Source organism: Carya illinoinensis, chromosome 3 (genome assembly GCF_018687715.1).
Source record: "Carya illinoinensis cultivar Pawnee chromosome 3, C.illinoinensisPawnee_v1, whole genome shotgun sequence".
NCBI classification, from domain to species: domain Eukaryota; kingdom Viridiplantae; phylum Streptophyta; class Magnoliopsida; order Fagales; family Juglandaceae; genus Carya; species Carya illinoinensis.
This window is the reverse complement of record NC_056754.1, coordinates 1,729,410-1,985,015: the sequence shown is the minus strand read 5'-3', so window position 1 is coordinate 1,985,015 and position 255,606 is coordinate 1,729,410. Positions and strand designations below refer to the sequence as shown.

Below are 255,606 nucleotides of genomic sequence, written 5' to 3'. Positions count from 1 at the left end.
CTTTTTTTTTTCAAAAAAATTACACGACGCTTACGCACTCTACGATTACAAATATTATTTCTCTAATTAAAGAATCATTCTACTATCATTTTTATACCATACACACTTATTTTTATTTCTTATAATTTAATTTAATTTTTTCTCGCTAAAGTAAATGAATTATTTTACTCACAATCCATACACTACACATTTAGTAATAGAAAATAAATAAATAAATAAAATCATGTGTGGTGTGTGATGTTAGAATAATGAGTAAAATTTTTCTTAATTAAATTAGCCAATATTTAATATCAATTTAATTTATGATTATAAGTTATTAATTGTTAAATGATATAATTCCAATAAACTTTATTTTAATCGAGTAAATTATAAATTTATTGTTTTTATAATGGATCAGCTACGTTCATAGAGGATTTCCGAAATCCTCTGCCCATAAGTGCAACTCTGTTTTTTTATTTTTTCACTTTTTCTTTCACTAAATTTTTTAAACTATTTAAATATGTTTTTTAAAAAAATCACATATTCATTTAAAAATACTTACTTAATCATTAAGTAAATATAAAAATAAATAAATAAAATTCAGTAAACAATTTCGGTAGAAATTGATTGTGGAAATAGTGTTTTCCTTTTCTAATATTATTTTTAACTTAACAATTATAATATTTAAGAATCGATCAACCAACAAATCTAAACCTAGGTGGCGATATTATCATTATGATTATTGTCAAAAAATAATAAGGACAGAAAAGAATTTCATAAATTAACACGACACAGCATGTACCACGTGAAACATGAGTTCATTATTTTATTTTATTATTTATTTCACTTTTTCTGTTTATTTCTCCCCATTTCCCTTTCCCAAAAAAAAGAGAGTACTTGTCGGTGAGGGGCAGCGATGCTGTTAAGACATCTCAAGAGTCCAATTCATCTTATGGTACTTCTAATTCATTCGTGACAAAGCCTTCGTGGTCGGATTGACATGTTCATCTCAAATGTTTATCTTTTGTAACCTTTGTCTTATCTTGTAGTGTTTACTTATCTTATCATGTTTACTTATTTTCTCATGTATATAGAGATGTAGTTAAATCATAGAGTTCATCTTGATTCTTTTGTAACGAAACATTATCTGTAAATACTTTGATATAAATATCAATACAATCATAGTCAATATTTTGACTTTTTCTACGATCCTGCTTAATCATTTTTACAAATGTGTGAGTGAGGGAATGGCGACAACGTTAGTGAGGGACAAGGAAGATGGTTGGACTGGAAAGATGGGGTCTCGAGGGTTTGGGAAAGGCAATGGGGAAGGAGGAGGGGCACAGGGGAGGGGGAAAATAAAAAAAGAATAGATTGACGTGGCATACGACATTATTGTTAGACCCTCTAAAAAAGTTACCTCGGGACAAGCCTCGACATACTCACTGACATGTCTAGTCAGCCCCTATGGTAAGCCAGCAAAATGCCATAGCAAGCCCACGGACTAGACCAGCCAGCCAGCGCCATGGCCCATGCCATGAGCCATTTTCAGCACCGGCTAGCACCGGTCAGGCCGTGGGTCCCACATGGGCCCCATGGCTAGAATTTTATTAGCATTTTATTATTTTAATAAAATCATATAGTATTTATATATTTCATTATTTCCTTGTTTTAGTACAACTAGGAATTAATTCCTTAGGTTAGTGTTACTAGGAATTAATTCCTTTCTAGGATTTATTTCCTTATTCAAGCACCATTAGGACTCTCCCCTTGTAAGCCTATATAAAGGCCATCCTAGTCCCATCTTTCATTATCTTTTGACAAATTCTCTTTGTGGTTGGCTTATTTGTTCTTGAGATCTCTTTCAGTGCTTGACACTTGGGCTATTTGGATGCAACCCGTGTGAATCCCAAATAGAGATTCAACACCTTGACGTTTGTGGACGAGTGTTACTTCATCTATCAATCTATGAGCAAGTTTGTTTCTCTTTTCTATTATTGAGTTTCAATCTTGTTATTTACTAGTTATTTGCATTACTCTTTTTGCACTTAATATCATATCACACGCCCCATATCATCCCAACACACTAGATCTACTTTGCCAAGTAGATCTAGCCTTGTTGGATTATTCCCTTCATATTTCCTTCACTTCCATATCATTTCATTACCATATTATCATCCATATACCTTCCATAATCCTAAATCTAAACCCCTTTCATCATAAAACCCTAGATCTACACTAGATCTAGTGCCTCCATATTCCCTACCATAAACCCTAGCCTCCATAAGGATTTCCTATATTTTATGAAACCTTAAACCCTAACTTCACTTTCATAATTACCATAATACCACCCAAGAGGCGCCTACCATAACCTAATCACACCATTCGGCCATCATCATACCATACCATACCATCATCATCCATACACCATACCATCCCACCAAGATCCAATTCACAAACCACAAATACTCATCATTCGTATTCACAAAATCTCATCACTCAAGTCTAGACTCAAGTAAGAAGGCAAGCAAGAAAGATAGGCTCATCGGTCATAATTTGGTGAAGCGAATCTAGAGAACCATAGTGTTTAGGGACTAGACCGAGATCCCTAACAATTACGCCATATATAAAGTTTGTTAGAATGTGAGTTTGTTAGATCCATATCTGTTTGCCAAATCCCTATGTCTCTAGCAAATTCCTATCATTTATGTATGAAGTTGCCATATCTCAATCTTTTTAGCTCTAGAATGAGAGTGTGACTAAGGGCAGGTTTGGGACTAAAGAATTTTTATCTCCAATTTAAAATTATCATCTCATCATTATATATTTATCAAATCCTCATACAAAATATAATAAATAATTCAACTTTTTCAAATTCTAATACAATTTTTTCAAATCCCAAAACAATAATATTACTAAAAATAATATTTTAAACTCTTATCTCAAATTCAAAATTCTCATCTCTATCCCCAAATCTCCCCTGAGTCATATAAATTTGGAAAAATAAAAATTTTATATTTTTAGTCACTTTTAGGTACTCTCTTATACACGTTACTAATATGATTGATTGTATTAAAAAAAATGAATGGAGTCAATCATATTAATAAAGCGTGCAGAAATTATGTAAAAATGACGGAAAAGTATAGTTGCAAGCATAATTGTGTACTAATCTGTGCACCAATGTGATGTGATTGGTCAAAAAGTAGATTTTATTGAAAACAGTGTTAATTTAAATGTTAAGTATGAATAAATCAGTATTGGTATACAGATTAATGCACAACTGTGCTTGTATGTAGCAAAACTAAAAAATAACTGTGTAAAGCATTAGTCTAAAAAAAAATATAGTCTGCCTATCATTTTTTAATTCTTTTATTTATTTTTTTAAAGTTGTTTATTCATAAAAAATTTCAAAAAAAGAGAGAGAAAGAAGTAATTGAACGGTGGTAAAATGGTGGGCTGAGCGACGATAAATTTATGTCATATGCCATCTACTCTAATCTGTATGGTCTATTCCAACGAAGCCGTATCACATGGCAGAATGTCGCGGGGTTTGTTCGAAAGTGCGTAAAATATTACCATTACGCAAAGCCCGCTCTGGCCTTTGCCCGTTTCTTTCTCTCTCCATTTTCTGTTTTCTCTTATATCACACACTGCTTTCACGGCCAAACAAACCAGCAGGCTTTGGCTCAGCAGTAATTTTACAGTTTTGGAGGTCACATCGGGGCTTACCGGCCGACACGAACACCACCGGCGAAGCCCCTGCCTCGGATACTGGTATCTCTCTCTCTCTCTCTCTCTCTCTCTCCCAAACATACTCCAAGATGGATAATGGATCCATTGGGCCTGAATTATCGTCTTATGTATTGTCAGATTTCAGGCTCTCCTGTTTGTTCTTCTTTTTTGCAATTATCACGTTTCAAACATGAATCCTCTGCTTGTTGGACGAGAAAATGAAGGAAATATAAAAGAGAAAGTCCATATGAAAGCTTATAATTATCTTCCATGGTTTCAATTTTACGAGGTTATCATGGTCGAGTCAATTCCTGCATAGTGACATAGCTGATGTAAATAAAACACCAGAAAAAGGTTTCTATTTGTCCCGGCCTTTTAGCTTCCTTCCTTCTTTTTTTTTTAAAAAAAAAAAAGAAAAAAACAAATTTCCGGGTTTCCGGAGGGGCCAAACGGATTGGTAAAGCTTTCAGGAACTGCTTCGGATTGCAGTCTTTATAAGCCTTCTCCGTGAGGAGATGTTGCTTCGGTCCTTTGTCTAAAATGAAATCGTCCAAACCTTTTCTGGACCGCTTTCATGCCCTTCATAGTAATGCGGAAGACGCACCTTCAAAGTTAAACCAAAATGACCGGTTTCGCTTGTGGACCGGGAAGTCAGGCTAGAATCCACCATATTCACCGAAGTTTTCTAGACTTCATTGTTGGCTTCCGATTTGACAGAAGAGTAATTCTACTCTTAGGCCTATTGACTTCTAGAACGCCACAGTGCAGCAGAAGAAAAATTCTATTTATAAAAAGTAAGTACGTATAAAAAGTTTAGTAAAATATATATATATATATATATATATGAAATAATTTGATTTAAAAGATAAATTTTATATTTTAAATATTTATAATTTAAATGATATGTTTTATATGCTAACTGGACAATGGAATAATTCTTACTAAAATAGCATTTGTGTAAGGCGACATCAAAGCATTTTTATTCCCTCAAATAGTCCCTTGTCCTCCATTGATTATCTATAGGCTTTAGATCCTTACAATTTTTATTTCAACTTTAAAACTTTAAATATATATGACAATATTTATATATATGAAATTTTCCAACAATATGAAATTTTTAATAAATTTTGTAGGGCTTATAATTAATGTCTGTGTATCCTTTTCTTAACACGAAATGAACTCTAAAGCATCTAACCTTCTTTTTTTTTTTGGTATGATATTAGTTGCCCTTAATTCTTTATGGTGGAAGTAATAATATTTTTGTTTCCAATCTTGCTATTATGCACTGGTGCAATGTTTATTAGATAGAGAAGTGTTATATCATATAAAAAAAAATCATGTTATTCCTTTTTTTTTTTGTTTTTTTGTTTTTTTTATCCATCCTATCAAATTACGTTATTTTACAGAACAGTTTTCTAATTCTCACCCCGTATTTCTCTGCCGGATAAACTCGGTCTTTTACTATTTTGATTCTTGATCAGCTTCTTTCTTGTGATACAAATATCTCCGTGGACGCTTTTCAAAGGTAATTCCTTGATCAGTCAAGCAAGGATTCATCTAACTAGCGAACTGAATAGAAAAATCTAGCACCGAGGTAAGGTCTATAAGCTTTTGTTTTTGGTGAAATAGCTCTTCTTTACATCAGGACGGCAGTAAGCCTTGGTGGGACTGGGAAAAGATCCAATCTTCTTTAGTTTTTCACTCCTTCCCTTTTGACCTAGTTTTTTTTGCAAATAAGATGAGATGAATTGAGATAAAAGTTGAAAGTTATATAAAATATTATTAGAATATATTTTTTAATATTATTTTTATTTTGAGATTTTAAAAAGTTAAATTATTTATTTTATGTTGTTTGAAAATTTAAGAAGGTTATAGTAATTAAATAAGATGAGATGAGAAGTTTTGTAAAAATGACTTTCAGGATTGGTACCCAAGATTGAATAAATTTTTAGTCCTCGGTTACTGTATGAATTCTACATACTGCATTGGTTGACATCACCGAGATTTTAATAGTTTACAAAATATAAGTAAGATACAAAGGTTCAAATTCTTAATTGCTTTGTAGTAAACCGCTACAACCGTAGCTGGGGCGGTTTTTTCATCTTCAGAAGAGGTTTTTGGCTGCGCTACTGCCGAAGCTGAAATTTCTTATAGTATATAGTCTGGATGTTCTTTTCCTTAAATATAGTTATCTGACAGGCTCATTTACTTTTAAGGTATGGAAAGTTCAAATGGCTCGTCCAACTTCAGAAATCTTGCATACAAAGAGAGACAGTTACAACTTCCACCTAAAAGCACCATGCAATGCACTTTTCGATCTGATGCCAGTTCCATTGGCGGATCAGAAGTTTTTCCAACGGCTAATGGGGGACAAGTACGCCACCAACGCAATTCATCTGATAGCTTGCTATTAGAGGAACCACCCTATTGGCTTGAGGAGCTCCTTGATGAGCCAGAGACGCCTATGTGCAGAGGCCATCGACGTTCATCAAGCGACTCTGTTGCATTCATGGACAGAGCATCTAAGCCATTTAGAGAAGATGGACGCAAGTTCAAAAATAGTCCTGCCGAACCTTCTATGGGGTCGTCCAACTTCGATTATCAAAGAGACCTGTCACCCTTTTCCTACCATGCAAACCCAAACAATGCTGATGCATATCAGAAAAGGGTGTGGGGATCACCCTTCACCTCTGTTTTCAGCCCAAACGGTCATTTATCTACAAGTAATGCCAGTAGTTGGAAAAAATCAGTATCATCAGCGTGCATTTCACAGGACTGTGATGGGGGGCAGTTTAAAGTCATTATACAGAGAGGAGTAGACCTGGAAGGCTCTTCAATAAGAAGTGATTGCTCTTATCCTAGTCCTTCAGCATCCCAGGCAGATTTAAAACGTGCTAAACAGTATGCTCTCAACTCATTTACTTGAGTAGTATCTTTACATGCTCGCATTAGCACACTACAAATAACAAAAACTGTTGATCTAATATTTTGCTTCCCGAGTTAAAATGCTTCAACTTGTTTAAAAGGTCTCCTTGTTCTGGAGACATTGTACTTCTTTTTCCAGGAATAATTCCTACATGTATACAGCTAAAAATAATATGCTTAAGGAAGCTAAATGCTCGTATCGGTAAGCATATATTTGAGGGCCCGAAGGAGTTCTTGTTGCGGGTTACTTCCCATGAGTGCATTCTGATCTCATTTGTTCTCTCATGCCCCTCCCCCCCAACACCCACAGGAAAAAAAAGAAAAAAGAAAAAAGCCCTTGCCCCTTTTACATTTCCCCTCCTTGATATCAGTAATCAGCAGTTGAATGCTGTATAACTTGATGAGTCCATCTCGAGTCGGCCAAGTTGAAGGGTTGTAGTTATTAGCTATAGTTTCGGAAAACTTAGCAATTTGAGTGCTTCCACTTCTAACATAATTTCTCCGCAACGCAGGCAATTTGCCCAAAAGTCTCGGATGAGGAAACTCCAATATATAGCTGAACTGGAAAGAAATGTCCAAGCTTTGCAGGCAACACTTCACAAACTAAAATTCTCAAACCTTAGAATTGTCCTTACAGAAGTACAGTTTGACAATATCAGCCAATCTGACTTTTTCAGGCCGAAGGATATGGAGTGTCAGCTGAGCTTGAATTTCTTGACCAGCAGAATCTAATACTAGGAATGGAAAACATGGCCCTCAAGCAACGGTTGGAAAGTTTATCTCACGAGCAATTCATAAAATGCAGTAAGTTTCTTGTTTTAAGCTAGGAGTGTTTTGAAGTTTTCATGCTTTTATGTTTTTTACGCTGGTTCTTATTACATTTTTGAACGAATAGCATAATTAACTGACCGGTCTGACCCAAATCCATAAAAAATAGAGAGAATAGCATCAGCTTATATTTTTTGCTTTCACTCCTATCTATCACACTGGGCATCCTTGATACAATCTCTCTCTCTCTCTCTCTCTCTCTCTCTCTCTCTCGGCTGTCTTTTTTTTCCTTCCATTTCTCATTTCCAATGTCAAAATCAGAAAATAGCCCTGTTTTGGCATGAATTTGTTTGAAGATCATCCGTTAACAGACTAAAAAATGGGTGGTGCTTTACTTCAAATGGTATTTGTCCTACCATCCCAAGGTGTCATTCATTGTCCATGGACACTTGAAATACTCCATTTTTCTTATAAGTAGCAGAACCTAACTAGATCCGGGTTTCATGGTATTATTTGTATGCCCTGGACTTGGTCGTTGGTACAGTGGAACAGGATATGCTAAGGAGAGAAATCTCTAGGCTTCGATATTTGTATCGCCAACAGCAGCAGCAGATGCAGAAGCAGAAGCATTCAACCGGTGGCCGAACCAAAACTAGAGATCTTGATTCCCAATTTGTTACCAACTCTATAAAACCAAAGGAAGCTGGTTCCTGCTAAGCCAGGACTCTACACAAAAGTTCTAGTAAGCAGAAGTCCGTACCCGTAGATGGACACTTTCCTGTGTCTCAAAGTGCTCCTTTTTTTTGTCTCTAAGAATAGGTAGTTTTGCCTTGTTGCTCAATCCCTGGCGAACCAGATCTATAAGATTGGCAATTCACAGCATGTTTTCATTTGTTTATGACTTCCATAGCTTGTCTCAACGTGAAAAAAGTTTGTAATTAACTACATACATTGGTTTTTTTAACGTGCATATCAGAAGCTAACAAAATTCGAGACGGTGATAGCAACAATGCATTCGATGAAATGCCTAAGACGACCTACAACGGCAAATTGGTGTTCTTTAATGCATGCAGCAGCGAAACAAATCAATACGACAAGACGTCCAAATGTAACTTTTAATTACAAATGTAATAACAGAAAATGAAAGTAGAAAAAAGTATGGAGCCCCAAATATAACTATTTTCCTAAAATTTATATTTTGAACCTGTTTTGACAACAAAATAAAATAAAAAATTCTGATTAGCCTACAACATTAATTCAAAATTATACACAGTTATACAATACAGTTTATAATTCACGTCCTTTCATAGATTTCCAAGTTTTTTTCTTTTTCTTCCACCTTAAAACCGCCATTTTCTGACATTTCCATTTACGATATTTTTGTCGATCCTTCAACCAGCCACAGTAATCTTTCCCCTGCTTGCACTCTATAAAATCTGCTACATCATTATACTCGGATGATTTTCCGGAGCCTTCTAATATGCAATTCAGGAAGATCTCCCCATTACAGGTTTCTACCGTTTCCTCCTCTATGCCATCAGTAGATTCCTTCACGTGATTGAGGGTGGATACATTCTGTGAAGACTCTACTTGGTCATTCTGCGTTATTTGATGGAAGCTTCTGAGGGAATCCACGCTAAAATAAAAATAAAAATAAACCTTTAGAAAGAGCGGTGACACTAAAGATTTATGCAACTGAGTGCTCCTTTCTTGACTCTTGATGAGACATACATGATGAGCAAGCAAATGACGCTGTTTTCTCCAAAAACAAAAGCTTGCTCACTAGCTTCACTACATAAAACTATTATTATGGCGTGCATCAATGCATTTGAACGTGTTGTTTCTTTTGATGATAGATAGTGTCTAATAGTATTTTATGTTCCGCTTCGCCAGCATAAATTCCAGGAAACAACTTCCTACAAAATTCGATGCAGTTACTTACTTTTCTGTTTGGGAACAGCATATGTCTAACATAGCATATAGTCAAGCCAAATTAACATAGCCTAATTCAAAAGCAGAAAGCAACTTTTAAGACGATAGATGCCTGAAGGCTGAGATCATCGAGATACATGCACAACATGAAGAACCATGCTCATATGATAAGATGTACCTCAAGTAAAGCGTTTGAACCTTCTGAAATCTTGATGCAACTTTTTTACTTGTTTTTTTGTCCACCAGGGGCTGCAACATTTGCCAAAATCTTCAAGGCAGGAATTACAATACAATTAAACTTTTCAAATTCACATAAAGAAGAAATGAAATTCACCTCATGAACTTCATCAAAAGATGATTTTGGTGGAAAGGCTTCCGATCCGATACCAAGCAATGACCTTAGGGATCCCAAATCACCTTCTTCAAAAGCAAATAGATTCATCAGTGACATCATGATAGATATGCAGCCCTTCACTAAGAAGTTGATCCCACTATTAAAACTCAAAGACAGCAAGCCTGAAAAGTGCAAAAGCATCCACTTAGACTCCTTATGCCTTCTTGGGAGATTTTCCATCAACTCGCTCAAGAATCTTTGAACCGGTAGGTGGACATTGAATTGTTGAAAAGAGCGAATTAGACCCACCATAAAATCATATTCCTTACATGAGGAGGCATTTTGCAAGGTTTTCAGACATCCTAGATTCCCACCATGCCTTAAACACCAAATAGCTTGTGCCAATGAACAGCTCATTAACTTCAAGATGGAAGCAAGAAGATAAATATCTTGAGGACTTGTCTCACCCTTTTTGTACAGTACATTATCATGAACATCATCCGGAAAAGCTCTAAGAATTATACAATCTAAGATTGATAAAATTTCATCCCTGCATGATTCATCAAAAACATGGTGACACTCTTTCATATACAGAATAGATCCAGCCACCAGATCAGATTTTGTTCCAAAAATTCTGTTGCATAAGTAAGAGTCCCAAAAATCATCTGATTTCAAAACTGCACGGTCAATCTTATTTTTTGTATCTTGCTGAATGTAAGAGTCAAAATTCAGCTGACTTCTCCCAAGCATACACGGATTGGCAGTACCTTTAGATCCGACAGGATGATCATCAATTTGCAAACTAGACATGTGTCTGCTGTACAAGATCAGGGACCTTTCAAATACAGTAAGGTAGCAATCCATAAGTCTAGGATCTGGCCTCAAATTCCTAGGAGACATGCCAAAACCAATGGTTTCAGAAACCAGTGAAATAAAATGGGCAAGGAACATCTTCGGTGCAGAAAGCATGATGGGGTTAAGAAGCAATGATACGACAGGAGTGAGGCTCAATTCAGGAAATCTAAAATCCTTGTCATGCTGCCAAATTAGCCTGTTTATGAAAATATCAAATGCCTGCTCATCAAAAACTGATAGGAGAAAATGAGCAGAAACCACCTCCAGCACACTTCCGATATTACCATGACTGAAATGGCTCGTAAATAGAGCTTCATTTTTGCAAGACGCTGAATCAACTAGCATAAGGTACTCTCTCAATGATCTATTTATTAGAAGCTCGTCTGCCATAACCTGAAGATAATAATTCACAATATTCTAGTCACGGCAATATGCCTTCGACAAAAACTCAGATAAGTGACCCTCAGGGCCGCCGCGGGGGGGGAAGGATGGTGTTGTGTTTTGGAGATGAACCAGATATTCCATGATAAAATACTGCTAGGCTAAATGAAACTTCAACATGAAAAGCATGCACGGTATTAGGAATGCAAAACATAATAGAACCCAATTCCAGGGAGAAGAACAAATCACATACTATTTTTCAACAAGTAAATGCGAACAAACTCTTGCCCGTAAATAAACGAAATAAAACAAAATGCTGGTAATTCTCGACAAGTACTACCTCTAGTAGCGCACATAGAAAGGGACGGCATGGATCAGAAGGTTCCAGAAAACACAAGGAAGCCGCAAAGTCCTCGGCAACGGAAGTGGTACAGCCGGTGTCACCATCATCAAATGCGCATTGGCGAGAAACAATTTTCTCAACCCTAACACTAGTACTACGCCCGTTACTCTCATTCTCCCCAGATTTTAAAGAAATTAGAACCTTGAGTACCAAAAGCAAAACCCTGCCTTTCTCCAATAACAAATCCTGGTCGAAGTCGAGCAAATTCAGGATTACCATACAACACCGCAACAGCAGCGCTAATTCTTCAAGAGCGTCGGCAGACATAACTGTATCCGATTTAACATCATGCAAATCCGAGAAAAACCGCTTGAATCTCCCATCAAGTTCTTTGAACAAAATCTCAGAAAGCTTCTGTACGTCTCTGAAATCCACTTCCATATCCAAGAGAGAATGATAATAGTCTTTAGGAGACAGAGAATTAGACTGAAGACGCAACGGTTCTTTCAAGGACAGGTGGAGCAGTATATAGTAGATGGCTTTCATGAGCGGCGGCTTCAAATCCTGAAATGTAGAGAGGATTAATAATTATCGACGAAAGGGAAAAAACAAAAACGAAAGGAAGTGAAAATTTTGGTACCTCTGGGGATTGAATTGCAGAGATTAGAGTTCGGAAGGAATGCGGCGGAGGAGATGGAATTCCTTCGGAGGAGATAGAATGCTGCTTGATTTTTCTGGCACCCATGGCTGACAAACGCACAGTGCACATAGAATCTAACCCTCTATCCTTGTCGGAGCAAGACTATATCCAACATCATGTATGTTTGGCTAGCCCCTATCAATCGGTTCAAACCTTCGAAGTTGTATTTTTATTTGAAAACTTATATTTATATTTACGATTTTACTTATATAAGCTCATAATTTTAATTAATTAATTTTCCTGATATTACTTTCCACAAATATAACTTTTCGTTCCGGACTCGAGTCAAAGAATTGTAGTCCACGTTAGGGATGGCAGCGGGCCTTGCACTCCGCTGCACCGCTCTATTCGCCCCACCCCTGCCCGTGCAGCCCTGCACAAGAGGTCTCTAGGGGAGGCAAGAGACGGAAGGGGCAAAGCCCCGCTTCATATTTTCCTCATCCCGTTCCGCATATCATATATATAAATATATATTTTTATATATAAATTCCTTTATAAATGAAACAGCATCATCATGATAAAATGACACCGTTTTATTAAGCATTTTAAGTTCCCCCCTCCCCTGCCTTCTTGAACTCTCTCTCTCTGTCTCTCAACTTTCACTCGTTCCATCTCTACTCTCGTGTGCCTCTCTTGACTCTCAGTCTCTCTCGCTCTCATTCACTCACTCACACTCTCTCTCTCTCTTGCATGACGCACCATAATCTGGACTTCCAGTATCATTTATCACCGTCGCGTGATACTACCAAATGTAAGACTCTGTCACTCCATTGTTAAGTTTCTGTTTCTCCATTTATTTATTTTTTTTAGTTTGGATTGGAAATCGGAGGAATGATGGGTTGAATCGGAAATAGAGGATGAGAATTTGTGGATTGTGATTGTGCATGTGTATTGTTGTGTTTGAATCGGGCTTTTTATTTTTATTTTTTTGTAGTTTGTAGGGTGATTGAAACGCCTAAATCAATTTAGGGTTCCGAAACCTAAATTAATTTACGAGTTTTAATGAATTAGCCAATTAGGGGTTTCAATTAATTTGTAAGTTTCAATTTAAAGCCCTAATTTAGGGTTTCAGATTTGAAACCTTAAATTAAAGGTTTCAATTAGGGGTTTTAAGATTTTGGATTTGGAACCTTAAATTAATTCAGATAGGGGTGTTCAACCGGATCCGGCTTTTAAAACCCGGGCGGTTATCCACCCGAATTGACCTAGATTCTAACCCGGGCGGATAACCGGGTCTAATTCGGATATCCGGATTATAATCGGATATCCGGTTTTTTTGTAGTTTTTGCCTTATAATCCGGATATCTAGGTTATAACCGGGTCTAATCCGGATTTTTTTTTTTTTAGACTTTAAAACCCCAAAAAATATATATAGCACTTTTAAAAAAATATATCTGATATATATAAATAAAAATGCAAAAATAGATAATATTTTTGTTTATATCTCAATGCAAAACATAAATAAATAATAATACAATACAACTAATTAAAAACTAATACAATCCATTACAAATAACAAAATAAATAATAATACATTACAATGCTGCTACTATTTCAAAAAAAAATACAATGCTCTTCACATCTTGAAAGTTGAATATGGAATTGAGGAAGCTACACAAGGGAGGATAACAGTCAAGCATCAACTGCACAAGCATAATCTATATCAGGTCTCTAAATCAAGGAGGTAGTATGAGAAAGTATCAGATAAAAATAACATAATCTAGAGAGGAAGCCTCAACAAGTAATTAATAAAATGGTCAAAAATCTAATCAGATGAGGCATAGACTGCACAGGGCGCAGTGTAAAATAAAAAAGGCTTGCCCAATTTGTTTGAAGATCAATGGGCTCTGTTCTGATTAATGGATATAAAAGACACCAGATGGAAGAAAAACTATAGGCCAACCTAAGCATATATTAATATATAGCCATACAGCTGTAGTTTGACAAATGATGATTTTCTCCTTAAGTTTTACCTGTCCTGGACAATATTTGTTTTTAGTCATATATGTTGTAGGAACCTGTCGGCTATGCAAGGATAAACTTGAAGGAATAGAATCATAAACTAATCATATGCTGCTTCTACTTTAAAAAATAAAATCTGAAACCAACAAATGTATCTTTGTAATGCACCTTGAATCGATGATATTGATCTACAGCCACGTTTGCATTGCTGAAATCTAAAATTCTTCCTGTCGTAACATAAAAGAAGTGTTGAGAAATTAAATGTAGGGGTAAGGGTAATTATGTATTCTTCTTTGTATAAATAAGCGTTTGATTTCTTATCGGGTTGCCTAGCAAAAGTATCCCACATGCTAGCTCCCTTGTTTCCTTCATTCACAGCCCCCTCAAATTAGCAAACAGAGAATCACCCTGATTGTTAAGCTGCTTCTATGTATGGTGTACATAGTATATTTGTGGCTGAATTTTAGTACTAGCAAAGGTGAGCAAGTAGTACCTGGTAAGCAGAAGAAGCTGTTCCAAAAACGAACCCATCCGAGAAATCAACTCTGCTAATTGATTCGGAGTTCACAAAGAGACAGTTTGGAAAAATCCCTCATTGCATCACACTAGTGGTTGTTAGGTAAGCCACTTTATGGTTCCACCTTACAAATTCATTATGGCCAGACGTTTGGTAATAATAATATCAGTCTCGGATTAGCAAAAGGTCTAACATAAAAATTTAAGTCAAAATAGAACTGACAGACACTAGCAAAAACAGAACAAACATAACCACCAAACCCAAATGCCAGTCACTAGCAAAAACAGAACAAACATACCCACCAAACCCAGAACATCAAACACAAACCCAAACAAATCCAAGCAAAAATCAAACACAAATCCAAATAGACCCAAGTGAAAATCAAACACAAATCCAGAAAAAATGAATCCAACTAAACTGAGAGAGAGAGAAAGAGAGAGAGATTAACGTACTGTAAGTTTCGGTTAGGGTTTTGGATTCAACAAACTTCAGAGTCGTGAAAGACGAGAGACGAGAGACGATTTGAGTCGAGATTTGAGAGATGAGCAACGAGAGATAGACAGTGAAGACTGAAGAGTCTGAAGCAGTGAAGAGGATTCAAGAGTTGTTTGAAAGTGGAGAGGAAATCAACCTAAGGAAGAACAGTGTCGTTTTCAGAAGGTTTTTTAAAAAAAAAGTTTTAACCCGGTTACAGATTACCGGGTTATAAAACTGGATCCGTAACCGGATCCGGTTTTATAACAACCGCCTGGGTGTAATCCGGGCAGATGATTCACCCGGATCCAAAAAAAAAAAAAAAAAAAAAAAAAAAAAAAAACCGGTCTGGATGCACACCCCTAAATTCAGAGTTCCAATCCGAAACCCTAAATTGATTTAGTGGTTTCAATCAGAAATCCTAAATTAGCCAATTAGGGGTTTTAATTGAAAGTTGAAACCCTAAATCAATTGAATTTTGTAATAATTAACTAAGCAACATTTATCTAATTAACTAGGCAACATTGAACTAATTAAATTTTCAAATCATATATGGAGCTTAAATTTTCAAAACATATATGCAATTGACCTTAATTTTCTTCCTATCACACTTTGACCATTTCATGGAAATTGTTCAAAAAAGGCCAACTTGATTTAGGGGTTTGAATTGAAACCCCTAAATTGATTTAGGGGTTTGAAACTCTTAGAACTATAAAACAACTTTTTTTTTTAATTGTTTGGTGTATTAGTACTTCTTCTTTTTTTTGTTTTTTGTTTTTTTTTGGTATTGTGTTGGCTTTGCACTTTGCTTTGCTTTTTCATGTGTGATGTATTATACTATTATTATGATTTTTTTATGTCTTGTGTTGGGGAATCAAAAATGTATTTTCAAAGGAATCTGGATTTCAATGATAGCTCTCCTACCCCAGCTAGTACCTCTGCCCTAGAATCTAACCCTATTCCAACCTTTACGAGGAATACACCTTGCCCTGCCCCCAAGCCCACGTAGGGTAAGAAACCTATTTCGGTTGTTTGGTCTCACTTTACCAAACTAGAGGATTGTGACCCCAATAACCCCCAAGTTAAATGTAATCACTGTGAGAAAGTATATGGATGTCACTATAGGAAACATGATATATCCCAGATGAAGGTCTATTTAGAGGAATAATGCAAAAAGAGTCAAATATTAAGATCCTTTTCATAGAAGAGTCAATCTAATTTAGACTAGATATTGGACTAAATAAAATGACGGATGAGAGTAGTGGGGGTCCAACGTTGAAGGGATATACGAAGTATAATCTCGATGAGTGTAGAAAGAATGTAGCTCATATGATTATTATAGACGAACTACCTTTTCAGTTTGTGGAGGGGAGAGAGTTCCAATAATTGGAATCTAAATTTACGTTTCCTTCTCGCCACATTGTGGCAAGAGATTTTAAAAAGATGTATAGAAAATATAAATATGTCTTGAGGGGTCAATTGGTGGGTTTGGTAGTTTGCCTCACTACCGATTTTTTGACTTCTATCCAAAATATGAATTACATGTATTTGACTGTCCATTTTGTTTATTCTGATTGGATTTTTCATAAAAAGATTATCAAATTTTATCAAATAACTGATTGCAAGAATGAGATGATTGGGAACCTTGGAGGCTGTAATAAATGAGTTGGGGTTAGCACGAGTTTTGACAATTTCTGAAGACTTATCTTAGAGAAGTAAATAAGATATTTTTAGGTAGTGAATATTTGTATGTTAGATGTGATGCACATATATTGAATATAATTGTGATTAAAGAGTTGAAAGATGCTGATGATTCGGTTATACGAGTTAGAATGACTGTGAAATTTGTGAGATATTCTCCTTTTAGATTAGAGAAATTCAAAGTTACTGCAAAAGCTGCGGACATAAGATTGAAGAAGGGTATTTGTACTGATCGGCCCAAAATGGCCCAAAAACTGTTTTTTAGCCAAAAAGAAAAGCTTCGAGCCATTTTAGGCCAATTTCAATTGTTTTTAGGCCATCTTTGGCCCAAAAACCGCTTTTGGACCTAAGGCCCAATAGGGGGCAAGGGGCTAAACAGATTGCCTTCCCATCCGCACTCCGTTATACTGGATGGGGTACCCGACCCCGCACTCCAAGGGCATGGGACGGGGAGAGAATAAATTCTCCCCCTCTGTTCATGCGGGGGCGGGTAGCACCCATAGTCCATGGCATCTTGACTCTTGGGGGGGAGGGGGAGGATATACTAAAAAATATAATTTGAGGATAAAACTATTTATATATATAATATTTATAAAATTTATGTTGTAAAAATGATTAATTAATAAAGTTTAGATAAAAAATCTGTAAATTATATTGAAATAATTTGAATTAAAATATTTTATTAGGTTTTGATAAATGATAGATAAAAAGTTAAATAAAAATATTATAATATTAAAATATTATTAGAATATAATTTTTTAATATAGTTTTTGTTTTAAAATTTAAAAATTTTAAATTATTTTTTGTGTTTTGTTTAGAAATTTGAGAAAGTTATAATGATTAGATAAAAAATTTGAAGATTTGAAATTGAAAAATATTTATATTTAAATAATATTTAAAAAATAGATGAGATGAAATAAGATAGATCAAAATAACTATACAAAAGTCTCATATAATTATTATAATTTTTCTAAACTCTCACATAACATATAATAAATAATTCAATTTTTTAAAAATTTTAAAATAAAAAATAATATGAAAAATAATATTTTTACAATATTTTATTTTATTTTTAATTTTATGACATCTCATTTATGTAACGAGGCCTTAAATTTTGTTAAAAAAGTTCAAGTACATACACAATTTGAATGATCAGCTACATATTGTATTTCAATTTTCAGTAGTAATATATTAGTAGTAGTCTGGTGCTTTGAAGACAAGCACATAAACGAAACAACAAATGGTAAAAATGATGACAAAAACATCAAAGCTGATGGCTGTCATTGTTTGATCACTTAGCTCCATGTTTGTTCCTCCAAAACGATCGACAGGGTCCGGCACTGGTTTGTAGTTCCTTATTTCTTGCTCGTATGGATCCTCCAGCTTCATCCTCATTTTCTCTGCCTGCCGGCTTGCTGCCTCCTGTGCAAGCGTCCAGTCGTAAAACCTGCGGCTTTCTTCCTTGCTCAACACGTCGTAAACTTCTCTCAGCTTCATGAATTTGTCTGAAGCAGCTTTTAGAGGGAGAGAAGTTGTGTCTGGATGGTATTCCTTTGATAATCGCCTGTAAGCGGCTTTGATTTCCTCCATGTCTGCATCTACTGATACTCCTAAAAACCTGATCACGATCCATGGGTGTCATGTGTATTAGGCATAGAAGCAACTTCAAAAAATAATACTAGAGATGATCGATTAACCAAGAATCTACTCGAATCAAACAAGTCGTGGAAAGCAATTGCGAAAAGAAAGATTTAACTCAGTACTGGTAATGAGAATCGGAGGATTCGTTTAGCAAATCAGCAAACTTATCACCCAAGAGATCCTTGTCTTGTTCGTCAAGTCTTTCTTTTCTTTGCTGGCCGGAACTGGTGCTTCCTCCAATCCAACCTTCATCTCCTGTACCCGAATGGAGTCTTGGATTAATCTCTCCCGGCGGCGGTCTTTGCCGTTTGCGTGGGCCTTGTGATGCGAACACGCGCAATTCATTTTGGTTTCTCGTACTCGTTGTTCTCGCTCTTTCTATTTTTGGAGCGTATTTTAGTAGATGGAAGCTGTTTTGGGTTCTGCGTATAACGAGAAAGCATGAAGCCTGAGGAGGTGTTGTGGAGGCCATGGGAGGGAAATTAGCAAAATGGTTTGGTTTCGGTTTTTAGAGGTGGAGAAGAGGAGCTCTCATGACCGCTAATTTCTATGGTTGGGATTTGATAGCAAGACCACAAGAGGCGTGACATCCATTTAATAATCTATTCACCCCAATTTGTAATTTATTTCTATAACATCTAAGTTTTAATAATATCTAAATGGGTTTAAAATTTTAGGTATTCTCTCACTTAAAATTTCAAGTCACCATTCAATAAAGTATGATTGGAAAGGAAATGAAATGAAAATTTTATAAATAATAATAAGATAATTTGTGAATAATAATAAAATATTTTGAATTAAGTATATGTCAGTTTTGGAAAATGAGTAAAAATAAATTAAATAAAAAATATTATAAAATTAAAATATTATTAAAATATTATTTTTATTTTAAAATTTTAAAAAATAATTTGACCTTATCGACAAAAACATATCACACGTGCATAAGGATCAAAGGATGTCCTGAACAATCTAGTGGACAAGAAAGGCTCATTTGCATAGAGCCTTTTTCGCCCTTCTTTAAAATAAATGAAATGTGTATGGAAAATGCTTAGGCTACTGGCTTCAACAATTTTATTATTATTATTATTTTTTCTTAAGGATTAAGAAAAAATTATTTAATATTATTATAAATTTTTTACATATATGTTAAATGTTTAAAAGTATTAAAAAAATTTTAAAAAAATTTTCTTAAGCCTAGACGCGGGAGCACTAGCATGACCAAATGTGGATTTGTTTTTGTCTTGGGAATTGATACTCTTGCCAGAAAAGAGGTCCCGTACGGCGCACTCACGCAACTTTTAGCAGCACTAGTATGAGTTCAAAAGCCGTTAAGAAGACTATAACGTATAACAGACGACAGGGAACGGCATTTCAAGTTGAGGCCCATCTAAATACTTCTGTTTTCGGCAATCGATGTTAGGTAGCGTCACTGAGCTTGTTCCTAACTTTCTTCGAAGCCCAAATTGTTTTAACCGGAAAAATAATAATAATAATAATAATAATAATAATAATGATGAAGACATGAAAATGTCATACAAAGTAGAAAAATAGAGAAACAAAACCTACAAAATAATTCTATAAAATTTAAGATTTAACGTTATTTGATGCCGCTGTCTTTAGTTCATAATAGTAAGAATTTAAGAGAAGAGTTTAATAACATGATGATATATAATCTGGTTATTCAAATGAAAAATCTGAATTTGAAACTTTCACCCCTATATAAAATAATAATAACAAGAATTATATAATCTTGCTAGTCAGTGCATTACTTTACGCTAAACACAGCAGTTCCCAAAGACAAATAGAAGACATGAAACAAAATTACGTAAACTTCAGTTTGTTTGGTACGTACGTACGTATGGACTACGGAGGTATGAGTCTAGCTAGGGATCCTCTTGAACGCGAATGGCCTTTGATCACCATGAACAAATTATTATGGCCTTGAATAATTAGGGTAAACGTATAAAACTGTCGCTTAATTACATTCTTGAATAATGTATAGTCCCTAGCTAGCTAGCTAGCTTAAAGCTCGAGAAGGGTATGCCAAGTTAACCAAGCTAGGAAAACCATGGTCAACAAAGTCAATTATATGCCAAGTTAACCAAGCTAGGAAAACCATGGTCAACAAAGTCAATTATATGCCAAGTGCGCACTCGGCAGTACTCCATGTTTCGTTTAGATTGATGACCAAATATACGTAATATTCATTACGTCTCTGACAAAAATGCTTTTTAGTGAGGAAAATCCCGCAATTTTCAAACTTTGTTGTGTTCCGTCCTTCCGGGCATTCTTCTCCTGGCATGCTTTGATGGTTTCCTTCCAACCAACATGCTGGTTAAAAACGAGGGTTAGCTTTCTTACTACCGAAGGTGCAAAGGAAAGAAAATCTCTGAACATGGAAAGTCTATGAAGTTTAACGACTCTAGGATTGGCATCATCATCATCATGTATCGTTGTCCATCTCTCTTAATTCAGAGCTCTCATCATAATTCTTACGTGCACTTTCACAGCCATTGTATCTAATGCGTGATAATTTGCCTTCGTCGTCGGTGCCTATGTAATGCTCCCGTTTGATTATTATTTCTTCCTGTCTGCTGCAGACCATGCAAAGCTAAAATTATTAGTTTCACAAAGTGAAAAAGATCACTATGCCCCATTCATCAGATTTTCACAATATCTGGCAGTACTGTATCTAAATTCTAAATTGTTGGAATCATTTAAACCATAGTTGACTTGCTGAAAAAGTGAAAACAAAGCATAATCAACATATTTTCCTGTTATCTCGGAATGTTTCTCTTCGAGAGAACTCATTCCCATTAGTCTTATAATCACACTGCTAAAAAAGTAGAACCCAACGTGATATTTTTAACTAGCTAGTGGCTACTCTCATTAGCTCATTTTTGCTTCTTCTTTCAGCCTAAATCAGGTTCAAAAATTAAAATTTGGTAAATACAAAAGAAAGATTAATTAAACCAGTAAAGAAACAGACGGTGCAATTAGATTCCAACAGGTTGTGGCGGAGGAGGAGGTGACGGGGGTGATTGGTGAGAGGATTCTCTACGGCGATGAGCATTCTTGTTGTTGTGCATCCACACTTTGAGCACGTTGCGCTTGACGCCGACCTCCGAGCAGAACTGGTTGAGCGCAACGTCGTCGTGCCTCTGAATCCTCCATCCGATCCTCTCCGCAAACTCCAGCATCCTATCCTTCTGCTCCTGCGTGAACTTGGTCCTGAACCTCTTGGCACTGCCACTCCTGATCAAAACACCAGTGGGCCCCACTCCCTCCGGCGTCTCCGAACGTCGATCACCGCCTTCATGATGACGATGATGAGGACGCGACATGGTGGGGCTCGCATTGTACAACAACATGGGATGGAGAGCAGAGTGCAATCTGTGATAGTTTCCGAGCACCTCCCTCCGGTGGAAGTTTCGATGGCAACCGCAGGCAGCACAGGTAAGCGACTGGCGTGGGTCTCCGTCGCCGCGTGGCATGAACTCGCCGCATCCATCTTTTGCGTGGCCGCCCATGGAGGCCGCGTGGTTCCTCATGCACTCCTTGTATTGAGTAATCGTACTCTTAACGGCTGCCTCAGGGTTCATCACCACCGGTTCAAAGTCCACCGGCGGTTTGACGACGGAATTATCGAATCTGCGGGTACTCTTGTCGTCGACAACATCGATGTTCTCATTATCGTTCTCGTTCTGGGATTTCGTAATGTCTTTGTAGGGCACAACGCTTAAGTCCATGCTGATTGCTGAGAACCCAAGAAAAAGGCCAGGGTTAATGAAAGGGATTAGGAGAGGAGAGGTGGGTGTGATGCTAATTCGGAGAGTTGGGACAAAAATTTAGGGAAAGCTTCTTTTGGTTTGGTTTTAAGAATGGAGAAATTCCAGTCTTGCGTTCGTCATACTCATTATAACTGAGGTGTGAAACGTATTTAAGACCAGGCATCACGACAGGAGTGGCGTGAAGCGCATCGATCGCGAGAGAGAAACCTAAGTTCATTAAGTTACACGTGTCGGTTAAGCCTGTTTTTATCTAATGGTAATTTTCTTGACTGATCATTTAATATTTGATTTAGGATCGTGCTAGAGGAGGACCAGCACTTACCGTTGGGAGTAGGTTAGCACAAATGTAAGAATTGTTTTTTTTTTTTTAATTTAAAATATTTTTTGAACGTTTTTAATTATTAAAAAATTATAATAATTATTTCCTTAATTATTAAATAAAAATAAATTAATTAAAAAAATTAAAATACATGAGCATAAGTTTAAAGAATATTTTTCTTCGATTTATTTGTATAGTAAACCTATAATTATTAGTAAAGCAGAGAGTACTTGCTTATCGAGTTCAATTAAATTCCTTCAAATACAAAAATACCATCAACAACTTCAATCAGTTTCGAATGTTGAGAGAAATCTCAAACCTCAAAACTTAAACCAATCCATCTCAAATCCTCAATCGTTCAATTAAGCCAATCGAGTGCTGTTTCGACGCAAAAGGGACATCGTGCCAACAACACGGTATCAAATCATGCTGACTCGTCCCTTAAATGACCCGAAATTCATCAAGTATTACGGTTACCAGTCTCTAAGCCGTTATGCAAAAATGCATGCATTCAACCCACTTTCCAAGTTCAATAATAATTTGATGTTTGCGAGAGGTGGTTAAGGATTTCAACCGGCTCGTGTCGGTCTCCGTCGAGCTCTGACGCAAAACGAAAACGCGATTACGTAAAATCAGCAGGGGGGGTTAAGAAATTATTCCGCACGCACAAATATTTGTACTGTGTAACTGTACTGGGAGTAAAGACAGGTGTCGGAATTTGGTTGGGGGATTAAAGGTGTACTCCACAGGGCGCTCGTGAGAGGTCGACGTCTCATTATCAGGGAAGGGGACCCACCACGTGGGTTCTGATAAAACGATCAGAGGATCCAACGGCCAAGATTCCGAGAGAAGCGCTGACGAGATCTTTCACTGTTATGGGCATAATATAATAAAATCTGATGAGGCGTTTTTTCCCGCACGTCACGCCTTTTCCCGCCATGCTTAGTGGGGTCCATACCCAAAAAAAAAAAAAAAATTGTCAGAGAGAGAGAGGAGAGGTAATAAGAGCGTGGCTTCCAAGGTAACAGAAAGCCCACCACCACCGTCCATTAGGATGTTGTAGCTTCTACTTACTGACACCTCTCTGCCACACGTAATAATCCTCCCCCAAATTGCTTTCCGAATATTTGCTTATGCAAAAAGTCTCTCTCTCTCTTCTATCGAATGTAACCATACCATACGTGTTCTATTCCCACCCATACCTCTATCCTTTCCTAATACCAAACTAATTCTTCACTAGATTTATTTTATAATAAATTAAATTATTTATAAATTTATATATTTTATTTCATAATAATTATAAAAAATTTATATCGGTGAATATTTTAATTCAGTCTAAAAAATTATTACCTTTGAAATCTGACCTGTATTGTGCAAAAACGCCTATCAAAATTGACTAATCAAACATGCCTTAGATTCGGCCAGAAACAACGAGTTTAGATGGTCCAACAGTTTATCAAAACTTGTCTTAGATTCACTTTTATCTCGTAAATATGAATGCTTATGTTTTCAATTTCCATTCCCACCAAACAAGCGCAGAGGATGACGAGGAATACGTACCAACGTATACAGAATCCAAAAGCACACCTCCATGTCACTCTACCCTTCGAGGCTCCTTAAGACACTGCACATGCACCTGCCTCCAAATTTGAAATATTATTGGGAAGGAAAATGTTAGTTGAATCCATAAAAGTGTGATCGATTGAATCCATAAAAGAAAAATATTAAGACTGTGAAAAAATGAAAAAGAAAATACATTTTATTATTCTTGATCTACTTCTTCGATTATCAATTATTTATGGGTTCACGTAACACTGTCCTCTTGAAAACCTATTACCAACATGAAAATTGTATAAAATCGCAGAGATAAAAATGAACGCCACGTGTTGCACGAGTGGGATGCAGACAAGCTCAGGTCTGTAGAGCCTCGACCCGACTCCCATTTGCTTAACCGAGTTGGGAAACGACTTTGGCTCTTGCCTATTGGGAAGTAGAGGTATGCCACCCTATCCAAGTCAAACGAGAATGGCGTAGTTCTTGCTTCCATCGTATTCTTTTTCAAACAAGCATCATTCATTATATAGATAATTGAAAACTACGGAGTCATTGGAGTACCTTTAGAAATCACAGGCTAATATAAAAGGTAGGTATTTGCCACTATGAAAATCTAAGAAGTAAGAGAAAATGGAGAGGAGGAAAATGCTTTCATAAATACTATCACATAATAGAATGCGAGTATCAATTGAGATTTCGATGCATCCTTTTAACATGCCAACTTTTAAAAGACTACAACGTGTTCCTAATATCATTAATTATTGGTTGAATAATTATAATGAGAATTTTATTATATTAAAGAAAATAGTTTGAATCAAAATTTCTTTATGGTATTGGAAATTTGGAGTATCTAATTATATTATTGAAATGTGAGTTTAAGTGACAGGAAGTAACTATTCAACTCTTGTGTGACTAGAACATTATAAATCCAGTCTGAAGTTTTTTCTAGATTATCCATTGTTTGCAATGTCACTAATAAATCTCTTGTAATTATGAGCTTTTTGATCTAATTTTCCTTTGCTTCTATGATTCCTATGAACATTGCATACTTGCAGTGACTTCTCCTTGATTTGGTTTCAGGCTTTGTAAAAATCTGGTTATGACAAATAATGGGGAGCTATCTCTTGATCTGCATATGGCTGCTCTTGTGCTACCTGAGTTTCTAATAGCCACATCAAATATTGAGGGGTAATGGTCTCTAGGCATAGCTCTCTAGCGATGACTCTTATTCAATTGTTTATTGTCTCGTCCATGACAATGCTTTTTATAAGGTTTTAGAATACAGAAACAAAATTTTCAATGTTGGGAGTAAAAGACTCATGTGCAATCTTGTTTCCCAAGAACCAAATGTTATCCATGGCATTGATAGCAAAGATTCAAAAATGATGTTCATCACTACTTAGAATGTTTAGACTCTTTGAGGGGGAAAATGATGCATTCCAACCAATGGCTGATATCATTTTCAGCAAGACAATAAATGTTAAGAGGCTAGGGAGAGTGCCTTCAAAGGATTATAGTAGAAGGACATTTCAAAAACAGATGGGTTTGTGTTTTCTGCAAATAGGACAATAAGATTCATCATCATTTAGAAGAAGAATTATTTTCAACATGACTTTATTGAGAATGATATCGTTAGAATTTTCCAGTAGAGAAATTTTAGTCTATATTGAATATTAATTTTCTAGAGTTTTTTCCAAGTACTAGATTGCCCAAGTGTAATGTTGTTATTGGGATTTATAGTAATAGTTGCATATGCAGATTTTACGATGCATGATGCACCCACATTATTTAGTAACCCAGTTGTGGAAGTTTGTTTGGGTTAAAGGGATTTTCATAATCTCATTCACAGAATCTTGATCGAAAAGAAAGAGCTTCTAACAAAATATTATTCCATCCTTTGGGCTCTTCCATGGTTAGTTCAAAAACAGTTACCTCTCAATAGATGCTGACTTGGGTATGGGTTGGAATGAAATGATGATTGGGTATCTAGGGACCATACCAAACTCTTGCACCTGTGCTATTGTTAACATGAAGAGCATTGTTAATGAATTATCAATATCTAAAATAAAGTACACTTTTTAACTAGTAAACAGAAAATTCACTTGCAACGGATTAACCAATGCCAAATTTTGTAACTTTTAGCTACAATATTTATAAAGAGAATATCAAATTTGAAATTTATTATACAAATAATAAATTCTTATTTTATTATTTATCTGTAACTCTCCCTCTCTCTTTTTAATATTTTCTCAATGCAACTGATATCTGTTTTTTTCTCTCAAACTTTTTAATCGATAATTTAATTAGAATATGATTATTAATTAACATATAAATAGGTAGAATAGTAGAATATGATAAAATAAAATAATTTAAAATTTTTAAAAATTAAATATTTTTTAGTTATTAATTACTCATTACTATATAATGAATAAATAAATAATCTAATGTAGAAATTTGATGTGAATAATCAAAATCAAATTTATTTCATATTATTTTATTTTTATATAATAAAAAAAAAGCTATTCAAATTTAAAGACTTGCGTGAATATAATAGTCAAAATATAAATTTATCTTATATTTATCAAAAATATAATTTATATATGCATAATCATCAACAATGCTCTAAGCACGCATTGTTTTTGAAAATATCACTTTGTTTCAAAGAGCAGTTTTCCGTATTGCATTGGTTCCATTAACCATTTGCCACCCATTTTAGTATTTTGCACGAGTGCTTTATTTAAGTCAAACGTTAATCTAAGGCCAAGTTACCCCCCGTAGATTTCGTTGCAGCAGCGTTTACACTAGATTTTTCATAAAAGATTTTATAATTTAATTAAAAGTTTTTCTTAAATTTTATTTATTTTTTAAAAATCTTATACATCTCATTTCTTATATTTTATCTACTCTATTAAGATAATATTTATCTATTATTTCTTTGTTACTTTTTTCTCACTTTTATTTATAAACTTAACTGCTCTATTCTTTTTTTATGTTTTAAACTATTACTCTAGTAAATATTTTGAATAAAAATTTAAATGATTTATTTGTGGGTATGATTATATTTTTAGAATTATTTTTTTTATATTTTCATAATTATTTAATTTATTCTTAAAATTATTATTTAAAAATATAACAAATATGAGTATGATAGAAATTATAGATGATTGAAAGAATAATTTATTTTATATGTTGCCCAGATGACTAACACAAGAGGGAGGGTGAATTGAGTTGTATTAAAAAAATAACAATTATAAATCAAATATATAATATAAAATATAAACAAAATATGAAATAACAATAAATATAACGAGTAAGGGTAAGAGAGAAGTAAACTCAGTATGTTAACGGGGTTTGGCCCCACTGCCTACGTCCTCGCCTCAAGCTACCCCTTGAGAATTCCCAAATTCACTATTCAATCTCCTTCAGGTGGAGATAGAAACCTATTACACCTTTGAACAACACCGCTACAAAGGATCCGTGTAGAACACCCTCTACACTTTCAATCACCTTACACGTGGTGATTCAACTATTCCCCGTGTAGAATACTTTCTACACACACAAGGGTTATACACACTCTTTTTCTGATACAAGAGCTGATAGTGGGTAGGTTATCAGAAAACACTCCTCAATGAGTGAAATAAGAACAATACAGCGCAAACTATATCTATCAAAATGAACAAGGTTAAGGCTCAATGTTTAGAGAAGAGAGAATGAAAGCTTTGAATGAATGTTGTATGCTCTTGGTGTTGTGAATGTGAAACTCTCAAATGATCTATTTATAGGCATATGAGACTTCATATTCAAATTTAAAAAGATTCACATGTCAAAGACAACATCATTCACTTTTTCAAAAAATTCAAATAAAAGGTTTTTCTTTTTCAATTGTCAAAGACAACATCATTCACTTTTTCAAAAAAATCAAACTTAATCTTTTACTTTTGGCATATGACAAAATGAGCACACTTTCCTTTTCAAAAAAATTCAAACCTAATCTTTTACTTTTTGTATATGACAAAATGAGCACACTTTACTTTTTAAATTTTTTCAAACAAAATCATCTACCTTTTGTATAAGTCTAAAAAAGCATCAATCACTTTTGAAAATATTCAAATAGAACATGCACATGTGAAAGATGACAATCAATTATCTTTAATATTTTCAAAGTCCAACCCTTTAATCAAGGCATGCACATGCAAAAGATAACAATCAATCATCTTTCAAAATTTTCAAATTTAATTTTCAAAAATATCCATGCACATGTGGAAAATGTATTTTAATGCTTTATGATAAAATATTAATTTTGAGCATTAATCCTAATTTCGAATTTTGAAGAGATTTACAACATTACTCTATAATTTTAATGTAAACTTGTTCCCTTCTTGCTCATGCTTGTTTCCTTGATGTGCTTGACTCCATTGTGTAGACAACTTGAGTTTGAGACTTCTTTATTCTTTGAATTCATTTGTTATCATCAAAATCCATGTATAGATTTATAATCACATGAAACTTGAAACCTTGGGTTCAACAATCTCCCCCTTTTTTATGATGACCAATACTTGATAGAACTTGAAACCTGTATTAATACTTAAGCTCCCCCTGAAAATATGCGTTAGTTTTTCAAGCAAAAATATAAATATAATTCCAAGCATATATAACAAGTTTAGTAATTTAAACAATGTTAATGTTCTAGTCTAAAACTTCTCCCCCTTTTGACATCATTAAAAAGGATCGGCAGCAAGTAAATGGACTGAAGAAAACGATGCGTTTAATAGTCACTGTAGATAGTTGAAAAAGGAGCCGTCCGTGACCCGACAAATGCTGCAAAGTCTTGAGGCCTAACTCTATGAATTTAGTGCGGCTGGAGATTTAAACAATCGCCTGATGTTGTTGACAAACGTGATTGAAGGCTCTGAGTTGCTATAAAAAAAATGATCATTTTCATCTATCGGATGCCAAAAAAATAATCGCTTCTTGACCTGAGCTCTGTTTTTCCACAACGATAGAATGGTTGAGCAATTCTCTTCCACTAATCTTCTAGACTTGAATCAGGAACCCTTGACGCATCAATCGTCAATCTTCTCTCCTGAGGCCGTCAATACCATGATAGGAGCAGTGAACCGTTTTTCTAGTAAGGCTGATTCTGAGATTATTGCAGAATCAAGAATGCTAGTAGTCAATATGCTGCCTCTGTTACGATCATGTCTCGGAGGTTAATGGCGAGGGTGAGTGAGATTGATCATCTTAACATGCAAATATTTGAGTTACGACATAAGCTTGCTAATAAGGATAGTGAGAATAAAAGGCTAAAGCAAGAAAACCAAGAGTTGAAAAAATTTGCAGATTGGTATGCTCATGATCTGCAACCACGAATAGAGGAGCTGGAACGAGAAAGGGTTCAGATACAAGGTCAATATCGGCAGATAACAGCAGAGGTTCATCGTTTACTAGAAAAATAGGGACAATCTATTGTTAATCTCGCTGGCTTAGTAAGAAAACTTTTGACAATGTGTGTCCAGCATATCTTATATTTCTTTTGACTAAATAAGATTTGAAGAGACAATAGTTTGTCTTATTCTTTATGCTATCTCTATAAAATCAGTCCTGAAGTTCATCCAATCCGCATCAAGTTTTCATCTCATCTCTATAACTCATCTGCATTCCTTCAGCATTCTCGTTTTAAGCCTTCTATTCTTTTCTCAATGGCTTATTCTTCTAACATTTCTCTAGATCCATCCATGAGACATTCTACACTTCAACCTCCTGTCCTTTCTGCAGCTGCCATTGGTGCCATGTTGCAGCAAGAAAATAATAATCTGACTAATAAGTCAGATTCTGATGCTATTTATGACTTGATGAGTCTTGGGACTCGCTAGTCTTCCTCTATTGTTACTTTTTCTCAGCGGCTACAAGCCAAAAATCACGAAGTTGAAAAGCTCAAACAACAAATTGTTGTACTTCAACAAATTGTTCAAGAGTCTCACACAAGGGAATGAATCATTCGGCAGAAGAATAAACAGTTGAAATCTTTATTAGATTCTTCATTCCGCTTGCCGGTTCCCATGGATAAGAATGACATGATATTGTATGAAGAGAATGAGCGTCTCAAACATGAGGCTAAGAATCTCAAGTTTATGTAAAGTATTTAAAAAGTATATCTCTATTTTTATTGACTCTGGTCTATCTTTTAAGAGATATTCATAGCATGCATCATACCTATTTCTCTTCTGATCATACATAATCTATTTTCTAGTAAAATTTTTGTGAAAATATCTGCTAACTGATCGTGTGTGTTTGTGAACTCTAATATTATATCGCATTTCTGCACATGATCTCGAAGAAAATGATACCTTATTTCAATATGCTTAGTTCTAGAATGTTGTATTGGGTTCTTTGAAAGATTTATAGCACTTGTATTATCACATTTGATTGGAATGTGATTATACTTGAGTTTAAAATCTTCAAGTTGTTGGTTCATGTAGAGAACTTGAGCACAACAACTACCCGCAGCAACATATTCTGCCTCAGCAGTAGATAGTGCAACAGAATTTTGTTTTTTACTAAACCAGGAAACTAATGCATAACCTAAGAAATGGCATGCTCCACTAGTGCTTTTTCGATCTATTTTACAGCCAGCATAATCTGCATCTGTGAAGCTGATTAGATCGAAAGATGTGTGCTTAGGGTACCATAACCCTAGATTAATTGTACCACTAAGATATCTAAGAATGCGCTTAACTGCAATTAAATGTGATTATTTTGGAGATAATTGAAAGCGTGCACATAAGCACACACTAAACATAATATCTGGTCTACTGACTGTTAAATATAATAAGCTATCAATCATACCTCGATATATCTTCAAGTCAACTGGCTTACCGGATTCATCTTTATCAAGTTTAGTTGATGGGCTCATTGGTGTTCCAATTTCCTTAGTATTTTCCATCTCAAACTTTTTCAGTAATTCCTTAATATATTTTGATTGATTGATGAATGTCCCACTTTCTGTTTGCTTAATTTGCAATCCGAGAAAGAATGTAAGTTCTCCCATCATGCTCATCTCAAATTCTTCCTGCATAGTCTTAGCAAAAACTTGACACATTTTTTCATTAGTAGCACCGAATATTATATCATCAACATAAATCTGAATCAAAAGAATATCATCATTTTCATTTTTAATTAAAAGAGTTGTGTCGATTTTTCCTCTTGAAAAACTTTTTTCAATCAAGAAATCACTAAGTCTTTCGTACCAAGCTCTAAGAGCTTGTTTAAGTCCATATAGTGCTTTTGTGAGTTTGAAAATATGATTGGGAAAAATTTGATTTTCAAAACCTGGATGTTGCTCAACATATACCTCTTCATTTATAAAACCATTTAAGAAAGCACTTTTAACATCCATTTGAAAAAGTTTGAAATCTTTATAACAAGCATATGCAAGTAGCATTCGAATAGTTTCTAATCTTGCGACAGGTGCATATGTCTCATCATAATCGATTCCTTCTTATTGATTAAAACCTTGGGCTACAAGTCGAGCCTTATTTCTAGTAATGACTCTGAACTCATCTTTCTTGTTTCTAAAAACTCATTTTGTTCCAATAATAGTATGATTTTTGGGTCTAGGAACAAGTGTCCAAATATCATTTCTTTCAAATTGATTTAACTCTTCTTGCATAGCTAGAATCCAAGATTCATCAAGAAGTGCGTCATCAATATTTTTGGGTTCAATTTGAGATAGCAAAGCAGTATGATTGCAAATATTTCTAAGAGATGATCGAGTACTTACACCTTGTGAAGGTTCTCCCAAAATTTGTTCCACTGGATGATCTTTCACAAATTTCCATTGTTTGGTTGCATCTTGTATTAAATTTTGATGATCTTTCCTGATGGCTCCATGTTGAACTTCCTCTATTGTTTTCTTTTTGTTGAGATTGAGACTTTCCGTATTATTTATACTTCCTGTTTCTTCATCAATAGATTTATTGGAGAGTGAAGAATTAGATTCATCAAATACTACATGCATAGATTCTTATACAATCAAAGTCTTTTTATTGAATATTCTATAAGCTTTACTATTAGTAGAATACCCGAGAAAGATATTTTCATCAGATTTTGCATCAAATTTGCCTAAATTATCCCTGTCATTCAAAATAAAACATTTGCATCCAAATACATGAAAGTAACCAATGTTGGGCTTTTTCTCATTCCAAAGCTCATAGGGGGTTTTATCTAACTTAGACCTTAGCATAACTCTATTTATAACATAACATGCAGTACTTACCGCTTCGGCCCAAAAATAACTAGGCAAGTTATTCTCATTGAGCATTGTTCTTGCTATCTCTTGAAGAGATCTATTTTTCCTCTCTACTACCCCATTTTGTTGAGGAGTTCGAGGAGCAGAAAAATTATGCACAAAACCGTTTTCATCACAAAATGTTTCAATATTTTTATTAACAAACTCTTTTCCCCTATCACTTCGGATACTTGAAATAGTATAACCCTTTTCATTTTGAATTCTCTTGCATAACTTGGTAAAGGCATTATGTGCCTCATCTTTATGAGCAAGAAAGATGACCCAAGTATATCTAGAGAAATCATCAACAATAACAAATGCATAATATTTTCCTCCTAGACTTACAACTCTATTTGGTCCAAAAAAAATCCATATATATCAGTTGCAATGGTCTAGTAGTGAAAATATGTTTCTTAGTTTTAAAAGAAGTTTTTGTTTGTTTACCAAATTGACATGTATCACAAATTTTGTCTTTAAGAAAATATGTTTTTGGTAAACGTCTCACAAGATCATTTTTTGAAAGTTTGGAAATAAGTTCCATGTTGGCATGACCTAATCTTCTATGCCATAACCAACTAGTTTCATTTTGAACTGAAAAACAAATAGCATCTTGTGAGGTAATTTCTTCAAAATCAATTGTATAAATATTATTGTTTCTAAAAGCAATAAAACAAATATTACAATCATGATCATTCAAAATAATGCACTTATCCATTTTAAAAGTAACTATAAATCCTTTATCACATAATTGACTTATGCTCAAAAGATTATGTTTTAGACTTTCAACAAGTAGAACATCTTCAATTATGAGAGAAGATTCATTACCAATTTTACCTATTCCCACGATCTTCCCTTTCGAATTGTCTCCAAATGTCACGTGTCCTTCTTCTTTAGATTTAAGATCAAAGAATTTAGTCTTGTCTCCCGCCATGTGTCTTGAACATCCACTATCTAAAAACTATTTATTTTTGCTTGTGGAAGACTTCATGCATACCTATAAAAACAATTAAAATGATTTTTCTTGGTACCCAAGTTCTTTGGGTCCTTTATTTATTAGTATTAGAAGAAACAATATTTTTAGGTACCCATATGGCCATAATAGTCATTGTATGATTTCTTCTAATAGGACAAGAATGATAATTATGACCATTTCTATTACAAAAATTGCAAATAGCATGTAACATATATGAAAAACTTGAATGATTATAATAATATCCTTTTTTGACAAAATTATTTTTATAAAAAGAATTTTGAATATTAGTCTTTGATGTAGAATGATTATCAAAGAAATTTTTATAAGGTTTGTATTTTTGTTTTGGCATATATCCCAAACCTGCCTTGTCAAAAACACATCTTTGACTACCAAGAAGTTTTTCAAAATTTCTTTTTTCATTCGTAAAGTTTTCAACAATATTTTCTAAATCGGTTTTCTTCTTATTCAATTCAAGATTTTCATCTTTCAAAATGATACTTTCTTTTCTTAAAATTTCAATTTCGTTTGTTAAAGAAGAATTTTTCTTTTTCAAAACAGTATACTTGATACCCAATTTTTCAAATTCCTCATATACCTCTTCTAAAACATTTTGCAATTCTTCATATGAATGATCTTCAATATTATCAAGATTTGTTACCTCAATGTCATTTTTAGCCATAAAACAAAGATTTGCTGATTCTCCATTGCTTGCTTCACTATCTGAACTACTTGAATTATCATCCCATGTAGCTTTCATTGCTTTCTTGCCCTTGTTCCGATATTTCTTTAGCAGAGGACAATCTGGTTTGATATGACCAGGTTTATTGCATTTATAACAAATTAAAGTGTCATTTTTACCTGAATCTTTATTGGAAAACTTTTTGAAAGATTTCTTTGGCGGAGTTCTATTTTTCTTCAAGAACCTCTGAATTCTTCTTGTTATCATCGCAACTTCTTCATCTTTATTTTCATTTTCCTCATCTTCATCACTTTCACTTTCATGAGGAACAGCTTTAAGTGCTAAGCTCTTCTTTGGCTTTCCTTCTTTTTCTCCTCTTTTCAATGTGTACTCATGGGTGATAAGTGACCCGATGAGTTCATTGACTTCGAGCTTCTTGAGGTCTCTAACTTCAAGAATCGCTGTCACTTTTGATTCCCAGCTTTTTGGTAGATAGTTGAGAATTTTTCTTATTATTTCCACCTTGGAATAAACTTTGCCAAGATCTGTCAAGCTGTTTATGATGTTAGTAAAACGAGTGTGCATACTAGAAATAGATTCATCATCATTCATCTTAAACATTTCATATTCATGAGTAAGCATATAAATTTTTGATTCCTTGACTTGCGAAGTTCATTCATAAGTAACTTCCAAGTTATCCTAAATTTCTTTTGCCGTAGCACAAGTTATTATTCTATTAAACTCATTTCCATTGAGAGCATTAAATAATAAATTCATAGCAGTTAAATTCAAAGTATAAAGTCTATCGTCTTCACGATCAAACTCTTATTCTTCCTTTTTGACCTTTACTCCATCAACCACTTTTGTTGGAATATAAGGTCCATTTACAATACATTTCCAGATTTCTCGACCTTGAGCCTGAAGGAATATTCTCATTTTAACTTTCCAGAATGAGTAATTATTTCCACAAAAGAGTGGAGGCCGGCTGCTAGATTGACCTTCACCAAACGACACTGAAATGTTAGCCATAAGATCTTAACTCAAAAGATAGTTAGTCTTATAATAGAGCTCTTAGCTCTGATACCAATTGTTGCCCAGATGACTAACACAAGAGGGGGGGTGAATTGAGTTGTATTAAAAAAATAACAATTATAAATCAAATATATAATATAAAATATAAACAAAATATGAAATAACAATAAATATAACGAGTAAGGGTAAGAGAGAAGCAAACTCAGTATGTTAACGAGGTTCGGCCCCACTGCCTACGTCCTCGCCTCAAGCTACCCCTTGAGGATTTTCAAATTCACTATTCAATCTCGTTCAGGTGGAGATAGAAACCTATTACACCTTTGAACAACACCGCTACAAAGGATCCGTGTAGAACATCCTCTACACTTGCAATCACCTTACACGTGGTGATTCAACTATTCCCCGTGTAGAATACTTTTTACACACACAAGGGTTATACACACCCTTTTTCTGATACAAGAGCTGATAGTGGGTAGGTTATCAGAAAACACTCCTCAATGAGTGAAATAAGAACAATACAGCGCAAACTATATCTATTAAAATGAACAAGGATTAAAGCTCAATACTTAGAGAAGAGAGAATGAAAACTTTGAATGAATGTTGTATGTTCTTGGTGTTGTAAATGTGAAGCTCTCAAATGATCTATTTATAGGCATATGAGACTTCATATTCAAATTTAAAAAGATTCACATGTCAAAGACAACATCATTCACTTTTTCAAAAAATTCAAATAAAAGGTTTTTCTTTTTCAATTGTCAAAGACAACATCATTCACTTTTTCAAAAAAATCAAACCTAATCTTTTACTTTTGGCATATAATAAAATGAGCACACTTTCATTTTCAAAAAAATTCAAACCTAATCTTTTACTTTTTGTATATGATAAAATAAACACACTTTACTTTTTAAATTTTTTCAAACAAAATCATCTACCTTTTGTATAAGTCTAAAAAAGTATCAATCACTTTTGAAAATATTCAAATAGAACATGCACATGTGAAAGATGACAATCAATTATCTTTAATATTTTCAAAGTTCAACCCTTTAATCAAGGCACGCACATGCAAAAGATGACAATCAATCATCTTTCAAAATTTTCAAATTTAATTTTCAAAAATATTCATGCACATGTGGAAAATGTATTTTAATACTTTATGATAAAATATTAATTTTGAGCATTAATCCTAATTTCGAATTTTGAAGAGATTTACAACATTACTCTATAATTTTAATGTGAACTTGTTCCCTTCTTGCTCATGCTTGTTTCCTTGATGTGCTTGACTCCATTGTGTAGACAACTTGAGTTTGAGACTTCTTTATTTTTTGAATTCATTTGTTATCATCAAATTCCATGTATAGATTTATAATCACATGAAACTTGAAACCTTGGGTTCAACATTATATATTAGAATAAAATATTGATAAAAATAATTTAAGAAATAAATAGTGATTTTCCAAATATGAAAAATCACCGTTCATTCCCTAAACTTTTTCTTTAAAATGGGAATTCAAACATAGGAGATATTTTGATTAAAACCATATAATAAACCTCAAATTATAAGAAATCTAGTACTTTAGAGCACCATATGTGAATGCTCTTATATCATTAACAAATAATTCGATTCCATATCCATACCAGTTAGAAATTTTTCATGAAACCCGACTCAAGATGAGAATTTTAAGTTTTAAGATGAAATATTTTAATATTATTATTATTTTAAAAATTAAAAAAGTTAAATTTTTTATTATATTTTATATGAAGATTTGAGAAAGTTGTAATGATGAGATGATAATTTTAAATTTGAGATGAAAAATTTCAACTGTCAAACCGAACCTAAAAAATCCTCCATGCACAGGTTCCCGTAAAAAATCTATGGCCAACGACTTGCCTGCCACAAGCCTCGACCCAACTCGAGAAACAAATGTAGGTTCAAAACAAGAAAGAATATATATGTATAGAGAAATGATATTTACAGTCGTGATTGTGCAAGCGGCGTTTAATTGCTTTGAAAAAAATGAATTAATATGAGACCCACATAAAAAAAAAAACTAACTTTTTAATCGTAAATCTCACTCTTTTTCAAAACGATTGCGCGGCGTTTGCAATTCCACGACTGTATGTAGTATTGCTGATATATATATTGGGTAGCAATGGCGTGAAGGAATCTAAGAAGGAAATTCATGACTCGATGAAAAGAACCGCATTATAAAAGTATGCTAATATACCATACAAAAATAATCCCCAAGTGAACTTTAATATGTGCCCAACTTCTATACATTCAGTGGAAGAGTTCATCCACATCGCGAAAAAACTGGAGGGAATGATTTGTCACTCATTGCTCGGCCTCGGTCTGCTGTGAGAGCAACCAGGCAAGATAGTCGGATCCCACATCCAATTGACTTGGTGCAGTAACCCTCTTCCGGATCAGCATTTCTATGGCTGGACACTTCCTCTTCCGTCCACCCCTAGGCCTGGATTGAAATTGCTCATCCGATTCTTCAAAATCCCCCTGAACCCAAAGCAGTAACCATCCCAACCATAAATTTCATTTTCAAACCATGCCAGAATAATGTATATTTAGATTGAATACAGGAAATAGGGTTGACTGATCCGAGCCGACCAAAAAAAAAAAAAAATCTTACAGGTGTATAAACATGGTTCCCTGTCTTTTCATGATTGTCTCTAACATGCTTGTGTGCGAACCTCATGCCACAACCAGAAAAGCTACAGCAAAAGGTTTAAGTTCAAAGTGCACAGCCTTCATGTGCTGACGGAGATTTGATTCCTGCCAATATGTAATAATGTGAGAAAGAAATTAATAAGCCATAATAATTTTGAGTTTTGTGTCTACCGACTCAAAAGTAAAAAAATAAACTGACAAAGCATCTTACATTTGAAAATGTGTGAAGACAACCTTTGTAATTGCATTTGACCCTCTCCAATGAAACTCTGGCTTCATGCTTTCGCAGGTGCCGCTTAAAGTTCTTTTTCAGTTGCTTGGTCCCACATATTTTACAGGTGATATGTTGGTGGCAGGACTGAATGTGGGCCTTAAGACATCGATCATTTGCAAAATATTTCATACAAACAGGTTCACAGCAGAATGCCTCCACTGAGTCTAGTTTAACTGCAACAGTAAAGACATATGTCAGATATTGCAATTAATAGAACTTTAAAATTGAGCAAGACCACTTTTTTCTAGTGTAAATAACAATATTACCAAACAAGACAATACACACTGCCAAGTTAAAAAGCAGTAAAGAGATACCCAGAGATTATTAAAGGAGTTGGAATTTGGAAAGCAGAGCAACTTGCCATGGGAGTCCTCATGCTTTTGCAGCTTTGATGCAAATTTGAAAACCTTTCCACACCCTATTTCTCGGCAGACATACTGCTTCCGACATTCAACATTAGTGGGAGGGCAATCCTCACAATGGAATTCTTTTACATGCCTTTTCATGTTGCCTTGGAAAGAAAATTCATGGCTGCAAGTCTCAATTGGACACTTGAAGAGTTTCCCTTGGTGCTGAAGAATATGTCGAGTCAAGTGGTCCTTTCTTCTGTAGCTGGAATGACAATCATCAACAGGACAAGTATATGGCCTCTGCAACAAAATAAAAAGCATCATACAATTGCCAAGAGTTATAACTGCAAAGATAACTAACCACTATATCTAGATAGACATGGACAATAAGCCTTCAAACCTCAACTTGGAAACGATGCGTGAATGAGGCTAGCTTGAAGGAGCTTCTCAGGAGATCTTCTACCTGATACTAGTCCACTCAAGTCAGGAGATGGAGCCTCACGCATTTTGGAGTTCTTTGTATGGGATCCAATGCTTCACACTTCAACGTCTCATAAAAGTGACAATTCCTGCAAAATAATTCATCTTCAATTGACTTGGAAACTAAATTAATGTCATTGCAATTGGCAGGGGAGAAATAAAGCAGTAGCATCTTCAGACATTCACCCCACCACTCATAAACTCCATCTTTTGCCACTAGGAGGTTATTAGCAGCTCAACGATAAGTAAACTATTCAAATGAACTTATTTTCTACAAAAGAAATATATATTTGTCTCCAACAGTTGAAATCAGATTCAGGAACAAAATTCTTGGCATGTTATAATTTTGCGAAGGAACACCGTCAACAAAGCATCAAAGAAAGCTCATCCATCCCGTAGTTGGAGCAAAAACGTGTAACAGGTAATTTCATAGTCTTTTTAAGATCTTCTAACTCAGTCGACGAACATAATTACATAAACACAAATCTTGCTGGCGACAGATATGAAAATTCAATCATACAATTTAGATGTAACGCGCCTACAAACAATACTAGACCAAATGTTACTAAAATAGTCATTCTCTAGCGATAGATTGCCTAAAACACATCAGCTCATCATCATCGACAACCAAACCAAACCCAACATCGCAACACGGAATTGGTTATGATAAGCAAATCTAAAGCTACATTGGGTTCACTGAAGCTCAATGCTGAAAACACAAAAAAGAAAAAGAAAAAGAAAAAGGAAACCGAAAAATTACCTCAAGTGAGTGACTTTGCATGTGTTGCTTCAGATACGCGGGTTTCCTGAATGTGGCACCACATTCTGAGCAAGTATTGGATTTCTTCCCCTCTATTTTCTCTTCCCCGTCAACTCCAATCTCTTCCTGAACAAAAGGAAAACGAATATAAAACGAAGGATAAAATTTAATATGTATAAATGAAGCAACATATCAGGGGTGGGGTGAGAGAGGGGCAGACCTTGTGATGAGTTAGGATGTGAGATGTAATTAGGCCTTCTTGGACTTGCAGATACCGCAGTAATCACAGAAATAACGCCTTACGTCTCTGAAAATCGGCCTTCCTATCTCTCCCATGTCATCCATCTCTCTTTCCACCTGCCACTCCAGCGTCAGAAGAGAGAGCCCCGGCAGCGGGGCAGATTAGAGAGGTTCCTTAGGTTTTTGTAGTCTCAGGCTAAAAGCCCAACAAGCATTTCATGTCCATCCAAACTATGCGTAACACGTACGTTTGGTGGATCAAAATGTTTGACACGATGGAAATACTTTTTTTTAATAGATAAAATGGTGACACGATGGAAATACTGAGGATTATGCTACGATGCTACGGGACAATGCTGGTCTGCAACTCAAATATGCACACAATATAGCCACCGACAATGTGTTCGAGAAGTGTATTTTACTCTACTTTTTTTTTTTTTTTAATTTATTATTTTAATACTTCTAAATCTTTTAAAAAAGTCATAATATCATTAAAAATTATTTCTTTAATTATTAAATAAAAAATAAGAAAAACATTAAAGACACATTGTCGGGAAATGGTTATGTTGAATTGATGTCATTTTCTTAACTATTAAATTAAAAAAAATTAAAATATATAAGTGGACATGGTAACATTTATGAATCAAACTATATTTTCCTTATAGTATATTGGATTCTTGGAGTACAGCTGTATCACAATATTTGGAACTGCATAATGTACATACACGATACAACAGGTGGGAGGGCGTATGTATGGTCCCCCGGTTTGGAGGATATATACCCACAGACATCCTTCTCCGAATATCATTGGAATAATGTTATTAATTGATGAAAAGGTCACCCTACCTAATTGTATCACTGCCTGTATTTTGCTTAAAACAAACGTTGGGCGGATTTTAACTCGTTACAAACAATTGATATATATGTGTGTGTGTGTATTGTACATTAAACGTGTGCGTTCTGGTTCTCCATTTTTCCTTCCGTGCAGTAAGATTGTATAAGAAAAAATGTGATACGTGTATGATTTTAATTTAGATTATTTTTGTAAGATGGCTTAAATATTTTTTTACATAAAATAACTGGACAGAAGACCGTTCATGGTATGCTATCTAGGTTTTTGCATTCACACGATTTAGCTGTGAGTTTAATTTTTCACATACAGACCAATTGACTTAAAAGAGTCACGCGAAATCCCACGCTCATGTAGGAATATGGCGACCGACACACTTGTTAATCACGTTCGTATATTTAATCAAAGGTATTTATTTGATGTTTTCCACGTGGTCCACTGATATTTGTTGGGAATCCGATTGACTCGTGATGAGAAATGTGTCACTTTGATTCTTACAGTTACCGGAACCTCCAATTAGGACGTAAAGACAAGAGAAGCATCACATGCTCTTGCAATTATTTTTCAAAAAAAAAGAAGCCCACTTTATCAAAAGGCACCAATTAAACAGAAAGGGGTATACACAAAGTCACAAATATACGATTCTGGATATGACTACGATTTCTTGAATCTTCGCAGCCCCACGCAATGCAGAGCCGTCGAGCCCACAGCTGCCCAACGCTGCGCGATTGCCTGTGCCTGTGGTCCGAGACTCAAAGGAGCCGACACGGCGTAAACCCAAACCTTAAAAAAACGACAAAGCACTGACACGTCATCTTCTTTATTGCTCTTTCCTCCTCACCTACACTCCACTCTCAGAAATTAGCACTCCCTGATCTTTCTCTCTCGATTCTCTCTTTACGATCTCGTTTTCTCATTCCACTCTCTCTCTCTCTCTCTCTCTCTCTCTCTATACGTGCTTCTCTTACCCCCACAAATTCTTCCTGTCAGGTTCTCGATTACCACTGCATTACCTCCTTGTTTGTTTCTCGAGAAACTTTTTTTTTTTTTTTTAATTCTCGAGTGAAAAAAGAAAGCTAATTTATTTTTTTCAACTGTATAGCTGTCGATTATTTTATTCATTCTTTTTATTTTTTCATTCTTCGCCACTGAATCTGCTCAGAGAAAACAATTGTAGCTTTGCCGCTACACTCGGTGTACAAATGGAGCCGTAAAAACGGCAACAATAGAGAGAAGTAAACGCTTATATTTTTTCCTTATGAGCTGGTAAATCTGCGATCTTGGCTCTCTCGAAGGATTTTTCCATTTTCTGAACCCCGCAGCAATGCACGGCTACAGTCGCCTCGGAACCGGGCGGTCCAATGCGACTCCGTCGTCGTCTCCGCCGTCCTCGCCGCGGTTCCGCCACGGACGGGGTAAGAACGGCGGTGGCCGGGCCACGAAGCAGAGAATGGTGGAGAGACTGGTGTTCATGCTCGTGTCGGCGGTGTTTCGACGGAAAGGCGTGCTTTTGTTTGCTCCACTCCTGTACATTTCGGGGATGCTCTTGTACATGGGCTCGTTGGGCTTCGACGTGGTTAGTTTGAAGAATACTGTTGGCGTTGTCGTGCATAAGCGCACGCCGCCGGGCTCGGTTTATAGGAGTCCCCAGGTTTTTGAGAACCTCTGGCCTTTCATGGAGGCCGAGAACAATGGAAGAGCCAACACGGTATTGTTTCTAACCCCATTGTTTTGTTCTATTTATTCAAGAATTGCTGCCAAGTGTATGAAATTACTCGTTTTGTTTACTATATGCTTCTTTTAAAGGTCTTGAGTATTTTAAAAAGTAGAAAGTGAATATCTACTATTGTACATTTCTATAAGAATTAGCTTGTTTCTTTAAAGCACTTTTATGGGTTATTTTATCAATGAAGTGCATGTCAGATATTGTTACATGTCTAGTTGAGTTTGTTTTACATTTGTGTCTTCTGGAAGAAATGCTCTCTTCATACAACTGTTTTAAGTTCTGTCCCAGATTTTGTACTTTTCAGACAATACACGGTGAAATTCACATCCGGTATCTCTCTGTTGAACCCAATCCTTGGTGGACCTTACCAGCAATATACTTTGCCCACTTATAAATGACATTGGGTCTTTACTAACGCATATAGTTGCACTGATTTATTGGGTATCTAGCAACGCATTTAGCATGCTTTGGTTCCATTTTTTTTTTTTTTTTTTTTTTTTGCCTACCTAGTTAGGGCATCTTGCCTATTTGTAATACTGGCTTTTGCCATTTGATTAATAAAATTTGTTTATTCATCAAAAATTTTTTTTCTGATTTTTAGTACCATAGATCACGCTGTTTGATGTTTTCCTTTTTCTTTCTTTCTTCTTTAGTTCTATTTTCTGATTGTTATTTCCAAATGTCACGCCCTTTGTTTTTTTTTTTTTTTTATTGATATGTCACAGTAGACAGTTTCTTCGATGCAGCTAGTATCGAATTTGAAACCATAGTTACTCGATGCAATTAAATTAGTTGAGTACTTGATATGAAGTATTTTACAAATATTGTGCTACTCTTCAGGAATTAGTCCTCAATTATCATACTTTATTTTCTCGTTTCTTCATATGTTTACATCCAATGCGTGTTTACATGACTGAAAATACTGTACTTTGGAATCATGCAGTTGATGATGGCATGGAATTCAAGTGTGCATCAAGGTTGGAAGCCTTGTGTTGACAAGATTATTTCAAAAACAGGTTTGAGTTTCTATAGAAGAGGTTTGGTTGGCAGCTATATTCTACAACCGTTTCTCTTTTCAATTTTTGATTGGGAGGTTACACTTGCACCTGGTTTCTCTTGAGCTGATGCAGGACAAGTTAGACCCTAAATTTAAGTGATGACTAGGATTTTCCTCTTATGTTTCTTATCTTGGTTGTATTTCCTTTTCTTGGTCTTCTGATAACTTTAATTTATTTGTTTTTTGAAGTATTCTACTATAGGATTTTATCCCTATTCTTTCCCTTGTCATGTTCATGGATTCTAGAGAGAGGTTTATTCTTCCCTCTTCAATCACTTCTACTATGTTGTAATCAACAACCTCACCCAACATCTTGGTTTTTTGGGTGGAGGAAGTGCTACTTGAGTTGGAGCTCATTGGCTGATTGTCTGTCTGTTCAATTCATGTAAGCCATGATTCCTATTGAATTTGGTTTGTTAAGTAAATCTTTTTTCCAAAACTATTTTGGGGTTGTTTAGGAAAAAGAAAACTATTGGTGGTTGGAAAGATTGATCGTTGTTTCCTCAGAGTTCAATCTGAGCAATATTTTGGTGCATCTCTAATGCTAAAGTCTTTTCTTACTACTATCCACACCATTTTCAGAAATTGACGCATACATAGTTTTTTCTTGTACGTGAATTAATCATCTCAAGCAACTTTCCCTCATTTAATTGATTCCCGACAGAATTGTTTATGCAAAATTTCCAATCCAATGTCATGCATATGTTGCAATAATTTGTATGACCACAAGCTTATATGTCCTGGCGACATGTTATACCATAAATATTATGATTATTTTTTTAGATTAGGAATGCTATATGTGGTTATTTTGGCTCTAGCTTAACTCATGAGTAAAAATGTCGATAAAAATTTCTGATATGAAAGTATACCATTCCTACGCATAACCTTTTTTTTTTAATAAGTAAGAAGATATTTTATTGATATAAAGATAAGCATAGCCCAAGTACGCCTGAAGTATACATGTGAATACACCAATTTAGGAACTAGAACCTATAAAAAAATGAAAATACACTATTCCTAATTTTTTTTCTCTTTGTATATTCTCTTATTTATGGTTTGTTGTATTTCTCTTTCATTGAGCTTTTTAAGGCGTCATATATGGTTGACTACCTTTTTATTTTATTTTATTTTCTCAGAATTGCCAAAGTCAAGTGGTTTTCTAATAATTGAAGCTAATGGTGGGTTGAATCAACAACGTTTATCGGTATGTTTTATCGAGTTGTGGTTTCTCATTTGTTATAAGCTATGATGAATTAATTATGATATATAATTTGTTACCCAGGTATGTGTAAATTGACAGCCGAATTTCTGGTTCCTAGAATGTAGTAGGTCTTTTCTTTTGTATACTCCCTGTACACATGGGCAACGCTTATTTCATTCCCATTGATAAGTTATTCTTATCTATAAAAAAAAAAATTGGCAGCCCAATGGACAAGAAAAGACCTCAGAGACACAACTAATTTGTCAGACCTCAGAAAAAATTGGCAGACATCAGAGACACAACTAATTTGTCTCCGATGTCTGCATATTTATTGAAAATTTCCCTTTGGTAAAACGTATTCTGTGGCCATGAACATTAATTAGATATAGAGATTGCTTAATGATGAAGGATTGATGCCGCCAATTTGAAGTAGTTTGGTTTAAGGCTTGGTGAGTTGAGTAATCTGGAACAGGACAACAAAAAACTGAAGTCCACTGTTTCCATGTGCTTCAACTTTCTGTATTGTTCCCTAAATTGTTATATGGAATATCATCTTTATTGTTGCTCTTGGCAGATAAAAAATTTTAGATGGAAATTAATTTTGTGGGTTAGTCCAGATGATTTAATAACTTTGGAGTCTTTAGTTGTTTAATTGATTATAAGAATTTTCTGGTTTTTGGGTTAAATGTGCTGACGTATGTCTGATCAGTGAGATATATAATTCGAGTTCAATGAATGCAATAGATGTGTCAACTAGGTCTTTATATTCCATACCAAAACTGATCTGATAATTTTTTTTATCCTTTCAATGCAGATATGTGATGCAGTTGCGGTTGCTGGATTGCTAAATGCAACACTCTTCATTCCAATTTTCCATTTAAACAGTGTTTGGAGAGATTCCAGGTATTTCTTATTGTTAGTATTTTCTATCATCATACATTTTGTTGGCTGGAGTGGCTTTTATGGGTAGAATTGTCCCCCAGCTTGTTATCCTGTTGTGGCCGGGTTTTTCAACCAACCATGGGCAATCCTTTGACTACTGCCAAATCCATTTTTAATGATCTTCTTGTTGACTGCCACATCCTTCTTCTAAGCTTCTTCAGCTATGGTGGAAAAAGTCCTCTCGCCTGCCACCTTTACTACTAGTTGTAAATCAACGCAATGATCCCTTATGCCAATTGCTTACCTTGATAGGCAGTTCAATTCACCATTCTACTTTATTTAGGCCCACAAATTCGGTGGTTATTTTTAAATTTTATTTTCGTGTGGAGTTCTCACTTTTCAAAACACCATCCCTATGGTTTGATGTCCAAACTATTTTTGGGCCAACTTTATCTAGTTGTGGATATCTATATTATAAGGTTCTTTGGGATGTGTTTGTATGCTTTTATGTCTGTCTAATTATGTTGAGTAACATGAGCATATCGGGTTGGTGCTAGTGTGTAATGGGGATGATGGGAAGGATTTGCAGGACATACTTTTTTGGGAGTTTAACAGTAACTCTCCCTTATTAAAACTTCCTCCTTGAGTTTTCAATTCCAAGGCAAGTCTGGTTGAGGGACTATCTATGTGTGGAAAATGATTTTTTGATCAAAGATCTAACCTTTATGAACATCTGACTGGTATCAGAGATGGAAACTGTTACCCTTTTTAACATTAAAATCAATTGGCATGCTTCTGTAATGGGCACCTAACTTTGGAACTTGGCAGATTAAAATGCAAGTGCTGATTAACGAAGGTTGCAAAGTAATACTTTTAATATATGTGTTTGCCTAATAACTGCTCTCAATATCTTTTAGATTTGAATTAGCCACTCTTGAATTAACAATAATATGATTTTCTAATGTTTTATATCTTTTTTGCTGAGATCACAGCAAGTTTGGTGACATATTTGATGAAGATTTCTTCATAAATGCACTCAAAAGTCGTGTTGACGTGGTGAAAGAGCTCCCAGAAGAAATACGTCAGCGGTTTGACAATAATATAAGTAACATTGTGAATTTGAGAGTAAAAGCTTGGTCAAGTCCAAGTCACTATCTCCAGAAGGTCCTTCCTAAGCTGGTGCAGATGGGGTGTGTGATTTTTGTCCTTTCCAAATTCTCTCAATTCTTTAAGTACATGGACAAATTCACAATTGTTTTCGTTCTAAATTGTTCTTAATATGCATTTTTCCCCAATGAATTATGATGTTGACTCCTCATCCAACTGATGCAAAAGAAGGTTTGCCACTCTATGGCAAAGCAGTTTCTTTTACAGAAATGGGGAGGAGAGATGACATAACTGTGTTTGAAATATGTACGTGGAAGAGATTTCTGTATTAACCGGAAAGATGATGCATCATAGCATTCGTAAAAATGTGCTGCTTGTTCTATTTAGGAATGCTATATGCATGTATTTAGTTTATTGACAATTGTGGGGTCTAGCACTATCATTCAGCTATAATTATCTAAGATATTCTAGTCTGTAGAAGCTCGTTTTATGCAGTATTATCCTGTCTTGGTGATATTTACCACTTGTGAACCTTTTTTTCTTTTGCTTTTGTTCTTATATCCTACTAGATTTGGCCCATGGTAGTTAATAGGACTTGCTTAATGAGAATTATGCAAAACCTTGGCCTGATTAGATTCAGTGATGATGCATACTTTGGTGTTACTTGGATGATGTAGGCACATACATGCCACATACATGTATGGAAGCATGCCTATAGGTTTGTATGTTGCTGTGTCATTCATGTATGCATAAATATATGCATGCATCATGTATTGCTAGAAAAAGCAATCTCAATCATTACCATTGCTTTCGGTTGCTCTGTAGAACTGTGTTATCTGCAATTACATATCCGACCTTTTGAACTATTGTCTATCTGTCATGAGCTTTTTTGATAAATTATATATGATCTTCTTCATTCTGTGGTCCAGTGCTGCACGCATTGCACCCTTCTCCAACAGATTGGCTCAGGCAGTTCCCGCAAACGTGCAAAAGCTTAGATGCTTAGCTAATTATGAAGCACTAAGGTTTTCCGAACCTATAAGAATGCTTGCAGAGAACATGGTTGATCGGATGGTTAAAAATAGCTCCCAGAGTGGGGGCAAATACGTTTCAGTGCATCTTCGTTTTGAAGAGGTGTTATTCTTCTCTCTGCAGCTTTTAGGATGTATGATTCCTGAACCCTCTTACTGTAGCCATTTTGTATATCATTTCTAAGTGCAAATATTCCTCTATCAAAGGATATGGTTGCGTTTTCATGCTGTGAATATGATGGTGGGGAGGAGGAGAAACGAGAAATGGACATTGCACGAGAAAGAAGTTGGAGAGGAAAATTCAGAAGAAGGGGTCGAGTAATAAGGCCTGGTGTAAATCGGGTGGATGGAAAATGCCCTTTAACTCCATTGGAGGTATATAAATTCATTTACTCATTCACCCTTTGGTGAATTCAATTTTTTTTATTGTCTGCTATAATCTTTTATAGTTTTTAATAAATATTACTGCAATATTTTTAAAATATCAGCTGCCTGGGTGCTTTGAGTCTTTACAGTATCTCAGAGTTCCCATTTCTATTATTAAAGGCTCTAATTCCTGAAAATAAACAAGTCTTAAAAATATAACTCATCCCGTCTCAATTATTACTTGTGGAAACCTAAAAGCATTACTGTTGCTACTTTTACTCTTTCATATCCTTGGATTCTACTTCATGTCTGCCAATCTAATCACTCTTTTTGGTCCTTCAGGTCGGAATGATGCTCAGGGGCATGGGTTTTGATAATACCACCTCAGTCTTTGTTGCAGCAGGAAAAATTTATAAAGCAGAAAAATATATGGCTCCACTTAAGCAGATGTTTCCACGTTTAGAAACGAAAGACACTTTAGCAACGCCTGAAGAACTTGCTCCATTTAAGGTATCGTACAATTTTTGGTGCATGCACTCTTCAACAAGGAACCAGACACTCATCTAGCACAAAAGAATAAGATAAAGCTGAGAAAAAAATTCAATCTTTGTAATACGGAAGTTTCTGATGTAGGGCCATTCATCTAGGTTGGCTGCTCTGGATTACACAGTGTGTCTTCACAGTGAAGTATTTGTCACAACTCAGGGTGGAAATTTTCCCCACTTCTTGATGGGTCACAGGCGATATTTATATGGAGGACATGCAAAAACGATCAAACCCGATAAGAGAAAATTAGCACTATTATTTGATAATCCCAACATCAGGTAAGATGATGTTAAACTCTCTTTTATTTTTCATTTGTTTTTCTGAATTACTCCTGTATAAGTGATACTTCTCATCTCTCAAAACCTGCCATCAAAGGTTTATGGTACCGAAGAAAAATATTGTATACATTGATTGCATCCCATTATCATTTCACCGAATTATGTGGCAACTTTTTTATTTACCATTTGGCTAATAGAATTGCTTGTCAGCAATTACTGGTAGTCCTTAAATACTTTTTTTTTCCAGCTTATTTCATCAATTCCGAGCTCCTTCCAAGTGAAAAACAAAAGCTAAAAGCACTGAAAAGTCAATTTGAAAATAGATTATAGCCATCATCAGCAAAGAATATTTTTTTCCCTATCGTCTTACTATTTTCTTTTTTGTAAATTCTTTTAGATGGGAAGACTTCAGGATGCAGATGCGAGACATGCTTCGCCACAGTGATCATAAGGGAGTTGAAATGAAGAAACCCGGCGGGTCACTCTACACCTTTCCCATGCCAGATTGCATGTGTAAACAAGCAGAACTAAGAAATGAAAACAGTAACACGACTGGACTTGTTTGAAACTCTGATTATACAAATACCTAGGCTTTACAAATGTATTTTTTTTATACCTGTAATTTATATTGTATAATTCAATTTAATTCTTCAATTATTCTTTCATTTAAGCTGACAGGGGAGTCTACGAGGTTTTGATTCTTTGAGGTCCTATCCACCTCTGCAGAACTGGTAATTTGCCACTCAAAATTAATTGTACATAGTACTGCAGTAGTGTATACTCAGCTAATCTCTCCAATTAAAATACACTTGTAGTTCTTTTCTTTGGTTTTTATCATATATTTTCACACACACACCATTTGTATTTATGTTTTTCATTAATTTCGTCATCCTGTTTTGGATGGATTCCTTGTTCCTGCGACTTGCTTTCTAAATCAAGTCATGGGCGTCTTCAAGGGAAGAAGTCGCCCCCCCACCCCAAATCCCCGGTATGAATTTGTGGTTATAATGAAGATCCTCGTCCCACCCCGAATTCTGTAGAGCTAGTGCGATTTGACAGTCCAACCAGAGGGGTCCAGATCCAATGATCTCAGTTTGTTGTAGACAATGGAAATGTGAAAAATGAGTACGAGAGAGAACTTAACAAACAAGAATAAACTTCAAAGTAACCACATATTATAAATATATATATTTATATATATGCATTTGGATTCACTTTCTTTGCTTGAAACAAAAGTCTACCACTGGTTACTTCGACGCACAAAAGTCGTCTCAAGTTGCTCAAGTTGTTTTCCCTCATATTAAACTAAACTATTGCTTGTTCAATCTGAAGATCGCAACATCATAGTTAAAAGTAAGACGATGTTCCCATGTCACTGTTGCTGTATTTAATTACCTCTTGTGGGATTTGCATTTTGCCTACCTTATTCGATTAGAAAACATATATGTTCTTTATACGTTCGTCATGAATGCCAATTTTTACGTTCATCGAGTGTACAAGAAACTGTGAGATGCATTGTAATGTGCCAGGGATGATGAGAAATATACATACATATATATATATATATATAATCACCAAGGTATGGAGGTAATATATGCAATAATACTCTTGCGTAAGCGACAATTAGACCCTCGAAAACGATACGAATTATTGCAGAGTTGAATCAACAAGAATGGGCAACCGAGGGAACCCAAGGCCCACAACGAAGAAACGAGTCACTCCCATTTGCCAGATTCCGGGTTTGTTTTTCTTTGTTACTTCCTATTTAAGGAAACTAGAAACTCTACAGAATCGTTCTTATCGTCTGTGTTCCGAGCTATATTATTTCGATCTTCAAAATCTGTTACTGTTGTCAGGTCTGATTTTGAAATCTTGGCACTGTTAACTCTCGGATTTGTTTCTGAATTTATGACACTATTATATAAAAGAAAAAGAAATTCATCTTCATTTTTTTTTTTGCCCAAATAAGTAACAAAAACCATAATAATCATCAGAGAGAGAGAGAGAGAGAGAGAGGGAGAGAAAGAGAGCCCCAAAATGACGTAAAAGTAGAGCTACCTACCAAATCCAGCCCTATCTGTAACCACTAACCACTTGTCCCTCTCACCAACTTGGTCAAATCCCCTCTCTCCTCTCCCACATGCACTTCCCTATCCCCCTCAGCCCCCACCTCTTTAAAGAACCCCCCGACTCTATTGCCCAACTCTCATTTCTCTCCCCTCCCTTTTCCTTTCCCACCCCACTTCCCTACCTACATATATATCCTTTCTACTCTCTCCCCCACTCCTTCAAAACCAATCTCTCTCTCTCTCTCTCTCGCTCTCGCTCTCTCGGTTTTCTATTGTCATCCCTTTATTTTTCCAACTGGTACGTACAGAAAAAGGGGAGGTAACTGTAAGAAACTTGAAACACATCTAACATACGGTACTTATCCATTTATTATTGAGTTTTTGCCACTTTCCATATCTATATCCAAACCCAACGCCTCTCCTCAAACAAACATTGGGAAAACATGGGGCGGTCACCTTGCTGTGAAAAAGCGCACACCAACAAAGGCGCCTGGACCAAAGAGGAAGACCAGCGCCTCATCGACTACATCCGTGTTCACGGCGAAGGCTGCTGGCGCTCCCTCCCCAAAGCCGCCGGTACATGCCAATTAATTCCTTCACCTAATTCACAATCAATTTAAACTGGAAATCAATCTCTCCTCCTAAAGCTTGTTTCTTAATTTGATAATTATTTTTGCTATATATGTAGGGCTGCTTAGGTGCGGCAAGAGTTGCAGATTGAGGTGGATAAACTATCTCCGCCCGGACCTCAAGCGTGGTAATTTCACTGAAGAAGAAGATGAACTCATCATCAAGCTTCATAGTTTGCTCGGAAACAAGTAAATCCCCAATTCTTTTCCTTATCCAGTGTAAAACATGTAGTATGAATGATTAAAACTTTTTTCCTTTTAATTTCTTGGGTTTAGTGACCATGGTTCGTGGTAGGAGCTACTGTTTTCGACTCCTGTCTCATCTTTAGTTTTCCAATGCCCAAAAAGGGGTGGTTTTGTTTCCGGCCTATAAATAGGCTTTTGTTTGATTGATGGGTAAACGAAGAAAACGCACGAAAAGCAAGCTGTATATCAAATTCCAATTTTGTTTGTATTAAAAGTTATTAACTATTCATAGAAATTGTTGCAGATGGTCTTTGATTGCGGGAAGATTACCGGGAAGAACTGACAACGAGATCAAGAACTACTGGAACACTCACATCAAGCGCAAGCTCATCGGCCGGGGCATCGACCCTCAAACTCACCGCCCCATCAACGAAATCGCCGCCGCTACCGCCACAGCTTCCCACTTAGATTTCAGGAAATCTTCTCCGCCATCAATACCGGTAGCCGAAATCAGCCTCATAAATCAGAGAAACAAGGAGTACGCCTGCAATGATTTCAGCACCGCCACGTTGAACCCAAAGACCGAGTCGGTTGAAGATGTGAACTGCACCAGCAGCGGCACAACAACCGAGGAAGGATCACCACGGCTACAACAACGACAAAAACCAATACAACAGCAAGAGCTGTTCGAGAGCGAGCTCAATTTGGAGCTTTCTGTAGGTCTTGGGCCGTTTCAGGCCGAGTCAACTAGGGTCTCATCTGCAAACACGGCCGAGTCGAAGCTACAGAAAGTTCCTTACCAGTTGTTTGGGACGGTGCAGTCTGCCATGGTTGCACAGGCGGTGTGTCTGTGTTGCCATTTAGGGTATGAGAGGAAAGAGCTGTGTAGGAATTGCCAGAAGTCTAACGGGTTCTTCAGATATTACAAAACTTCTGATTCATAAATTTTTTTTTTTTTGGGTTTCAATTGCTTAATGCTTTTACATGCCAATGTAATCATATCCACTTTTTAGATATATGTTGATCATATGACATGTAGAGGAACATGACACATCTCATGTATATTGGTCCTTCCCTTTGCTACAAAACATGATATGTTTCTAGGTATTTACAATTCATGGATCGGTTACTTTTTGATTCTATGTCTTATACCTTATCTTTAAAATTTGATGTACACTTATTTTTACGTATTAATTTATAGAATTTTATATTAATATTACAAATATTAATAATCAATAAAAATTATATCCAATATTATTCTATACAATATTAAATTTTCTTCCTTGAAATCCATTTAAAAAAGAAAACTACTTTATTCCGAAAGTTCGAAAACTTCTAAAGTCGTGGCTTAATTATTTACCACATGGTCCCATGATTAATGATTCTCTTGTCATACCATGTGCACAAGACAAGTACTGCACCATGTGCATGCATCGAAGAAACTCGTGGGACATGACACAGACCATTTTTATTATTATTATTATTAAAAAAAAAAAAAAAAAAAGGAATTTCGTTTCTTGACCATGCGGCAATATCTACAAAATAAACAATGTATATATTACAATCAAATAATGTTAAACGCTTATATAGCATATTATTTCCTTCGTTTCCTTCATCAACAAGTTATTTCCCACGAATCCATCAATCATTAACCCACATTTGCACTTATCCATTAATTTCTTCGATTAATTATCTGTCTAAGTAAGAGTCCCATATATATATATATATATATATATATATATATATATATATATATATATACATATATTAATAATGGGAGTTTTTATTAACATAAAAAAACCCCAGGGATTGATCCATTAATATTATTCTTCGGCCCATCTTGCGGCCGGCCGCCAGCACAAAGGTCCTAGGACAAATCATGATACCCTTAGACCAATACACCTAACTTAAATTCGGGTATCAATTTTAATCGAGGGAGATAATAATTTGAGTGAAAAGCGAAATGGTGCATATTTTGATAAAGACTTATTCCACTCAGCAGTCTTATACTATAAATTTATTAATTGAGAGAAAAAATAAAAAGATAAAAAAGAAAAAGTAATACTACATACTTACAATTTTGTTTATTATTTTACTTACAATACTTATTACGTAAGTCTTATCAATAATTAATTTGATATGAGTTGAGTTTGATTCATCAACAACCAAATAGAAACTTAATAGTTTGGTTAACCTGATCCCAGCTGTACGTGTTTTTATCTTCAACGAGCTGTGATTGCACGTAAATTAAAACAGGAAAATTAATGGGGTTTGGCACATACAGTAGTTAGGCCAGAGATCGATCATGAGTCAGTCGACCAGCTTGTGCTTAGTGACTAATAATGCACTGGCCGGCCAGGAATTTTACATCAATTCGTAAAATTAGGTGCCTGTTTTCTTCAGCTATTTACCAATATTTGCATATATATTTGCACTAGTCATGGAAAGACAAATTGGGGGGTAGTGGTAATTCCCAGCCCGACACAACTTCTCCTGACTTCCAATGGATATGGACTCGCATGCTTTAAGATACATGCTTAGGCATATGTGCCGCCATTCAATTAATCCCATCCCGCCGAACCTGTAGATTTAGATTTCAACCAAACCCATTCAAGATCATGTACCCATCGGCCATTATTTCTTTGTGGATTTGATTGAATTAATTAACCAGCTAATTGGTCAAAACCTAGCCATTAATATAGACAACATTTCTAGAAGTACTAGTATTTGAACCTACTTCAATTCCCCTTCAGATTATGAACGAGGATCGATCGAGAATGTCACATGATGCGCATATTGTTAAAGTAGTTGATGCTATACATATATATATATATATTACCTTTTCCTGTTGATTATCACGCGGTTAGGTACGTATAAGCAAATGCTAATAGACAGAAAATTGCTGGAATTTTCCTGATCGAATGCAAATATACCACTGAACATTAAACAGTAATTGCATGATCATCTGGCAGCTTGCACATGCATACAGATAAGATTGAACTTTGAAGTGCATCATGTAGTGATCATCTTTTGTGCCCTAAATTTTCCAAAGGAAATTAGATGGTGGGATTATGAATGGATCAAAAGGATTTGAATATTCTTGATATTGTTGGTGCCTCAAAACTATGGTTTGGTTCATTTAATCTAATAAAATATACCATATTATATATATAAATATATATGTCATGCATTATTATCTTCATCTTGAACAACGTAAGTACATATAATTTAATGTTTTCCTTTATATACCTTAACCAAAGGAGATCAATTATATATGTTTTTCTAGCTCATTCATGGGAATGGGTTGACCTAACCGAACATTATCAGGCGATATTGATTAATAGTAATATTCTAATATGACAAACCACGTGCATGCAGCAGTATGCATGGGCGGAAGCTTATATATAGTACTGCGAATATGAATAATTAATGGCCAAACTTGCTATACCTAGAATACCAACTTTCAATTAAAAAAATATTTTACATGGTTCGATTGTGTAAAACTGAAGCTGCGCGCACGTAGTTTCAAGTACTACTGCGTGCTGATCATTTGGGCTGGCTTATCCAAGAGGAATTCCCACTCAACCCTAAAAAAAGAACTTTGTGACATGAGTATTATATATCCGTGAACCATGCATTAATGAAATTATAGGCCGGCCGGCCAGCTGATCAGATCGATAAAAAATCCGTGATAATTTCTCCAAGTAGCAGCTAGCTAGCTAGCGTAGCTCTATTAATTTAATTTATAATGTGTATATATATATAGTTTAATTAATGATCAGATCAGTGGAAAAGGAGTGTATATATATATATATATAAATAGCATCGATCTAGATGATCTCTAATAGATGAAGATGGAGCTAGCAGAGAGAGAGAGAGAGAAATGAAGGGAGTAGTGAACAGGAAGAGACGATGAGAGAGATCGAGCATGTGACATGTTTGGGAGGTAGGTAACCGAATTTTCAATTAGAATAATAGAAAGCTGGAAACAGTACTATGGTCAGTTAAAAGGTGCATGCAGGGAGATAGGTGGAGGTGGTGGGCCGTAGGAAGGAGGAAGGGAGGCTATGGTCGATCGTCAAAACTCAAAAGGGAAGAGGCGGATCATCATGTCATGTGCATATATAGTGAAGTATGGGATTCCTTCCATCATTAATGGGAATGAGATCTCTATCTATATAGCTTAAAGCCAACCAAACAGCCCAGCTCCCACCCGCATCATGTTCATCAAGAAATTTCCAACTGCCTATATATATATATATAATTACTACTCATCACCCACATCTATTAATTACCTGTTGCTAGCTAAGCTAATTAATTAATCACCTTTTTCTGAGAAAATAACTTGTTTATAAAAATAAATTTATAAATTGACATAATTTAGTATATATATATAATATTAGATTATAAAGTATTTTTATTATATATTATTCATTTTGTAATTTTATTTTTATAAAGTTTTTGCGTTAATCTAAAATCTCTTTTATTTAATATATAAATAAATAACATATAGATATATAGATGTAATTCAACGTTTCTTAAAATTGAAACACGTGTCAAGCTGTACAGAATAAGAATACATCGTGCATGTGCATTATGTACGTCCCTTTATAATTTTACACGAAGTATAGATGTTCTAGGCCTAACTATTCAGGGAAGACACCCACATTCGCTTGCTACAACCTCTACCTAATCATATGCCACGTACGTACCTTGCATGGCCGTCTGATTAATATTTTTTTTTTAATTGGATTTCGAATATAATTTTCCATTTAGTAGTGATTTCAAATGAATCTGAATTATTTAATTTCGTGGATCTAGTCTTTATTAGACACACCTGCGTGCAATTCACATGAGTCTAGCTGCATGGGTTTGTGAGTACTTCGTGACATCGAACTAATTTCCATGAGATATAATTCAGAAACTATATATATATATATAGCAATTAGTGTGGATTAATATATGTTAATACCAAGAAAAATTAATAAACATTAAGGATATATAGACACCATAAAAGAAATGACTATTTAAGATCAAAACATATTGATTTTAATAAAAATAGTGGTAGAAACAGTTTGCTTGCTCGCTCGCTAATTAATATATATATATATATTAGCTAATTATTAAGAATTTGGTCCAGTAGTAGTACTGGAGCTAGCTAATTCTTCTCGTTCAAACTTTGGTGATATTATAATTAACCTCTATTAATTCAATTACTTTATAAATTGGTTAATTTGTTAAGTGCACGAATCTATTACGTACCCACCCTACCTACCGACCTAGCTTGATCAGCATTAATGCCTTTAATTTAACCGATCCTAGCCTTTTCTGGCCTAATTAGCTAGCTATACATAGAGATAATGAAAAAAATATAAATAATATTTATAACTAACCAGGCATATATATATATATGTAATTTTTTAAATAGAAAAATTAACACTAATTATGCTTTTATCTATACGCTAATATCGTTACAAGAAAAATAAATATTTATAATAAATAATTTATGATAAAAAGGATGATTTGTAACGTGAATAAATTCATTTTGACAATAAATAATTAACTAACAGCAAATATGTAATTCTTTTGTAGTGTATATATATTGGCATTTAAAAACGTAAGTAACTAGATAATATACATTAATTAAAATGTATGATAATTTAAATATTTGATTTCATTCACAAAACGTCTACGTACGGTGCACCAATGAACAGAACAGAACATGCGATGCAGGAGAAAATATTTTCGAACACATCATGTAATTGATCAGTACTATGAATTTTAAAAGTAGTCATATATGTCATCTCGAATTTTTAAATTATTATCACATGGGTGAACTCAATCCAATAATCACACATATATATAGGATAATTTTGTAATCCTACCCCGTGAGATCATCAATCATGCCAGACATATATATTATATACAGCGGTAAATTAACAAGGCAAATTAACCACTCCTCATCATGTAGTACTGATCAACGTACGATAGTATGAATTTTTCATCAAACGGGCTTCAATGTGAAACATGTGTACCGGGAGCCAATCACGAAGCTTGTTTCTTTTCCTTCTTGTCCACTAATCGAATACCTTCATGACCTACGTACGCACGCACGCACATAAATTAAGATTGATCTGTAAGTTTCGTGGTCACCGAAGCAATTCTCATCTCAGTCCCATCGGCAGACCAATAATAATCTATATATGTACTGTGTGGATGTGTGGGGGCAAGATGAAGGGCAATGAAACCGGAACCTAAAGAACAAAAGTGGATAAGAACTACCAGTACCAACTTGGAAGTATGGAAGAGACACGGCATATGAGAAAACTGATATATGGTTGGTAAAGGTTGGTAGCCAGGGTGACGTTTAAAACTGCAACTACCTCTGTCCTTTCTAATCAAATTCTGCTGGGCTCTACTTGTGGATCTTTTTCGCTTTTTCGTTATTGCCTCTATCTACCTACCTACTTACCTATATTTTTTATTCATCTAACTTTTAATAATTTAATTTAGATATAAATATTAATATATATATATATGATCATTCAAGGGCCAAGTAGTTATAGATGTAGGTGGGAAAGATATCGACTAATTCGTTCCTGAAGGTTGAAACCCAATGTCAAGATTCACGTTACCTGACCTACCTACCTAATTAATTCGGCTCCATCGATCATATTTCACTTTGTTTTTGCAGATCAATTAAGAATGTGACAGTAACACCCTTTTAATTTTGATTGTCAACCCTTGCAGACGGCCGGACACTAATATTAATATTCCTTTTTTATATATATATATATTAGGGAAGTTCGATCGATATGTGACATTCGATCAAAACGTGTCCTTGTTTTTAGGCCAAAACTAGAACATGGGCGCGCTACCTGCAACTATTTGGTAATTATTAAACACGTTTCGTCTTAGTCAGGCTATGAAATACGTACTGACCCAATTAGCAAGTTGTAAGAGCATGGAAATTATATGTTGTTTAAGAGTTATAAATAGTAGAAAACTATACATGGTCGAAACATAAAAGCTGGTTTCTTGAACGTCAGACCTTTAATTGCATCGATCTTTTTCATAAGCTAGTACTTCTTTTGGATCGAACGTACCCTAGCTAGCTTTTTTATATCAATTTTCTTTTTCTTTTTTTTCTTTTTTCTTTTACCCAAAATTTGAGTACTTTTAATTAGTTGATGTAAGATGTTGGCATCATATATATATATATATATATATATTGTTTTCATGTTCTCATGCATATATGGTTTCTGAAGCTGTACTATAACCTCGGTGCATGACGTAGTTAATCTCCAAAAGTCTCTCCTAAAAGTAGTTAATTGTCAGAAAATTATAATATCTTGAGCTTATGGCCGCAAAAAATGCGCACAACGATAATTGTAAGGTTCGACCTACAATACTAGTACTGAATCGCACACGGACGGCGCCGGCACATAGTTAATTAAAAACGTACATCAATTGTCAATGCAGTCTAGTGAATTAGTAATTATTTTCAACAGTGATATTAGCAAACCCTCCTATACTTTATATCGAAAATTATAAACAACGGGGGACTTTCAGTCTTTCAATATTAATGCAGTTCAGTACTGAACGTGGCTGACTCCGCAATCTGCATGCTCAATGTACGTGTCTCTGTGTCACCCTGACGATCGATCTCTCCTCCTGTTTAATCTTCTCCACATATTAGCAAAGTAATTACACACTCCGGTGACCGGTCCCAAGATATATATAAATAAGCTCTAAAGTCCAAACCCTATTGATCCTAGGAACAGACCGCCAGCCAGCGGCCCAATACCCATTAACACGTATAGTCGAAACCGTTGACACGGCAGTCGGTTTAAATGTTAAGCTGCGTTGAAATAAGTTAATTTTTTTTTTTTTATAAATAATAGTGAGTTAAAAGATTATGTAATGAGTTTTGTAGTGTCACTTAAGATGAATTTGGATGTATTTTGATGTTAAGAACTTAACGAGTTTTGATATATTTATGAAAAATTAAAAAAAGTTATGAGTCTCACGTATAAATAGGTGTTGAGTTAAAAAATATTGTTGGTCTCACGTGTAAATAGATTTTGAGTTGAGATAAATTTAGTAATTTGAGAATTAGGTATTTAGATGTCAGACTAATTTTAAAATTAAATTGAATTGAGTTAATCTCAATTCAATCCAAGTTTCAAACTGAGCCAAGTCTCCGATACTCTTACCTCAAAGGGGAAATAATTAAAGATAGAATAAAACAACTGCAAAAAGAAAATACCATAAAATATATGATGTTACGTATATGACATGCCCAAACTATATATTTTCTCCCCATTGTATTTTTATGGCTAGGGTATATAAAATGATCAAAGATCAGGAGGGCTTCAAAAAAAAATAAAAGTTGGGAAATAACGATCTCTAAAAACTAAGTCCTTTCCTCAACATCGTCATATATCATATATAAGACACAGAAGGATACCTTTGTTTTGTTAATTTCCATCCAACTCGACGAACGAACCTCTTGGGCTTGCCATATATATTATGCTATCTATGCATGGGACCATGGGTGGTTGGGTCGCATGTAGCCCATGCAATATTCCGCAGGCCCAGCTTAATTATGCTATCACAACTTAAGCACAGCCCAATTCAGTTCTGTTTCACTGTGCCATTCCTTTAATTATCCATCTATCATTTTTATTTTATTTTATTATATAGGAAACGACTCACCTCACCATGCCACAAGTTTTATGAAAGAAAAATTTTACTCATCATCTTCACACTTAACATCACATATAATTTTTTAATTTTTAATATGTTTCTCTTATCAAATATGTAATATATAGATAATGAGTAGAAAAACTTAATTAGTTTAAAAATAATAAAACTAAAAAAAATTAAAAAAGTAAAAATAATTGTGGTGTATAGGGATGAGAAATAGAAAAACTATGAAAGAAAATTAGGTCATTACAATGCAAAACAACCATAAATATATCTTATTAGATGGATATTTTATCTTTAAGAATTATTCTATTTAACAGCCTTATGCCATATACATGTTGAGGGAATATATAAAAAAATAAAAAAAAATAAAAAAATATATGATGTAAGACTATTGAGTATAATTTTTCTTTGTCTTGTAGATAAGTATATCGATACTTCTTGGGGGCCATGCCATTAATAGTGCTGATCAGAATATGGTACAAGATAATCGGCGATTAATTTTCTGAGGAAAAAAAAAAAAACCCAAGAAAGTCCATATATACATATTACAGAAGAATGCGGAACAAAAGGCCGGAGAATAAAGCCCAAGTTGGCTATACTAATGGGCTTGAGTTGGTAACAAAGGGTGAACTAAAAAATCCATTCTGTGAGCTAAACCTTGAAAACTTTTTGGGCTTTAACACTGAAGTAGTTCACCACGAATCCAATTAGACTCTGAAATCAGTAAAGGCAAATGGGCTGTTAGATATTCTTACTTTAATTGCTTTGAGAAAACCTTCCCACCGGTCAATCTGCTAATACCCAAATAACAGCTCACCAATAAATTATTGCCACGTAACTCTTCCATTTCACCTCTTTATACGCCTGACTATAGCTGATAAGAAATTGAATACACAAACCAGACCCCATCCCATCCCAAACCAGACCCATCGATCCCACGGAACTCTCCCTTTTCCGCCAAAGCCCCCATCCCAAACCAGACCAGAACCAATGCTACGGACCCCGTTTCTCATGGTGCGAAGGAGCTCGACCCAAAGCTGCGACAGAGCTTGACCTCGAGCCGTGACGGAGCTTGACCTCACGGTGCGGCACGAACTCGGACCCGAGCGTGGTGGCTCAAGCTTGGTTTCGACCAGAACCAATGCGACGGACCCCGTTTCGCATGGTGCGAAGGAGCTCGACCCAAAGCCGCGACAGAGCTCGACCTCGAGCCGCGACGGAGGTTTACCTCACGGTGCGGCACGAACTCGAACCCGAGCGTGGTGGCACAAGCTTGGTTTCTTTTTGGCCTCCATAGAGGGATTTTGATGACTGTTTTCCTCTGTTTGTTTCAATTTTTTTTTTCTTTTTGGGTTTTGGATTTTGGATTTTGGTTCCTTTAGTATTCGGTCATGTAAAAGAATCATTGAGATCAAATAGAAGACGACAGAGTTTTCTCTTCCCAATTAACTATACGCAAATTGCAGAAAGAAACAATCGATTCACTTTCTTTATCTGGGCTTTTTTGTCTGTGATACAGAGCACAACACAAATCAATGGGGGGCGACGACTTGGTGGGGCGACGGAGGAAAAGCTTTTCAGTGGTGGGCGACTGAGCAATGAGGAATTTATTTTGGGGGGGTGGGGGGCGATGGAGGAAATGACCTCATTGGGAGGCGACGGAGGAAAATACCCCAATGGGGGGCGACGAAACTTGCTGGCGGCAACAGTGCTGGTATGGTGCGGCGAAGTCGAGCTGGTTGTTTGGAAGAGAGAGCTCCTGGTATTTCCTTTCGTAATACGTAGTGGGTTGTTTCTGAAATCAATCGGCTGGAATCTCCTTCAGACAGTTTATTGTGAGCTTGCCTACGTGTCATTCCATGTGTGGGGCTGTTATTATGAGAAAAACAGCCCGACCGGTCCGAAGGGGCTTTCAATTGCTTTTAGTGATATTTGTCTCGACTCGACTCTCAATGCTGTCTGTCCGAAAGAAAAGTTGTACCGCATTGTCTCGCCCCAAGCACACCTACCCAAATCCGGGACACACGCCGGGACGCACGCCTACACCCCACCCATTAGTAGAGAAATGATAAGACACATAATATATTTTATAATAATTTATACAATGGCAACATATATTATAAAATAAAGATATTTTTATATAGTGACGTTAATTTTATAAGTTAGTTTATGAAAATATTTATTTATTTAAATATTTTTGTATAAAATATTATAAAATGTAATGTGTGTTTATCATTTTCTTTCAAAATATATAAAATAAAATTAATCAATAAACAACTAATAAAAGGAAAACATTAGAATAAGAACGCTTCCATTGTAGCTATTTCATGGCGTCCTCCACTCCCTCATTTTTTTTCACCAACCCTTTTTATTATATTCTAATTCTATTGAAATGTAATTATCTGAAATTTTCATAACGTATTTTTTATAAAAAAAAAAGGTTAATTCATAAAAGCCTAAACAAAAGAAACAATGCCAACAATTGTCTAATGTTCAAATAGGTAAAGACATTGGGTTTGGGTTATGCTTCCTTCCAATATAGGTTCAAATCTCTCTAAATGTAAAAAATCTTTAGGAACTTATATAGTTTGAATAGTAAGTTGAGATAAGATAAAAGTTAAAAATTAAATAAAATATTTTTAGAATATTATTATTTAATATTATTATTTTAAAATTTAAAAAAATTAAATTATTTATTATATTTTATGTAAGAATTTAAAAAAATTATAATGATTAAATAAAATTAGACACTTGCGAGAAATTATTTTAGGTGCACTTACAAAATATTTCTTATCTGAAATCTATGTACTCTTATAATTATTTGAAAATACTATTTCTAGACACGTGTCGATTAAAATAAAAAAAGAACGTGTCAATTTTGAATTGCTTAAAATAGGCACTATTTTATTTGGCCTTTAAAAATTTTCATATCAAATTTAAAATTTTCATATCATTATTATAATTTTTTTAAATTTCTATATAAATATAATAAATAATTTAATATTTTTAAATTTCAATTTAATTTTTTTAATTATAAAATAATAATAATATTAAAATATAATATTTTAAACTTTTATTTTAAAACTCAAAAATTTGGCCAAAAATCAGCTGGCAAATAATATGAGTGCAACTCAACTATTATGATACCGCTCTCACATTATCCTGCCCGGAACAACAACGTAATTTCAAACAGTAGAGTCAAGACTCTAGGATAATCAAAGATTCAAAACCCTAAAATCCACCCCCCTCTCTCTCTTCCTCAGTGTCAAAAAGTGGAGTCAAAGCTCAGTACAGCCCTCTCTTCCCTCCCAAAAACACTAGCGTCCTCGCAGCCATTGTCAAACCATTTCTTCTCTCTTTATCTGTGTCTGTATTTCTGCGTTCTGAAGAACTACTGCAGAGTTCAACAACGAAAAAGCTTGTTTGGGAAATGCATGGTAGAAGGTATGCAGAAGTTCTCATTCCCCTTCAAAAACCCTAGCAACAACTTGTTCTCTCTTCCTATCAAAAACCCCACCATCAAAACCCTGCGCTTCAGAACTACTACCCCAGCAAGAACCCCTCTTCTCCCAATGCCAACCCCATCAACCACGCACACTTTACCCAACCCCAACCCCACTTCTTTCACGGCCGTCGCTGCTTCTCTCTCTACCAAGTCTTTCAGCACCAGTAACCTCTCCTCTCGGTTCTTCGCCGCCGCCAAGCCCAGTAATTTCTGTCTTATATGTCGCTGTGCAATGGATAACAGGCCGCCCTTCCGGGCCTGGGTCGTGTTCAAGGACGGAGGAAGCGGATCTCGGGGGGCGTGGACGCACGCGGGTTCTGATGGGTCGGGTTTGGTGGGTTCCGAGAAGGCTTCGGAGTGTACTGATGAAGGGCAGCCCGAGAAAGCGTTGGAGGAGAAGCCAATTAGGTTGGGTGGTGGTGGTCGGAGGCAGAGGGGTTCGGCGGCGTTGCTTGTAGGGAATCCCGACTTGTTGACGATTCCCGGCGTGGGGCCAAGGAATTTGAGGAAGCTGGTGGATAAGGGGATTGGCGGAGTTGCCGAGCTTAAGCAACTGTACAGGGATAAGGTATTTTTGCTTGAAAGGATCAGTTATTTATAGAAAAAATGTGTTTTTGGGCTGGAATGCTTTGGGCTTTTGGTGCTAGATAGTAGAGGTGATATACCAGTGGTAGTTAGTACTTTGAGTTTCCAGAGTTTAGAATGGAATGGGCGTATCCCAAATGCGTTTTGTTGGTTATATCTAAATTATGTATGATAGAGTTGAGTGCCTCGGTTGAAGTCCAATTCTACTTATTTTACCTTCTTCCAGTTGAACTTTGTCATACTTAAAATTTCTCGATGTCTTGAGATTATAATTCGAAGATTTATGGATCAAAGATTTTGCCGAGTGATTTTGTCATGACAGCCAACTATCTTCCCGGACATTCACGTTATTCAGCATTTTGATACTTATGGCAGCAATTGCCCAAGGCTATCATTTCCTAACAAATTGTAGAATTTATGTTTATACCTGACTCTGTGCTATTTAGCTGTGCTAGTTTTTTTTTAAACTCTTTTCATGATAAGGATTTTTGTGCTCCCGTCGCAGTTCTTTGGCGAATCTAGTCAGAAGATGGTTGAGTTCTTGCAGAGTTCCGTAGGAATCATACACAGAAACCATGCGGAGAGTATAACTACTTACATCAAAGAGAGTGTTGATGAAGAGTTGAAGGAGGACAGTTCAAACTCAGATGTGAAGGCGGTGCAGAAGAAAAGACTTACTTTCTGCGTTGAGGGAAATATCAGTGTTGGAAAGACAACTTTCCTTCAGAGAATAGCTAACGAAACGCTAGAGCTACGCGATCTTGTTGAGATTGTTCCAGAACCCATTGACAAGTGGCAGGATGTTGGACCTGACCACTTCAATGTATTGGATGCTTTCTATGCTGAGCCACAAAGATATGCCTATACCTTCCAGAATTATGTTTTTGTTACGAGGGTTATGCAAGAGAGAGAGTCATCGGGTGGCATCAAGCCCCTCAGATTGATGGAAAGGAGTGTTTTCAGTGACAGAATGGTAAGCATCTCTCTCTCTCTCTCTCTCTCTCTCTCTCTCTCTCTCTCTCTCTCTCTCTCTCTCTCACAATTTTTGTTTTCTTTTTCTTTTAAGTTTCTTTGATGTACCCACATCAAAGTTGTGTGCATGAGCCCCATGACACAGGTTGATTCCCCCGATCAAACTGCGATTTAAGTGGGAGGCCATGGCGGTGGCTTGTCAGGCCAAGTCTCATCGGGGATTAAGGTTCCATGGGTGAGTCCCAAGGGCTCTGCATTCCCTGTCATTTAAAAAAAAAAAAAATCTTTGTTGTAATCTAATAGAGAGAGCTTATTCTGCTGAACATATCGTGCAAAATGTAATTCCCACTACTCATCGATCTCAAGTTAATCTAAGGGGGATTTAAAAAAAAAATTCTGCTCTTCTTCTCCTATTTGTAGATCCCATTCACGAGGAAGAAAAAGCCTTTTTTAAGTGTATCAATGCTGATTCATTTTATCATGTTCATATTAAATAAAGGTCTTTGTACGAGCTGTTCATGAAGCAAATTGGATGAATGAGATGGAGATCAGTATTTATGACTCATGGTTTGATCCAGTGGTATCATGCTTGCCTGGGCTTATTCCCGATGGTTTCATATATCTTAGAGCAAGTCCTGATACATGCCACAAGCGCATGCAGCTTAGAAAAAGAGCAGAGGAGGGTGGGGTCTCCCTGGAGTATCTCAGTGACTTACATGAAAAACATGAGAGCTGGCTTTTCCCGTTCCAAAGTGGAAATCATGGTGTGTTATCTGTGAGCAAGCTACCCTTAGATATGGACAGCACTTTACATCCTGATATAAGGGACCGTGTGTTTTATTTGGAAGGTGATCACATGCATTCAAGTATCCAGAAGGTATATTTGCTGCTTTTACACGAACTTCTCATAACTTATATATTCAGAAATTCTAACTAAAATTTATTTTGGTCACAAGCAGGTTCCTGCTTTGGTTCTTGACTGTGAACCCAACATCGATTTCAGCAAAGACATTGAGGCAAAGAGGCAGTAAGATAACAACCTCTTATTTTGATATTCAACGAGTATGCATAAAAACATTGTTGGGTCTGCGTCTGCCCCCGAGTGTTCATTGGGGTTGCTGAGTCTAACATTTTTGCAAGTTATACTTTGTTTGATTCTAGTCTCTTTTCTCTCGTTTGGTGTTTTGGGCATGTTAAATCACACTATTTTTTGTTGTTAGTTGTGTTGTTGGATTGTTTAAAAACACTTCCTGTATTTGCTCTATCAAGGATATGTTGGGAGCTTGCTTTTGTTATTCCATGATGCTTTTGTATATTTAATTTTTGTGATAACCTCTACTTCATATACCTTTAAGGCTGTTTTTGGATTTTGAGATGAGTTGAGTTATGAATAGTAATATTTTATGAGTCTCATTGAGATGGGTTTAATTTTTTAGGTTGAAATATATGAAGTAGGTTGAGATAAGTTTAAGTTTTTTATGAAAAATTTAAAAAGTAGTGGGTCCGATCAATGATTGGTTTTAGGTTATTTGAGATAAATGGAGTTGGGTTCATCTTCCAAGACACAATTGATTGTGAGCGTCTGCAAGATTTATGCTGGACTAATCTTGGGTATTATCTGCAGCCAAAATGCATTTTTCATTTATCTTCCTGCAATTTGTCTCTTTTGCTTGAAGGTATGCACGCCAGGTTGCGGAGTTTTTTGAATTCGTGAAGAAGAAGAAAGAAGTTCCATCTATGGAAGCTGGTGAAGGTGCTAGCCAACCACAGGTGCTGCTGCCGCATAAGGGTGGGCTATGGGTACCTGATGGGAAGCATTTCCCTGAGTCGGCACTAAAGTCTTTGGATTTCAGACGAGCCATGTCATTCATGTCGGGCTAGCAATACTCTGCACTGGTCCTTTTTCTTTTATTCTTTTCTTTTTCCGGTTAAACCCAGAAGAATGTCAGAGGTATATGTTTTTATCTGATGATCTCTGGGTGATGTGTTTAGGTCCTTTGTCAATGTAAAAAATGGATTTAGCCCTTGACCCCCTTAAGAGATGTAGAGAAAGTATTATGGTTGTGGAATGCTTTAGAAGTCTGCTGTTGGTTTGTTGAAGCTTTACGTATTGGAAAGAAGAAAGCGTTGCTTTGTTATTTATTTATGTATTCGTCTTCCTGAGCAGATTTTGATTTGTTTGAATTTAGTTTCAACCTTTCTGTAGCTTTCACTGCTATACGATAGAAGGAATATTTAACAGATGTTTTGTGTATCAGTCAAAGTCGGATAATTCACTTGTATGCTTCCCTGATGTAAGAATTTAAGGTTTGCCTGATGATTGCTAGCTGAGACATGAATTGTATTAATAGATTTAATATAAGGCGGTGCTAAGAATTGGGCCGCATCGCACCACTCGTACGCACTCGATTGTCAATTAATTGGACAAAAGGTTTTGCGCTACTATTGTACAGCAATCGAGACAAATCAATTGAAGAAGTCCTTCACTTTGACCATGGCGGAACCATGTTTAAAATTTTTGCCTCAAAACAAATTCTCAGCATTTCAGTCTCTTTTGTCATCCATTTTGATTTTGCAAACTGAATTACCCGGTTAAAAGTAGTAGCAACAGTACATTTAGGCTCGTTTGGGGAGATTAATTGAGAAATCTGTTGATTGTAATAAAATTTTTTGTGAATAGTGATGAAATATTTTGAATTAAATTGTTTTATTATGTTTTGAAAATGAGAAAAAAGTTGAATAAAAATATTATAAAGTTAAAATATTGTTAAAATATAATTTTTATTTTAAAATTTAAATTATTTTTTATGTTTTGTTTAAAAGTTTTAAAAAGTTATAATAATTAGATAATTATTAGATGTAAAAGCTAAATATTTAAAATTAAAAAAGTATTTATTTTTTTAGTGATGTTTAAAAAATGAGAAAAAATTGATTAAAATGAATTTCCAAATCAGGCGGGCATTACTTATTTTCCCCAACTATCTTATTTAATTATTATAATTTTTTTAAACTCTTAAATATAAATGACTCAAATTTTTTAAATTTTTAAATAAAAATAATATTTTAATAATATTTAAGAGTTGTCACTCACCATACCACCCATGCAGGTCCACTAGTTTCGATTGTAACAAAAAAGCTGCCCGAGGGTAAAATATCTGTAGAAATTTATATTGACACCTTTCATGCGACTTTTTCAAAAATATCAGAGAGAAGTGTTAGACAGAAAATGAATTTTATAAAAATAAATTTATAAAATTGTGTGAATTAATTTAGTATCTCAAATTTATTTTATACTAAGAAAAATATTTAAAATCTAAAATATTAAAATAAATCATATCAATTTATAAATTTATCTGACTTTTGAGATCATTTTGTAAATAAAATATTTCTTTATTTTGAAACATTCTGAAAACCAGATGTATATCTTTTAGGTATACGTGATTATCCCCCTCCTTACATGGGCTTTACACAACTTCATACAATAAATTACATTTGTATTAACTAGAACCTCTCCTTGCTCCCGGCTCCTCCCAACCTCTGTACCTTCCCTTTTTCTAACATTGAGAAACAAGAAAAAGAAATCTATGATCTCAAAAGTTAAGAGTTCCTAACTAGTAATGGCTAACACACTCGATTCTATAGAGTGAATTTGAACTGGCTTTTTATACGATTAGTTGTTTTTTTCTTAAACTCTTGATAATCATATCCCAAGATCAAATGATGGAGAACCGGGTGTCGGGTTTTTTGGGTGAGGAAGCTCAGATTTCTGTTTGAGAAGCAAGGTAGCCTGTGCCTCCACCGCATCAAGGTCAAGATCTTCATAAAATTGATCATCATAAAAAGCATCCTTATTTGCATCTCCATTAGTGTCACAATGTAATGATTCCCTGCCTGCAGCCTCTGATTGAAGCAAGAATTCTGTCTCTAAGTTAATTGTAGGAGTCGATTCTGATTGATATAAACTTAATTTTCTCTTTCTAGTTTCCATCTCCTGATCTTCCTTTATGGTAACAATGGTTGTACATGGCACTTGTGAAGAGATCCTGCTCGTTTGAAAGGATTCTGAATTTCTTCCTGCTAATTGAATTGCAGAGTCAGTTTGTGGCATTCGAAGAGAGCATAGAGTCTTGCCCGAAGAACTTCCATTTTCACCTATCCTGCTCATCGGAGCCACAGAGATAGGACTAAAGGTGGCAAAGTGGTTATGCTGCCTCTCCATTGGTGATTGGCTGAGCAAAGAACGCCTGTTGAAGGAGATTGATGTGTTATGGAAAATTGTGGCCTCACACCACAAAAAAGGCCAAACAACTAAAATTGCAGTATTCTCTGTCATAATAGAAAACTATCAAAAGGATTTATGTTTTAACGAGTTATATACCTTTATGCTCCTAAGGATAAACTAGATTTTCAACACACTGCTGCAGAGACAGAGAGAGAGAGATCAAAAACCTGTAAATTGCCATCATGTCAATTCTACAACTTTCAGCTGGAGTACTTGAGGCAGTTGGACTCATCCTGTCATCTATGAAACTATCGTATGAATTGTAGTCCTGGTCATCTTCCTCGTCATCAGATGCATCAACGTCTGAAGACACCCTGAGAGTAACAATAACAGAGATGTCACAAAGGAGATTCTTCCAAAACTAAACAGAAAGAATAGCAATCTTTCTACTTTTTGCATGTGGGAGGGTGGGGAATACGCTTTTAAATTGCACACTAGTAAAATGAAACAAGCGATATTAATTGACTATCTGCAACGAGCTTACTCAGCTTCCTCCTCAACAAAGGCCCTGACATCTTTGACTGGATTCTTTCTACCTGAATGCAACAAAAAGTTTACAGGATTTATGTTAAACACGCTCTGTAACCACTCCAATCAAGCTGAGTCAACCAAAAAGTAGGCTAAAACTACTCAGTTGTAGGGGGGAAAATCAGATCAAAAACTTTATAAGATTCCAACAATGGAAAGTAAAGACCAGTAGATGCATCACACTCGGGATTCAAAGATACCTCTGGCATTCTTATTTTGGATACAACTGGTGCTAGAAAATGATCTTGCAAGGTTTGCTATTGGAACAACAAGATTTTCTTTCATGCTCTTTAGATTTCTGCTTTTCCCATAATCTCCAATTTTGCGCAATCTTTTAAGCTTACTTCTCTGTTCAACACTTTCAGACTTATCTCCAGAACTCAAATGCCAATCTTTGTTAGAGCTATTGTTTGTCAGGTTTACAAAGGGAGTTTGGGCTTCCTCAACAACTGGAGAAGTGGAGGTGCATCCTCTTATACTGACATTATTGTTCAACTTAAAAACAGGAGTTTGAATTTCATCATTGACAGGAGAAACAAAACCATTTCTTCCATTGTCGATAACGTCCATAATGACCCGTTCATCTTTTCCTGAACTTGAAGACTTCACTCCCAGTTCAGTGTCCAATTGGACAGGTGAAACAAGGTCAGAAACCAGAAACTCATTTTTCTTTTCATCAGTTGGTGATCCTGCAACATGGAACTTTCAATCCCGTCATACATTTTAAAAACAAATTCACATCCAAACTTAAGATATGGTGATATAAGTATCTGGAGAAGAACACAGACCTTTATCATGAATAGGAGACTCTGGAACAACACCGCATTTAATCAAATTAGTCAGCCGTGGACTGAGCTCAATATCTCTGAAAGTGTCTCTGCATTCATCAGCAAGAAGAAGTGCTTCATTTATAATCTCAACATCCGGGGTCCCACCATCACTATCTCCTTCACTAAAAAAAATTCCATTTAAACTTGGTCTTTCGGGAATATTCTGAACTCCATCCAATGTCGTCTCTTGCTTGACATCAGAGCCAAATAATCCAGATGTTGGCAAAGTCTCATCCTTTATGCATCTATTTACGGGAGTTATTTCTCCAACACATGTAGCTTGCATAGTTAGTTCCTTCTTGTCTTCAGCTGAAGTCTGCAAATGGCAGAAATCTTGCTTTGAAGAATTCAAAGACGCTGTACTGCTTGCAGTTGTATACTTAGAATGTGGCCCTTCTTTCAAAGGAAGTAAAGGGACATCTAAAATTAAGACTTTTCCAAAAGAATCAACAGATACATAATCTGAACCAAAGAGGTACGAGTGTGCAGAAGGATTTTGGCCACAGAAATCAAGCACACTATGCTTCTCCTCAGTTCTTAAAACCTCCCTAGGTGATACTTCAGTGCCCAATACTTCTCTGTGTGATTTTATGCATAGAGAATCATTGTGAACTAGCAAACCTGCAAACATTCGATGACTCAAGTCAAATACTAATAACACTTGAAGATTTTTAATAGCATACAACTCCTAGAATTAGATATTTCAACCAAAATGAAAAAACAAAAAATGGCATAAACATAACATCTTACAACTCTGGCAGAGCTAAGTAAATATTTAGCATGACGTTTGTAAGTTACAACATTGAGAATGGAAAGGCGGGAGGGACAATGATAAAATCCAAGATACTAAAATCGAATGTTTGAACAACACATTCGACAACACGATGTATAAGCTAAAGGTTCAAGATTTATAAATGACACTCAGAATTTATTTCTAATCACATAAATATTGGAATGACTTGTGAGTTGGGGGATGAAGAAGAGGGGGGAAGACCTACACACATATCCAATAATATATGCAGTTTACTTTTGGTCCTTTAGAACATTTGGAGAAGTACATAATTATAAATGATAAATGCTCATTTCTAACTACGGAATAAGAAAATACATAACTTTGGCTTGAATGTTATTAGCAATGGGACCTGAAACAAAGACTAAGTAAATGTTCCTATACCTCTAACTGAATTCAAGCAACATGTCAGTACAAATATTTCTATCCTGTTAGTACTTCAATGCATATAATCTCAACACACAACAGGATGCTTACTGAATATCCAAAATTCTGCCATGCAAGCCTTTCAAAACTATTAAAGATGATATTACCTTCTGTTCCAGTGCTGTGCTGTTTAGCAACATTGACCACCAAACTCTTTCCTAGAAGGACTTCATCCTAAAAAATCAAATGATTGAATAAGAAAGAATTGTATAACTCAACAAGAGAAAAATTGAAGAACAAAAAGAATTGAATAGAACCTCAACATCAGTGGTTTTATTGTCTGCGGAAAAGGATAGTCCTTGCAAATGTTGCATTGTATCAATCAGCATCCCGGTTCTACATCCATGCATTACCTTATGCACTCTAGATGGAAATGTCTGGAAGTGAGGAAAGGCAATAAGAGATGGCTTCCACGTGTTCTCATCTGTATGGTGGAAATACTTGGCAAGTAAACTAGTCTCAGCAACAGTTAGTTTGTCTTCAAACACAGATGTTTGAATAGCATGATTATCTTTCACTTTCTTTCCCCGTGGAACGAATTGTGCAATCGACAGTGAAACAAATTGGACTTCCGGTTTGTAAATATGGGGAATCTAACCAGAAAAGGAGGGGGGATTTTACAGGTTTAGAAGGCAAACAGAAGTATAATGAGAAATATAATAAAATAAATTAATAGGATAAGAAAACAAAATCATAAAATTGAAATTAAAAGAAAAGAAAAGAAAAAGAAAAAAAGTAACAACTTTCTAAAAGATCTAACCATCCTTGGACTAGAATGAAAGTTAAAACTATTCATTCCCCCATTTCGCATGTGTTTTCTAACAGCCTTGCTGCTTGCCTGTTTTCGCATGTAACCCTTCAGTTCTGAACCTTCACAAGCTAAAACTAGTAATATTTGTCAAGGACTTGGCATTTTGCAGGATTGAAAGCCAGAAGAAGTGAACCATTTTTTTTTATTTTATAAGAATGCACATAATAGTCTCACAGATAATCTACTGAATGAAATGAATATCCTTTCATTTTACTTATATTAAAAAAAAGAATGAAATGAATATCCAAACTACAAAAAGGATATCAACTCGTCCATCATGCTTTCTTCCAGTTCTTCCCATGCGCTGAATCATCCTCAATGGCGACACATTAGCATCAAAACATATTACAAGATCAACTTCCATGATATCCAGGCCTTCTTCACCAATTGATGTGGCAACAATGACATTGTAACCACCGGCCCGAAATTTCTGCGGGGGCGCAGAGGTAAGCCAATGTAAAGAGCTGACAACAACAATAAAGAATATTGTAATTACCTCCAAAACATCCTGTTGAACTTTTTGTGACTGGCCTTTCAATGCTTTTCCTGTAAGAAACCATAAATAATTAAAGTTGAGTAAGGAGTAATACGGTAAGTATATTTCCTTCTTACTTTTAAAATATAAAATAAAAACAACCCTTCATTAAACTATGAGGGCAGTTGCAACATCAAAGTAAACCAATACATGGATGCTGGAGATCCCAGTGGCACGGTAGAAGGCTTCACTAAATTCAATAACATAGGAGATCCAACTTTGCAATACAAATTATCATTTCCAAAAACTAAGAGCTCTTAAGAGGTACGATGAAACAGACAGCAGGCGTTATCTTTCACATGAAGTAAATAGCATCTCATGCCACCCAAATTTTTTTTAAAAAAAAAATCAAGTTTATCAAATAAAAATTATTCACAAAAGGGAAAAACAAAGTAGAGAAGAGAACAGCATACCTGTGCTTTGGCCAATAAACTGGGTAGCTCTAACTAAATCCCCGATATTCCCTAGTGCTTCCATTATGTCCCTGAATGTTGGTATCATTATGTCCAATAATAAATTTAAGGAATACATAATACACCGGAAGTATCATTACTGAGTTGAACTATAAAAAATCTTTTTCACCTGACACTTCCCCTAAAATTTGAGAAAATAATAACCCTTGAGTTTTGTGGATCCTTTGTTTCTGCAAGCACATTTATAGATTTCAAATTAAACAACAGAGACCAAAACCTTAAACACGCTCGAATTGGAATTCAGGTTTGCCAGTGAATATAACCCGAACTGAGAAACTTCTGTTTGTAGATTTTTCTTGATAAGTAATTGATAATTTCTATTGATAATAACATTAGACATAGCCCAAGTACACAGCTTGTATACAGGAGAAACACAGTTTAGCATTTGAAACCAAAAAATTCTAGGTGTAAATAATTAGTGATATTCAATACTTGCCATATAGAAAAGATATCATCTCAATCAAGTGAAGTTACCTACTGCCAATAATGAAACCGTCTCCAAACCTAATAAATTAAATTTTAGAAAGTGGTGATTTGGATTACAACCAAAGAATCAATAGAATCATTTAAATATAAACCAAGTGCACTGAATCAGATGTAGCCCTAACTTACTGAAATTTCTCATGTTATATGGCTGGTTGGTTCGAAAGTTGGTTCACGGAGCTATGAAGTTTATACGTGGCTATTACTGGTGCAATCCCCAATTTGGATACAATATCTCTGCTATATAGAACACAGCTGATTGTCTATTATTCAAAATTGTCTATTATTCAAAATTTCCAGAGGATAGAAAGTCTATGAGTAATCCTAATTATAAGGTATATTAAACTATGGTTCTACACTTCTTCAACAAAAGAAGACATTACATAAAAAATTTAATGCAAAAAATGAAAAATACAATTAATTCTTGGCTTCAAAGGAAATTCATACTAACTACAAAGTCTTTATAAAACTTGAATCCCTTATTCAAGGAATGCTAGAACAAGAGGAGTCCAATCTGTTAGGACTCAACCCAATGTAATGCATAAATTAATAATAGTACAAACATGCAGAACGAGGACAAAAAAGTTCCACATTTTGCGGATGTTAATAACATAACATGCCACCTACTGAAATGATCAAGCAGTACTTCTAACATTTTGGACAATTTCGGACTTGGTGCACCATGCGACAGGCTTTGCTGCATTAAGAGTTTCACTTTCCATATATCTTCATTTTTACTCATAAATCTTGCAAAAAACCTGCAATGATAAGTTAAATATAAACTGATGTAAAAAGCTTTGAACTCCATGACATCAACATGTAACAAAGTGTGCGGAATGGTAGACACGCTTATACAAGAAACTTGAACTCCAATTAGCAAAATTCTTTTGATCAACTCAAACACGAAGATTTGTATCGATTGTCCATACAAACACTCTAATAAAAAAATTAAGGATATCTGTCCATACAAGCACTAATAAAAAAAATTGAGGATATCAATCTCCAACTTGAACGAATATTAAAAATAAAAATTTTGAAAGGAACTCATTTTTTGCATAATGGTCCTATTAATTAATTTAATCGGGACTCTAACCCTCAAACAGAAAGTTCTAGTACTTGAATGACGCGATTGAAACCGTGCTTTTTAGAAATAAAAATATTTAACAAAAAATTCATTGTAAAGGATTGTGGAATAGATTGACAAGTACATAATATGCATGTAATAAGCAGGCATGATTTCTGATATATTGTGTTGGCTTATTAAGACAGTACCATACCCTTGTTGCAACTTCTCTTCAAGCATTTCATATGATGGCCTTATCCCATGGCTTGAGAGTAGCTTACGAATATGATAAAGAGTAATAAGAACTCCAAAATATCCTTCCACTTCATTATACTTAATGTGGGCAAGGTCTGGTGGGGGTGCTTGACGAAATTTATCCCTAAAGTTAAGTAACTCACATGGGCTCAACTGTCAACCAACAGAGAAAAGGGAGAGTTAAAGCAATCAGCAACCAGCGTGATGGTCATGTAGAGAATTAACAAGAAAGAGATCAACTGGCAGTAGAATATAAAAATCTTACGGATAAAATTTCCATTTCTAAACTACAGCTGGGAAATTGTTCAAACACTGTCTCTGAACCCAGTAAAGTTAATTTGAACAATAATACAACATCTAGCACCGGAATTTGTTGACTTGCCTAAAATACAATATTTGAAGGAATCATACATTTATAAAGCATAAATCTATAGTGTCTGTTATAAAAGCATCTATAACAGAACTTTTTTTATTTATAAGTAAACGGTAGTATTAACAAGGATAGGCATAGCCCTAGTACACAAGATGGTATACAAGAGATAAGACCTATCTAGGTCGTTATAGAGGAAACAAGAAAATCATGTACATTTAGGCCATTAAAATCTATAGCTATAGCCCAAAGAAATAAGGTGCTGAAAAATAAACAACGAAGCTCCTCTAGTGTCTACTCTTTATCTTCGAATGTCCACTCGTTACGGTCTCACCATATGCACCACATATAACAGAAATCCCTGATCATATATGTGATTATTGACTATTTAAAATAAAGGAGCCATCACCATACTCCTGAAAACTTCTTATAACGAGGTTTAATGGCAGACTAAATTGAAGAAGAAGTGCAAAACAAACAAATTATTCTTGCAGACTGAAGTTTCTAAAAAGTCAATAACAAAATCTATAAAATATATGGGACCGTATGGTTTGATAGTCTCTATTCTGGAGAACTCCAACAGCACAAAGCCTGGCTACAATTGGACGTATTACTTCTGAGAGCTTATTATTTATTTCTACCGCATCTTGCCCCATTGCAACCTGGTAAGATTGCAACCAAGAAGTTATATCTGTAGACACACACAGACAGATAGTTATGGGAAGAAAAAGCTCCAAGAAGAACAAATTATACATACCTGGATCAACTCTATTTTCCTGTTGTGCACATATGGGCTAACATCATCATCACTTTCAGTGCGATATTCAAGTGTTGATACATTCAAGTTATCAATAATATGCTGGATGGTCTGCTGCTTTGCTGAATAATTGAAATTAGCATAAAGATCAAAATATTTTTACAAAATTTAGAGAACCCAAGTAGAAGTCAGTAACTTACATCCTGGTGTTGCAGTCAAAGCTAGCATTCTCAGTTGCACTGGTACAGCCATTAGCTAAGAATTTGGAGTACCGTTAGTTCCTCAAACCAGTAACTATATCCAAAAACACATATAGAACCAAACCCTGTATGCTAGATGATTACAGAAACATAGAAAATTATAATGATGGAGCAACAAACCTCTCGGACTGCAACACAATAAGAATAATTTCCCAATGCTCGATGAGCTTCATCAATCACCAAACACACCAAATATTTCACCAAACATGTGCCTATGAAAAATTACTTCATATTAGCAAATTATGAATGGAAGATACAACAAAAATATATCACATGAAAAATTTTCAGAGAGCTTAAAGTGTCATGCCCCACATAAAAAGGGTTGGAATAGGAAAAAAAAATTACTTTATATTAGCAAATTAAGAATGGAAGATATTCACCAGACTGAATATCTTTTTCCAGCACTTGTGGAGTGACAAAGAAAACTCGTTTAGTTTTCCAAAAGCATGCTCTCTTTGCAGGACTTATCTGACCCGTCATATCAATTGTCCATTCCTGAAATAATTTTGATTCATATATTCTAAAAACAAGTTAATGGTTCTGAAAAATAAATTTGTTAAGAAAAAGAGAAAAAAATTGAACATATCACTACATTGATGAGTGAAGAGAGCATCTTACTTGAGGAATTCCTACAATATTATGACATGCTTCTATCTGTTGCATGACAAGGGGTCGAGAAGGAGCAGCAAAGACTATTTTTCCTGTCATTGAAGGATCAATGAGGAAAGCATCAATGTCAATCAAAGAGTTGGACCATATGTGCAACACATAAACCAATTCAACCTTTTTATTTCCATATGCTTCACGAAATAAATGAAAGAGTTCATTGAAGTTCAGATCAAATATGTGAACTTGAGATTTCACCATTGTCCAACTGGAAGCTAGCCAGCCCAAGTTAGGGAGTTGATGGCCCATTGAACTTTCTATTATCCAACAAAGCTTTGCCAGCCCAATGGTTGTTAAGATATGGAACAAGGTTAAGAAACTAGCAGAAAATGGAGTCGGCGCATATCCTCAAAAAGAGATTCTAAATAGAATTATATAAACCCTGCTAGCCTAGAGCTCCTACAAAAGCATACTTCAGAAAGTAGAAAAGACGACTCCCTTCCCACATTTACATTAAGACACTACAATTTTTTTTTTTTAAAAAGTAAAAATATTATATATATATATCAATAAATACATTGGACGTATATAAGAAAATACCTAGCCCATACTAGAGAGCCCCTAATGACCCAAAAAACCCGTGAAAAGCTACCCAAAATACACCAAGCCCGAATTGGAATAGAAAACACCTCCCCAACCCCAACCTCTTGTTTTCCGTAAAACTAATACTCTACCCGAAACTCCCTCCACGAAAACATCTTCACAATGCCCTCCCTTTAGTCTTCCCTCGACTTGAGCTACTACCCTTAGCGTTGTAGTTGATTGCCCAAGAAAAGCACTTTAACTCCCTGCTTTTCTTGAAACTTGATTTGGTTTCCAGCGCATGGCTCGCCTCAATCACAATGAGTATTGCTTTAAATTGGTCTTCACATCCTCCATGTGAAAGCACCACGATATGCTGAATCTCGTTAACTTTATGCAGAACCCAATCCGATGGTGAACCCGCTATATTGTTTATCGGTGGAAGAGAAACCAGAGGAATAACATAATCCCTAGACACAGTACCCAACTATACTTCCAACTCTAGACATTCCTCCACACAAGGCACCAACGACAAACCCAAATTCAAATCCTGTACCTCATCAGCAACTCCATTGGCTCTATCCAATGGTAAGGTCATGGTCACCATTGGAGATTCTGGGTTGGCAGCAAGTCCCTACAAACTTGCCAACCTAAAAGGTGGGGGTACGGGAAATAAAAAATGGTCAAAATGTTTTCATATAGGATAAACTTCTGAAAAGTAGTTCTAGGATTCAAAACTGCTACTCCAAGGCAATCTTCTAAACATTGAGGAGAAGGAAAAAAAAAAAAAAAAAAAACTAGTTCTAAGATATATTTGACCATCTGAGCAAACAGTGGTCTTAAAACACAAGTTATTTTTCTTCAAAGAAAAAAAAACACAGAAAAAATATGCTGTTGTAATATCTGAGGGAGAGGTAGAACAAACTAGAATATGGCCTTCAAATTCATATTGACTATTAATAGTAGAAAATATGCTTACCTAGTGTAGGAACCAGACAAGTATCTAAAAATTAGTTTCACCAGAAAATACATTGATTAAATAGTGGTGAGGAACAGTTTACCATCAGGAAACCATCTGAAGTAGTTGTACATAACAACTGCAGCAATAAGTGTCTTCCCAAGTCCAGTAGGCAATGCCACCAGTGTATTAGAAAATAACGCCTTCTTGGTAATAGCAAATTGATAGTCCCGAAGAGGAACATTAACTGCGTGATTAACAAAAGGAATATTGATTTAAAAGGGGGGATGAAGAAAATGATACACTTATTCACAAAGTGGGATGAAAGTGAGATAGGAGTATAGTACATGACATTACTCTCTGTCGTTAGCTCATAAATTCAGGTTCGTAGTTTATTTGAGTTTACAAGCGTAATAATCATTTTAATAAAAAAAAAAATTAGTATAACCCATTGATACTGGAACCACAATTAACGCAATAATTACCAATATTTCATAATTTGCTTCGTCACTATTCTCGATTTTACATACAGGAGTGTAACCCACTTCCGGAATGACAGAAAGATAAGGATTTTGGAGATGAATTGATAAAAAGGCAATCCTGCGGCAATATACTATAATGTCATCCATTGCTTCACTGAGAATCTTAAAGAAAAACTCAGAATCTCCACTAACAAAAGAATAGGAGCTACAATTTGAATCACTGTTCATGACCCGTTCCTTGATATCCCAAAAAATACCAACTTACCCGCTTTTCCCAATCATAAAATAAACTTCAAACATAGAAGGAAAGAAGAAAACAAACATAGAACCTGGGTATATCCAAGTTTTGGCTGCGTCGGCATCAATGTCAATGTATCCGACCCCTTTATCACCCTGAGCACGATCTTGATCCGGTTCCTCCGAACGAGGCCTCGGTGGGCCCGCCTTGGCGACAAATTTATCGAGCGTAGATTGCCGAGAAGGCACGGCCCTTTTCTTATTCTTAGAATAATGAAAATTTGAAATGGTAGGGGCAAAATGGGAAAATTGGTCCGGTCGTGGAGTGCAGGGCTTCGCGGTTTGGCAAGCCACATCGATTTCTCTAACGGCTGCTTCCCAATCAAAACCCTAAAGAGTAAACAGAGAGAAAAGGAGTGAGAAACGAAACGACGAGTTGAGAGAGAGGGAGAGAGAGATAAGATACATCATCGTCTTCATCGATTATTTGGTTAGTAATGGCTGAGGTCATCGGTCTCCGTCTGGACTCTGGAAGTGAGAGACAGAGATAGCAGTAAAGCGAACCCGAGAAAGAGAGAGAGAGAGAGAGAGAGAGATGTGGCGGCAAAACGAGAAGCCTATTTCTTTTTTCTCTTTTATTTTCAAATCTTATTTTCGAACGTTTTCTGTTTGACCCAAGAAAGAGTGCCGGGCAAGCAACTGAGTGGGCTGGACCCAACCCAATTGATCTGTCCAATTAAATCTTGGTAGGTTAATGGACCCGAAGAAGGCTTGAATTCGAACGTTTTCCAAGGTGCATGGAATGGCCTATAAGAAACTTCGGGCCTGGCCTGGCCCATGCAAGAGTGCCTGCTCTGTTCCAATACAAAGGAGTGTAGGAATGTTTAGACTTTCACGTACCCAAAAAAGTGAAGGTATGCTTCAAATGATTAGATTTAAAAGTCTCAAAATCTATTACGCGGATATTGAATTCAGATACAAAAGCATAAAAGATTTCCATCATAAAACTGTTCATGTCGAGAAAATATATACCAATCATTTAAAAGTATGCGCCGAATCAAAGGCAATTGCAGTAGGACAAGCTCTCCATTCCTGCATTATAAAACTCTTAGCAGAGCCGCAGACTACTCTCGTCAACAGTTTGGCTAACATGTACTTCAAATGTGGGTGTATCTCACTCGCTGAACAGGTGTTTGATGAAATGCCCCGGCGAGATGTTGTGTCATGGAACACCATGATAAATGGCTATCTTTCAGCTCGGTATGCTTGGGATGCCTTCATATGCTTTAAAATGATGTTAGGTTTTGGTTTTGTGCCTGACCAGTTTAGTCTAAATGGTGTGCTCAAAGTTTGTGTTATGAATGGTGATCTTGGTGGAGGGGTACAAGTTCATGGACTCATTGTCAAGCTTGGTGTATGTGACAATGCCTTCGTTACTAATGGGCTTGTTGAACTATATGAAGAATTTGATTGCTATGACGAGTCAGTGAATGCATTTGATGCACTGGTCTGTAAGGACGTTGCAGTGGTTAACTCCATAATAAAGATATATGGGAAAATGGGTAAAATAGAGGAAGCTTTCATGAATTTGCGGTTGCTACTGTCTGGTTTGAGTAGACCCACGAGAGCTACTTTTGTTAACCTGTTGAGTGCAATAAGTGGATATGAGAGTCTGAAAGAAGGATTGCTGGTTCATGGGTTGATAACTAAGCTTGGGTTGGAAGGTCATGGTGTCGTGGAGAACTCACTTGTTGGGATGTATTGTAGTTGTGGTGCCATGGATGAAGCTTTTGATATGCTTCTTTATAAGGGTAGCAAGAATGTAATGTCATGGACCACTTTAATATCCCAGTTCAGCATGCATGGATGCTTTCAAGAAGCCATGGACGTTTTTCAGTGGCTGTACCACGATAAAGTTATAGCATTAGATGAAGTCATGCTAGTATGCGTTCTTAGTGCATCGGCTGCATCTAAATGCGTATGCTTGGGTACTCAGATGCATGCCATAATTGTCAAAATTGGAATTCAGCTACATAAAGGTGTTGGGGTTGCTTTAATGGACATGTATTCAAAGTGTTTGTGCTTAGAAGATATGCAAAAGATCTTTCAACAGGTTGGTCAGAATTGTGATTTATTAGTCTGGACAACGTTTATTTCAGGTAGTGTTCAGAATGGGTTACCCATGGAAGCTTTAAAGTATTTTTCCCAAATGCTAAATGAAGGCATAAGACCAGATGCAGTTGCCTGCATCAGTGTTCTTACAGGATGCATTGGCCTGCAGGCTACTGAACATGGAGAAATGATACATGCTTATGTTATCAAGTCTGGAAATGGATCTAAAAGTTATGTTCAGACCGCTTTGACATCCTTCTATGCCAACTGTGGGTGCTTTGACAGTGCCGAAAAGCTTCTTGATAGGAGAGCGGAATATGATGTTGTTTCATTAACTACACTGTTATCAGGGTATGCAAAATTTGGATGCAGTACAGAAGCTTTCTTTTGGTTTAGAAAAATGCTAAGCGAAGGCATTTCACCTAACAACTTCACTCTTGCAAGTACACTAAATGCTTCTGCCAAATCAACAGCTATTTCAATTGGAAGGTCACTACACAGCCTAATTATAAAATTAAGACTGGAAGATGATAACTTTGTTGCTAGCAGTCTAATTGACATGTACTCTAAGTGTGGGGCCATAGAAGATGCTGTTTATTATTTCAGCAGCACGCAAAATCAAGATATTGTGGTATGGAATAGTCTGCTTTCAGGTCATGCCCATCATGGGAATGTTGAAGAAGTTTTGAAGACCTTTGATGAGATGCAAATTTGTGGGATAAAGCCTGACAGGATCACATTCCTTTCAATCCTTTCAGGCTGTAGCCACGGAGCTCTTACAGACCGGGTGATGGAATTTTTCTACATGATGCGTAATGTTTATGGAATCAGTCCCATGGTGGAACATTATGTCTGTGTTATAGATTCTCTTGGGCGTGCTGGATTGTTTAGGAAGGCAGTCAAGTTTATAGAGGCATTGAATTGTAATCCCTGCATGCTAATGTTAAGGTCATTGCTCAGTTCCTGCATCATTTACAGATGCAGTCGACTTGGCTTGGCTGTTGTAGCAAAAATGATAGTGCTGGGTGGAGATGAAGTTGCAACTTATGCATTGTTTTCAAAGTTATGTGCTACTGATGAGAGATGGGGCGATACAATAAAGGTGAGGGAGATAATGAAGAAGAAAGTAGGGCAACCAAAGAAGGTTGGCACCAGTTGGATTGAGAGCACAAGTGTGCCATCTTAATTCTATGGCTGCACTCCTGAAATGAAAAATGATATCTTCAAAAGGAGGCTTTGAGACATGATTTATTTCCCTGGCATCTGAGATTATATGATATGTAGCATCTGCATAAAAGGAGATGGATTAATGTGGTAGCCTGCTTATTGCCTACTATTTGGCCCGTAAGATTTTATTTCCAGTAATTTGCTGGATAATATTGATAAAGGTGATCTATGAATGTCTGACCGTCTTGTTCTGCTAAAGCATAGGGGTGAGTGCTCGATTAACATATTTTTCATACCTAATTTCTGGCCCTTTCATTCACTATTTGAAATTCAAGCATATAAATGTGAAGGATCTACACCTCTAACAATCATATGAAAGTGTGGGGCTTTATTTAGTGAGCCTCTTCCATGCCTTTTGCAACTGTATTGAGAGATGATCATTTGGTGGGAGCCATTTATTGTTTCTCGCAGTTCTTAATGATATTTGCGTGGGAAGAGTTGTGATGCTCCTATCCTGACCAAAACTTTATTTGGGTTTTAATCAGTTATATGCAGGAATGATTACTAGTTTTTTAGTTTAACCATAACTGTTCCCACAAGAGGTGTAATTTTGTGTTCTATTATTCTGTCACAGGTTACGGTCTTTCTTATGAGATTATAGAGAACCATGTTATGAGGGCTGTCACTGGCTCAACAATATGATCGCTAGAGTTCCCTTGCTGATTGAAATATCCTGATTTTGACCCTCCCACTGGTCAATCTTGAGCCGGAGCTCTTTGCAGCAAGACTTGGTTGGCATGCAACAAGGTAACTTTTCCCGCCCATGTCCAAAAATTGCAAAATGTTTCCCATGTACACCACCCATCACATATGGATGATGGATGATAACACCCATTGAAATCTTTCCCCGCAAGTAGTTGCAGAAAAATGTGTATTAGAACCATTCCTTCATAAGTCATCCATTTTAACCTTTGCTCAGCTTAAACCTCTTTTGAAATAAGTCAGTCTATATCTTCTATTTCGGTGGGTGTGCTTGGCTATTGAATGGTGGCACGCTTGTGATGAACAAAGGTTCACCGTCATTAAGATAGTAAGACTTGAGAGGAACTTCCACGCATATCTAAAAGTTGTTGAAATAATAACTTCTTGGTTTTGTGGTCAGCGGTCACATGGATAGGTGGGTGTCCTAGCATGGCAAAATTTCGAAAGTTGGATAAAGAAAGAATGGTGATGTGGGTTTTTTGGGCACGATCTTGGACAAGGCTTGAATGCTGCAGCATTAATTCTGGGAAGAATCTTCTTATTCCCCGTGGACAAATCCATCACCATTTTTTATACAGATATTATACAGCCTGTGATGGCCCATACTTTCATTAACTAAGCAATCTATAAACCGTATATTTTTCTGCATGCATAGTATGAGGAAGAAAAAAAGAATAGAAAAATGGTTAAATGGTCGATTAGAATTGGATGAACTGTCATATTTTGTCATATCTGGAATTACGTCCGTTAATCAACTTGGAGTACTAGCACCAGATATATCAATCAATTAATTAGTTAGGTCGAGCATCCGTGAATTCAGGTTGCTTGCATTATTGAGACGTGGGCTTAATACGGACAACTTTCAACGTAAGCATGATACAAAAACCTTGACTACTATCATGTGAATGGTACCGTTAAAGGCCAAACATTGACCACTTTTTGTGCATAATTGAATTTGAATAGGCTCAGGAAAAAAAGGGGCAATGCAGTAGGTTGGAATTTAGTTCCTTTTCTTAAGATGGTGAACGACCATCCTATATTTTATATCTATCAATAAGATGGTGACCATGACATGCATCCTCGGTTGACAGTTGTGATGAAGTCTGGTGGTTGGAACTTTCTACGTGCATGGAAAATCCTTCGCACGTTAGCAATGGGAAAGAAACAAGTGGCCGTGATTGGGATTTCATGAGCCTTCACAGTCACACATATCCAATTTATTACTCAAATCGCATGGCGAAAGGAGCACCAAGAAACAACGAGGATATTTGCTAGAGCTGTGGCTATCGATATATTCTTAGGATTTTTCTTTTGAAAAGATAATGTCCATTATATATAAGAAAAGCTGATTTCCAATCGACCATTACTTAACTCTCTTTATTTTATTTTCTTTTCTTTTCCTTTTCATCGCAACGCACATAGAATTCCCTTGTGCAAGTGATCACCTTTCTTAAAGAAATCATGGGAAGTCGAACGAAGACAAAGTAATAACTTGAGTCTTTCTTCAAGAAATCGTGTATTGTCATATGAAGACAAAAGATCAAGAGTTTTAGCTGACCTGTTAGTGCTTGATTTCAATGAGGTAAAGATTTCTTGGTCAAGGTTATAAAAATATCTACTTAAAGTGTGCTTGGCGTCTCAATCGACATTAAAAACATCATTATGTGAATATGAAGTGTCCAAAAAGAAAAAGAAAAAAAAAATCCACGAAATAATGTCATTTATTTTTCTTAGACATCCATTTTTACTATGTAAACACTGTTGGGAATGTCTTCGATACGCCATTCTCAATTCGACTGTCTGATATAGCTATTTTAATTTAATTCACTCACTGATTAGGGAAAAGAAAGTTACCTTAATGTCTCTTAAATGCTACCAGTCAATAAATTTTGCATGTCGATACTAGTTGCCTTAATAATTAGGCAAGCCTGTCTTAAGCAAAATTTTTTTTTACGGCAAGTTTAGTCCCCTCGAGAACTTCAGAATATCGCCGCAACAAGGAATAAACGAACAGTGCTCCAATTTTTATTTCACCCACCAAACTCCTCAGTCTTCTTCACGCCGTTTTAAGTTTTAGCTTCCAAGACCATTGTAGTTATCCTCGACTGAGCAGTTAAAAACATCGTAGTTACAGAGGTACGATCGAGAGAGATCGAGCATTGAAAGTCTTCTACCGTAGAAGCTTGAAAGACAAGAAAAACATTTATGTCTCTCAAAATCAGTAGGCAATTTGTTGGCATATTCACAATTAGTTAGAATTAGCATCACACTGTTATTTTTCTTTTGCATTTAAAACCAGCAACATATTTGTTTCTTCACTCTATCATCTAATTCCAGTATCCTCTCTCTCTCTCTCTCTCTCTCTCTCTCTCTCAACAAATCTGATATTGTGAGTATACAATTTTCGAAGATGTGTCTTTTTTCGCTGGAAATGTCATAGTTTCCTGATACTTTACCGATTAAAGTTGATCGAAAGATCTCTGGGTATTGTCTGGAACGAGTCTTGCAGTAATGGGTAATCGGTTTATTTGCATGACAAAGAAGGAGGTCAAAGAAAATGGCTCCAGGAGCAAGAGAATGGGACGGTCTCAAAGGAAACTGCTGGCTGAGGAGGAGTACTTGCACAAGCAGGCTTTATCTATGGCTCTCCATCAGCACCAGTTGTCTCAAAGGTTCGAAGGATCCATGTCGCGGCGAATCGGGTCGACAAGCTCTAGGAGACGCAATCTCCCTGACGACCCAATCTCTAATGAAAAGCAGGTATGATTGAATTTGAACGAAACCCAGAAAAATGCTTTTGCTCCTGCTTTTTCTTATTCTTTTCTTTTTTCTTTTTTTGCATGTGTATTTTATTCGCAATCATTGTGTTAATTACAGTTTTTGGATTAGCGTATATGTAAAGATAGAGGAATGGATTTTCATGATTGAGATCTGTAAGCTACGAGTTAAAGTGAAAAAGGGCTTAATTATGTATTAAAGTGAAAAGTATGATTTGCAATTGTTTAGTACGTGTTCATCTTTACTATACTTATTTTTAATCCATAAGAAGAAATGATGTTAGAAGACCGGCTTTTTCTTATGATCCATGCATGCTATATTTAAGCTCGAGTTCTCGTACTCACTGAGTTGCAGTATTTTAATTGGATTGTGGAGTGCAATTAGGATAGGGTTAGTGGTCCATGATACTTGGTAAAGTGCCTAGCCATTCACCTTTGTGCAATTTAAAAATTATCAATGGCTGAGGGAATGAGAAGTGTGCCAAAGCCATGAAGTAAAGATGGTAATTGAGATTTTCTATGTTGGATAAGTGTGTAGAGATTGAATGCTAATATGCTGCTATTTCTAGTTGACAGATTGAAATTGGCAAACAGGTTACAGTAACAATATATAGTCTATTCATCGTGATGCATTGAACAAGAAGATTATAACTTATTGTATTCCATATATTTTACAGGCGCCGGATTTTCTGGAAAAGATGATAACAAAAAAATTTATTCTAATACACGGGGAAGGCTTTGGAGCATGGTGCTGGTACAAAACCATTGCTCTGCTGGAGGAGTCGGGATTGCTTACCACTGCCCTTGATCTTACGGGATCTGGTATTGATCTGACGGACACAAATAGCATCGCTACACTGGCGGAGTATTCAAAGCCATTGATTGATCATCTACAGAGCCTTCCCGAGGATGAAAAGGTGAGAAGATAGGTATCATTTGGACCTAATTTTATAATCTTGAAACACTTGAATGGCTTGTATTTGCCAAATTCTTTATTGATATAGTTATTTTGCAGGTCATTCTGGTTGGTCACAGCAGTGGAGGTGCATGCATATCTTATGCATTGGAACATTTTCCACAGAAGATATCAAAAGCAATTTTCCTTTGTGCCACAATGGTATCTAATGGCCAGAGGCCTTTTGATGTGTTTACTGGAGAGGTACGCACATAATCAATGTAATTAAAGCAAGTTTTTGAAAAACAATTAAGTCTTGAGAGTTATTTATCCAGTAAGGAAACTACGAAGACTCGAACATTACACTGCCACTTTTAATCCCATATAATACTTATGTAACCTGGAGCTCTTTATCAAGTGGTGCTAGCATGGGATCAAGAATGAGCGGTTCAGTCAGGGAACCGGTCTATACTTTCAACAACAATAAATAGAAGACCTAAAATATTTATCTGGCTTCCTTTTTCTTCCCCAGCAAAGGCAGTTTATGTTTCTGGTAGATGTTCTTTCAGGTAGGTATCATTGTTCTAACATGATATATTTATATTTCTGCTACAGCTTGGTTCTGCAGAACGCTTTATGCAAGAATCAAAATTTTTGATTCATGGGAATGGAGAAGACAAACCTCCTACAGGATTCATGTTTGAGAAAGAGCAAATGAAAGGACTATATTTCAATCAGTCCCCTACGAAGGTATGGCGCAGTTTAAACATTTCATTTCATCCAAGACATTCAGGGCTTCCATACATCTAAAAAATAGTGTTTTCACTGCAGAAAGCACTGCAATTGCATAATTTTCTAAGGACATCATAGAATACCATATGCCAAGGAATTCTATTGCTGTTATATGATTTAAAAGAAATTATGCATCCTTGTTCAATTAATTCAAATATAGAATGTAGAGTGAGCTGAGCTAAACGTTGCGGTACTTGTTGTATACTATATACAGTCTAGAATGCCTCCAAAGTTCCCTTCCCCTGGTTAGGACGTAAGTTTGTTAAGGGTGTATGGATATTTGTATCTGCCCTACTCCTGACTCTGTGGAGGTGCAGGTTGGACAAAGAGAACCCCAAAGTCCTAATCCAACATTTAGAGCAGGTGCACCAACAACAGGTGTATTTTGTACCAAGTGTAAAAGGCGAGTCATGTGTGTTGTAACAAAACAATATCTAGTGCTAAACAAAATATTCTTGTTAACTAACAGTGATATGGTAATAATTTTTCCCAATGGATTGGCTCGGCAACAATGAATTCTGGTCACTTCTAATTAGTTTTGGTTGGTTGGTGCCAAAGGTCGTAGAACATTAGAATTAAGCACATTTCTATTTTTGCAACCTACTGAACTATCTAATTGAATCTTCCTCAATATGTTCCTCCTCAGGGAATTATTCTGAAATTTATATATTTAGCTTCTGTCACGTTCCATGTTTTGGTGCCATTTGTTATAACCTACGAAGCTTATAAAACCTAGTTTAGCAATTGTCCATTCTTGTAGTTTGGCTCACAAGTATGTCGTTCAAAGCCAATAATAATCTTTTCACAAGCTGTTCCTGTAGGCACTTGTTGTTTATTCTATGACGTTGAATGTTCTTTTTTTTTTTTTTTTTGTGGATAAAGTAAAAAGTATTTCTTACTTGATATTGAAGAAAAATGTGATGCATTACATTATCTCCGCGCCTGGTTTGGTCTGTTCACTCCAGGATGTTGCTTTGGCCATGGTATCCATGAGACCCATCCCGCTAGGTCCAATCATGGAGAAAGTATCATTATCACCAGAAAAGTACGGAACTGGCCGGCGATTCTACATTCAGACATTGGATGATCGGGCACTTTCACCTGATGTCCAAGAGAAGCTAGTGAGGGATAACCCACCCGAAGGAGTTTTCAAGATCAAAGGCAGTGACCACTCACCTTTCTTCTCAAAGCCACAATCGCTGCACAAAATTTTGGTTGAAATCGCTCAAATTCCATAGCGCATCAGGAAATGCGCTCCTTTTATATTTTTCGTTCCTTTTCCTCTAGTAACTTTTCCCGTTCTTACAAATGCAAGAAGTAGTTGACTGATTACCAGGCTTTCGAGATGGTACGCCATTGTTGTATGTAGAAGTACAATGAGGCCCCGTTGGCTGATATATTCTTTGCCATTTCTTAAAAAAAAAAAAAAAAAAAAAAATCGTGAGGGAACAAAATGCATTTACTTATTTGGATTAGTCCAAGCACTCGGCTGGAGGATAGTCTGGGGGGAACTCCGGAAAGACATGGTCCAATCACTTCATCCGAAACCGTTTCTCACGAGTCTCTGGGCCATAAGATCTCCATTTTCAGACCCTTTTTATTTCTCTTTTTATTAGGTATGATCCAGTTTAGATATTGAGTTGAGTTGTAATAAAATTAAAAATTTAATAAAATATTATTATAATATTATTATTATTTTAAGATTTAAAAAAGTTGAATTGTTTATTATATTTTATGTTGAAAGTTGAAAAAGTTATAATAATTAGATGAGATGAATAAAGAGAAACCAAATGTGCCTAAATCTCTTTTGATCACCAATGCCCCAACCTACACCTACCTCAACCCAACGGTATGCGACATCACCCTAGATGGCTCAGGGGGCCATTTCACCCTTGGCCTGATGCGTTTGGAGCTACAAATTAATCAAGCCGCGTGCATGACTTAAATTCGAGCAATGCCTAACAGACGGTAACTCATCACATACATTAAACGAGAACATACACGGTTTTTTCCGGACCGAGAATGAGTCAATACAGCACCATTATTCACAATCCCTCCAAATTCTTTGGTTACCAAATCATCATACGTTACATGGTGAAGGTGAAACAGATCTGGCAGGCCATCCGGGTACCATATATTTTCTGCCTTCATCGAAACATAACCACTTTCCTCTCAAGATATGATTCAGAACAATTTTTATTTTTATCGGTAAGATATGATTAAGAGTAATGAAAATTACAAATGGCCTAACCTGAAAAGTGACATGGTGAAGAAAGCAAATCCTCTCTCCAACTTGGGTATCTTGTCATCAGATATGTTAGGTCGGCATTCATCAGAATAAGCAAGCTGCATCTCCTTGGGTGTAACTCGGGTCACTGTACCACAAGAAACTTCCACAAGCATAGTTGGTCTACAATTAAAGAAATCCGGACCATCAAAATGCATGCCATGAAAAATACTTTTCAAATCAACATCTCAACATATGTACATACACACGTACCCTACAATTGGTACAATCATAGAATCGCCATTCTGGGCTTGTTTTGACCGCATGATGTCTTTAATAGAGGCCTCAGACTGTAGCAACATATAATCCTTGGACAATGATGAATTAGTGCACTTACTGAATGCCATAACTGTTTCACAAATTGCTAGACTATCAGATTCTAATCCAACCAAACAACCACTATCATCAACATTTACATGACAATAATAAACAGCTTTAAACATCTAAATTTGTCATGTTGTAACCATTCTTCTTCAGATAATGTTCATAGTTTTTGTTTGAGATGCTCAGAAGAAGAAGAATCTTTGGTGTGAAAGTGTTTTTTTTTTGGCTTGTTTTTGTTTTGATGGGGGGGGGGGGGGGGGGGGGGGGTGGATGGCATGCCAATAAAGAGAACGACTCACCAAATTTTGATAATCTAAGGACCTGAAGATGACTTCTGGATCCACATTTGCTTCTGTAAACACAAGGGGAAAAACAAAAAACTTGGCTACTAAAACAAAATGAACTAACAGGAAATAATATTGTAGTTCATTTAGTACAAACTATAAAGACCTCAAGAGCACCATGGCCACTAACACCTCCTCTCCTGGAAGATTTCCCCTCACTCGTATTTAGAGAGCCATCATCCTTCATTATATGGACAGCTCCACGACGATCAACACGCCTATGAGAACCTGAGAAAATCCAAAAACTGAGTTGCAACGTAGTACCATTGGAATAATGTCGTTAAAAAAATGAAAAAGAAAACAAGAAAAGAGAGGGACCCACAACAAATGGTAGGCCTTAAAGCAAAACTAACCATTTGCAACAGAAGTATTACGTCCACTTGTGGGGGCCGTAACCTCCGCAGTCCTGCTTCCATAGGGCACATCTTTCATTTCTCTGTGAGAAGCTGAAAACCAAAGGTAAACGGTGAGTATATTCCCCACACGAGAAGTCTTAAATAAGGAGATCGATGAGTTGAAACTACAGATGGTTCCCCAATATAGAATTTACATCTACTCATAGGTCCATGAAGAGTAATAGCAGTACCTTCAACTGAATCAGCCAGTGATTGAGTGGGATGTGAAACAGGGGATGACAAGCGATCATCACTAGAATGTGATACATCAGATCGATGAAGAGGAGTCCAAACACCACGATCAGGTCTATCCCTGTTTCTTGTACGTTTTTCTTGCTTCTCACTGACATTACCCAAAACTTGCATGATCCTTTTTGTAAATTTATCTTCTCGAGTCCGTTTTGTATCCCCTTCAGAACCAAATGAGTTCGGTTCACCTTGAGAGACAAGTCCATTAGGTCCCAAGCGTGCACTGATGTCTCGTGGTGGTCGCTTACCACTTTCTGACCTCAAAATCTGAATTTTCTGCTGAGGCTGGACTGCTGTTGAAGATTGACTTTGATGAGATTCATTATTTAAAAGTATGCTTTTGATCACCCTCTCACCACCCTCACGACGCTGATTCTCTTTTGAAGCAGTTGAAGTAGAAGAATTTCCAGCAACTGATGTTACACCCTGTTGTTCCTGAAGGAACCCAGGAAATGTTATAAAATGCAAAAACCAATTTACATGCACAATAGAATAATGATCAGAAACAAACAAAAAATAAATCAAACCAAGCTTCGTACAATGTAAAACGTGAGTGGAAAATTGTTGAAGAAATTTACAATGGAGCAGATGATGGAGATGAATGGTGAAGAAGAAAAAACATAAACAAAAAACCTTACTCGACTTACTCCTCGTTCTTTTCCTTTTAGAAGCAGAATCTTCTTTCCAGAATCTGCAATCATGATACCAGAAACATAATCTTCAATTCCATGGACAGTTACCCGGGAAAGATGAAGAATACAGCAGAAACAAATAAAACACATGCTCCAATGCACACACAAACAAACACAAATGGAAGGAAAAATCTACCTGTTACATTTTCAGATATTTTCTTCCCACTAGAAGTAATTGGTTGATCCTCTCGCCTGGCTACTACAGTGAAAGTTGACTTGTCTTTTTTAGCAGTAGTTTTTGCACCTTCCTTCAATATATACTGTCAAACAAAGAGAAAACATGAACGAGTAACCTTGTCTTTCACTTCAAGAGCAAAAAATAGCAGAGTTACATGAACGTGTCGGCAAACATAAAAATAACAACCAGAAAGAAACAAATAATTGGCACAACCACTAAGACTGTACAATATCCAAACACACATTACTAAATAAGCAATTCCAAACCCGACTTTTTCAAGCTAACTTGCTTAAACCAGCAAAGGTGTACGCAGAGGCAAGAAGCAAACTTTATCATTAAATAACAACACAAATTAGCACCTAATAGAAGAGTTAATGACCCAACCAGAGCATTTTCTTCTAATGAGATGCAATGACTAAAAACTATCTTTCCTTTCTACCACGTTCACACCAATCTCTTAACAACTCAATTCCTAACCAAAGCAAAGTGTTAGCTCTTCATAATTTTAAGTTAAAAGATCACAGTTACGATACTTAAAAAAAAAAACAGTTTAAACAGCACAGTTTACTACTCTAAGAAGCTTTCCAGCGTTGTTTTCAGATCTGACCTGGATGAATTCCAGTACAAGAGCTTAGGAAAATGAAACATTTTCATGAATAACAAAAGAAAAAATCTGACTATACAAAAGGATTTCAAGTTTTCTCACACAGATAAACCGTAATAAGAGATAAATGGTTACACAATTGAAGGGATACCTTTTTCTTCTCAGAGTCTCGTTTGGTAGTAGATGAGCCAGGTTTGCCTGAGGTTGCAACTCTAGATCTTCTCCTAATCTTCCCAACAACTGATGAACCCTACATTCAACCACAAGACTCAAAATAAGACAAGCTTATATGTTCAAAATCACAAAATATATAGGAAAACAAGGAGGCTTATTTGACAAGCTTCACACCCTCCGAAAAAAGCAAAGTACAAACATATCTACATCTCACTCCTACATGCAACTTATTTGACATAACAGGATTTTGTCCGCTTACAAGCCAACTAGATGATGGGCCAAACAAACTGTACACTCATGAAAAATCTATTATAATTAAAAATTAACAAACTACAAATTTTTGGGGAAAGTTTCAGAAGAATACGTTCTAAAAGCATCAGCAACCTTTTGATAAGGAGAAGCATACACAATGGATCCAAAAAAGCACATGCTAGGTTAATGTACCAAAGTTTCAAGGTCTTCAATGGTAGTAATGTTCCTTTCTTTCCAGGGTACCACATTAAACACAAGGACACAGTAGTGGAATCACCCAAATTTATTTGTTCTTTCTATAACCACATTCCCAAGCCATATGCAACACAACAGGGTTACTCCAAGGTTATTTTTGATAGGTAATCAAGATGTTTTATTCTTAATGTTACTCCAAGGTTATTATTGTGCTGTCATTGTCCCATTCTTTCATTCTTTTTCTCCCTCCTTTGTTAATAAGCCAATGACTTATATGAACATTATAGAGCATATATTAATAATGATTCAATCTAGTTCTACTTAATTTTTCTTGTTTCAGAAACAATTATGGCTAAGTAAATAAAGACGATAGTCTAATTACATCACAAACACAGAATAAACCATTCTGTCAAACTATACAGCAAGTAAACAACATTTTTTTTAAGATAGATGATCAAAGATGACATGACATCAATACCTGGGCTCCACTCTCAGCAGCTCGTTTCTGACGAACATATTCCATAAGTGGGGTAACAACAGGATTTTCCTTTGCAGAGCCTGGAAAGAAGTAGGGAGAAACTAATGCACCTAAAGGGAACAAACTTCAATAATATATCTCGTAAGCAAATATGAACTTGTGCGTAAAGTCTGCTATGACAAAATTTATAGTCAGAATGTTACTCCTCAAGATTTTGGACACAACCTTATTTGGCACCATGACAGCTTTTATAAAAAAATAAGGGAGGGAACTCACGTCATTACGTGCCATAGACACCATGGTGGCCTTTAGAAAAGAACCAAAAGTCGGGACTTGCATCATTATATGCAACCAGTTGTCGCCATTAAGGCTGGGGAAGAAAAATTATACAAGTCTATATACCTACGAGAATACATGTGGGCATGTAAAGACATAAAAAACGACAAACCAGCTTGTTCTGCTTCTCTTCTTTCCAACTGTATTTCTGCACTAGGAAGATGCTCAGCCGGCTTTGCAATGGTTTTGAGGAACTCTAAGTAATCAGGATCTACTTTCATCAAAGAAAAGGTAGCTATAAATACAAGGAAGCAAGCAACATAATTCGTTCAATTCTAGCACAGCAGTTTAATGTAATCAAATAGAAATGGAAAATTGAACCAATACCTTTATATATGGTCCCTTCACGACCGTCCTTCTTAGTAGATCGTTTTGAAACACGCTGTGAAGGAGCATATTCAACTACAATCTTACACTGAGCACCTAGGATCAATGAAACGATTTAAACTCATAAAAACACGAAGTAAAATTAGTATGCCAGTTACTTGTCAAAAAATAATTAGCATGGCAGTCTACAGACAAGACTTGCACATTATAGTTTCTACAATTACTGATCTCTCCAAAATCAGAAAAACATGACCTCACTATGGCAAAATATGGTTGAGAACATCACTAGCCAGACAAACCAAAGCTTATTCACATTTAATCTATTCATTTAACCATTCTTTTCACGTACGAACGAGATTTGTTGAAGCAATCCACTAGACATAAAACTGCAGCTGCTTGTAAACTTGGCAAAGTAGAGAAAAGGTTATGTCATAATTTGTTACCCTTCTCATTAACAAACACGTGTCCATCAAAAGACTGGGCAAACTCGAAAACATCTCCAGGCTTCTTGAAGTCTATGTAGGCTCGAGAATATCTCTGATGCTTTTGGCTGCAAATTAGTTTAAGAAAAATCTCTTCAAGTTAGAAAACTCATTAGTCAATGTTTTGCTGCATTGAAAACAGAAGGAAATAAAAATAATAAAAAATAATAATAAAAAAACTACGTCCCATTTGATGTTTAAGAAATTACACATGTGAGAAAAGCGGTTAGTTTATTTTCCCAAGTCACTGAATTTTTTTTTTTTAATATTCGACAATCAGGCTCCTTTTTTGTTCTTGATGTTCTATCAGCAAGCAAGCAGGGAAAGAACACAACTTTCCTAGCATGCATGCGCACGTTCTTCAATGCAAAACAATTATATCTGCACTAGGAAGATCCTCGGCGGGATTTTCAGTTGAACATATAAAAAGGTTAAGTGGCAATAAAGTATGAGGATAAAGACCTTTTTTTTCTTTTTTTTTTTATAAATATATGAGGATAAAGACCTAAGTATGATTTACCCCAAAAGGACTTTAACTACGTATAAATTTGAGCTTGTTTGATTGGTCAACATTATAGAAGTGTCTTTCTTGCTCTGAAAGCGAGAAACCAATGCAATTTACGATTATAGAATTCAGAAAGAAACGTTTCAAAATCCCTATCCAGAAGATGCCGAATACATTATACATACATTCACTAATTAAGATTCAACTCTAACGTACATCAGAAAATTTTCCTTATATCTACGACATAAATAGCAAGAATTATAGTAAGTGAATAAAACGCAAGTAAAAAAGGAAACGGGCCCAAACTTTACCTGTTTTTGCCGGGGCGGAAAGAAAACCAGTTGTATCGGCCGGAGAATTTCTCGTCAATCAGAATGCAAAGATCGGGCTGAGTGAGAGACGGTGGCAGGTGCCGAATCACCACCTTGCTCCTTACGGAGGGGTCTTTCATCGATTTGGGTGCAAAATCTCTCTGTTTTTCTCGTTCTCTCTTCCTCCTTGTTCTGCAAGTTTCGTTCTCTTTCTCTAGAAAATTCAATTTTGGTAGAGAACTAATGGCGAAAGGCCCTTGCGTGAACCAGGCTTGGGCTCATTCACCTGCAAAAGCGTAACAGCTACAAAGCCCATCCTCATAATGTTCTCTCCCTTTGCTTTCAAGATTGCATAACAGCTGCAAAGCCCATCCTCATAATGTTCTCTCTCTTTGTTTTCATCTTGAATAATACTACGTATAATTTTTATTTAAAAATTATAATATAAATTTAGGTAATTTTATTTTTAATTTTTTTTAAATTATAAAAATATCCACCTTAAAATTATATTTTTTATTTAATAAATAACATGTACATATAACCCCTAAATGAAGACTATAAATAGAATTTATCTTTCATCTTATTATTTCTTGATATTGCTAACTAATTTTCAAGTTTATTATTAATATTGTTTATAAAATTAATAAATAGACAAAAGAATATTTAGTGTTTCAAATATTTCTTTTACATAAATCATAAATATAAGACAATCACAGCAATAAGTATAATATTCTAGTATATCACTTAAATAATAAATTTTGATTTGAAATATTTAAATTTTAAAATTTATATTTCCAATTAAATCATATAACATAAAAACGTTACTATATGCGTTTTTTCAAAAGAAAAAGACTGTACTTCAATTTTATTTATAAGTCTCACTTATAATAGAAGAAAATCGTGATTACAACCATAACATGTGGGATTACAAATAATCATAAAATCCCAACTCAAATATTAAAACTAGTATTAAGATTAATTTAAACATTATACCAAGATCACAAATGAAAACGTTACTAGATGTATTTAACACACATACTTAAAAATAGAATTATTCGTTCTGATTATTTGAAAATTATAATAATAAATTATACATTTTATCTTATTTAATTAATTATTAAGAAATAAATATAATTTTGAGGTGTCTAAATTTCTTATAATTGATTTATAAATTAAAAATAAAATCCATCATTTAAAATGCAAATTTTTTCGTAGAAGTCATCAATTTATCCATTTCTTTTTTAAAAACGCACAAAATTAGCGTATTTTAAAAATATATAGATCATTTATCATAAAGGTCAGACTACTATGCCGTCTCAAACATACCGCTGGACATACTGTCCAATATTTTTTTTTTCATTTCATATTTTTTTAATCACTTTCTTAATCATTAAGTAAAAAATATATATATTAATACACTTAAAATCACTTTTTTAACTATTAAGTAAAAAAAGCAAAATTTTGCCCAACAGTCAATCCGGGCGGTCAACCCCAAGCGGCAAAATGGCTTTTTCCTTAGAGCAATGTTATATACAGTTGTGGAATTACAAACGCTGTGCAATCGCTTTGAAAAAAGTGGAGTCCACGATTAAAAAGTTAATTTTTTTTTTATATGGATTCCATATTAATTTATTTTTTTTTAAACGACTGTATATCATTTACACAACTACGACTGTAAATATCATTTTTCTTTTCTTTATAATAAATAATTAAGCAATTGTAATTGCTAAGTACATAAAATTTAACAGTGCTGATACCATAAATATCGACGGCCCATTTTGAGTACAGAACGTCGAAGTCACCGCAGCGAACTCATCCAAATGAAAATCCCTCTCTGCTGTGACTCTGTCCTATCCAAGAAGTTTCTTCTCCCTCCTTAGATGTCTACTCCTCAACTTCATCCCCCACAACAATAGTTGTTCGTTCTATACGAGCTCTTCTAAACTCCCTCTCTCTTTCTCTTGTTAGCTTCAAGTCCTCTGGCTTTCCATTCTTGGGTAAGTAATTTTGTGCTCAAGATTTTATTTTTAATATTTATAATAAAGATTCTAATTCTGGTTCTGGAGATAAAATCAGGAAGAACGAAGAATCGAAGTTTCGAATCTCGGATTTTTGGTTTATTCCCTTTTTTTATTGTTATTTTCTTCTTTGTTTTCTCGGCAACCAAACATAGGGCTACGGACTTTTGCATGCGGGAGATTTTGGTTGTGTAGGTTGATCTGATTGAAGATTCCTATATTTTTGGTTTATTTAGCTTACCACTGAAAAATCATGTTCCTTAGTTTAATTATGGTGTCTGTAAATGTTGAATGCTAATTATTAAGTTCCTTAGTTTAATTATGGTGTTTAGTTTAATTATGGTGTCTGTAAATGTTGAATGCTAATTATTAATACGTATCTAGCTATATTTGTTAGTCTTTTGAAGTTCAATTTGGGTTTATGCCGTTGACGGACTTATTCTCCAAATTATTAAAATGTATTATTTTGCTTATTTATATTTGATGTTGGTTCTTAAATTTTAGTTTCATTATATTCACACGTGTCTGGTCATTGAAATCTTGATGCGTTGCTTTCAAGTTTACATGCTGAACATGGGTCTGATTGATATTGTATCATTAACATCTACTTGTTTACTTTAATACATTGCCACTTTCTATGGTGGTATCTATGAACGGCAATCACAAGTTATTTTGACTTTTTCAGATATCAGTATGGTTGAAGATGCTAGAAAATGGAGACTTAAGCATAGAAGGCATTAACTCATTGGGTTTAAAAATAAATAACTCGTTGTATTTCAACTAAAGATATAATCTATGATTGAGTCAAATTATTGAGTAGCCTTTACATTGCAAACCTCATTATTTGAACAAATAGATAATGCATTACAAAGGCAATGTCTATGGTATCCGTCAACAGTAATCAAAAGTCATTGACTTTTTGTGGAAATCAATATGCGTTGAAGATGCTAGAAAGCTTAAACAAACCTCAATAGTTGAACTAATAGATAATCAATTACAGATTTTAGACTGCAAATATATTTCTCAGTTCTTTTTCTTGTTGAACTTTATAGATATTGATCCAACTACCTCGCCTATCAAAAAAAAAAAAAAAAAAAGATATTGATTCAACTACTTGTATAAAAAATGATATTGATGCAACTGATTTCTTTTATGATATGCTTGTGTTTCTCATATTAGAGAAATCACTGAATGGAATTATATAAATATTTGTTCAGATGCAGGTAGTCTGATTTTTATAATGGGTGGAAGTATGATAGATGATGACTGGGAGCTTACTTCTCCATCCAATGGGGTCCGTACTGTGGTTTTAGTTGGACGTACTGGGAATGGAAAAAGTGCAACTGGGAACAGCATTGTTGGAAGAAAGGCCTTCAAGTCGAAGGCGAGCTCTGCTGGTGTTACAAGCACTTGTGAAATGCAGAGAACTGTACTGAGGGATGGACAGATTATAAATGTCATTGACACTCCTGGTATAGTCATACCCGATCTATGATCTAGCTGTATTTAAGAAATTACCCAAGCTATTGCTATCCATACGATTTGGTATATTTTGGGTACACAAGGACTAACTTATAGGTCATTGCAGGTTTATTTGATTTTTCTGCTGGATCTGAATTTGTTGGCAAAGAAATTGTGAAATGCATTGACTTGGCGAAGGATGGGATCCATGCAGTTCTTATAGTTTTTTCAGTTAGGACCCGCTTTTCACAAGAAGAGGAAGCTGCAATTTGTAGCTTGCAGACATTGTTTGGTAGCAGAATTGTTGACTACATGATTGTAGTCTTCACTGGGGGGGATGAGCTTGAAGATAATGAAGAAACTTTGGATGATTATTTGGGTCGCGAGTGCCCAGAGCCTTTAAAGGTTACTTTTTTTTTTCTTTTCTTAATTTTTAGTAAGGCCTTTTTTTTTTTTTTTATAAGTAATAAGAGAATTTTATTCATACGAATGAAGTAGGCATAGCCCGTGTACACCGGAATTATACCAAAGAAACACCTAATTACATTCTAGCTAAAGAAAGAAAATCATGGAGATAATATGCACTACTTCGTAACCTTTGGTTTCACTGCTTTTGATCTGATGACATTGTCAATACTCTCGGCTTTTTTTCTTGGGGAATTTTGATTCTTGAGAATTGCAGACTCTTGAGGGTTCAAGCTTATTAAAAGTGGATTTTTTATAAAGTAAGATTATCTGCATTTATTTCTAGGTTGAATGCGAAGAGTTGTAAAGATATATTTTCGTTTTGTAAAGTGCAGTAGACTCTAGACATGCGTGTTTGTGCTTGACAGAGGCTCTCTTAAGAGGAAGAGAACATGCGGAGAGAAAAGTTAAAAATTAGTGAGGTTGGCATGGATTTTTTAGGGGAAAAAAAAAAAAATTATACTATGTTAATAACAAACTTACAAATTTTACATTAGCAGATTCTTTTCATCAGAAGGTTGGCATGGTCTTTACTGCTTGATCATCTACAACATTGAATGAGTAGGCCCGCAATTTTTCTAATTGATTTTAATTTTGGTATAGGAAGTCATTGTCTTGTGTAAAAATCGGCTTGTACTTTTTGATAACAAGACTAAGGATGAAAGCAAGAGGGTTGAACAACTTCAGCAGCTTCTTTCCCTTGTAAACCTGGTCATAGCACGGAATGGTGGTCAACCATACACAGATGAGTTATTTGCTGAACTGAAGGTTATTTTTTTCCTTTTTTCTTGGAACTCATGTCAATATTTCTATGAAAGTGTTATGATAATGAATTTTTTTCATTTGACAGGAGGGTGCAATCAAACTCCGCAGTCAACAAGAGCAGGTCGATTCCCTGAAAGGTTACTCTAAACAAGAAATATCCGAGTTCAAAGATCAGATAGAGTTTTCATATGAGCAGCAGCTCAAGCGAATTACTGAGATGGTATCTTTAACAGTTCTTATACATCTTTTTTGCCAACTGCTTCTATGTTTGCACCTCCCTGTACATATGACGTAACAATCAATGTTTCATAATTGTGCAATGAATCTGGGAAGGAGTGCTGCTTCACTCTTGATCCATGATTGTTGAAGGAGACCACTCCCAGTTAAAGCAAGATTTTATATCCCCCATCTTACCTTCAGCAAAACATACATTAGAACTTCTTGGCTCAGATATGCAGATTTGCATATCATTATTTTATCTGCGCATCAGACACTAGTTTGAAGCCGCTCAAGTTAACATAATTTTCTCTCTTCCAATTTTTACTTGTGTAAAAAGAAAAAACTTTCTCCATTTTTACCTGATGGGGTCCAATTTCAACAACTCTGTAAATTAATATGAGGCCTCTCATAGAGATAACAACGTATTTGTGACTTTTGGTTAGATTCTTTTTCATGATTTATATGCATGCATGAGGTGTACAACAAAGCAATAGGTAAACTCATCACTGGCTTACCTTGGACTTATCAATCCTTTAATCAAAACATGTGATGTTGTTCAGGCCCACCCCTTGCTTTATGCTTGTACCTTGCCTCTACTAGGTGACCTTTGTGCATATGTGCGTCCTGAGAAACTGGGCACATCCTTATCACTTATCAGTGACTGAAAGTTTTGTCGTCCTTTTACAGATTATGGCAATACACCTTTTAGACTAGGGTTTATCTGCTGAAACAGGACATGGATTGAAACCATTTGTCTATGAGTTAACCCTATCCCTAGAATCTCTTAGGGCGACAGTTTGTAAACCAATATAACAAGGTTACCCCAGGGCTTTTACCATCTCTATGATTTTTGGTGAGAGATGGATGATAATCTTAAGGATCAATTCTTTGAACTTAATAGCATTCTCTTTGCACTCAAGCAACACTTTGGAACTGAATGCTCATTATTTGGTCATGATGTTATGACATTTATCTTTAAGAGATTACTAGTGCATCAGTTGAAAGGTTTGGAAGTGTTGTAGAGAAGCCTTATGTCCTTTTCTTTCTCCAATTTAGCAAAAGGCACAGCTTATGCTGCGGGTCCTTGTTTTAGGAAGTATAAAGTTAATTAGGGCGGGGTGGTAGGTGTGTTGTTTTCAGGTCTGAATCTTTTTCTCTGCCATTAAAAAAAAAAAAAAAAAAAAAAAGAAACAAAAAACAAAAATTGGACTTTAAGTATGGTTATTTATGCTGTCATGTATTTTGTTCTGTAGGTTGAGTTGAAGCTGAGGGAGACAACTACTAGGCTCGAACAACAATTGGCAGAAGAGCAAGCTGCACGACTGAAATCTGAAGAACAAGCACATTTAGCTCAGATGAAATCTAATGATGAAATTCGTAGGCTCAGAGAGCATTTAGAAAAAGCAGAGGAGGAGCTTCGTAAGCGCAGTGAAAATCGGTGTGCCATTCTATGAGTTAAAGTTTATGAAGCCATGTCTGCTGTGCAGTAACAGATTATTTATCAATTATCATTTTTCCCTTTTGTGTGGAGTTTCTACAGAAACTGCTTGCGAGAATGCTTGACAAAACATTAAATACCCTATGTAAAGGCTTATAATTCCCGCTTAGCGTACAACTACTATATATATATATATACACAGACGTTTTATCGACTTTTCAACCTAGCTAACTAGTTGAACGTCTGGCCTTAGTGTCCGGTGTAAATAGCTTGCCTTCGAACCACTTTTCTACCTGGGCCCCGGAAATGTGAAGAGAAATCAACATGAGTTTCCTATACTCATCATCCTTACCACAAATATGTTAAGGGAAAAGATAAAAAATAAAAGTTGGTGTGTGGTGTAAGAATGAGAAGTATAATTTTTCCTTCTCTGCCCTTTGCATATCTAGAGTAGACTTTGGTGGAGGCCTATGCCATGAGACACTCCTGATTTTCAATTAAAGTTTTGCAGCTTGATTATGAATACCTATACCATTCTCAAACTTTGAGCTGAAAATGCAATTATGCAACCACAGAAGGCTTCCAAGCAACCATTTTGAGCTTCAATAGCTCCATCCAGGGACGATAATTCACTGGTTCTTCTGATATCCAAAAAAGAAAAAGAAAAAGATGACGACATTCACTGCAACCATCGTCAGTTGAATATGGGCAGCTTTAGTTTGGTTATCTGTCGTTTTCAGTTGAGTTGGGAGACTGGGTCGTTTTAGTGGCCCAGAAGTACCTTCTTGCTGTTTGAATTGAACCGTCAATCTCCATCACCATTTACATTTGGGCGTCTACTCAATTCATATTAATTATAAATATTGCCTTTGCCTTAACATGTTGACAAGCATTACGCAAAAGTACGTAATACATAATTGATATGGTTTTCAACAGTAGATACGACGTTGGCATTTTACCAACTCATATGGTACCCATTAACAATATTGCAAGCTAGAGAAAAGTGCCACTTCAAGATGGCCTTGCAGCCCAATATATATATTAAAGAAGTACAAAAACACCATTAATCGGACAGCTGACAATGATATCTTTATTTAGGCATTATATTAAGATCATCCCAATTGCATATTTGCCTTCCAGCAGTTTACCTGGATAAACACATGAACGAGAACGTCAAACTAAAACCATAAGCGCGCGCGCGCGCACGTATATATACATCCTTGACTTTTCTATTATATATATATATGTAGAATTGGTCATTTGGTTACCATGCAACAAGAATTTATGGTTAAAATTGGGTAGATTAATGCAAACTTAATTTGTTCCATGGATGCATGTTAAAGGGAATATGATGATCATTTATATTTCAAACGGGGAGCTAGCTAGGATTTATTTAGAAGCAGTACTAATAATTTATAAGCTAGCTGGGTAGGGATAAACATATATAAAAGATGGCGGCAATAATAAAAAGAATTAAGCAGTTGAAGTAGTTATAATATACATGCATGCGTGCGTACGTACCCAAGACGGAGTATCTTCTGGTCGGGCTGCGAATAGGTGCTGCTACCCTCGGCAATAATGGGGCTAAAGAAATTGCGAGATAATGCCTGGATTGCATTGAGTTCTGATCCAGAAATATTCATGTTTGCTTGCTGAAGCCTTTCAACTTCTGCTATCTGCATGAATGCAGTGATGTGGAAACGAAAGTACTTCATATATATGAATCAATGTTTTTGCACGCATGAACGTGGTCTATATGATTGCCATGAAACTCATGATCAAGTAGTTCTGTATATGTTTTACGATCAAATCATGGAGTCGAGTCACTGTATGTGAATTCAATTCGAACCATCGGATATATATAATTGAAATCCAACAATATTGTGTAGCTGGTATGGTACGTACTAAGGTAAACGACGACTAAGTGCGTACGACATATCGATCCAACTTGATCTTTTCTACGTTTTCCTTCTCCTTATTTAATCATCTTTGAAAGTAGTCAATTATGTGCTGTACTGATCGCTAGCAGTGGGCGAGACACACCAAATCATCTTGTGGGTACGATTCTGTTGAAAAGACTATTTGAATATGTTTGACAAACCTATATAAGCATTCGTGCGTTGTACCAATATAAATATAGAAAAATGATAGACTTACTACTCCATTACAATCTATTTATTATTCTTTTTTTAGTTGATTTTTTTAATATTTTATCTTACTTAATGATTAAGGAAGTGGGTATTAATAAAATTATTTTTTTTAATTTTTTCTTAATGATTAAGAATGTTAAAAAAATATTTAAAAAAATGAAATAAAAATAAAAAAATTTAAAATGCACTTGACTAGTAGATGGGTAGTAATAGGGTAGTAAGGCTATCATTACCCATAAATATAAATATGTATGTGTGTGTGTGTATATATATATATATTTATATGCAAATCTTCAATTTCTTTGGTTGCTTTAATATATGTAATTATTTCAAGCCAACTAATCGAGCGCAAATCCTAAAAACTAGCATTTCATACAATAATGGAATATTAACGGAAGATATATATATATTGTATGCATCATGATCTAGTCTGTAAATTTTCTTTTAACGTACGTAATTAATGTAGTAGTACCTTTGTTCGGAGACAAATATTTTCATTTTCCAGCTCAATCTCCTGCAGGAAATTTTATAATGCCATCAATAAGTCCCAAAGCAAGTGCTAATTAATTATAATTTACAGTTTGACAAAAATATATATAATAGCATTATATATATATATATATATATGTAGAAACTGATTAAAAAGAGATAAGGAATTACGCGCACCTTTTTCTGCAAATACTCAATGTCAGTCAGCAACATTTCGTGCTATATATGAAAGTCATGAAGAAATAATAGAATCAGACAATTAATTAATGTACGTACATAACAAGCTGATCGATCAGAGGTAAATCAATATAAGATTATTATATATAAGCTTAGTAAGTTGCTAGACAGCTAGCTCATGCATCCATGCGCGCACACAAATATGATCATGTCAGAAAAATGCAAGCATTATTCTCATGATTTAAACAATAAATATAGAACATATATATGTGTGTGTGTGTGTGTGTGATACGGTTAATATATTACACAGTAATCTATAGATCTAATATAATGAACTTGCAATATGCATGTAATCTTAATACATGCAAGCGTACGTACGTATGTAGGAAAGTTAAGAGAAAAATACATGCAGGTTAAAAGACTACTCCATGGACATGAGGAAGGGTTCAGATTTGGTCAATACTATTTGAAGTTATAACGTACGAAAGTAATCGTGATATATATGCGAAATGCGAGTGAACCTGCATGGTCTCCCTGCTGTACTGTGTTACCATGCATTTTTCTTTACTTTTGCTTTGGATGTCATGATCATTATCTTACCTTCTTGGACCTGATTCTGGTGATTCCTCGTTCGAGCCTGTTCTCCAGTTGCTTTAGCTCCTTGACACTCAGTGAACTCAAGGCATCACCCATTAAGTGCCTACAACCAGAAAAAGAAAACTTATAACCATAATCAGTTCCTAACTTATAAGGGGCCGGGCCTCCAAAAATTCCCACAATCACTTAACAAATGAGTATCTTGATCGAGTATTTCTACTTACAAGAACGTTAATTATATATATGGTATCACTGCAAATAAAACTTTTCATGTACCTCAACTCTTTCATGATAGAAAGCAGTGTGACTGATACACACGTGAGATTAATGCAGCATGCTTAATTAGGAGAAGATTTTCATTGATCTCAGCAATTTGAGCTGTAATATATATATATATATATATATATATATATGTGTGTGTGTGTGTGTATTACCGTTATAGAGAGATCTCCCATATCCTCTCAAGATCATGTTGGAAAGATTTATTCCAAAGATCAAATCCCTTAATTATAGGCAATGGATATAGATAGAAGATTTGAACGATTTATATTTGATTTTGAATTATATAGCTAATAGGCACCGTGTATATGAAAACACTAGCATCACCACCTAGATTAATTTTGGTGGTTTTACAAAACCTTTACATGGTATCACAACAACTTTTTTAGGATTAACATCCTTGATCCCATGGCCTCCGTCAACCCCACCACAACCCTGCCCTTCAACACCATGGTTCACCATCTCACCATCAAATTATCTTCTTTGGCGTAGCCAAGTCTTGCCACTATTGCAATCTCAGAATCTCCTAAGCTATGTTGACGGTTTCATTGCCGAGCCCTCTACCACCATCGGTTTTGATGACTCCATCTCTACAAATCCCAAGTTGGCCAAGTGGAAACAAACTAATCAGCTAGTGCTCAGTTTGTTGCTCTTTACCTAAACAGAGGAAGCCATGTCTGCTGTGGTTGGATAAACCACGTCTCAGGCTGTTTGGTCTTGGCTGGAAAATACTTTTAGCCATCGATCAAAATCTCGAGAACTTCAACTCAAAGATGATCTTCAGACTATGAAGAAGAGTGACAAGAGTGTTCTTGAGTTCTCTCATGATTTCAAGGTGATATGTGATCAACTTGCTACAATGGGACGTCCTGTTGATGATCTTGACAAACTCCACTGGTATTTACGTGGTCTCGTTTCCTCCTTCTCTAATTTTTCTACTACTTAATTATCTCTATCACCAGTCCACATCTTTGATGATGTTGTGCCCAAAGCTGAAAGCTACGAAATATTTGTTCGTTCATTGGAGTCGACTCCCCCTTTGGGCTCCACTACCGTTGCCTTCATTGCATCCAATAGCTTCAAACCCAATTAAAATTTGGGTGGTCGTGGACAGGATCACTCTTCCCATGGAGAATTTGGTTGTGGTGGTTGCAATAACTGAGATTGCAATTGCCCCATCCGTTGCCAAATCTGCTGTGGTGAAGGTCACAAAGCCTCTCATGCTGAGAGCGTTATACTCGGCCCCCTAATGCTGCCAACTTGGTCGAGGCCTTCACCTCTTGTTCTCTTAATGATGGCCAAGACTCTGATTGGTATATGGACACTGGCACTACTGCTCATATGACTCATGATCTGGCTCAGTTGGACAATGCAAACACATATTCTAGTAAGGATTGTGTTGTAGTTGGTAATAGTGCCTCTCTTCCAATTTCTCACACCGGTACCTTCTCTCCGACTTCCTTTCTTCATTTAAAAGATATTTTAGTTGTGCCTGGCCTCACTAAAAATCTTATATCCATTAGTAAACTCACATCTGATTTCCCTTTCTCTATTACCTTTACTAATGATCAATTCACTGTGCAAACTCACAACACAAGAAGGGTGGTGGCAACTGGTCGGCGTGAAAATAGACTCTATATGCTTGAGTGTGGTCATCAATCTTTACTTTTTGTTTTTCCTAAGAATTGTCCGTGGCATCCTTTGATGTATGGCATGCCCATTTGGGCCATGTTTCTCATAACATTATTTCTCTTTTGAATAAAAAACGTCAATCATGTGTTACTTCTTTGCTTCCTAATCCTACTATGTGTTCTAGTTGTCAACTTGATAAAAGTAAACGACTTCATTTTTCTCTAAATGTAAACCACACTTCTCATGTCTTGGATCTTGTTCATTGTGATTTGTGGAGACCGTTACCTATCCCTTCAAACCTTGGGTTTCGATATTATATTATATTTATTGACGATTATTCTTGGTTTACCTGGCTCTATCCTCTAAAACATAAATATGATTTCTTTCACATTTTTCTAAAATTTCAAAAATTTGTTGAAAATCAATTTTTTACTAAAATCAAGATTTTTCAAAGTGATTGAGGTATTGAATTCACTAATCATCAATTTTGAAATTACTTAATTTCCTCAGGAATTCGTCATCAAATGTCGTTTCCATACATTCTATCTCAAAATGGACGTGTCAAGCGTAAATACAGACACAAAATCGAAATAGGTCTTGTTATGCTTTTTCACTCTCACGCCCCTCTTAAATTTTGGGTTGATGCATTTAGCACTGCCACTTTCATTATTAACCGCTTGCCAATACCTCTTCTTGATGGTCACTCTCCATTTGAGGTTCTGTTCGGTAAGCCTCATTCTTTCTCTAATTTTTATCTTTTTGGTTGTCTTGTTTTTCCCTATTTAAGTGATTATGCCCCTCATAAATTAGTTCCCTATAGTCATTCTTGTGTTTTCTTGGCTATAGTATGTCTAATCATGGTTTTTGATGTGTTGATCATCTCACTAACCAAGTGTTTATTTCCAGACACGCCGTCTTTGATGACCTTGGTTACTCATACAAAAATATCACTTGCTCTTGTCCTTTATCTACTACCTCAATTTCTACTTTTCTAGAGCCCACTGCAGCCCCCTCCCAAAACAGAGTCAGATCAAAGGCCTCTTTACCTTCTCAGCCCAGTCCTATCTGGGATTTGTGTGGCCCATGTTTAACCGATCCATCTTGTAGTTTTGTGCCAGCTTTGATTTTGCAGGCACTTGTTGTTGATGGGTTGGGATCCCCTTCGGCACCTATTTTGTCAGTAGATCTAGCTCCAAATATCTCTTTGGCCCCATCTTCCTCTAACACTAGTTTTCTTGGTTCTCACCCGATGCAAACAAAGGCCAAATTTGGGATTTCCAAGCCTTTTACTGGGGCTCTTCATACATGCACTGCTCCAAATTCCAATCTTCTTCAATCCTTACTCACCATGGTTGAGCCCAAGGAGTTCAAGAACGCTGCCAAGCATCCCGGATGGATTGCTACCATGGATGAGGAGTTTTGAGCCTTGCATCACAATCACACTTGGGATTTAGTGCCCCAACTGCCAAATAAAAATATTGTGGGCTCCAAATGGGTTTTTCACATCAAGTACCTTGCCAATGGTATTGTTGATCGTCTCAAGGCCCGTCTTGTTGCTAAAGGCTACACTCAGCAACCAGGCATTGATTTCAATGTTACTTTCAACCTAGTTGTCAAAGCCTCCACTGGTCGAGTTGTTCTTTCATTGGCGGTTTCTAAACACTGGCCACTTCGCCAACTTGATGTGAAAAATACTTTTCTAAATGACACTCTTCAAGAGAAAGTTTATATAGAGTAGCCTCCAGGTTATGTTGATTCAAGATATCCCTCCCATGTCTGCAAGCTACGTCGAGCTTTATATGGGCTCAAACAAGCTCCACGGGCCTGTTTCATTGGTTCAGTGCTTTTCTTTTTGCTGTTGGGTTTTCTTGTAATCGAGCAAACTCGTCCTTGTTTGTTCTTTCCAAGGGTGCTGATTTAGTCTATCTACTATTATACATTGATGATATTGTAGTGACCAGCAACAATTCAGTTCTCCTTGATGCTTTTATTGGCAAATTAACCAAGGAGTTTGCCACCAAGGACATGGGATCATTAAGCTATTTTTTGGGCCTCGAAGCACATCAGACTTCCTTTGGTCTCCTTCTCAGTCAGGCTAAGTATGCTCATGAAATTTTGCAGTGTGCCAAAGTGGTTGACAGTAAGCCCGTGAGCACTCCCATGGTTGTTACACATCACATGTCCACTGATAGTCCAAATTTTGATGATCCCTCACTCTATCAGTCCCTTGTTCGTGCTCTTCAATATCTCACTATCACTCAGCTAGACTTTACTCTTGTCATCTCTGCCATGAGTCAGTACATGCACAAGCCTTCCCTTTGTCGCTTCCAGGCTATCAAACGATTCCTACGCTACATCAAGGGAACCTTGCGGTATGGCCTTTTCTTCACTCCATCTTCTTCCTATGATATTCTTGCTTTCTTGGATGCTGATTAGGCCAATTGTTCTAATACATGGTGGTCTATATCTGGCTATGCTATTTATCTTGGTGATAACCTTGTCTCTTGGCGTTCCAAGAAACAACCGACGGTGTCTCGTTCAATCTATGAATCAGAATATCAGGCCCTAGCCAGCACCACTGCCGAAGTCAAGTAGCTTGATCATCTTTTTCGTGATCTCAAGGTGACATCTTCCTCTTCTCCGGTTCTACTTTGTGATAATTAAAGTTCCATCTTTCTTGCTACAAATCCATTCTCTCATAGCTGCTCGAAATATATTGAGCTCGATTATTATTTTGTGAGCGAATTGGTGGCCTTCGGAGAGCTTCGGCTTCAATATGTTCCTACCAATCTCCAGCTTGTTGATGTATTTACCAAGAGCCTTGGTCGTCCTGCATTCATATTCTGTCGGTCCAAGGTTTGCATTTGGGATTCTCAAACGCTAGGCCTGCTGGGGGTATTATCTTTACATAGAGATCTCCCCATATCCTCTCAAGATCAAGTTGGAAAGATTTATTTCAAAGATCAAATCCCTTAATTATGGGCAACGGAATGTAGATAGAATATTTAAATGATTTGTATTTGATTTTGAATTATACAGCTAATCGGCAACGTGTATATGAAAACACTATAATAAAAACAAAGCATTACCGCCTAGATTAATTACGGTAGTTTTACAAAACCTTTACAGAATATATATATTATATATCGATGTGTTTATAGTGTTTAGATCGAGAGGGAGAGTGGGGATCTGAGAGGGTGGCCTGGAATGTGTGATTGGACAGCTCAAATGATCACTTTCACAACAGAGATGCATCAGTTGATCTAAAAGCATATGATTTTTTGGAACCGATCGAGTCAAATCACAGCACTGCTGATCGTAGGGTCAACCAAGCACTGTAATTGATTACAGTACTTAGCTTTCCTTTTCATTCTCGTTGCCATTGGTTGTCTTCATTTCGTACAAAATATTGTTAAACGTTTCATTAGTTTTGCAGAAATTACCCGCACCGCCCCTCCTCCCCCTCGCCCAATAAATAAATAAATAAAATTGAAAAGCTAGTTTTTTTAATGATTTTTGTGTGCTATTTGAATATTTAGAAACAAGCTAGGAACAGTACTGGAGATCACCTGTTAGAATTCTGTAGCATTTGTATTTGTTGCCGCAGCTTCGCTGATTCTTGCTGATAATACTTCACCCATTTAATGACTCAAATTAGATAGGATTCATCTCAAAAATTAATTGTGAGCTTCATGTGTGTGTGCAATGCGTATGTTTGCCATGATCAGTACTCATTATTCTGAGATGCGAGAGATCATATAAAGTAACGAAGTATATAGATCAAATGCATGGCCGGTTTCATAATGCTGAATGACTGGAAATTAAGGAAAAAGCAATAAAGAGAAATGTTAGCTAATTACCTGAGCATTTATTTCGGTCATAGAGCTCGTGCCTGAGCCATCCGAGCATGCCTTCTTGTACTTCTCTATAGTAGATTTTATGCTGTACGTACAAGTGCCAAAAGCAAATCAAGCCCCCTAATGTTATAAATTCTTATTCAAATACAGCAACTAATTATAATCAGTTGCACCCAATTTTACACGTTGCATATCATGAATTGAGAATTGATCATTAATTGAGATCATATATATATATGTTAGTGTTAGTCATAAAATATCAGAAAGAGATCGATCGATATTCTTACAAACTAACTAGCTAGCTAGGAATTTCCTGTCTTTTGATCTGGTGAAAGAAGATAGTCATGTTCCCTAGATGAAACTATGTATGTATGTCCCACGAGATATACAAATTAGCATGCATGCATGGCACATAAGTATTGAACTTTATTTTTCAAAACAATCGTGAAATTCATGAAACTGAAATAAAATCTCAAGTTCATATATCTATAAAGTATAGAAGCCATCCAGCATTGTGCATTCATGTGCATGTACGTATGGAATTAGTCAAATCCAGTTTACTGTCTCGCAAAGGCAAAAGTGCGAGATCCACATACTCAATTAATATTGTTGACATGATATTTTTCTTGGAGGAATTACCTTTCATCCATAAACCACCACATATTTCTTCAATTTACATTCTAAACTATATATATATATATCAAAATTTTTAACTTACACGGCCATATATATAACCTATTCTAATTGGCACACTAACGAGGGATCAGGAATATCAGGAGTACTTAATGGAGAGCTGACAGCACTATATATATATATATATGAAAGCGTGTTCCCTGTGATTTGATCTAAGAAGATGAAGATCCAGGCAATTAATGCCCTTAAAATCCAATTTATTATCGAACAGTAGTCTAACCGGCCGACACCTTTGAAGTCGACTAGTCACACCTCAGTTACGTAGAAAGAGCCAGGAATGCTATCCCTACGTACGCGTTCTCCCACGTACGTACCAAGTATATAAATGAACTTGAAGGGCCCGGGATTCACCACTTTTTCTGCTTCCTATCACTAAAACGGACAAACCCATAAAGGAAGTAGTATTTACTTTTTTTGTTTCATTCATTACTTGCATCGATATATAGAAACTGAAAGGACCAAACAACCAGTATGAAAGTTCCAATCCTTAAGAAGAGTGAACGAAACTGGTAAGAAAGATAGGTTTCTAGCTAGATTGCCTTTAATAAATTAAAAAGATCCTAAGAATGGGCAGCCTCCAAAGATATAAATTGGAAGAGAGAAAAAAAAAAAAAAAAAAAAAGGACCAGCAGAATACGGAGATTCTACTTGGTAACATTGATCAAAAGGGGAGCTAGACATTCAGCTACCGCGCGTAAGAGCTGGGCTCCGTCTTTTACCATCTTTTACAAACTTGACTCGTGTACTACGATCGATGAAAATACTAAATTGGTGAATGCAGGAAGCCTTTAAGATGGGCTGAACGCATAAGAGCTGGATTCCATCTTTTCCTAATATCTCAAAAGAAAAGACATTCAGAGGCTGAATCAAATTTGACTGGAAACAGAAGATACCAGAATGTACATTCAGACCTGACACCCTATATATAGACATGCATGCGAACACTGTTCGATGAGTAAGAAATAAAGCACTCTTTATTTGATATTGAGCTTTCGATCCATGGAATATAGCAGCTTGCATGGTAGTTCTTTCTATAGAGACAACAGTTCAATTTTGAAAAGCGTCCAAATATATGGACTGGCGACTCTTCATGTGGATTATACCATTGTCCGGCCGAAGATCTGGATTCCAAATTTGTGCTAGGTTTTTAGTACGTAGGCTGTTTTGGGGACTTTCCTTCGTCAGTTATAAAGAGGTAATGCGACATAAAACCCAGGGAAACAAACATCAAGCGAGGAGTCAAGAAATTGGTGCTACTGTGCTACAGGCATCCATGTGTAACTTTAGTGATGTGACCTGAAGATTGATAAAATGAAAAGAAGAGCTTAATGTACTTTCCGACATCCAGTTCAGGAGTGCTGGATCATGCTCTTTATTAATCATGTGCCTAGCTAGCTAGTACTTCAATAAATTGAGTTCTTTTTTCAATTTTTATTTTTATTTTATTGTAAACTATAGAAGTGTAGAGACTGAAATGAAGAAAAATAATCCACCCCTCCTTGGAGTCGTATTAATAAAAATAAAGTACCAAAAAAAAAAACGATGAAAAAGTTTCAAATTAATTCTAAATTCTCTTTCTTTTTCCCCTTTTTTCTAGCTGTTTAAAAAAATAAAAATAAAAAGTCAACATGGACGTCGGTGGTACATAAGAGCTCGAAATCCAACCAAAAATAATTACCAAAGGAAAGTCCGCCAGGCAAAAGTTCCAGCCGACATTAGCATACACTAGCATCAGAGAGCTAGGGTTTTAAAAAACTTTGTCGCCTTATTTATTCATTTATTTTCTTTTCTCGATTCAATACAGAGTTGAGAGTACCAAATCCTCTTTCTTAAGTCTCCAGCCATTCACGTATAAAGCAAAGCAAATGAAAGATATGCGTTGCATTCTTGAACCTTTCATGGACAAAGCAAAACAAATAAAAGATATGTGTTGACATTCTTTTCACCCAAAGAATCAAACAAAAACGGGGAGGCTCTTAGAACTAGAGTAAGCAGCAGATTTACCAGAGAAACTCGACTCCTTAAAGGATCAGATCGAATGAGCTTTTTCAGTATTCTGTGCTGAGAGACTAAAGATTCTAATAATAGATACTAACACCAAAAAGGAAGATAAAAGACGGAGAAGGACCGCAGGCAGCAAGGACTGGTTCACAGGCGCGCAACTACTACAGTGTGCATGCCACATATGGTGTAAGAGATCTTTTTTTATCTGACTCCCTTGATTTGTTTCTTTTCTTCCAACAGCTTGCTCAGTCCTAGCTATCAACGAACTGGGAGTCATTTGTTCGTTGTTGATTAATTATATATTATATATATAGTCGTAGAGTATAAATTATATATATTTGAATAATCATCAGTTCTTAATAATAAAGACAGTAGAGATTATCATCAAGTACCAAATTAATCTGATCATGTTGTTTTTATTGCTGTCCTTATTTGTCGGGACTTGCCAAAAAAGAGTTCTGGGTTATTGGGAAATACGTTGAGACCTACTGCATATTTGATCACATGCAAGCTGGGAATATTCCAATTTCTATATATTATATCATGTAATATATATCTTGGTCGTAAGGGATTATATATATATACCAAACATGCACACTTTTCTCGCTTATAATTAATAAATAAGGGGGAGGCCTCATGTAATAGCTTTTTGTCGAGTGAGAATGAATGAGAGCCATGCCAGGTACAATATGATCATGTATATATAGTTGAAGCAAGAAGAATGATCAAGTAAATTGATGGGAAAAGCATACCCAGAAAGAATTACGTGATTTGATCGATGTCCAAAAACAATTAGTCATGATGATTTGATGTGCAGAAATGTGGACTAACTGGCCGTGAGTGATGTGCAGAACATCAGAATGTCAAACCAATTAAAGAGAAAAAACTTCAAAAGCCATTATAGCGGGAGGCAAAATTGCGTTAGATTATTTGTTATAGTCAAAAGATCAGAAAGAGGTATATATACCATGACGCGCTCGTGCTAGCTTTAGGCGCCATATTATATCATGTTGTGCGTTTGAGTTGTGTATGTATATATATATGCTGGGCATGGTCCTAAATGATGTGGAGTAGTGCTAATTTCTTGCGTCTACATGATAGTATTGCTTATTTATCCTTGAAAAAAAAAAAAAAAAAAGATGATGATGAAAAAAACATCTAGACCTTGCATAGTGATCAGATGCATTCACGGTATTGGCTGTCATTCAAAATACAGAGAAAAGAAACGAAGATTTGAAAGCTTTTAGTGGAAGTACTAGAAAATCCCATAAAAAAAGAAAAAAAAAAAAAACAGAAGAGAGATCTAACAACAAAAATTATCACTATTGCGGCAATTTTTATCGTCAAAAGTTTAATGTACACTACCCGGCCCCTACGAAACTGCATGACATTTAGGACAATTTTATTTAGCAGCGACCAAGTTCTGCAGATAACTCAATTAGTATGGGAGTATGATCTACTTATAACACTGTACTAGAATTCATAGATCATAACGTCCAGTACTGATCATTGATCAATAAATCAGTTAAGATCAAGTGTACGTAAAACGCCATTTCCCGATATGAAATCATGATGCATCGATGCTCACCTTCAGAGAAGACAAATGAGTAAACGTATACAGGTATCAAAGATATATGAGCATAAAATACACACATATGTCCACGTACATATTATTTATCTAGCTAGCTAGCTAGCTACGACATACTACGGCACAAAAAGAACTAAGCATTTATGTTTTAATATTTTGTTTGGTTATTTTATATATATAATCTTCATCCAATCGACGAGCATATCATCAGTAACATGTTGAGCAATCAAAAATGAAAAATAAAGAGGAAATATTTAATTAATTTACTTGTTGTTTGAGTACTCATAGAGGCGTCCACGACTGGAAAAGACGATGAGTGCTACTTCTGCATCACATAAGACTGATAATTCGTAAGCTTTCTTCAAGAGTCCATTTCTCCGCTTGCAGAAGGTGACTTGACGATTGGTAGTGTTCTCGATCCTCTTGATCTCAATCTTTCCTCTACCCATCCTGCAGCACTTCTTGACACAACTGCACAATCCGATCAAAGTGACTTCATTTTCTTTTTTCTTTGGCAAAATAAATTATTTTAGATCAAGTCAAACGTATAGTACTATGGCATAATATTATATTAGAAGATCTAAACCTCTCTAGGGTGCATCAAGTAGTTTTCCGAATCCCACGGACCCTCAAAGTCAGAGTCTGTGAGTAATAAGATGGGAAAGATGTTTTATCCATGCATATAAACGACCATAATAAAAACAAAGCCTAAAAATTAAACGACCAAGACTTTCTTCTTATTTTAGTACTACTTTAAGATGCGCATATGACCGACTCTAGTCTCCTCTCTCTGATCTGTTCGTGTTTGTGCGTGTTGGGGAGGGGAAGAGGGAAGGTGCCACGAGCCAAACCCATGACATATCCATGAGCCGCTCAAGACTGGAATATGTAAAATCAACTCAGATTAGCTGAAGAAAACTTAATCAGACTCAAGAGATCATATGTAGTTTCTAATAAAGCTTTTTGAAAGGGAAAAAAAGAAAATACAATACCATATCAAAACACAATGGGAAAGGCTGTAAAATAAGCTTGAAAAACATGAGTACTGAAAGATGAAGTACCGGAATGAACTCACACAAAACCATGACTTCTGGAAACCAAAGATATGTGTATTAAAGAAAAAATCAGTGACTTTAAGCAAATTTGGAAATGGGTACTGAAAAAGAACCTAGTGTAAATGGAAAGGCAATCTTCAAGCAAGGAAAAAAAATTAGATTCTATGGTCTGGCAACAGATCTAACAGATGAACCATGCTTAAAGCTGAAAACTACACCCAGTTTGTACTCTTATAAAACACCATTTTAGAAGAGATCTGTGAACAAATATTTTCTTTAAGAAATGAACTGCAAACCTGGCTTTGGCACACTCCGGCTACTTCAGCTTTCGGAAAGTATTCTAATCCCAAAGAAACCAAAGTTCACACCCTCCTTCCACTTCTCTTCCCTATTTATAGCTCTTTCTTTCTTTGTCTAGAGGCACAGAGAGGCCAGGTCATAGAGGAAAAGGACTTGGAATGGTTTTTTGCCGAGTGCCCATACAAGACGTACAGCCTCGCCTAAATGAAAGCCAGCTTTGCAGGAGCAAATTCGCACCAAATATGGCAATCTTTTTTCATTTGTTATTGGTAATTTTATGTCCAAAATTGACTAATATGCCCTTCAAGTAGTCTGATTTCTTTCATCCTAAATTTTCTGGCATGATCTGATATTGGTGTGTGTGAGAGACTGATCTGACAATGTAAGGGAAACAGAAATATTTTGGGATAACAGTTAGACAGATTAGGGTTTTGTGCTGTCCACGTATGTTTGCACTAGGAAGTCAAAGCGAAAATAAAAAATAAAAAAGGTAAAAAACATGCAGTACTGTTCTTTGGTTTGTGTTACAAAATGGAGATCTGATATGACATGATTTTCAGGGCCGATCGAAACATTAAAAACCTAATAAACTTGGCCATAGATGTTACATGCATGCATGCCAAATTGAATGCTACATGAAGCTAATAGGAAAAGCTGAAGAATGTTACTTTTAAATTAAGGCTCTAATCCTATATATATATGTTATAAATAAATTGAGTACTTTTATTTCTTTTTGCGAAAAAAGAAACTATATTATATGTATTATAGGATACACATGCAAGCTGGGATCAGTTCAAATGCCAAATGGTATGGTTTCGTTTAGAGCCTCGAATGGCCCCCACCATTACATGCATGCTTTTTCTAAATGAAAGAAAACGTATGATTTGAGCGGCTTCAAGCTTGATTACATTACATGCTAAAGTAGATGCATGCATGCATGAAATTTGCTTAGCTATGATGGAAAAGGCTCATGTTAAAGAAGCAAAGGGATCGAAGCTGGTAACTTTTGTACCAAATGCATCAATTGCTTGACGGCCGGCCGGCCTGGCCATGCAGGTATTAATTCCTATTGCAAATATATATATATATATATATATATATATATATATATATATATATATATTTATATTGTGGGGTTTGATGATTAACATAGCAAGGCAACATGATCATGTATATGAACGTCATGCATGCAAGATATGTCTCTTAACTCTTGGTCATGAGTCATGTATATGCAAGTACGCCTTACGTACACATTCTAGCTCCTTTCTTTTTTTGTTTTTGAAGTGCATTCTCCAAATTTGGAAGCTAAAGAGGCTGCATGCCTAGCCAATTATATGTGACCGGAAACCGATTCTATATAATCAAAGAACCCTTATATTAATTCTCTTTGGTTTTCAGTACTGCCTAGCTAGCAAGCTCTAAGGATCCAACAAAACACACGCAACTAGAAGATATATAGCTAGTCTTAATTAGAGAAATTCACTATACAGAGTAAGTACCGTGCAGAGTTGATCAAAATCAGCCTCGAGGGCTTTATACTTAATTAACACCAAGATGTACGTGCATGCATATATGCATCAGTGAGCAATTTTGTTCTTTAATTAGTACTTTGCAATAAGGAGACACCAGGCGCGAGGCCGGGAATTTATCATTCATGTCTGATCTCTCCCCTGGCCTCAAAAAGATGTGTCTAATTTTAATCCGTTTAATTGATCGATATATTCCTAGCTCCCAGCTGGTCTGCTCATTAATCAAAAGAGCAAGAACAAAAAGGGAAAAGCAAATTAAAGGACTTGGGTTATCTAGATCATAAAAGAACGAGCTAGCTAGGGAAGATATACCTTTAGTGAATATATGAAACGTACGTACAACAATTCATGATCATGATATGCATGTACTCAAGTCACAATATGCAGTCTAATTTCAATTGTCCTATGGCAAAACCGGCGACGTTCAATATCTCTTCTGGTGGTGTGCGAGTCAGCGCGCGCGCATTCAGCACATGATGATCATGATCACGCTTGCTATGCTACCAATATCCTCATCGCCGTTCAATTACGGGGATTTGGGGCTTGGAATATTGAAATTGATCATATGTACATGTACATGTACATAAAGGAGTATTAAAGTGATCGCGCGAGCGCACCATAGCTGGGCTTCGCCTTGGGTGAGACTCGGTAGGACTTCTAGCTAGCTGCAGCCTCGGTATTCGTTAGGATTCGGGACAACAATGACAGTACTGGCCGTGAATGTACGTAAGTACAAATTCAAAGCATTTTTTGTACATATTAATACGATAGCCCCAGATCCCTAGCTAGCTAGCACAATCTTCACCTAATCCAAGGGATAGCAAAAGTTTCAAAAAGCTTTTTCTTTAGTCATCCTGGCTAGCTATATCGCATCATAACATTAAAGAGTAATAAAATAACTTTGACAATATTGAAGACGTTGCGATCGACTTAATTGCAAGCCACGTGAATATCTGATTACAGGCCTTCTTTAACGTGAATATGATGGAGGTAGCTATCGTCTTTCCCATTTTGTCTCGCACTTTGCTTAGGCTGTGGAATTTTGTGCCTCTCCATTCTTGTTGCTCTTTCTCTTTCTCCGAGTGAAAGTGACAGACATTGATCAATGGCCTGACAACTTGATCCCATGCATCTCAAATTAATATTATTGGTAGTGACAGGATTACTTCCTTTTTACTACCCAATGTATTTAAAGTTTTTTTTAATATTTTTTTATCATTTTAAATTACTCAAAAAAATTAAAAAAATATATAACTTTATTAATACTCATTTTCTTAAAAAAATAAAAAAATAAAAAAAAATCAAATAAAAAAAGAGTAATAAATAGATAATAATAGAATAGTAACTCTATCATTTTCTTAATATTATTAGCTAGATTTTCTTCCTACATTAATTATTCTATGGCTTTTACGAATTATTAATTAAGCGCAAATTAGGCTAAGCATGATGAGATCGATCGTAGTTCATGACATATGTAACATGTTTATCCTTCCAGCTGGTAAGGAAATTCACGTTACAATATTAATTATGTTGCATTATTTCATAGATTAAAAATTAAGAATGCTACATATAAGAAATATGTACGTACGTAGCAACGTTAATAACTTAATGAGCTGCTTTATATAGAAGATCTATCGATAACTTAGATTCTCACAACGTAGATAGATAAAGAGACCAACCGACCAAGCATGTCTGATTTATCTCAAATTGCTCGGCAGTAGTTTAACAACCCAAATTATGAGCCAAAATGATGTTGATTCAATGGATACGTACATTCTTGCTATATATATATATCGCAGTCACGCTTTTTTTGTTTGCGTGTAAATTAAACATTGCTTGGCTCCTGCACTTTTTCTTAGTTGTGGTTTTCCCGTCATTGTGATGCTAACTAATTAATTAATTAATTACAACGTCGACACGCACTTTTTTGACGGCCTAGCTCGTGAAGACCGGGGTCATATTTCTACAACAATCCAAGTTAGTTTCAGGTGTTTGTAGTTTTACTGGGAATGGTGTAAATTCCCATAACAAGACGATCGATGTTGTTAACGCGTTAACTACTATAAACAGAGATCAGCACCCTAAGGGTACGTGGTCCTGAAGCAGCGATTCTCATTAGGATCCAGTTTAGTTCGCACTGCTGTTAGCTAGTGCCTTATCGTTGTCGAGATAAAATATGTTTGGCTAAGAACTAGATGATCATCAAATCCATCGGATCTCATTCTTACACGATAATTAATTGCAATGGAGTCGATCAGCTAGCCCAAAAGCAAGCTTTGCAAATCTGTAACAGTAAATTAAGTTTCTAATCAAGCCCCTGATTAAAAAGGAGCCAAACTAACCAACCCGGCCATATTCACATTGGCTTTATATATAACCAGCCATTAATTCAATAAAGATCTAGATCTGACCCACAAACATAAGTTGAAATTTATGTGTACCGCGTGATCTTTGTGTTTCTTCATAAAATGACCAGCAATATGAAGATCCACATCTATTATTAGCGATACAGAGTCAAATATTCTCTTCGATTTTAGATAAAACATGCATGCCTCATAGATTATGACGTGCATAAGAGCGGGGAACTCATTGGATGGCTTATTTGACACCACGTTGTGTCTTGTTGTTTTACGAATTAAACACAAGGAAAATTCACGTTTCCCTTCGAACCTAATAAAATGTTTGCACCCTTTAACGTTGTGACCTGAATACTGAAGGATCATTCATGTCGATCTCTGTTGAATAGGATCAATCTGATCTGATATCCTCCAATGTTGGGTAGTTTTGATATATTAAATGAGTGATGGATTTTAAGTCTCCGACATCCCAGCTTAATTTTAGGGTGGAATTTATCATGCATGTTGCTTCTGAATCATCATTACAAATTCCTTTACTTTTCGAGGAGTAGGGGACCGGGGTAGAGAGAGAGAGGGAGAGACTGAACGATGAGGTTATATATGATGAAATAGATCGACAATATTTATGCCAATTCACAAAGAATGCCCTTTTCCTTTCCAAAAAGACATGCGCTGCTTGTCTGCCGTTGATACAACATTCAGAGTCCATGTCCAACGTCCACTCGAGGTCTTTCTCAGAAATGACATGCAATTCTGCGCAATGCTCCATGTCTGCATATATTTAAGTCTTCTAACAAAATTATAATCAGGAACATTGTATTGAATGGTCAAAAATTTTAGCAAGTCTAGGATGGAAACTCAAGGCTGGAAGGATCATGTCATGTATAAAGTCATTCCAATTCCTAGAACGTGCAAGTAATATAGAATGCACTTCATGAGGCACATTGCCCACTTAAGAGAACCTGAAAGGTGAAATCCAACAATAATAAAATTAATGGCCAGCTCATACGAATTATATATAATATCATGATAAGCACCAAAAACATAAGTTTCCAGGAGGGAACCTGCTCGAAACGGCCAGTAATTCACGAGATAAATAGCAAGGCCGGCATGCATAGAAATTAGAATCTTGCATTCAAGAAAGAAAGCATGATGATGTTATATATATGTTGCCTCAGAAATCACAGAAACAATATTCTAGCGCGCACACATATATATATACACACTAGGTCAGGAGCACGTGCAAAACACATTTGTCTAGTGAGGTTAAACATATTTTTTACAAAAATAATATGGTTTGTTTTAAATAACTTGATTAATGAATAATTTAATATATAGAGACAAAAACACAAACTTTAACAAATATCTATGAATAATGATAGGTTCGTAAATATAATAATTACATATTTAGATATATTAAAAAAAAAAGTTAGTTCAAAATTAAAGTCAAGATATATTAGAATAATATAGATAAATAAAAATAGTATTAATACCACAACAATAAATACTACCACCACACTTAAAGAATGTATAAGATTTTGGATTTTTTTGGACTGTTGGACGATAAATCCAAATCATGTATTTTGATAAAAAAAAATTTTAATCTCAACATATTTGAACAGATTTTGTTCAGATCTAAGTGTTTTTCTTTATGGGGGTTTTTCTTTCATTTTGTACTTGTTATTCTTTATTGCTCTTTTTTTTCCTTACATATCTGAACATTTATGCTTAGATTAAGATCTGAGTGTTTTAGAAAAATGTGTGAGATTGGTGGATTTGAGGGGCGTAGATAGAGAGGCAGACGTCAGAGAGCGAGAGAGAAGTTTGAAATGAGAGGAGAGAGGGAATTGGGAATGACAGAAAGAGAAGTAAAAAAAGACAATTGTATCCCTAAAATAAGAAAGTAATAGAGTTAACGAAAAAAAAGAAAAAAAAAAAAGACAAAAGAAAAAGAGTTACTATAGTAGCTAGATAGCCACTTATTATAATATATATAATAGATATATAGCCCATGCAGCATCAATTTCACTACCGGAATGGCTAACCTCCCATGCACTAATTACTGGTTAATTGGCCTTAAATTTCAATATTGTTGATTTTACACGAGATAATGGGTCCGGCCTAAGCATTTCTCCTGATATATATATATATATATATTTACTTAATGATTAAGTAATTTTTTTTTATTAATATTGTGATTTTTTTATTAAAAAAATTAAGAACGTAAAAAAAAAAAAAAAAAAAAAATGGAAAGAAAAAAAGAAAAACAAAGTTAGTTTGCCTTGTCGGGAGAATCCGCTGTAGTGCCACCCTTTACACAACATGTGGGAGGAGGCAGTACTACCGTGGCTTAAATTTATGCAGTGTTGAGCTAGAGATCTCGAAGGATTCAGTCCTATTTACATTCAACGACAGCATTCTTATTTATCGGTCAGTCAATTAATTGCGCAAGTAACATTAATGTAGATCTGAATTAATGGAGGCTTCTAATAATACGAGTCGAGGCTGTTTACATCTTGATCGAGTGCTCATGTCAGTGATATTGCTAGCAATCATTTAGAAGGCCTTCCAACAAGATCGCGCACGTGAGCTCAATTATTCTAAAAAAAGATGCATGCTATTGACATGAATTAATAACCTTATTATACGTACGGTACTCTTAATTGTAGTCCAAACTTCCAAAATGAAAAAAAGGCAAACTGTCCACATCATCCCACTCATTCAACCAACACAAGAAATTTAAGTACCTACAAAATATGCTTTTCATTTTATGATAATTTCTATTTTTCTTGTTCGTCCTTTTCCTTTAACCAGCAGTAAGCTGAAGATTCGAAGAATAGACCCTACTTCAAATGCAGAAATACAAAGAAAGAGAAGCGATCTATTCAATTTTGATTGGTTTGAACTACTAAGTAAAAGGATTCCAACATCATCAATAACAGCCACTGTTAAGAAAAAGAAATGCATGCCCTCATGTTGAAATAATTGATACTAACTTCCCCATCAAAATTATTAACTGTGATACTGCACCTCAGAATTAACTACTACCAATATCATGTAATCATAGACTATCATGTTACATGCCACCATTTTGATCCACATTCTATTTGGCCTATCTTTTGTTTCAAGTTGAAGCACATCATCCAATTTCTTCAAAATTCCAGCCAAACTATCTTAGACAAGTACTTCCGATCATCTTGTGCTCAAATATGTTACCTCCAGACCATATGACAAATGCACTAATATCATATTCTCGCTAATCTCCAATAGCAAGTCATCCACCTAAAATCTCTTTTCAACTACATGGTCAGTTCACAAAAGACTGTATCTGTAACATCAAGCAAGTTGGAAAATTTCCCCAACTTTGATGGTTAACACAATCACATACAGAGGTGCTTATTTACGGCATCCACCATACCCCGATTCTGCAGTAAGAACCTCTTTAATCTCCCATTTCTTTAAACAACCACTATGAGATAGCCCAAAAAAAAAAAATTTGACTTTCCTGTGCCATTAGGTGTTGCTATGGGTAACATTACTGCAAAGACGACTGCCAAGGGAAAAGCAATAATAATTTCCTTGTGCTATTGCTTCAGCTCTACTGTGTCCAGTAGATGCTTCCATAGACAGAGAGAGTCAGACTTATGCATGCTTCAAAAGGCAACGCTCATAGACATGATTAAAAGAATCATCCAGCTCACTGAAAAGCAAGGATCAATATAAACTCAAGGTTGTCAACGATAATAATCAAAACCTTACCGATCTTAAATACACTCAATGACAGGCGGAATATACCATTTCGTTCTCACATGCAAGTTGACAACTACGTAAATTACTCCAAAAACATGTCAAACTTATATGTTGAAGTGGATTATATGTTGAAAGGGGTATGATCATGACCTACTTTGGGAAGGACAATTGAAGGGATTCGTATTTCTCTAATATTTTGAAAATTGATTTTTCCCTGCTTGTCTATGGTACATGGTTTATTCTCTTACAAGCAAGATAGAGATGGTGCGCTTTTTTCCTAACATTGTAGGCTAATTGGTAGAAGTGGAAAATGCAATAGTGGAAGCATCCAGCAGGAAACGTTGAGAGAGAGAGTTTATGAACACATTCACTCAAGGGGTAGGGAGTTGGGGAGGAGTGAGGAGAAAAATAAAGCCAAAGCCATAAGATAGTCTAAGTGTGAGACATACTCATTTTTGGGGAAAACAAACAATCCCTTAAATTAGACCACCGATAAGCACAATCAACTGGAAGATCTACAAGCCATAGTACAATAAAGATTTATCGCAGAAAAAATGTAACTAGAAAATGACCTATACTAACAGAGCAGTGAAACTATATTATAGAAGCCATGAGGCGCACCTCATTTAATTACAGTCAAAACACGACTGAGAATGGAACTCAATCCCGAATACCAAGTTCAACCTCGAGTTCATCGTCATCTTCAAAAAGCTTTAGCAGACGGGCATGCTGCTCTTCTCTCTTCTTCTTTTGCCATATCTTGAATACGAGCACAGAAAAACCAACAAACACCGCCAAACCAAGGCAAACAATGAGCACCTTGAGTCCTACAGAGCCGCTCGAAGCACCATGGCTTGCAGCTTTATTTTCATTTTTGGTACTTGATGGGTCATTCGCCAACCCTTAGGATACCAAAAACAAAGAAAAAAAAACCTTGAGTTTCAATATGATATTTTTCTTGTAATTTTCGTTTCCAGAGTAGAACATCACCAGAACCAGGTCCAACTAATTGCAGAAAGTGGCATTGTGATATAGATTCTCTCCGAAATATCAGTCATATATTTGATTGCAATGACAGCAGAGAAGAAAAAACCAAAGAAGCTAAAATTTTGAATCTTCACCCATTATTTGGTTCCAACATTGGAAGTACTTTTATTACTTTTCAAAGCAAAATTCACCTGGACCTTTGCCCAGAAAAGCAATGGATATAAATTCAACAAGTTAATTACATAGAATTTTTATGTTTTATTTGTGCATGAAATTGAGAACATAGAAAACTAAAAATCCTTTTTTTGGCTTACTTGAGCATTATAACAAAATTTCCAAATCTAACCCAGCTTTTCTATTGATGACTAACAAGAGAACCAATGTTATTTTCAATAATTCCATATACTAATTAAATCTAATCCCAAAAACTACGAAGAAAATTATGGAATTATGCTAAATCCAGCACTTTACTGGAAACTCACGTCATACTTTCGATTATATTTAGTAATTCAACTGAAGCTACCAAGTACTTTTCGGTAAAGCTTGATCCGAGAGATCGCACTCGGAACACCCAAAAACACCGGGGCCCTTGAGTTTTAGTTTCTGATCCTTCCACATTGTTCTTCTAACAAAAAAAATCGGGTACATTGCTTTACCAGCAAAGACAGAAAAATATTACGTACAATTCGAGAATGCGGAAATTGACAAACAATGCAATGATAACCATACACATAAAAACAAGGATACAGATATGAATAGAGAGAGAGACCTGGAATGAAACGCAGATGGATCAAGCTCAAGTATAAGAGCAAAGGGAATTGCAGAGATCTAGAGATTGAGGTCCTTCTAATCATGTCTTGTTCTTCTCCCTCGGTCTGTGTCTCCGCCTCGCCTCCTTCCCTCAAGAAAATTAAAACAAAATTGAAAAATAAATAACGGAGAATTTACGCGTCCTCACCAAACATAGCTAATGGCCATCTCCCACGTCAAACTATGCGGTCTCCACGTCACCATGTTGGCTGACGGGTCAGCTTTTCCTTCTACGGTTGGCGGCCTCGTGGCTATTGGTTTAACAAAAGTTTTACATAATTCTATAAAATTAAATTTATAAATTAATACATTTTGATATTAAATTTATTTTAATATTACGCATAAACTTAGGATATATTATTAATTTCTCTTTATTTATACTTTATTGGATGAATAATCTCCTTTATATATATATATGATAAATAATCAGAGTCATCAAAAAGTATACACCTATTTTATATCACTTTTTAAAATTTTTTTATTTAATGATTAAGAAATTTTTTTTAATGATTTTATGATTTTTTTTATACATGTTTAAATGAGTTTAAAAAATGTTTGAAAAATATATAAAAAATAATAATAGTAATTTACATTATTCGATAAAAGAAAGGTGCAAAAATTCCTGTAGCCCTAGCACCAATTTACCATTTTAGTATTTTTTAGGAAAATTGACTAGACGGTTTTTTTTTTTGTTTTTAATCATTTTGTGTTGATTTAGTAGTGAAGGTTATACATCAAACTTTTAACCACGGTCCATATTTTTGAGTGCCACAATCTATTATTGTTGTAGGAGATAACTTATTGTATTCTAATTTTCTAGATATATAGTTGTTTTGATACAATTGCTGTATTTTTTTATACTATTATTTATTTTTATAAGAAAGTTTTACATTTACATTTTACCTCCACTAGGCAAACGTCCATATATAATTACCATAAAAATTATGCCCCACTATGCAAACGTCCAAGGAACGTTTCTTCTACTAGTATATATTATATATTTATAACCAAACGAAACTTTAGTTTCTTTTTTTTTTAAATTTAAAAAGACACGAAAGTGAGGATACGTTATCTTCTTTTGATTATCCATGGGAATCTTGGATAATCATCTACATGAATAGTTGAATACATTGAAAATAATCATGGTGAACGTGATTAATTAATCAATTAAAGTCTAATAAAGCTCATTTTCTTATTAGCTTTAATTTGTTTCCTTCGAGTGTGCTACACAGCAGCTAGTAATTTTCCAGTTAATGGCTTCCACAAGCAGTATTGAGACAGCCTATTCATCACATCACTGTAAATACAATGTTTTCCTTAGTTTTCACGGCAAGGACACCTGTTGGGGTTTTACAAGCCATCTATACGATGCTTTGAACCAGGAAGGCATTATGGCCTTTAGGGACGATGAAAAACTGAAGCGAGGAGAGTTCATAAATTCAGGGCTCTTGAAAGCAATAGAAGAATCCAAGTATGCAGTCGTCGTTCTCTCATAAAACTATGCTTCTTCGAGGTGGTGCTTGATTGAACTTGCCAAGATCGTTCAATGCAGTAATGATATGGATCTGGTAATTTTGCCCGTTTTCTATCATGTGGATCCCTCTCAAGTGAGGAATCAGGGTGGTTCTTTCGCAATAGCCTTTTGAAAACATACAATAGATCCCAGGATTGCCATCAAAGACGTGCAAAGTTGGAAAGCTGCTTTCTGACAAGTGGGTGAGATCGCAGGATGGCATTTACATGATGGGTAAGCCTTACCAGCAGTTTCTTTCTTGTTTGTTGTTTTATAATCATTCTTTTATATTTTTACGTTTTGGGGGGCTCACGTTGTTTTCTCAATCAGGGACGTAATGTCAGAGCCCGAGATGATTGAATTTGTATATATTCCTCTACTCTAGTGAAGCTAATCATTCTACATCATAAAACATTTTGGCTTTTTATAATTTAAGTTCCACAATCTCATCAATTATTTTCCTACCCTCTTTATAGGTATGAATCAACGGTTTTCAAAAATATTATTGAAAGGATACACAGGGAACGGAATATTCAAGTAGAAAGTGATCCGTACGACCTTGTTGGAGTAGACTCCCAAGTGATGGACATGGAGGACTTACTTGACATAGGATTGGATGATGTTCGTTTTATAGGGATTTCTGGGATGAGCGGAATTGGTAAGATGACTTTGGCACAAATTACCTACAATAGATTTTCTTATCAATTTGAAGCTAGCAGCTTTATTTTGTGTCTCAAGGAAGAAACTGAACGTCATGGACTAGTTTATTTACAAAGAAAACTTGTATCTGAAATCCTCATGTAGAGAGAGATTATAAACACATGGGATGATGGTAGGGTAATCAATGAGATGAAGAGTAGATTGCGTAAACGAAGGGTGTTTATTATTCTTGATGATGTGAATGAAAACAAGCAACTAGAAGCATTGGCAGGGAGGTATTCATGGTTTGGAAGAGGGAGTAGAGTTGTTGTAACAAGTAGAGAGAAACAAGTGTTGAATAGTCATGGAGTTTGTAATATATATCTAGTAAGACAACTAAAACATGATGAAGCACTGCAACTCTTTAGCTGGAAAGCCTTCAAGAAACCCCATCCTGAAGAGAATTTTTTGGGTCTATCTAAAGATTTTGTAAATTATGCTAATGGTCTTCCTTTAACTCTCAAGATTTTGGGTTCCTTCTTGTTTGATAAAAAAATAGGCATATGGAAAAGTGCGAGGGATCAACTAAAAGAAAATCTTAATGGTGATATTTTGAAAACACTTAAACAGGTTTTAATGCACTCAAGCCTGCAGAGAGGAACTTATTTTTGGATGTAGCATGTTTTTTCAGGGGATGGGACAAAGATCGGGTTAAGACTCTTCTCAAAAGTTGTGGTTATTGCTTAGATCAATATAGATGTACTTGTTGACAAATCTCTTATGAGTTTCTCAGGGAATAACCTATGGATGCATGATTTGTTACAAGAAATAGGTCCAGAAATAGTTTGTGATGAATCTCGAGAAGAGCCTGGCCAACGTAGTAGATTGTGGGCATGGAAGGATGTGCTTCATGTATTGAACAACAATACTGTAAGTAGATTATTTACTATATACATGCAAATGAAAAATGTAAATAAATAAATTTTTTTCCAACTATATCTCCTTACCGATTTCATTGCTGTTGGTACTAGGGAACAGAACAAGTTAAAGGCATAGTCCTTGACTTTCCTCCACAAAGAGATCAGGAACACTTGAACGCTGATGCCTTCTCAAAGATGAAAAAATTTAGATTTCTTAAAATCTCAGTAATATGCACTTTCCTCAAGGCATAGATTATCTTTCGAATGAGTTACATCTTATCATATGGAATGGTTACCCTCTAAAATCCTTACCAACTAGTTTCCAATCAGAAGATCTCATTGGACTCGTTATGCATTGCAGCCATATTGAACAATTATGGAAGGGAATTAAGGTAAGATTTACATTAATTACAGGAGTGTGTATTTTCTCGTTTAATTTAAAATTAATTTTGTTTTTTGCAGAGTCTTTTATAGTCAGGATTTCATTTTGTCACAGAATTTTGAAAATTTAAGGTTTATTGAGTTGTGTGACTCCCAAAATTTGATCGAAACACTAGACTTCTATGGAGTCCCCAATCTCAAGAGGTTGTTTCTTCGACATTGTGCAAGCTTGTTAAAGGTGCACCCATCCCTTGGAGCTCTCAAACAACTTGTTGTATTAAATCTAGAAGGTTGTAAATGTCTTGAAAGCCTTCCAGAGAAGATTTCAATGGTATCTCTTGAATTTTGCATTCTTTCTGGCTATTCCAAACTTGAGAAGTTTCCTGAAATAGTGGGAAGTATGACATCTTTGTTGAAGCTCAATTTAAGCGGTACTGCCATAGAAGAATTGCCACCTTCATTTGAGACTTTATCTGGCCTTCAGCTTTTGAGTTTAGTCGATTGTAAAAACATTTCAATTCTTTCAAGGGTTGTCTTTAGTTTTCCGTCCCTTGGATCTCTCATCTTATCTGGTTGCTCAAAACTTGACAAAATGCCGGGGGATTTGAGGAGCATGGAATGCTTGGAGGAGCTTGATACAAATGTAACTAGTATAAGACAAGTACCATCCTCCATTTTACATGTGAAGAGCCTTAAAAGACTGAACTTAAACGGATGCAAGGGTCTGGGACCTAAATCATGGGATTTGCTCTTCTGTCATTGCATCTGTCATCTAAGCTCCTTATTATGGCTGGATCTAAGCGACTGCAATCTAATCGATGGAGCGATGACCTGTGACCTTAGAGGCCTATCCTTACTAGAGAGACTAAATCTCAGAGGGAACAAGTTGAGGAGCATACCGTATATCATTTGTCACCTAAGTTCTTTGCTATTTCTGGATCTAAGTGAGTGCAATCTATCGGTTGGAGCAATCCCCAGTGACCTCAGAGGTCTATCCACACTGCAAACTCTAAATCTCAAAGGGAACAAGTTTACGAGCATACCAAATAGCATTTGTCACCTAAGTTCTTTGGAAGTTTTGGATCTAAGCGGCTGCTATCTATCGGATGGAGCAATTGTCAATGTACAGCAGTCCTCTCGTTATTTGTCATCTTTGTAATATTGTATAGTTGTAGTATTTTAGATTGTAGGCTACACATGACACTGCTAAATATCAAGCTTAACTTAGGGCCTCACATGTTAGGTGGTGCTATACACAGTGCTGTCAAGCATCAGACGTAATTGAAAGAATCACATGTTAGGTGGTATTCCCGCTCAAAATAGACAGTACATAGCCTTGTAAATTTGTTCTATAAAATGGGAGGAAATCCTCTGAAAGGATCATTGAATCCATTTGACATGGTATCAAAGCCTAAGGTTGTCTCTCTCAAATTTTTAGATTTCTCTCTTGTGTTTCGTCTATTTCTCTTGTGATTTGGTGTCCTTGGTACCTTCGGTCTTGTGTCTCGGCTTGGTCTGCTCTGTTTCTTTATTTTCTTGGTTCTGTGCTTGATTTTGGCATCTCTTGAGCTTGGTTCTCTGTTTTTGGCAATTTTTTTCTGTCGGCAACTCTGTTTCTCTATTTTCGGCAATATTGTTTTTCTTGGCAACTATGTTTCTTGCTTTCAACAATATTTTTTTTGGTTTGGATTTTTTTCAATCTCTTTTCGTTTCTCCAAAAAAAATATATATATTGCCGAGGGCCATTTGTGATATTTTGGTTCCATTTATGTTGGCCATTTGCTCATTTCTTTTGCCGTGGAATACAGCTTGAGTACAGGCTGTTAAGCATAGTCAAACGCTTTAACTATAATTTTTTTTTTTTTTCCTGACGTGGGTCATTTACTCTCTTGTCGTTGGTTTTTTGTATTGTCTTGGATTCCATTTAATTAGTCTTCCACGTGGGCATTTCAGTTAATTTTCTTCTTTCCCTTTGTGATATTTTTCGGCCTTTGTGTATACCATTTAATTAGCATGGACTTCGCACATGTGTGTACCAAGTTTATGGGTAACAATTATTCTATGTGGGCATTTTAGTTTGAATTTGTTTTTAAGGGAAAAGATCTATTGATGGCACTGATTGTGCATCCAATCCTGATAAATCCAAGGATTGGGCTATGCTTGATATTAGGATTATGTCTTGGCTTTTTGCCTCGGTTGAGCCACATATTGTCACCCACTTAAGACCTCATCACACCGCTCAATTAATGTAGACTTACTTAAAGAAAGTCTATCATCAAGATAACGATGCTCGTCGTTTTCAGTTAAAGCATACGATTGTCATGTTTCAATATGACAATTGTTCCATCCAAGACTATTATTCTACGTTCCTGACTCTTTGAAACGAATATTCTGATTTGGTTACCACAGATGTTCCTGTTACCTCTCTTTTCACTATTCAAAGTATTCATGAGACTCGTCGTCGTGATCAGTTCCTTATGAAACTTGTCCCGAGTATGAATCTGTTCGCTCCTCTTCTGAATCGCTCTCTTGTTCCTTCTCTTGATGTTTATTTTGGTGAGTTATTTCGTGAAGAACAAAGGCTTAGTACTCAAGCTTCTCTAATAGGGTCCGCTCCTATAGCTTATGAGAGTTTGGATTGTTATAAAGCTCAATTTGTTGCACTTAGAAATAATCAAGAATATGGTGTCAATTATGAAGAAACCTTTGCCCTAGTGGCTAAGATGACCATTGTTCGTACAATTATAGCTCTTGCTGCTTCCAATGATTGGCCACTATATCAGATAGATGTCAAGAATGATTTTCTTCATGGGGATATTAAAGAATGTATTTATATGAAGCCACCCCCGAGATTGGAACCCTCTCCAAACTCACATGTGTGTAAACTTCGTCGCTCCCTTTATGGTCTCAAACAAACTCCAAGGGCCTGGTTTGATAAATTTCGAACTAATTTATTAGAATTCTCATTTAAACAGAACAAGTATGACACTTCCTTGTTTCTTCATAAATTAGACATGGGTATTGTTGTGCTATTGGTTTATGTTGATGATATTGTGATTACTGGTTCCGATTCTGTTTTACTTGTCCAGCTTAATATTCATCTCTCAGAGTCCTTTCATATGAAAGATTTTGGATCTCTCACATATTTTCTTAATCTTGAGGTGCATCGTAGTCCCTCTGTTATTTCACTCAATCAACATAAGTATGCTAGTGACTTGGTGGCTATAGCTGGCCTACAGGAGGCTACTTCTATTGATATTCCCATGGAATTAAATGTCAAGTTTTGCAAAGAGGAGGGTGACTTACTTGCTTATCCCAGTTTATATCGGAAGTTGGTGGGTAGCCTTGTTTATCTCACCATTACTAGACCGGACATTTCTTTTGTTGTACAAGAAGTCAGTCAATTTCTTCAGACTCCTTGTCACCTTCATTTCGCTGTTGTCCGTAAGATCATACGCTATGTTCATGGCACTTTTGCCCGTGGTTTATTCTTCCCGGCCGGCAATTCGACTCGTCTTACTGCTTATAGTGATGCTGATTAGGCTGGTTGTGCGGATACATGTCGCTCCATCACTGGTTGGTGTGTGTTCTTAGGTGATGTATTAATCTCTTGGAAGAGTAAGAAGCAAGACAGAGTTTCTAAGTCATCTACGGAATCTAAATACCGGGTGATGTCTTAAGCTTGTTCTGAAATTATTTGGTTTCGAGATATGCTTGAGAACGATCCGACCCCTCTACATGCCGACAATACGAGTGCTATTCAGATCACAACCAATCCTGTCCAATATGAGCACACGAAACATATTGAAATAGATTGTCACTCTATTCGTGAAGCATTTGAAGCTCGTGTTATCACTCTTTCACACATTTCCACTAAACTATAGATTGCTGATATCTTCACCAAGGCTCTCACTCGTCATCGACATTGCTTCCTAAGTAGCAAATTGATGCTTGTTGATCAACCCGCATCAATTTGAGGGGGGCTGTCAACGTACATCAGTCATCTCGTTATTTGTCATCTTTGTAATATTGTATAGTTGTAGTATTTTAGATTGTAGGCTACACATGACACTGCTAAATATTAAGCGTAATTTAGGGCCTCACATGTTAGGTGGTGCTACACACAGTGCTGTCAAGCATCAGACGTAATTAAAGGAATCACATGTTAGGTGGTATTCCCGCTCAAAATAGACAGTACATAGCCTTGTAAATTTGTTCTATAAAATGGGAGGAAATCCTTTGAAAGGATCATTGAATCCATTTGACAGCAATCCCCAATGACATTAGAGGTCTATCCTCAATAGTGCATCTAGATCTCAGTGGTAACAAGTTTAGGAGCATACGAGATAAGCATCAGTCGCCTTAGCTCTTTAACAATGCTTGATCTAAGCGACTGCAACCCATCGAATGAAGCAATCCCCAGTGATCTTAGTGGCCTATCCTCAGTACTGTCTCTTGATCTCAGTGGCAATAATTTTTCGAGCATAGCAGATCGTATCTGGCAACTTTCGCACCTCGAAGAACTTTCCTTGAGAAATTGTAGTATGCTTCAATCATTGCCAACACTTCCATCAAGACTATCGTATGTATGGGCTCACGGCTGTACTTCGTTGGAGATGTGTTTTGATGAAACTTCAGGTGCAGCAGGCTCTATTGTTGATTACTCTGCACCAGCTGAGCATGAAGTTAAAAGATGTGATATTTTTCGAAAGTTGACAAAAGCACAATTTGGAAGAGCCCTTGAGGTCTCTCTCTCTCTCTCTCTCTCTCTCTCTCTCTCATACACTGACATGCGTAACCCACATACATTTTATCATATTCTTGTTGTCCTTTTCATTTCTAATTCTTTGCAGGCAGAAATGTGCAAAGGGATTGGCAATTTTTTTGTCAATTATTATTCTTTGCTAACTCCTGAAATACCAGAGTGGTTTGCCATTCAGCATGCTGAATCCTCAGAAAGAATCCTGTTGCATCTCAAATCAGATGATAATAGTAAGTGGTCAGTATATTCCATGTTTATTGTATATGAAGTCCGCGAGCATGAAAATTCAAATTCTAGGACTTCCAATTTGAAAGAGTGTCAACAAGTTTGTTGTCATTTCCGGACTGATGAAGGTTGTCTGCAAATCTTAGACTTTCCGTTACTGCAAGTCTATGGTGTACGTGCTGTTAAGCTAATTGGAATTTTAGTATATGTATCCTGTGCGTGGTTTTCAAAGGTTGCAAATAATGTTGATAAATGGAGCTTTATTGAAGCTTCATTTACAACCGGATGCCTGGGCAGGAAGGCGAAAAAGTTTGGGGTGCGTTTGCTAAATGAGCAAGAAGTTTTGGAGCTCATTGAAGAAGTACGAGCAGAGTCTGGGTAATGTACTGTGGCAGCCACTTAAGCTATTAGGTACGAACTTGTTGAACTTGCTACAAGTGTTGCCGAGGCAGATTATACTCTTCGAAGGATTCTAATTCCAATGGCATCCTTTTCCACATTCCCCGATTATTGCGGAAAAAGTTTCTAGAGTTGACTTGATCATTCTGCCCAAATCAAACTTTCAGGAATTGCTTTCAAAACTCTTTGCGGTTCTTCTCTCTAGCTGAACGCTATATGACCATGCCCAAAACAAAATTTTCAAATCTAGTTTTCCTCAAAGCGCATCAAGAATATTGCCATCCATGGTTCATTACTCATATATATATAGTTTTAAGGATGTTGCAAGCATCTATATGCATGCCTCCGTTGTCTGTATGTTGAGAAGTCTTTGATTAATGAATTGTCTTTACATGCTTCTTGTGTTGTCAGCCGATTCTTTCTGGTACGAATTCTCACTAAAAAAAAATATTCATAACTTCTAGTGTCTTGGACACTACACAGGAATTATAAAAAGATGGGCTTCAACCTCTTGTAGTATTTCCCCTCATCAATAGCTTGGTTTGGATGGATGAAGCAGGATGAGCACTTGTTTGGGCTATTTGTCAAAGTTGCCTGTTTCTGGTGCACTTTAGCTTGGCAAGGTGGTGGTAGTCAGGTGAGGAAGAGGATATTGGATATTGCCATGACTGAGTTGTGACCGGGTTATTCTGCTACCCCATAGGAATGATTGTGTATTGACATGGCTGCTGCATAATTAATGGATTGGAAGGGTAGTGCTGGCAAAGTTCTGGTTCATGGAAGGCAATATTCTTCTTTTTTCTTTTGTTAATTCTAGTTTGGTAGTTCAGGCTCTAGGAGCTATTAATTTCAGTTTATGGAAGGGTAGACTGGGTAGTACTCTAGTTTTCTGGACGCAATCGTTTTGATCAATAGACATTTTAGAAAAATTTTATTTGCAGTCCTCACTTGGAGACTGCATATGCAGATTCTTTATTAAAAGAGAAAAAATATCATTTTAAGAGAGATATTTTAATAATTTTAAAATTTTTTAAAGATAAAATTACCTATGATTATATGTAACATTGCTTGACATCCCCCCCAAAAAGAGACAAACCCCCAGGAGAGGAACAAAGAAGTAGCTAGTTGCTCCACCAAAATAATTATTCGTCTAATCATTTATATATATATATATAAAATAATAATAAATAATACATTTACAACAACAATATTTTAAAATAAATGGTGTTTTTGTAAAATACCTTATAAAAATAATATCATTTACAAAAATATCTTCATTTTATAATATGTATTATAAAATATGTTGTGTAAATATCATTACCCTTTACATTTTGCCAAGCACATCAGCCGTTAAAAAGTGCCTGATATGATTTTTGTCGTGACTTAAGGGTGTAAATGTTTATTATAGGAGTTATTTTATCTTTCAAAACAATTGTATCATATAGATTATAGGTGGTGTACTCAGGTGTAGGGTTTCATGAATATGGTTATTCTTCCAACATAATTCACACTTTTTTTAGTCATTTGCACTGCAGTTGTCTCAATCAGTTTTTTTTTTTTTTTTTTTAAGTCATTTTAAGCTCGTTTAGATAGTGAAAATATTTCATTTCATTTTATTAATATAAAATTTTCAAATTTTTATACAAAATATAATAAATAATTTAATTTTTTAAAATTTTAAAATAATAATATTAAAAAATAATATTTTTAAAATATGTTATTCTACTTTTAACTTTTATTTAAAGCCATCTCAATGTATTCCCAGCACCCAAAGAGCCTAACTAATCAATTACAGAAAATAATTAGGCATTATAAGATATTTATTGCCCAAAATTAGGTTGTTTATAACTTTTTATATATATACACACACTAGGGAACGACAGAGGTGCATTAGCTTAAGGGTGCACCTGACATAATGATTGGAATAAAAAAATTAAAAAAAAAGTAAAAAAGTCAGTAATTTATTTGTCTGGCCAAAACGAAAATACAAGATTAAAGAATAGCAAAAATTAAAAAAAATAAATTTAAATTTCAGCAAAATATGAATATTGGTATGTATTCATATTGGATTATTTATTTATTTTTTATATAATAATAAAATATTATTAATTTAATATTTTTTATTTTTTATTTTTTTAACATTTAAAGACCTTTTGGTAAAACATGATCCTTCATTAAATTCTACAATAGAGTTGCACATCAAATGATCAAAGGCCTTCAGAACCTTTTAGTAAAATAGGTTCTTTTATTAAATTCTATAAAGGAGCTACATGTCAAATGGTTAAGGGTTAAGAGCATTGTTTTTGGTACTGTACCATACCGGTCGGTACCTGTTTCGTATCGGTTGAAATACCGGCCTAGATTTCGGCTTGTATAGGTCAGTATTTCGGCCTTTATCTTTATTTTTTTATTTTTTTATTTTTTGACTCACAATTCATACTAGACTATTTATAATTTATATATACATATGTATTCATGTATAATTTATTCATATATAAACTATTCTTTTGAAATATAATTTATATATATAATTTATTTATATATCGACTATTCTGAAACGGTACCAATATCAAAATATTTCGTTCTAGTACATTGACCGATACGACATTCGATACGATATTCAAAATATTGATTAAGAGCCTTTTGATAAAATAAGACTTAACAGATTTAACAGAGTTAATGAAAAAATAAAAAAGTTAATAAAAAAATAAAAATTATTATTCACAAGTAGGCAGTTATTTATTATAATATAATAAATATTATATATAAAGATTTCAAACATTTATGTAAAAAAATAAATTTTATAAAAGTAAATTTACTTAGAAAATAAATTTTTAAATTTATGAATTTGCTTCAGTAAAGGATCTTTGTGGTCGGAGACTTCTCGTAAAAAAATCACCAGACATTAGGTCTTGTATCGTGTTCTCTGTCTGGGAATGAACAGAGGCTCATCACTCATTTCTCCAAGCGTTGATCGGTTGACTAAAGGGAAGCCTATGGATCTGATCTGGAAATCTCTTCTTAAACGGCAAGGCGTTTCCCGTATCGAGTGTGCAGAAATGCTCTGTTCCTATCAAGCCAGATAGGAAACATCCCACCGGCTCCCATGAACACTCAACGAGTTTCTTCATCTTCCTCTTCTCCTCCAGTACGGAAATACGACGTTTTCCTCAGTTTCCATGGCAAGGACACCCGCCTGGGTTTTACGGGCCATCTATATGATGCTTTGAGACAGAAAGGCATTATCGCTTTTAGGGACGACGAAAAACTCGAGCGAGGAGAGTTTGTAAGTTCAGGGCTTTTGAAAGCAATAGAAGAATCCGAGTATGCAGTTATCATTCTCTCACCAAATTTTGCTTCTTCGAGGTGGTGCTTGATTGAACTTGCCAAGATCGTTCGATGTCGTAAAGATATGGGGCTGGTAGTTATGCCCGTTTTCTATCATGTGGATCCCTCTCACGTACGGCACCAGTCTGGTACATTCGCAGAAGCCCTTGCTAAACATGAACAAAATTCCAAGATTGTCAAAGAGGATGTGCAAACGTGGAGAGCTGCTTTGCGAGAATTGGGTGAAATCAGCGGATGGCATATAAAATTACAGGAAGGGTAAATCTCTTCTCTTTTCCAATTCGGATGAAGATAAGTCACAGATATTTTGCTAATTATTTCGTTGTTCAAATCACCTACGATTATTTTTTCTTAGAAAAAGGGAAGATATTCAAATTTTATTAATTGCGACTTTGGCGAATTATTATTATTTTTTTAAATCAGACTTTAAAAAAAAAACAAAACAAACAAAAATTCCAAAACTAAGCTTGTAATAAAATTATAAAATTATTATTTTTGCATTGAAATTAAACATTGCCAAACGACTTTATTCCCAAACTTATATCCTGCTTCTGCTCAAACGAATTTGTTCTGCAATTGTCTCATGAGGATCAAACCTGGTATCTTTTTCCTCGTAGCTGTACAGGCTGTACTATTTGGCCGTTTACTAACCATATGAACAAAACATTCACATTATTGATTTTGCTTCCATTTTGTGTACCGTCCTTGAAATTAGATGTTTTCGTTGTTTAATTTTATTTGAGATCGAGCTTAAAATTTTTTAAATATATATATATATATATATTACGGGTAATGTAATGTTAATTTGGAAAATATGGATTTAATGTGGATTTAATGTTTTAAAACCTGAATTACTTAGATTCATGTTTAGTTTAGCTCTCAATGGTAACCGTTATCTCATCAAACCTATTTTCCTACCTTCTTTTCAGGCATGAACCAATGTTTATCAAACACATTGTTGCAAGGATATATAGGAAACGGAAAATTCAACGCCAAAGTATTTTTTCCCATGGCATTGTTGGAATAAAGTTCCGAGAAACGGAAACGATGAAATTACTTGACATAGGGTTAGATGATGTTCGTTTTATAGGGTTTTATGGGATAGATGGAGTAGGTAAGACGACTTTGGCAGAGATTATTTATGATAGAATTGCTGATCAATTTGAAGCTAGCAGCTTTATTTACCGTGTCAGTGAAGAAACTCAAAGACATGGTGTAGTTTATTTACAAAGAAAAATCCTTTCTGACATTCTCATGGAAAGAGAAATTATAAATGGGTTGGATGATCGTAAGGTATACAACGAGATAAGGGATAGATTGCGTAGCATAAGGGTGCTTATTATTCTTGATGATGTGAATGAAAACAAGCAACTGGAATCCTTAGCCGGTAGTCCTGAATGGTTTGGAAGAGGGAGTAGAGTTATTGTAACGAGTAAAGATAAACAAGTGTTGAATAGCCATGGAGTGCGTATTATATATACAGTTAAGGAGCTTGGTGATGATGAAGCTCTGCAACTCTTTTGTCAGAACGCCTTCAAGGAACCCCATCCTGTAGATAATTATGTGGATCTATCCAAAGACTTTGTGAATTATGCTAAAGGTCTTCCTGGAACTCTTAAAGTTCTGGGTACCTTCTTGTATGATAAAGGAATAGATGAATGGAAACAGGTCAGAGATCAACTAAAAGAAAATCCAGATAGAGATATTTTGGAGATGCATGGCTTGCTACGAAAAATGCATCAAGAAAGGATTCTTCATGAATCTAATGAAGAGCCTGACCAAGAAAGTAGGATATGGGTTTTTGAGGATGTGCTCCTTGGACTGAAAAATAATACTGTAAGGAGGTTATTTATTACGTATATAAAATTATTGGATCATATATCTATATATTTATGATTATTGTAATTGTTTTTTTTTTCAATTTCCACTATGCTAATTTCATTATTCTTGGGTACCAGGGAGCAGCAGACGTTAGACGCATAGTCCTCGACATACCTCCACAACAAGAGGAGCACTTGCGTTTTGTTTGGATAGGCATTATTAAGGAGAATGTTTTCTTTGCCCCTGTTTTAGAAACACCAGACTTGAGGGTCATTGTACAAAAAGTATTTAGTCACAAGGGCGATCTTGATCAAGTGCCTGAGTTTCAAAGTGACGAGTATGCAATCAAACAGCTGAGGCAATTGCTGCGTCAAATTGGAGGTCCTATATCGTTGATACTGGATGATGATGTCTTGTCTGGATCAGAATCCCTTCTCGAGAAGTTTGAGCTCCGTATGCCAAATTGCAATATTCTGGCTACTTCAGGAAGTAAAGCTCCAAGATATAGCTTTATCTATAATTTAAAATCATTAAATGATGAAGGTGCCATGACTCTTTGTTGTCACTCAGCAACTCCACAAGATGGGAGCTCTTTATCTCCAGATGAGAAGATTGTCAAAAAGGTACCTTGTCAATCTTTGGTATATAGTAGGAAATATAAAATTGTTTATGTTATTCATAATTGTACCTTTTGGGTAAATTCAAGAATCATACTATCAGTTTAAGAAATTATTGCAATGATATGTAGGATTGGCCTGCTTGGCTGTGCGAGAGTATACACCTAAAGAAACTGAGCATCGACAATTGTCATAAGCTGTCTGTACTGCCTGAAGAGATTGGAAATCTGAATAATTTGGAAGAGCTAAGGCTAATGTCATGTACCGTTTTGTCCAAATTGCCAGATACAATAGGATTGCTCCATCGGTTACATATTCTTGACATATCTCATTGCCCTGCTTTGTTGAATTTGCCAGACACAATCGGAATGCTTCAAGGGCTACACACTCTTCGTATATCTCATTGCGCCATTTTTTCGAGTTTACCAGATACAGTAGGAATGCTTTCTGGGTTACATTTTCTTGAAATATCATACTGTACCAGTTTGTCTAATTTGCCAGTAACGATCGGAGAGCTTCGTGAGTTGCAGATCCTTCATATGTCTTATTGCTCCGCTTTGAAAAGTTTGCCGGACACAGTAGGAATGCTCCTTGGGTTAAGGATTCTTTGCATATCTTGCTGCTCCGTTTTCTCAAATTTGCCAGAGACAATCGGAAGGCTTCATAATTTACAGATTCTAGGCATATCGAGCTGCCCCACTTTGTCGGATTTGCCAGAGACAATTGGAATGCTTCAGGGGTTACGGATCCTAGGCATATCGGGCTGCCCCTCTATGTCGGCTTTGCCAGATACAATCGGAATGCTTCAGGGGTTATCGATTCTCGGGGTATCTCACTGCTCCGCCTTGTCAAATTTGCCAGTGACAATCGGAATGCTCAGTGGGTTGCGGATCCTTGGCATATCTCACTGTCCTGCTTTGTCGGATTTGCCAGAGACAATCGGAAGGCTCCATGGTTTATCTATTATCGGCGTATCTCACTGCTCGGCCTTGTTGAATTTACCAGTGACAATCGGAAATCTCATCGGGTTACGGATCCTTGGCATATCTCACTGCCTTGCCTTGTCGAATTTGCCAGAGACAATCGGAATGCTCAGTGGGTTGCGGATTCTTAGCGTATCTCACTGCCCTGCGTTTTCAAATTTTCCAGGGACAATTCGAAGGCTCCGTGGTTTACAGATTCTCGACATATCTTACTGCCCCGTTTTGTCAAATTTGCCAGAAACAATAGGAATGCTCCATGAGTTGCGAATTTTGGACATGTCCCACTGACGAAGCATTAGCGAGTAAGTTGCCATTACACATTGGCTGGTAAGCGGAGAAGTGTTTTTTTTTGGGGTCAAATTTACGTGAGAAGTTGCCAGAGAGAGTGTGATCGATTGCCACCATCAATTATTGAACTTTCAACATTTGTTGTAATTTATCTGTTTCTTTCATTTGGATTCGGAGGCGAGGCAAACCCCTCCTGTAGGATTCAAATAATTCAAACATAGATTCCATACCCGAATTATTTATGTTTCAAACGATAAAAATATCAAATATCATATATATAGATTTTTTGATATAAGTAAATATCAAATATCATATTAAAAATTAAACACTTACTACTCTTTGAAATATTTTAACTATAAAAAAATTATATATATTTGAATTTATAAATTTAGGTATGTTTGAATATTGAGCTGATTTGAGATAGTAGAATGAGTTTTGTAGGGTCTACTTAAGATGAATTTAGATGTCTTTAAATGTTAAGATGAGTTTATATATATTTTTAGAATGTTAAAAATGATCGTGGATTCCTCGTATAAAGAGGTATTGAGTTAAAAAATATTGTAAATCTCATGTGTAAAAAGATTTTAAATTTATATGAATTTATTAATTCAAAAATTAAATATTTAAATGTTAAATTCGATTTAAAATTAAACTATCTAAATTTCAAGAGTAGTGGGCACGCAAATACAAAATTTTCTTTTTATTTATTTTTTAAAATATTTTTTTAACATATTTAAATATTTTTTATAATATATATTAATACACTAAAAATTATTTTTTTAAATATTAAATAAAAAAATTAAATATAAAACCAGTCGAAATGAAGGAACAAATCCAAACGCCATCCCATCATTTTCCAAATTTCCAACGCATGTGTTAAATGGTAATCTTATTCGCACGTTCGAGGCGGCCCTTACGAAGCTCTTTCGGTTTTCGCGGGTCTGTGTTTTCTTCTTCATTTTGGCCGTCTGTCTTTATTGGTCAAAAAGCTTTCTAAATTATTAAGTATCAGTCTCCATCTGAATAATGCATGCTTCCGTCGTAAGAAGCAACTGTTTGTGATTATGAATTTACTTTTTGAATAAAGCACCCTTAGTTTTTCAACTCCTTTATTTATTAATCCGTTAGCCATTACATGTATATTACATGTCAATGATCAATAATGGCGCCTGGCAGGTAAATGATCAATAATGGCGCCTGGCAGTTCCTACTGCCGCTCCCCCTCGGGGTGGGGGGGGGGGGGGGGGTCCATAAAGTATTTTCCTATTCGCACCCACTCACACACTCTGAAGTCTGAAATTTTTATTATCGAGGCTGTGTCGTCATCACAGACATCATCGGTGGCTAAAAAAAGGTAATCACGAACACGATTTTGTTTTAGAGCACAACTTTATTGTCGAACTGGATGCATCCTGCCGGCTTATTGCAGGAGCGAGAGTGACCCGTCACCCTTCTTGATACTTTTTTCTTTCTTCCATTTCTTTTTGTTTCTATAAATTCCCTTTCTTTTCTCTCTGAAAGCAGAGACACGATTGGAAAGCAACGTAGAAGCGCACGAGCCGAAGAAGAATACGAATATAATCATAAAAAATGGCCGCTGAAACTCCCAACATTCCTCTTCTTACTCCTTACAAATTGGGGAAGTTTGATCTGTCCCATAGGTACACACACCTTGCAAAGTCCGCTTTTTTATTTTTCTTTTTTCTTTTTCTCTTTTCTTTTTTCTTTTTTCCGGTTACTATTATGTGAAATATCTATATATGTGATGGGTTTTGAGTTTTCTTAGTTGAAATCATGTTGGTGGAGTAGCTTTGTTCACACTGAGTTTGCAGGACACACTGGTGCGCTTATACTCTTGTTCAGTTATTACATTGATTCTGTTCCTGGCGAGTGCATCTATGGTTTTGTTATAACATGAAGATCAATAAAACCTGGTGTAATTTCAACATTTCGTTGCGTGAGAAAAGTTGTTTATGAAAATTTTCTTCTTTTCTCGTTTTTGGTAATTCGGTTCTTTGTTAGAAAGATCTCGTTTATACGATGGGTTTGGTGCGAAGGTTACAAAAGAACTGCTTGTGATGTATTGAAAGGACAAGGAGAAGAGTTGTTGGGCTCTTTGTATGGAGCCCGATTTTGTTCGTGTTAAGTCCGATATGATGACCTGACCAACATTCGTTGTGGATTTTTTTGCGGATTTTCAATGGGATTTGGGCCATGGAGCGGAGAGGTTTAGAGCTGGAGCCAATTAGGGTCTATTATATATTGTATTAAACTCCTATACGGCCAAACCACATAAATCTTCTGTCGTATGTAATTGATTCCACTTTTTGTTTACTTTTCTTGTATCATTCCTAACAAGATTTATATTCCTGCATTCAATTTGGTCTGCCTGTATATGTGTTGGAGCTTGGAATAGAAATGAATTGCCATTTTAACTTTTTTCCATAAAGCCTAGGCTGGTATTAGGTGCTACAAGAATGGGAAAGTCATGACTTCACAAAAAAAATACTTGCCTTAAAAAATGCTCTCAGTAGAATGATTTATTCCTAGCTTTGAAAGCATTTCGCAAACTAAGTGCTCTTTGCTGTAGTTTTGTAGGTGATGAAAATTTGTAATTTCCTTATATAGAGTTCAAAATAGAAGGACGGTACTTAAAATGAACATGGACCCTGAACCAGATATTTGCAAAATTGTGCATAGTAATGATATAAGCTGTGATTTGTGCATTCACAAAACGAGCAGCATTTGCTATGTCTAAGTGATGGAGAAATCATCATAGTTGAAGGACCTAGAGGATCTTTGCGCTTACTTTCCCCTACTCCAATACAGCATTTTCTTGAAATTTATCTACTTTCAATGGCAATCTGTTAAATTGACAAGTGGATGAGTTTTCTAGTTGGCTATGTTGATATAGCTTAGATGGGGAAAAGAAGAACTATAAGGTAGGGCCGAACTTTCAAATCTGTGATTCATGAACGAACTCAATGAAAAAGGTTAATATTGTTTACTAGCAAGGAAAAGTTATTATATATATGCACAAACTTTTGGTCCTAATTCTATTAGTGCCGGTTTTGTTTCTATTCAGTTTCTTAAACCTTATTAGATTTTTTACATCCAACAAAATCCACACAAGAAACTGTAAAGCTGTCCTTACTTCTGCTGTAATCATTTCATATGTAGATCTTTCTTTTAGTCTACTTTGTTGCTTGTATTTTGTACTATTGAGCGTGCTATATTATAAGAAATCTACGGAGGTAATTATAGTAGTCTGCCCTAGCTTGAAGCGAGCAATGGCATTGTGATGCTGATAGTGCTCTACATTCTTCGGTTTATAAAGATTTCTTGCTTGATTTAAGTTAATGTAGTGTTTACTTTATATTTTCAGAGTAGTTCTGGCACCATTGACCAGACAGAGATCATACGGCAATGTTCCTCAGCCACATGCTATCTTATATTATTCTCAGAGAACTTCCAAAGGCGGTCTTCTAATAGCTGAAGCCACTGGAGTTTCAGACACTGCTCAGGGGTAACTTTTATTTTTATTTTTTTTAATAATTCAAACTTATTGACTGTATTTTTTGGATTTTTTTTCTTGCCTTATGAAATTTATGACCTCGTAGGTTTTCTTTGATATTGTAAAGGTATCCAGAAACACCCGGCATATGGACCAGAGAGCAAGTTGAAGCATGGAAACCTATCGTAGATGCTGTTCATGCCAAAGGTGGAATCTTCTTTTGTCAAATTTGGCATGTGGGGAGGGTTTCAAATCAAGGTTTGTCTTTTAAAGTGACTTCCCTGTCTCTTATCTTTTGACACTGACTGATTGGGGCTGTGCCTTTTTCTTATGAATGGAGAGAGTTTTAGTGTTAACGCGCTTTCAATGACAAAAACATTATACTAAATAAGGCATTGAGAACACAGGAGTGGTTCTTTCTTACAAAATGTTGGTTCCAAAATCCAAACTGGTTATTTGTAATGTTGACTGAAGCATTGAATGTAAACCGATTTAGTGGGAATAGGATCAGATGGAAGTTTTGATTGACAAGGAAGTGTTGATTGACAAGGAAGTGTTGGTGCAGTAATTTGAATTTTTGTGTTTTTCTGGCAAAATTTCCTTGTATTTTAAACATATCATGAGGGACACAAACTTCAAAATGAGGATAAAGGGTTAGAAATGAGATTTTATACTGGGTTTTCTTAATGAAACACACATTATTGGTCTGTAAAAGTAGCAGAAGTGATGGGCAGTCAGATCATAATAGAACACAAGTGGATGTGTGAAAAAATAATACTTTTATTGAAAAATAATCTATAAGTGTTGACTTGTAAAAGAAAAAAAAAATCTGTTAGTGCTGTTACAATTTTTGCATTCTCCTTTGCTCTCAGAGGAGAGGAATGTTTTGAAACCATGCCTCAGTTGCAGCGATGTGTCCTCCCTGATAGTTAAGTTTAATTGATTGTTTTTCAATTAGGTGATGCTTTATCTATTTTCATAAGAAATTAGGTATACTTGCTTTAACAAAATCTAGTCACTTACTTCATATGAAAACTTGCTACTTGTGTATGTCATTTCTGTGAGAAAGATGCTTTGTCACTTTATTTTGTTATTTCATCATGATGCTAATTTTTCAAAAGCATGTTTTGTTCAATGAGTTGTTCTTTTGTAAAGGTGATGTGTAAATAGTTGTTTTTTCTTGTTTTTGATAGACAGACTCCACTAGTTCTACTTCAACTTCGGGCCCTAAGGTCAGTGGTAGCCAGTTGCCGACAGCCAACTACCACTTTTTGGCATTTAACCAGCTCTAACGTCTTATACTTTCTCTTTTTTGGGATTGAATATTTATTAAGTCCACATCCTAATACATTGCAATTAAGTGCCAGATTGATAATGGAGCTTTTATGCCTTCATGATCCAAAGAATTTTTTTTTTAATTTTTTTTTTTTTTTTTTGTGGTTTTTGAATTGACTAGCGTCTTTTCTATTTACTTTTTCGACAAGTCGATTATTATTATTTTTTTTTGCTTGATTTTTTGCATGAAACATCCTGTTTTAAATACTTTTATCGGATCGTTACTGCACTTTTTCTAAGTCCTTAAGAGTTGGTTACTGGTTTCTTTTCAAACTTATGTTATGGACACTCCAGTCTTAAAATCTAAGACTAATTGTTATTTCGGATATTGTTTTTCTTCTATATTGTCGTCTACAGGTTTTCAGCCAAATGGACAAGCTCCAATATCTTCTACTGACAAACCTTTGATGCCGCAAGTTAGAGCTAATGGAATTGATGTTGCACAGTTCACTCCTCCAAGGCGACTAAGGACAGATGAAATTCCTCAAATTGTCAATGATTTTAGGCTTGCGGCAAGGAATGCTATTGAAGCTGGTAATTTCTTTCCTAATGTAAAAAAAAAAAAATAGCCTTTGACGTTATTCCCTTTTGTGAAATGATACTAATTGTCTTATGAACAGGTTTTGATGGGGTTGAGATCCATGGGGCTCATGGATACCTAATTGACCAGTTTATGAAAGATGAAGTGAATGATAGAACAGATCAATATGGTGGATCCCTTGAGAATCGTTGTCGATTTGCGCTAGAAGTAGTTGAAGCTGTTGCTAATGAGATAGGAGCAGATAGGGTTGGGATAAGGCTATCTCCTTTTGCAGACTATATGGAATCTGGGGACTCAAATCCAAAAGCATTGGGCCTTCACATGGCCGAGTCCTTAAACAAGTATGGGATCCTTTATTGCCACATGGTTGAGCCAAGAATGAAAACGGTTTGGGAAAAATCTAAATGCCCCAACAGTCTTCTACCAATGAGAAAGGCTTTCAAGGGAAATTTTCTTGTTGCTGGGGGTTATGACAGAGAAGATGGAATTAATGCCATTGCTGAAAACCGGGCAGATCTTGTTGTTTATGGTCGACTGTTTCTAGCCAATCCAGATTTGCCTAAGAGATTTAAGCTTAATGCTCCTCTCAACAAATACGACAGAGAAACATTCTACATCCTTGATCCTATTGTTGGTTACACAGATTATCCATTTCTTGAAGACATGGCTGCATAGGTTTCTAAAGGAGTAAAGGGGAATCTGAATTATCTAAAATAAATCCTCTTAGACAACCTAAGTTGCTTTTGTTTTTCTTTTCTTGAAGTGATTTCCATCTGTGTTGCACGGGTGTAATGAAAATGTAAAATGCTAAATGCAGTTGGTTTGTGCAGTCGCCGTGCTACTGTGGGACTAGGCCTGACACAGTATTAATGAAACGGCGAGTATACAATCATTTTTGCAAATGAATTCTTCTATGGCATTTTCCACATCGTTATCTTTTTTTTCTATGCAGTCTCCCTTCTCCCTTCTTTCTCCTTCCAGCCTCTCTCCTTCCCTTCTTCTCCCTTCAACAAGAAAACCTTACGCACCAAATAGGAAAACCATCCCTTAGAAGGAAAATCCTAAAGACCCAAAATGCCAAATATAACCTCTAATCAACTGAGCCTAAAATTCTAGTAGAATTATTCTACTCCACTTGAGCAAACCATTTCACTAATTCTTTAAAATGAAACTAAATGCAGACAAATGAAATAAAATTCTCTTCTTTTCTTTTCTCAACGACCAAACAGAGGTAAGACCCAAAATGCAACCTTGTCAATCTTTTCCCAAGAACCATAGTCTTATCATAAACTTGCCAACATGTAGATAGGCAAATATAATCCATGTCTGTGTGTGCAGAATTCAATTGCCTGCAATGAAAATATGCATATATGGTGGGCATGTTTGATAATGACCTTAGTGTTGTCGTTATCATAAAAGATAATCTAATGGAACGGAATATTAAAAGTACAAAATATTTTTTGTAATGAAAAATTATGAATAATGCTATCGAGTCATCAGAAGACCTTCTTTGATGTGTTATCATCATATACTGCCACGTAGTTTATTTTAAAAAAGTATAAATGTAAACACATACGTGTAAAAAGAATCTAGGATTTCAATTTTCAATTTTTATATTATATTTTTGATTTCTTTTGTTTTGAATTTATTTTTTATATATAGTAAATCACATGGCACACACATAAATTATGTGACATAATAGTGGCACCATCTAATTTCAATTTTAGTGACAGAACTCAAAAACTGTATTTTGAAAACAATGTAGCTGCCATGTAATTTAAGAGAATTCAATTTTAATTTCTTTTTATAAATTATCTTGAAATACATGACCAACTTGAGATAGAAACATTTCGTAACATGGCATAACATATAATAGACAACATATTTAACATGACATACTTGCAACAGTGCATATTACATGACTTGACATACATGTAATAGATGGTATACTTAGCATAACGTACTTGTAATGTACAGTAATACATAACAGAATATATTATGTAACAGATAAAAATTGATGACAGAATAAATTCTGTATAATAGACAATTACGTGATAACTTGGCATGGCATGACATATATGATAACACACATACATACACTGTAATTCCTTTACTTAGCACACATATACAATAGACTGCTAGTAAGTTAAAAGCTAACTTACCTCGATCTCCGCGTTTCTTATAAAACTTCAAGTGCGATCACGAGGAACTGTAATTAGTGATTCTAAAAGTTAGAACTAAATCACTAATAATTTGAAATATGGAAAATACTAACTTAAAGAGTAAAATTTTCATTTTACTCTCTACATGTGGAAAAATGACCGTTTTACCCATAACTTAAGGATTTTGCATACTAACTCCAAAAGTTTCCAAAATTTACATTCCTCATATAAATTTTGTCCTAAACTTAAATATCAACTCAGAAAAATTTAAAACAAAACACAACTATGAAGAACACACTATGGTCGAAACATCCATAGGCCATTTCCCTTGATTTTTGTTGCAATTCCTTCCAATTTCAAAACTCATGCTTAAACCAAAATTTTGCAACAAACATCTTCCAATCCTAAGTTCAAAACCATACTTAAAACATCCATTTAGAAAAGCTAATAATTAACACCAAACTTTTTTGTAAAAAGATCCAAGCACTTAAATCACAAGTTTTGACCTTAAATCAAAACATCTCCAAGAATTTCAAAAATCAAATCTTACTTCTAACATATTCATAATATCATCCTAACATCAACCATGCTTTAAATCATCAAACTAAAGTCACCGAAATCACAAAATAACATTTGGAGTTTTTGATTTTACACTTAGTCCAAAAACAGAAACTTTTTCCTCAACTAGTTTTGATAAATCTCTTGATCTATGACTTATAAATATATGATCTTCAAACCAAACCATCACATGATTTAAAAAGATGTCCTAAAACATATATAAGCTTCTAATTCAAGATCACATGGTTAGAAATTAACCAAAACATAAATTTAGCCAAGAATATCCACACTTTGGCTTATTTGAATATCTCTTTGCATAAAATTTTATATTTTTGAAACTAACATCAAATATCTTCAAAATAATAATATAACATGTATATAAGATACTTAGGATCCTCCAATAAAATTATTAAAGTCATTAGAATAGGTTTAGACCACCAAAGAGTTAAACTCTCTCAAAACAGAAACTGTTTTTCTTCTTTCAGTTTCTAAGTTTCTAAATCTAAGAAAATCTTTCATTAAAACCTTTAATCGTGCAAAAATCCTCAACCAATAGTCACATATACATGTTAACAATACTCCATAAAAATTTCGGACCAATATCTATCCATTAGCTTGGTCAAAAACTCCAAACTATAACATATTCTCCAGTTTATCTCCTAGAATGACATTTCTATAGTTTACACAATATTTGACTGACCAAATGATCTTCAAATGGGGCAAATAAGATATCCATGTAAACTAGACTAAAAAAAGAACAACTTATATGAAGGAGACTTTATGATAAAACACTTACAAAAGCTTCGAAATGAGCGTGCAAAAGAACTCCTAAAAGCTGTCCGAGAGAGAGTGTTTGATATTCTTTTAATGGAAATTATAAATGGAAATAATTTCGTGGGGAGAGGTGGCTGGAGATACTTATGGATGAGATATGGAAGAGATGAGGCTGGAGTTGAGAGTTGAGTGTAGTTTTCTCCTACCCAAAATATCTATAAAAGATTATCTCATAATATTCTATCCAATAGTATTTACAAAAAATCAACTTAAGATATTTTTATCTAATAATATCTATAAAAATCAATTCAAAATATTTTTACCCAATAATATTCATGAAAATTACCTCAAGATATTTATTTTTATCCAATAATATCTACAGTTTTGAACAGACGTTTTGTCCGAAAATATGAAAAAATGTTATTGCGTCATAAGACTTTAAATAACCCTCCGAGTCTAATGGCACAAACCATAATATATTTTGACACTTCTAACTATCTCCAATAATCAAAAACACACTTCTGATACCATAGTAAATAATAACACTAACTATGTAGTTAGACAAAAACCTATACGATTAATGGATTCGTGAAAACTTATGGGGTTTTTACGAGGTTCCTAAAATTAATAGAAATTTCACAATTGAATTTCTAGCGGGCTGTTACAGTAGGAATGCTTTCTGGTTACATTTTCTTGAAATATCATACTGTACCCGTTTGTCTAATTTGCCAGTAACGATCGGAGAGCTTCGTGAGTTGCAGGTCCTTCATATGTCTCATTGCTTCGCTTTGAAAAGTTTGCCGGACACAGAAGGAATGCTCCTTGGGTTAAGGATTCTTTGCATATCTCGCTGCTCCGTTTTCTCAAATTTGACAGAGACAATCGGAAGGCTTCATATGTTACAGATTCTAGGCATATCGGGCTGCCCCGCTTTGTCGGATTTGCCAGAGACAATTGGAATGCTTCAGGGGTTACGGATCCTAGGCATATCGGGCTGCCCCTCTATGTCGGCTTTGCCAGATACAATCGGAATGCTTCAGGGGTTATCGACTCTTGGGGTATCTCACTGCTCCGCCTTGTCGAATTTACCAGTGACAATCGGAATGCTCAGTGGGTTGGTGATCCTTGGCATATCTCACTGTCCTGCGTTGTCGGATTTGCCAGAGACAATCAGAAGGCTCCATGGTTTATCTATTATCGGCGTATCTCCCTGCCCCGTTTTGTCAAATTCGCCTGAAACAATGGGAATGCTCCATGAGTTGCGAATTTTGGACATATCCCCCTGACGGAGCATTAGCGAGTAAGCTGCCATTACACACTGGTTGGTAAGCGGTGAAGTTTTTTTTTTTTTTTTTTTTAATTCAAATTTACGTGAGAAGTTGCCAGAGATAGTGTGATCGATTTTTCCCAACAAATTATTGAACTTTCAACATTTGTCGTAATTTATCTGTTTCGTTCATTTGGATTTGGAGGTGAGGCAAACCCTCCTGTAGGATTCAAATAATTCAAACACAGATTCCATATCCGAATCATTTATGTTTCAAACGATAAAAATATCAAATATCATATATATATATATAGATTTTTTTATATAAGTAAATATCAAATATCATATTAAAAATTAAACACTTACTACTCTTTGAAATATTTTAAAAACTATAAAAAAATTATATATATTTAAATTTATAAATTTAAGCCGTTTGGATATTGAGATAAGTTGACATAATAGAATTAGTTTTATAGTACCTACTTAAAATAAATTTAGATGTATTTAAATATTAAGATGCGTTTATATATATTTAAAAAAAATTAAAAATAATCGTGGATCCCTCGCGTACAGTGGCGGAGCCAGAAATTTATTATAGGGTGGACCAAATAAAATTAAAACAATATATGTAAAATATTTTTTGTTCTACTTTTATATAATTTTTTTTATGATATATATAATAATCTAATATGAAGATTTACAATAAAAAAATATGTTTAATACAAGTTATATATTAAAAAAATATTTGATATGTCAAGAATAATATATTATTAAAATAATATAAAGACATTCATACAAATATATTAAACAAAAAGATACAAAGTGTCCAAAATTGTAACTTGTGTTTTGTTAAACAAAAAAAATCATTAAATATTGAATTTAAATCAAAATTTTTAATTATTTTTCTTTTAATATAGACAATAGAAAAATATTAGAAATACTACTAGTTATAGTTTGAATTTTTTTTATTTATAATAAAAATTATGCATTTTATTTTATATTAAATGTGTTTTATTTATTTTATTTTTATATCAGATTAGATTTTATGAAGTGGCAAAAATAATCTTTAGAAAAAGGACCAATATATTATAAATTAATATTATTTTATTAAATAAAAAAATAATACACATTTTTTTTCAAATTTGTAAGGGGCCATGGCCCCCACGTAACGTGGCCACGTTGACCCCCCTTTCCCAACGTGATTTCATCATTGCTCGTGTAAAAAGATATTAAATTGAAAAAATATTATAAGTTTTACGTATAAAGAAATTTTAAATTTAAATAAATTTAAAAATTAAAAAAATTAAATATTTAAATATTAAATTCAACTTAAAATTAAATTATTTAAATCTTAAGAATACTGTTAATTCGCGTGATGCCTAGCTTTGATCACTAGACATGTTTGATAATAGAAATTTTTCCTTTTTTTTTATTTTTATTTTTTACATTTTTTAACATATTTAAGTATTTTTTAAAAATGTATATATATATACACATTAAAAATTAATTATTTAAATATTAAGTAAAAAAATTTAAATCTAAAAAAAAAGGTAAAAAAATTAAAAATAAATAAATATTAGAGCAGTCGAAATGAAGGAACAAATTCAGACGCCGTCCCATCATTTTCCAAATTTCCAATAAGGCTTTTACGTGTGTTAAAAGGTAATCTTATTCGCACGTTCGAGGCGACCCTTACTTACGAAGCTCTTTTGGTTTTTGCGGGTCTCTGTTTTCTTCTTCGTTTTGGCCGTCTGTCTTTATTGGTAAAAAATCTTGGGAAAAATGTAGTTATAATTATAACTCGTATTAATATATACATTAATTTAATATAATTAATTAAAAATAATATTAATTTAAATTTTAAATATAAAATAATTAATATTAATATACAAATTAATATAAAACTTTATTTATACGTAGTAAAATTCAAATTATTAATATAAGTCACCAACTGAATAATGCGTGCTTATGAAATAAGCAGCAACTGTTTGTGATTATGAATTTACTTTTTGAATAAAGCACTCTTAGAGCACTAGTTCTTATAAAATACATTTTTTTTAAATATAAAATAAATGGTAAAAGTCCCTTTCAATGAATTATCTATTCTATTTCTATTTTATGTTTAGTTACGGAAAATTCTCTACGTGTAGAAGTTACTGTTTTTTATTTTAAAATTTTTATTAATTATTCTATTTTCACCATCTCTCAAAAATTGTTTGATCCTGAAATTACTAGATATTTGTAAGTTGATGAATAAACTAACCATCCTCGATTTTCTAAATCCTTAATAGAAATTATCCATTCAGTAGAAGCCAGAATATCCGTTGCCCACGACATATATATTACAGGTCAATAGCCCTATTTCCACGGTTCCACTCACGTACTCTGTAGTCTGAAATTTGAATTATTAAGGCTGTGTCGTCATCACAGACATCATCGGCGGCTAAAAAAAGGTTATCACGAATACGGCTTATTGCAGGAGCGAGAGTGACCCGTCACCCTTGATACTTTTTTCTTTCTTCCATTTCTTTTTGTTTGTATAAATACCCTTTCTTTTCTCTCTGAAAACAGAAACACGATTGGAAAGTAACGTAGAAGCGCACGAGCCGAAGAAGAATACGAATATAATCATTAACAATGGCCGCTGAAACTCCCACCATTCCTCTACTTACTCCTTACAAATTGGGAAAGTTTGATCTGTCCCATAGGTACACACACCTTGCAAAGTCCGCTTTTTTTTTTTTTTTTTCGGTTGCTATTATGTGAATTATCTATATATGTGATGGGTTTTGAGTTTTCTTAGTTGAAATCATGTTGGTGGAGTAGCTCTGTTCACACTGAGTTTGCAGGACACATTGGTCCGCTTATACTCTTGTTCAGTTATTATATTGATTCTGTTCTTGGCGAGTGCATTTATGGTTTTGTTATAACATGAAGATCAATAAAATCTGGTGTAATTTCAATATTTCGTTGCGTGAGAAAAGTTGTTTATGAAGATTTTCCTCTTTTCTCGTTTTTGGTAATTCGGTTCTTTGTTAGAAAGATCTCGTGTAGACGACGGGTTTGGTGCGAAGGTTACTAAAGAACTGCTTGTGATGTATTGAAAGGAGAAGGAGAAGAGTTGTTGGGCTCTTTGTATGGAGCCTGGTTTTGTTCGTGTTAGGTCCGATTTGATGACCCGACCCAACCAACATTTGTTGCGGAATTTTTGTGGATTTTCAATGAGATTTGGGCCATGAAGCAGAACCACGTAAATCTTGTGTCGTATGTAATTGATTCCACTTTTTGTTTACTTTTCTCGTATCATTCCTAACAAGAGTTATATTCCTGCATTCAATTTGGTCTGCCTGTACATGAGTTTGAGCTTGGAATATAAATGAATTGCCCATTTTAACTATTTTTCCATAAAGCCTAGGCTGGTATTAGGTGCTACAAGGATTGGAAAGTCATGACTTAACAAAAAAATTATTGCCTTAAAAAATGCTGTCATTAGAATGATTTATTCCTAGCTTTGAAAGCATTTTGCAAACTAAGTGCTCTTTGCTGTAGTTTTGTAGGTGATGAAAAATTGTAATTTCCTTACATAGAGTTCAAAATAGAAGGACAGTACTTAAAACGAACATGGGCCTGAACCTGAGTCCAGATATTCGCAAAATTTTGTAAGTAATGATATAAGCTGTGATTTGTGCATTCACAAAACGTGAAGCATTTCTATGACTAAGTGATGGAGAAATCATCATGGTTGAAGAACCTAGAGGATCTTTTAGCTTACTTTCCCCTACTCCAATACAGCATTTTCTTGAAATTTATCTACTTTCAATGGCAATCTGTTAAATTGACAAGTGGATGAGTTTTCTAGTTGGCTATGTTGATATAGCTTAGATGGGGAAAAGAAGTAGTATAAGGTAGGGCTGAACTTTCAAATCTGTGATTCATGACCGAACTCAATGAATATTGTTTACTAGCAAGGAAAAGGCATTATTATATGCACAAACTTTTGGTCCTAATTCTATTAGTGCCGGTTTTGTTTCTATTCAGTTTCTTAAACCTTATTAGATTTTTTACATCCAACAAAATCCACATAAGAAACTGTAAAGCTGTCCTTACTTCTGCTGTAATCATTTCATATGTAGATCGTTCTTTTAGTTTACTTTGTTGCTTATATTTTGTACTATTGAGCATGCTATATTATAAGAAATCTACGGAGGTAATCGTATTATTCTGCCGTAGCTTGAAGTGAGCAATGGCTTTGTGATGCTGATAGTGCTCTACATTCTTCAGTTTATAAAGATTTCTTGCTTGATTTAAGTTAACGTATCATTTACTTTATATTTTCAGAGTAGTTTTGGCACCATTGACCAGACAGAGATCATACGGCAATGTTCCTCAGTCACATGCTATCTTATATTATTCTCAGAGAACTTCCAAAGGCGGTCTTCTAATAACTGAAGCCACTGGAGTTTCTGACACTGCTCAGGGGTAACCCTTTTCTTTAAAATTTTATAATTCAAACTTATTGACTGTATTTTTTTGGATTTTTTTTCTTGCCTTGTAAAATTTATGACCTCATTGGTTTTCTTTGATATTGTAAAGGTATCCAGAAACACCAGGCATATGGACCAAAGAGCAAGTTGAAGCATGGAAACCTATCGTAGATGCTGTTCATGCCAAAGGTGGAATCTTCTTTTGTCAAATTTGGCATGTGGGGAGGGTTTCAAATCAAGGTTTGTCTTTTAAAGTGACTTCCCTATCTCTTATCTTTTAACACTGACTGATTGGGGCTGTACTTTTTTCTTATGAATGGAGAACGCTTTCAATGGCAAAAACATTATACTAAATAAGGCATGAAGAACAGAGGAGTGGTTCTTTCTTACAAAATGTTGGTTCCAAAATCCAAACTGTTTATTTGTAATGTTGACTGAAGCATTGAATGTAAACCGATTTAGTAGGAATAGGATCAGATGGAAGTTTTGATTGACAAGGGAGTGTTGGTGCAGCAATTTGAATTTTTATATTTTCTGGCAAAATTTCCTTGTATTTTAAACTTATCGGACACAAACTTTAAAATAAGGATAAAGGTTAGAACTGAGATTTTATACTAGGTTTTCTTAATGAAACACACATTATTGGTCTGTAAAATTAGCAGAAGTGATGGGCAGTCAGATCATAATAGAACACAAGTGGATGTGTGAAAAAATAATACTTTTATTGAAAAATAATCTATTAGTGTTGACTTATAAAAAAGAAAAAAATCTGTTAGTGCTGTTACAATTTTTGCATTCTCCTTTGCTCTCAGAGGAGAGGAATGTTTTAAAACAATGCCTCAGTAGCAGGGAATGGATGTGTCCTCCCTGATAGTTAAGTTTAACTGATTGTTTTTCAATTTGGTGATGCTTTATCTTTTTGATAAAGAAATTAGGTGTACTTGATTTAACAATATGACAAATTGCTACTTGTGTATGTCATTTCTGTGAGAAAGATGCTTTATGTCACTTTATTTTGTTATTTCATCATGATTCCAATTTTTCTAAAGCATGTTTTGTTCAGTGAGTTGTTCTTTTGTAAAGGTGATGTGTAAATAGTTGTTTCTTCTTGTTTTTGATAGACAGACACCACTTGCTCTGCTTCAACTTCAGGCCCTTAGAGGACTCTCATTGGATTATCTATATCCAAAACTAAATTCGCTTTTTATCTATTAGACATAAAAATCACTTGCAATAGATTATCTATAATCAAATTTCTTAACTTTTAGCTACAGTACATGTAAAGATAAAATCAAATTTGATAGTTACTGTTCCACAAGCAAATCTTTATTTTATTATTTTTTAAGTCTCTCTTTTGATAGTTATTATTTTTTAAATCTTTATTATTTTTTAATCCATAATTTAATTAGAATATGATTACTAATTAACATATAATAGGTAAAATAGTAAAATATGATAAAATAAAATAATAATTAAAAAAATTAAATATTTTTTAATTTATTAATTATTTATTACTATATAATAAATAAATAGATAATTTAATGTAAAATTTTGATATAAATAGTTAAATTCAAATTCATCTTATATTATTTTATTATTATATAATGAAAAAATGGTTATTCCAATGTAGAGATTTACGTAAATGAAATAGTCAATATCTAAATTCATCTTACATTCATAAAAAATGTCTTTTACATATGTATCATCCAATGAGAGTGCTATAAGGTCAGTGGTAGCCAGTTGCCGATAGCCAACTACCACTTTTTGGCATTTAGCCACCTCTAACGTCTTATACTCTTCTCTTTTTTGGGATTGAATATTTATTAAGTCCACATCCTAATACATTGCAATTAAGTGCAGATACATAATGGAGCTTTATGCCTTCGTGATCCAAAGAATAATTTTGTTTTTTTTTTTTTAATTTTATTTTTGTGGTTTTTGAATTGAGTAGTGTCTTTTCTATTTACTTTTTTGATAAGTCGATTTTTTTTTTTTTTTTTGCTTAATTTTTTGCATGGAACATCCTGTTTTAAATACGTTTGTCGGATCATTACCGTACTTTTTCTAAGTCCTTAAGAGTTGGTTACTGGTTTCTTTTCAAACTTATGTCATGGACACTCCAGTCTTAAAATCTAAGATTAATTGTTATTTCGGATATTTGTTTTTCTTCCATATTGTTGTCTACAGGTTTTCAGCCAAATGGACAAGCTCCAATATCTTCTACTGACAAACCTTTGATGCCGAAAGTTACATCTAATGGAATTGATGTTGCACATTTCACTCCTCCAAGGCGACTAAGGACAGATGAAATTCCTCAAATTGTCAATGATTTTAGGCTTGCGGCAAGGAATGCTATTGAAGCTGGTAATTTCTTTTCTAATGTCAAAAAAACAGCCTTCGATGTTATTCTCTTTTGTGAAATGATACTAATTGTCTTATGAACAGGTTTTGATGGGGTTGAGATACATGGGGCTCATGGTTACCTAATTGACCAGTTTATGAAAGACGAAGTGAATGATAGAACAGACCAATATGGTGGATCCCTTGAGAATCGTTGTCGATTTGCGCTAGAAGTGGTTGAAGCTGTTGCTAATGAGATAGGAGCAGACAGGGTTGGGATAAGGCTAGCTCCTTTTGTAGATTATATGGAATCTGGAGACTCAAATCCAAAAGCATTGGGTCTTTGCATGGCCGAGTCCTTAAACAAGCATGGGATCCTTTATTGCCACATGGTTGAGCCAAGAATGAAAACGGATTGGGAAAAATCTAAATGCCCCAACAGTCTTCTACCGATGAGAAAGGCTTTCAAGGGAAATTTTCTTGTTGCTGGGGGTTATGACAGAGACGATGGAATTAATGCCATTGCTGAAAACCGGGCAGATCTTGTTGTTTATGGTCGACTATTTTTGGCCAATCCAGATTTGCCTAAGAGATTTAAGCTTAATGCTCCTCTCAACAAATACGACAGAAAAACATTCTACACCCTTGACCCTGTTGTTGGTTACACAGATTATCCATTTCTTGAAGACATGGTTGCCTAGGTTTCTAAAGGAGGAAAGGGGAATCTGAATTATCTAAAATAAATCCTCTTAGATAACCCAAGTTGCTTTTGGTTTTCTTTTCTTGAAGTGATTTCCATCTGTGTTGCACGGGTGTAATGAAAACGTAAAATGCTAAATGCAGTCGCCGTGCAACTGTGTGACTTGGCCTGACACATAGTATTAATGAAACAGCGAGTATATTGTCGTTTTTGTAAAGGAATTCTTCTATGACATTTTTCACATCATTTTACGCTATCTTTTTTTCTGTACAGTCTCCCTCTCCCATCTTTCTCCCTCCAACCTCTCTCTCCTCCCATTCTTCTCTCTTCAACAAGAAAACCTTAAGCATCAAATAGGAAAATTATACATTCAGAAAGAAAATCCTAAAACCCAAAATACCAAATAAAACCTCTAATAAATTGAGCCTAAAATTCTAGTAGAATTATTCTACTACACTGCAGCGGAACATTTCACTAATTCCTTTTCTAAATGCAGACAAATGAAATAAAATTCTCTTTCTTTTTCTTTTCTCAAAAGGTCAAACAGAGGTAAGACCCAAAATTTAACCTTGTCAATCTTTTCCCAACAACCATAATCTTATCCTAAACTTGCCAACATGTAAATAGTCAAATATAATCCATGTCTATATGTGCGTACAAATGTAAAGATGAAATAGAACATATACAATTCATAAATGGCTGAAGTTATGAAAAAGGAAAAGGTATTATAACATCTGGAGAATTTAGGTGTGGGGGAGTTGGAACCGACAGGCTAAGTTGAAGCTGGATTCACCAAATAAGAGGTAGCGATTGGCCGAGATGATGCCAAATTCACCAAGAGGCAGATGAGAGAGAGAGAAAAAGAACAGAAGAAAGAGAAGAGATTGGAACACTCTTTAATTTTTTATTTATTAAAGATAATATTTTTTCAATTACTTTTTTATAATTAAAGATAATGCGACTAGGGCCGCGCTAGACTGCACGGGGACTGCAATCTGCCGACTGCCAATAGAGGAATTGAGTGAAGTTAGATTAGGATATAACAAGCAATGATTTTGTCAGCATGAGAACACGTGTCATTGGATTTTGCCTACAATCACAAAGAAGTCTCCGGGAATCTTCTTTACTCTGCACCCTAAGCCCCGATTAGAAGTGCTGTAACCAGAGGGAACAAGTGGTAGTGGGATACTCAATTGCCCACTCCAGTAATAATGTGCAGAATTCAGGCTTTTCTCTTTTCACGATTCATTCATCACATGCCTTTGGTTTAATCCCTACCATCGGTGGACCCGGAATGAAAATATGCATATATGGTGGGGGCATATTTGATAATGACCTTAGTACTGTCGTTATCACGAAAGAGAATCTAATGGAACGGAATATTAAAAGTGCAATATATTTTTTGTGATGAAAAATTATGAATAATGCTATCGAGTCATCAGAAGACCTTCTTGATGTGTTATCATCATCTACTGCCACGTAGTTTATTTTAAAAAAATATAAATGTAAACATAAACGTGTGAAAAGAATCTAGGATTTGAATTTTTAATTTTTATATTATATTTTTGACTTCTCTTGTTTTGAATTTATTTATTTTATATATAGTAAATCACATGGCACCACACATAAATGATGTGACATAATAATGGCATCATCTAATTTCAATTTTAGTGACAGAACTCAAAAACTGTATTTTGAAATCAAGAGAATTCAATTTTAATTTCTCTTTATAAATTATATTATATTATATCAAATAGTATATAAACTTGCGACTGAGATGGCCAACCAACTTAGAAATTGAAGTTAGAATATATAAAAAAAAAAAAAAAAGGTGTTGGGGGCTTTTTAGTTTGTTCTAATCAGTTTATACAAAAGATTTATTTTATTATCAAGATATAAAATATACTATTCACATAACTTAAATCATAATATTTTATTTTAAAATTGGATTAAATTATATAAATACTTTATTAATTGTGTTATTTTCTCAGATTATATAAAATAATAGAAGTTAATTTTATTTTTCTTATTCATATTTTTTAATACTTTTAAATATTTTTAAAAATATAAAAAAATATTAATAGATTAATAGTTATTTTTTAATTAATAAATAAAAAAATTAAATACATAAACTATCAAAATAAAAGAACAAAATACCATTATTAGTTAAAGGAGCCGGCTTCAACTTTTTTGCCTGCGTGGGGCCAATGACGTGAGTCTTGCAATATACGATACCATTACTTTTAACTTTTAAGAAGAAAATCAGCAACTTGTCTGCCATGATGGTCCAATGGTGGGTGCCGGTGGGGTGATTCTAGCAATTTCTGCCACACGTATATATTGTCTTGATTTTATATTCCCCGTACATCATGAAAGAATCAAAACAGAGTTTTTTTAATTTTATTCCAATGTACAAGCAAACAGACCCACATTGTATACATAAGCCATTCGATCATCCCAAAGAGTCAAAGCCTTCAAATTAGGAGACGTCTACTCGCAGTCTCGAGCAAATACGCTTAAAAAACCAATGAGAAAAGCCCGGAGGATGATAAGGACGTGGGGCCCAAGCCCATTTTCTAATTTCGGTAAACACGTGTCGGTTAGTTGGTGTGGGGCGACGTATAGCGGGACCCTTCCATCTTTACCTGTACCTTTGATGGACTCGGAGTGGCGGCAACCAATAATAGCATTATTTTATTTATATTTTATTATAAATAATATAATCTATTTATTGTTATTTAATTATAAAAAATATATATAAAAAATGAATAATTAACATATTTTATTTAATAAGATGTAAATATAATAATAGAATAGTATATAAAATTTTTTTATAATTAAATAATATTTTATTATATGATAAAATATTATTTAATAATAATAAATATAACACATATTATATAATGAGATAAAAATAAAATACGAGTATAATGAATAATATTACTTTTTTTAAATTTAAAATTTTAATTAATTTTTCTGATTATTATTTAATCGTTAATCAAATATCAATATCAATCTAATTTTTTTAAAATTTTAAAAAATCATATTAAAAGATTTTTTTAATTATATTTATTCATTTTTATAAATTTCTATATAATACTTATTTATAAAATAATTTTATTCAATTTTTTTTATTTTTTAAAATTTAATAAACTATATTCACAACATTATAAAATAATCTAACCATCCAAACATCCCCCAAGTTAACACACCCTTATCTCTAGACTTTTCTGGGTCTTTGTTTTTGGTCGACATAGACGACGTACGTTACGTCCAATTAAAAGGGTCCAAGTTCATGCCACGACGAAAGACGGGCCCCCTTGCCGGTTTCTTTACGTGATTATTTTCAACTTTAATTTCTTTTTTTTAAATTCCTCCCACACTAGATAATACTTTTCCTCGGATTCCCTATAAAATAATGTGGTTATTTAGTCCGTTTTTAATAAAAAACAAATAATAATTAATGGACGTTGATCCCCGAGCTAGATCAGATCTCAGATCCATAAGATTACCTTATCGTATCTTTTTTTTTTAATTTTTTTTTATTTCTTCAATGAATGACTGACAACTAGGTCTAGTTTTTTAATATATTTTCTATTTTAAATATATATTTTTACACGTGAAGAAATTAGAAAAAAAAAAAAACCACAAAACCAAGAAAAGTAAATAAATACACGGGTAGGCGTGCGCAGGTGGTGGGGTCCACACACGTGGTCATCCGTTGTACCATCAAATCAATTATCAGCGCAAGACATTGCAAAAGATAAGGCTGCGATGTCACCGACAGTCCAGAAACGACATTGAATAGTAAATATGTATATTTATAGAAATAGTGCGGTTAGGTGCGTGCCTCTAGGCTCTACGCAAAATTTATTTTTTTAGTTTTTTCTATTTATATTTTTTAACACTTAAAAATATTTTTAAATAATTATAAAAATATAATAAAAATTTTAAAAATATTATCGTATTTAAAAAATAATAATTTAAATTTTTATTTAAAATATGTCCTAAAGAGTAATAGTTCAAAACCTAAAAAAATATAAATAATAAGTACTTAAATTTATAAATAAAAGTTAGAGAAAAAAATAATAATAAAATAATAGAAAGATGAAAAGATATGAAATAAGATATACGAAATTTTTGAAAAAAAATCAATTTTAAAAAATTTTAAAATGTATATGTTTAACTAAATTTTAAATAATTTAATAAATAACCCAATGTAATTTTTCTAGTAGGGTCAAGTGAACGCCGCAAAATCTTATTCCGTTATTCAAGTTGACTTACCATGAGAAGCAAGAGGATTACAGTAACACAAAATATATTACTCTTTCTTCCGAAAGGGCTCCTGAGTTGATCTTCAGTCAATATAGACATTCTTTTTTACTTCAAATCTGACGTAACATTTAAAAGCCAACTTAAGTGAACATCGGACTAACGCACTCGGAGTCATTTTTCGGAATCAGAGAACAAAAAAGAATTGAGACGTTTTTTATTTAGGTTAGGTTTAAACAGTGAGATAAAAAAAATGAGATAAAAATTTAAAATATTATTTTTTAATATTATTATTATTTTCAGATTAAAAAAATTAAATTAATTTTTATATCTTGTATAAAAATTTAAAAAAATTATAATAATGAAATGAGATAAAAATTATATAATTTTTTTTAAATGAATCATATTTAAACAAAAGGAAAACACTACTTTTCCATCCAAGTTGAGTGCTGCATTTTACAGCTCAAAAAAAAAAAAAAAATATTTGATAATTAAGGAAGTAATTTTTAATGTATTAGTAAATTTTTTTATTTTTTAAAAATATTTAAATATATTAAAAAAAAACTCCGAGCGATGACCCTAAGAAAAAAAACCCAAAAAACCGGTTACTTGAAAGGGGATAACCGGTTGGGTCCATGAAATTAATTTACTGTCGTTTCTATTTAATACCGGGCTGGGTCTTCCATTTCTTTTCATCTCGCTTCTCCTTGTATTCAGGAAGAGACAGAAGGAGCACACCCAGTTGGAAGAAGAATATCAATCTCAGTACTTGAGAAATGGCTGAAGCTGCCACCATACCTCTTCTCACTCCTTACAAAATGGGGAAGTTCGATCTATCCCATAGGTATACACCTTATAAAGTCTTTTTCTTTCTTTTGATCTGGTTATAATATATGATCATCTCTACTGTCAATATATATATTGTTGATGGACTTTGATTTTCGGGGTTGAAATCATGTATTTAGGGAGTAGCTTTTTCTCCTTAGCTCGCACTTTTGCAAGAAACTTCGTTGTGGAAATCCCAGCTGGATGTAATGACTGTACGTTTGCCGTAACATGTCAGACACAGTAACAGCATACACTTGTTCAGTTATATTAATTGGTTCTAGTTTCATGGCGGTGTAGGCTTTTATATTATAATGAATCAGGATCAATTAGAACTAGAGTACACTATATGTGTGTATTACAAGATAAGAACAACTAAAAATTACATATGATAATAGAACAAACAAATTAAAGAGTTCAAAACGTGAACTATAAATCTGATAAGTTGTGGGAGAACTGGTTTTGATTATGATAAGATATCGTTTGAATTTCTGTTGCTATCCAGTCGAGAGTGGTGTTCGACAGATTGTCAGTTGAGCTGTATCTTTCACAACCTTATCTAAAGGTTCTAAATCCCTATCTTTAACAGCTCCCGGTAAATTGATGTTCGGAGAGACAACCATCAATTTGTCACGTAATAATTGGAAGCGAGAGGAAGATAACGCTTTGGTTAGTGGTGGAAATGTTGCACAATCGGATATTCTTATTGAGTACCTTCTCAAAGTTCACTTCTATGTGCTTGGTACGGGTGTGAAACACTGGATTAGTAGCTAGTGCAAGAGCACCTCATAATTGATGGTTGGAACATATGGAAGAACAACCTGTAATTCACGTAGCAACATACAAAGGCAATAGATTTCAGCTGTGGCAAAGGCTAAGACACGATACTCAACCTCAGTACTAGATCGAGACACCACGGGCTGCTTCTTTGAAGACTAAGAAATAAGGGAATTACCAAAGTAGATAGCATAACCTGTTATAGACTTTTTGTCATTAGGATCTCCAATCCAATCAGAGTTATAGAAAGCATTAAGAGAGTGTGAATCTGATGTAAACTAGAGACCAAGGTCTGGTGTCCCTTTAAGGTAGCGCAAGATGCGCTTTGCCGCTGTCCAATGCACTATAGTAGGATAGTGCAAGGCTTGACAAAGTTGGTTGACTGGATAAGCTATTTCAGGCATAGTTAAGGTGCAATATTGTAGAGCACCAATAACTCGGCGGTAAACATTCGGTTTACGGAGTGGATCACCATCTGAGAGAGAGAATTTGGAGCCCAAGACACATGGGGCTGAGTATGGCTTAGCAGCGAGCATACTTATACTTATCTTTATAAGCAGGTATGTAATGTACTTAGTCTGTCGTAGATGCAGCCCAGAAGCAGAGCGAGATGCCTCACTACCAAGAAAGTAGTTTCACCAAGGTCCTTTAAGGGAAACTGAGTTTGTAGTTTACTGATTAGAGAGGGGATTGCATTATTGTTGTTACCAGTAACTAAGATATTGTCAACATATACCAAAACATACAAAGTGATGTCTTGATGCTTGAAGGTAGAGAGTGAAGAGTCAACAAGTGAGTCTAGAAAGATCAAAATCTTGTAGTGATTGAGAGGGGCAGTTGAACCAAGCTTGTGGGGCTTGTTTAATACCATAGAGGGCCTTGTTTAGTTTGCACACAAGATCAGGTCGGGGAGGATCCACAAAGCCTCTAGGTTGCTCTATATACACTGCATCTTCTAATATATCATGTAAAAATACATTAGAGGCGTCTAATTGTTTAATAGACCAGTTAAGTTGAACTGCAAGAGCTAACACCATGCAGATAGTGGCCTGTTGGATAACTTGGCCAAAAGTCTTCACATAATCAATACCATTGTGTTGATCAAACCCCTGGCAATAAGGCGAGCATTGAATCCGTCAGGTTTGAGTTTAATTTTATAGACCCACTTGTTTCTTACTACATTATGATTCATGGATTTAGGGCATGAACTGCTAGTACCAGTTTTGATGAGTGCGTCAATCTCGTGTTTCATTGTCTTTTTGCACAAAGGAGAGGAGTTTGGTTGGGTAAAGCAGGTGGGCCCTGGTGGGCGCTACAATTGTTTTTTTTTTTTTTAATTTTTAAATGGTGTAATACCCCGCGCAGAATTTCGAATGAATACTGCGGCTCTTCCATGCAGCCCATTGCAGGAAAATCCATCCTGTTAAGCGGCTCTATCTTAGGCTTGAGGCCTAGAGACAACTGGATCGGATATTTGGGTCAGCTTTTTTATTTATTTATTTAATTTTCGGTTCTCTATACTTTATTGGCATTGTAAAATTTAATTGGAGGATTATTGAAATCCTGGACAGTTTTCGAATATGTTACTCACAAGGAAATGGCGTTATATTAATTATTACGTACTTCTGTTTCTTCCTAAAATGTTGTTAGCGAGTTCCAATTTTGGGATCGGCAGGTCATGAAGTCGTGGGAGTTGTCCTTCATTCATAATGGTCGCTCGATTGTTTAGAACAGTTTTCTGCTTGAATTTTTGTGCTGCAGAGGGTGCTATATATACATATAACAAATGGAGGGAATATTAATTAACGTATAATTTTCTTCCTATTTTCAGAGTTGTGTTGTCACCATTGACCAGACAGAGATCTTTTGGCAATATTCCTCAGCCGCATGCTATCTTATACTATACTCAGAGAACCTCTAAAGGCGGCCTTCTGATAGCTGAAGGCACTGTAATCTCCAGAACTGCTCTGGGGTAATTCTAATTATTACATTTACAAAACTCTCTTTGATCCACACTTGAAGGACATTTTCCATTTTGAGGATTCCCTTAATTTCTTGCCTTGAAAGTTTCTGACTTCGTAGGCTTGTTTGGTATTGTAAAGGTATCCGGATACACCTGGCATATGGACGAAAGAGCAAATTGAAGCATGGAAACCCATTGTGGATGCCGTTCATGCCAAAGGTGGAATCTTCTTTTGTCAACTTTGGCATGTGGGTAGGGTCTCAAATGAAGGTTTGTCTTTGGAAATGACCTCCTTTATTTCTTCTCTTCCAACCCTGAATAATTGGTCTCTGCATTTTTTCTTCCCAGTGGAGATCAGAGTTTAATTTAACGTTAACTCCTATGCTTTAGACGACAACAAACTTGTACTAAAGAATTCATGACGAGTAAAGCATTGCATGCCAATCTATATAGCTTGGGTGGTTACCATTTTTTTTTATACTCTTGTTATGGATACTCTGGTGTTGGACATTAAGGCTAATTGCTATTATTATTATATTATTTTTTAATTTCATGCCGTGGCCTGCAGAATTACAGCCAAATGGACAACCTCCAGTTTCTTCTACTGACAAAGGTATCAAAGCCGCACCAACTCCAGCTGCTGGATTCGGTCTCTCACACTACTCTGCTCCAAGGAGGCTAAGGACAGATGAAATTCCTCAAATTGTCAATGAGTTTAGGGTTGCCGCAAGGAATGCTATTGAAGCTGGTAAGCAAATTATTTTGTGAGAAATCAAAATCATTCCTGGGTTTATGCAAGATAAATGATATTGGACTGGTCAAACTACTCGTGCGTGGGTTCTGATGGAAACGAGATTATTATCCCTTTCTAGATTTGCTGTTTTCTAATGTAGAAAATGGCCTTTTTAACACTGGTGAATATTCTCTTAAATATAGGTTTTGATGGAGTTGAAATCCATGGGGGCTATGGTTACATTCTCGAACAGTTTATGAAAGACCAAGTGAATGATAGAACAGATGAATATGGTGGATCTCTTGAAAATCGATGTCGATTAACTCTGGAAGTAGTCGAAGCTGTTGCCAATGAGGTAGGAGCAGACAAGGTTGGAATAAGGCTTAGTCCTTTTGCAGACAATATGGAATGTGGAGACTCAAATCCACAAGCATTGGCCCTTTACATGGCTCAATCCCTGAATAAATATGGAATTCTTTATTTGCATATGGTTGAGCCAAGAAGGGCTAGAGGTGAAGTGGAACCCAGTCTTCTGCCAATGAGAGAGGCTTTCAATGGTACTTTTCTTGTTAATGGCGGTTTTGACAGGGAATCAGGAAACCAGGCCATTGCTGAAAATCGTGCAGATCTTGTTGTCTATGGTCGTTTGTTCTTGGCCAATCCAGATTTGCCTCGAAGATTTGAACTCAATGCCCCTCTCAACAAGTATAATCGAGAAACATTCTACGTCCCTGAGCCTGTTATTGGTTATACTGATTATCCTTTCCTTGAAGACACTCATGCATAGGTTTATAATGATGAGAGGAGGGAGATTTAGACTATCCGGAATAAACCCTCCTTAGAGATCCTATGTTTTATCTTGGTGTGGTTTTGCATTGTATTGTACAAGGGCGTTAATGGCATGACCGTTCATAAATCTTGGGACTTTGCAATTAAGGCGCAATGGGTCATGCACTTCTTGGTGTTTGATCACATGCATGCCTGACTACAAATAAATTGACTTGTAATGTACTTTTAGTATTCAACTCATGGTTGTTTAGCACACAGCATCAGTTCGCTTCTGCAGATTTCAATGGCAAAACATCATTTGATATGTTATAGTTTTAAATACAAGATGACAGGTCACATATCTTCTGAAACTAACTACGTTGTGTGTGTGTATGTGTATGTGGAGTGATTGATCACTCCATTACTATTTAATATTTTATAATTATTTTTTACTATTTAATATTTTATTATTATTTTATTAGTATTTTTTGAATTAAATAATCCCATTTAAAGGAATATATGAAAAATCATGTTGAATAATTGTGAATTATACACTATCAAGAGGTTTTCGAGGGATCAATATTGATAGAGCTCTATCTTGATTTTGATTGAATGAGGAAAATTAAATGTTAGATATAAGCCTAGATTCCACACTTTTATTAAATTTTTATTTAGTTTTTGGCAAGTTTTGACCTTTAATCAGTTTGATTTATTCCATCTATTTTTTTTTAAAAAAAAAGAAGGTTTGACACGTATCTATTATTATAGGTTTTTTTTTTTTTAATATAATTGAACTTTTTTTTATAATCTTGTGGGTTTTGGAGTTGCAAATAAAATTAGGGCTTGTATGGATAGATCTCATCTCAAAATTTTTATTTCATCTCATTCTCAAATATAATTTAAATATAAATATATTTAAACAAGTTGCTATAATTTTTTCAAATTAATCTAAATTTATTACAATTTTTTTAAACTTTCAAATAAAAAATAATTCAAAATTTTTAAATTTTTAAATAAAAATAATATTATAAAACTATATTTTAATAATATTTTAATTTTATAATTTTTTATTTAAATTTTTTTCTCCTTTTTTAAAATTTAAAAAATATTTAATTAAAACTATTGATAAATTATTTAATTACAACTTATAAAATTCTCAGCTTTTCTCTCCAAACGAGCAGCTGATGGTGAAGCTGTACGTGGACAGGAGGAAACCACGTACGTACCAAGCTCAAGCTTGCAGCTACCACATATTGTTTTTAAAGTTTTTTAATTTTTAAAGGTCCTTTATCTTTTTATTTTCAAACATAAGAGTATTGGCAATAGTCTCAACGCAACTTTAGAATAAAAGCAAATATGAGAATATTCATTTAGACTAAAAGCAAATATGAGAATATTCATTTATAACGGTTTGACTAAAATTAAAAAGTTTAACATAATCACTACATATTTCTTAACAGTTATTTATATCTAGCAAGGGAAGGGACTATACAAAGAGCAAGTAATATTTTATTATTTCTGAAGTACCCACTGCTCTCTCTTTTCTTTCATTTTTCATCATCTTCATCTCCAAAACACTCAATTTCTCTTTCTTTTCTTTCTTTGTCTTGAAACCCTTCTCTGTCTTCATTCTCTTCTCTCTATCGCTTATTTCTTCTTCAACCCGCAAGCCCTTTTCTTCAACTTGTCGCTCTTCTTTATCGCCTTCTCCAACAATTGCCGTCATTTTCATACTCTCCAATGTAAGTATCTTTTCTTCGCTCTTCTCTCTCTCGCTTATCTGTTGAAGCCACTTTCTAGGTCTCCCTGTGCTCCTCTCTCTAGGTCTCATCGAGTCAAAATAACTTTGATTGTCTGGGTTAGCATCAACTATCAAGATACTCATTTACGCGTTTTGACGTAATCTCTTGGATCATCGATGGCGGATTTTCATATTTGGTAGTCTACTTTCTCGATTGACCTATTTATTTACTTTTTAGTTTAGTTATATGAAAGGGAATTATAATTAATTTCATGAATATATATAACTTTTTAATTCAACCTGTTTGATATTCTTTCTAATTTTCATGGCATCTTCAATACGTATGGGATTAGTTGGTTATCTCTATATGGTTGCTTAGAAACTTGAAGAAAGGGCTGATAAAACCTAAAAAAAGCAAAAGAAAACTTCATCTCGAGTACCGTTTAATTTTAATTTTTTTTAGATTAAGAGGAAAAATGAAAGCCACCTTGGCTATAGCCATGGTGTTTGCCAGGGGGATAAATAAAAACAACATCAGTAATAACTAGAAGATTCTCTAATAAAAATTTCTTAGATTCAAAAGTATACGGGTTTTTCATTTTCCTCATATTCATTGCATATTGAGCAAAGGTCGTTGATTGAACTGAGGTTGTTATTGATTTTTTAAAATTGAGATTTAACTTGAAATTGAGGATATTTTATTATTGAAAAGGTTTTTGTTATTTTCATTTCATTATTAAAGGGATTGTTTCCTTATTAAAATTCACAGTACCCTGCATCATGTACAAGGAGGTCTTTATAAGGATTTATTTATTGATTTTGTTTGTTTGCATTGTATTAGTATCCCAGCTAATTGGAGCTTTAAGAGTGAAGAAAATTGTTCTTTAGTTAGTGACTTGCAATGATGTTGGGGGAGAAGAGGGGCTTGCACAAAATGGCCATATAAGGTGATTGGTTGATATAAAATGTTGGGGACTTGCAATGATGTTGGGGAGAAGAGGGGCTTGCACAAAATGGTCATTATATGGTGATTGGTTGTTATAAAAAGTTGTTGACATGATTGTTGACTTTAATCACAATTCTAAATATAAAAATTGGGTAGAAGAAATGTTGATATGTTTGTATATGTGATTATTGGATGAATGGTTGGTAAAATATATTTATTAAATAATTAGGTTGAGAGAAAAAATAGTTGAAAAATAATAATTTGTAATTAAATAGTTAAATAATAATTTATTTAATAAAGTTATTAACTAATATATGAAGTGTATTTGTAAAATATTTTAAAAAAATTTAAATATTATTAAAATATATAATATTTTATTATTATTTAGATTTCAAGATAGCTAGTCTAATATAGACTAATCTATCTAAAAGCCTATATTAGAACCAAAAGTTAACATTCTAGCTAAATTATAGACTTCTAGTCATTACCAATTCTCTAAAATGATCACAGAGTACACTGCTAGACACAAAGCTTCTTTACATATATATATATATATGCATGTATTTTCAATATTTATTAAGAAGAGTTTTGTTACATACAAGCACAGTTGCGCACTAATCTGTGTATCAATACTGATTTATTCATACTTAAAATTTAAATTAACACTATTTTCAATAAAATCTATTTTTTGACCAATCACATCATATTAGTGCACAGATTAATGCACAATTATGTTTGCAACTATATTTTTCTTATTAAAAATGATAAATTAATTGTGTTTGAGTTGTAAGCCTATCACTATTTTTTTTATATATAAATACGCGATACAGAAATCTTTTTATTTTTTATTTTTTTGTGATACTTCAATCTTATAAAATAATAAATTATTATGCTATTTATTAAATTAAATGACACGATTTTCCATTGTCCAAGGGGCTGCAGCCAGCTGTGTGCTTATGATAACTGGACAGGGTACTAGGAACAGCCAGCGACCCAGATGTGCGCTAATAATTTTGCGTTTTTCTCAGCAGTCAGCGCACCTCTCTTTGAAAACAGAAACAGAACTGAAAAGCAAAGCAGAAGCACGCAAGTGGTAGAAGAATACGTATATAATCATTGGAAATGGCTGATGAAACCGCTGCCATTCCTCTTCTTACTCCTTACAAGATGGGGAAGTTCAATCTATCCCATAGGTACGCACCTTGCAATTTTTTGTTTGCTTCTACGAGGATCAAAATACTCAAAAGAGTGTGAGTTTACTGTTATATTCCACGAGCAAAGAAGGTGCTTGTGAAAAGTTTCCTGTTTTTGTTCCTCCTTCTAGTTGGTAATCATGTAAAAATAAAAATAAAATAGAAAATAAAGACGAAAACTTTATGTTCTCAGGTTTTGTACACCGGTTGAAGTGTGTGAAAGTATAGAAAGAAAGGGATAAGAATTAAAACCAACATTGACCCTTACTCGAGCCCAGATATTTGGATAACGAAAAGATTATATTTCATAAAATCTGTTAAATCTTTTTTATAATAAAGGAATTTTACCATCAGACATGTCACGCTAAATCACATCAATTTGTACGAATTTATTTGTGATTATAGAGTATTTTCCATTTGGAAAACTTTGCATAACAATGATTAGTGGTGAATATCGGATGATGAAGAAAAATGGTGCATACTGGATTCACTAAACTTGAAGCATTTGCGACATGGGAATGATGAAGAAGAAATCATTATCTTTCAAGGACCTAGGGGATATTTTAGCTTCCTCTCCCCATCTCCGATACTGCAATTTCTTGAAATTTATCTGTTGTAACATGGTCATCTCGTTGTCCTTCAACCATGAACTAAATCCACGAAAAACTGACTGTAGATAATATCAAGTATCCTTTCACTCTTGCTCTGTCTCATGGATATTTAGTATCTTACTCGCAAGGAAAAGACATTACATCACACAAACCTTATTTAATTTTTATATTTGAGAAATCCACAAGCGAAATCTTGAAGTTGTCCTCATTTCTGCCATCATCAATTCAAGAACAGATTTTTTTTTTCAGTATCATGTGTTGCTTGCCTTTATTTTATTGATCAAGTGTGCTATAATAACGAATTTTAAAGAGGGTTAATCATATTATTCTTCCATTGTTTGCCATGTGCAATAGGTATGTGATCCTCAAAGCGTACAACTTTTTTCAGTTTAGAAAGATGTTACTTGATTTTGTTAGTTAGTCGGTAACTTTCTATTTTCAGAGTAGTTTTGGCGCCATTGACCAGAAGCAGATCTTTTGGCAATGTTCCTCAGCCACATGCTATCTTGTATTATTCTCAGAGAACCTCCAGAGGAGGCCTTCTAATAGCTGAAGCCACTGGAGTTTCCAACACTGCTCAGGGGTAATCTTGACTACAGTAGTTTGTCAAGTTCTTTCTATACTCGAAGGACAGTTTCCCTTTAGAGGATTTCCTTCCTTCCTTGGAAAATCTTATGACTTCTTAAGTTTCTTTGGTATTACAATTTTGTAAAGGTACCCAGAAACACCTGGTATATGGACGAAAGAGCAAGTTGAAGCATGGAAACCCATCGTTGATGCTGTTCATGCCAAAGGTGGAATCTTCTTTTGTCAAATTTGGCACGTGGGGAGGCTTTCAAATCGAGGTTTGTCTTTTTGGCTAGACCTTGTTTATTTGCTTATTCAAGTAGTGGCATATTTTTCTTTTGAGCTTTTGGATGGAACATCCTGTTTTAAGTACTTATAACAGATCATAACTCTTGTTTTTCTAGTTCCTTTAAGTGGTTTGTTATTGATTTCTTTTCAGAGTCGTAATGGACAGTCCGGTATTAAACTTTAAGATTCATTGCTGATTTGGGTACTTATTTTTCTTTCCTCTTGTCTAAAGATTTTCAGCCAAATGGACAAGCTCCAATTTCTTCTACTGACAAACCTTTTAGTCCACAACTTCAGTCAAGTGCAATTGATGTTGCACATTTGACTCCCTCAAGGCGGCTAAGGACTGAAGAGATTCCTCAAATTGTTGATGATTTTAGGCTTGCCGCAAAGAATGCTATTGAAGCTGGTAAGCTCAATTCTTCTGGGTTTAGTTGAGATACATGATATTCGATTGGTCAAATCTAATAGAGTAAGAAACATACTGCAGAAAGAAAAGCAGATATGATGCTGAATTAATTTTGCAGACCATACTACTATTACCGGTAGAAGGTTAATTTTTTTTTTTTAAAAAAAAAAAAAAATCTATTACTAATGATCTGGTCCTCTTCAAAATAACTTATTCTTATTTTATAATCAAGCTTTTCTTTTTAGGAAAATGAATGAAAATCATAAATCAAATGAGCTATGCTGGCCTCTACCCAAAAAAGATAAGTACCATTGTTGTGGAACTACTAGAAAAAGAACAGACTCTCTAGGGAAATTCATTAAACAAGTTAAAAAATTTATCAATCATACCTTAGTGTTCTAAAATAAAGGCCTATGTAGGCAAGTGTTTGTTCATGCCCATCACCCATCGTATCTTTTTTCAATTTATGGTGGAAGGAAATGTGAAAGACGTTGCATTTTGGAGACATATAAGTTAATATACAAATCATAATCTTCCTTGTATGACTGAAATTAGTATATTCTCCATTTTTTTTATTCCTTATTTCTTCAATATGGAACAGTCTTTAACTTTAATTGTTCCCTTTGTGCAAATGATATTGTTTGTCTTATACATAGGTTTTGACGGAGTCGAGATCCATGGGGCTCATGGTTACCTAATTGACCAGTTCATGAAAGATCAAGTGAATGATCGAACAGACTAATATGGTGGATCCCTTGAAAATCGTTGTCGATTTGCTTTGGAAATAGTCGAAGCTGTTGCTAATGAGATAGGAGCAGATAAGGTTGGAATAAAGATAGATCCTTTTGGAGACCATATGGAATCTGGAGACTCAAATCCAGAAGCATTGGGTCTTTACATGGCTGAATCCTTAAACAAATATAGGATTCTTTATTGCCACATGGTTGAGCCAAGAATTAACCCGGCTTCAGAAAAACGTGAAACTCCCCATGGTCTTCTTCCAATGAGAAAGGCTTTTAGGGGTACTTTTCTTGTTGTTGGGGGTTATGACAAGGAAGAAGGGAATAATGCGATTGCTAAAAACCGTGCAGATCTTGTTGTTTACGGTCGTCATTTTTTGGCCAATCCAGATTTGCCTTGGAGATTTAAACTTAATGCTCCTCTCAACAAGTACAACAGAGATACATTCTATACCCCAGATCCAGTTGTTGGTTATACTGATTATCCATTTCTTGAGGACACTTCCTAGATTTGTAAAATCCATGTTCAAAATACATTGTGTTTCTGTTCTGAAGTTTAATTTTTAACTGGACGTGTGATGAAAACATATACATAGATTTTAATAATCTAGAAGGCATGAGGGTCACACACTCATCGGTGCTGATCTACATGCATGCTTGCTAGTCAAGTTGTTTGAAATGTAAGTTGGCAATGACAAGAAATGATTGTTTAAGCATGAGAGCACCAAAATTATCAGATTGCAAATTCTTTGTAAATTTACAAGCACACATTGCTCAATCGGTTAGTTACAAGGAATTCAGTCAACTTTTAGCATTCTTCTCTGGTGTCCTAAATTACTATTATCTTTAAAATTTAGGGAGTCAAGTTAACTTTTTTACAAAATGAGCATTCTATCCGGTTCCTTATTTTAAGTTATAAGTTTAGGATGTGAACAGCAACTCCTTAAATATAGAAAGTCACTGCTCATCCTCTAAATTAATTTTTATATATATTTTATAGGAAATAGTTAAAGATTTAGTAATAAAGTAGTAGAAATGTTAATAAAAAAAAGAATAGAAAATGATTCTTTTAATAGAATAAAGAGAGGATAAGAAATAGGTCCAATAGGATGTAGGAGATTTTTAAATATGAGTAAAATTTAGGAAAAAATTATAAAAAGTGTGATTTCTAATTAAAATTAAAGAAAAATTATAATAAATCTGATGTGAATGCTCCAAGGGTGGGCACAAAAGCCTAACTCGTAGTGTACCTACTCCTTTACTGCATAGGATACAGGCTTATCTTTTCACTTTCATTCCTGTTCCTCAAGCCTTGTTTCTAAGTATTTAGATTTCAACGGCAAGGTATCCAAGTTTGACGTGCATCTCTGCATGACAATTGGGGCACAACTGTTGTGAAAAAACGATGACAATGAATTGAAAGATAATAACGAACGAGAAAAAAAAACAATCACACATGCAATCACACATGACACAAGATGTACGTGGTTCAGCAAATTGTCTACGTCCACGGGAGCTGCAGAGGATTTATTATTGAGGAATATCACACTACAAGATGGATCTCAACACTGTTCGTCCACAATGTTTTCCTGTCTACAGTAATCGGCCACATGAAGTAAAACAGCATATATATAGTTTAAGAGGCGGAAACCCTAAATCGCATGTTCGCTCAAGCGGCGTGTCGAGCGCGCGTCGAGCGAACTTCCCTTCCGCATCCCGCTCGAGCTCACTGTTGAACTGACATCGAGCGTTCGACTCTGCCTGACTTCGCTCGAGCGGCCAATGCCTCCGCTCGAGCGAAAGCCTCCTGCTCGAGCTCACTGTCGAGCTAACATCGAGCGTTCGACTCTGCCTGATTTCGCTCGAGCGGCCAATGCCTCCGCTCGAGTGGTGTGGACCAGACTCCACAGTACTCAAAAATTCTCCCACTTGGAGACTGGTACACTCGCTGTATCGCCGTCTTCCTCAAACATGATATCCTCCACCTCTGCAACTCACTGCTCCTGTCTTCATGCTAGAAGACCAACTGAAGTTGCGCACAACTTCAGTTTCTCAAGCGTAACACCCTTTGTCAACATATCAGCAGGGTTCTTGCTTCCACAAATTTTCTCAAGTAACAACTGTCCGTCATCTAACAATGACCGTATGAAGTGATACCTGATTTGAATGTGCTTGGTCCTGGAATGGAATGCTGGATTCTTGGCAAGGAATATGGCACTCTGATTGTCACTGTAGAGAGTGTCTTTCTGATTCTTCTTACCCAATTCTTCCAAGAAGCCTTGCAGTCATACCATCTCCTTTGCAGCCTCTGACACTGCAATATACTCAGCTTCTGTTGTAGACAAAGAAACTGTTTTCTATAGATTAAAACCCCATGACACTGCAGTACCACCAAGTGTATAAACAAAGCCCGTGATACTTTTTCTGCTGTCAATATCTCCAGCTAAATCAGCATCAACATAGCCCTGCACCTCCAAGCTCTCTCCAGAAAAACATAAATAGGTTTCTGAGGAACCCTTTAGTTACCTCAAAATCCACTTCACTGCTTCCCAATGTTGCTTTCCTGGGTTACTCATATATCTACTCACAACTCTCACTGCATGGATACTATCCGGTCTTGTGCAAACTATAGCATACATAAGTGAACCAATAGCTGAGGCATAAGGAACCTTACTCATGTAATCTTGTTCCTCCTCTGACTCTGGTGACTGATTCTTGCTGAGTTTGAAGTGACTTCCCAAAGGTGTGCCAACTGGTTTGGCCTTGTCCATATTGAACCTGCTGAGTACCTTTTTCACATACTCAGCCTGTGAGAGTCTCAACGTACCTCTGACTCTGTCTCTAACAATTCTCATGCCAAGGATTTGCTTTGCAGCTCCCAAATCCTTCATTGCAAAGTGCTCTGACATCTGCTTCTTCAGATTATTGATTTCATCAATACTAGCCCCTGCAATAAGCATGTCATCCACATACAACAGAAAAATAATGTAAGAATTGTCAAAATGCCTGACATAGCAACAGTGATCTGCCTGACATCTAATATACCCTGCACTGTGCATGAAGTTGTCAAATTTCTTGTACCACTGTCTAGGAGCTTGCTTCAGGCCATACAAGCTCTTCTTCAGTCTGCAAACTGAACCTTCCTTTACCTGTACCACAAATCCCTCAGGTTGGTGCATGTAGATGTCTTCTTCAAGATCTCCAAGAAAAAAAGCTGTTTTCACATCTAACTGCTCAAGAAATAGATCTTCAGTGGCAACCATAGCCAGTACCATCATGATAGTTGTGATCTTCACCACAGGAGAAAAGATCTCAGAGTAATCAATACCTTGCTTTTGCTGAAAGCCTTTTACAACAAGTCTAGCCTTGTACCTTTTACTACCGTCATGCTCAGTTTTCACCCGGTACACCCACTTGTTGTGTAATGCCTTCTTCCCTGATGGAAGTTCTGTCAACTCCCATGTCTGATTCCCTAGCAAGGAATCCATCTTGTCTTTCATGGCCAGCTCCCACTTGCTAGAATTCTCATCTTACAAGGTTTCTTCATAACTCTGCGGTTCTCCACCATCTGTCAACAAAATATAATTCAAAGTAGGTGAGAAACGCTGTGGAGGACGTATAGTCCTAACTGACCTACGAACTGCAACTGTAGGAGTAGACGGTTCTGAAACTGCCTGCGGAATAATAGGAATGGGTGCACTGAACCCACACTCCCCGTCACTCACATCTCTACACTACACTGTGACCTCAGGTAGGTCATCTAATCCTACAAACTTGGACTCCTGAGGAGCTACTTCAGAAGTTGTACTAGACTTATCCTTGTACGTCATTTTCTCATTGAAAATTACATTCCTGCTTCTTATGATTTTCCGACCCTGATCATCCCAGAAACGATAGCCAAATGTCTCGTCTCCATAGCCAATGAAATAGCATTTCTTTGACTTAGCCTCAAGCTTACTACGAGCATCAGAATCAACAAGCACATAAGAAAGACAACCAAAAGTTTTAAGGTGAGAAAACTTAACCTCTTTCCCGCTCCAAACCTCCTCAGGCAATCCACAATCCAGTGGAACTGATGGCCCTCTGTTTATCAAATAAACGGCAGTGCTGACTGCATCTGCCCAGAAAGTGGGTGGTAGTCCGGCGTGCAACCTCATGCTTCTAGCACGCTCATTAATAGTCCTGTTCATACGCTCAGCAACTCCATTTTGCTGTGGTGTCCCAAGAATGGTCTTCTCCATTTTGATACCCAGAGCTACACAATACTCTTTGAACCCGCCATCAACATACTCACCACCATTGTCAGACCTCAAACACTTCAGTTTCAAGCCTGTCTCTGTCTCAACCATGGCTTTCCAAATTTTGAAAACATTAAATACTTCAGATTTATGTTTCAAAAAATAAATCCATACCTTCCTACTATGGTCATCAATGAACGTAACATAGTAGCGAGAACCTCCAAGAGATGCAACTGGGGAAGGACCCCACACATCTGTGTGCACAAGATCAAGTCTTCCTGTCTTTGGCATCCTGCCACTTTTCAAGAAGCTGACCTTCTTTTGTTTCCCCATAACACAACTCTCGCACATACTGAGATCAACTGTCTTCAGTTTTGGTAGCTTGCCTCTAGACAGAAGTTCCGTCATGCCCTTCTGACTCATATGGCCAAGCCTGTAATGCCACAAATCTGCTGTGCTTTCTGCAACGGTAGTAGCAATAGTATCAATTAAACCAGTAGTCATATATATTGTACCAGTTTTCTTACCTCGAGCTAGTACCAATGCCCCTTTTGTGACCTTCCAAGTGCTATCTGAGAACACCACTGAATGACCACACTCATCAAGCTGTCCAACAGAAATGAGGTTCTTCTTTAACTCAGGAATGTGCCTGACCTTTTGCAAGGTCCATTTGTTCTTGCCAGGGAGTGCAATGTCAATGTCTCTCATCCTCACTACGTTCAAAGTCTCACCATCAGCCAAATATACCTTCCCAAAATCACCTGCAACATAGTTCCGCATTAGTTCCCGGTGGGAAGATGTATGGAAGGAAGCCCCTGAATCTAGTATCCAGTCATCAACTGGACTATGAACTGCAAGCAATAGTGCATCCTGTACTTCTTCAGTTACCACATTAGCACTATCATTCTCCGTTTTCTTTGGGTTTTTGCAGTTCTTCTTTATGTGGCCAGCTTTGCCACAATTCCAGCAAGTTGCCTGCTGACCAGGCCTCGACTTGCTCTTGCCCCTGTACTTTGATTTTGATCTTCCTCTGTTTGAGTTCCTGTCATGTGATCTCCCTCGAGAGTCAACATTTAGGGCTGAACTCAAACCCGAGGTCTCGCCTGAATCTTTCCTGCGCACCTCCTCAGCCAAAATCAAATCACGAATATCATCATATTTCAGTTTAGTTTTACCAGCAGAATTACTAACAGCCATTCTCATGGCTTCCCAACTATTGGGCAGTGAAGCCAACAGTATCAGTGCACGTATCTCATCATCAAATTCAATTTCAACAGATGACAATTTATTTGTGATAGTATTAAAATCATTCAGATGTTGTACAACAGACATACCATATTCCATTTTTAAATTGAATAACTTTTTCATCAGATGTACCTTGTTATTCGCTGACGGTTTTTCATACATACCTGACAAAGCCGCCATGAGATCCGCAGTCGTCTTCTCCTTGATGACGTTGAGTGCAACGGATCTCGACAAGGTTAATCGAATAACCCTCAGAACCTGTCGATCCAACAGGTTCCAACTAGCATTATCCATCTTTTCCGGTTGCTACCCCAATAATGGAAGATGAAGTTTCTTCCCATAGAGGTAGTCCTCTATCTGCATCCTCCAGTATTCAAAATTCATGTCATCAAACTTCTCGATCCCTGATACCTTCAATTCATCTCTAGCCATCGTTTCTCCTCAGACCCGAACCTTGGCTCTTGATACCAATTGTTGTAAAAAAACGATGACAATGAATTGAAAGATAATAACGAACGAGAAAAAAAAGCAATCACACACGCAATCACACACGACACAAGATGTACGTGGTTCGGCAAATTGCCTACGTCCACGGGAGCTGCAGAGGATTTATTATTGAGAAATATCACACTATAAGATGGATCTCAACACTGTTCATCCACAGTGTTTTCATGTCTACAGTAACCGGCCACATGAAGTAAAACATCATATATATAGTTTAAGAGGCGGAAACCCTAAATCGCATGTTCGCTCGAGCGGCGTGTCGAGCGCGCGTCGAGCGAACTTCCCTTTCACATCCCGCTCGAGCTCAATGTCGAGCTGACATCGAGCGTTCGACTCTGCCTGACTTCGCTGGAGCGGCCAATGCCTCCGCTCGAGCGAAAGCCTCCTGCTCGAGCTCACTGTCGAGCTAACATTGAGCGTTCGACTCTGCCTGATTTCGCTCAAGCGGCCAATGCCTCCGCTCGAGCGGTGTGGACCAAACTCCATAGTACTCAACAACAACAAAGCACCACATCCTCGGTCTGGATGATGTTCCCGTTCAAGCAGTGGACAATGAAGGGGAAGGGAACTGGAATTTCTAGGTGTAATTACCAAAGCACCATGTCCTCCAAACTGGCATGACCTAGTAGCTCTCTGATTAAAAAAACAGGGAGTGGCATCCATTGAAACGATGACTTGTAGAGAAGTAAAGATAAATGTCATCTTCATAAAAAGCTCAAATCCGTTATATTTGGAGATAAAAACACTTTCAAACTACTAGGGATTTTATACTTTGCACCTTAAGCAATAAAAACCGATACACCGTATCTTCGAAGTACAAGAAATTGTCACATTCCATCCTTAAGATTCAGCCATCACACTTGTGTTTCGTCACCTATTTCTCACCCATCCTAACAGTTCGAATTAAATGAGTAAAAAAAGCTAGTGTTTAGTAGTTTGAGGATGCAATGTGTTAGTTTTAATACTTTGAGATGTATTTCAAAAAGAAAAAAGAAATACTTTGAGATGCAAATGCAAAACCCCAAATAGTTGAAGGCAAATGTACTGTTCTTAGCTTCTTATGTCTGTAGAAAGAAAGAGAATAACATTTACATTTAAGGTAAATTTTTTGTTTATTCTTTGCAAGATTGAAAGGTGTACATGCTATGAAACGATCAATAAAAGCTACCAGAAGTGCTGGTAACATCTTCTGGAACCGACACATCAAAATCACTGACGGTCCATTCTGCAGTCACCCCTGGCCCTGAGCGGCTAACATATATTTCTGTGCCCACATTAATTGAAGACCACACACGCCTTGCTGGTTTTGTTCCTGGATCCTGTGCAAAATATAATAACATGGCTCCCATCAGTGCCCCACAATTATATGGCCCGCCTTGAAGCACAGTAATAAAACTCGAGAACATTAGTCGAGTCCAAAGAAAAGTAGATGAAACTGCAAAAGGTTTCTGCATCGAACTTGGGAAACAATTGTTTTGAGTTACAATGGGTGATGTCCAGTGGAAAAAAATAAGAACCAGTAATGTTGTTTTACCCTCTTCGCTAGCTAATACCTTTTAGCATCATTCAACTAGGTTCGTGCTTACTGCATGATCTTGGGAGAGAAATCAACAGAACAGTAGGAAGCATACCAAAAATTTGCTCGATGACTCAATGTTGTTGTATCAGAATCAACATACCATCCGGCAGCAATAAAACACAAGATCCTTTGAAGTAAAAGTTATGGTAAAGATGAACATCCATGAAATATTTCAGAATAGTTTAAATTAGAAAAAAATCCATCATTCCTATGGTCTTCGAAGTTCCAGGCAAGTTGTTGGGGGCCCTATCCAATAGATCACCTCAAAGACCACCTAAACGAAGCAGTCACCCTCTATAAATTTGGTTGATGCAGGATACTTATTGCTAGGTAAGTAACTTTGAACATATGTAAACAATTTGTTTCTGCAGAGACAACAATTAATATTGCCAATAAGCACAAAAGATTAAAAGGAGATTGCATATCACTAATAGTTTATAAGGTTTGGAGTCTTGAAATCCATAGCAAGATTTGAGCATTTTACTAATAAATAGCATTTGTTTCAGTAACCACTCAAGTAAAAATCATAATGATTTGAGTTCTCCTAACTCGTGGTCCGAGTGGATAAGACCCATCCAGCCTTGCTAAAAGGGAGCAAACATTATATAAAAGTTAACAAAAACAACATAATTACCTGGTAGAAGTATAACCGACTAGAGAGAGCCCCCACATCAAGCTCCCAAGTCCTTGAGTCTCCAACCCATCCATCTCCTTTCTTTAAGGGATAACCATGCACAGCCCATTCAGGATGTGGAAGAATTTGCACCAGTTCCTGTGCCTGCGGGTTGCTATATGGGTCACATATATCATATGGTTCCTCCAGATAGTTGGCATTTCCTGGGCTGCAGTAGAGATGATAAGCAGAATACGGAAACCGAGATGTCTCATTTCTATATATCCTCTCACCAGTAGGACTAACATGGTAAGGTGGGCAGGAGACGAGGTTATCTTGGCGGCACCAGCTTGTAGTTGCAGGATTTATTATCATTTCGCTGTATCTAGTCACATCTGTCAGAACATCACCATCACAAGGGTCTCCATTGTTCTTCCAGCAGCTTCCTATATCAAGGAGATAAAATTGACTGTTGGGCCCTCCACCACGTTTAACATCAAGTGTCAGCTTTACCTTAAAGTTTGGAGATTCTAGCCGCTGGTAAAACACACCTCAAACACAGTTAATGAACCATATAAATATAAAGAACTAGCAAAAAAACACTATACAAGACTCCGAAAATTTTTAATTACAAAAAACACTGGGCATCTAGCCAACCCTAATCAGTCTGACTAGGGCTTGCTTGTGCATATAAGAGAGAGCATCTAAGTTTCAGGAGTTACTCTCTGGTTTCTATAGACATTGTTTTTTTTTTTTTTTTTTTTTAATCAGTGGTTTCTATAGACTTTGTATAACATTAATATAATGAATATAATCTAATCAAAAGTTGTCAACTCAAATGCCATTCTAATTTCTCTCAATGGGTGATCAGCAAGCATTCATGTGTGGAGACAGTGTGTTCAGTGACAAATTTTTATTGCTTGCAAGGAAGACGTAAAGCAAAGGAAACCTTTCGTATGATTCCACGACTACCATAGTGATAACCACCATTAAATCCTTCAGTTGCATCTGCACGTAGATACAACATAAGCCAAGGATACTTTGAAGATGTTGTTAATATCTGCGAGAAAATCCAACTTCCGGTGCTCAAATTCTTCTGCCATGTGACGGAGAAGTAGGAGTTCTTCCCTATACCTTCACCCAGATCAGCATCAAGGTCATATGTTCCAAAAAATCCTCCCATTAAAGATGCTGTTTGGTCCCCAGAAGAAACCAATCTTGAGTAATTATGGTATACAAGTGGCTGATTCATACATCCTTCACCAAAACATGGAAAATTTCTGCCAGTTATGATTTTACTGACATTCTTGCCATTCTCAGGACAAAGGGTGGTGTTCTTATCAAAGTTTCCATTCTTGAGCATAATCATCCAGAAGTGCCACGGATCTGACGAATCCTGCACCTCGCAAAGAGAACCGAGATACAGTTCCTTTTCCATAGCATACAAGTTAGGGTCCATGTATGGCTCAAATCCTTTTATGGGAAACTTATCACCAGTCCCCAAGCTGTTGTCTGATTCATTCACTTTGTGATGTACTTCGCATTTTGTGGTGCGGCCCAAGGAATCTGATTATTGAAACAGAAAATTAACAAGGACCATTTAAGAAGGACAGAAATAAAGCAGATGATTACATCCAATTACATATTACATAATCTGATCTAGCTAAATTAGGATAGATTCTTTGCAGAGTTCATCTAATGAAGGTGATTCAGATGTAAAGCTAAGATGGCTTATGTCATTGCAATACTCGGGCTAATTACATAAACTTGGTACCATTGGGTTACGGCCAGCATTTTTTTATGGTGAAATATTGAGATCAATGCGAGAACTTGCTTGTAATTATACAAGCGGCAAGCAAGCCGTCAAAATCTTCTGATTTACAACGTAACATGGAACAATACAAACAACCTTTTTTTTTTTTTTTTTTGTGGGGGGACATTTATTGCACACCCTTGAAATTATTGCAAAAATACAAGTAAAAACTGCAGCAGCCTATTTTACTTGGAGAGCGCCATAAGACAATATAAACTAAGCATAGTTCCACTGATCATGATACTCCACCAGCTATAAGGGTTTCCATACACATGAAAACCCTGTTCGAAGTGAGAATCTAATCTTAAACGTGAAAATTAAGTAGCCATTATTGTATCGAAGTATGCATGTGTCTATCAAAAAAAAAAAAAAGAACGAGTAGTGGCATACCCATGATCAACGGGCAGTACAAGTCGGCACAATCAGCCAACCTGGGGCTTCCCATGTGTGGGGCTTCCATCCCAACCTCATTGCAAAAGTTCCATGCTTCCAGTGCAACTCTCACATTTGGGTTCTTCATTCCTGGGTCTCCAATTGCTGGTATATACTTATCTGAGGCGTTGGCCACATGATAAGCCAAATTCAAAAGATATACTATTCGAGAAAGAAGTGGCCAGTAGGAAGTAGAAGCCATGGTGTTCTGCAAAGACTATGAATTAGAGCATCACAGCATGAGCTTGACGGGGGAGGAAAACGGTGGGGTCCGTATGATACACGCGCCGTGGATGTGTGTGAGGATAAGGGATAGAGGAGGTGGGTTTCGTTTAGTTTCGCGAAATCCACAGTTAATACGGGGAAGAGAGAGTTTGCTTCGAAGCAAAGTCGACGTGTGGGGGAAGAACTGAAAGCAAAGCTGACGTGGGTGTCCCCCAAGAATATGATTGATTACTGTACAATAATGCAAACCCCCGTGCTTCAAATAAAGATCTCCAAATATGGGCCGCAGCTCAATCGGAATCAGTAGCCCAAACAAACACAGACTTAGGGCTGACCCGAAAGGCATTTCTTAGAGGCCCAATAATACGAAATAGATAAGGCATCCTTATAAGGGAAATTTTTTTAATTATTTTTGAATTTTACTTTACATTAGTCGGTGGGTTAATACATTATTTATATTGAGATTTATTATAATTTTTAAAAAATTAATTATTTTTTTAGTATAATTGACATGAAAAACTTTCATCGCAACGATGGATCGAGATGATCATGAGACGAAAAAAAAAAAATCATATAATTGAGGGGGCCATAACTATATTCTTTGGAGTTTTGGGGTGGGAGCTGGTATTAATTAATTTGTGGAGAAAAGTGAAAAATATAAAGAAATATCATATATTTTTGTTTATTAATTCATATATCAGATCGCACTAGTCTTGCTTTGGTGGGAGAGGCGCCGGTCCCTTTGGTAATAACCAGAAAAATGATCGAAGAAATGTCTTTTTGACAATATCCCATGCACGAATATGTTGGAATGTGATGCTGATTGGTTAAACATATCGCATTCTAAAGTATAATCAGAGAATCTCTCAGATTTGATTGGCTATAATTGTTCTTAATTAATGTATTCTGATTTGATGACTATATAATATTATATATTGTTTAGCCAGATGATCTGGGAATCTCATCAATTGTTTGAAAAATGGAGTGCTATGGATTCCACACCACTCGTACATGAATATATATATATTAATGTATATATTCTTACTGATCTGATCATGCATAGATGTCATTTCATCTATATACATCAAACTCTATTCCAAATATTTTAGCACCAAATTGGAAAGCCTATTTTATTTTGAGGCTCTCTCTCTCACACGTTTACATTATAAGAAAAATGACTTTTTATATCATTTAAATTAAATGTGAAAAATATAAAATAGTTGTCAAAGTTTTTCGCAACCATTTTATTTTTTTCACATCTAATTTAAGTGATATAAAAAGTCATTTTTCTTATAGCATCTCTCTCTTAAATATATGTTGTGATCATCTTATAATTAGATGAACGGCGCCTGAAACAAAGGCTCATTGAACCGTTCTTTTTTGCTAATATATATATATATATATATATATAGTTGGGTACAGTAGGATTGACCAGAGAATTTGAAGTAGTGGGATAATTAATTAATTAGTCTAAACCTATATAAGCATGCCATTAGATCAGTTTGAAATTGATCAAACCTGGCCTATCAGCCTATCTGTCTAAGCAATGGAAAGACTAAAGTTATTCAACTAGACAGACCAAAGTTTCAATGCAAGCATGTCTGCTTTTGAGACGTCTAGCTCGCTAGCTGTAAGAGGCATCTTGTTCCGACTTTATGAAATGATACTTTTCACACTCATTAATGTTATTAGGCACAAATACGAACATAATTACCTACAAGCTGTGGTAAGTGATAAGTATTATAAGAAAATTATACAGTTATTGTCATTTATTTTCTGTGAAGATGATTATATCTTGCTAAAACGAATCCATTTTAATAAAATATAGTCGTTATCGTAAAAAAATAAGTAACAATAATTACTTAATTTTCTTTTAGCAAAGATTAGTGCATTTCTCTCGCGCACAGCACAAGCACAAGAAAATAAGTGGTCTCGACGACGACTAGCTAGTACTAGGACCAGTGGTACTACAGCATGCATGCATGAATTATATATATATATAAATATTCAATTATAATTTTTTCATGCTGTACGTACAGTACGTATCTATATAAGAGAATTATAAGAGGGAAATGCACAATTAATGTTATTGAGACGAGAGATAATATTTAAGTTAATTTTCGGGCGTGGTATTTAAGACATTTTGAATTAAGCCGGCATGGTGGTCAGTACTACTCGATCATGATCAGTAGGATAGCGTACCGGCAGCATAAATCGTCGATCTCTTAATGCCCAGCTTTACGCAGTGTGCAGTACTATTCGTCCATCATATCAACATGATTCCGATCTTTGAAGAGAATCAAACCAGGTAATTGCAACTTCTTTTAAGCATATATGACTCGCCACGTTTGTGCCCTCATTCCCCGTTAATCTTTCGATCAAATGGTACTACTATACTGGTCGAATCATGGAGAAAAAGTTATAACGACTAGTTAAAGCGCGCAGGATCCGTTTTAATTTTCTTGGTCAATTAATTTAAAGGTACTTGCTTTATTAATTTATTAATTATTTGTGGGTGCATATATTCTACTTATCATAAACTACAACGTCTAATTAATTGGCACGTTGCGGGCCTCCTGGGGCATGCACGTTCAACAAAGTAGCACTAGTGTTTCTCCTTAATTCCTCAACTCATCTTTCGATCGATCACGCTAGCTAGCTGGACGACATCTGAGCAATTATGTTTTTGTGCTGTACTAAGTGGGTTCGATGCCAGATCATTAGTCAGAGTCATTAGCCATGCATGTATTATATATATATTTATGGTCAAACCTGAAAGGAATCGATTAAAGAGTGGGTACGTGGCCTTGGCCGGGGATATTGGAAATTAGTTAGATTAAAGACATCAATTAATTCTCTGGTCATTAAGATTTATATATATATATATATCAAGTCTAAAGCCATATATAATGCATTGTTAGCCAATTACATGATTGCATGATCAAGAATTAAGTGCATGGAAACCAATAAATTAATGAAACTCAAACCACACTTCACCAGCATCGATCGATCGACTAGAATAACAATATGCATTAAAGCCGTCAAAAGAATTATAGTCAATCATAATGATCAGGTCATCCAACATCGAGAGCTGGACAGACCACTAAAACTAGCATAATCGAGGAAGACTATCTTAAAATTGCCTTATTCGAACAGCTCAGAAGTTTGAAGAGATCCTCATGTGAAATTAAGAATGCCATGGCCGGCCAGTTCCCTGATTTATAAATATTAGCTGCATGGCTCATTAATTAATTAGTACTAGTACTGATCTCATGAATATCAAAGTCGTCCAACCATACATCAAGATTATTCATGGGCCATATTATATTGACTTTCTAATTAAAAACATGAATATTATATATTGACTCGATGATCATGATCTATATATATATATATATATATGTATAATTAAGCATATATATATTAAGTGGAAACAAACTAAAGCTATAGCTAGCTAGGGCCCGGCTAGCTTCATAATTATTATTTAACTAATTAATTGAAACCTAACAATTAATACATTATCCTAGTGGTACTGTCCAATATATACATTATATATATGGCCTGTGATCATCACCATTATATATATATATATATATATAGTGATTTGCATATCATCATGTGATGCTCTCTAGTTTTTGGCATTTTGCAGTAGCTAATTTTAACAAAAAGTACTATATACGCCATGAAACATCAAATTTTAGACGTAAATTCTGCAAATATACATGCATGTAGGCCTGCAACTCTACCAATTCTGCTCTAGATTTGAGTCCGACCCAACGGTCAGGAAAGGAAAAAAAAAAAAAAAAGATTCAAACTGACTCGAGTTAGGTCAACCCATTTTCTTTTTTCCTTTTTTAAAAAAAAAAATTAACAGAGTGGTTAAATTATAATTCTTGGCTTATGCAAGAAATTATATCTCTATGATAGGTTTGGAAAGAAGGAAATGAAACAAAGGGAAAAAAAATAATTGGATCTTGAAATATGTGGGTTTGCTTTTGCGCCTAATTCTGCATCTTCCCTCCTTGCTGACCTTTCTGCATTTTTAGCTCTTTTTCTGATCCCACGATCTCTCTACATCTTCCCTCCTCACTCTTCTTCTATTCTCTTACGCTGTGTGCGACACTCAAGCTCCCCTCTCCTCCATCCTCTGTGCCAACAACGTCAACAACTTCTTCAAAAAGGTCCCTTTCGATTACTACAATTGGCCCCTTAAATAATGAAGAGACGTCCTCCGCGCACCTACCATTCAACATTTCTGCCATTTTGTTGTTTTTTGAAGCATACACAGCTGATAGTAATTAAGATTTGGAAAGGGATGACATTTGATTTGAGATTCGAGGAATTGATGCCTGTTAAAATGTTTTAGGGTGGGTTTGAGTGTTGAGAAGTGTTGAAAAAAGTTATAAATAATAATAAAAAGTAGGTAAAAATTAATAATAAAATAATAAATAGTAATAAAAAGTAGATAAAAAGTAATAAATAATAGTATAAATAAATAAAAAATAATAATAAAATAATAAATAGTAATAAAAAATGTTAAAAAGAATTGAGATTCTCTTGATATTTAAACACACCTTTAGTCAGATCAAAACAGAAAGTTGGTGGGTTTTACTTGTAAGTTAGTTCAACCCGATTGTATCAGTCGGGTCGGTCGAGCAGATAGACAGGCGGGTGAGCAACTTTTCTATAGGCACATAATGTATATGTGTGTGTATATATATATTGATCTGATAAAATTAAAGTATTATATATTATAACAGCTTCCCTTCGTAAGAGTAATTAAGTCCATACGCGTAAACGACAAGAGGCTGTCTTGTCAACTTTCATTTTCCTAGAAAAATTGTATCTGAAATCAAGGGTTTCTATATAGCTATATATATTAATATGACGACGTCTTATCTATCAACATCAACAAGTAAAGTTTTTCAAGATTCAACTAGCCATGCAATATGCATGCATGAGTAGCACTGCTGATGATCATGGAAGCCCCTGTTAATTAAGATATTGCTCTGTTTTCCTCCAAAATATTCTGATCAAGGGGCACGAAAGAAGATTGGGAGCATTCCTTGCAGTTTTTTCCATTAGACCCAACATATACATCATACATGCGTTCATGCAAGTTGTGATTAGCTTTTCGCGTCTTAGAAACACACATGATGATGTTCTCCAGCCTTATGAATGACACAGCCAGTATTAAGTACAGTATCATCCACCACTAACCACTTTCTTGGCATAGCGCGCAACATGAATAAAAAAATGGACCAAGAGAAACGCTCTTATTCCAAGGATCAACTCACAGGAATTCAATTATATTTCAGCGCGCAAAAGATTAAAGGAATCTATGCTTTATACATTTGAGGAGCCGGAGGTGGAGGAACGCGGCATCCACGTGGCAACTGTTTAAGCCTCTCCATGCAGCCTATGATTTTTTACCATGTTAGAGAAAAGATAAGATGTATCCATTTTTTAAGTTTTCAATTGAATGTATTTGATTTGACAATAAGATTCGAATTGCCTCCGAATCTGACATTGGAGAAGGAGTTATCACAAGTGGTGCGCGCATGTGTAATTAATAAAGAGAGAGAAAAAGCCGTAATTAAAATGAGTGCTGGCATTGGGTTGGCTGTCATGATCTTTCCCTTTCTTTGGGGCTTTCGCTGGCCTGAAAGGCCTAAAATGTATATACGAGGTTTGTCAAAAAAAGAGAACAAAACAAATGGCAACGCGTGGCCAAGAAATTAGGAAAAGGTACTGCGGAAAGCCAAGCAAAGCATCGTGGGCAAGCTCATTGGTTCATTGAGATTACTAATCGATCATGGGCTGCACATGAAAACGCAACATGTCTACTGTACATAAATATATATATACACACATACATATATTATGCTGACTAGACGTTTCCTATCTTTTAATTCTGTTTTTTTCAATTAAACTACTGATCATAAAAATTACTTTCTTTTCTTTTTCTAAGTTAATAGAAGTATTTTTTTTTTTAAATATAGCTTATTCAAACATATTATTAAATTCATTAAATAAAAAAAAATGATATTCGCAATCGTGAATATACAAATACCGTATAATCATTATAAAAAATTGAATAAATATAAAACTTACGTGAAAAGAAAATTAATTTTTACTATTCTATTTTTTTCAAAACAATTCAATTATTCATGTACAATATTTATATATTTTATAACTGTATATAATATTACTCTAAATAAAAAAAAAAATCTCGTGTGCTAGATCACCGGGCCTGCCTAATTAAAGTAATGCTTTAATTTAATATTATTAAAAAGGATACTACTCAAGTAGTGCCTTCTAATTACTTTCATTGCAAGCATCAATGTCTCTGCTGATATAGTGGCTTTTTTAAACAAATCAATGGTTAGGGGGCAGATTAATGCCTTGGAGACAAGATTAGCGTAGCCCACCCTCCAAAGAAGTGCCCCGGCCCCCTAGCTATATACAACTGGGAATTAATTAATAAGTGTCTTAATTTTTTTAAAAATAAAATACTTAGGTTTAATTAGCTGGGACCTAATTAATTAAGCATAACAAGTATAATAATATTTGTAACATTTTATTTTCTTTTAATTTAAAAAAAAAATTAAAATCGTATCCAAACTTCTTAATTTAACCCTAACAATTACAGAAGCCGCATTAATCAAAATTCAAACTAATTTGATTTTCTGTCATGTGCATGACAGCTTGCGATCGAGCGTGTATACGTGCGTGTGAGAGGAGCAAGAGATCATCATCGATCAGTACTAAGTCCTCAAGAGTCAAGAGTTAGTGCTGTGATATGTAAAAAAGTACTGAGTGACATGCATGAGAGATCGATTAAACAAATCTTAGTGATATTGAAAAAAGTATATAGCTGCCGACCAATTATTATTCTTTCGGCCATGGAGAGATGGATCGAACCATGGAAAAGAGAATCCATGGTGCATGCATGGTATATTTAAGGCTCGCTTTACCCCCTCATTTTGAGATAGAGCTAGGCATTAATAGTTGGAAAACTTTTGAGAGAATTAGGAGAAGCAACAACCTCGAAGCTAGTTCAAACTAGTGGTAGGTTGTCTGCAGAAAAGAAGACAGGAAAAAGAAAGAAAAAAAAGGAGCTGCTGCTACCATAATCAAAAGAAGAAATCAATGGCTCGTGGAAAGGTTCAGCTGAAGCGGATCGAGAATCCAGTGCACAGGCAGGTTACCTTCTGCAAGCGCCGAGCAGGACTTCTTAAGAAGGCCAAGGAGCTTTCTGTCCTGTGTGATGCTGAAATTGGAGTTATCATTTTCTCCTCCCATGGAAAGCTCTATGAGCTAGCCACCAAAGGGTCTGTGATGATCTTTCTATATATGCCTTGTTTTGTAGATTTCATTCATATCATTAAGGTTTTAATCTTCCTCCCTTTTCTCATTCGTTACTGATGATTATGTATTTTGATATTTTTTTTCTTAGAATTTAATATAAAAATAAGTGATAGAAAGCGCACAAATTGAACTTTACTCTCTTTGTTGTTGTTCGTAATGAATTTTTAAATATCATGAAATGCTCAATAAATAAATATTATTATAAGTCTAATTAATTCATATATTTTTTTATTTACTAGTACTTGAGAGCATCAATTTGAATAAGAATTTGAAGAACTCTTGATCTATAATTCCATCGTACCTACTATATATATAGCTAGCTAGTAATTTTCACAAAAAGAAGAAGCCAGATTTGTGGTTGAAACTTCGATCTTTTTATCATACAAGAACCATGCAAGGGCTAACTGAGAGGTACATGAAGTCTACCAGAGAGGTTCAGCCTGAACCAGCCATTCATGAAGCGCAACCCGGCCTGGTATGATCTCTCTCACACGTCGTACTTAATTTTCTAGTCGAATTTAATTCAAAATTAAGTACTGTTGTATATCCTTATATAATACATATATATGTTGTAGTACAAAACGAATATTATCATATTTACTTATAATATATAGTCTGAACAGCATCTAATTAATGCTAGTTGCTCCTATATATATATAATCGTTTCTCCACGGAATAATATTTAACAATAATTTATGCAACCATCATCATATATATGTAACGTAAATGAGTATTTGCACTCTTATAATTTTCCTTTCTGGACTCCAAACGTACGTACGGCATCATGCATATGACCTGCACAGTTGCATACGATGGCTGTCTCGATATGGCTACAGTACTACTAGATCAGTAGATCGATCGATCGATCGATCGGGGTTGTTGACTAAATTATTGTTGTAAAAAAGCTATGTTAAAAAAATATTTTATATATTATTATATATTACTCATGGTATTTCCGCGTACAATATAATAATATATAACTGTAAAACATATATACATGGTTAAGATACTTTGTTGATCTTTTGTTTATTCCTGTATATATAGCTTGCTACTAATGATCCTCCTGGCCTGAAATTAAATATTAATTGACAATTAGGATGCAAAAGAGGAAATTAACATGCTGAAACAAGAGATCGACATACTTCAAAAAGGTCTCAGGTATATATAGATTAAAATGCAGAAATTACCTTAAACTTTAGTACTACTCCTGCAGTACATGTATGAAATTAAGAAGTTCAATATTAATATGGCATGCTGATCACGCGCGTACAGGTATATGTTTGGAGGTGGAGCTGGGACAATGACGTTGGATGAATTAGATGTGCTTGAAAAGCATCTTGAAGTTTGGATTTGTAACATACGGTCAACAAAGGTACTACTCATGATGTCGATCATGTTCGGTCTCTACCACCTAATAATTTGCTTGGTTGAGTGTTAATTAATATTGTTACACTAGTAGTACTAGTACTACTGCATCCTAAATATTCATTATATTTTTCACAAGCTGTACTAACTAATACGTACGTATGTTCATGATAAACTGCGCGCAGATGAACATTATGTTTCAAGAAATTCAACTTTTGAGGAATAAGGTATTTATATATAATTAATTAGCTCGATACAAATACTTAATTCTTCAACTCGTGATCATCTGTACTACTTTATTTATGGCTTAGTAGATACTTAATTTTTCATTAACAAATTAACTAAAATATTGATATGGAAAACCATTAATATTACAGGAAGGAATGCTGAAAGCTGTGAATCAGTTTCTTCAAGATAAGGTAATTAAGGAGATTGATGTCGAATTACTATTATTTTGATTTGTGAAAGTATTAAGTTGTATTTTATGCTATTAATTAGCTCGATGATGATGATGATCACGGCCTGGCTAATAAATTACTAACATGGAGATTGTTTACCATTTAATTTGTGCAGATAGATCAAGATCATCATCAGAACAGTACTACAGCAATAGCTGACTTTGCACCAATTACCACTAATTTTCCATACCCACTAACCATACAGAATGAGATATTGAAATTCTAGGATTATTGTCATCATGATCATGTCGATCGTGATCTAAGAATAAGTGTTTACTAGTGTTTTTAATTAATTAAGGTCACGTACTGTTCTGTTCTCATATAAGCCAATACTGTAGCTTATCATGTATAGTATAAATTAAGTTATTTCCGATGGACAGACGACGTACGTTGTTGTCTGATCATGGATCGGGATGGGTTGCTATCCTAGCTAGTAGCTCATGTACTAGTACTCTTAGTACCTTAGCAGCTTGGTTTGTAAGTATAATGTTGACGTATTGTGGTCTCGTTTGCTATCAATAATTCAATAATGCTTGTATACATGATGCGTGTCATGTAATTCACTCATCATCCCTCTCATCCACACAATTTATATTTATAAATGCTTTATAATCTAGATTATAATTAATTAGAAATATCACCAAAACATTAGAGGCAAAAATAAAAAATCTCTCTCCTATATGAAACTCTAATTTCACTACCACAAGTAATGACCTCATATATACATGATGATTATATACTAATTAAGGATTATGAAGTCAAGCAAGAAATGATCTTATCCGCTACTCATATAATTAAGTTGTACTCTAATTCACTACCCACTCAAAGATCATCATGTGAGGTGTTGAATTAGAGTAAAGCTATACAACCTCTTACTGTTCATCTAACCTATCCACACCAGCCTACGTGACAAATAGATACAAAAACTTACACAAAATCACCACCGAATGTGATAAGATCACCAACAATTTTCTCCAGCATTCCCTCAAATCAGACACCAAAAAAGGAAAAAAAGAAAAAAAAGAAAAACATAAAATGGGAAAAAGGATTAAAAAGTACCAAAATCAAGAGGGAGAGAGATTGACGGAGAAGGGCTCACCTTGGTACCTTGTGCTTGTAAAAAGTACCAAAAGAAACAATCAGCTTGATTTTCATGTTCTGCAGCTACATTTTCCTCCATATTTTTGTCCCTGTGGTGCGGAAGTCCTGTGAGTAAGCAAATATAAATTGTGTGAACTCCAGTTATTTGTAAAGAAGTACAATATAGGACAATATTTGACCAGAGTTGTTAGATGAGATCAAATCGTATGCTTTTTTTATTTTTCTTTTGTCATTATAATGCTAAAATGATGGGTTCATAATATAAAGTCCTGTCCTTGTGGTGCGTACTCTTAAGAACAAATGCAAAATTTAATTTAAGCAACTAATCTATACTTTTTTAAATAAAACATGGAAAGTTTTGAGCTTTCAAGAAGAGCAAGATGGCTAGGTGAGGGAAAAGAGATGGGTTGAGGGAGAAGAGGAGCTGGCTGGGTGAGGAAGAAGAAGCTCTGGGTGGGTGAGAGAGAAGAAAAGGTTTGAGGGAGAAGATTTGTCTGGCCGGGTGCGTGGTGTGTGATATTAAACCGATGGTTGAGTATAATTTTTCGTTGAATTATATATGCAGCTAATATATATATTTGGTAGTTTTTATGATTTACAATATATATTTATATTATAACTACGTACTCATAAATTTATCCTTGAGTTTAAAGGAGCCCAAATTTGTTTAATTTCCCACTTCCAAGCTTTTGTTGAGTGTTGTAATCCAATTATGATAATAATAAATTTTACGTGCATTCACTTTTATGTATTCTATTAATATAATTGATTGTATTATTTTTTTAATATAAAATATCTATTTTAGCCAATCATATCAATGGAGTAGTGTATCAAAAATATGTAAAAGTGTATGTAGCATAACTATAATTTTGAAGAATTTATAAATTTGTACCAATTAACCGCTCTCAATGCAATATCACACTAATTAACTAAGTTTGGTGAAGATTCGGACATGTTAGTTTTATATATTAATCTCTCGTTTGTAGGGATAAATGAGGAGTACTGTGGTAGGTTTGGGGGTAAAGAAATATCATTTTAAACTCAAAATTCTCATCTCATTATTATAATTTGTTTAAATTTTCATACAAAATATAATAAATAATTTAATTTTTTAAAATTTTAAAACAATAATAATACTAAAAATAATATTTTAAATTCTCATATTAAATTCAAAATTTTCATCTCTATCCCCAAACCTCACAGTGGAATAAGCTGTAGAGATAAAACCTTACTTTTTTAATTATTCAGGATTAGATAAATTAATGGGATTAGGATACGAGGATTTGATTAATCATTTTTGGACATCCCTCGTGAGAAAGCTAAAGCATAAATTCCTTTACTGGCCACCTTTAGACCGAAAAGACATTGACACTACATGGGTGAAACATATAAACAAAAATGTCTTGGTTGGCGAGGGCCCCATGCATGCATTGGGTTCGGTAAGATAGGTTATAAAATGGATAAATAAATTATCTTTTTTTTTTTTTTTTTTTCCCTAAGCGGGAAAAGAAATGACCTCATCTTTTAGATAATGTATTTATTTTCTTAATTAGCATTTTTTTAAGATAAATTAAATATTGCTTAAGAAGTTAACCACGTTTAGATTTTGAGCTTGATCGTCCAAGACTCCAAAGGCTCGCCATTGACGGTTGATATGCACTCAGGGTTAAATCTGAACTTTCTTAAAAAATAAAGAGCTAATAATCAAATCTTTTAGACTACGTTTGGATATTGAAATAAGTTATAATAAGTTATAAATAATAATATTTTGTAAACTTCATTAAGATGAATTTAATTTTTTTTTTTTAAGTTCAGATAGTTTAATTTTTTAAATTGAAATATATAAAATAATTGAGATGGGTTTAATTTTTTTATAAAAAATTAAAAAAATTTAAATTTTATCAATAATTTATTTAAGATAAATTTAATTTAATTTGGAGATGTGCTAGGCTGTCGTCCAATGATAACCTCTAGGCGTGCCGCCTAACACAATTTTGTGTTTTTATTTTGATGTATTTTTAATATTTTTTAATATATTTAAAAAATAAAAAATATACTAATATACTAAAAATTAATTTTTTAATTATTAAGTGAAAAAAGTTATTTTTTTAAAATTTTTTTAATAAACAGCCATTTGGAACGGTATTATTGAAGCGGGATGGTAGATTTATGCTTTAATTTAACAAACCAACAACCCGCCTTGCCAAATTCGCAAAGAATAAATCTTCCCATCACCCCCAACACCCCAACATCCCACTCTTTTTTTATTTTTTAATATTTTTTTAATATTTTTTTTTGAATTTATTTTTTTTAAATTAATTTAATTATTTTATTTATTATTTATATATTAAATATTTGATAAAAAATAAAATAATAAAAATTAAAAAAAAGGTGGGGTGTTGGGGTGTTGTGTAGCATAACCCATTGGCAAATCAGTAAAGTCGGTAAAACTGTTTATGTGTCGGGTTAAGTTTGGGTCAGGTCCATTTGCGAACGGGTTTGGTTCAGATTAGAAAAAACCGTAGTCCTCTACTCCGACTCTCCGAGCCGATACTCTGATAGAACACAAACCCTAATCACTCACTCTCCCAGTGCTCGACTTTTCCCGAGACTAAAGGAGAAAATGTCCACCCTAGAAATTGAAGCCAGAGAGTAAGTTTCCCACTTCTGAATTTGTGTTGTGTTTTTTTTTTTCTTTAAGATTAAATTGGGGTTATTTGTATCGTCTACTCTGAATAGCCGTACCCAAGCTTTTTGCCCTCATTCCTCGAGTTTTTTTTATTTCTGGATTCTAGTTTCTCTTTGGAGATTTCCACTGTATGACGTAGCCTCTAACGTATTTGAGATGATCATAGAAATAAGCTTATTGCCCAATATATATTTGTCTGTCTAGATTTAGATAAGGGGTGTCCGATGTTGTTACTGTTTTAGCTACTAGAGATGCTAATATAGTGTGTAATCTTTATCTTCCTTCCAGTGTCATCAAGATTGTGCTCCAATTTTGCAAAGAAAATTCTTTGCACCAAACTTTTCAGACGTTACAGAACGAGTGCCAGGTTTCTTTGAATACTGTGGACAGCGTGGAGACATTTGTTGCCGATATAAATAGTGGGAGGTGGGATGCGATACTGCCTCAAGTGGCTCAGCTTAAGCTGCCCAGGAATAAATTGGAGGATTTGTATGAGCAGGTACATCAAAGTTGACTGATTGTGGCGATATTTTCATTTCAGATAATTTAACGTTGTGGTTCTTTGGTTATATATAAATTTTTGTGCCTTTACTTTACTGTCATTTGAATAAGAATATTATGACCACGATATATAATGTTTTAGGAGAATGATTATGTCAGTATCCTTTCTATGGCGTAATGTTGTTCAGTTGAGATACTTATCAAATGCATGTGTAGGTTGCATGGGTGGTCTGGTGTGTATATGCCTTTGATGAAGATGGATAATGAAATGCTAGAGACAGAAGTTAGAACAAAAGAGTTTCAAAGATGGAGTTTTTTGTTTTCTTGTTTTTCATATGCTGTTTAAGTCATATCAAGTGTGGTGATCATGTGAAATGGAGCATTTGAGGAAAAGTTATTGTGGATTTGAACTAAGGAAAATAACAGTAATTTGAAGTGATTGATGTTATCAAAATATTTGCATGCATTTTATTAGTAAGTTCCCTGCTGCAACAATTGGGGCAAGGTTTGAGAGATGGTGGGTTAAACATGACGTATATTCATAAGAAATTAGTCTAGGTGCCTTGCCATTCACATTAGCAATTTTCTTGCTAGATTTTCTTTGCTTTAAATAATTGATGTTGTTAGGATTAAGGTACCATAGGTTGGAATTTTTAGTAGCTGTCTATGCCATATCTTGACTGGATGTTCCATTTTGCATAGAGCACATGGTAGGATTTATGTTCAATGGATTTTATTTAAGATGTCCATTATAGCAGATGAGAGGTGCCTTCCCAGTGTAATTGTCTCTTAACAATAGACATCCACCCTGGTTTAGGTTAGTGCCTTCTTGGTCAAGGTAATTGACAAACATGGCTCGAACTCCAGCCTCCCTCATACTCTTGCATCATAGATTGTGATACCCCATATGATATGTAAGGGTAGGTGGTGTACGGGATCCCATAGGAAATGAGAAGTTCTTGCTCTTTATAATGTTCCAATTGGGCTCTAATTGTATCATTGACTAGTCCTTTTGGAGTATAGACCAAGTGGTTTGGGCCTTCCGTTGGGGCGTTACACAGATTTTGATTTCAATATTAAATACTTGTTGGCTGAGGATATGGATTTTTAATACTAGGCATAAGCCAAAAGTTTTAGATTTTATTATCATTTCCAAGGGAACAACTGGTTTTCATTTCTATTGGAAAGTGTTTTTCCTGTAGGTGTTCACTCAACTTGGAAGTTTTGGTAAATTATGTCCTTTGGAGAATTATTATTATTTTTTTATTGGTAAGCAAGATTTTATTGATCATAAGAGTAAGCAAGAGCCCAAGTATACGGGATATATACATGAACAATGCCTAAGCGTGCTAATTTAGTGATACAGGGAATTCATGAAACATCATGCCATGAAAATCAATTACAATCGACCAATTACTAGAACATCAATCCTAGGTGTTACTCTTGTATATGACCTGTGTACTTGGGCTTTTGCCTATTCCTACGATCAATAAAATCTTATTTACCGATAAAAAAAAAATATTGACCAATGGAGTAAAGTACTGAAAAATAAGTTTCTAGGGGGTCATTTCATTGGTAGCTTTAGTTATGGCTTTGTTATTCTTTAGGAGGAGCTTCAATGATGCTGATGCCATAATTAGTTTTTGAGTTAGTAAGTTGTTGTTAAAGAGGTTGGAAGAGTCAGGGTAATGTAACTTGTAAGGTAGATCCACCGATGTGATGTATAGGAGGAGAGAGAAAAGGGTAGTGTTTTAGGGGCTGGAACTTCTTTGCATGAGCTCAAGTTGATTTTCCATGATTTTTGTTTCAATCTCAGTTGTGGCTCTTCTCTGTCCTTGTAGGAGAGTCCTGGTCCTCCTGGATGCTCTTAATTTTGATTTTTCAAGTTGGGTCAGCTTTGGGTCAAGGAGTTTTGTCTCTCTTTGGACCTGTATGTTAGAATGAACATACAATTATCTCTTACAGGTTAAGTTCATGCCTTTGTTGCATATTAGAATGAAATAAATAGCCCATATTCTCTAAGGTAATGTGATATGGTATTTCTACTTGACACATTATGATTTTCCCGTTCTTGTGAATTTTGCAGATTGTATTAGAAATGATTGAACTTCGAGAGTTGGATACCGCACGAGCTATTTTAAGGCAAACTCAGGTGATGGGTGTCATGAAGCAAGAGCAACCGGAAAGATATTTGAGACTTGAACATCTCCTAGTCAGAACTTACTTTGATCCAAATGAGGTTAGAAATTAGTTCTAATTGATTATTTTACTTATTTTTTCCTCTATTTTTCATGTGAAGAAAAGCTTGTTATTTTTTCATTTTTCTTTTCCTTTTTGCACTTCTCTCAACCATATGGATTATCTAGGCTTGAGTTTGGTCAAATATTTTTTGCCAATAGTTATTCAAAATCCCTGTGGTGAACTGTTGTGTGTGTAGGGTTGAAATTATCAATTTCTTTGGGAACTTGACACGTCTGAACCCACTAGGAGACTTCAACTTTTCTTCTATGTTACTGATACTGCAATGTCTTGGATTCAATTATTTGACGTGGTTGGCAATTTTCAACCTGACTTGGGTACCCAATACGAAATTCACTGATTTGGGTTAGTTCAGGGGTCTGACCAGTTTAATTAAAGCAAAATGATGGGAACATGAGAGAAAACCAGGAATCCAAGGGATGCAGCAAAAATTTGCATACTGTTCATGAAAAATCTGGCACAAACTCAGCCTGGAATTAGTAGATTACAGTTTAGAGGTTTGACCCAGTTAATTTATATGAGAAAACCTTAATACAACCTGAACCTTACATGGCAACACAAGTAGTCTGCCCTAATTTGATGGGTTAGGGAGAATAACTAGTAATTGTGTGATTGTTTAGTGAAAAGAGGGGGTGTTGGAGATAAGCACCAACATTTTGCAGATATTGGTAGGTTGAGGTTTACATATGACTTTGATCTGAACTCTCAGGGTGTAATACACATTGCAAGCAGGAGAGAACTTTTGAGATCATTCATCATCACTGGTTTGTTCAGTGAGGTTGACTTGGTAGTTATGATGTTTCGGTTTTGGATTTTTTTCCCTTTGGTAACTTATCAAAAAAAAAAAAAAAAAAAATCTTCTTGGGTAACCCCACTCATATTGATTTGCATTTCTATCTTTTGTACTAAAAAACAAAAAGGTGTGAAGTGAAAAAGCGTCTATTTGTTTTTTTTTTTTTTTGATAAGTAAAAGATTTTATTGATCCACGTAAATAGGCAAAGCCCGAGTACACAAGGAGTATACAAAGTGCCTATTTGTGACCTAGAATGTTACAGGTCAACAGAATCCCAGAGGAATATTTATTTTTTTTGCCAAGAACGTGATGGATTTTAGAACTGTGTTGGTTGGGACCTTTAATGGAGAACCTCTTGTGTAGGTATGTGCACGCCAGAAGTGATTCAATTAAGAATCTGGCTAAATTAGCTGGAATTCTGTATTCAGATTATGTGGTTCGATTGCCATTAGATTGAACTCTATTCGGCCAGAAAAGGTCAAACTGTGTTCCTAACTGTATACTCTGGATGGGAAAACCTTACAGGCTATATGTTTACATAAGCTTCTCCTAGCTAAGATGGTACAATGTCATAAAAGTGTGATGTTTATTCAGTAGCATATGATTTACATGGCTGTTTGTTGCAGAGAAAGTATTTCTTGCATTTCATACAATTAATGAATTAAGCAAATGTAGTCAATTTCTTATAAAAACGTAGCTGATCATCTGTTTTAGCTCCCTAGTATTATTGGTAGTAGTTAATTAACTGAAAACGTATCTGCTATTTATTGGATAATTTGGACTTATTGGCTTTATGTTGGTTTTCATTTTTCATCTATTTTAAACATCTTCATTTTGTGTTTCCTGTAATTCTTTATGTTTCTTCAAAGTGCTGTTAAACTAATTAGAAGTGAACGAGATTATGCACTCGACTCATATAGTGTAGTGAAATTAAATCGGAACCATATTAGATTAATTTATTGAAAGACTTATAAGTTTTCTGTTATGTTACAGGCTTACCAAGATTCAACAAAGGAAAAACGCCGTGCACAAATTGCCCAAGGTCCTCCTCTATTCCTTTGGTCGTTAGATATGATTGTTAAGACTACCAATATCTTGAAACCTGTAAACAGTAGTTTAGTTTGAGTGTCCCTTAATAACCTTGGTAGCGTCTTTATCACTCAATGGTTAAATTTGTATTACTTATCAAAACAATATAGGTACCAATGATACATATCAGAGTTCATGAACTTTAATCATTGCAAGCATATGAACTTCTACTCCCTGATTCTCTGTCTAAATTTGTTTCCAATTGTTTCTTGAATGTTAAAGAATTATGTTCTTTTTTTGCATTTTCAGCTCTTGCTGCCGAAGTTACTGTGGTGCCACCTTCACGATTAATGGCTCTGATTGGTCAGGCTCTGAAGTGGCAGCAGCACCAAGGTTGTAGTTTATATTTCATGTTTTTTTTTTTTTTTTAATGAAAACAATTGGAGGAGGCTGTCATCAGTGAGGATATGATGCTTTAGTTTTTGAAGTAAAACTTGTTACTGCTTCATTCTCGACTTATTTGAATGTCAGGATCTGACACTTGCGTTTGTTCCTTTTAAACGTGCTTGCCCTGAAGCCATATTTTGACAATGATCTCATGCTCTTTCAGGTTTACTTCCACAAGGAACACAGTTTGACTTATTTCGAGGAACCACTGCTATGAAACAAGATGTAGATGACATATATCCAACAACTCTTCAACACACAATAAAGGTGAGGTGTATATATATTTGTTTTCAGATTTGCAAGTACTCTTTTTTTTTTCTAAGTACATTTGTGAGTACTCTCACGTAAATCTATTGCTTTTGTTTACATAGTTTCCTAATATAATCTGTGATGTTATTTTTGTGGTGCAGTTTGGGACAAAAAGTCATGCAGAATGTGCCCGGTTCTCACCAGATGGACAGTTTCTCGTCTCATGCTCTGTTGATGGATTTATTGAGGTGTATTGTAGTGATATCTTTTATTTTTTGTGCAAAGTTTACAAAACTTGAATGCTCAGACATCTACATCACTACTAGGTCTGGGATTACATCAGTGGGAAGCTCAAGAAGGATCTTCAGTACCAGGCTGATGTGAGTTGATTATATATACATGTATTTGCTGCTGTATTTTTTGTTTATTACCTGGGCTGGCATTGCCTGAGCCTTGTCTTGCCAAGTGAAACTTGAGTTCCTAGGCTTCACAACATTTTCCTAGGCAGTGTCTAGGTGTTGGGTTTAGACCTTGTGCTTGCTCAGGAACTTCTCTTGACAGATGCACGCTTCTTATAGGGAGGAGTAATTGATTTTTATCTGTAATTGGTAGTATGTATACATTTTTATTCTCATGAAGATAATGTATGTACACTTTTTTATTTTTTTCCTAATATTTTGTTAACATGCAAAAATCACAGATTAGACTTTTGACTGTAAATAGGCCATGCAGTATTGAAATGAGGGCATCTAGATGATAAAAGTTTCTCTTGTCTTTGGTTTCACTTGGAAGTTTTGGCATTCTGGGAAGTTTCAATCTTATCATGTGCTACTGACACCTATAATATTCTGCAGGAAACATTCATGATGCATGATGATCCGGTGCTTTGTGTTGACTTTAGCAGAGATTCTGAGATGCTTGCATCTGGGTCACAGGATGGAAAGATTAAAGTAGGTTTTAGTCGTGTATGCTTAAATTCAGGATGCATCTTTTATACTAGCAACTTCTTAAATGTAAGCATGCTGCATATGTTAATCTCATCTTTTGGGTTGTGTGTCATTAATATGTCTATGTCGGGCTCTTCCAAGTGAATATGAGTGTTAGCGTCATGTTTCGCACATCTTTGGGCCGGGTTCTCAGCAACTCGAATCTTTGGTCTTAGGCCTACGAATACAAAGAAAACACCGTGAGACAGAGACCGTGGTGGTGTTCGGGGAGTCTTCGATGCCAAAGTCAATATCGTTTTAGAGCTTTGTGTGAGTGAATAGAGTTTTTTAGAGACGTTCTTTGTACTTGAGGATTGATTTTTTATACTTGGTTCCTGGAGGGCCCTGTGTTAGGGGTATATGTCACCTCTGTCGTCCCCTTGGTCACAGCTCTTTAATGCGATGTGGCCCTCTGGGATGGTGCAATAAATGCGGCGTGGCTTCCTGTCCCCTCTGCTCACTTGCAGGTGCACTCTGTTAGTTTCTTCCCTAGTTGTTGTCAAGAGATCAAGGGCTCCCCGTGTTTACTGCTTGCTTGCCTGCACAGGCTCTCTAAGGCTAGGCGCCGTATGGGGAGGCCATGGTGACGTGTCCCTTGCTTTCCCGCCTTTGTGGTTGGGGGCCTCCTATGGGCCAGTAGGTCGTCTGGCCGGCCTGGGCTCCCTGTATCTTGGCTTGCGCTTTGGGCCTTAGGCCCAGGGGAAAAATCCCCTTACAATGATTGTTAACTCTTATGACACTCTTGGTTTGTCAATTGGTAAAGTTTCCTAAAGGCTATTTAGCATAACACTGCAAATAGGGATCTGCTAGGGCCAATAGTTAAATGTTGAACTCATAATGTCAGCTTTTGAACCTCAGATACAACTAACCATAATTTTAAGCATCCAATTTATTTTCTTTGTATTCCATAAATCTGGAGAGCTATCAAGTTACCATTTAGAGGAAAAACAATATTACGACAAAGCTGTTCACCATTCATATTGTCAACTACATGGTCCCACCTGGTCTAATGTCTTCTCTTTAGTAACCGATGTTTAAGACAATGCATTCAGTACAATCAGCAATGTTGGTTCTCAGTATTACTGAAGAAGTTTGAAGGATATTAAATGTGGAGAGTTATCAAGTTACCATTTAGAGGAAAAAAAAAATTACGACAAAGTAGCTGTTCACTATTAAGATTGTCAATTTCATGGTCCCACCTGGTTAATGTTTTCTCTTTAGTAACCAATGTTTTATATACTGTATGCAATACAATCTGCAATGTTGGTTCTCAATATTTCTGAAGAAGTTTGAAGGATACATAACTGGCATGTTGAAAATCGTTGATATTACTTTTCCTTCCATGCTTAATTATATTAGAAGTTTGATGAATGAGCTTTATGATTTCATTTTCTTTTTATATTATTTTAGGTTTGGCGTATAAGGACTGGTCAATGCTTGCGCCGTCTTGAACGTGCACATTCTCAGGGTGTCACCAGTCTTGTCTTCTCTCGAGATGGAACCCAGTTACTAAGTGCATCATTTGACAGCACAGCAAGGTTTGTGGGCATTTTTTGTAGATCATTGTTTCTAGTGTGGCAGAGTACTATAGTAAATATCTTATACTATTTATTTGTTATCCTGGTTTATTTTAGTTTCTGTTTAAATTGATTCTTTGTTTGTAACGGTTATCTCATCCCTGAGTGACTGTGCTGGTCATAAAAGGTGGATCGTCTGTGTTAACATTAGAGGTTATGAAGTAATATGGCTTTAGGATGAACTGGAACAATGTAAACTTTTTCTTGTAGGTGGGAGTACCCCCCGCCGGGGGGGGGGGGGGGGGGGTGACAGATGTGGTAGCCTTGTAGGTTTCTTGGGAGGCAAGGAGGGTTCCTATATATACTTGTATCTTTGTTTAAAACTTTAGTTGTACGAAATGCAATTTATTTGAGAGGACCGGAAGGATATTGGCTGGGTAGAAGAAATTTATTTGTCAGAAGAGCAGAAATTTTCTCTTCTTATCCATCTCTAATTTGAATTCAAGTTGAGTTCAATTATCCTCTATTTTATTTGATGATGGCTTGTTCTGCCATTGGATCAGAAGTTTTATTTGTGGTCATGGTTTGCATTAAAATGATTCTTGGGCTGATGATGTGTACGATTTGCATTTATGTTTTTACGGGCTTATGTGTATATATGTAATATACACACGTACACTTTTGTATATGTTAAGAATATAATTTTTTTATAAGTAATTATGACAATATATGTACTGAATGCGTAGCATTGGTAAGATAAAAGAGTCTTTATACACAGCTTTTTTTTACACATGCGCACACATAAAAAATTCAGAATATTTTTCTTTCTTATAATTATTTTGATGCAAAAACTTATTGAAGTTGTCATTTTTTCCTATAGAATTCATGGCTTGAAATCTGGGAAGTTGTTGAAAGAATTTCGTGGCCATTCGTCTTACGTGAATGATGCTATCTTTACAACGGATGGGAGTCGTGTTATTACTGCATCCAGTGATTGCACTGTGAAGGTAAAATTATTTTAGTTATGGAGTTATAGCTGAACAAATCCTTCTTTAGGTATGACGTTCTGTTCTCCTGAGTTTATAAATAGAAAAATGGTATATTATGTATAGGTCTGGGATGCGAAGACAACAGACTGTCTACAAACATTTAAGCCGCCGCCTCCTCTACGGGTACTAAAATATTCCCTTTGCATTTTGCTTTACCGTTCTTGTACCTTACTGCTGCTTTGTTCTTTCTCTATTAGGGTGGAGATGCTTCTGTGAATTCTGTTCATCTTTTCCCCAAAAATGCTGATCACATTATTGTATGTAATAAGACATCATCGATCTACATTATGACACTTCAAGGACAGGTACTTGTTCTTAAATGTTAAATGTAGCATACCCTTTTTTTTTTTCTGATTTATTCTGTGCTTCAAAAAACAACGTTGTGCGTGGACAGCATAATGGAGATCTGAGACATATACAATGGAAGGCTAACTCAAATTTTCTATTGATCGATACTCATAGAGTATCATTTTGTGCAATTTGAAAATTTACAGTCCACAACTTTTTTAAATTCAAATTATGGAAAAAATCCATGAAACCGATTTTCCCACCACATTCACTACAAAGTGGGAAGTACCCGTTCCTGCAAAACCGAGTGCAGTGGGAAAGCAACCATTCGCAGGAAAATAAATTAGTAATAGCAACACCACTGGGTGAGGGTGGAAGTGTACCTGTAGCTTGTGCCACTGCATCTAACTGATGATAACTTTTCTCCATGATTTGTTGCAGGTCGTTAAGAGTTTCTCATCTGGTAAAAGAGAAGGTGGAGACTTTGCTGCTGCCTGTGTGTCACCAAAAGGGGAATGGATTTATTGTGTTGGTGAAGACAGGTATTTTAATGACTTTTTTAGCATAAAATATAGTACTTTCTATGTGCTCTTATCAATTAGTTTGCAAGTTCTGAACTTTTCAGTTATATATAATATGAGTATTTGCAGAAGCACAAGTAAAATAAATTGTTGTATAGTACATCCATCTATGATGCTAACCGTGCTGTATTCATGTTTTGGTTTCTTCAGTGTAACGATTGCTTGTGATTTTATTATCATCTATTTAATACGTGAATCATATGCAGGAATATGTACTGCTTCAGCTGCCAATCTGGTAAACTAGAGCATCTAATGAAGGTATGATGTCAGTCAGTTGAAAGCTAAGTTTGTATGAAACTAGGGCATTATAAATTAGATTGCTCTTACTTAGGCGCATAAATTTTTTTTGAGAAAATACTTAGGCGCATAAATTCTCGAGAATGTTTGGGAACTTGTTTGTAATACTGTAAAAGAAGCTAGGGTATTACTCTAGATAAAGCAAAATGGTGCAAAACCTTTCATGTACCATAAAGTTTAGAATCAGGCTTATTTATTTTAATTAAAAATTGAATTTTGAACTAGAACCCAAACCTGGAGCAATTTCCCCAAGTGAGTTGAATTGTACATGCAGGCTTGCTTGTGTTTGTATCACTGTATCATACGTGTTGATAATGACCGCATTCACCCTTTTGGGTTGTATATTGGTGTATTTTTGTATATGAATACGGGCATATGGAAGGTGCACTGTATAATGTGTATGATTTTTTTGGGAGCAATTGCAGGTCCATGAAAAAGATGTAATTGGCGTCACGCATCATCCACACAGGAACCTTGTTGCTACCTATGGTGAAGACTGCACAATGAAATTGTGGAAGCCTTGAATCTCCCATATCTTGGTTGTACTAATGTGCTCTATTGTAAATTAAGTGAGCTTCCTGTTATATATATATATGTTAGTTTTTGCTATATTCATGTTATGCTGACTGCTGAAGACCAAGAGTACTACTAGTCTATAATTGGCAACGGTAACAGCCAGCGGGAGAGTTTTATAATGTTGAACAGCTAGAGCACTTTTTCCGTTGAATTTGGGTTAAAATTTTTGTTGTTTTCTTAGCATATATCGATGCTAAGCACCTGATTGTAATCTTATGCTCCAAGCTCTTGTGATTTGAATCAGTTTTATTATTAGATCTCTGAAAATGACTATATATCGACGTTCCTCCCATCGTCGATTAAAAATGCCAATCTGATTATAAAGGCACGGGTATGGCTGGTCTGTCCAACTATTCTTCATTAATTTTAGGCGTGTTGACTTTCTTGCACAGTCTGTACGTACTGATCTATCGAAGATCTATAATTCCAAGAATTTTTACTCCTCACCCCCAACAAATGGGTTGTACGTAATACCGATCAAAGATGTGCATTTTCTATCATTTACTTTAATTCAATTCCCATGTACCTGCTTCTAATTAATAATAAAGTCTTAATTTACATTTTATACTATTTAAATTTCTCAATTAATTTATACCATCTCATGATATATATATATATATATATATATGTCGATCACCCGATCTACCTGCACCTGCAATATTGACTACACGTCGACCTAGGCATTTAATTAATCAGATCGACGCCATTTCTTGCTCCATCCAAAACAAAGAGGTCAAAAGGAAAATTCAAGACATGATGAGTAGAGGCCAGTACTTTAGGGTTTTGTCCATGCAGGTAGATTTATGACGAGAAAAGTATATATGTACTGCAACATCAAATTACTAGGAATTAGATAATTTCCTTACTTATAGATATTGGCATCTTACGTCGACGTCGTAGAAGTGGCAAGAGTCCCTAAATTGATAAAAGCTGAGGCGGTTTGACGCATAAGATCAACCAAAAAAGGTATGTATGGCAGATTGAATATGGCTTCAATATGTATATGTAATTCATGTGCATTATATATATTCTAAGGACTTGGTGAATTGCGCGTGTTCCTAAAACAGTTAATAAACTACTTCAATTTAAATCAAATCCAAGTCGGCCTCTCTTCAAGGTTCAAACCCCGGCCTAATTAATCCTAAAAAAAGATTACTGATCATAAATGAGCTAGAAGTGAGTATTCATGAAGAGAGTGCCCTGTACGCATGTTGGCTGCTTTAGATCAGTCTGTACTATTTACTGCTATGGAGAGAACAGGTGAATGCATTTATTACTTTTCAACAACCATCTTACCATGGCTATAAATAAACCTTCCATTCAGAGTCACAAACTCCTCACCAGCTTTCACAAACTCCGGCTCTCCCTCTCTCAAACACACATAGAGACATACATACACGGACACCACCCAATATTCATGGCTAAATTTAGATTATTAATGCTGGAGTTTTTCATGGTGCTGAGTGTATCTTCGGGTCAAGGTAGTGGAAGGGGGAGAGAGATGGTGCCTGCCATGTTCATATTCGGAGACTCTCTCATTGACAATGGCAACAACAACAACCTCCCTTCTTTCGCCAAGGCCAACTATTTCCCTTACGGTATTGATTTCGAGGGTGGCCCTACCGGCCGTTTCTCCAATGGCTACACTTTGGTCGATGAAATAGGTCAATTCTCTCTCTCTCTCTCTCTCTGATTGCCGGGTTTTCTTTGCACTTGGGTCTCAGCGCTCTAATTAATGGGAAATATAAATAAATTAACACAATATATTGGGAGCGTTGAATAACTTCGAGAGTACAGTAGTAGTACCGATCGACGAAAACGGGAAGTTTGTTCTGAATTGGGCTTTCTCTTTCAATGAACCATATATAGAAGTCATAAATAGCTAGTGATCATAGTTGACAGTGAAAGAAAAGATTCCACTCGGAAAAACTTTTATGTCAATAAAACAACCTTTTTACTCCAATGGTTTTTGTCAATATCTCATGATAATTGATATATATACTTATTCTATATATATACTCTTGCAGCTGAGCTGCTTGGACTTCCATTGATTCCCGCATACTCAGAAGCTTCAGGTGAACAAATACTTCACGGAGTCAACTATGCCTCCGCGGCTGCCGGAATCCTCGACATCACTGGCAGAAACTTTGTATGCACCATGCATTCATGCATGTTTTTCCGTTTTCATTTGCATCGTTTTGTAGTACTCTTTTGGACTTAGATTACATACTGGATTTTCGTAAACAATACTTACATTAATTCTAAAACGATAATAATGCACAGCCAAGTCCTACCCCATATGTGATTATTTTGATTCAGTAGTACTACTGCGTTGGCGTTGGCAAACAAATCAAATAAAAATGGCTATTTCTTTTGGCAATGCTTGATGATCAGGTGGGTCGCATACCGTTCAATCAACAGATAAGAAATTTCGAGAACACGCTAGATCAGATAACAGACCGTCTCGGAGCGGATGATGTGGCCCGGGAGATTGGACGGTGCATATTTTTCGTTGGGATGGGCAGCAATGACTACCTAAACAATTACCTCATGCCCAATTACCCAACCAAGAATCAGTACAACGCACAACAATATGCTAATCTCTTGGCCGGACAGTACTCCCAGCAACTCACTGTAAGCTTCTCCAATTACTACTCCCAACTGTGCCTTTCTCGTTAATACATTTAAGGCTTGTCACATTCTATCCACAAATTTAGCCCATGATGGACCCAATAGAATCTTGGTTTTTAAAGTTAAGTCCATTTTGTTACATTTAATTGGACAGAGACTTTACAATCTTGGAGCCCGGAAATTTGTTGTAGCTGGGCTTGGGTTAATGGGCTGCATTCCGAGCATCTTGGCTCAAAGCCCAACAGGGACTTGCTCAAAAGAAGTCAACAATCTTGTTCAACCTTTTAATGCAAATGTGAAGACAATAATCAACAACCTCAGCGCCAATCTACCTGGAGTCAGATTCTCTTACATCGACGTTGCCCGCATGTTCGAAGACATCGCCGCTAATGCTAGAACTTATGGTACTTACTCACTTAATTTCTGCCACTACGGATCGTAACATGGCAACAGAATGTATCCTTGGGTTCATTATCTTGTACTAACTCAAATTTCCCCGTTCGTTATATAGGATTTGTTGTCCTAAATCGTGGGTGCTGTGGCATCGGGCGAAACAGAGGACAGATTACATGTCTTCCATTCCAAACACCATGTCGAAACCGCAACCAGTATGTATTCTGGGACGCATTCCACCCAACAGCAAAAGTGAATATAATCATGGCGAGGAAGGCTTTCAGTGGAGACCAAAGGTTCATTTATCCGATGAACATAGAGCAGCTTGCAAATCTTGATAATGAGGCTAAGTAATAAGAGTTTAGAAAGTGAAGTAACTAAAACAAGTCAAAAGAGCTGTTGTGGGTGTACTGCTATATATAATTGCATCTGCTTTGAGTTGGTTTTGATGTTATATCATTAGCTGTTCAGGCACCTGAGTCTTACTTTTGGTTAACTTTCTGGTATTCAGACGAAATCAGATAAGCTAGCCACAAGACAGATGATTAAAACAAGAGAATTCTCTCATTTTTGTTTCGTTTGAACTAGTATATACACCAAGAAGTTAGAAAAAATCGCAGATCAAAGGAAAGAAAATGCAAGTACAATCATATAGAGCAGAGTCATAACTATCTATCATGAATAGTTATTATATTAAAATAAAGCTCTTACGTGTTTTGGGTCACATTTAAGTCAAAATGGAGATATTGTCTCCCTTTTATTTCATCGAAGGAACAAGGTAACCTTCATCTGATGATTCAACCAACAAGGGATTTACTGATTCATGGAATTACAAAGGCAAGCAGAAAATGTACTAGTACAGCAATCAACGAAAGGAGCAGTACCAATAATTTAGGGGTTACACGCTCAAACAACCACAAGAAGTTCCAAATCCATCACAGCATTGCCAGTTGTTGTATATTAATTGGATATGCATATGACTGTGTTTGTGAACTGTATGAACTGTTGGCAAAAAAGATGTTTGCCACCTCAGTGGGATGAAAGGCATCCCAGAACAGGTACTTTCTACGATCCTCACATGCTGCTTGAAGTGGAAGACAAGTAATTTCCCCATTGTTCCTCCCCACTCCACAGCATCCCTTGTCTATCACTTCAAAACCTGCATCATTTCCAAATTTCAAAGCATGCATAATTAGCCCAATAATATGGGTTTACGATTAGGTATGTTAGTGACAAACAGTTTCATGTTTATGGTTGGATATATGTGTGTGAAAATTACCAAAACTGGCTGCATTGAGGTATAGATCGCTGGTGCTCTGATATGAGTCTAGGAACACAAACTTTGCTCCACGCAACTCGCCTCCATTGAAACGGTCGACAAGTTTCCGTAGCCCTGAATTGAAAAGAGAGATTGCAGAATTGATTTTTTCATTGCAGCGGCTGCCATTACCATGATATCTCGCTAGCTGATAAGGTATGCACCCGATCTGGCCAACTGCGGAAACAATCACCTTACGTGCTCCCAATGTATATAATTGCTGAAAGACAATGAAAGAATCAATTACAAAAATCATTTGAAAACAAGCCGGAGAGGAAATTCTTTCTAGAAACTTTTTTGCATGAGAAAATGGGCGGTTAAAGTTGAGTCACAAAACTTACAGTTAGCATGCGCGAGTAGTCCTGAAGAAGTACAGCAGCATAAGCTTTTGGAGTGTAATCTGAACTAGTTGTGTAGAAATCAGACATAAAATAGTTGTTAAGATAATCGTTACTTCCCATTCCAGAATAAAAGATGCACTTGCTTAAGTGGCCATTGAGAGCATTGGTATCTCCTCTGAAGAGCCTTCTCATCTGTAGCACTGTATCTGCAAAGTTGGCTACCTGTTGGATCAGGGATGCGTGATCGCCCTGTCAAACATACATTAATGTCATCAAAATACTTCTTTTTCATTCATTACTGATTGTTATTGCAGGAAAATCATAAAATTCCTATGGCAATATTAGGGTCTGTCACAGGATGCAGCTGGATCAGTTGTGGCGCATTGTCAATTGAGCGCTGGATCTCTCTGTTCTGTTTGGTTTCATGCTTCATTCTTTTTATACTAGCTCATGTCAAACTGCTACCGAGTAAATCCAGAACTTAGAGCTTAAATTCTTAAGCTACGTGGAGTGCTTAATTATCACACATAATAATGGTCAAGACCATATCTCTGTTTTTGCTCATTATTATTATTAGCATCTGCTTCTGCAAGAGCAGTACGTAATGGGTTTTGGACGTAGTGATTATCCGTCATAATTATTAATCTGGAAGTGATCCCATTAAATACCAGATTATTTCCTGTTTCATTTCGGATCCCAGATGCTCCTGATGCATAGTTCACTCCCATAAGCAGTGCACGGCCGCGAGTCCTTGCATAAGGTGGAATATAATATCGAAAACCAAGAAGTTGAGCTGCAAATATTTTGGAAAGGAACAAAGGAGAATAAATTCCAGTTGATTTATTCACAAACTGAATTATAGAAACTAAAGGTAAAAATCAATACATAAACTCTCAATTCACTGAAAATTGCTTGTTTAGGCATGAGTCCCGTGGCTGGCAATGCCTAATTATATTCTCAACGATGTCAATTTGCCTTCTATAAAAACAATGACCAACGTAAATTAGGATGTCAAATCGTGTTAACGGGTCGTGTTAAATAATGTATATTATATTAAATAGCTCAATCCTAACCCAACTCGTTAAGTTTATCGTGTCAAAATCTCAAATCCTAATACGATCCATTAACACAACGGGTCGTATCGTGTCAACCCGTTTTGACCCATTAGTAAATATTATGGAATAGGTTAACACGACACAATACGACCTGTTTCAAATTATTTATGTAAATGGGTTAAATAGATCCAAAATTAACCCATTTGACCTGATTAAATTTAACATAATTTTATATAAATTTTAAAATCATAATATTTATAAAAATTATAAAGTTAAATACAAGTCCAAAATTATAATCCAAACAATAAAAATATCGAAATTAAAATTTTAACAATTTTACTTTTATGTATAAGAGTATAATTTTAATTTTAATTTTCTTAACGTGTCATAACGGGTTGATCCGTTATCAACCCGTTAAGCAATCGTATCTTAACCGGTTAACCCATTTTGATCCAAACCCATTAAGACTAAACCATAACCCGTTATTATCGTATCATGTTCGTATTGGATTAACGGATCGTATAACATATTACCATCCCTAACGTAAACCAAGTTACCAGATAAAGCTTCTACACACCTATATATGCCCAACATGTTAATCGTTTCTATACCCAACATGTAACGTGGAAAAATAATAATAATCTCTACATTTAAAAAAAATGCAAATTAAGGATATTAATTGATAAATATTACCTAGTGCATCGACGTAAGTCCGACCATTAGTGAAGCGGCCAGTGGCACCCTGTGGAAAGTCAACGCCATAAGGCCTATAATTGGCTCTTGCTAGCGTAAGGATCCTATTGTTGTTTCCATTATCGACCAAAGAGTCACCAAATATGAAAAAACAGGGCACTTGGGGTTGCAGTGGCTGTGAGTAAGTTTTCCCAATATTCCACCACAGAAACACGAAACTAATTGACAAAGTTATTTCCCAGAAACCCTTCATTTTTAGGTGCAACCTTGATCAGTAGCCAGCTAGACTCTAATCAAGAGCTGATCAAAATATGCATGCACCTTGCATGGATTCACGCTAATATATATACTCCTCAATTTGTTCTTTCGTTCTGATCACAAATGGATAGTAATTAAGGGCCCGTGAGATATAGTGGGAAACTACTTTTAGTTGTGGATCATGTGTCACTTATTTTACAATGAATTAGCTAGCTAGCAGCGGTGATGAGAAGGATTTCTCGTGATCTACAACTCCTCAGCATCCTTTCTAGCATAGACTGGACATGATGATCTTTACACCCAAGCAAAGCAGCGAAGATCATGATAAGAAAGGATGCATGTGTTTATTTTCCATCTACTTCTCCTTTGGAATCAGGTGATTGCTAAGCAGTTGCATTTGCAATTTGCAGAGTTTATCTTCATGTACGCGCACGAGGTGCAGTTATCTTCAGCAATCTACAGGTGGAAGCGAAGAAGTGTTAGCATTATACTGTAGTACCGATCAACACAATTTCTTTCAACTTGTCAACTAGTCTCACGTAGTACTTATATTTTTGGGCTTTCTCTCGATCGGTGAGAAATTATAAATTTTCCTTTGGATGGAAAACCTGACCCTTAAGTTCATATTTTTTTAACCCTTAAATTCCTTAATCATCAAATGTATAATGAAAACTTCAACGTCGTCCCATGATGCAGCAAGTAAAAGGATACAGCTAGGAGTCAATAGAGTTCCCTTATTCCTTCTTGTCCTATTTATCTTCCATCACGCTCTATCAAGTATTGAGAGCTTTAATTAATTAGAGGGAGATCGACAGATACACTTTAACCTTACATTTATTAAGCATTTAGTGGATCCTCCAATAAAAAAATATAGAGAATGTGTTGGCTGGATCGCACATTAATTCTTTTGAATAATGGAAGTCATTATGGTACAATATTAGAGTAAGAAAAATTCTACTGCCCTGCACCACACACTTGATGAAGGAAAAAAAGAAAAAATAAAAGAAGTGTATGTCATAGGGTTGTTGAATATGAGAACTTTTAGAGTAATCAAGAGTGTGCAATTTGGAAAAAAAAAAAAAAGAAATAATAAGAAATATTATTGATAAACTTATACGGGAAAAGAAATAATAAGAGTGAAAACAAGGTCTATTAAGAACAGAGGGTCCCGTAGCTCAGTTGGTTAGAGCGTTGGTCTTATGAGCCGAAGGTCGCGGGTTCGAGCCCCGCCGGGACCAGTCACTGATTCACTCATGTTGCAAGATCAAATTGTCGTTACTCTAGAGTTGTTATACGCACCATACAAAAGTAGCCAGGGCTTTTAACAACAATAATCATTATTTTTCGCGATATGGTTTTGTATGATGGAAGTGAAGCTAAGCGAAAGACGAGGCCTTCTTCCTTTCATCAAACTCCTTCCAAGACCAACCTTTCCATCTCAGAGTTCTTCTGTCCTTTCCTTACACAATAATTTCAGAGGCTTTACTCAGGTACAGTCTGTGTTGGTTCTTTTCTTATTTTTTCACATTTTTTTTCCTTGCTTACGAATTGTAGTGGCAACTTGGTTCATACTTCAGTCTTTATTGAATACTTGTTTAAAACAAGCTACATATTTTGTGATGTCAGAAATGGAGGTTTCGGATTCAGGATATCTCAAAGGCTGAACAGCCCACCAAGCACTACTTGGTTCATGTTATCAAAGAGTAATGCTTAAGATTAAAAATTTCATTTTGTTTACTTGTCGCAAAACCATTTTGGCATTTGGAATGTGGCCTTCACGGAGTTTCATTTGGTTTCTGGCCGTGCGTTTGATACATGCCCAGCTTGTGATCTGGTCAGAATTAATGCTTTCTGTTTGGGGGTTTTACGGTTATGGATCTTGCTGACTATTAACGAAATTGGTAGATCATTTCAGAATTTAGAATGCATGCCACACTTGTCTTGTGAATTTATTTGGAAGGACAGGCTGCAAATTTCGAAACTTTATCAGATAACTCTTAATTTTGAAGTGGTCATTGTTTTGTTAGTTATATGCATATATCTCAAATGTAAAGAACATGTGCTTATACGATTTGAGATGCTTTTAAATAAATGAATTGAAAATTTTAGAAAGTTAGGGATTTGTTTTTTTTTATGGAGAAAGAATGTTGAAATTTTGGGGGAAACTATCTAGTATCTTGGAAGTTGGACGGCTTAATGTCTGCAATTTTGATACAGTCAAGAAATGAAAAGCAGTTGCAAACTTTTGAACTAATATAGCTCCGGTTGGGATGATAAGAGTTTCACTTTCCTAAATGTGATTGGCAGGGGTGAAACTTTGACTTCGATTTCAAAGCAGTACGGGGTTTCAATACATGCCATTGCCACTGCTAATAAGACTATACAGGACGTTGATGTTCTTTTCGGAGGCCAGCACCTTAACATTCCTTCTGACACACGAGACACACTAGTGGTGAGCAAGACTACATGATCATTATAAAGCTCTCATGACTGACTGTTTATTATTGTGATCGCAATATAACTTTATTATATGAAATAGATGCTCTGAGTGAGTTAGGCACATTCTGTCCTTGATTTGTCTGATACCTAAGTCCGATACAAAAGAATCTTTACCTGATTGAAGCACCTACCTAATCCTTGCTCTCCTTCCCATCTCCATCCGAAAAAGGAATCGTAAAACTTCTGGGTCATTGAGCTACTAGATCACAATAGGTTTCTTCTAAATACAATTTTTCTTATGAATTTCCAAGATAGCAATTATTATGCGCTTTAGGTATAGGCGATTATAAACTTTAATATGAATTTGATCTATTTTTGAGTAATCTAATTAAAGATGTGATTTGGGGACAACAGTTTCAGTTCCAAAGATATATAACTTTGAGTTGTTCCATTCTGAACCTGTTTAGAGCGCATGCCTCAAGAAGATGCTTGATCTTCATGAACTATTATCTTTTCTAATAAAATCAGCATGAAGTTCTACCAAAATGGGTAGTGTGTATTTATACAAATATAGAACCAAAATATGTATAACTTTTGGTATATAATTTTCAATCACAATTGATATTCAGCATTGAATCTCAGCTGTGATGTTAATGACAGATGCCTACGAAGTTGGACCTGAGAATGAGGTCTACAAAATGTAAAAATTTAGCTCTTAAAGACCGAATATTGAGGCAGTTTTCTTTACACACTCCCCAAAGGGGAGCCTTAACACAACTCTTGATATAGCTATTTAATGATGGTCAGTATACATGGATTGGAAAGCTCCTGAGAAGCTGAGGAGATAATACACTAGATGTCAATTGTTGATTTATAAAACCTTCTTTAATTTGGCCGTAGAGATTCCAAATAGCTTTGATTTTTTACTTTGTCGGCTTCTGAAGCTGGAGCCCTTTTTGTTCTGATCAGGTTAGGACTGTGATAATTTGGTTACGGGGCCTCAAACTACCAGAAAATCATTTAGGATCTGTGAATATCTTGGATGGACTTCTAGAGCAGAAGAGTTTCAATGTGCTATCCTCTCATTATTTACCACACGTATGTCTTCTAGAATTTTGCAGCCTCAATTCGATAAGTCAATCTTTCTATCTTCAATAGGTTTATACTGTTATCATTCAAAAGTTAATGACGTTTGTCTAAACATTACTGGTGACCTCAACATGCTTGTGCATTTCATTCTCAGGCTAAAACCACTGGTTATTTTCTAGTTCTGGTTCCTCTTGTAGCATTTTGCGTTAGACTCATACTGGATGCCTTTCACACTAGAGTTGCTGGAGAGTTGAAAGATGAAGTTGCAAGTGAATCAGAGTACCAGCATCATAGGTGCAGAAGCATGCGGTGGAAATCTGCGCTCAGTGACATAGAAGAAATAGATTCCGTGGATGCTGAGCTAAGTCCACATTCCAACGTAAGCAGTTAATATATTGTGGTGGTATATCTCAACATCTATCTCCTAGTTATATGGATACAATATATTCAATTGTGTTGAATTTGTGTTGCATACTTTTTGTTGCGCTTTTCATTGACTAAATTATGGTCCGAGTGTAATGGTGCTTATAGAGAGCCCTCCAAAACCTTTTGCTGAGTTAGTACCACTATTTTGTTGGGTTATATAGATTTCACCTTTTGATTATAATTTTTTCACCAGATTAATGAGCTGACAGAGGTTTGAAAAAGAAAAGAAAAGAAGGTTCCTGCTGGATTTTGCAGACTATTATTTGCTTGTCAGGCGTAGACCTAGCCAAGATTAACTTGTTAGTCAAATATATCGAACATGATGTTTCTAACACATCTACGATCAATAGTTTGATTGATATGCCGTATTGAGCTTGAATCTTTTATTGCCTTTCTAGGTGCAGAACTTGAGAATCTTATAAGCATTTTTGCAGTTTTACCGGTTGTGGCATTCACAATCTTCAATTCTTTACACCTTTTCAATACCAAAATGAAATTTAGGTGTTTTGTTAATTTTCACATTGAAGCACCAAATATTGCATCGGTAGACAGAAATATAGTAGTTTCATACAGTGCTAGTTCGTTTGGAAACATTTTGCAGAACTATTCAGAAGCTCAATCTCAAGTTTCTTTCGAAGAGATGTCACATGTTTACAACAAGCTCGAACAGGATTACCAGAAATTTCTATCAGAATGTGGAATGAGGGAATCTGGTCACTGGCGTGGAGGTTCTCCTGAATAAAACCATTCAGCCGCATCAATTATCAGTCATTACAAATATGGCTATTGTATAGCTTTTAGATGTGATATAGAATATAGGATTAGATTTCAAATGCATTTTACTTTTTAGTCTCAAAGTAGTTTTACTTGCAACTTTCTGTTTGTATATCAGTATATGTACCACTAAGTGGTGGGAATAAGGTTTGGTTACGAAAATCAATCAATATACCTATAATTTTCGAAGTGTTAAGCCTTGGCTCGTATGAAATCACATGATCAACCATTCCACTACATCATTACCACATAACAAATCAAAATTTTCCAGTCTATGATCATCAAATAACGATTTCACATCATCCATTTTATTTGTAAAACAGTTATTGACACTGTCAGAAACCATATGAGTTAAACTACATGCCCTCAACTGCCTTGCTCAACTCCCCCCCCTTTTCATCGAACACGGCGAGCTTTTTCTTCCTGTCCTATCCCAAGTGATTTCTGGGCCTTTTCAATGCCTTCTGGATCTGCAATGCAATGATTTTCATAAACTATTGCAGCATACTTAAAATTAATAATATGGAATTAAGAAAATGTCGAGGGCTTGATCACAAGACATAATCCTTCAGACTTCCAATGAACTTGTGTGCAATCATGAGACCGAGATTAGCTCCCTTTTTAAAGGATAATAACCAAAATTTTGGTTTGGGAATAACCTCAACAAATTTTGAGCTTGAAAGTTTGATGAGATAAGGTACCTTGAGTGGACATTGAAGATCTCTGCACCAGTTCCTTTTACGTCTACTTAGCTAATTCTTTTATTATATATTTATGTGTGTGTGAGAGAGAGAGAGAGAGAGAGAGAGAGAGAGAGAGAGAGAGAGAGAGAGAGAGAGAGAGAACCATCTAACTGAATTTATTCTTCAGTCCTTCAAACAGATGTAGGAGTAGATGCCATTAAAAATAATTATATTACTTCCACAAGCATACTTGTTATGATGCAGAAATACCAAAAGTCCATAACTCTAGGTGCAGTGAAAGATAAAAGATTAGGCCAGAGGGTGGGGGAAACATAAATGGTAAATTTTTGCAACTGAAAAGGAAAAATAATAATAAGAATCCTTGGAACTAAAAGGTTGAAAATGTTGTTTTGTACAAGATAAATTAAACTATTTCCATCTTACTACTGAGGAATGCACATGGAAATCCACTTACCAAAGAACTGCGTGAAAATGCGCGTGAAGAAGCTCAAGTTGCGGGAGATATTATAGGCCATGGCAGGTGGAAGAGGTTTCACAACGGTGTCAATGCTGAATACCCGTTGCAGAAACTGTATGAACAAGAGTATTTCATGTCAAACTGAAGTAAGAACATATTCAGGCACAAAACTATTTAAAGAAAGCAGATGGAAATGATAAGTAAAATATTATCAATCACCAAGCAAAAAGAAATGCGTAAAGCTGCCTACTTCAAGCAGCCCCTGAAAAGCTATAAAAGTATCAATTGATAGAAAAACATAACATAAAATGTTTGGACTACATAAGTAATTGATATATATCCTATAGACATGCCTTTACTCATTGAGGAAGTTAATGGCTTTCCCAATCAAATTCAGTGATCTAAAATCATGGAAGACAAAAAATGCATCAACCTCACCGCATGCTTCTATAACAAGATTAAGTTGAATTAACCATCTAGAGTATCAAAAAATTATTCTGCCTGAAGAAACACAAAAACGCATAATTTCTAAAATAAAATTGAATGCAGGAAAAACAACACATTTTATGGCTTCAGAACATGATAAGATCATGGCTTGACAGTGAACCTGGTCTAAATCTTTGCAGATGATAGACCCTTACTGTAATATACACTAACAAGCATTCTACGTTTAAGATTTATGCTGCCCTCTGGAAAGCACAAAATGGCCAGTTCCTAAAAGAAAAACCAGCAAAGCTCTAGGGATTAGCATTCGCAAGAAAGGAGGGAAAAAAAAAACAATCGGGGTGAGTATCGGGAATTCAGAGTTATCCCAGTATTGATTGTTCATATTTAGCTGATATTTAAAAATAATGAACTATGAACTACATAGTCTGCAGCAACGTCTCATATGATAAAAAGACATCTACTTTCAGCAGCGGCAATCAAGTAATCAACAGTCTATGAATTCGGTAACCAAAGATACCCATTTTCAAGCAAGTAATCAAGAACTCTCTCGATTGCGTAAGCAAAAAGATATAACATCCTTTGACAACCGCACGAAAGTACCCGAATTTATTAATAAATTCCAGACAAAAGCAAGTATCAAAGAGATACCTGATAATTACGCTGAAAGCTGTAGCGGAGCTGGGGGTCAATCTCGACAAGGGAATCATCATCTTCAAGGTCGTGGCGTTTGGACTTGTCGTTCTTTCTTCGAGGGACGTGCATCACCGGTTCGGCTCCAGGCTGCTTCGTTACTTTGAGCTTTGCGTCCCGAAACTCCTCGGCAGCCTCCTCTTCGCCCCTCCATGGTGCCGACGACATCAACTCCCTCTTCGCCCTCCCCATTATTGTATTGAGATTTACAGACGACCGATCACACGATTACTTGTCTGTGGGTGAGAGAACCGATAAGGTTTTCAGTAGATACCTGGGCTTACAAGCTGTGTTCGTGGGTCAGAGTTTTCGCGTAACTGTCTAGGTTACCATACCCGATTGGCAGGTTAAGCCTATTCCAGTCTGGCATAAACTCTTATTCCGCTTCTTGCTTTATTACCGCGATGTGAAATTGTATAGCGGCCATAATTTTGGTCGTAATATATCTCAAAACAAATTTTACACCTTGGAAACAAATTTTACGGCGACGTGAAATTGTATAAAGGAAAAATCTAGTTGCAAACATAATTGTGCACTAATATATATACTAATCTATTAGATTAGTCAAAAAATATATTTTATTAAAAGTAGTACTAATTAAAATTTTAAGTATGAATGAATCAGTATTGATACGCAAATTAGTACGTGACTTTAATTATATATAACAAAACTCTTGTATAAATGCCATAACTTTGTCTTTCAATCTTTCTTGGTAAAAACATATGGTGATTGGCACTTGATCGTATCAAAATTTATAAAGAAAAGTATTGTTTTCTATTCTATGTTATATTATTCATGATCCATTAAAAATATGAGTAATATTATATATAATTATAGAGTGCATAAATAATATACAATCGTTTTGAAAAAGAGTTAGATCTTTTATTAATAAATTAATTCATTTTTATATAAGTCCTATATTCATTTATTTTTTTTAAATAATTATACGGTATTTGTGTATTCACAACTGAAATTATGATTTCTCTTAAACTATATTACATCGATTAAATAAATATAAATAAAAGAATTAAAATAAAGAATAATATTACTCAATAAAAATCATCGTCATGGAATAACTTTGGGAAAAACCCGGTGAAAAAGGAACATGATCATCAATAACTACCTTTTGTTTCAATCTATCATCGTCGTTTAGCGATTTTTTCGACTAAAATGATGATTTCATTGATTTGGTCAATACTTTTCCACGACAAACCATCGTGGTTGTTTGTCGTAGTCGATATACAATGGCAAATATGAAGGCTTAATAATTGTTCAACTGAACGTTAAATATACTTTTTTCACAGTCACCGGGAATTGGGCGTGCATTTCATTTCTGTTCATAAAAACGACATCTTTTACACGAAACACTTTCTATGCATCTTCTGAAAGGCTTATATGATCGTTCGAGTAAAAATACCACATCATTCACTTAACCAACCATCACCCAAAACTCTTAACAGTCAAAAAATATACTGAAAATTAAAAACTTAATTGAAAGAAAAAGAAGTACCAATTTTACAGGGATGACTGCACGATCTACCAAACTGCATGGGGGTGCTAGCCAACTGCTAAGGTGGACTTATTATCGGCAACATTTCCACAGATAGAGATGAGTGATGCCCAATAAAATGCATTTTCACCCAAATTCGGTGTGTTTATGAAAGATCTAGGATCACCCGCATTGGCAATGCTTATGGCCCATACAGTCGTAATTGGTCGAGGAAAGTAATAGACAATTTTTGTAAATCTCAATAATGCAGAACAACTCATCCAGTTGAGAAAATTAGTAACAATCGATAATACATACATACACATACAAAGCGAAACTCCCAGATCCAACTCCCTTGAGTGATGCATCTATGAGCAAACAAGTATTATAGGAAAAAACATAAGAGTTAAAATGGACAAATGATGAATGAAACCTCTACGGGCAAAAGGGTCTACCCGGGCGAGCCCTGTAACTAGGAATGTTGAAGTGCCTAATCCTTCCTTCTTGTTCCCTCAAGTACCCTTCACAAAGAAAAGCATTAGAGAACTTGTCCTCCACCACTCTATCTACATCATGAACAAACACATCGGTCTCGCCCTCCTCTTTGTTCCTGGCCATCAACCCTGCCGTGTATATGGCACTCATCCTCCCGGGCGCATCATCATGATACCCGGTTGGCGCATCCACCATGATCAAGTCCCACTCTATGTCATAAATATCATTTGGGAATCCTTTGAGGGAAAGTTGGCACTTGGAGAATCTCGGATCACTCACAGCTTTGCATTCTTCGTGCATTCCAAGCTTCATGAGCTCGTCAGCCTGATGAACCTTGGTGTCGTATACCACGTGGTACGACTCTAATGTTGGTAGACGTTGTTGGATTTGCCCGATCCAGGACTCATCTTCTTCGAGGAAAACCGTGCGGCCACCGTGGTTGAGTGCGGTCCACATGAGGCTGTCATGGCCGAGGCCAAAGACTAAGAAATTGCATGGTGATTTCGTTGCAAGAACCCGTGCTGACACCGAGATTTCCTTCAAGGTTTGCTGCGGGGTGATGTTGGTTGTTGCAAAGTGAATGAGAGCGTTGGCTAGGGAAGTTGGGATCTTGCTGCAAGATGGTGTGAGGTGAGATGAGCATGCCGATGATACTGTTGATTGTGGTTCTTGGGTGGGCTTTGTTGAGTTTGAGAGGCGGGTTTCTGCAATGGGTGGCTGGGAAGGTGAAAAGCTTGATGTTACTATCAAGAGGAGGAGGATGAGAAAGAAAAAGCAGAGGAGGATGAGCTTGAGATTAATGGACAAATGAGTTTTGGACTTCATGGTTTTTGATGGTGTCGAATTTCCTTCTGAGAGTGGGAAGAAAGAGGGAGAGAGAGAGATGATATAATGGTGTTCTTGGAGTTTTAGTTAGGTAGCACTATATGCCGAAAATTTAGTCTTAATTGGAGGTGGGGAAAGGAGAGCTTAAGGCCGGAGAGGAGGAGGCAATGAATTGATTGTTTATCGGTTTATTGGAGATCAGGAAATAGAAAGGTAGTTGAAAATACTTACTTAAAATCTAACTTGGTGAAGAGTGCTATTGGATCCAATGCAGATGCTATATACGAGTTTGAGATAGAGACACGAGGTCATGTGTGTGCCAGGTGACTTGAAAGAGTAGCGAGGAGAGATGAAGGCAACCATGGTTTCTGGTTTTGTATTTTTCAGATTTAGTAAAAATGAAGCAAAGAAGTTAGCCTGATGTAGACATGAAAGCCAGAGGTAAGCATCCATACAAATAATTCGGTTGGTAGATCTGCATGTGAAGCCTTTTCTTTATTTGAAAAAAGAAAATTGGGATAATTTTTAAGGCTTTATGGGATAGGGTAGGTGACACTTTCATGTCTTTAAGTGTTGGAAACTTTTTGCAACCTCATATTGTAATGAATCCTTTAATTTTATTGGGAGTAATCCTACAGAGAACCGCTTGCTGATGCAAACGGCTCATCTCACTGCTGAATAATACCATTATATCTTCTTACTTTTACACGTTCCAAAACTCATTCCCAATCACTCCATACAAGCTTCACTAACACCGTTATTGTCTCTAATCCCGTTAAGGTTGACGAGAAAATATCTGACAGTTGCAAATTATGGGATAAAAGCTAATTCAATTATTTCATTCTCAAATCACATAAATTAAATTATCTACATAATTTAAATGGTAAGATTTAATTTATAAAATTTAAATTTTAAAAATTATATTATAAATTTATAAAATTTAAATTTTAAAAATTATATTTTAAATATAATTATAATATTTAAGCAGTGTGTCGTGTTGTGTAGAAGTTTAGCAAGAACTTTTTAAATATTTTGATTCGTCCGGGCCGAAGCGTGGTTCTGTTCAGCCCAGAATAAGGACATTGGGCTGGGTCGAGCGGACCCATTGGCACAAGTTTTGGATTACCATATAGGAGCAAAATCCAACGTTGTTCGTACTAAAGAGCAGTATCCACAGAAAGACTTTCTTGTCTTCCTCGCCTCCAGAGACAGCGAGCGAGAGACAGAGCATGAAGTTCGCAGTAAAGGCATGGAGCAACGGAAGGGCACGAGCAGGGGTGCTCCATCTGGGAAGCTGTCCGAGCCCAATAGAGACACCTTCTCTTCTGCTTTCTACACGTAAAGGGCTGCCCGTTTTCATTTCCCCTGACCTCCTTCCCTCTCTTCCTTCCCCTGATTCCCATCTACTCCAAGTTTCTCCCCTTCACTTGTAAGTATTTGCGAATCCTCCCCATTCTTATTCTTATTATTAGTTGTATGTTTGTTTTTGTTGTTGTGTGGTTTCGTTTCTAAACAGACAATATGTGCTTCTGTGCTTGGTTTGTGTTAGTGGGCATATCAGATATAGGAAGTGCATTAAAGGTGTTTGTGAAATGGGTTGTTTAAGTTCTTGTAATTTGTTTATTATTGTGCCCGCTTAGATAATGTGTTGAGTTATAGGGTCACGGCCTTTGTCGTCCCGTGGTACTTCTTTTCCTTGCAAACAGATTTAAATTGAGGGAAGACTTCGTAAAAACAATCTAAAGATAAAATAAATTTATTACAAAGTATAGTTTAGTTATTCGTTGAGCAATCTGTGTGACATTATTTTAATTCTGCAGCTTGGAAGGCCTTTCACCTAAAACGATTTCAAGTGTTGGAGGACTTCATCACATGCTTGGTCTTCATGACTATGGACTTGCTGCGGTAGCTAGGGACTCTGTTAACTGCCTTCCTGAATGTGATAGTACTAACAAGTTAGGAGCATCCTTTGAGACTCCTTGTGGCCGTCTTTTGGTAATTGGCCCGTTTAGTAACAGATTAACTTCTACCTGAAACATTTTTAGTCCATTTGTAAATATTTATATATATTTCTGCATGGCTTCAGATTAAACCTGTTGAATACATGGAAATGATTTCTTCCTTGGGGCCGAACCTATGGGCTACCTTGGCTGATGAAGTGCCTACATGGGTATCTGACAAGAGAAACAAGACCTCAGTGGATCGAACTGTGAGATGGATGGATGAATGCATTGCATTAGGCCCAGTAATTCCCATTCGTTTTTTCCTTTTTGGTCTCCTTTTACATCGTAATTTGATACCCATATTTTAACATTATGAGTTACCGTAAAAAGATATTTCTGTGTTATTAATTCTTAGTCAAAAGGCACTGTCTGAGATTTTAAATGAAACTTGATTCAGCGATATCATGTTGTTTTGAAGTCTAGCAATTTGATCAGGAGCTATGATGTGGGGGACATCTCCTTATTTGTGGTCACTGTTCAACGCCCGTGAACATGTAACCCATATCCCTCCCCATTTGGATAACTAACTTGGTTTATGATAAGTATATATGAATATAATTTGGGATCAACAAAATGTTATCAGCTGATTAAGACTTACAAGAGCAACTGGTAAATTGTGAGCTCAGTGGTGGCATACTTTAGATTGATGCGATAGTTCCGTTTTATATAGATTTGTTGATGATGAACATGTATTTATCCATAAAATGTAGGCAGGTGGAGCTGTTTTTGGAGCTGTTGTTGGAGGGTCTAGTATAGAAGAACGCGGACGATGTGCACAAGAGGTAGCTAGGAGAAATGTATCAGGTTTCTACATTTTCCTGTTTCTTAACTTATACGTGGAGATTCAAGCATTGCTTAGAGAAGTTACAGTTGATGATGTATATATATTTTCTCCAGTTCCTCAAGCATGTATTTTTATGTTAGCAGCTATATTCTTTTGTAGGCTGCAAAACATGCTCATCCAAACATTTAGCATATATATTTTTTTATGTTGTTTTGTTGCACGTGAAATTGTTGTTTCTGAATCAAACAAAGCATATATCTTTGTATGAAGAGTAGGAAATAGAGATCATCTACTTTTCTTTGGATTATTTGATAGTAAAATTTTTTATTTTTCTATGCGCATTTTTAGAGGTGTTATGTGATTATTATAGGATATTGATCTTTGATTGGATTGTTACAGGAGATTGGCCTCACTTTTGAAATTATCTCTGGTTATCTTTTCTGTCTCAACTTGATCACTAGATATATCTTATGCAGGTTACTGGATTGGAGGCTTTGGGCTAGGAGAAAGCATGGATGACCGCCCTGCTCTGCTGAATGCTGTTACTGTAAGACAGAAAACTCTTTTCTTTTTCCATTTTTTAATTAGTAAACAGTAACACAATCAATTCTAGAAACTCCCGCATACAAATCTCTCAGCACTAATTTAAATCTTGTACATGTGTTTAAGTTGTGACATTCGTTGTGGTTGTGACTAGTTACATTTGTGCCAGGTTTAAAGTGACGACCCTTATGGGTCATTTTCATCTTTTATAGTTTGTCAAACTCGAGCCATGTTCCTTTCACCATTTAAATTCATTTAAAGTTCTTTTCGTATGTTGAAACTGATTATTTCCTCAAATGTTTCTGAAACTGAATGCTGCTGCCAATGCTCAGGATATTTTACCAGAGGAAAAGCCACGTCTGATATGTGGCCTTGGACTTCCAGGTACCATGTTTAACATTTTTTGTGATAAGGTACCATGTTTAACATTATTGCTTCCTTTTTTTAATCAGGTTTTTCATTTCTGAGGAGACACTTTAAACTTACTTCTATCACTATCCCCCCTCCCCTCCCTATCAGTATCTATCTGGTATGGAAAATTTGTCACAGCCTGAATCCAAAATGTATTGTGCGGAAAAAAATGTGAATCTCACATTAGCATGCATGTGAACTGAGGCTTCAGTGCTTGATCATTATGTCGGATGTTGACTCCAGTCCATATGTGCCTAGTTTGTTCATGACTTACAACTTATGCATAGTTGGTTCATGACTTATAATTAGGACAACTCTTCCAACATGCGTTTTCAACACCAAAATGTATCCTTGTTTATTTATGGAGAAATGATTGGTTCACAAGGAGATCTCACAAAATAAAACTCACAAACTAATGTGGTTCATTGTGGTGCATTAGATTGTAAAACTATTCTTATAATAATATAGATCTAACATACCAAATCAGTTTGTAAACTTACTTTTATGAAATCTCTTTATGAACCTAGTAGGGCTCTTACATATGTCATTGTGGATTCATAAATTTTCAGCAAATAAACTCTTTTATTAATCTCACAGAGGAGGTCTTGCAGGGTGTTGCTTCGGGCATTGATCTTTTTGACTCGGTGTATGTTTCTTCTCTCTTTAACATCTCTGATCATCTCAATCTCGTGTTTATTTCAACAATATTTGAATTATTTACATTACTTTTTGCAGGTATATATATCACCTTACCCTTGGAGGCTTTGCACTTACCTTTCCGCTAGATGGAATTGATAAAAAGAAATCTGACTTTCAGCTCAGTGATATCGGAGTTGACCATACAAAGATTAATTTAAGGGCTATAGTATACAGGTAAGTGATAAGATCCTTTTCAACATAACAACTTAAATATTTCAAGTTTTGTTGTGGGCTAAAGTTGTGATATTGTTTTGTTCTTGTTCAGGAAAGATGCTTCACCACTAGTCAAAAGCTGTAGCTGCTACACATGCCAGAACCATACAAAAGCATACATAAATCATCTACTCAATGTTCATGAAATGCTGGCTCAAATTCTGCTTGAAATGTACAAGATCTTTTTGTTCTTAATCACCATGATAAACATTAGTATTGTTATGATAACATTGATACTTCTATTCTTGACGTTGCAGACACAATACTCACCATTATCTGGGCTTCTTCCGCTCAATAAGAGAAGCAGTTAAAGCAGGAAAATTTGAGCAGTTTCGGCGACAGTTCCTCGAGAGTAGGCGCGACTGTCTTTCCACAGCTGCTGCCGCCAATGCGTAATTTATAATTTTACACGATTTTAGTTTTTTAATTATTTTTAATGGGACAGTGCACTTGCTCAATTAAGTTATGTAAGGCCTGTTTGGCTGTCGAAATTTAAAAAAACCTTTGGAATGATTGATTATCGAGAATTTAATGTTAAAAAAAAAATTTAAAACTCCTGAAAGTCGTCATTATTATTGTTCGAATTAAAAGATAAATCCAAGTGCAAGGGAGGCGAAGAGATTGTAACCTGAAATATCCAGACCCATTGAGGACATCAAAGATAACATATATATATATATATATGCAATTTTTAAAGCATCTCTATATATGAAAGAAAACAAAAAAATAAAAACCATTTTGTAAATAGTAATAGACATCCCTCGCCTGTTGGGTCGAATAACATGGACCAAGAACGAATTTTCATTAAAAAAAAAACTTGCATATTGTTCTATTTAACTATAAACTACTTGTCGTTTATCCACATCAAATGAAAAACAGACAAGACTAATTAGGAATATAAATAAACCGTAAAGAAGAAAACAACTAAAAGAAAAAACAAAAAAGACTTGGTCTTCGAAAGTGTGGGGCCAGTTAAGTTTTACCCGCCGGCGTACATTTCTCCTGCACAATGCCAAAGTGTTCCTAATGTGCGCGTACACTGCGCACTACAAAATCCTCCACGCACACACTGGCTCACACACCCATCACCATCCCCAACACAGTCACTGAACACAATTCGGTTAATGAAGCATATTTATCTCCCTATCTTCCCTTTTTCCATCACTCTCTCATATTTGCGTTTGTCCTGTTTTTATATATATATATATCCTACACTGATTTTCTCACCCTTCTTTTTCTTTCTCATCGTTTCCAACGTCGGAGAGAGAAAGGGAGATAGTCTCAGAGAGAGAGAGAGAGAGAGAGACAGAGAGGACTGAGAGCCCAGAAAATTCGAGTTCATTTTCCGGTAAAGTGGTTGTGGAGGAATGGATCTGTGGGCCGTGCATATCAAGAACTCCACTCGAACCCCTCTCTTGCTCAGAAACTCGTTTCCTGAGAAACCCATGTCTTGGAACCTCGGGAGAAAAGCCACTTCTTCTGCCAGAGTAGAGGATTGGGGCTTGTGTGAGATCAGAGTTTTGAGGAGACCCAGGCTTTGCACTTCTTCTTTGGTTGTCAGAGCTATGGCGAAGAAGAATCACGAAAATGGTATGTGCTCTTTTTTCCCTCTTAATTTTTTTATTTTATTTCTTCTATGCTTCAGAGTTCGAGTGCAATCATCGTGGATTTCGGTTTCTGGGGCTTTCGGATTTGTTTTCAATTATGGGTTTGTTTCGGTTTGATTGATGTGTTGTGTGAATTTCGTTTCGAGGTTTCCGAGGTTGACTTTTAGTTCTGCTTGGTAGCTGACATAGCCGGGCAGATAGAACTATAATTACATTGAAGACCTATAATTTAAAGTGCTTAGTATTTGTCGAAGTTCTGTTTTGAAAAGAGCCGGGCAACAAAAAGTCGAAACTTAAATCAATCCTATTTAGGCTTTGTGTTAACAAGAATACATCGCATAAATCGAATATCAGGTACAAGTTTACCATTGAGGACTTCTTTGAAAGTTGGTTAAAAGAGGGTCCTTTTTGTTGGAGAAGTAATTTATTATCTCAGAAAAAATCTGAACCAGATCATCCAAACATTTTGAATTGTCTAGAATAAATATGTACAGGTTGAATGGTTAGCTGAGTGGACTACTTTACTTTAAGCTGAAAGTTGAATGCTTCGTTACCTGTTCAAGCTCTTGTAATTTCTTCTCTCTTTTTATTTTTGTTTATCTGCTTTTTATGTTAGAAGGTTTAATAATTTAATATGGAGAGGTGATCTTTTATATGGACCAATGATGGGGAACTGGTCAGGCCCTGTATTCCTGAAGCAGAATGGATTGTTCTGGAATTTTTCTTTTCAGTCTCCCAAAAGAACTTGACCTTGGGACAGCAACAAATTTGAGTTCTTCCATATGGTAGACTTCTCTTCATCTTTTGTATACCTAGGAGATTCATTAGATTAGGAAATCTGGTTTCTAAAGTTATTCTTGATTACAAATTATTGAATGAACAAATAAAATCAACCTGTTAAGAAATTTGACTGTTGTTAGGAACGAGGGACCGGAACTTTCTTTCTTGTTTGACAAGAAGCCAAATATGGCATAATGTTGGCGTCTACTCATTGAACTGCCTCTTAATTGTTCCGTGCAGTTTCTAAAGCTTCAGACTTGTGGTTGTGGTTCAACTGTTTTTCTACAAAGTTATCTGCAGTTATTTATACGTTCTTCACATTTAGCAATAGTCAATGATACACTATAAAATACAACTGCTGGAATATTGAGACAGGGACAATATGGGATGAATCTTTCATAATGGTAATAACACTTTGGTTCAATCATATCTACTTAGTTTTTCTTTAATATTGTTTCTTTGTGGAAACATTTGGATGGGGATGATTCTAACACAAAAGAAACATTGAAGCTTGTAATCAACTACATGTTGAGTTGTTGATGGTTTCCCTTCTAAACCCCTAATGCAAGATGATGGCATGCTGTGTGTCTTTCTTAAGATAATGCAAATATCAGGTATACATGTCACTTTTGGATTCCTCTTATGTAAATTTATTTTATTTTTATTGTACTACTTCGCGTACTACTTCAGCCTTCTTTTTCAAGGTCTTCTTCTTGCCTCTGGGGAACCTTGTGCATGTAAGACATTACTCACATCACATATAGTTGGTGGTGATTCTTGCATATGACTAAGCAATCTTAGACATCTTTCTTAGATATCGTCCTTTACCAATGCTACTTTGCTTCTCATCAATGTGTTAAAGTTTTATATTCTATTTTTATGTAGTTTGACTTATCCTGTTTAAATCTTTACATTAGTTACACTTATTGGCCTTTCTTCCATTATAGAGCAGTGTGTTTTCGGTTTGTAGATGCTTTATTGTTTTATATTTCTTTTAAATTTCTAATAGGTATAATTCAATCATGAGTTTAAAAACAATTGAGGATCATGAGAGTGTCGACTATTTATGGTTGTTCTTAAGAATTGATTCCAGGTTCTCAATTTTGGAATCAGAATGTGTTCTTCTTCAATGCTGTATGGAACATTATTGCAAGATAGTGTTAAATGTTAAATTTCATTTGGTGCTAATACTCCATTCTCATGAATAAATACAGGAGATGGTACAGAAGATGGTGATCGATCTATTCCAGAAGGAGATGGTGTGAAAAGAAACAACTCTGATGGAAACAGATCCAATGACACTGCTTCAAATAAATCCCAGCGATTGGACTGGAGAGAATTCAGAGCAAATTTATTTGCTAGGGAGCAGGTAATGTATTTTTTTTCTTGAATGAGTCATATAGCTGCTGCCTTCCTGAAATTAAAGGTGTTAATTGTTGAGTCCTAAAGGTTTTTTGTGTTTTATTCCATGTGGTATACGCTATTATGGTGGTGAGATGAGAGCTTCCAACTGCCAATCTGTGTATTAGATGGGTTACCATATGTTTTGTTGTTGTTGGTTTGTTGTTAGTAATCGTAGGCTTCCACATGTTGGAAGATAATTTGAAAAGTTCTCAGGATTTTCTGGCATGCCCTATGAGCCAGCGCTTCACTGGATTGTTGGGTCACTCACCCACTTGTAATCAGATTTTTCTTGGGTTTGTTCCCTGCTGCTGCCTGGCACAAATCAACCTGTTTGTAATCGTGATTTATATGGATTAGACAGTCCAATTAAATGAGGGTGGTCTGTATGCATGAGGTGCGTGGGAATATCTGTTCCACTTTCTGCTCCGCCCCTTTGTCTACGTGTGTAATGGATAATTGTAAATCATGCTCCATAAAATGTAAATTTATTCTTTTGTTTTTCCTAGGAGTTCAAATTTTTACTTTGATTATTTTCAGGCAGAGAAGGCTGAGCCTGATGCTCACAGTGAGGGTGTGAAACCCCACGAGTCCAAATCTCTCGGCCTGAAATGGGCCCATCCTATTCCAGTACCTGAAACTGGCTGTGTCCTTGTTGCCACAGAAAAACTTGATGGAGTGCGGACATTTGAAAGAACCGTTGTTCTCCTTCTCAGATCTGGAACCAGACACCCACAAGAAGGCCCGTTTGGGGTTGTCATCAACCGCCCTCTTCACAAAAAGATCAAACACATGAAGCCCACTAACCTTGATCTAGCAACCACCTTTTCTGATTGCTCCTTGCATTTTGGTGGGCCTCTCGAGGCAAGCATGTTTTTGTTAAAATCTGGGGAAAAACCGAAGCTTCCTGTGTTTGAAGAGGTGATCCCTGGCCTGTGCTTTGGTGCTAGAAACAGTTTGGATGAGGCTGCAGGGCTGGTAAAGAAGGGTGTACTTAAGCCTCAGGATTTCAGATTCTTTGTTGGTTATGCTGGGTGGCAGCTGGACCAATTGAGAGAGGAGATTGAATCTGATTACTGGTATGTGGCTGCTTGCAGCTCGAACTTGATTGGTGGGTGTCTATCTGATTCTTCATCAGAAGGTTTGTGGGAGGAGATTTTGCAGCTAATGGGCGGTCACTACTCAGAACTGAGCCGGAAACCTAAGCAAGATATGTAGTGATTTGGATGAGCCTACGGATGCCTACTAAATAAAATAAAAAAAAGGATCCAAAATTTGAAGCGAGACGTGTAATCAAATTACAAGTAAAGCCAATTGTACAGGAACTTCTCTGGCTTCTCAAATGGATATATTTTCTCTCAGCTTCTTGACAACACTTCCTTCTTTTGTCTTTTCCCGATCTGTTTTGTTTTAATTAGAAAACCTAGAAATATATGGTTTTGTACGTGATGACGCTCTAGGTCTCCTCATTCATAAGAAGTTATTGTTAAACGTACAAAACCTTTTGTTTGGTGATCCCTCGAGCAGGATATTAGCGATCCCTTTTGTTTAAAAATCCTCGTCGAAATGCAGTTGTGTTTGGTGCACTTTTTTGCATGATATTGATAGCGAAGGCGTGCATTAGGAACAGAAATCAGAGCCTTCATTCTGGCGGCCACTGCAATCCCCACAAGTTGCAAGAGAGCAAGCTCAATTCTCTTTCCAGGGATCAGACTGAATTCAGGAAAATATGCATCTTTTACTTGATAACAAACTTACAACAATTCCAACACATCTTTGTAGGAGCATGTGAAGGAATGCAAGCATTGTTAATGAAGCAGGAGCTGCGGGCAGGCCAAGAATTTGATATAACATGAATCAAACAGGATTATGTCCGCTGAGACCGACACCCTCCATGACATTGACATTCACTAATATCTGCAGCCATTGGTGATCCATCCATTAACAAGCCTAATGCGGGCTTACATCCTAATAGCAGCAACTACTTTGTCGCAAAAATTGACGAAGGCTAGAAGAAGAGTATCCAGGCTTCCCTTCCCCCAAAGACGTGGCGGGCTTTTTAATGGTAATTATCCTAGTTTATGATTATTATTATTCTTATCATTATTATTATTGGTCCTTTGTCTTGTCAAGGCGTGCTTTACGTACTGCCTGTTGGATTTGTCTCTCGTGCTCTCTGAGCATGTCATCAATGTTTCCCCCAGCCGGCATCAATAGTCCAGAGTAGTGGATTCTGTTCTTCTTTGGTACATATCCCTGCAATCAAATGAGGGAGTCAGTAGGTCTTCACCATGGAAAATTTTCAGCTAATGGACGTATGCAAAAGATAAATTTTTGTATGGATATAGATTAATATGAAATCTTGGTTTCACTAACTTAGAGGAGAGTCCAAACAGAAGAAAGATAATGGGAATAGAGAGAGTATAACTTCTAGACTTTATATCACGTTTTCGAAGTATAGTTTTTCATTCACCAGTTTCCTGAGCTTCATGAAGGAGATATAAACATAGTGATTTTAAAACATATTGACAGCCGTATTTAGCCCTTCACATTTTATTTAACCGTCTGAAGAATTTGTGCATTATTCTCAAACTGTATCTACCCTTGTGCATGTTCTTTCAAATTTTAAACAAGTAAACTTAAAGTAGGGGATGTGAGCTGAAGAGTTAGTTGATTATTTACCATTTCTTTTCCAGACATCCTTTCATCCTTGTTTAGAGGAGTGTTGGATGGGACTGGAGCTGCCTGGAGCATGTGAGATTTCTTCATCTTTGAGTCACCATTGTTTCTTGCAGGTGCTGCTGTCTTATTCCATGATGCTCCTACTGCTTTAGGATGTACCATTGAATTAGAATGAGAGTAGCCACTCTGGCTTGCTCCTCCAGGTGGCTCCATCCGGAAACCAGACCCACCATCCTCCAGGGGATCATACTTGTGACTCGAGGTTTTGGAATTTGACTGTCCCTGCCATGTTTGTTTGCCGTATGAGTAAAGGCATAAATGAAAAGTAAAAGGATAATAAATAGGAGTCCTTCATGCCTTAAAAGTACCTTAAAAGAAATATCTACCTGGGCATTGAATTCTGGTGTTGGCACTACCTTGGTATCTCCAAAGCCCCTTCTAACATATTCAGAACCGCGACCTTTTACTGTTTCAGCTTTTCGCCTGTATTAAAAGAGAAGTGCACTTATTGTGAAGTCCAAATAAATATTGAACACAAACCTTCTGAAATTCTAAAAACAATACTACGAAAAATGACTTCATAGATCAAGCTTTGTAAAATGTTGGAATTAAGTCTTCCATGCAAATAATATCTCCAAGCCAAAGCCATGTGCCAAGCAGCTTTAATAATAAGTTCCTGTACAAGTTTTAAAATATTTCTTTTTCCTTTGGCATTTTCATTTGCAAGTGGCAACACGGTTTGAAATGCGCTACACAAGAATGTTTAAAGTTTCAGATATATATCTATTTGAGACACTGACAAATTCACCCAAGAGCCAGTTCATTGCTGTTCTTGTAATTCAGGTGCACATGAGATAGCAAATTTGACCTTAATCTCACATTTCTAAAATGTGTATGGTCCATCAAACACAAAATCATGACACGTGAAGAGAACCTACTAAAAAACAGGGGGCCAAAAAAAAAAAAAATCATTAAAAACAAATTAGGGAAACATAATGCTAGAAAGTATAAGAAATAAATCATCACCAGCATGGCAGCATTGCTTGGAAGTTCAATCTATGATAGCGTCTTCTGCTACTCTGTCCCATAAGAATTTTCTATTTTACAAAATCTCAAATTTATGAAAGTAGCGCTTTTAATGGATATTTTACCAAAAAAGAAAAATACAAAATAGTGTATCTGACTCCAATTTCTCACTTTATATCATTCCAACAAGGCCCTCACCTTGGCATTAGAAAGTAAAAGTGTACGTCACAATGCACAAATGAATGTGACTACAAGAATGAAAAGGTTCTTTAACATTTTAGGGTAGCCTAGCCAGGAGATGCAGCCTACATTGTGATGGAGTAGATATTTAACAAGCCACTCCTACCTTATTAACATTTTGGAGAGTATATTCGTCTCTTTTGATGAGTAAGTGAAGTAAAAACATTAAACACGGCTTGAGCTATTCATGGATCAACTAATCAAACAATTTAGTTTCTGCTTCTGTATGAGAGAGAGAGAGAGAGAGAGAGAGAGAGAGAGAGAGAGAGAGAGAGAGATAGTAGCCACAATAGTATACCGTTTTTCTTCCTGGCCTCGAAGCTTGGCATCGAACTCCTTGCTTGGAGGATATTTTGGTAAACTTGATGGGTCACAAGGTAGGGGCTCTGTTGTGAAGAACTGAAATGGAAAAGTCGACATTATACAAAAATGCCCAATAATTGCAATAAAATCATAAATAAGGTTAGTAAAGTATCCCAAGTTCGGGATAAGGTCTATGAATTAATGGGAACTCAAAGTTACATCGCTTTCAAGTGCAGATGCAGCTGATCCTCTATTCTCTGGTTCTACTGAAAGAAGTTTATCAACAAGAGACAAAGCTGAAGAAGGTAAGTCTTTGAATGTCTCAGCAACACAGCGCTTGTATTGGCGTTGAGGTTTGAAACTAGATGCATGAGCCCATCTTGATCTCTGCCAGTAGACCTCAGAGGGCGACCCACAAAGCTTAAAAATCTTGTGCACTTGTTCCACCTGATACAAGTTGGATGGTTTTAGTTAAAAATAATTAAAGGTACAGATGATAAAAAAATAATAATAATTAAAGCTAGAGATGATAATTGTTTTATTAGCATGAGTTCTATATACCTAGAGCAGCTCTTAGTTATCAATGTTGATTGGCAGGCATGTGCATTTAAAGTTCGGTATTACATGTGAAAGGGCAATGTTCCTTAAACCCTCAGATGTATGTCTAAGACCCAAATAACTCAACGCAGAGGAGATTACCTCCGTTCTCCCGGGCATGATATGCTTCCCAGCAAACAGTTCCGCAAGAATACAACCAGCGCTCCACAAATCAATAGCAGCTCCATATTCCGTGGCACCAAGTAAAAGCTCAGGTGCTCTATACCACAGAGTTACAACACGACTAGTCAATGGCTGCTTTTGATCAGGCTCATAAAAGGTGGCCAAACCAAAGTCTCCAATCTTAAGAACTCCATTGTTGTCAATCAGAAGATTTGAACCCTTGATGTCTCGGTGGAGGACACCACGACTATGGCAGTGCTCAAGGCCACAAAGCAATTGTTGTATATAACATTTAATCTGAGAAGGCAACAGATAATTATATATCCATTTTAGACTAGCATCAATGCAAGCAAAGAAGTGTGTGACTTTAATGGAATAAACAAAAAGAAAATTTACTGTCAGTTTTTTTCCAACCACGAAAATTACTGCACCAAAGTAGGGCCACAAAGGAAATGCCAAAGTCCTAAACAATTAAACTTGTGGTGTTGTTTGAAAAAGTGGATGCGTTTGTTTCTTTTGGCAGCCACAAATAATCTTAGCCCATGAATGGTACAGAGAACATATCAAATAACAAGAAAAAGGACAACGCAGACGACTACATATGTTTTAATAGTGAAACAATGCCTGAGGCAATTTTTTTAAAATTTTTTAAGAAGAGGACACAATGCCTGAGGCAAAATAAATACACCAAAACCACCATATATCGCTGTAGATTCTTACACGTTTGATTGTTCAAGAAGAGATTGGGAAACCCTTTAATGGACAGTGAAAAGTATACAATTAAATGGCTTACAATTTTAGAGGCCAAAGATAAATCTGGAAGGTCCATCAGTACTTTTCCTTTTTGGCCCTAAACACAATGTGTGGACAAATCACAGAGTGTTTTTAAAAGCAAAAGCAAGAATCAAAGGTACCTGTGGTGCCGTAAACTTGATGCTATGTGTTGCAACAAGCCCAGCAAGGTCATGTTCCATGTACTCAAAGACAAGGTACAAGCTGCTTGACATCCTTGAGGTAACTAAACCCTCGAGCTTCATAACATTCGGATGGTCAAGTTTACGCAGAATATGGATTTCCCTAGCCATGAAACGGACACTTTCTGGATCCATGTTGAGAAATCGAACTTTCTTCAATGCGACAATTTTGCCAGTTTCAAGGTCACGAGCCTTATAAACACTGCTGTAAGTTCCTTGTCCAATCTGCATTAATAGCATCCCAATTGAAGATTAAGCTGTAAGAGACTGAACGAGCATGTAACTATAAATCAAAATTTTTACATAATTTTAACATAAATCTGAAAGATTCGTTAACCCCTGAGCATGTACAAATTGTGAATGTGATATTTTAATATGTGATGCCAATCATTTTATTATCAATTACGTATATAAGCTTGTCCTGTTCTACTAATATGTTTTACTTTCATGAGTATTACACTTCAACAGATATTATTCCTCAAAATAGTATGCACTTCAAAGAAAATGATATCAATATATGATAACTGTATAGGATTTCATGGGACAAATGCATTTCTCACCCTCAAACTAACAAGTGTTTTTACACTTAGCACCCCAATTTCCCCCAAACTACCCAAAGTGGCACATTGTATCTTTCAAAAAAAAAAAAAAAAAGTTGCAATATACACCCTCCATCACGATTTGACTACCAAGATTATGTTATTTGACCCATTTTTCATCCACCTAGACGGCCTGAGTTGAAACACAATATTGTTTTTAAGCTTCTGGCAGTTGGGGAGCACATTGTACAACCTACGTATTATTTTGAATGAGAGGAAATCTATCTCAAAAAACCAGCCACTGAAGACCACTAGCAAACTAGAGATCTTATCTCTACAAAAGAAACAATCATATATCAGCAACATATCAAAGAAGACATATGTTGCACTAAATAGGAGAAATAAAAAGAAAACATAAAATTAGAACTAACTTTGTCTAACTTCTCAAACGACTCTGCCCGTCGGGGCACCAACCCTTTGATGGCATCTCCTGCCACGGATGTTAACCAAGACGGCCATCCTGCTGTAACTTTCTCCCCTCTAACACCATGGGACATGCTAACAATCCTAGACATCTCCGGATTACCTCCACTCGATCCCATATCCGTCGTCGCGCTTCTCTGATGATGACCATCGCTCGGTCCATCCATAACCATCATTTTCTTCACTTCATTGTTTGATGCAATGAGAGACCCCAAACTCGCTTGTGAGGTTGTCCCAGATACCGGAGGGCGTGGACGCAATGAGCCATCAAGCCCTCCACCCACTCTCTTTGAGGAAGCGGTAGGCACTAATTGTGCAGAAGACTTGTTAAGCTCTTTCTCTCTCTCATATTCATCAACTTTTTCCTTAGCTGAGGCTCTTTTAGAGCAAATGCAGCCCATATTCTCACCCCCAAATGTTCTAGATATGTACAATAACCCCTTTGCAAAGTTGTAAGCATCAACCAGATGGCAAAACCAGCAACTTTCCTGGGAAAGACAGAGATTCCCGTTTCAGCTGATCATATATCCTCAAGTTCTCAATCTGGGTACTCCATAACTCCGCCAAGAAATCAATCATATTGGTCAAAGAACCAGAATTCTGATTCTTTTTGCATAATCTAAATTCGACCTACTTCTGATTGCTCTGCATTCTGATTAGCCTCGCCAGAAACTTAAGAGAGGAGGAAATTACGGCACAAGTTCCGTAAGTCTATTCGGACTGTAAATGCTCCTAGCTTAGCAACCCGAATTGCAAAGTTTCTGTCTTTAATGAAAGTAGAGGTAAAGAGGAAATCAATGAACCAAAGAATTGTAAAACACGAAAACCTGAAAAAGAAAAATAAATGTTCTTGATGCGCACGAGTTTCCGGTTGGCAGGCCTTTTCTGCTTTGTTTCAGTTGAAGAATCAATCAAAAGAATCAAAATTAATTTCTTTTTCCTTTTGTTTAGGTTGAGATTAGAGATGGAACGAAGCAGAGGACATTAATGGAAAATCCAAAAAAAACTGAAAAAGAGAAAGTATTGGAGATTGTCTGATTTGCAATGTGGCGAGAGAGAGAGAGAGAGAGGTTTGCGGGAGGTATTCAGCCTAGAAATGCGAAACACCGAACGTTTTTGGGACTTGACAGCTTGGAGTTTGTTTGGCTGACCCAGCTCTCTCTCTCTCTCTCTCTCTCTGTGTGCCAGAATTTGCATATATCTATTTACAGGGAAAGGAAAAGAAATGGATTCTTGGAGAGGCATAGACAGTGAGAGAGACGAGCCTCCGTCCCTCGGAGTCTCACTGCGTTGCCAGAATATGCAGACGTGCGCCGCAGTTTATATATATATATATATATATGCAGTGCAGTGCTCCCTTGGGCTACCATCAAGGCCCACCTCACTTGGCATTTCTCTTATTATTTTAATTTTCTTGTTTCAATCCCAATAAGATTTGAAACTTCTTATAAAAAATTCTACGCATCCTAACATAAGATGTGCCCCATCTTCAAGCTTTTTACTCTAAAGCCTTTTTGACTAGTGATTGGATCGATTAAGCACTCGTAATTTAATATTCTTTTTTTTTTTCTTTTCCTTTTTCCTTTTGCTATAAAAACATTTAAAATTTTAAGAAAATTTATGGAATAAAAAAGATAATACCAACTCTAATCGTATTCACATTCCGAATGTACAAACTTAAATAATTTGACAGTTGATGGATATAATAAATACACCAACTTTGTTTGAATTAAAAGCTAAGTAATTAAGGAAAAAAAAAATTAGCAATTAAGCAAACCGTTCTTAGCCAATATGGGATTTTTGTCATGAATTCATTCGAATCGGATTATTCAAATAAATATATATGCACATTTCTATGCTCATATAGCATTTGATTTTGGAATATTATTCGTTTCCCTTCTCGATTGAGTAGGTCTTTTATATTCTTGCATTCTTTTTCTTTGGTCGGAATTCGAGACCTTGAATTGAACTTCAGTAAGCAGACAAGTTTCTTTTAATTTCTTTTCCGGGTGAATGGATTAAGAAAACGAGTCACTACTCAGAGGGACAGGTGCTCATAATTTGGTGTTACATTCGATAAAACAGCTTCAGAATTCAGCAGTGCACAACTCATGCACGATGCAGGAAAATCCAAGAAAATTCTTCCACTCGTTGCAACATAAGCTTGCTACCAACACGTGTGATCGCAGCCCTCATGCATGTATTCATGGTGTTGAAATCTCTTTCTCTGCTTATTTTTTTCGCTCGAAGGTTTTTGCGGGGATGGATTTCTTTAACACTATCTTGAATTGGGTGGTGCCTTCGGCAAGCTTGGTGATCCTAGCCTTCGCATGGCCGACCCCTGTGTTTCCTCAATACTTGTGAGTGGCTTTACAGCTCCTTCTACTGTGAAAATATGGAAGATAAATCGTTATAATCACTGGAGCTTCTTCTGGAGTAGGGGAGGTTAGTCAGTCAGTCTCCCTTTTTTCATTCTTTTGCATATTCCTTGAGACGATAGTTGAATGGCAAAGTTGGTTAAAATTTGTATTGGGAGATTGCACAAACAAATTCATTGAAATAAGTGAGCATTTACTGGATAAGCCTACTTGACTGACTAAGATGGGTCATTGGATATACAAAAAGGACCGGACTATGTTCCTTGTTACGTTTTGCACCGAAGTGTTCATGTTCCTAGTTTTGTTGTAATAAGAACAATTCTTGAAAGGATTCAAACTTAAGACCCTCCAGTACTAACTACCCCATTACACTTCACAAGAGAAAAACTGGTTCGAGTTCCCAATAACAGAGATGATCATAGCAATGGCACTTTGCTTCTCCTGCCTGTGAGGCAAATGCTCAGATTTGTAACGTAAACCGTGATATCTTGTCCTTGGAAGAGTTGCTCCTTTTTTATTTTATGATGAAATTTGGACTAGGGGCAGTTATATGTCGAGCTGCTGCAATTTTAACTTGCTCAAGTCATTTTCCTTGTTAATTCAGCCACATTATACACTTTAGTTTGCCAAAATTTGATATCTAGAACCGTTTCTTTTCAAAAGCTAATATAGGTTGAGATAGGTTGATTTGAATTAACTTAAAGTTTGCAATCGCATTGCTTACTCATATATTTAAGGTTGCAACGTCATGTCCATATAAACGCTGGGTACGTTTGACGAACTCCTAACAATTAAGATCAATTGTATTTTCTTTTTTCAAGGAAATTATATTTTGGGCAGTTTAAATCAGGGTCATATTATTATGGCGATCTGTGGGTGCAGCAAATTGCATACGAATACGCGAAGAGGAGAACAAATCTTGTTTTGGTGGCAAGGAGAGAGCAGAGGCTTCGAGTGGTCAGTGAGAACGCAAGGTTAATGGGGGCAAAGCATGTCACATTTATAGCTGCTAATGTAGTCGAGGAAGATGATTGCAGGAGATTCGTTAATGAAACAATAAACTCCTATGGCCGTCGTATGTCTCACCCACAGTACTCTTGGATTCGGTTGACAGATTGCATTTAGCAATTAGAGCTACTCGAATCCTCCAAACAAGTTTGTATATGCAGCACCAACTAGAGCACACTGCATTACTGCAGATAATAGCAATTAATTGTATTATTTGTTACCTTCGTGCATGCTGGGTAAACTTTCATGTATCGTGGTTTGATGTAAATGCTTAAAAATTAAAGAAAAAATTGTAAGAGAGCTTGAACATCCAACCCTTCTGGTTAACAGGCTTAACAGCCACAAATTCTGACCGACCTTATTCCTGCTATTTACAATATTATAATGTTTATAAGATGAAGTACCAGATAGATGAACTAAACTTGTGTTGTATAGACGCCACTTGGTTCTAATAATTATCATTTTTATCTCCAATTCTGCAGTTGATCATCTTGTAAATACGGCAAGTATGGAACATGCATTCTACTTTGAGGAAGTGATAGATACGTCTGTGTTTCCTCATTCGTTGGAAAGGATTACAAGTTGCATGAGTAGCTTGTTGATGCAAAGTGCATTCTGTTTTCTGATCTTGGACCATTTTTTTTACCGGACATAAATTTTTGGGGAAATGTATATCCAACATATGCTTCTTTACCTTACCTACATCTGAGCAATGGTCGAATCGTTGTTAATGCAGCGGTGGAGACCTGGTTAACCCTGCCAAGAATGAGTTTATATGCAGTGAGTAGAAATGACTGAAACAATGGCTAGTTGTATTTTTTCTAGAAGGATCCTTTTGTTTTCTTGAGTACAATAATTAATTGGATAGTTTTAGTTTATATAGCATTCAAAGTGAACTTCCATATTAGAGTCCTGGCAACAAAAAAGTAGTATGACCACACAAAATCATGGACCAACTAAACAGTCTAAGCATGTCAAAATTGTGCCGTGCAGATTCTACAGAGGGTAAAATTTGAATAAAATCTCCCTGGCATTGCTTGATCCTATCCTAGGATAGACATCATTGTATGTGCAATATTCAGCAGACGAGTAAGAATAATGTGATTTTTTGTAATTTTTTGTCGCAGTCAATCAATATCTCATACATACACACGAACACACACGAAGGTTGTCCTTAACTAATCCGGAGTAAATTTATTGGTTTTGATCCTTTTGTTTTATTGAATCACTAGGCGACTAAGGCTGCGCTTGTAAACTTCTACGACACACTGAGATTTGAAGTGAAAGATGATGTTGGAATAACCATTGCAACACATGGTCGGATTGGTAGTGAAATGACTGGAGGCAAGTTCATGCTAGAGGATGTGCAGATATGCAATGGAAGGAAGAAAGAGAAGTAAGCCCTTATATTTCCAGGGGAAAAAAGATAGTCCATTAATGATATCCAGCTGCTTGATAATAACCTCTGAGGTTAGTTATTACATGCAGTACTGCCTATGAGACATCTGATAGATCATAGATACCTCGCATATTTATATGAATGAGGGAATACATGGAGGAATATGCAAGACTGATCGTATCTGGGGCTTGCCGAGGAGATGCATATGTAAGTGTCCAAGCTGGTATGATATATGCCTACTTTTCAGGTTTTTTGCACCAAATGTTCTGAATTGGACACTCCGCCTTCTTCTTGAAACGCATGGAGCGAGAACAACACTCGTGCCTCTATTAGATCAAAATGGGAAGAATTAAAAATTAAAACGCTCTCTCCATGTAGCCAGCAGCATCTATTAGACCAAATATCTGGTGAGTTTAATTTGAGTTGTGGATGGCATGCTGCATAACTTGTGGCAGAGACATATTTCTATACCGTGTGAGATAAACAATAAATGTCAGCTATCTAGCTTTGGCCCCCGTTGACGATAGTGATCAAATACATCAATTGCTTCACATGGTTGTAAATTATTTCTCTCATATCGAACAGTATAATAAATTCTGAACAGTCTACGATTGCTGCAATGAAACAGTGGGAAAACTTGAAAACGCACCATTACTGAAACAATTATGCTACGTAGGATTGCTGCAGTGAATCAGCAGCAAGTTGCAAGGTGGGGGAAAAAATATCTCAAAGTTGACATGATGTTTGTTGGGGGGATCTATTACAATACTAATTGCTTTGTCAAAGTCAAAACAATTATCAGATCCAAACCACAGCTTAATTTTGAAAGGTCAGTGGATGAGGTGGACCAATCAAGCCTAGAGCATCACTTCAAAGTTCAAAAGTCCAGTCACTGTTCTCCACACGGCTTCTATTTCACCGGGAAATTAATAATCAAGCTATTGTGAAATCTTTCTGAGATGAAAAACTTGGTTTAAGAAAATAATAGTTATAATATGGTACGAGAACAGTACTCGAATTAGTATTGCTGAACCTCAACGGAATTGAACTCAATGAAAGCCACACAAAAACAATATATATGCCCAACAAAATTAGCTTGCGCTGCTTTCGAGGGCAAGCCCAGAACTTATCATAATTCGTGCCCATTACATAGAGATTTATGTACACGTGCGTCGGACATTAACGCCACATGACTAATAAAATTAAAGCTAACATTAAAGATAATCTTCAACGGAAATGCTGAAAGCCTGATCATCCCCAGCTTCTATCCGCTGATCACTTCCTTCCCACGTCCCACATGAGTTGTCTCCCACAAATTCCCAAGTACAAGCTGTCTCCAGGCCAGGAGCTACAGTACCACTTTTTTCTTCCCTCGTCACTTCTTTTTCCGGCAACTTGTGTGCGATCAACTGGGCATCGATAGCCATGCCAGCGTCCGAGGCCGCTTTTTGGACCGATCTTGGCGACATGCCATTCCGGACACCATAAGGCAACATTAGCGGGAAGTTGAGGTAGTCCAACGCCGATGGTCCGCGCAGACAATAAAAAGCAACGTCGCGAGCCACGGCGGCAGCCTCTGGTGTAGCATAGGAGCCGAGCCAAAGACGTTCTTGGGAGCCGGGGACTCGGATTTCGGACACCCACTTGCCCCATTTCCTTTGACGCACTCCCTTGTACTTCTTCTGAGATGAGCTGCAGGCAACATCTCCACTTTCTTCCGAGCTGCATCTCATCTTGGTAAACAATGCTAGCTAGCAAACTGGGCAAAAGTTGTCAAAACTGCAACTACTATGCAAGCTTCCAATTAAGCTATAGCATTTAATTAAGAAACGTGAGGAGGTGCTATGCATAAATATATATAGAAAGGTTGGAGAAAGAGAGAGTAAGAGGACAAGAAGAGTTGACCATATATGAGAGAGTCAAAATTCGCGAAGGTTAAGGTTGTGTTCGAAGAAAGAGAAAGTCAGAGGACAAGTAGAGTTGACCATATATGAGAAAATCAAAATTTTCGAAGGTTAAGGTTGTGTTTGTGTAGTGTGATTTTAGATATTTTGTAAATAATAAAAAAAAAATATTAAATAGTAATATAAAATAAAAATAAATAAATAAATAAATAATAAATAATAATGAATTAATTCTTCCCCAATCACAACCCACGAGTGAGTGAAGAATTGAAGGGGTCGTGGCGTTTCATCATCTGAAAAGGCAAGCAGAAGGCGGTGGATTTTGAGGCTTCGTTCCAAGCTGGACGGTAGTCAGGAATGAATGCGGACCATGTTTTGCAGCTTGGGTCGACATAGGTTCTAGAAACATGGAACCCAAAATTGTTGGTGGCCATGCAAAAACAACCAAACAAAAGTCGGATTGAATTTAAGAGAGAATTTTATTACTTTTTAATATCTATATATAGAGAAATGATTTTTGCAGTCGATAAATACAGTCGGCGTGCAGTCACTTTAAAAAAAATGAATTAATATGGAACGTATATGAAAAAAATTTTTATAATTTTTTTTTATTCATTCTGTACAACCATGAAAAAAAATATTTTTATAATTTTTTTATTTATTCTGTACAACCGACTGCATGCCAACTATATTTATCAACTGCGTTCTTATATATATAACATCTCTATTGATAGAATAATGTTATTCTAATGTCTTTATAAATTAAATATTATTATTTCAATTATATAAATATTACATAAATAATGTGTAATGGAGATGTCTTAAAATAATATTATTCATATTTTTATACATTTATTAATATCAATACTTTTATATATATAGAGAGAGAGAGAGTAGAGCCGTGCTACACACGGCGAGATGTTCCGACGAGAGTGAAAAAAGTGTTCCTTTTAATTTTTTATATTTTTAAATAATTTTAAAAAAATCACAATATTATTAAAATAAACTTCCTAAAACAAATTATCCAAATATTCTATATGGTATTCATTCGGCTTGACCTCGTCGTCTGAAAAAACGTGCATAACTCTTCTATCTTTCGTACCAAAGGAACGAAAACGTATCTTATGTTGACTCGTGGAGACAACTTTATCCTTGCCTACGTCCCGAATGATGTCATGTGCAAAATAGACGGTCGGTGATAATAACTCCTTGTCTATTGTCGGGTCGACGTCACAAAAGTAATAAACGAAGTCTGACCAAATTAATATCGGGTATGAATGTATGAAAATATTTTAAAAATAGAAATATGTGATATAAACTATTTTGAATTGTATGATCACATTTATTTAGTCGTCAAATATATAGTATATAATATTAATATAGTACTAGTATAGTGAGTTGGTCGATATATACATAATATATAGTGCTAGCATAGTACTAGTATAGTGAGTTGGTCGACATATACATAGTGCATAGTGCTAGCATAGTACTAATATAGTGAGTTAGCCGACATATGCATAGTGTATAGTGCTAGCATAGTACTAGCATAGTGAGTTGGTCGACATATGCTAGTGCATAGTGCTAATATAGTACAGCATAGTAAGCTAGTATAGTTCCCTTTGTACGCCTATATATATCTATGAATTCTTTAAGAAATTCATAAGTTTCATAACCTTTCTGAACTCTATCTCTTTCTCTCTCCTTTTAAAAGTTTTATAATACGTTATGGCTCTCTTTTTTTTATGATTTCATAACACGTTATCAGCACGAAAGTTCTGACGATTTTGAAGCTAGTAGTCCTCAACTTCAAGTAAGTTTTTCAATATATTTTTATATTCCTGATTTATATATGTAAAAAATGTCAAATCTTACAAAATTGAAATTCGTTGATCTTGACATTTTTGGAAAAAATTATTTATCTTGGATCCTTGATACTGAGATCCATCTGGATGCGATGAACTTGGGAGATACAATTAAAGAAGGAAATCAAGGGTCCCTGCAGGACCGTGCTAAGGCAATTATTTTCCTTCAGCACCATCTTCATGAAGAATTAAAAACTGAGTATCTAACGGTGAAAGATCCACTTATTTTGTGGAATGATTTAAGGGAGAGATATGAACACCAGAAAACTGTAATCCTCCAAAAAACTAGTCATGATTGGATGCACCTGAGGTTGCAAGACTTCAAGAGTGTTAGTGAGTATAACTCTGCACTCTTTAAAATTAGCTCGCTATTGAAATTATGTGGTGAAAAAGTCACTGATGATGACTTGTTAGAGAAGACATATACTACTTTTTATGCCTCGAATGTGCTCCTGCAGTAGCAGTATCGAGAGCGAAAGTTCAAAAAATATTCTGAACTTATATCTTGTCTTCTATTAACTGAGCAAAATAATGAGCTTTTGTTAAGAAATCACCAGTCACGTCCTACTGGTTCTATATCATTCCCTGAAGTGAATGGTACTAGATTTACATCATTCCCAGAAGCGAATGGTGCATCTTTTCAAAGAAAACGAGGGCGTGGACGTGGTAGGAAAAACTATGGAAGTGGAGGTCCTAGAAGTGACTACACTAAAAGGGACAATAATAGATATACACCGTACCACCAAAAGGGGTTCAACTCAGAGAAGGGCAAAGGTCCCCAAAATAAATTTTTAAAGAAAGATGAAGATTGATGCTATAGATGTGGTATGACTGGACATTGGGCTCGTATCTGTCGTACAGATAAGCACTTGGTTGACTTATACCAATCTTCTATAAAAGAAAAAATAAAGAAATTTGAAACAAATTTTACTGAACCATCATATGCTTTAGATTCTATAGATGGAGAAGATATTACAAGTCTTGATGTTTCTGATTTCTTTGAGGATTCTAGTGGTAGAGTTGATCATGAAAGTATTCCTTTTTAATTAATATATTTCCTTTATCTTATTATAAAATATTTTTATATTCTGCAATATTTTGTAGTAATGAAAGTTTTATTTATTCTTTTATACTTGTTATAAATTATTGATGATATGATTTATCTGAGAATGGAAATGGAGCATCCCTGAAGGATCGCCCTAAATCAATAATTTTATTGAGTATCTCATATGAGTGATACTTGTACCAAAAACTCATTATGATTTATGCACCTGAAGTTGCATAATTGAAATTGTAGAAAGAATATATATTTGAATGAACGTATCGAATGTGCTCCTGAAGTAGCAATATCGAGTATGCTTCTGAAGTAGCAATATGAAATGCAAACGTTCACAATATATTCTAAATCTGTATCAGTGACTGAGCAAAATAATGAGTTTTTGATAAGAATCATTATTCACGTCTTACTAGATCTACATCATTCCCTGAAGTGAATGATAATGAATTTATATCATTCTATTCTCTGAAGTGAAAAGAATGATGCGTTTCATTCAAAGAAACTAAGAGATTGGACGTGATAATGAATATCTTTTTGGGCCAGAAACTCGTATTGGAAAAGGTGTAAGCTTTTTCTTTGAGATGATATTATACAAATTATTGAATCAAATATTATGATGCATCAAAAGGTGATATGATTCAAAATATTTGTATCTTTTCATGGTTATCTTGATCATCCAAAATCAATTACGATAAGTCGAATGCTTTTCATATGGACGTCCATAAAAGAACCAGAAGATTCTTCTACTATAAAGTTTTATCACCAGAAATGAAAAGAAAAATTTGCTTGAAGCAAATAAGATGAAATTATTCGACGTTATCTTGATTATCATATGTGAACCAGAAGTTCAGATGATAATTAAATTTTGGATACAATAAGATAAAAATATCTCATATTCTAGCTGCTAAAATTCCAGCGAGGATTGAAGTCCCTGTAGGACAATTAAGAAATTCAGCAGTCTAAAGACATATATAAAGGCATGTGAGACTTATCGATACAAAAGATAAAGTATCTCAAAAAAGAAAGGCACAAATAATTTAGTGCTCCTGAAGAGGCCATACCCACAAAACAAGCAATAAAGTCCATGCAAATTCTCTGTATAAAATTCTCCTATATAAACTCTTGAAGAGTACCTCCTGAAGAGGTTTTTCATGAAAATGTCTTCCCTTAAAGAGGGACAGGTACCTAAAAATAACGAGATCTCGTTACATTTTATAAATAATGGAGAAATTATGGATAGAAATAAAATTGTTGTCGACAATGTATTTCCATATGAGATGGCAATTGACATTACCAGAAGTAATGATGAAAGTGAATCAAGAATCGTCGAAGAATACGACGTAAAATATTGGCTAAATTTGAAAGAAACAATTCCTGCAGAATTGATTCTAGTAAAATATGATGCATCGGGACTTACAGTCCAAACACCTAAAGAGGTGATGCTTGTTGAATGTCAGTGGGTATTTATGGAAAGGAAATAAAAATGTGATATATAAATCACGAGTCAGTTTCTCAATTCCTGCAGAATTGATATCACTAAGTAAAATGTGATAAATATGGACTTGAAGTCCAAACACCTAAAGAAGTGATTTTTGTTAAATATCAGTGGATATTTATATACATGATATAAAAAGCCTGAAACTTTTAATATGAAAATGTGATATAGAAATCACAATTTAGTTTCTCGAAGAAACAATATTGATATGATTTTAAAGTGGTTAAAATCATATTGAGATTTTTATTAGTTTGAAAGTTACCGAGAGTTTGGATATCCATGATTAACTGCATATTTATATGGATTATTGGATCATAATATATATATGAAAATCCCTAAAGGATAGAAAATGTCTGAAACTTCTAATATGAATACATCTGGAAATATGTATTCTATCAAGTTTAAAAAATCCTTATATGATCTAAAGCAATCCAAACGCAAATGAAAACAAGCTATTATTGCAGTTTATATATATGATTTAAATGTAATTGAGACTCCAGAAGAGCTCATAAAAACTGCACATATATAAACTATAAATCTGAAACTCTTGCGGCTTCAAGGGGAAGATGGATGATGTTATTAGTCATGAAATACCATCTTTTAATACAATTAGTATTTCAGATTCATATTATGGGTTTGATATGAAGTGTGCATTATTAAAGAAGAAATAAAAGGGAGCACACAGAACATCTACCAAAAGATAGAAACACAAATATGAATATTTGTGAAATATTATTTTATTATCTTGAAGCAAGAATTACAGAAATTTGAGGCACTTTGCCTCATTCTTTAAACGCTCTTGTTCTTCAAGAATCTGCATGGCATCCCTATCTGAAGGTGTGGGCAATCGAAAAGAAGATTTAAGCAAGGATTTTAAATTCCTATTCTCTTGCTTTATTGATTCTATCTTCATGTTGGACTCCAGAAGAAGTCGCTGAAGTATAGCAATATTCTCATGGAGATTGTCAACTCCACAAGTTCTGGATTGCAGTCGCTGAGAAAATGCGACAATGGATGATGAGTATCGGGTACCGAGACTCACAAGCTCATAGATAGCTTCATTATCTGACCTATGAGTCAGATCATTATATTGCATAATAGCACCTGTGGTAGAAGCAGGTACAACTGATGAACGAGGTGCAAAGTACCTCATATATTGGCCATGAGAAGATCGCTGAGCCATTGTAGGATAAAAATGCATAAAGAGATTGCAGAGTAAAAATGCAGTATGATTACAGAAAATTGAAGAAGATGAGATGCGAATGAAGATGAGCTGAATATCTCTTTTATAAAAAAAATTATGATACAGCATCTCTCGTGAAACAAGAGAAAAGAGACGAAATATAGCTTCATAGCTCTACGGCGCCTGACAGCTGCGATGCCTGACAGCACGCCTAACACCTACAGAGGAGTTGAAAATCTGCGGTGCTTGTCTGATCTTAAAAGGCTGGCCACCGTTTTTATTAAAAAATGAGGTTAGCGGTTTAATGTTGATGAATTCTCCACTAACTGTATTATTTACAAGAACTCCAGAAGAGTACAACTCCAGAAGAGTAGTGATGAGCAGAAAGATCCAGTTGTGATTATTTTATCAACATGGATCAAGTCTA

At 35.5% G+C, this 255,606-nt stretch overlaps 32 protein-coding genes, 1 non-coding gene and 3 pseudogenes across 69 annotated transcripts; 22 read left to right on the top strand and 14 right to left on the bottom strand.

Moving 5' to 3' along the window:
- Positions 1-3,622: 3,622 nt before the first annotated feature.
- Positions 3,623-8,351, top strand: LOC122302405 (uncharacterized protein At4g06598-like). Its single transcript, XM_043113648.1, has 6 exons — positions 3,623-3,753; positions 5,193-5,236; positions 5,928-6,612; positions 7,149-7,224; positions 7,314-7,440; positions 7,949-8,351. Exons 3-6 carry the CDS (start codon positions 5,930-5,932, stop codon positions 8,119-8,121), a joined length of 1,059 nt encoding a protein of 352 aa, XP_042969582.1. The 5' UTR covers positions 3,623-3,753; positions 5,193-5,236; positions 5,928-5,929; the 3' UTR covers positions 8,122-8,351.
- A 214-nt stretch (positions 8,352-8,565) lies between these two features.
- On the bottom strand, positions 8,566-12,347 carry LOC122302404. The gene is made up of 5 exons (XM_043113647.1): positions 11,890-12,347; positions 11,247-11,813; positions 9,671-10,918; positions 9,515-9,585; positions 8,566-9,040 (listed from the first exon to the last, which is right to left on the bottom strand). The coding sequence occupies exons 1-5, from the start codon at positions 12,016-12,018 to the stop codon at positions 8,692-8,694; spliced, it is 2,364 nt and encodes a 787-aa protein (XP_042969581.1). The 5' UTR covers positions 12,019-12,347; the 3' UTR covers positions 8,566-8,691.
- A 5,347-nt stretch (positions 12,348-17,694) lies between these two features.
- On the bottom strand, positions 17,695-18,804 carry LOC122305533 (NAD(P)H-quinone oxidoreductase subunit T, chloroplastic). Its single transcript, XM_043118133.1, has 2 exons — positions 18,367-18,804; positions 17,695-18,221 (listed from the first exon to the last, which is right to left on the bottom strand). Exons 1-2 carry the CDS (start codon positions 18,714-18,716, stop codon positions 17,795-17,797), a joined length of 777 nt encoding a protein of 258 aa, XP_042974067.1. The 5' UTR covers positions 18,717-18,804; the 3' UTR covers positions 17,695-17,794.
- A 1,351-nt stretch (positions 18,805-20,155) lies between these two features.
- Positions 20,156-22,169, bottom strand: LOC122302975 (zinc-finger homeodomain protein 2-like). Of its 2 annotated transcripts, none has more exons than XM_043114469.1 (2): positions 21,234-22,169; positions 20,156-20,838 (listed from the first exon to the last, which is right to left on the bottom strand). In XM_043114469.1, the coding sequence occupies exon 1, from the start codon at positions 21,991-21,993 to the stop codon at positions 21,241-21,243; it is 753 nt and encodes a 250-aa protein (XP_042970403.1). In that variant the 5' UTR covers positions 21,994-22,169; the 3' UTR covers positions 20,156-20,838; positions 21,234-21,240. The 2 variants fall into 2 exon arrangements, with proteins under 2 accessions (XP_042970403.1, XP_042970404.1); XM_043114470.1 differs by having other exon boundaries at positions 20,156-20,835.
- Positions 22,170-37,035: 14,866 nt separating this feature from the next.
- LOC122303029 lies at positions 37,036-39,862 on the bottom strand (annotated as a pseudogene).
- A 1,301-nt stretch (positions 39,863-41,163) lies between these two features.
- On the top strand, positions 41,164-49,530 carry LOC122302401 (O-fucosyltransferase 9). 2 transcript variants are annotated; one of them, XM_043113644.1, is made up of 10 exons: positions 41,173-42,221; positions 43,183-43,255; positions 44,433-44,500; positions 45,312-45,400; positions 46,372-46,569; positions 47,416-47,620; positions 47,725-47,892; positions 48,226-48,393; positions 48,517-48,707; positions 49,105-49,530. In XM_043113644.1, exons 1-10 carry the CDS (start codon positions 41,838-41,840, stop codon positions 49,271-49,273), a joined length of 1,713 nt encoding a protein of 570 aa, XP_042969578.1. In that variant the 5' UTR covers positions 41,173-41,837; the 3' UTR covers positions 49,274-49,530. The 2 variants fall into 2 exon arrangements, with proteins under 2 accessions (XP_042969579.1, XP_042969578.1); XM_043113645.1 differs by lacking the exon at positions 49,105-49,530 and having other exon boundaries at positions 41,164-42,221; positions 48,531-48,646.
- Positions 49,531-50,922: 1,392 nt separating this feature from the next.
- Positions 50,923-52,733, top strand: LOC122302403 (transcription repressor MYB6-like). The gene is made up of 3 exons (XM_043113646.1): positions 50,923-51,352; positions 51,465-51,594; positions 51,896-52,733. The coding sequence occupies exons 1-3, from the start codon at positions 51,220-51,222 to the stop codon at positions 52,533-52,535; spliced, it is 903 nt and encodes a 300-aa protein (XP_042969580.1). The 5' UTR covers positions 50,923-51,219; the 3' UTR covers positions 52,536-52,733.
- A 10,779-nt stretch (positions 52,734-63,512) lies between these two features.
- On the top strand, positions 63,513-67,511 carry LOC122302400. The gene is made up of 5 exons (XM_043113643.1): positions 63,513-64,376; positions 64,899-65,366; positions 65,865-66,242; positions 66,325-66,392; positions 67,042-67,511. Exons 1-5 carry the CDS (start codon positions 63,738-63,740, stop codon positions 67,244-67,246), a joined length of 1,758 nt encoding a protein of 585 aa, XP_042969577.1. The 5' UTR covers positions 63,513-63,737; the 3' UTR covers positions 67,247-67,511.
- A 1,223-nt stretch (positions 67,512-68,734) lies between these two features.
- Positions 68,735-80,726, bottom strand: LOC122302394 (DEAD-box ATP-dependent RNA helicase FANCM). Of its 6 annotated transcripts, none has more exons than XM_043113627.1 (23): positions 80,560-80,725; positions 80,186-80,483; positions 79,478-79,621; positions 77,847-77,929; positions 77,609-77,723; positions 77,349-77,440; positions 77,169-77,223; positions 76,969-77,090; positions 76,760-76,873; positions 75,801-75,994; positions 75,151-75,281; positions 74,150-74,210; positions 73,981-74,051; positions 73,529-73,578; positions 73,297-73,462; positions 72,982-73,109; positions 72,479-72,598; positions 72,329-72,395; positions 70,964-71,626; positions 70,376-70,864; positions 70,132-70,183; positions 69,815-69,961; positions 68,735-69,609 (listed from the first exon to the last, which is right to left on the bottom strand). In XM_043113627.1, exons 1-23 carry the CDS (start codon positions 80,602-80,604, stop codon positions 69,066-69,068), a joined length of 3,951 nt encoding a protein of 1,316 aa, XP_042969561.1. In that variant the 5' UTR covers positions 80,605-80,725; the 3' UTR covers positions 68,735-69,065. The 6 variants fall into 6 exon arrangements, with proteins under 6 accessions (XP_042969561.1, XP_042969560.1, XP_042969562.1 ...); XM_043113626.1 differs by having other exon boundaries at positions 72,479-72,814; positions 80,560-80,724; XM_043113628.1 differs by lacking the exon at positions 80,560-80,725 and adding an exon at positions 79,860-79,974 and having other exon boundaries at positions 72,479-72,814; positions 80,186-80,326.
- Positions 80,727-80,762: 36 nt separating this feature from the next.
- Positions 80,763-86,047, top strand: LOC122302396 (pentatricopeptide repeat-containing protein At2g33680-like). 2 transcript variants are annotated; one of them, XM_043113633.1, is made up of 3 exons: positions 80,763-83,638; positions 84,007-84,179; positions 84,535-86,047. In XM_043113633.1, exon 1 carries the CDS (start codon positions 80,896-80,898, stop codon positions 83,389-83,391), a length of 2,496 nt encoding a protein of 831 aa, XP_042969567.1. In that variant the 5' UTR covers positions 80,763-80,895; the 3' UTR covers positions 83,392-83,638; positions 84,007-84,179; positions 84,535-86,047. The 2 variants fall into 2 exon arrangements, with proteins under 2 accessions (XP_042969567.1, XP_042969566.1); XM_043113632.1 differs by lacking the exon at positions 84,535-86,047 and having other exon boundaries at positions 84,007-84,393.
- A 253-nt stretch (positions 86,048-86,300) lies between these two features.
- LOC122302399 (putative methylesterase 14, chloroplastic) lies at positions 86,301-89,995 on the top strand. 2 transcript variants are annotated; one of them, XM_043113642.1, is made up of 5 exons: positions 86,301-86,894; positions 87,589-87,828; positions 87,927-88,070; positions 88,422-88,556; positions 89,564-89,995. In XM_043113642.1, the coding sequence occupies exons 1-5, from the start codon at positions 86,646-86,648 to the stop codon at positions 89,834-89,836; spliced, it is 1,041 nt and encodes a 346-aa protein (XP_042969576.1). In that variant the 5' UTR covers positions 86,301-86,645; the 3' UTR covers positions 89,837-89,995. The 2 variants fall into 2 exon arrangements, with proteins under 2 accessions (XP_042969576.1, XP_042969575.1); XM_043113641.1 differs by having other exon boundaries at positions 89,510-89,995.
- Positions 89,996-90,562: 567 nt separating this feature from the next.
- On the bottom strand, positions 90,563-96,973 carry LOC122302397 (regulator of nonsense transcripts UPF3). Of its 7 annotated transcripts, none has more exons than XM_043113635.1 (15): positions 96,732-96,971; positions 95,877-95,983; positions 95,434-95,529; positions 95,219-95,317; positions 94,771-94,850; positions 93,823-93,921; positions 93,026-93,149; positions 92,836-92,888; positions 92,140-92,632; positions 91,907-91,999; positions 91,660-91,781; positions 91,509-91,561; positions 91,099-91,234; positions 90,850-91,008; positions 90,563-90,743 (listed from the first exon to the last, which is right to left on the bottom strand). In XM_043113635.1, exons 1-12 carry the CDS (start codon positions 96,869-96,871, stop codon positions 91,523-91,525), a joined length of 1,545 nt encoding a protein of 514 aa, XP_042969569.1. In that variant the 5' UTR covers positions 96,872-96,971; the 3' UTR covers positions 90,563-90,743; positions 90,850-91,008; positions 91,099-91,234; positions 91,509-91,522. The 7 variants fall into 7 exon arrangements, with proteins under 7 accessions (XP_042969569.1, XP_042969570.1, XP_042969572.1 ...); XM_043113636.1 differs by having other exon boundaries at positions 90,563-90,739; XM_043113638.1 differs by having other exon boundaries at positions 90,850-90,973.
- Positions 96,974-98,508: 1,535 nt separating this feature from the next.
- On the top strand, positions 98,509-103,319 carry LOC122302391 (immune-associated nucleotide-binding protein 9-like). Of its 2 annotated transcripts, none has more exons than XM_043113621.1 (6): positions 98,509-98,728; positions 99,973-100,221; positions 100,338-100,615; positions 101,279-101,443; positions 101,526-101,660; positions 102,913-103,319. In XM_043113621.1, the coding sequence occupies exons 2-6, from the start codon at positions 99,990-99,992 to the stop codon at positions 103,111-103,113; spliced, it is 1,011 nt and encodes a 336-aa protein (XP_042969555.1). In that variant the 5' UTR covers positions 98,509-98,728; positions 99,973-99,989; the 3' UTR covers positions 103,114-103,319. The 2 variants fall into 2 exon arrangements, with proteins under 2 accessions (XP_042969555.1, XP_042969554.1); XM_043113620.1 differs by having other exon boundaries at positions 99,967-100,221.
- A 613-nt stretch (positions 103,320-103,932) lies between these two features.
- On the bottom strand, positions 103,933-118,073 carry LOC122302392 (agamous-like MADS-box protein AGL11). 4 transcript variants are annotated; one of them, XM_043113623.1, is made up of 10 exons: positions 117,915-118,002; positions 117,150-117,205; positions 116,831-117,034; positions 112,282-112,363; positions 111,991-112,052; positions 106,514-106,613; positions 105,914-105,955; positions 105,720-105,761; positions 104,619-104,773; positions 103,933-104,245 (listed from the first exon to the last, which is right to left on the bottom strand). In XM_043113623.1, the coding sequence occupies exons 3-10, from the start codon at positions 117,010-117,012 to the stop codon at positions 104,242-104,244; spliced, it is 669 nt and encodes a 222-aa protein (XP_042969557.1). In that variant the 5' UTR covers positions 117,013-117,034; positions 117,150-117,205; positions 117,915-118,002; the 3' UTR covers positions 103,933-104,241. The 4 variants fall into 4 exon arrangements, with proteins under 4 accessions (XP_042969557.1, XP_042969556.1, XP_042969558.1 ...); XM_043113622.1 differs by lacking the exon at positions 117,150-117,205 and having other exon boundaries at positions 117,915-118,073; XM_043113624.1 differs by lacking the exons at positions 117,150-117,205; positions 117,915-118,002 and adding an exon at positions 117,732-117,756.
- Positions 118,074-126,006: 7,933 nt separating this feature from the next.
- On the bottom strand, positions 126,007-127,467 carry LOC122302884. The gene is made up of 2 exons (XM_043114335.1): positions 127,311-127,467; positions 126,007-126,456 (listed from the first exon to the last, which is right to left on the bottom strand). The coding sequence occupies exons 1-2, from the start codon at positions 127,393-127,395 to the stop codon at positions 126,215-126,217; spliced, it is 327 nt and encodes a 108-aa protein (XP_042970269.1). The 5' UTR covers positions 127,396-127,467; the 3' UTR covers positions 126,007-126,214.
- Positions 127,468-128,538: 1,071 nt separating this feature from the next.
- Positions 128,539-132,392, top strand: LOC122302390 (disease resistance protein RPV1-like). Of its 10 annotated transcripts, none has more exons than XR_006240455.1 (5): positions 128,545-129,098; positions 129,341-129,522; positions 130,134-130,213; positions 130,297-130,433; positions 130,535-130,880. XR_006240455.1 is itself a non-coding variant. In XM_043113617.1 (5 exons), the coding sequence occupies exons 3-5, from the start codon at positions 129,447-129,449 to the stop codon at positions 130,673-130,675; spliced, it is 354 nt and encodes a 117-aa protein (XP_042969551.1). In that variant the 5' UTR covers positions 128,557-129,098; positions 129,195-129,228; positions 129,341-129,446; the 3' UTR covers positions 130,676-130,880. The 10 variants fall into 10 exon arrangements, 6 of the variants coding, with proteins under 6 accessions (XP_042969549.1, XP_042969547.1, XP_042969551.1 ...); XM_043113617.1 differs by lacking the exon at positions 130,134-130,213 and adding an exon at positions 129,195-129,228 and having other exon boundaries at positions 128,557-129,098; XR_006240454.1 differs by having other exon boundaries at positions 128,539-129,098; positions 129,341-130,213.
- Positions 132,393-135,170: 2,778 nt separating this feature from the next.
- Positions 135,171-137,130, top strand: LOC122302389 (disease resistance-like protein DSC1). The gene is made up of 2 exons (XM_043113612.1): positions 135,171-135,549; positions 135,658-137,130. The coding sequence occupies exons 1-2, from the start codon at positions 135,181-135,183 to the stop codon at positions 136,171-136,173; spliced, it is 885 nt and encodes a 294-aa protein (XP_042969546.1). The 5' UTR covers positions 135,171-135,180; the 3' UTR covers positions 136,174-137,130.
- A 1,912-nt stretch (positions 137,131-139,042) lies between these two features.
- On the top strand, positions 139,043-143,482 carry LOC122302388 (disease resistance protein RPV1-like). Its single transcript, XM_043113611.1, has 4 exons — positions 139,043-139,796; positions 140,468-141,374; positions 141,497-141,982; positions 142,108-143,482. The coding sequence occupies exons 1-4, from the start codon at positions 139,297-139,299 to the stop codon at positions 143,245-143,247; spliced, it is 3,033 nt and encodes a 1,010-aa protein (XP_042969545.1). The 5' UTR covers positions 139,043-139,296; the 3' UTR covers positions 143,248-143,482.
- Positions 143,483-144,472: 990 nt separating this feature from the next.
- Positions 144,473-149,563, top strand: LOC122302386 (12-oxophytodienoate reductase 2-like). 2 transcript variants are annotated; one of them, XM_043113610.1, is made up of 6 exons: positions 144,473-144,601; positions 144,772-144,908; positions 146,633-146,773; positions 146,889-147,019; positions 148,454-148,630; positions 148,717-149,563. In XM_043113610.1, the coding sequence occupies exons 2-6, from the start codon at positions 144,838-144,840 to the stop codon at positions 149,310-149,312; spliced, it is 1,116 nt and encodes a 371-aa protein (XP_042969544.1). In that variant the 5' UTR covers positions 144,473-144,601; positions 144,772-144,837; the 3' UTR covers positions 149,313-149,563. The 2 variants fall into 2 exon arrangements, with proteins under 2 accessions (XP_042969544.1, XP_042969543.1); XM_043113609.1 differs by lacking the exon at positions 144,473-144,601 and having other exon boundaries at positions 144,642-144,908.
- Positions 149,564-155,922: 6,359 nt separating this feature from the next.
- LOC122302500 (12-oxophytodienoate reductase 1-like) lies at positions 155,923-161,178 on the top strand. 3 transcript variants are annotated; one of them, XM_043113793.1, is made up of 6 exons: positions 155,983-156,106; positions 156,948-157,057; positions 157,737-157,877; positions 157,992-158,122; positions 160,070-160,246; positions 160,328-161,178. In XM_043113793.1, the coding sequence occupies exons 2-6, from the start codon at positions 157,020-157,022 to the stop codon at positions 160,921-160,923; spliced, it is 1,083 nt and encodes a 360-aa protein (XP_042969727.1). In that variant the 5' UTR covers positions 155,983-156,106; positions 156,948-157,019; the 3' UTR covers positions 160,924-161,178. The 3 variants fall into 3 exon arrangements, with proteins under 3 accessions (XP_042969726.1, XP_042969727.1, XP_042969728.1); XM_043113794.1 differs by lacking the exon at positions 156,948-157,057 and adding an exon at positions 156,506-156,662 and having other exon boundaries at positions 155,991-156,106; XM_043113792.1 differs by lacking the exon at positions 156,948-157,057 and having other exon boundaries at positions 155,923-156,106.
- Positions 161,179-165,878: 4,700 nt separating this feature from the next.
- LOC122302384 (putative 12-oxophytodienoate reductase 11) lies at positions 165,879-170,585 on the top strand. The gene is made up of 5 exons (XM_043113607.1): positions 165,879-166,038; positions 168,628-168,768; positions 168,899-169,029; positions 169,328-169,507; positions 169,696-170,585. The coding sequence occupies exons 1-5, from the start codon at positions 165,971-165,973 to the stop codon at positions 170,277-170,279; spliced, it is 1,104 nt and encodes a 367-aa protein (XP_042969541.1). The 5' UTR covers positions 165,879-165,970; the 3' UTR covers positions 170,280-170,585.
- Positions 170,586-171,774: 1,189 nt separating this feature from the next.
- Positions 171,775-177,500, top strand: LOC122302383 (annotated as a pseudogene).
- A 6,254-nt stretch (positions 177,501-183,754) lies between these two features.
- On the bottom strand, positions 183,755-187,626 carry LOC122302381. The gene is made up of 4 exons (XM_043113605.1): positions 187,138-187,626; positions 185,884-186,500; positions 184,956-185,471; positions 183,755-184,061 (listed from the first exon to the last, which is right to left on the bottom strand). Exons 1-4 carry the CDS (start codon positions 187,379-187,381, stop codon positions 183,897-183,899), a joined length of 1,542 nt encoding a protein of 513 aa, XP_042969539.1. The 5' UTR covers positions 187,382-187,626; the 3' UTR covers positions 183,755-183,896.
- A 6,784-nt stretch (positions 187,627-194,410) lies between these two features.
- On the top strand, positions 194,411-197,138 carry LOC122305720 (agamous-like MADS-box protein AGL12). The gene is made up of 7 exons (XM_043118285.1): positions 194,411-194,738; positions 195,163-195,250; positions 195,872-195,933; positions 196,048-196,147; positions 196,326-196,367; positions 196,518-196,559; positions 196,714-197,138. The coding sequence occupies exons 1-7, from the start codon at positions 194,557-194,559 to the stop codon at positions 196,822-196,824; spliced, it is 627 nt and encodes a 208-aa protein (XP_042974219.1). The 5' UTR covers positions 194,411-194,556; the 3' UTR covers positions 196,825-197,138.
- Positions 197,139-200,184: 3,046 nt separating this feature from the next.
- Positions 200,185-211,216, top strand: LOC122302378 (suppressor of mec-8 and unc-52 protein homolog 1). Of its 2 annotated transcripts, none has more exons than XM_043113600.1 (16): positions 200,185-200,351; positions 200,677-200,887; positions 202,976-203,128; positions 204,936-204,984; positions 205,281-205,364; positions 205,582-205,685; positions 205,829-205,915; positions 205,994-206,047; positions 206,522-206,617; positions 208,064-208,191; positions 209,051-209,177; positions 209,283-209,342; positions 209,417-209,524; positions 209,949-210,049; positions 210,295-210,346; positions 210,811-211,216. In XM_043113600.1, exons 1-16 carry the CDS (start codon positions 200,323-200,325, stop codon positions 210,907-210,909), a joined length of 1,542 nt encoding a protein of 513 aa, XP_042969534.1. In that variant the 5' UTR covers positions 200,185-200,322; the 3' UTR covers positions 210,910-211,216. The 2 variants fall into 2 exon arrangements, with proteins under 2 accessions (XP_042969534.1, XP_042969535.1); XM_043113601.1 differs by lacking the exon at positions 200,185-200,351 and adding an exon at positions 202,731-202,854 and having other exon boundaries at positions 200,749-200,887.
- A 1,070-nt stretch (positions 211,217-212,286) lies between these two features.
- On the top strand, positions 212,287-214,552 carry LOC122302379 (GDSL esterase/lipase At1g71691-like). Its single transcript, XM_043113602.1, has 5 exons — positions 212,287-212,625; positions 212,989-213,110; positions 213,356-213,595; positions 213,747-213,996; positions 214,104-214,552. Exons 1-5 carry the CDS (start codon positions 212,379-212,381, stop codon positions 214,337-214,339), a joined length of 1,095 nt encoding a protein of 364 aa, XP_042969536.1. The 5' UTR covers positions 212,287-212,378; the 3' UTR covers positions 214,340-214,552.
- Positions 214,553-214,711: 159 nt separating this feature from the next.
- On the bottom strand, positions 214,712-217,723 carry LOC122302380 (GDSL esterase/lipase At1g33811). The gene is made up of 5 exons (XM_043113603.1): positions 217,393-217,723; positions 216,313-216,437; positions 215,645-215,893; positions 215,265-215,523; positions 214,712-215,144 (listed from the first exon to the last, which is right to left on the bottom strand). The coding sequence occupies exons 1-5, from the start codon at positions 217,643-217,645 to the stop codon at positions 214,921-214,923; spliced, it is 1,110 nt and encodes a 369-aa protein (XP_042969537.1). The 5' UTR covers positions 217,646-217,723; the 3' UTR covers positions 214,712-214,920.
- Positions 217,724-218,814: 1,091 nt separating this feature from the next.
- On the top strand, positions 218,815-218,888 carry TRNAI-UAU. The gene has a single exon. It is a non-coding gene; the product is annotated as a tRNA-Ile (tRNA).
- An 82-nt stretch (positions 218,889-218,970) lies between these two features.
- LOC122302375 lies at positions 218,971-222,849 on the top strand. 4 transcript variants are annotated; one of them, XM_043113597.1, is made up of 6 exons: positions 218,972-219,140; positions 219,277-219,353; positions 219,958-220,102; positions 221,059-221,187; positions 221,333-221,581; positions 222,206-222,341. In XM_043113597.1, exons 1-5 carry the CDS (start codon positions 219,012-219,014, stop codon positions 221,567-221,569), a joined length of 717 nt encoding a protein of 238 aa, XP_042969531.1. In that variant the 5' UTR covers positions 218,972-219,011; the 3' UTR covers positions 221,570-221,581; positions 222,206-222,341. The 4 variants fall into 4 exon arrangements, with proteins under 4 accessions (XP_042969532.1, XP_042969531.1, XP_042969530.1 ...); XM_043113596.1 differs by lacking the exon at positions 222,206-222,341 and adding an exon at positions 221,798-222,195 and having other exon boundaries at positions 221,333-221,557; XM_043113595.1 differs by having other exon boundaries at positions 218,974-219,140; positions 221,333-221,557; positions 222,206-222,849.
- On the bottom strand, positions 222,586-225,005 carry LOC122302376. The gene is made up of 3 exons (XM_043113599.1): positions 224,635-225,005; positions 223,537-223,651; positions 222,586-222,848 (listed from the first exon to the last, which is right to left on the bottom strand). The coding sequence occupies exons 1-3, from the start codon at positions 224,866-224,868 to the stop codon at positions 222,775-222,777; spliced, it is 423 nt and encodes a 140-aa protein (XP_042969533.1). The 5' UTR covers positions 224,869-225,005; the 3' UTR covers positions 222,586-222,774.
- Positions 225,006-226,431: 1,426 nt separating this feature from the next.
- On the bottom strand, positions 226,432-227,833 carry LOC122302372 (glucuronoxylan 4-O-methyltransferase 3-like). Its single transcript, XM_043113593.1, has one exon. The coding sequence runs from the start codon at positions 227,483-227,485 to the stop codon at positions 226,601-226,603; it is 885 nt and encodes a 294-aa protein (XP_042969527.1). The 5' UTR covers positions 227,486-227,833; the 3' UTR covers positions 226,432-226,600.
- An 800-nt stretch (positions 227,834-228,633) lies between these two features.
- LOC122302370 (queuine tRNA-ribosyltransferase accessory subunit 2-like) lies at positions 228,634-232,694 on the top strand. Of its 2 annotated transcripts, none has more exons than XM_043113590.1 (10): positions 228,634-228,914; positions 229,306-229,480; positions 229,572-229,730; positions 230,199-230,292; positions 230,749-230,819; positions 231,148-231,228; positions 231,838-231,872; positions 231,962-232,099; positions 232,191-232,310; positions 232,396-232,694. In XM_043113590.1, exons 1-10 carry the CDS (start codon positions 228,715-228,717, stop codon positions 232,532-232,534), a joined length of 1,212 nt encoding a protein of 403 aa, XP_042969524.1. In that variant the 5' UTR covers positions 228,634-228,714; the 3' UTR covers positions 232,535-232,694. The 2 variants fall into 2 exon arrangements, with proteins under 2 accessions (XP_042969524.1, XP_042969525.1); XM_043113591.1 differs by having other exon boundaries at positions 228,635-228,914; positions 231,148-231,199; positions 231,824-231,872.
- Positions 232,695-232,947: 253 nt separating this feature from the next.
- Positions 232,948-237,301, top strand: LOC122302371 (UPF0301 protein BCG_0069-like). Its single transcript, XM_043113592.1, has 3 exons — positions 232,948-233,728; positions 235,740-235,894; positions 236,467-237,301. The coding sequence occupies exons 1-3, from the start codon at positions 233,506-233,508 to the stop codon at positions 237,142-237,144; spliced, it is 1,056 nt and encodes a 351-aa protein (XP_042969526.1). The 5' UTR covers positions 232,948-233,505; the 3' UTR covers positions 237,145-237,301.
- Positions 237,302-237,644: 343 nt separating this feature from the next.
- LOC122302368 (probable serine/threonine-protein kinase At1g09600) lies at positions 237,645-244,170 on the bottom strand. The gene is made up of 8 exons (XM_043113589.1): positions 242,842-244,170; positions 241,812-242,096; positions 240,877-241,194; positions 240,397-240,624; positions 240,173-240,273; positions 238,995-239,091; positions 238,609-238,890; positions 237,645-238,182 (listed from the first exon to the last, which is right to left on the bottom strand). Exons 1-8 carry the CDS (start codon positions 243,292-243,294, stop codon positions 238,036-238,038), a joined length of 1,911 nt encoding a protein of 636 aa, XP_042969523.1. The 5' UTR covers positions 243,295-244,170; the 3' UTR covers positions 237,645-238,035.
- Positions 244,171-244,284: 114 nt separating this feature from the next.
- Positions 244,285-246,593, top strand: LOC122302373 (annotated as a pseudogene).
- Positions 246,594-248,646: 2,053 nt separating this feature from the next.
- Positions 248,647-249,510, bottom strand: LOC122302374 (ethylene-responsive transcription factor ERF020). Its single transcript, XM_043113594.1, has one exon. The coding sequence runs from the start codon at positions 249,409-249,411 to the stop codon at positions 248,893-248,895; it is 519 nt and encodes a 172-aa protein (XP_042969528.1). The 5' UTR covers positions 249,412-249,510; the 3' UTR covers positions 248,647-248,892.
- Positions 249,511-255,606: the final 6,096 nt, after the last annotated feature.

Coding starts and splice junctions, on each gene's coding strand:
- LOC122302405 (XM_043113648.1), top strand. CDS start 5,930: ATGGAAAGTTCAAATGGCTCGTCCAACTTCAGAAATCTTGCATACAAA. Junction 7,225..7,313: donor GAAATGTCCAAGCTTTGCAG/GCAACACTTCAC, acceptor TGACTTTTTCAG/GCCGAAGGATATGGAGTGTC. Junction 7,441..7,948: donor CGAGCAATTCATAAAATGCA/GTAAGTTTCTTG, acceptor TCGTTGGTACAG/TGGAACAGGATATGCTAAGG.
- LOC122302404 (XM_043113647.1), bottom strand. CDS start 12,018: ATGTGCACTGTGCGTTTGTCAGCCATGGGTGCCAGAAAAATCAAGCAG. Junction 10,919..11,246: donor TTCTATGTGCGCTACTAGAG/GTAGTACTTGTC, acceptor TATTATCTTCAG/GTTATGGCAGACGAGCTTCT. Junction 9,041..9,514: donor GTTCAAACGCTTTACTTGAG/GTACATCTTATC, acceptor TTTTTATTTTAG/CGTGGATTCCCTCAGAAGCT.
- LOC122305533 (XM_043118133.1), bottom strand. CDS start 18,716: ATGGCCTCCACAACACCTCCTCAGGCTTCATGCTTTCTCGTTATACGC. Junction 18,222..18,366: donor TCCTCCGATTCTCATTACCA/GTACTGAGTTAA, acceptor GATCGTGATCAG/GTTTTTAGGAGTATCAGTAG.
- LOC122302975 (XM_043114469.1), bottom strand. CDS start 21,993: ATGGACTTAAGCGTTGTGCCCTACAAAGACATTACGAAATCCCAGAAC.
- LOC122302401 (XM_043113644.1), top strand. CDS start 41,838: ATGCACGGCTACAGTCGCCTCGGAACCGGGCGGTCCAATGCGACTCCG. Junction 46,570..47,415: donor CCTAAGCTGGTGCAGATGGG/GTGTGTGATTTT, acceptor TCTGTGGTCCAG/TGCTGCACGCATTGCACCCT. Junction 48,708..49,104: donor TTTGATAATCCCAACATCAG/GTAAGATGATGT, acceptor AAATTCTTTTAG/ATGGGAAGACTTCAGGATGC.
- LOC122302403 (XM_043113646.1), top strand. CDS start 51,220: ATGGGGCGGTCACCTTGCTGTGAAAAAGCGCACACCAACAAAGGCGCC. Junction 51,353..51,464: donor CTCCCTCCCCAAAGCCGCCG/GTACATGCCAAT, acceptor CTATATATGTAG/GGCTGCTTAGGTGCGGCAAG. Junction 51,595..51,895: donor CATAGTTTGCTCGGAAACAA/GTAAATCCCCAA, acceptor AAATTGTTGCAG/ATGGTCTTTGATTGCGGGAA.
- LOC122302400 (XM_043113643.1), top strand. CDS start 63,738: ATGGTAGAAGGTATGCAGAAGTTCTCATTCCCCTTCAAAAACCCTAGC. Junction 66,243..66,324: donor TGCATTCAAGTATCCAGAAG/GTATATTTGCTG, acceptor GGTCACAAGCAG/GTTCCTGCTTTGGTTCTTGA. Junction 66,393..67,041: donor GACATTGAGGCAAAGAGGCA/GTAAGATAACAA, acceptor TTTTGCTTGAAG/GTATGCACGCCAGGTTGCGG.
- LOC122302394 (XM_043113626.1), bottom strand. CDS start 80,604: ATGACCTCAGCCATTACTAACCAAATAATCGATGAAGACGATGAT. Junction 80,484..80,559: donor TAATCGATGAAGACGATGAT/GTATCTTATCTC, acceptor TTTACTCTTTAG/GGTTTTGATTGGGAAGCAGC. Junction 74,052..74,149: donor AATTTTAGGGGAAGTGTCAG/GTGAAAAAGATT, acceptor ACCAACATTCAG/GGACATAATGGAAGCACTAG.
- LOC122302396 (XM_043113633.1), top strand. CDS start 80,896: ATGGCCTATAAGAAACTTCGGGCCTGGCCTGGCCCATGCAAGAGTGCC.
- LOC122302399 (XM_043113641.1), top strand. CDS start 86,646: ATGGGTAATCGGTTTATTTGCATGACAAAGAAGGAGGTCAAAGAAAAT. Junction 86,895..87,588: donor CAATCTCTAATGAAAAGCAG/GTATGATTGAAT, acceptor TATATTTTACAG/GCGCCGGATTTTCTGGAAAA. Junction 87,829..87,926: donor GCCTTCCCGAGGATGAAAAG/GTGAGAAGATAG, acceptor GTTATTTTGCAG/GTCATTCTGGTTGGTCACAG.
- LOC122302397 (XM_043113634.1), bottom strand. CDS start 96,871: ATGAAAGACCCCTCCGTAAGGAGCAAGGTGGTGATTCGGCACCTGCCA. Junction 95,984..96,731: donor TTCCGCCCCGGCAAAAACAG/GTAAAGTTTGGG, acceptor ACTAATTTGCAG/CCAAAAGCATCAGAGATATT. Junction 93,922..94,770: donor CTGCTGAGAGTGGAGCCCAG/GTATTGATGTCA, acceptor GGTTGAATGTAG/GGTTCATCAGTTGTTGGGAA.
- LOC122302391 (XM_043113621.1), top strand. CDS start 99,990: ATGGGTGGAAGTATGATAGATGATGACTGGGAGCTTACTTCTCCATCC. Junction 101,444..101,525: donor AGTTATTTGCTGAACTGAAG/GTTATTTTTTTC, acceptor TTCATTTGACAG/GAGGGTGCAATCAAACTCCG. Junction 101,661..102,912: donor TCAAGCGAATTACTGAGATG/GTATCTTTAACA, acceptor TTTGTTCTGTAG/GTTGAGTTGAAGCTGAGGGA.
- LOC122302392 (XM_043113622.1), bottom strand. CDS start 117,012: ATGGGTAGAGGAAAGATTGAGATCAAGAGGATCGAGAACACTACCAAT. Junction 112,364..116,830: donor TATGAGTACTCAAACAACAA/GTAAATTAATTA, acceptor TTGTACGTACAG/CATAAAATCTACTATAGAGA. Junction 105,762..105,913: donor TTGAGTATTTGCAGAAAAAG/GTGCGCGTAATT, acceptor AATTTCCTGCAG/GAGATTGAGCTGGAAAATGA.
- LOC122302884 (XM_043114335.1), bottom strand. CDS start 127,395: ATGATTAGAAGGACCTCAATCTCTAGATCTCTGCAATTCCCTTTGCTC. Junction 126,457..127,310: donor CCATCTGCGTTTCATTCCAG/GTCTCTCTCTCT, acceptor TGGTATCCTAAG/GGTTGGCGAATGACCCATCA.
- LOC122302390 (XM_043113615.1), top strand. CDS start 131,133: ATGGTATCTCTTGAATTTTGCATTCTTTCTGGCTATTCCAAACTTGAG.
- LOC122302389 (XM_043113612.1), top strand. CDS start 135,181: ATGCTTGATCTAAGCGACTGCAACCCATCGAATGAAGCAATCCCCAGT. Junction 135,550..135,657: donor AATTTGGAAGAGCCCTTGAG/GTCTCTCTCTCT, acceptor AATTCTTTGCAG/GCAGAAATGTGCAAAGGGAT.
- LOC122302388 (XM_043113611.1), top strand. CDS start 139,297: ATGAACACTCAACGAGTTTCTTCATCTTCCTCTTCTCCTCCAGTACGG. Junction 141,375..141,496: donor TTGGACTGAAAAATAATACT/GTAAGGAGGTTA, acceptor CTTGGGTACCAG/GGAGCAGCAGACGTTAGACG. Junction 141,983..142,107: donor ATGAGAAGATTGTCAAAAAG/GTACCTTGTCAA, acceptor AATGATATGTAG/GATTGGCCTGCTTGGCTGTG.
- LOC122302386 (XM_043113610.1), top strand. CDS start 144,838: ATGGCCGCTGAAACTCCCAACATTCCTCTTCTTACTCCTTACAAATTG. Junction 147,020..148,453: donor GGGGAGGGTTTCAAATCAAG/GTTTGTCTTTTA, acceptor TGTCGTCTACAG/GTTTTCAGCCAAATGGACAA. Junction 148,631..148,716: donor AAGGAATGCTATTGAAGCTG/GTAATTTCTTTC, acceptor TCTTATGAACAG/GTTTTGATGGGGTTGAGATC.
- LOC122302500 (XM_043113792.1), top strand. CDS start 156,036: ATGGCCGCTGAAACTCCCACCATTCCTCTACTTACTCCTTACAAATTG. Junction 156,107..157,736: donor AAGTTTGATCTGTCCCATAG/GTACACACACCT, acceptor TTATATTTTCAG/AGTAGTTTTGGCACCATTGA. Junction 158,123..160,069: donor GGGGAGGGTTTCAAATCAAG/GTTTGTCTTTTA, acceptor TGTTGTCTACAG/GTTTTCAGCCAAATGGACAA.
- LOC122302384 (XM_043113607.1), top strand. CDS start 165,971: ATGGCTGAAGCTGCCACCATACCTCTTCTCACTCCTTACAAAATGGGG. Junction 168,769..168,898: donor ATCTCCAGAACTGCTCTGGG/GTAATTCTAATT, acceptor GGTATTGTAAAG/GTATCCGGATACACCTGGCA. Junction 169,508..169,695: donor AAGGAATGCTATTGAAGCTG/GTAAGCAAATTA, acceptor TCTTAAATATAG/GTTTTGATGGAGTTGAAATC.
- LOC122302381 (XM_043113605.1), bottom strand. CDS start 187,381: ATGGCTTCTACTTCCTACTGGCCACTTCTTTCTCGAATAGTATATCTT. Junction 185,472..185,883: donor GTCGTGGAATCATACGAAAG/GTTTCCTTTGCT, acceptor GTGTTTTACCAG/CGGCTAGAATCTCCAAACTT. Junction 184,062..184,955: donor GTCGGTTATACTTCTACCAG/GTAATTATGTTG, acceptor TATTTTGCACAG/GATCCAGGAACAAAACCAGC.
- LOC122305720 (XM_043118285.1), top strand. CDS start 194,557: ATGGCTCGTGGAAAGGTTCAGCTGAAGCGGATCGAGAATCCAGTGCAC. Junction 195,934..196,047: donor ATACTTCAAAAAGGTCTCAG/GTATATATAGAT, acceptor ACGCGCGTACAG/GTATATGTTTGGAGGTGGAG. Junction 196,560..196,713: donor ATCAGTTTCTTCAAGATAAG/GTAATTAAGGAG, acceptor TAATTTGTGCAG/ATAGATCAAGATCATCATCA.
- LOC122302378 (XM_043113600.1), top strand. CDS start 200,323: ATGTCCACCCTAGAAATTGAAGCCAGAGA. Junction 209,343..209,416: donor AGCCGCCGCCTCCTCTACGG/GTACTAAAATAT, acceptor TTTCTCTATTAG/GGTGGAGATGCTTCTGTGAA. Junction 209,525..209,948: donor TTATGACACTTCAAGGACAG/GTACTTGTTCTT, acceptor GATTTGTTGCAG/GTCGTTAAGAGTTTCTCATC.
- LOC122302379 (XM_043113602.1), top strand. CDS start 212,379: ATGGCTAAATTTAGATTATTAATGCTGGAGTTTTTCATGGTGCTGAGT. Junction 212,626..212,988: donor CACTTTGGTCGATGAAATAG/GTCAATTCTCTC, acceptor ATACTCTTGCAG/CTGAGCTGCTTGGACTTCCA. Junction 213,997..214,103: donor CGCTAATGCTAGAACTTATG/GTACTTACTCAC, acceptor TTCGTTATATAG/GATTTGTTGTCCTAAATCGT.
- LOC122302380 (XM_043113603.1), bottom strand. CDS start 217,645: ATGAAGGGTTTCTGGGAAATAACTTTGTCAATTAGTTTCGTGTTTCTG. Junction 216,438..217,392: donor GACTTACGTCGATGCACTAG/GTAATATTTATC, acceptor AAATATTTGCAG/CTCAACTTCTTGGTTTTCGA. Junction 215,145..215,264: donor CCTCAATGCAGCCAGTTTTG/GTAATTTTCACA, acceptor GAAATGATGCAG/GTTTTGAAGTGATAGACAAG.
- LOC122302375 (XM_043113595.1), top strand. CDS start 219,012: ATGATGGAAGTGAAGCTAAGCGAAAGACGAGGCCTTCTTCCTTTCATC. Junction 219,354..219,957: donor TTGGTTCATGTTATCAAAGA/GTAATGCTTAAG, acceptor TGTGATTGGCAG/GGGTGAAACTTTGACTTCGA. Junction 220,103..221,058: donor ACACACGAGACACACTAGTG/GTGAGCAAGACT, acceptor TGTTCTGATCAG/GTTAGGACTGTGATAATTTG.
- LOC122302376 (XM_043113599.1), bottom strand. CDS start 224,868: ATGGGGAGGGCGAAGAGGGAGTTGATGTCGTCGGCACCATGGAGGGGC. Junction 223,652..224,634: donor GCTTTCAGCGTAATTATCAG/GTATCTCTTTGA, acceptor TTGTTCATACAG/TTTCTGCAACGGGTATTCAG. Junction 222,849..223,536: donor CATTTTCACGCAGTTCTTTG/GTAAGTGGATTT, acceptor ATTGCATTGCAG/ATCCAGAAGGCATTGAAAAG.
- LOC122302372 (XM_043113593.1), bottom strand. CDS start 227,485: ATGAAGTCCAAAACTCATTTGTCCATTAATCTCAAGCTCATCCTCCTC.
- LOC122302370 (XM_043113590.1), top strand. CDS start 228,715: ATGAAGTTCGCAGTAAAGGCATGGAGCAACGGAAGGGCACGAGCAGGG. Junction 229,731..230,198: donor AATGCATTGCATTAGGCCCA/GTAATTCCCATT, acceptor CATAAAATGTAG/GCAGGTGGAGCTGTTTTTGG. Junction 232,311..232,395: donor GCTCAAATTCTGCTTGAAAT/GTACAAGATCTT, acceptor TTGACGTTGCAG/ACACAATACTCACCATTATC.
- LOC122302371 (XM_043113592.1), top strand. CDS start 233,506: ATGGATCTGTGGGCCGTGCATATCAAGAACTCCACTCGAACCCCTCTC. Junction 233,729..235,739: donor GAAGAAGAATCACGAAAATG/GTATGTGCTCTT, acceptor GAATAAATACAG/GAGATGGTACAGAAGATGGT. Junction 235,895..236,466: donor ATTTATTTGCTAGGGAGCAG/GTAATGTATTTT, acceptor GATTATTTTCAG/GCAGAGAAGGCTGAGCCTGA.
- LOC122302368 (XM_043113589.1), bottom strand. CDS start 243,294: ATGGGCTGCATTTGCTCTAAAAGAGCCTCAGCTAAGGAAAAAGTTGAT. Junction 240,625..240,876: donor TCATGCCCGGGAGAACGGAG/GTAATCTCCTCT, acceptor AACTTGTATCAG/GTGGAACAAGTGCACAAGAT. Junction 238,891..238,994: donor CACCAGAATTCAATGCCCAG/GTAGATATTTCT, acceptor CAAACATGGCAG/GGACAGTCAAATTCCAAAAC.
- LOC122302374 (XM_043113594.1), bottom strand. CDS start 249,411: ATGAGATGCAGCTCGGAAGAAAGTGGAGATGTTGCCTGCAGCTCATCT.